The sequence below is a fragment of the Musca vetustissima genome, unplaced genomic scaffold (genome assembly GCF_032173495.1).
Source record: "Musca vetustissima isolate MV318-11 ecotype Yass unplaced genomic scaffold, APGP_CSIRO_Mvet_v1 utg16637, whole genome shotgun sequence".
NCBI lineage: Eukaryota > Metazoa > Arthropoda > Insecta > Diptera > Muscidae > Musca > Musca vetustissima.
The window spans coordinates 53404-341761 of NW_026881695.1; the positions used below are offsets into that span (position 1 = coordinate 53404).

Here is a 288358-nt window from a genome sequence, read left to right on the forward strand (position 1 = left end):
AGTGAGTGAACCCATAAAGTTGAAATCCTAAAATTTGAATTTGCAATCATTGTAGGGATGTAGGGTAGGAAGTTTTAGAAATTTTTACTAAGTGTACTAAATTTTGTACAATTTAAATTGTGGGTAAAGCGATAGAATTGGAATCCTGAAACTTGGATTTAGGATCACTATGGGAGAGTAGGTTTGTGGTAAAAAGGAGGTGCACGAAATTTGGCATAGCGTAATGAATAAGGTCTAGACAGATGTGTGTAAAGTTTCGTGGAAATCGGTTCTGATTTAGATGTAGCTCCTGTATGTATTTTCGTCCGGTTTAAGGTAAATGGGGTACCAAAGTCCCTATATAACTTTCGATTTGCACGAAATTTAGCATCACGTAATGAAGTACGTCTAGAACGATATGTGATAAGTTTCGGGAAAATCGGTTCAAATTTAGATATAGGTCCCATATATAATTTCGTCCGATTTTTGGCAAATAGTCCACCAAGGAGTCAAATCTAGGCCGATTTGCACGAAATTTTGCACAACGTACTGAAGTTGGGATACACTAGTGTGTGCCAAGTTTTATTGAAATCGGTTCAGATTTACATATAGCTCCCATATATATGTTCATCCGATTTTTGGCAAATGGTCCACCAAGGAGTCAAATTTAGGCCGATTGACACGAAATTTTGCACAACGTACTGAAGTTAGGATGGCCTAAGGTGTGCCAAGTTTTATTGAAATCGGTTCAGATTTAGATATAGATCCCATATATATTTTCGTTCGATTTTTGGTAAATGGTCCACCAAGGCGTCAAATTTAGGCCGATTGACACGAAATTTTGCACGAGGTACTGATGTTATGATACACTAGGGTGTGTCAAGTTTTATTGAGGTTCGGTTCAGATTTAGATATAGATCCCATATATATGTTCGTCCGATTTTAGGTAAATGGACCCAAAGAGTCAAATTGAGGCCGATTGGCATAAAATTTTGCACAACGTACTGAAGTTCGGATAGACTAACGTGTGTCAAGTTTTATTGAAATCGGTTCAGATTTAGATATAGCTCCCATATATATTTTCGTCCGATTTTTAGCAAATGGTGCACCAAAGAGTCAAATTTAGACCGATTAGCATAAAATTTTGCACAACGTACTGAAGATTGGATACACTAACGAGTACTAAGTTTTAGACAAATCGGTTCAGATTTAGATATAGCTCCCATATATATATATATATATATATATATATCCGATTTTTGGCAAATGGTCCACCAAGGAGTCAAATTTAGGCCGATTAGCACGAAATTTTGAACAACGTAACGAATGCCAAGTTTTATACAAATCAGATTTAGATGTAGATCCCATACGTATTTCACATTTAGACACAAAAATGCGAGATCTGTTAGGATGCATCTCTTGAATATAGCCAAAGTGGTAAAGGTTATCAAAAGGGTTTTAAGAGATCTTTTATCGAACGTGGATTTTTTAAAAATATTTTTTTAGGTCCTTTGATGGGGAAGGAATTTTTGTCGATTTTTTAAAAAATATTTTTTGAGTGTTTTTTGAAAATATCCTTTCGAGGTCCTTTGAGGAATTTGGATTTAAAATTTTTTTTCATGTCCCATCAAATGTAAATTATTTTTTGCGATTCCTTTCGAGGTCCTTTGACAAACGGGACATTTTAAGTATATTTTTTTTTCTGGAGATCCTTTGACGAACCTGGATGTTTGGAAATACTTTCTGAAGGTCCTTTGAAGAACGAAGATTATTAACAAATTAAAAATATATATTTTCGATATCCTTTGAGTAATGTAGATTCTTTAAAAGTCCTATGACGAACCTTGATTTTTATCTTTTAAAACTACTTCCTAGAGATCTTTTAATGAACATGGATTTTTTTTAAAATATGTTTTGGTGTCCTTGAAGGACATGGATATTTTAAAAATATTTTTCCGAAGTCCTTTGAGCAACGCTGATTTTTTAAAAAAATATATCTTTTCAAGGCCCATTAAATGGGAAATATTTTTTGTTATATTTTCTGGAGGTCCTTGAAGGACATGGATATATTAAATTTTTTTTCTGGAGTTTTTTGAGCAACGTTGATGTTTAAAAAAATTTCTTTTCAAGGCCCATTAAATGGGAAAAAAATTTTGTTATATTTTCTGGAGGTCCTTGGTCGAACGTGGATTATTGAAAGACCTGTGACGGATGTGGATATTTATGAAATATTTTTGGAGATCCTTTAATGAATCAGGATTTTTGAAAATATTTTCTGAAGGTCCTTTGACAAACATAGATTTTTTAGGTATATTTTCGAGGTCCTTTGAGGAACGTTGATTTTTTTTTGGGAAAAAAATATTTTTTTGGAAAAATACTTTTTAGGGTCCTTTTGATGAGTGATTGGATTTTCAATCCCTTTTCGGTGTCCTTTGATGAACAGACCTTTTTTTCAACAATATTTATTTGTTTTGAAGGTCCTTTGACTATTGGGATTTTTTGTGAAGTGATCCTTTAATGAACCTGGATTTTTGAAAATATTTCCTGAAGGTCCTTTGACAAACATAGATTTTTTTAAGTATATTTTCGAGGTCCTTTGAGGAACGTTGATTTTTTTTTTTTTGGGAAAAAATATTTTTTTTGGAAAAATACTTTTTAGGGTCCTTTTGATGAGTGTTTGGATTTTCGATCCCTTTTCGATGTCCTTTGATGAACAGACCTTTTTTTCAACAATAGTTTATTTTTGGAGGTGCTTTGACGATTGGGGTTATATGTGAAGTGTTTTTAGAGGTCCTTGGATGAACGTAAATTTGTATGAAGTTTTTTCAGAAGTCCTTTGATGAACCTAGATTTTTGAAACATATTTTCTGAGAGTCCTTTGACAAATGTAGGTTTTTTTTAAAACTATTTTCGATGTCCTTTGACAAATGTTAATATTTGAAAAATATTTGTTTAATATTTTTTGGCACACATAGAATTTTTAATGATATTTTTTGAGGTCCTTAAAATAATTGGAATTTTTCGAAACAAAATTTTTTTGTAGGTCCATAGAGGAAGGTAGGTTTTTTTGAGGACATTTTGTCAAGGGTCCTGTCATGTTTTCATTATAATTATCATATATATTTTCCCTCGTTTATTAAAACTAATAAAGCCAATAAGGAAAAAAATCCCTTGACAACTCTTTTGTGTGTGTGTGTACATGTGTCTATGTGCGTGTCTATTTTGACAATTAAAATAACAATTAAACGTCACATAAAAGACAAAAAACAAATACTCGAAGGACATGCCAGCCAGGTATACTTCATTTAGATACTTGTATCGTAACAAAATTGAGTACACTTACACATACTCATTTAGTTACACAATTATACGCACACACACCCATACACACAAAAATAGGGATGGGGAAGGAATTTTTGTCCGTGTGGCATCATCATCGTCGTTATTTTTTTTATTTTCTTTTCAGTAAAAACGTCATCGTTATGGGTTTTTTTTTGTTTTTATTGTAAATAGTTTCATAATTAAAAGATGGGTTTTGTATGGGGGTTTTTTATTATTCATGTAATCCTGAAAAACACCCACACTCCTACACTCACTCCCCCTGAAGGGGGGAGAATGATGACAGAAAAAAACTAAAACTAATGGTGTTGTTTGTTTGTTTCCGTTTCCTCTGTGTTTTTTTTCTCTCTCTTCATTTTCACTGAAATTTTATATATGTTTTCTGCTTCTTCTTGTGTCTCATTTTCCCCCTCCATTCTTTTTCTTTCCAGAATACGTGTCTGTGGTGGGCGCTTGTTTGAAAATGGCGCCTCGGATATAGTTGTAACTTTGACGTAGCAGGCGACATACATGTGCCTCATGTAAGTGTGTGTGAGTTTGTGTTTCAATTTTTTTTCGTAGTTTGAAGTTTTTTTTTGTAACCAAAGAGTGTCAAAGTTTTAATTTCATTTTAATTTTTTTTTGAGTTGAAAATATATTCCCTTTTGAAATTAAAAAAATCATTTTGAATTTAAAAAAAATATCTTTCGAAAAAAAAAAAATTTTTGAAAAAAAAATAAATTGCAAACAAAAATCAGGCCTTGGAAATCTGAGGCTCTCATCGTTGGCCGCATAGACAATGACAGAAGATTCCGACTCGATATCTGAGGAAGAACGCAGTTTGTTCCGTCCCTTCACCCGCGAATCATTGTTACAAATCGAACAACGTATCGCCGAACATGAAAAACAAAAGGAGCTGGAAAGAAAGAGAGCCGCCGAAGGAGAGCAGGTAAATATTAAGATGGCCAATTGGCAAATTGGTTTCACTTTTTTTTCTATTTTGTGGGTAAAATTTTCCATTCTTGATTTTTAAATATTACGAAAAAAAACTAAAACCCCGAGCCGCCTCAAACTAAATAACAAATTTCAGTGTGCGTGTGTGTGATATGTTGTAACCTCTCTCTCTCTATTTATATATAAAAAAATATATTTAAATATATATAATCTTGTATTATTTCTTTTCTACTAAAACCAACTAAACCAAAAAAATACCAAAAACTTATTATCTACTAATCCTAAATGTGGAATGTAAATGGCCTTTCTTTGATTCTCCTGGTAACCAGAACAAGTCTTGAAATGAGAAACAAAAAGGCAAAGCTTTTTTTCTATAACAAAAATAAAACCCCGAAGAAATTTATATTCCCCACTCAAGAAAAATTTAACCTCATTTCAAAGTCATTCTTCATCTCCATGCATTTTTTTTATTAATTTTTAAGACCTTTAGGAACCCATTTTTTGTAATTTTATTTTTAGGATATCTTTTTTTTTAATTTTTAAGGCCTTACAGAGCCTTTTTTATAATTTTATTTTCATTCCATAGAATTTTATTCCTTCATTGTAGTTAGTTTCCAATTCTATAGAACATAATTCTCATTCACTTGATTTTTCTTTATTTTTACCAGACAATATTGGGCAACAAATTCTTTCATAACTTTATTTTTAAAATTATTTCAGATTTATTTTGTTATTCCGAAAATGTTTAATTCATTTTCTAATTTAAACTTCCCATCTCTGTAATGAATACATAACCATTTCAGTACAGATTTTTATTTATTTTAAATAATATGGTCACTAATTCTTCCATTATCATTTATCTTTGAGGTTGTAGCCCCACAAAGGATACCCTGATCATTCCCGATGTAATTTTTATATAGCAACTTCCCATCTCTGTAGTAAAAAAATATTGAAAATATTGGTTAATCCTCCATTAAATTCTCATCATACACAGGCCTATTGTTTTTACCTCCACCTCATTTATATACCCTCCACCCTGATGGAATTCTATATATTAAATTTGTCGTTATCGACGTAAGAGCAACATCCATCTCTGTAGTAAATATATATATATATATATATATATTGAGACCCTTAGAGAAATGTAGAGGCATTTGGACCTTTAAATTAATCCTCCATTAAATCTCATCATAAGCGACATACGTCCATTTTTTATCTCCATCTCATTTTTCTAAAGGAAATTTGTCATTCCCATGTAACAACAACTTCCCATCTCTGTAGTAAAAAATATGTATGACCCTTAGAGAAAATTAGAGACACGTGTACCTTTAAATTAATCGTCCATTAAATCTCATCATACATGATGTAGTCCCCCCAATGCCCATTTTACCTCCACCTCAATTTGGGTTATCAGTGGATAACTAATCTTCTTACCAAAAATTATTGATATCGGTATTCTATATCTTGGGGAGCTTCGGCATGTTTTTCATCGCAATTGGGGTTCTCATTGTGTTACACATATCCGTGCCAATAATTATTAATTTTGATCCAAGTTTCAGGGTAGCCCTCATATAACGGTACCCCCCCAATATTCGGAATTTTGGGTATTACAAACACATTTTCCAATTGTATTCACTGTAATTCGGTATTTTGGGTTTTAATTGTGTAGCACATTTCTATACCAAAAATTATTAATATTGACCCACGTTTCAGGGTAGCCCCCATATAACGGTACCCCTCTATATTCGGTATTTTGGGGATTTTGAACATGATTTTCAACCGAATTGGCTGAAATCATCCTAGCAAAAATTATCAATATCGGCCCAATAGGCTCGATAGGCCCAATATATGTGTACCACCCAATATTCGGTATTTTGGGGAGCTTTGGCACATTGTTGACCCAATTACTAATATTGACCCATATAACGTTATCCCCCAATATTCGATATTTAGGAGTTGTTTGGCACGTTTTGCATCGAAATTGCCTGTAATGTGGTATTTCGTTTCTGCTTTAAGTATTCTACATGCCCAATATATGGTGGAGGTTATAAAAACTTCAGGCTCGGACGATCTTAACGACGTTTTTACTTCTTATTTCATTGTTTCCCAGCTCTGCAATAGATTATAGATTTCGTGTCTAATTCGAAAAGCTTTTTAGAAATTGAAATTCTTTTCATATATATTTGCATCATTAATAATCTTCTTTCCAACACTGCAATGTCTTGCCTACCTATTTTTTAGTTCATAAAAACAATTGGGCTTCTAAGAATGTTCGGCATTCAAGACATAGCCTCTCATAGATCTATTTTATCAAATCTAATTTTATTCATTTAAAATCATTGCTCTCTTTATTAGTGTATTTCTCTTTTAAAATCTCAAAAACGAATTCAGTCTGAATTCGGCTTCAATTGTTCTTTGAATTCTTTTTCTCTTTATCATTCCACAATAGTGATACCATAGCTCTCATTCTCATCTCTCTCTCTCTCTCTTTTTATCATGGCATGTTCGTAGTACTATAGCTCTGTTTTAATTTCATTTCCCAGGCCTCTATTGCTCTATGGACTCTGGTCTATTCACAATTCCGTAACAGCAGTACCGTAGCTCTCCCTCTCTCTTTCTCGGTTTCATTTTAAAGTTCTCCATATTAATTTCACGTATCTTTCTCTCTTTTTATTTCTCATCATTTTTTATTATTATGAATTTTTAGTAATTCTGAGGCCCCAAATATCCCAGTGCTAAAAAATTTAAAAAACTAGTTAGTTATCATTCTCTTTCCCTACCACTCACTCTCTCTCTCTCTCTCTCTCTCTCTTGTAGACATCATTATAACTCCCTTATTGCTCTATATTTTTTTATTCACTATATTTGTACGAAATATGTATGATAAAATTAAATGTAATTTTTTGTTGTTTTTAATTGTTGTAAATTTGTATCTATTATTTGTTTTTAATATTGGCATACATATAAAATATATTTTTTATATACTAAATATTTTTTTATTCATTGTTTTTTTTTTTCAAAATAATTTTTCGCTTTTTAATAAATCGTATTAATCGTTTTTTATCTTCTTTGGTGTAGTTTAGATTACTAACTCCCTATTTATATTGAAATATACTTCCTTTTCGACTACGAACAATTATAATCCAGTAAAAGACCTGCAAATATTGGAAAACTTTTTCCATAACTATTCATTATAAAATTAATGCCAACCCTTTCTTGTTACTTTAAAATTTTTAGATGTTGTTGTATTTAAATGTTGTATTTTTTCAAATTACTTACAATTGTATTGAATACTTCCTCTACCCAAGAAATTAGATAAAAAGTCCATAATATATTTAAGAATTTAACTAAACGGATTCGGCTTTGGTTGAAGACTTTTTCTAGAATTTAAAATTTTTACGGACCAGTGAAAGAAGTAACAGTTGAATATTTTTTCAATGACCCTATTGATATAATGCTTCCATTAGAAGGTTCCAATTTTATTAAAAAAATCAACTGTAAACAAATTACTTTTTTAATAAAAAAACATCAGATTTAATGCAGAATTTTTAATTTATGTCAAGACTCCACTTTCTACTGGATTTCCATTTACAATTCTGACTTTAAAAATAAAATCGTTCACAAATATCTAAAATCCGCAAGAAATTGAATTAAAAACCCCAGAGTTTTTATTAAAGGTATATTACAATTTTATTATTTATTAAAAGCTTTAGAGAAGGAACAAATATTTGTTTAAATATCGTTTTCAGGATATATTATTTATAGTGTATTTTGAAAGATTATTTCCGAATCAGGAACTGTAGATTATTCTAAAGGAACTTGCGACCTAATTTTGAATTTGGAAAAATTTTGAAAATTATGAAAATATCAAAGCTCGTTTTCCATGTAGATTTTAAGGAAAACCCCAAATCCTTTCTTCTTCTTCTTCTTCTTCTTTTTGAGAAAGTAATCACAGTGTAGACTGCAATTTAGCTAGTTAAATATTATATATTTCATTTGCTATAGTATTTATTACTATTAATGTCTTTTTTTTACAAAAAAAAAAAACTTTTTTTATTATTTTTTTTTGTATTATCGTTAATAAAAATTTTACTCTGTCTTAAATGTGTTTTTATTTTCAAAATGAATTGATAGATATTGGCTTTTCCAGAAATACGTGTACAAACATACAAAAATGTAATTAAAAATTTGTACAAAATTACAAAAAAAAAAAAAAAAAAAAATATGAATTAAAAATAACTACTTAAATGTAAAATGGGCAAAAAATTATTTAATTTTAAATTAAACAAATGATACAAAAACTTTTATTATCATTTAATATATTTTAATTTTTATTAAATTTTTATGAATATTTTCTTCTTTTATTTAAGTTTTTTATTTTATAAAACACACTGAACAAAATTAAAATATATATATATATATATATATAATATTTCATTTTAAAATAAAAAGTATTTTTAACTTTTATTTATATTTTTTTATATTTCGAAAATAAATTATTTTAATATAAATTAAATTATAATAATAAATTCTATAATATAAATAATTATTTTAATATAAATTATATTTTTAAATCCTTCACCACACTGTCTTTGTTCATATGTTTGTAACAGGTAAAAGGAAACGAGATAGACCCATAGTTCCTTTTGAGAATATGCATAGAATCACTTTCTGAGTCGATTTATGCATGTCCAACCGTCCGTCTGTCCATGTTAAATTGTAAACAAAGTACAGGTAGCATTTATGATCCGAATTGGATGAAATTTGCCACAGGTCACTTATTTGGCCCAAGGACGAACCCTATTGAAATTGGAAAAAAATCGGTTCAGATTTAGATAAAGCTTCCATATATATTTTCGCCCGATTTAATGTAAATGGTGTACTAAAGTCCGTATAAGTCTTTCGATTTGCACGAAATTTGGCACAGCGTAATAAAATAAGGTCACGAATGATGTGTTCAAAGTTTCGCAAAAATCGGTTCAGATTTAGATATAGCTCCCATATATAGCTTCGCCCGATTTTATGTAAATAGTCCACTAAAGTCCCTGGAAATCTTTTGATGTGCACGAAATTTGGCACAGAGTTATGAATAAGACCGAGAATGATGTCTGCCAAGTTTCGTGAAAATCTGTTCAGATTTAGATATAGCTTCCATATGTATTTCCATCGGGTTTAAGGTAATTGGTGCACCAAAGACCCTATATATCTATCGATTTGCACGAATTTCGGTATAGTGTACTGAATTAAGTCTAGAATGATGTTGCTAAGCTTCGTGAAAAGATCCATAGCTAGGCCGACTAACACAACGTACTGAAGTAATATAAATTAGTCTCTGGCAAGTTTCCCTGAAATCGGTTCAGATATAGGTATATAACAAAAACGCTTCGTCTGTGTGTGAAGGGTATCATATTGTCGGCCCAGTCCGACTTTACTACTTTCCTTACTGGTTTAATTTAAATTTTATTTATTTTTTATTTTTAAAAAGAATTATAAAAATATTATAATTTATATGTTTTTCTTTATTATTCCGTTACAAAGTTGTATTTTTATAAATATTTGTTATATTTCTTATATTATTTTTTTAATTATATTTACATATTTTTTTAAATAAGTATTTTTTTTTATTTTTATAATATATTGTATTTTTACTTATTTTATAATTTTTTTATTTATAAAGACAAGATTTCAAATTAGTTATTTCTATAATTTTACAAATCTCTTCTTATATTTACAGTAAGAAAATACCATACCAAATTAGCTTACCCTCTCCTCTACCCATCCATCTTCTTCTCTCTAGTGTAAATAAATAAATAGATAAGAAAAAATAGTTTCTATTTTTTATTAGCATTCATCTGGGCAATGAGGCGACATTCAAATTGAAATCACATTCACAAACTCTTATCGCATCAATCGGAATAAAATTATTCAAAACAACATACTTAAGTTCGCAGTCGATTAACCCTCAAACAAATTTATTTCATTAGTTGAATATCAAAAAATCGAAAAAATCCAAAATTTCTTGTATGAATCACATTTTACGTTAATGCGCCTTCAGTAGTCTCCTTCAGTATGTTCAGTATTTTTTTTTCTTGATTTTGTTTTCAAATTTCGCTAACATGACCATCCATTCATGTCATTGCAAAAAATATATATAAAAATTCGTAATCTATTATTCTCAACGAGAAAACAAAGGAAAATTAAACCAAAGCTAATGATGGTATTCCACGAAGTCCTGTCCACCAATACTATATAAATAAAAAATATATATTCTTAACAAAAAAAAAAAAAAATTGTTTGTTTCTACTACTTGTTCACATATATATTTGTTTTATTTCTTTTTTCTCTTTCTCTCTACTTTTTTATTTCTTTATTTCTTCTCTTTGAACTTGTAACCTTCTTCGCTTGAAATGAAAAAAATCGCAACTACTAACAAAAAAATCAATGACAACCCTGCGAAAAAATCCAAAAACTATTTGATTTACTTGGGCAATACTCGCAATGAAAAAAAATCAAAAACACCCCACTCCTTAACAACAAAAACAAAAATAAAAACTAAATACAAACTTCTACTTCTTCCTTCGCGTGGCATTTTGAAACGATGTTTGTATCCTTTTTGTTGTTGTTTTTTTCCGTTTCGTTTCTTTCTTTTATGGATGAAATCATTTTCGCAACAAACCACCCCGCCCCCCGCTCTTCGGTACATTCACACATTGACGTCGAACAAAAAAATTATCCTCTCCCTGACAACGTCATATATGCGTCATCATAATTTATTGTGGTTGTTGTCGTTGTTCGGTTATGCCATTCCGCTAACATGCGAACAACAACAATTTCATTGTGGAAAACACCCTTTTCATTTTCATCACTCCTCCAAAAACAACCAACCCCACCCCCCCATCTCCATTGAAACTCAAAATTTGTTAAATCTTCTTTCAGCCGCAATATGGTCGCAAGAAAAAGCAAAAAGAAGTAAGAGTTTAATTTTTTGCAGCTATACTCTCCAGCTATGTATTTTGTTATGTATTACAGTTTTCAGTTTTGGTTTTTTGTCCCAAAAAAAAATTATACATTTTGATTTTCTACTTTGGATTTGAGTTGTCCCCACACCCCTTGCAAAAAATTGAAAAAAATCTTAATCAAAAAACCTGGTTGTCCTTTGTGCAAAAAAATCATGAAATTCCGTTTTGTGTTGTCTTTAAGCCTTATACGTTCTTCTGCAACTTCTTCGTCTACTATTTAATGCCTTAAAGCCTTTATCTAAATCGCCGCCGCTGCCTAAGCGCTGCTGCAGCCGCCGTCACTAATTAACGCCCAATGCGTTTCCTCATCATTTGTTTCCGTCTATACTATATAACCGTCCCCTTACTTTTTGACTACTTTTCTTGCCATTATTTTTTTTCAAACTACTCAATAACTATTTTTACACACATTTATTTTTTCTACACACTTTACAATTTGTTTTTGTCTCATTTTTTATTTTTGGATTATTCATATTTTCATTTTTTTTCTACAAATAGTTTTTTGCCTCAAACCAAAACCAAAGTGTTTTTACATAATGCCTCATATTTAATGCTTTACCTGTAGAAAATGCTTAACAAAAATAATATTTGTTGCTTTACACTTAAACACAAATGCAATATTTTTTCAAAAAAACAATTATAAGGATCCTCCCTAAATAGGTTTCAGGACTTAATTACTGAATTTTCCCTCATTTTGGCAAATTTCGATAACATAGATAATTTTTAGATAACTTCAGATAAATTATACATTATCCAGACATTTAATTGCTTTAAATGTCATAGATAATTGAAAAATACATTTTGGATAATTTAGATAAGTTATTTGTGGTCTTTTGGATAACCTAGATACATTATCCAGCCCATTAGATAATTTAGATAAATTATCCACAATGTTTATAAATGGATCCATTGCTTCAATATTTCATTTTCAGCCATTTTGGTTAATATGGATACTGTAGATAAATTTTAGATAACTTCAGATAAATTATCTATGACTAAAAAATCAATAAGATAATTAAAAATGCATTTTAGGCATTTCAGATAACCTAAATACATTAATTTTTGGATAATGTAGATAAATTATCCACAATGTTTATAAAAGGTTCCAAGGTTTCAATATTTAATTTCTCAATGCTTGGTTCAATTCGGATAACTTAGATAATTTTTAGATAAATGAGATAAATTATCTACGATATATAAATCATTTAACTCTTTAAAAAATGTACTTTAGATAATGTAGATAAGTTATCCGTAACATTCGGGTAACCTAGATACATTATCCGGTCGTTTTTAATTTTTTTTCAGTATTATGGTTATATTGGATAACTTAGATAAATTCTAGATAACTTAGATAATATATTTATGACATTTAAATCATTTAGATAACAAAAAATACATTTTAGGCAATGCAGATAAGTTATCCGTAACATTTGGATAACCTAGATACATTATCCGGTCGTTTGGATAATGTAGATAAATTATCTGAGATGTTTATAATATGTTACAGGGTTTCGATATTAAATTTTCCGTCATTTGGACTAATTTTAATAACTTAGATAATTTTTAGATAAACGAGATAAATTATCTATCACATTTAAACCATTTATATAATTGAAAAGCACATTTTAGATAATGCGGATAAGTTAATCATTGCATTTGGATAACTTAGATACATTATCCGGTCATTTGGATAATGTAGATAATTTATTTACAATGTTTATGATATGTTCCAGGGCCTAAATATTGAATTTCCCAACGTTTTGGTTACTCTGGATAATTTTGATAAATTCTAGATAACATAGATAAATTATTTATGACATTTGTGTTGCATAGATAACTTATCCGATTATTTGAGATAAGCTATATACATTATTCGAGCATTTTGAATGACATAGATATATTATCTGAATGTTTCGGATAGAGTAGATAAGTTATTCGAACACTTTGAATTACATTGATAAGTTATCTGAACACTTTGGATAATGTAGATAACTTATCCGTGCAATTTGGTTAACTTAGATAAGTTATGTTAGTACTTTGGATAACCTAGATAAGTTATCTGAATACTTTGGATAATCGAAATAAGTTATCCGAGTACTTTGAATAACTTATATACGCTATCCGTGCACATTTGATAACAGAGATAAGTTATTCGAGTACTTTGAATAACTTAGATAAGTTATCCGAGTACTTTGGATGACTTAGATAAGTTATCCGAGTACTTTGGATAACTAAGATAAGTTATCTGAGAACTTTGGATAACTTAGATAAGTTAACTGGGTACTTTTAATAGCATAGATAAACATAGATAAGTTATTTGAGTATTTTAGATAACATATATAAGTTATGTGATGATTTCCGATAACCTAGATAAGTTATCTGAGTACTTTTTATAACTTAGATTAGTTATATGACTTACTTGGATAACTTAGATAAGTTATCTGAGTACTAATCTAGATAAATTATCTATGATGTTCCGATAAATTTAGATAACCTAGAAAAATTATCTACTATGTTTAGATACATTTTTTACATTATCTACGTCATTTAGAAAACCTAGATAAATTTTAAATGACGTTCAGATACTTTTTATACATTATCTATGCCGTTTAAATAACCTCGATAAATTATCTACTATGTTCAGATAAATTTTATACATTATCTACGTCATGTGGATAACCTAGATAATTTATCTATTATGTTCAGATAAATTTTATGTGGATAACCTATATAAATTATTACTATATTGAGATAAATTTTATACCATGTCATTTAGATAACCTAGATAAATTATCTACGATGTTCATATAAATTGCATACATTATCTACGTAATTTAGATAACCTATATAAATTATCTACGATAATCAGATAATTTTTTTACATTATCTACGTCATTTGGATTAGACAATATTAAGATCTAAATGCCTATATACGTTATTTAGATAAGCTAGATAAATTATCTACAATGTTCAGATAAATTTTATACATTATCTATGCCATTTAGATAACCCACATAAATTATCAACGATGTTCAGATAATTTTTTTTACATTATCCACGTCATTTACATAACCTAGATAAATTACCTACGATGTTCAGATAAATTTTATACATTATCTAAGTCATTTGCGTAACCTAGATAAATTATCTACAATGTTCAGATAAATTTTACACATTATCTTCGTCATTTAGATAACCTAGAAAAATTATCTACTATGTTTAGATACATTTTTTACATTATCATATACATATTATACATGTTCAGATAAATTGTATGCATGTCATTTAGAAAACCTAGATAAATTTTCTATGATGTTTAGATAAATTTAACACATTGCCTCAGTCATTTAGGTAACATAGATAAAGAATCTACACAAATTTTGACAACTTTTTTTAATTGTTGTGTAACTTAGATAAATTATCTATATATTTTTAAAGAGCAAAATAATATATTTTTATGATATTTAGATATTTGGAAAAATGTCCATGTTCGTGTTCTGCATTTTTGATTATCTGATGTTTACATTATCTACATAATGTATATAAATTATCTCCACTATCTGAATAATTTATCTAGACTATTTGAATAATTTTTTGTTATCTTCTTTGTGCGTCAGATAATAGCAGACATCCTTTGTTCTCTTTTCATGCTTTTTGTAACGAGTGTGACATCCTTTTCTTTGTCCAACGAGTGAGTCACTGTACTCCTCATATTATCCTTTGAGCCATTCATGGAATTATCTTCATCCTTATCCTGCAGCCATCTGCAAAGATAATTTCGGTGCAAATGACAGAGGTTGTTGTGCCCATTAACTGGCGTGGAAGATTTCCAACATATCCCGGAGTAGTGTCAACGTTGTTTTTTGTCTTTTATTTTTTTATGGATGCCAATCGGTGCAAATGACTCACCAGAACTCCTAACCCCTCCCACTCCCATTTTGTTTACAAGGATAATAAAAAAAGTGCACAAATATTATGTCCTTGTTTGTCCTTCTACCAAGTAAAGTTTCAAGTACTGTGTTTCCTTCGGTGGAAGATGTGGTTTCTCCTCCAGTATGCAGGTCTTGTGTGCATTCACACACGTTCATACATGCATAAGGGGTATGTTTGTGTGTATTCTACACACACTCTCACACAAAAATGTTTGCATTCGCTGTGATTGCGTGGAATATTTGCAAACACTTACATTTACATTGTATGTTTGTTTATTTTTTTATTACACACATACTTACATACATGTGTACTTTCACATTATGGTGGTACATATGTACATGTGTGTGTCATACATATGTAATAGCACTACTAAAGCTTTTACTACTACATACTTTTTTTACTCGCCATAATCATAATCACAACAACAACAAGAAAAAATAATAATAAAGTCCAATAAATGTATGAATGAATTTATATGTAACGAACAAACACTCAGGTTGTGAGTGAGTGTGTGTTGGTGTGTGCATGCACATGTGTGGGTAACAGAGTGTTTGTGCCCAACCATATGGTGGGCAAATAAAGAAAGGATCTTAAAACCCTCGACTAGTCGCCATATAAAATTCAAGAACATAAACATAATTTTTTTAAGGAAATTTATGGAACAAGATTATTCATGGCTAAAAAAAAATCAACACTGGGAAGTCAACAAAATTGCAATCCTTTTTTCGGGACCAAAAAAGGGGGTCAATAAAAATAAATTATTTACAAAAGAGTTAGGACGGATTCTAAAGCCCTTTTAAGGGGTCTTTCATACAGGAACATAATTTTTGTTAAGCAGATAATGTAGATAATTTGTACAAAATTAAGATATTCATTTAATGTCACTCAAGAATATCGATACATATTGTTAGATAATTTATTTAAGGCTTTGGTAATTATAAAGATAAATCTTTTATATCATTACAAAAATTATTTAGATAAATTGCACACGTTATCTGATTAGTCTAGATCATTTTTAAGGGTCACAACACTATTGTAGATGACTTATTTATATTACAAAATTTTATTTTTAACGTTAGATAATTTATCTACCTTATCTAGATAACCAAAATAATATATTTAGGTTGTCTAAATAATGTAGATAATTGATTTACTTTATATAAATAAGAACAATAATATATTTAAGTTATCTAAATGCTGTAGATAATTTATCTAGGTTATCTAAAAAATTTAAGAAAATTTTTCTACGTTATTCAGGCAAAAATAAATTGTTATTCAGAATATTAAAATAACCTAGATAATTAGTTGGCGAAATAATGTAGATACTTTGTCTAAACTAGCTTTTCAAATGTATATAATTTATCTACGTTATCTATATGACGTTAAAGATATATAAATTATAAATTATTTATGCTATAAATGTATGAAATTTTTATAGATAACCTATCTGAGTTATCTAAATGATATAAAATATAAAATGTATCTGAACATATTAGATAATTTATCTAGGTTATCTAAATGACGTAGATAATGTATGAAATGAATCTGAGCATAATAGATAAATGGGTTACCTAAATACGTAGATAATGTATAAAATGTATCTGAAATAGGTAGATAATTTATCTAGGTTATCTAAATGACGTAGATAATGTATTCAATTTATCTGAAGATTGTATATAATTTATCTCGGTTATCTAAATGATGGAGATAATGTATAAAAAGCATCTGAACATGGTAGATAATTTATTTAGGTTATCTAAATGGCGTAGATAATGTATAAAATGTATCTGAGCATAATAGATAATTTATCTGGGTTACCTAAATGACGTAGATAATGTATAAAATATATTTGAATATCGTAGATAATTTATCTAAGTTATCTAAATGACGTAGATAATGTATTAAATGTATCTGAAGATAGGAGAGAATTTATCTACATTGTCTAAATGATGTAGATAATTTATGAAATTTATCTCAACATATTAGATAATTTATCTAGGTTATCTAAATGACGTAGATAATGTATAAAATGTATCTAACCATAGTAGATAATTTATATAGGTTATCTAAATGATATAGATAATGTAAAAATGTATCTGTAGATAATTTATCTAGGTTATCTAAATGACATAGATAACGTATGAAATTTATCTGACCATAGTAGATAATTTATATATATGTTATCTAAATGGCGTAGATAATGTCTGAAATTTTTCTAAACAAGGTAGATAATTTATCTAGGTTATGAAAATTACTTAGGTAATGTATAAAAATTATCTGGTCGTCGTAGATAATTTATCTAGGTTATCTAAGTAATGTAAATTAGTTATCTTATCTTTAGATACTTTATCTATGTTACCTAAATGATACGGATAATGTATAAAATTTATCTAGGTTATCTACAGGATGTTAGATACATAATACTTAACGTAGGTATCTTATGCTGTGTTCCCTTAATAACGTAAATAATGTATAAAAATTATCTAAACGTCCTAGATACTTTATCTAAGTTATCTAAATGACGTAAATAATTTATCTTTCATGTAGATACCTTGTCTATGTTAACTAAATAACGTAGATAATGTATACAATTTATCTAAATATCCTAGATAATTTATCTAGGTAATCTAAATGAATAAAAATAATTTATATTTTAGGTAGATACCTTATCTATGTTACCTAAATAACGTAGATAATGTATAAAATTTATCTGAACATTCTAGATAATTTATCTGGATTATCTAAATAATGTAAAAAAATTATCTTGACTTTAGATACATTATCTATATTAACTAAATCACGTGTATAATGTAAAAAATGTAGCTGAACATCGCAGATAATTTATCTAAAAGTATATATATATATATATATATATATTTATCTTATCTGTATATACTTTATCTATGTTACTTAAATGACATAGATAATGTATGAATTGTATGTGCTCATCCTAAATTATTTATCTGGATTGTCTAATTGGCTTTAGATACATTATCTATAGTACCTAAATCACGTGTATAATGTAAAATATGTAGCTGAACATCGCAGATAATTTATCTAAAAGTCATAAATAATTTATCTTATCTGTATATAGTTTATCTATGTTACTTAAATGACATAGATAATGTATAAAATTGATGTGCACATCCTAAATTATTTATCTGGGTTATCTAATTTATCTACGTTATCTGTGCGACGTAGTCATTTCGAAAAATCATGAAATGAAAATAATTTCTTTTGTGGAAATAATCGGAAATATTTTATAATACTCCAGAAAATTATTTTAATTTTATGGTAGATCAATTTTTAAATAAAAGTCGAATACTCCATCGTGGCGTATACATGCTGACGGGTGTCATACGCCACCAAGAACAATGTTTAATTTGAATATTAATAATACGTAATACCTAATTAGCTTATTCTAATCCCAAAAATTAATTTTTATGACCAAAAAACTTATAAATATTATTTATATAATATAGATAAATTATCTAGGTTATCCATAAAATTCAAATAAATTATCTAAACTTTAGATAAGTTTAGATATCAGCCTAAAACAACCTACATGTGTGCTTTTTCTTACCTCTAAGAAGCCTTTCGGTAGATTTATGAGGTCTAGATTTGAATATATACAAATATTTACATACCTCTCTCTTCCCCCCCAAATGTTCTTTCTTTTGTGTTCTCTTTCGTAAATTCTTAAATAATTCATTAAATATTTGATGAGTAGAAGAAAAATAAATAAAAGAAAAAAAACAGAATATAAAGAATAGTATTAGCCTATATATTTTTATACGGGTTAGATGTATATGAGTGTGTGAGTCTGTATAGTTTTTCCGAAATAAATGTGCGGTTTAGTGTTAGTTTTTTTACCAGCTTCCAATATGTGTGTGTGTGTGTGCCACAGAATACAATTTATTTAATATATATTTTTTAGATATTTTATTATACTTTTTAATTTAAAATTCAAAACTATAACACAAGACAAGACATAGGGGACCTCATGAGTACATTGATCCCCCGCTAAGCCCCCCCCCCCCCCTCACCATTGCAAAAAAATGTGTCCTCTAGATGTCATAGTACGTGTGTGTGTGTTATTTCACTTATTTGGGGAATAAATGTTTTTTCCTCAACTACCACCACCAACACAATCACAAAAATTTAAAAAAAAAAAAAATTTAATTTTTTTTTCAATTCTCAACTGTAAAAAGGAGTTGTTGTTCCTTGTCGTCTCATGTTTTCTTGTGTTTCTTTTTTTGGTTCTTCTTGTTGGCTATTATTATTGTTGTTGTTGCTATTTTATATAGAGAATTTTCAGGGGTATTTTCTTAATTTTCTTTTGACCATACTATGCAGATGTCTGATGATTATTTTTTTTCTGCTGACATGTGAACACCCAGAACAAGAAAATAGATGGGTACGAAAATGGAGCAATGCTATGGCAACCCAAAGAGGGTTGCATATGCAGAAAAAGGATAATGACTCCAAACAAGAAAACTTAAAGCATACATATATATATATAGAACATACAAACCTATAGAACATATGTCACATACTTTTGTCATGAGAGAGAGAGGGAAGGGAAGACATCAAAACCCAAACCTTAACACCTACTAAAAAGGTCAGTGGTTTCCATTCCCTTCCTTAAAATTTTCAGAAGCAACATATTGAAATAAAAATAAATTCTCCCACTCCCTCTCTTGCACCCCCTCCCTCTCTCTCAACACATTTCCCCATCCTCATTTCTCAAATAAAAATATAATTTCTTAAAGAAAAACATTCAAATCCTTGCTTAACATAATTGGATATCACTTATCCTCCCTCTGTCCTCCCCTCCTTCTCCCTCATTTCTCATTTCTATGTATGTGTATAAGTTAAGTTTTAATACCCAAAAATATCTTCAGTGTCACATGCTCAGCCCTAACTATGAATTTGATTTGGACTATCATTCGTTTTACATTTCGTCGTGACCCTCTCTCCCGCGCTATCTCAATGCCATCTATATATTAAATTTTGTTTTAGAATATTTTTTTTAGTTTTATATATAAATGTGTGTGTGGTAATATTATTGTGGGGATTTCTTTACCATAAAGTAAGTGTTATATGCTTATTAGTATTTAATTAAAAAATAATACAAAAAATATAAAAAAATCACCTACAACTGATAGCAATGTAGTATAATAATTTTTTTATTTGTAGAATAGTTGACACCTTAGAATAGAATTTTTTGAACACCACTTTTTGTTTGGTTTCTTTAAAATATTATTTTTGTTGGTACACAATTTCCAAAGAAATCTGCAGGAAAAATAAATAATCATAAATGAAAATATTCTCAAATAGTTTTAAAACAATTTAAAATAATAATAAAGTATATCATCATGGCGTATACATGTTGACAGGCATCATACGCCACCAGGAACAATGTTTGTCTCTAAATTAATAATACTTATACGTCACCATATTCCCCAATGTCTATGAAACTTCATTAAAGAGATTTCATTAATCTGAAATAATTTTAAAATTATTTCTAAAAATACTAAAAAAATTATATCCATGGCGTATACATATTGACAAGCATCATACCCCACCAGGTACAATGTTTGGTCTAAAATAAAAAATACGTATACGTCGCAGTATTCCACATTTATCATGAAGATCCTTCAAAGGGATTTCTTTATTCAATTTTAAAATAAAAATTTTAAAAAATTTTAAATTTAAAAAAAAAAAAAAATTTAAAATAAAAACGGAATAATTGTAACATTATTTACAATAACACTATAAATATATCCATAACCGCTATATCTATATTATCTATATATAAATTTAGTTAAAATAAAAAAATAATAATTTTCTTCGTCATAATTCACAATTTCGAAAAATCATTGTTAGAGAAATTTTTTTGTATGGAAAAATCGCAAATTGTTTATAAAACTCCAGGAAATTATTTTTTCCGGATTTTAGCATTAATAAAATTTAAAAGTAATAGTCCATCATGGCGTATACATGCTGACGGACATCATACGTCACCTGGAAAAGTGGTTATCTAAAATTAATAATACTTATACGTAACCATGTTCCACAATTGGCATGGAACTTCAATAAACGGATTTTTATTCGAAAAAACCTTGGAATGTTTGAAATTATTTTTAAATTATAATAAAGTATACAGGGTTGCCCATATTCGACGGATCCATGTTTTTTTTTTTAATCAAAGTAAAAAATAAAAATTTAGCGGTTGGAAATGTTAATCATTTAATTTGTTCCAAGTAGATTTGTTTACATCAATTTTTGAATATGATATCTCTCGAATGGCCGCCTCTGACGATGATGACGTATTGCGGCCGGAATTGCGGCTATTTCTTCACAAATGTTGTCCTTGAGCTCTTCTACGGTCCTTGGCTTGTTAACGTAAACATTTGACTAAAAATATCCCCACAAGAAGAAGTCAGGCGGCGTCAAATCGGGCGAACGCGGTGGCCAGTCCAAATCACCATTATTCGACATCAAACGGCCCGGAAACAAATTCTTCAGAAAATCGATTGTTATGCGTCTTGTGTGCGGTGGAGCGCCGTCTCGTTGAAACCAGCACTGCCTCATACGCTTTCGACGAATAATTGGCATCATAAAATTGGTCATTATGTCGCGATAACGCTCCTGATTGATGGTAACAGCATGGCCATTTTCATTTTCGAAGAAAAACGGCCCAATGACCGCTTTCGCACTAACGCCGCACCAAACTGTGACTTTTTTGTCATGAAGAGGCACTTCTTGAATCTCCTGAGGATTTTCAATGGCGTAAAAACGGCGTAAAATGGCGTAAAAATTTTCAAAATAGGGACCGTAAAAACGGTCCCATTCAATGTAAAATGGGCTTCATCGGACATGATAATTTTGTTCCAAAATTGCTCGTCATCTTCGGCCCTTTCGATGACTCTTTGGGCCCATTCCAATCGACCTGGCTTGTCCGCAGGCAACATTCTTTGCGTCAAATGAATTTTGTACGGGAACAAATGCAAATCAATGCGAATAATCCGTTGTAAAGTGGACCGAGCCATGCCCAACTGCTGAGAACGGCGTTTTTGGGATGTTCTTGGGGACCTCTCAACACTGGCTCGTACGGCAGCGATATTCTCGGCCGATCGCCTTGGTCGACTTTTATATGACCTCTTCGGATTAGAAGAGCCTCACCAATCAAAAAATTTTCGTATAAACGCTTAATGGTGTTCTTAGAAAGCGTACTTCTCACATTTTTTAATGTTTTAAAAGCACGCTGAGTTTTCACAATTGACTTCTTCTGTTGAATGTAAATTTCAACTATTTCAGAGCGCTCGCGTGGCGTGTATTGGTTCATGGTAAAAATCTGCTTGGACTGACGCTTCAAATGCGGTATGGCATTTAGCGATGTGACATCTTTGTCAAAAGTTATGGCGTTGCCAGATGGTTCCGTCGAATATGGGCAACCCTGTATTACCATTGACAGACATCGAATTCGCAAATATTTTATAGAACTTCAGAAAATTATGTTTATTTCTAGGTTTATTAATAATAAACTTTTAAAATACAAATCTAACAGTCCAGTCTGGCGTATACATGCTGCCGGGCTTCATGTGTCACCTGGAATAGTAGTTATATTAAATTACTACTATATATACGTCGTCATGGTCCATAATTGCCATGGAACTCCAATAAAGGGATTTTTATGTAAAAAAAAACTTGGAATACTTTATTTATTAATAATAACACATTGGAAAATAAAATCTAATAGTTCAATATACCTCATACGTCACCTTATCTGTCAAAATAAATAATTTTTATAATAATTGTTTTTAGTCATAACCTGTAAAAAATATTTTTTTTCAGGAACAATTTGAGGCTACAATTGAAAAAATACCCCACAATAGCTAAAATATAATTTTCTTCCATAAAAATCAATATTTCTAAAACGTATACTTTTCGGCATTACTCATACGTTACTTGGATTTTTTTAGGAAAATATTTGTAAACATTTTCGCTTTAGCCGTTCTTCGGTTTATATCTAAAAAATCGACCCTTTTCTAATCAAAATAAAGGATTTCCTCCTAAAAATCAATATTTCCCATTACGTATACATATCAACGTACATCATACGCCACCTTATCTAGCAATCAAATTAATATTAATACTAATTATACGCCACCATGTTCACTAATAATCAAAAAATACAAATAACAATCATACGCCACAGGTACCGAAGAATGCATTTAACCCCATTTTTGGAACAAATATGTAATTATTTTTTATATTTCCATAATAAAAAAATGTTCTTCAATTTCCTACCCTTCCTTCCCCCCCAAAAAAGTGATAAATTGATTTTGTTTTAAGGGGGTACCGTCCACCACAAACTAATTACTTTCACCATCGCACAACGACAAAATAGTCGGTCATTAAACCAAAAAGTAAAAAAAACCGACGACAAATAAAGGTGGACGCCAGTGAATAAATAAAAATGAAAGTAAATATAAAAAACACGTCGAACAACAACAATGGTTAAATGTCATTAACTATAAACAACAATTTGCCTAATGACCATGGAAGGCCACGTACATAGTGGGGGTTTTTTTATTGTATGTAGTTTTTTTTTTTTTTTTGTATAGACCAATATCGATCGAAATACTCTTGACCTGATATGAATAGTAACAGTAACATTTTTTTCTATACTAATAAAAAAAAACAACAAAATAATAATAAAAAAATAAACTACAGTATGGAAATATAATTATCGGGAAAGTTTTGTGGTATTTTTGTGGCGTAGTTATTTATAAATACAGTGGAAAATAATTTGGAGTGATAGAGGAAAATATTTTTTTTGTTAGGAGAATATTAACATAGACCTAGTAATCAATGAAATATTAGGATTTTTGTTTGGAAAATTCTGGTTTTCAAATATTCGATTCGAAAAAAAATTGCGGAAAATAAGAAGGGGTTTTTTGAAGGTGTTTTCTCCGTTCTGATTAGTCAATACTTTTATGGAATAAATAAAATAAATTTATTTCAATTTTTACTCATTGGTCTTTTTTCCAACTTCTTCAGGAGTATTTTATTAGAGGGTTTTTATCCAAATAAGATATTAATTTTTTTTTCAAGAGTTTGAAGAAACCTTAAGTATAGATATTATTTCCTTCTATTTGATATTTTTTTGGAACTCACGGTTAAAATAGATTTTCCTTCCTTAAACCACTGTGCTTTTCTGTTTGATACTAAAATTTTGGGTGTAACCTTAATTTGTTTACCATTAAATTGACATATTTATTGCTTCGACATTAGAGAGCCAATACTTTTGAGGTTAGTAACCTTTTTGGGAAATTGGAAGAAGGGGAAAGGAAAGTAGATGTGGAATGGGCGGAATGTAATACCAAATAGAATATGTAAATAGATATAAATATTGTTATAATTTTTTTTAAGAGGTCAGAAGTGAGAAACAAATATGTTGTAAGTAAAACATTTTTAAATAAAAAAGGACTCCCACGTCTGCCTTTGCTTACATTTTTTATCTACAATAATATCTCCCAAACGTATACGTTTCAGCGTACATTACGCCACCTTATCTTACAAAATAACTTATATTAAAAATAATTATACGCCACTATGACCATTAACAAATAATAAATGAAATGGAAGAAAAAATGTCCGTAATATTTTTTGTAAATAGTTTTAAACAAAAAGACGCTTGGGAAATATCACCCTCTTTAAAACAACATTTCCCAAACGTATACGTTTCAGCGTACTTCATACGCCACCTTATCAGTATTAATAACATTAAAAATAATTATACGTCACCATGTCCGCTGACAAAAATAAATGAAATGGGTATAATTTTTCATTATACAAATGTAGATTTAAGTTTTTCCGTTCCAACAAAAACTGTAAATTAATTTTTCCAACTATTTCTGAAAAAAAATATTATTATGCTTTTCGAAATTTTTTATCTCCATTAAATAACAAAAATTAAAAATATCACCCCGCTTAAATACAATATTTCCCATGCGTATACGTTTCATCGTACATCATACGCCACCTAATCCTTTAATAAATAGTATTTATAACAATTATACGGCACCATGTCCATCAATACTAAATGAAATGGAAGTAATCAGACGCCACAGGTTCTTTCAATGACCGGATTTTTACCAAATATATAATTATTTATGCAATAAAAATACGCTTTTCACTTTTTGTCGGACAAAAAAAAAATTAAATTGATTACTTTGGAATAAATAAATCGACTTTCGACTAATCGATTAATCGACTTTTTTATTAAAAACTCTAAAAGTCGAAGTCGACTTTTGACCATTGAGAAAATCGCAAACTCGACTTTCGGTTTTCCTCATAAATTCTTGGTTTATTATCACAAAACCGAAATTGCCTAAAAATTACACATTCCAGAACTTTTTTTCATCTGTTGACAACAATTATCGATTTTCAACAGGTTTGACAAAATCGAAAGATCGAAAAGTCGTCTTTTTTGTCAGAAGCAAAAATCGAAAAATCTAAAAGTCGACTTTTGCGCTCGACTACGTATCCCTAGTTCTAATTCGTAAGAAGAATATGTGTTGAAGGAAAATATTTTCATTCAAATATATATTTTCAAAACACTTTCCCCATATGGATGCATATTTTATTATTTTTATTCAAATTATAAATAACAATAATTTTTTTATAAAGTCGACTTCTTTATTCTTTAGGTCGCAGTAATAAACACTTTAAAATTAAATAAGAAATGTTGGAAAAAAATCTAAGGGTACGTATACGTAATAACATCCCTCATACGATCCCAGGGAATCATAATATGTTTCTATTTGCACAGTTTGTGCATCAGGTTTAATATTATCAATTTACCTTTGGAGTCCTTGAAAATGGAAAATTTTCTACTAATGCCTATACGTTATGACACCAATCATACGCCCCCACCGAGTCATAATATGTTTCCATTTGAGCAGTATAGGTCTGAAAAATTAAAAATAATTATACGCCATAGGTTTCCTATTTATATTTTTCCTTTCAATATATATCGAAATCCAAATATTCAATGGACCCAGCGAGTATTAAAAATTATGATACAACACAGGTTGTAAACTTTCTATTTTCCATGGATATTGATTTTTCTAAAGAATTTCTATATTTTTTCTAAAGAAAAAACTCGAATAGATTATACACAGAGCGTATACGTCTTGACGTTCATCATAAGCTCCCAAAAAACTTTATATTAATGCCTGCCTGTAAATTATACAACACCCAGAACCCTATATTATAAGTACTCATACGTCACTGGATAATTATTTAATTTTCTAAATACTCAGATTTTAGCGAATTTATGAAATCTGTTTCTCATTAAATCAGGATCTCTCTCAAAAGATATTTTTTTAATTAAAAAAAATAGAAAATGTGTACACTTAAAAACATTCATATTTCGCCCTAAACAAACTGATTACTTTCTAATAAAATTTCTCTTAGAAATATTTTTAATATTCAAAATATATATTTGGAAATTTCGAACGGAGCGTATACTCATTAACATGCATCATACGCTTCCCAGAGACCCAAAATATGTTAGACAAAAATGTCAGACTCCCTTCTAGATTCTCTTCTCTTTAATTCTTCAACCTTCATAAATGAGTATTTTTTAATATTAAAAAAATATTTTCAAAAATGTTTAACAGTGCGTATACTTATTGACAGCTACCATACGCCCCTATAAAATCCTAATATGTGAATATATGTAAATTATACGCCCAGTTCTTCAAATTTAAAATAATATTATGCCAAAGGTTTCCCATTTACTTTCAAGACTTTTTGACTTAGGGTAATACAAATTGATACGGCAACGGTTGATACTAATAATTTTTGGAAAAGTTGTATTTTTTTAGCATGGACAAGAAGCCTATATTTTTAAAATAATCGTAGGCAAAGTGATAATTCTTATAAATATTTTTACTTTTAAATAAATACATCTTGAAGATTTCTAACAGAACGTATACTTAATGACATCCATTATACGCTCCCTAAACTATTTAATATTTCTCTATTTGTAAATTATACGACACCTGGTCCTGCGAATTAAAAACAATCATACGCCAGTAGGTTTCCTATTCACATTTTCTTTGAATTTCAACCCAAAATCGTGTTTCAAATGATTTCATGTTTTCGGAAACTAAAAATATATAAGGAAAATATTCCTTCCAATAGTTTTAGAATAAGTTGTGTTTTTAGGGATGGATGGAAACTTCATGGGCCAAAGACTATTTTCATAAATTTTCCATGAATTTTAGGTAACTGAAAAAAATAATTTGTGTTTCAAAAAAATATGTATTATTTTCGCTTTCAGTTTTGAACTTTCACAAACAAGTCATTTTAATAATTAAAATATCTTTAAAAATGTGTAACAGCGCGTACCCTTATTGACAGCCATCATACGCCCCCAGATAACCATAATATGAGACTATTTGTAAATTATACGCCACCTAATCCGGCGAATTAAAAATAATCATACGCCAGAAGGTTTCCTATTTACATTTCCTATGAATTTCGTTCTAAAATCTATTTTTTACGGACTACATGTCTTAGCGAACTAAGAAATGTATAGGGAAATGATTCCTTCTAAGTAATTTAGAACAACTTAATTTTTTTAAGGATGGATGAGGATCTTTATTTTCAAAAAAATCACAGATCTACTGATTTTTCTTTGAATTTTAGAAGAAGAATTATTTTTGCATATGATTGAAATGAAACTTTTGTTAACTGTTTTCTTAACTGTCATACATATTTTTCTATGAATTTTATAGAACTCTGTCTTCTATCAAAATCCTAAGTTTTTTTTTAATTCAGAAAACTTAAATAATTTAGAAAAAGATAAATTCAAAATTTTGAAAAGAATAAATCTAAATTCAGCCTATATATAAATCTTTGAATTTTATATATAAAAAATATTTTCATTTTTTAACATTCCTTATTAAAAATCTAGCTGTAAAAAAATAATATTTTAAAAATCTACTATTTTTAAACTTTGCTGCGACGTATAAAAATGCTAAGCCATCAAATAACTTTTCTTAAGCCCTCCCCTTTCTTCTATAAAACTTTTATAGCCTGGAAATGTGTACTAATTTTATTTATATATTTTTTATATATTTTTAAAATATTTTTTTAGCTTATAAGTCACTCATTTTTATTAAATATTTTTTTATTTAATTTTTTTTATTTTTGCATCAATGCTTCACTAATACATACATATAATAAAATATTTAATCTTTTATGTCTACTAATATAACTAACTTAATATATTTATATATATGGTTTGTAGTAATTTTTATTTAAATAAATGTTTTTAAAATTATTATTTTTTTTAATTTAAAAAAAAAAATCCTCTTTTCTGTTTCAATGTCAAACTCAAAACCAAAAATTCTAACTATCTCTAATAATTGTCTTAACAAAATTCCAAAACCAAAAATATTGTTCCAATACAAAAATCCAGAAACGTAATAAGGCTCCTTATATAAAAAATATATAATTTTTTATATATTGTTTTCTTATATTTTTTATTTAATTTCCGTTATATAAAATTATTTTATAATTACTAATTTTTTAATTTAAAAAAATTAATTCTTTATATATTTTTCTATATCCATTACAATAAAATAATCTTAATCATAGATACGATATGATGACGAGGACGAAGATGAAGGTCCACAGCCGGATCCCACACTTGAACAGGGTGTGCCTATACCTGTTCGAATGCAGGGCAGCTTCCCGCCGGAATTGGCCTCCACTCCTCTCGAGGATATCGATCCATTCTACAGTAATGTACTGGTGAGTTGTATTGAAAAACTAATTATTTCCAAATTGTAATAGAGGATGGGTTCAAATTTTAATTTTTTTAGGTGATTTAAGGGATTTAATTAATAAACAAATTAAAAAAAAATATTTTAAATTTTTTTTTTCTAAATTTTCTAAATAAAAAAATGAAAAAAAAAAATAATTTTTTAAAAAAATTAAAAATTTATTTTTTTTTGTTAGATGTTTTTTTTAAATAATTTTTATATTTTTCTAAAGAAAAATTTTAAATAAATTATTTACAGAATGCGTATACGTATTGACGTACATCATACGCCCCCAAAACCCTATGTTATTTTCTGTCTGTAATGTATACGTCACCCAGAACCCTATATTAAAAATAATCATACGTCACATGTGATCTTAACTAGTGCACGAAAGATAGGAGGAAAAATTATTTTTTTTAGATTAATTTTGAAAAAAATCCTATTTTTATTGGAAAATTAATAAAATTTTGAAAAAATGAGAAAAATTTTGTATTCAAAATTTTTTGAAAAAAAATGTTGTAATTTTTTTTTAAATTATTTTTTCGGACAATAGGTTTGAATTTTTTACACAATTGTTAAATTTTTCTAAAGAAAAAATTTAAATAAATTATTTACAGAATGCGTATAAGTCTTGACGTACATCATACGCCCCCAAAACCCTAAGTTATTTTCTGTCTGTAAATTATACGTCACCCAGAACCCTATATTAAAAACAAGCATACGGCACAGGTGGCCTTCTTGACTAAACCATGATATTTTGGAGGAACAATTTAATTTTTTATAGCATTTCCTTTTTATAAAAAAATCATATTTTTATCTGAAAATTTATAAAAATTTGGAAAAAAATTAGAAATTTTAATTGTTTGATAAAAAAAATAAAAATTTATTTTAAAATTTTCTCAGAACATAGGTTTGAATTTTTAAATTTTTCTAAGGAGAAAAATGTTAAATAAATTATTTACAGAATGCGTATACGTCTTGACGTACTTCATACGCACCCAAAACCCTATGTTATTTTCTGTCTGTAATGTATACGTCACCCTGTATCCTCAATTAAAAATATTCATACGTCACATGGGGTCTCCTTAACCTAAACCATGATATTTTGGGATGATAAATTACAATTTTTATAAGATTATTTTTTGAAAAAAGTCTTATTTTTATTAAATAATTTTGAAGATTTTTTTTTTAAATATTTTTTCCAACTATTTCAGAAATTATGAAATTTCCAATATTTTTCTTCTCTTTCTCTCTCTTTCCAGACATTTGTAGTGATAAGCAAAGGAAAGGATATTTTTCGTTTTTCTGCCTCAAAAGCAATGTGGCTGCTCGATCCATTCAATCCGATCCGACGTGTAGCCATTTATATTTTAGTACATCCCTTGTTTTCGTTATTCATTATCACCACTATTCTAACTAATTGTATTTTAATGATAATGCCGACAACGCCCACGGTCGAATCCACAGAGTAAGTACTGAAAACCAAAATTAAAAAAAAAAAAAACTAAAACAATATGCGAATACACATAATTTTTATATAACCAAAAATTAAAAAAAAATACAAAAAAACAACAATTTCTTATAATTAAAAATATAGTTACCCCGTTTATTCCAAGTTCTCATAACTAATAATTGTTAGTTATATTGGTAGTTAAATGAAATTAAAAAAAAATTGAATTTTTAATTTTTATAAATTTTTAAAATATTTTTTTTTGGAAATTTTTAATTTAAAAAAATATATAAAAACTCTATATATTTTTTCGGTTGGTATTTAGGTAATATTTTTTTATTTATTTAATTTTTTATATTTGAAAAAATATATATTTAATTAAATTTTCTTTACTATTGTATTTCTTGGTGTAATTTTTTAATATATGAAAAAAATGTTTAAAAAAAATATTTATGCTATTTCTTTATATCTAAAAAAAAACAATGTAAAACCTTCCTCCAAGAAAATAACAAACCAGAGTAATTTTTTTTAAAAGCCAAAAAAATTCATACAAAAGGTAATACTCTTAGGTCTCTCTGTGAATAAGAGAGTCAAACAAATTTCAAGGTAATTTCTTTTTCCAAAAAAAAATTAAAAAAAAAAAATAAAATAATTATTAATTGTAAATCTGAACAGCTTATTTAGTTGTCATAAAAAATCAACTAGTTTCACATTTTCAAAAAAAAAAAAAAAAAAAACAAATCCAATTCATTTGTAATTTTTGTCAAAAATCATTTTAAGTCACTCTCTCTCCTTCGAGAGAGAGGAAAAATCATTTTTAGATATTTTTTTTTATTATAAATAAAAAATTTTAAATATAAAAAATCATTGCATTACCATCATTGGCATTAATTTCGTCATTCATAATAAAAATTCTTGTAAAAAATAATTCTCATGTAAATGCAATGTATAATAAAAAATTCAGTAAGAGAGTATTAATAAAAAACTGAATAAAAAAATGAGAGAGAAACAAAAATAAACGAGATACTAATTTACAATGGTTTGTTCTTCTTAGATGATATTTTCTCTAGAGTAATATCAATATTTATATAGAAATTTGTGAAAAAATACTGTAATAAAAAATAGTTAAAAAAATATATACCAAAACAAGTAGAATTGATGGGGAAAGAGATTTGAGAAAAAATCGGAAAAAAACTCAAAGAAAAAACATATAAAATTTTAAATAATACAAAATTCAAATTAATAAAAATATCCCGAAAGAGATATACAAAAAAACATTTACACTTTCTTTCGTTTAAATCGTTCGTTCTAAAAAGGGATACAAGTCAAAATATTATTTTATATTTCAAAATTATAGAAATACAAAATTAATTTCAAATTTGATTTTCCTTCAGAAATTCAATGAGAAAATATGTTGGGAGCCTTGGGGCGTATGATTATTATTAATTATCCGGACTAGGTGCCGTATAATTAAAAAAAAAATATTTTTTTTTATAAAAAAATATTTTTTTAATAATATCCCACAATATTTTTACTTAAAAATATTTTTTTATTATTAATAAAAACAATATATTTTATTATTAATAAATATATTTTTATTGTTAAAAAAAAAATTTTTTATTATTAATAAAACATATTTGTATTATTAATAAAAAAATATTTTTTTTAATAAAAACAAATTTTTTTATTAAAAAAAAAAATAATTTTATAATTTTTATATTTAAAAATTTTTTTATATTATAAAAAAATATTTTTTTTTTAAAAAAAAATATTTTTTATTAATATTTTTTTATTAAAAAAAATATTTGTTATTAATATTTGTTTATTAATAATAAAAAAATATTTTTTTATATAAAAAAATATTTTTTTATATAAAAAAATATTTTTTTTTTTTTTTGTTTTTATTAAAAAAATATTTTTTTATTATTAATAAAAAAAATATTTTTTTTTAAAAAAAATATATAAAAAAAAATATTTTTTATAATAAAAAAATATTTTTTTATTTTTTTTATTATTATTTTTTTAATAAAAAAAATATTTTTTTAATAAAAAATATTTTTTTATTAAAATATTTTTTTTATTAAAAAAATAATAATAAAAAAAATAAAAAAATATATTTTATTATTATTTTTAAAAAAAAATATTTTTTTTAATAAAAAAATATTTTTTTATTAAAATATTTTTTTTTATTAAAAAAATAATAATAAAAAAAATAAAAAAATATTTTTTTTATTAAAAAAATGTATTTTTTTATTATTAAAAAATATTCTTTTATTATTAAAAAAATATATATATATATATATATTTTAAATTTCTTCAGGAGCGTATACTTATTAGCATAAACCATACGCCCCCCAAGCAACCATAATATTCTTTTATTTGTAAATTATACGCCAAACAATATTGACATTTAAAAATAATCATACGCCAGAAGGTTACCCATTTAACTTCTTATTGGATTATTAAGGGAAATATTTTTTAAGGGGTCAAAAATTGTTTTTGATTTAATTCGAATCTACTCTAATTCTAGAATGTCCCTACAAAAGTGAAAATCTCAAGAACTCTTGAAGATATAGCCGATTTATTGTGTCAGCATCAAGGGACGACAAGAGTGATTCTGAAACTTTAAACGCATTGTTCTCGAAGCGAATGGCGGGCACGATAACTCAAAAACTAATAATCCAATCGGTCTCAAATTTTGACACGTTTATCTGGGAGTGTATAGCTCTCGTATGAACTAGGATAAAGCCAATCGGTGAAAATCTTCCTTACTTTTTAATCTAGTTTGTGGTCAAAAATAGGCGAAAATTTTTTTTCCAAATTTTTTTTTTTCAAAAATCCGCCATTTTGTTAATTTTTTTGTGAGGTCAATCGTAGCTCATACGAGAACCAGGCAAGTACTCTATCTAACACCGTTTGAATTTTCGGATTCAGATGTGAGGAGTTATCATGGCCGCCATCAAAGTTACAAACATTAACAAGCATTGGGATTCAGTTACCAGCCCATTTAAAATCTTAAAAATAAAAAATGGTTCCCTTAAACGAAAATCAAATTTTATTTTTATATATTTCTTTTTTAAGAAACAATAATACTTACTATTTAGAAAAACATTTAGTAAACAATTTTTTTTTCTCGCCAACTCAAATCTCTTTCCCTACTTCCTCATTAATTATATTCATTAATTTTTAGTAACCTATTTTTAATTTAATTATAGTATCTAAGAAAAAAATAAATAATTATTGTAACAGTAGTTTCCAGAAAAAAGCTATGTATCTGTAATAATTCATTCAATATCATTATGTAGCAAAAAAAAACAAAAAAAATTTGAATAGTAATAAAATATATAATCTTGTACACACATATACAAATGAACAAAAAAACATATATATTAAATTAAACATTATTTCGAAATATAATAATGACAGTTTATAATTTAAAAGAAATTATTTATATTAATTTTTGTTGTATATAAAATGCTGTAGTGTCGGTGTATTTAAATTACAATAAGAAGAAACGCTAATTCAAATTGTAGTTTGATTAAAAAAATATATTTTATAAAAAATATATATTTATATATAGATGAATATGTAAAATGTAATAGTGTAGAAAAATATTATAATACCCTGCTATTTATATACAATTAAAAAAATAGAAAACTAAACATAGATATTTTGATACGCCAAGATATTGGTCAAAAGTTTCCCAAAGCCTAATATAAACAATTCTATATTTTCCCTAAAATGAATTAAATCGATTTCCTGGGGTATACTGAAGAAGGTTAGATTCCAGAAGGTAAAAGAAAAAAAAATATTCTATTACGTTTCTCACCACTCTAAATGCTAACAATTGAAAATGCCTAATAGAGCGTATACTTCATAACATCCATTATACGCCCCCCGAGTACTTCAATATGTTCCTATTTGATAAAGTATACGCCAACCGGGTTAGCGTATTAAAAATAAATTATACGCTACAGGTTTACATTAACTTCGAAATTTCAAATAAAAAATGGCTTCTTTAAAAAATTTGCAGGAAACCTCTTTTCAAAGAGGTTCTCAATATTTTTAAAGAAGTGAAGTAAAATACGTATCTTTGAAATTTAAAAACAGTGCGTATAATTAACATCATCCATTATACGCCCCCTGAATACCTCAATATTTGATCAATTATACGCCACCCTCTTTGGGAATTAAAATAAATTATACGCTAGAGATGTACATTAACTTCGAAATTTCAAATATAACTCGATTTTTAAATGAATTCTTGACAAAAATTTCAGGCTCTAGTTTCTTCTTAGAATATTTGAGAAAGAAGTGTTTTTTTTTAAGATTTACCAGAAATCTTTTTTCAAAGAGGTCCCCAAAAATTTTTAAGAAGTAACATTTTTTATATTTTCAAAAGCAGTCTGAACTTATTTTTGATACTTCTCCGTTTCAATTTTTTTTCCAAACCTATAAAAGCAAATCTTTACATTTTAAAATAGTGCGTATAATTAATATCATCCATTATACGCCCCCTGAGCACCTCAATATTTGTCTATTTGATAAAGTATCCGCCACCCTGTTTAAAAATTTAAATAAATTATTAGCCACAGGTTTACGAAATTTTAACGTTATTTGAAATTTCAAAAATAGTACTAGAATATTTATTAATAATTTTTGAAAAGAAATAAATTCTTAATTTTTAAAAAGGGCTTCTTGGAATATTCGAAAAAGGCTTCTTGGAAATTCTTTTTAAAGGAAAAAATTTTGATCTAAATTTTTTCAATGAATTTTTGATGAAGTGGCATTATTTATATTAAAAGAGTCTAAAGTGAGCTCTAATTATTTTTAATACGCTCTATCTCCATTTATTATTTTTCTCTCACAAAAGTATAAAAACAATTATTGAAAATTTCTAACAGTGCGTATACTTAATAACATCCATTATACGCCCCTGAGCTCCACATTATTTTTCTATTTGAACAATCATACGCCACCCAGTGTTGGAAATTAAAATCCATTATACGCCACATATTGCAATTACCTTTGAATCTCAAATGAAACTCAATATTTTTAATTATTTTTGATCTTTTGGAATAAAAAAATATTTTGTATGTCCACTTCATAGTGGAATGTTACAAAAAAAAATATATGCCAAAAAAGGGTATTTCCATTTTAAGAGATTGATTATATTATATGGGTATATATATGAAATTAGTTTGCTATATAGTAAATCCTTGTATTTTTTGTCTGTAAATTGTAGTTATGTCCAAATAAAGCAAAAAAAAAATGCTGTTTAAAAAGTAATTTGTGTAGCAGCATATATTTAGTAAACAATCTGTGAAAATACAAAAAAAATATTTTTAAAAATATGTATCTACTTTGTAAATGTAGTCTAATACATATAATTAGAACCTGTAAATAATTAGGCAAATAGAAATAGTAGCCTCAAAATAGAAAAAATGAAAATATTAGAAAAAGCAATGAAAAATGGCTTAAGAACCTATGCAAAAATAAAAATCCAAAAAATAATGGAACAAAACAATAATTATGAATTTTTAAAAACATGGAGTCTATATTTATATGCTGGAATGGAGTTTACAAATTTTTTGAAATATTTTTTTGATAAAAAAATTGTCAAAATATCGATATCAAAGTGCCAGAAATATATACTTCTCAGAATAATTCAGGAAATTTATTATAATTATTTTTTAATAAATTAAAACTATTTTAAACTAACTTTTTCATTATACAGATGATTTATAATTTTTTCTGAAAAGTCTAGCTTTCCAAAAATTATTTTATTTTCAAAATCGTTTCCGAATTACCAAAGTTGGAAAATATTTACTAAGGAAGCATTCAAATAGCATAACCTCACTTTTGAGAAAATTTACCATAACTTTGGTATTTATAGGAGGAAATTGACCATTAAAAATTTATTGAAAAGCTTAAATAATAAGCTTATTAATTCTCTTTAAGAGTGGATGCGATTTTCTTTGAAGAAATAAAGGAAAATTGGTTATCCAAACAGGGCACTCGTTTTTAAAGAAATCACCAGTCTCATAACCTCATATTTTAAATATATGTGCCATATAACTTTGGTATTTATAGAAGAAAATTTTTCATAAAGAGCTTTTTGAAAAGCTTAGACAATAATTTCATTAATCTTCTTTAAAAGTTGATGGCTTTTTCTTTGATGAAATGGAGGAAAACCGGCCATTAAAACAGGGCACGCGTTTTTAAAGAAATTATCTGTCGCATAACCTCACTTTTGAGAAAATTTACCATAACTTTAGTATTTATGGGAACAAATCGATCATTGAGAGCTTTTCGAAAAGCTTAGACAATTACCTTTGTAATGTTCTTTAACAGAGGAACACATTTTCTTTGAAGAAATGGAGAAAAACCGGCCATTAAAACTGAGCATGCATTTGGGATGAAATCACTTTACCCATAACCTCCTTTTTGAGTCAATTTGCCATAACTTTGGTATTTATAAGAGAAACACGATCATTAAAAGCTTTTTGAAAAAATCATACAATAAGCTTTTTAATCTTCTTTAACAGGGGAACACATTTTCTTTGAATAAATGGTGGAAAACTGGTCATTAAAACTGGGCATGCATATGGGAAGCAATCACTTCCCTACACAACCATGAGAAAAACCTAACTTTTTTTGATAGGAAAAAAAAAAAAAAAATACCATAACTTTGTTATTTATAGGAAAAACTCGATCATTAAAAGCTTTTTGAAAAGCTTAGACAATAACCTTTTTAATATCCTTTAACAGAGGAACACATTTTCTTTGAAGAAATAGAGGAAAATCGGCCATCAAAACTGAACATGGATATGGGAAGAAATCCCTTTACACAACCATAACCTCATTTTTGCAAAAAATTTGCCATAACTTTGTTATTTATAGGAGTAAATCGATCATTAAAAGCTTTTTGAAAAGCTTAGACAATAAGCTTATTGATCTTCTTTAAGAGTTGATTGCATTTTCTTTCAGCACTAAGAAAATATTTGTGAAAAATTCCTTTACATAACCATTTGCAAAAAATGTACCATAACTTTGTTATTAATAGTTGAAATTCGAACATTGATAGCTTTTTGAAAAGCTTAGACAAAAAGCTTATTAATTCTTTTTAAGGGTGGAAAACATTTTCTTTGCAAAAATCGTGGAAAACCTGTCATTAAAACTGATCCCGCGTTTGTAAAGAAATCACATCACGCATAACCTCACTTTTGGTAAAAAAGTAGCATAACTTTAGTATTTGTAGGAGCAAATCGATCAATCAGAGCTTTTTGAAAAGCTTAGGTAAAAAGCTTATTAATCTTCATTAAAAGAAAAAGGCCTTCACTTTGAGCAAATTGTGAAAAATTGGCCTTGAAAGTAGCCATTCAAGAAAATAAAATATAGTTTTGGTTTTTAAAGGTCCAGTTCTTCTGCAAACCCTGTTAATATTATGGTAAAATTGTTTTGAAATTTTTAAAAATGCTGTATCTCCATTCCAGCTTGTGTAATATAGACTCTATATTCCAAATTATCGACGTTTTATATAATTTTTTTCTTCCAGAAAAAAATAAAAGAAAGAGTAACGTCATTTTTTTAGCTGATATCAAAATTGTCCAATGTAGATTTGGTATCAGAATTCAACACCCAAAAAGGTTATGAAAATAAAAATAAATAAATAGGTTATGGAAATAAATTCCAACTAACGAAAAAATAAAAACAATATTTTGTGGCTAACATTTCTGAAGAAAAAAAAACACTACAAGTTGTTAATTCCCTAAGAGAAAAAAAGTTGTGTTGAAAAATGTTGAAAAAATCCCCTTTCAAGAAAATATTATTAAGATTTTGAAAAATTGTTTGTTATTGTTGAAATTGAAATGTTAAAATTTAAATTGTGTTTAGGATTTCCTTAAACTAGTTTTTTTTTGAAAATTTTAAGTAAGAATATTTAAATTGTCTTGAACAAAATTTTCTCCCACCCCCCCACAAAACCTTGGCCTTGTTTTTCTTTGATGTCCTTTCGTATACGGTTTTAGGTTTTGATTTTAATATCCCCCGGTATTGTATTGTTTGTTGAGTTTTTTTTGTTGTTTTTACTGAGGTCTAGATCAAACATAATTGCCATTAAATATATAAGAAAAACAAAAAACAACAACAAAACATCCTTGAAATTCAAAACCATGTGAAACGAAACAACAACTACAACAATCAAGCAACGTTAACAGGACAATATCCTTAAGAAAGAAATGGCGTAACTAAATAAAGCTAAACATCTACAGCACACACATATCGTCTACATTGTAGCAAACAACAACAAGAAGAAAAAACAACAACAACTAAATAATAATAAGCAAATAATTTAAGTTAAATTATGCAGCTACATAACCTTATTTACATACCATAGACACACGCATTCATACACACACACATACATACCTACCTATACATAGTTATGAGTTATAAACCTCAAAAGGACATACATAACAAACAACGAACACATACACACACACTTACAAGCCGCAACAAAAAACCAAGTGTCTTCTTACTACGAGAATTGAAACTTGGCCAGGACAATGGCAACAAATATGACGGGGCCACTCACTGGAATAGAATGAAAAAGGAAACAACAGCAACAACAAAAAACCCATGCTATATGGCAGTGGCAGTGACAAGGCATTATGAATAACCTAGTGCTCATTCACAAACCTGAAAAAACACACTCACACACACACACACCCTGACAAGCGAACCCTTACACCCATTCATTTCCATTTCCAGCAGCAAAAGTAGTGAGTGGGCGGATTTTTACAATGGGGCCTTGTTGACTTTGAACTGGATTCTCGATTACCTCGCCCCAATGAGAAATTTTCCTCGACATTGTTGTTAGAATGAAAAAATAAAAAAAAAACGAATACACGAACAATCACACGAACGTTCCGACGACCATTCAGGAAAATTGTAGAAGTCTAAGAAAAATGTAGAACAAACAGCTGACTGTCTGAGAATCCCACTTAGATAAGTTTATGGGTGTGGGTGGATCGGTGTGTGAATGTGTGCGGCTAAAGAATATAGGCATAATTCTTATTGTTGTTGTTGTTGCTATTTTATTCAAGAGGCCCGAAACACGAACAAGCACAGCACAAAAAAATGCAAAATACCTCACTTAAAATCTTAAGAAAGCAAAGCTAAAACAACAACAAGAAGAGAAAAAAATGTGCATATGTATGCAATTGTTGTTGTATAAGATAATAATAACAACAACAACAACAAAAAACTCTTATAAAAAGCCCACAATAATTTTTAATACAAAGAACAACAACAACAATAGCTTGGCTAGAATTTTTTGTTCTTTATCTGAATCGGGGATTTTTTGAAGAAGCAGAAAAAATTAAATTTTTAATAAAAATGGGCACAGTGGGGACAATAAAAAAATTTAATAATTTGTTCAGATTTTTGCTTAGATGTTTTTTAAATAATTTTTTGGAGTTCCTAAAAACGAGGATTTTTTTTTAAATAATTTTTTTCAAAGTCTATCCTTAGGCGTGGATTTTTTTAAAATAATTTTTTTAAAGTCTATCCTTAGGCGTGGATTTTTTTAAAATAATTTTTTTCAAAGTCTATCCTTAGGCGTGGATTTTTTGAAAATATTTTTCAGAGGTCTATCTTTAGGCGTGGATTTTTTAAAAATATTTTTTCAGGGTCTATCCTTAGGCGTGGATTTTTTAAAAATAATTTTTTTCATAGCCTATCTTTAGGCGTGGATTTTTAAAAATAATTTTTTATCAAAGCCTATCCTTAGGCGTGGATTTTTTAAAATAATTTTTTTCAAAGTCTATCCTTAGGCGTGGATTTTTTTTTAAATATTTTATTCAAAGTCTATCCTTAGGCGTGGATTTGTTTAAATATTTTTGTTTCAAAATCTATCCTTTGGCGTGGATTTTTTTTTAAATAATTTTTCAAACTCTATCCTTAGGCGTGGACTTTTTAAAATAATTTTTTTCAAAGCCTATCCTTAGGCGTGGATTTTTAAAATAATTTTTTTCAAAGCCTATCCCTAGGCGTGGATTTTTTAAAATAATTTTTTTCAAAGCCTATCCTTAGGCGTGGATTTTTAAAATATTTTTTTTCATAGCCTATCCTTAGGCGTGGATTTTTTTTAAATAATTTTTTTTCAAAGTCTATCCCTAGGCGTGGATTTTTTAAAATAATTTTTTTCAAAGCTTATCCTTAGGCGTGGATTTTTAAAATATTTTTTTTCAAAGCCTATCCTTAGGCGTGGATTTTTTAAAATATTTTTTTTAAAGCCTATTCTTAGGCGTGGATTTTTTAAAATAATTTTTTTCAAAGCCTATCCTTAGGCGTGGATTTTTTAAAATAATTTTTTTCAAAGCCTATCCTTAGGCGTGGATTTTTTAAAATAATTTTTTTCAAAGCCTATCCTTAGGCGTGGATTTTTTAAAATAATTTTTTTCAAAGTCCTTAGGCGTGGATTTTTTAAAATAATTTTTTTCAAAGTCTATCCTTAGGCGTGGATTTTTTAAAATAATTTTTTTCAAAGCCTGTCCTTAGGCGTGGATTTTTTCAAATAATTTTTTTCAAAGTCTATCCTTAGGCGTGGATTTTTTTAAAATAATTTTTTTCAAAGTCTATCCTTAGGCGTGGATTTTTTTTAAATATTTTTTTTCAAAGTCTATCCTTAGGCGTGGAGTTTTTTAAAATAATTTTTTTCAAAGTCTATCCTTAGGCGTGGATTTTTTAAAATAATTTTTTTCAAAGCCTATCCTTAGGCGTGGATTTTTTAAAATAATTTTTTTCAAAGCCTATCCTTAGGCGTGGATTTTTTAAAATAATTTTTTTCAAAGCCTATCCTTAGGCGTGGATTTTTTAAAATAATTTTTTTCAAAGCCTATCCTTAGGCGTGGATTTTTTAAAATAATTTTTTTCAAAGCCTATCCTTAGGCGTGGATTTTTTAAAATAATTTTTTTCAAAGCCTATCCTTAGGCGTGGATTTTTTAAAATAATTTTTTTCAAAGCCTATCCTTAGGCGTGGATTTTTTAAAATAATTTTTTTCAAAGCCTATCCTTAGGCGTGGATTTTTTAAAATAATTTTTTTCAAAGTCTATCCTTAGGCGTGGACTTTTTTAAAATATTTTTTTTCAAAGTCTATCCTTAGGCGTGGATTTTTAAAAATAGTAAAGCCTATTCTAAGGCGTGGATTTTTAAAAACATTAAAGCCTATCCTAAGGCGTGGATTTTTAAAAATATTAAAGCCTATCCTAAGGCGTGGATTTTTAAAAATATTAAAGCCTATCCTAAGGCGTGGATTTTTAAAAACATTAAAGCCTATCCTAAGGCGTGGATTTTTAAAAATATTAAAGCCTATCCCAAGGCGTGGATTTTTTAAAAATATTTTTTCAATGGTATGTCCAAAGCGTGGATTTTTTAAAAATATTTTTTCAAGGGTATGTCCAAAGCGTGGATTTTTTAAAAATATTTCTTCAAGTGTATGTTCGAAGCGTGGATTTTTTAAAAATATTTCTTCAAGGGTATGTCCAAAGCGTGGATTTTTTAAAAATATTTTTTCAAGGGTATGTCCAAAGCGTGGATTTTTTAAAAATATTTTTTCAAGGGTATGTCCAAAGCGTGGATTTTTTAAAAATATTTTTTCAAGGGTATGTCCAAGGCGTGGATTTTCTAAAAATATTTTTTCAAGTGTATGTCCAAAGCGTGGATTTTTTAAAAATATTTTTTCAAGAGTATGTCCAAACCGTGGATTTTTTTTAAAAATATTTTTTCAAGAGTATGTCCAAACCGTGGATTTTTTTTAAAATATTTTTTCAAGGGTATGTCCAAACCGTGGATTTTTTAAAAATATTTTTTAGCCTATTTTTTTGAAAATATTTTTTAGCCTATCGTAAGACGTGGATTTTTATAGCCTTCACCACACTGTGGTACAGGGTATTATGTCTTTGTGCATATGCTTGTAACAGGCAAAAGGAAACGAGATCGACTCATGGTTTCTTTTAAGAATATGTATAGAATCACTTTCTAAGTCGATCTATGCCTGACTGTCCGTCCGTCTGTCTGTCCATGTTAAATTTTAAACAATGTACAGGTCGCATTTATGATCCGATTTGGATGAAATTTGGCACAAGTCACTTATTTGGCACAAGGACGAACCCTACTGAAATTGATGAAAATCGGGGTAGATTTAGATATAGCTCCCATATATATATATTCGTCCGATTTAATGTAAATGGTGCCGCGAAGTCCCTATATAACTCTCGATTTGCACGAAATTTGACACAGCCTAATGAATTAGGTCCAGAATGATGTGTGTTAAGTTTCCTGAAAATCGATACAGATTTATATATAGCTCCCATATATATTTTCGTCCGATTTAATGTAAATGGTGAATCAAAGTCCCTATATATCTTTCAATTTGCGCGAAATTTGGCACAGCGTACTGAATTGGGTCAAGAATAATGTGTGTTAAGTTTCGTGAAAATCGGTTCAGATTTAGATATAGCTCCGTATATAGTTTCGTCTGATTTAATGTAAATGGTGCCGCGAAGTCCCTATATAACTTTCGATTTGCATGAAATTTGGCACAGCCTAATGAATTAGGTCTGGAATGATGTGTTTTAAGTTTCCTGAAAATCGGTTCAGATTTTTATATAGCTCCCATATATATTTTCGTCCGATTTATGGTAAATTGTGTTCCAAAGTCCCTATATATATATCCCTATATATCTAACCAAATGAAAAATTTAGTATCGGTTTCAGAATGACATGTTTATGGATCCAATTTCATTTTACCGGTCCTTTAAAAATGCGACGTCTGTTAGGATTCATCTATTGAATATACCCAAAGTGGTGAAGAGTATCATATACTACGACTTTACTACTTTCCTTACTGGTTTAAATGATCTGTTTTGGGTCTTACTTTAGGCGTGGATTTTTTAAACTCATTTTTCAGGGCATTGCCTTAGGCGTGGATTTTTTAAATGACCGTTTTTGGGTCTTACCTTAGGCGTGGATTTTTTAAATTACCGTTTTTGGGTCTTACCTTAGGCGTGGATATTTTAAATTACCGTTTTTGGATTTTTAAAAATATTTTTTAAAGGTCTACAGTAGATCTGGATTTTTTTCAAATATTTCCCAGGGGTCACACTAGGTCTGGATTTGTTAAAAATATTTTTTCAAGGGTCTGAGATTTTTTAAAAAAATTTTTTCTGAGACCCTTTCCTCCCACGGTGCCATTGATTTCCACATTGTTTTCTTCAACAAGGAAACAACACCTACATGAGGGCAACACAAGATTCCCACACACAAAAACACACACCACTACTGTGACACACACACATGTCGCCAAACCCAGAACTATCTCAGATATCCTAGAATGAACAGCAAATTTCAAACAAGCAAAGCGAACAAAAATTCAAGAAAAAACGAAAAAACAATGCCCCAGCATGGATGTCAATGAAAAGCGGACAAGAGCAACCAACGAGGATATGAATGAGAAGGGCAAGAACAACAACAACGACGACTACAACAAATTTAACTAGGTTATGCCTTACAAAAAGAGTGTTCCGACATTGAGATATGCTGCCCCGCTGCTGTTGTTGCTGCTGCTGATGATGACAATGACACACTCCAAGTCAGCCATACAAATGCAATCGAAAAAAAAGCCATCCATACACCCACACACGAACACCACCAATACACCGCCCTTATAAGGGGGGCTTTGATGATTGACTGACTGCTCAGTTGTTGCTGCTGTTGTTGCTGAACAACAATTAAAAATGTCTAAAATGTGGATAAAGGATATGTCTTGCCGAACAGCAGCAGCTGCTGGTTTATTGAATAAGATTTCGATTTGAAGGCCAGCCTCGGCCCGGCAGTCAGTCATACAATGATGTTTTGTACCCCCAAACCACCATCCACTGGTCCTTCAGTATCTATCAGAAGAAAAATGATTGTCTTTTTGAAGAGATCTACATGAATTGCTTTTCTGTATCAGCTATAACGCCCACAGCCAAGGAAAGAATTTGGATTTTCAATATGTTTCTTAAAGCACTATATTTTTTGCATAATCTACAAAAATTTACTATGCTATCAGAGTGGACGGAATACAATCATCTAACCAAACACACACTCTCACACTCAAATACAGAGCGAAGGAAAATTATTTGCATAGAAACATAACCTCTTTAAAAGACGAAAACATTCACACCTATATTTCCATTTTTTTTTTTCGTTATTCAAATGTTTACAAATTTGTCATTGAATTCTTTGGAGGATTGGTGTGGTCAGATAAATTATTAAATAGCTTGCTTTGAGGTGGGGCAAAAAGGGGGTGGACACACATTGGTAACACTTGGTAACAAAAATTGTATTAAATTAAAAGAAAATGTAGGACAATTGGATATGAAATTTTGTGCCCTTTCTCTACCTCCCACTGGGGGTTTAACATAAAAAGGAAAACAAATTATGTGACACAGCCTTGTAATTTGAGTTAAGTTCAAACATGCCAAAAAATATGCTCAAGGTCTTGGGTAGAAAAAAAAGGAAATAGCAGAAGTAAATTGGGGAGGAGGAGGAGGTTTTGGAGGGACATACCCCAAAAATGGGGGAGTAGAGAACTTCGACATTTTTAATTGTAAACTTAAAGACCCAACACAAGCACTTTAAACCATAATGAGCCTTCACTGGAAAATTAAAAGGTATTTTTTACATTTTATACAAGTTTGTAACATTTACGACACAGGTGTTTTCATGAGTTTTTTGGTAAATCTAAAGCATCTGCAACCAAGCCAGTCATCTTAAAGCAATCAGAGGCATTTTCCAAGAAATTTATATAGTTTTTGACATTTTATTCAAGATTGTGACATTTGCGACATGTGTAATTTTTACAAAGTTTTTTTAAACTCTGAAAATTTACACCGAAGGTGTTAATCGTTTGCAACCAGAATAGGCCTTCTTTCAGCAAATTTAGATAGTTTACTACGTTTTATACAAGTTTGTGACATATGTAATTTTTAAAAAAAAATCTATGTATCCAAAAAATATTTTCATATTGATCATCTTAAATCAAAATAGAGCATTTTGCTATAGTTTTATTAAGTTTTTGACATTTTATACAAAATTTGTGACATTTGCGACATATATAAATTATCTATAAAAATGCCAAATTGCGATGGAAATCTCAAAATTAGTTATATTGTCCAGTACTTATTCATTGCAAGCCTAAACTCGCTATATTATAGGTTTTATACATTTTTTACAGCTTTTTGACATTTGCGACATTAGCTAATTTTATTTTTTTTTAACAAAAACCTCTTGAAATAACAAATTTGTCAAAAATCAATTACTTCTGTCCACTTTACAAGGTTCTTTACAAGTTTTTGACAGTTTAATACAGTTATTTGACATTTGTGACATCGAATTTTTGAAGAAATGTTATCGAAATATTTCTTTAAAGTAATTATTTTATACAAAATTATTAAAATTTTGAATCTTACTAGGTTTTATACAAGTTTTTGACAGTTTCATACATGCTTTTGACATTTTCGACATAGAATTTTGAAAGAAGATGTTCTTAAACATCTTCAAATTAAGGATAAAAAGCTACTAGAACAAACTGTTGTCAGTTTATACGTTCTTTACAAGCTTGCGACATTTATATACAGGTTTTCGACATTTGTGACATTGTACAGTACTAAAAATTTTCTTTAAAAATTCTTCAAATTTACTTTTTTACAAAGAGGAAGCAACATTTAATCTGTTTATAGGTTTTTTACAAGTTTTTGATAGTTTTATACAGGTCATTGACATTTGTGACATTGACAATTATAAAGAAATTTGTTAAAAACATATTTAAAGTAATTCTCTTATACAAAATTAACAATAATTTAAACTGTACTAGTTTTTTTACAAGTTTTTGCCAGTTTTATACATATTTTCGACATTTGTGACTTTGTCTACTTTTAGAAAAGTATTTAAATTTTATTAATTTATAAGAAATTAGCAAAATTATGGAGATTTATAGGTTTTCTACAAGCTTTTGACAATTTTATACAGATATTTGACATTTGCGACATTGTTAAATATGAACATTTTTGTTCAGAAATTTCTTTAAAATTAATAAATTTATAAAAAAAAAAAATTGAAAATGTTCGCACTTTTAGGTTTTTTACAAGTTTTTGACAGTTTTATACAGGTTTTTGACATTTGCGACATTACCTATTAATAGAAATTTTGCCTAAAATAATTTCAATTTTATAAATTTATAAGAAACTAACAAAATTATGGTGATTTTTAGGTTTTCTACAATTTATTGACAGTATTATACATGTTTTTGACATTTACGACATTATTTATTAATATAAATTTTGCCTAAAATTGTTTCAATTTTATTAATTTATAAGAAATTATCAACATAATGGTTATTTATAGGTTTTTAACAAGTTTGTTAACAGTTTTATACAAGTTTTTGACATTTACGACATTACCTATTTAACAAAATTTTGATTTTTTAAAACCATTTATAAGAAATTAGCAAAATTAAGGTGATTTATAGGTTTTCTCTAAGTTTTTGACAGTTTTATACAGGGTTTTGACATTTGCGACATTGTCTATTGACAGAAACTTAGCATAAAATTATTGAAGTTTAATTAATTTTTAAGTAGTTAGAAAAATTATGGTCATTTATAAGTTTGCTACAAGTATTTGACAGTTTTATACAAGTTTTTGACGTTTTCGACATTGTCTATTAGTGACATTTTTCTCTCAAACCTTTTTAAAATAGTTCCATTATATAAAATTACCAAAATTTCCATTGTTTCTAGGTTTTTTACAAGTTTTTGACATTTGCGACATCAAATGTCGTAAATGTCGAAAACTCTCATATTTTGTTTTTCGCCATTTCTGAACATTTTATGACGTTTGAGACAATAAAATTTTTTTACCATGACGTAAATGTCAAAAATGTCACAATTTTGTAAAAAAAACTAAAGTACACATAAAAGTACGCAATGGTGATGTAATTTAGAAGTGTTTTAATAAGACCTATTCAAAGAAATTCACCCTGATATACCTTTTAGGAAAAACACCATTTGAAAAAAGGGCCAATCCTTTAAAGAATTCAAATTTATGACAAATTTTCATAGTATTTAAGTTATATTTACATAATTAGTATATAAGTTATGAAAAATCGTTCATAAATCGCTGAGAAAAAAAAATATATCCATTCATTGATCTCTCAGTAATGATTTTATTTAAAAAATGTTTTTTATAAATAAATTTGATTGAGGTTTTGAAATATATTCCAGTAATTTTTTGAAATTTTCCAGCTCGTTTTTTACAAATCTTGAACTCACAAAGTCTCATGGAAATATTTATATATAATTCATTAAGTCATAAATTGTAAGATATTTTATTTTCTAAATATAGCTAAGATGATTTATGTATATGAAACGTAAAAATGGGAGAGGTGAGAGAGAGAGAGGATCTATATGGCTCACTCTCTTTATAAGAATTACATCAGTAAACAGATATCCCTCTCGAAACATGAATATAAAAAAAATAAATATTAAAAAAATATTGTAAGAGAGGGAGTGTAAGCCTCAGAGAGAGAGAGAGAGCTTGAGAGAGAGAGAGAGAGTATCCCCCATCTTTAAGTTTTGTATATTATTTTAGTCGTTATTTTTTAAATTAAAAAAATGTTTGATAAATTTGAAAAATTTTCCTTGTAAGTTTTGAGCGTAGCTTGTAAGTTAAGAAGTTTTATATTAAGTATTTAAAAAAATTTTCAAATTTTAAAATTTGTTATAAAAACGATTTTTGGTTTTTTTTCTATATAAGCTATTTTTTCTTTAAAAAAAATATTTAATTTATTTGGTTTATTATTTAATAATATTATTACTATATAAACTAAAACCTACCAGAAAAAAAAATAATTAAAAAAAAAAACAAATTATGTGTACTGTGTATTTGTTAAAAAAAAAAAACTGAAAAAAAAATCCCAAAAAACAAACAACGATTACAAAATTCGTTTTTAGGGTGATATTCACCGGAATCTACACATTTGAATCAGCTGTTAAAGTGATGGCACGAGGTTTCATTTTATGCCCGTTTACGTATCTTAGAGATGCATGGAATTGGCTGGACTTCGTAGTAATAGCTTTAGCGTGAGTTTTATTATTATTATTAATTAATTAATTACTAAACAAAAAAATTAAGTGTTTTATTATTTTATTTTTAATTTTAATTAAAAAAATAATTTTTAATTTTTTTAATTTAATTTTTTATTTCACCTAACAAACAACCAAAACTAATGAAAAACATGATCACCTCAAACTCTACTAAAAAATATTTTTTGGTTAGCCATTCTACCACAACAACAAACAAAACAAAAACACTTATAAAAAACAACAAGAGAAAAAAAACAAAAAATTAGAACAAACTCATTTCAATGGAAAATTTTGTTTATAAAAAAGTAAATAATTAATTCCCCCTTGCTCCCCCTACAATCACTTCCCTTACCTCTTTCGAAAATATTTTTTTTTATTTATTTTCTTTAAATAATTGTGCAGTAATTTTGTTACAAATCATAGTCATAGTCCCAATATATAACCCTTTTTCCCAATGTGTTACTTCCCCCAGACCCCCTTCCCACTTACTCTCATAACTTTAAATATATATCTCTCTTTATATATATTCGTATATAATCCTTAGTTAAATGTAATTAATAATCATTTACAAAAACCCCCATTTTCCCCCCGCCTCTTTCGTATAAATCGTATAACCAGACCAAGAAAAAGTAGTTTTTGTTTTAATAAAAAAATGTATTTAACCATTAAACTCAGAGTCCATATAATAATCGCCGCATATATACTCGTATATCTACGTATTTGAAAATAAATATATAAACAACAACAAAATATTTATATATACGTAAATTACATATATATCTAATCATTATATCATAGTTAATTGTTTTTTTTTTTAATTTTTAAATAAAAACATTTTTTTATAATTTTAAATTTAAAAAAATATTTTATTATATTTTTTTAAACTTTTATGCATTTATAAAAAAAATATATATTTTCACATCAACATTCATTCTTCAAACATTGCAACACCAACGAGGGTGGTGTGTTAAGTGATAAAAAATAAGATTTTTGACGGTTTTGCAACGATTTTTACGTTTTATACAGGTTTTCGACATACATTATAAGAAAATTTCCGAAAATTTTTGTGAGGGTTAAACTTTTGCTAAATTTTTGGGAGATTTCAAAATTTTACACATAAAAACTAATTTTAGACGTTTTTGACAATTTTTTACAGGTTTGTTAAATTTTTTACAAAACTCATTTTAATATTTTTAATATTATATTGAATTTTTGATGTTTTGAGAGTTTTATACAGGTTTTACAGCAATTTTCTTGAGTTTTTGACATTTTCTACATGTTTGTGACATTTACGACACATGATTTTATACGTCAAAAGTTCAAAATGTAACAATACATTACTGATTATAACAATACATACAGATTTTGGCGGTTTAAGGCACTTTTTATACAAGTTTACGACATTCTGTTACATTTTTTACAAAACTCTTTTTAATATTTAATATTGATTTTTTATGTTTTGAGGGTTTTAAATAGGTTTTATAGCAATTTTCTTGAGTTTTTGACATTTTCTACATGTTTGCGACATTTACGACATATGTATTTGTTCATAAAAAGATCATAATGTAACAATACCATACAGATTATAACAATACATACAGATTTTGGCGGTTTAAGACACTTTTTATACGTTTTATACAAGTTTACGACATCTTCGAAATTTGTTTTTTTTTTCGTTAAATAAACAAAATTTATCGAGAACATATCGATTATAAAAAATTTCTTATGAGTTGGAAGTTTTATACAGGTTTACGACAACGTTTTTACGTTTTATACAACTTTACGACATTGAAATTGAAACTCAAATTTCACCCAACACTCAAAAGAATCTCTTATTGCAAAAATACTATACTTTAAAGGGTATATTTGGTGTTTTTGACATTTTATACAGGTTTACGACATTTGTGACATTAACAAAAATTGTCCAAATATGTCGCCCTAAATCACAATTGAAATTGAGCTTTAGCATTTCCTATGTACAAAATCAAATATACAACCTTATATTTTAAAAGTTTTTGACATTTTTTACAAATTTGCGACATTTACGACATATAAAGTTTTTTTATTTGTCAAAAACTCAAACTGTAGCAATGTCATATGGAATATATGAAATTTTTTGAGGTTTTATACAGGTTCACGACATCGTTTTTACATTTTATACAAGTTTACGACATTTAATTAAATTTAATTTTTATACACTCAAAACAATATCATATAGCTAAATTGAGAAATATTACAAGACATTTTTTAAGTGTTAGGCATTTTATACAGGTTTACGACATTAAATAAAAAAATTCGTTCAAATATCGCAATAAATCACAATGTAAATTAATTGATTTTTAGCATCTACTACATACAAAATCAAATGTGTAACCTTATAAGTATCTAATATTGAGTTTATTAGGTTTTGAGGGTTTTATACAGGTTTACGACACACTTTAACGTTTACGACATTTACAAGTTATGTATTTTTTTGTGGAAAATTCAAATATTACCAAAACGAAATAGATACGATTAAGTATATGAGGTTCTGAGGGTTCTATACAATTTTACAACATAGTTTATACGTTTTATACAAGTTTGTGACGTTTTAGACATTGACAATGTTTCTCCAAAACATCAAATATTATCGAAACTAAGTAGATGATATTGAATTTATAACTTATTGATGGTTTTATACAAGTTTACAACACTGTTTATACGTTTTATACAGGTTAGCGACATTTTTGACATATGTAATTTTTTGCCCAAAAATCAATTATAACCGAAACTAAGTAGCCAAATGTATAAGGTTTTGAGAGTTTTATACAGGTTTAAGACATAATTTTAAAATATGACCAAAATGAAGTACATAATATTCAATATATGAACGTTTTATACAGGTTTACGACATTGTTTATACCTTTTATACAAGTTTGTGACATTTACAAATTACGTACTTTTTCGTTTTTAAATCAAATATTACCGAAACTAAGTATTTAATATGGAATTTATAACTTATTGATGTTTTATACAGGTTTACGACACTGTTTTTATATTTTATACAAGTTTACGACATTTTTGACATAGGTAATTTTTCGCCCAAACATCAATTATAACCGAAACAAAGTAACTAATATCAAATTTATAAGGATTTGAGGGTTTTATACAAGTTTTCGTCATTTGTGACGTTTACGACATTTTTGAAAATTTGCTGTCGTAAATGTCAAATACTTAAATTTACGATTTTTTGAGGGTTTTGGCATTTTCATCTAGTTTTTCAACATTTACAACCTGTTTTGCTATGGAACAAAGAGAAAATAAATTTTGCTCTCTTAATTATTACACCGCCCTCGTTCTCTTTTCATCCATATTAATCAACTAACATTTTTTATTTTATTATTTTTTAATTAATTATTTATGTTTTTAATTAGTTTCAAAAAAATACTAACTTGTCTCTCTGTCTCTTGTATAAAATAAAATCTACAACTATAATTTTTGTATAATAGATATTGAAAATTGTTGTGTGTAATTAATCTCTTTTTATTTTTCTTTTGAAAAAAAAAAACCAAAAAAAAATCCAACAACAACAACAAAATACATATGAACATCCTACACCAACCAACCCCCCCATCATAACACCTCTGAAAATCTCTAAAATCAACCTTGCACCCCAAATCCAAACAAAACACAGTTATGTGACTATGGGTATAGATTTAGGTAATCTCGCAGCTTTGAGAACATTTAGGGTACTGCGAGCTCTGAAAACCGTAGCCATTGTGCCAGGTAAATTAAACACCAAAGAAAAACTATTTTCTCTTTTGAAAATTTCTCTCTTCCTATCTCTCTTTTTCTTATTTTGTATACTAATAAAATCTCTTTTGTATCCCCTCCTCCAGGTCTAAAAACCATTGTCGGTGCTGTCATTGAATCTGTAAAAAATCTACGCGATGTGATAATTTTGACAATGTTTTCCTTATCGGTGTTCGCGCTGATGGGCCTACAAATCTATATGGGTGTTCTAACACAAAAGTGCATTAAACGATTCCCCCTGGACGGCAGCTGGGGCAATCTGACCGATGAAAACTGGTTTCTACACAATAGCAACAGTTCGAATTGGTTTACGGAGAACGATGGCGAATCGTATCCGGTGTGCGGGAATGTATCCGGTGCGGGGTAAGTAACAGAAAAGCTCTTAAAAAGAGCCATAAGCTCTCAGAGAATATTTCCAAAGGTCCTCTATAGAATGAGGTCTTCTCTTCGGGACACTGAAAGAGAAAAAATATTCTTATTCTGTAGATAAAAGAGAACATGCACTCTCTTCTATGGAAATGAAGAGAAGGCGCGTTGTCTTTTATGGACTACAAGAAAGGTTCTCTTCAAGAAATAGAAGAGCATATCTTTTATAGGATAAATGAGAGAAATAAGAGATTATTTTCTATTCTAAAGAGAGAAATTTTCTCGTCATGAAATCAGAAGAGAATCTGTTCCATAGGATAGAATAAAATCTCTTTTTTATGATTGAAGAGAATATTTTTTATGTAGATGAGGATTTCTTCACTAGGATAGAAGAGAATCTCTTCTATAGGATAGAGGATAATCTCTTCTATACGGTAGAAGAGAATCTCTGCTATAGGATAGAAGACGACTTCTTCTATAGGATAGAAGAGGATCTCTTCTATAGGATAGAAGAGGATCTCTTCTATAGGATAGAAGAGGATCTCTTCTATAGGATAGAATAGAATCTGTAGGATTGAGGTAATATCTTCTATAGGATTAAAGAGAATCTCTTCTATAGGATATAATAGAATCTTCTGTAAAATAGAAGAGAAGCTATTCTACAGAATACAAATATCTTCTTTAGAATAGAGGTGGAGCTCTTTTATGGTAGAAGGAGAGAATCTCTTTTATGGAATAGAAGATAACATTTCTTCTTTCGAATAGAAGAGATCCTCTCATCTTTCAAATAGAAGAGATTCTCTCGTCTATCAAGTAGAAGAGAACTTCTCTTCTATCAAGAGAAGATAATCTCTTTCCTATAAAAGGAATAGAACTCTCTCCTATCGAATAGAAGAGATCCTTTCTTCTATCGAATAGAATAGAACTTATCTTCCATCAAAAGAAGAGAATCTCTCTCCTATCGAAAGAAGAGAAAGTCGCTTCGATGGCATAAAAGAGAACTTCTCTTCAATAGTGTGTAAGAGAAGCTCTCTTCTATCCAAGAGATGCGACCCTCTCTTTTATCAAAAGAAAGGAGCCTCTCGTATCAAAAGAAAAGAACCTTTCTTCTATCGAATCGAAAAGAACCTCTCTTTTGTCGTATAGAAGAGAAGCTATCTTCTATGGCATTGAAGATAATCTCTCTTTTATAACGAAGAGAATTTCTCTCCTTTCGAATAGAAGATAACCTTTCCTTTTGCAGAACTCTGAGGAGGGCCTTAAACATAGAATATAAAACCTGCTGTGAGGGTCTTTTAAGAACAGAAGGCCTTTGAAGTCCTATGGTGAAGGGAAGACCTCCATTGGGGCTCTTCTAGAGAATAAATTACATCCCGAAGGCTCCGAAAATATTTTTTTGAATTTTTATTTTATCTGCGACGAATTTTCTAATGCTTCTCTCTTTTTTTCTGTTTTCCCTCTCTCTCTCTCTCTTTTCAGACAATGCGGCGAAGATTATGTCTGCCTGCAGGGCTTCGGCCCCAATCCCAACTACGATTACACCAGTTTCGATTCATTCGGTTGGGCATTCCTGTCGGCGTTCCGTCTCATGACGCAAGATTTCTGGGAGGATCTGTATCAGCACGTGCTGCAAGCAGCTGGACCCTGGCACATGCTGTTCTTTATAGTCATCATCTTCCTAGGTTCATTCTATCTTGTGAATTTGATTTTGGCCATTGTTGCCATGTCTTATGACGAATTGCAAAAGAAGGCCGAAGAAGAAGAGGCTGCCGAGGAGGAGGCGATACGAGTAAGTAGACGGTTTTTCATGCTGCTGCGCAGCTGCAGTTGGCTTTCGATTTGGTTTTGTGATCACAGAACGTTGCGGCTGTTGCTGCGGCCGACTGCTTTATCGGTTGCCAAATATTATCAATTTCAATTTTGGTTTGGTCTGTGCAAAATTCAAATTGATAATATTTGGGGAAAGCAAAAAAAAGAGATACTCGAAATCGGGACTTTTTCTATAAGTAGTGTAGAAATGCTCCTAAGCTAACCGATCGTATTGAAGAACTGGGGCGGACCACATCCTAGGTCCCCCTGGTTGGCCTCGTTTTAAGTGTTTTTTTGAAATGTTCGTTATGGAAATGATTGATTGTCGTTTCAATATTTCGTTTTGAGTTGAGTTGTATTGTAGGGCCATTCGTTCCGAATGGCTCGAATGATCTCTTCTACATCTGTTTTTCTTTTTTCCCATATTTTTTTCAATATATAGCCTTTACAACAACATTAACATTCGTATACTTGTCTTAAGTTCTACTAACCAAAAAAAAACTAAAACAATTTTGAGTTCATTTTTACAACAACAAAAAACACAAGCAGAAGTTTATTAACCCGCCGTAATTTTTACCATGGAATGGCTGTTTAAAAAAAATATTTTTTTTGGCTTTTTATTGAAAAAAAAAAATACAAAAACAAAACAAAAAAAACAAAACATTACCCAGGACCTGAGTTGAAATTGTTGTAACCGTGCAAAACATCGTTACGTTATTGTCGTTGTCCATAGTTTTTTTTACGTTACGCTTATTGGTCTTAATTTTTAATCATTCGAAACCCCTGAACTAACCCCGAATCTCTTGAAATTATTCTCTCTTTCTCTCTCTCAAACACTTTACCCACTTGAACAAATTTCTAGGAAGCTGAAGAAGCGGCAGCAGCCAAGGCGGCCAAACTGGAGGAGCGAGCCAATGTAGCAGCTCAAGCGGCTCAGGATGCAGCGGATGCCGCTGCGGCAGCTCTGCATCCCGAGATGGCAAAGAGTCCCACATACTCTTGCATTAGCTATGAACTGTTTGTTGGCGGCGAGAAGGGCAACGATGACAACAACAAAGAGAAAATGTCCATACGCAGCGTCGAAGTGGAATCGGAGTCGGTGAGCGTTATACAAAGACAACCAGCACCTACTACAGCACCCGCTACTAAAGTCCGTAAAGTTAGCACGGTAAGTACAACGCAGCTGGCTAATGTGCTTTCAAAATTTTTTTTTTTTTGTCTCCATTATCTCTCTCTCTATCTCAACTCTACTCTCCTATAAAAAAACAACAACTACTAACACAAGTACTCCTAACAATACCTGTCAATACTTCCCAAACTACAGCTGTTACAAACCACTACTACTTCTCTACAACAACAAAAACAACAACTACTAATACTCCTAACTCTACAGACAGACATACTTTCAAACAGATTTTTAACTCTCCATAAACAAAACTCAGTTACTTCCCAAACATTCCACCTCCCCCACCCCTCTTCCAACACTTTAGATAAATTTCCGAGCAATCCAAATTTCTAATTTAATTTATTTTTTTCTTAATTTAAAAATTTATTTCCTTGATTTAGGAATTAGTTCTTATTTTTTTTCATAAATGATCCAAAAGCTTTAATGGACACATCTTTAAAAAAGCTTCTATAGAAACGTTTTCCCTCTAAAGTTTTAGAATACGATATTCCCTCCTATGGCTATAATATCTTCCCTCAAGAGGGGTCTATAAGGAAATTGCGGTGATCCAAAGCTTAAAGCTTTGTAAGGAAAGCTTTAATGGTCAATTTCAAAAAAAAGCTTTAACCGTGGAAGTTTTCTATCCGATCCAAAATGAATTTTTAGGGCAATGAGTTTGAAGCACCTTTAAAGCATTATAGAACAGTTTGTTGGCAGTATAAGACTTTGTATAAGAGTGTGAAATTAACTGAAAGATCCATAGATCTAGTTTTAGGGCATGTCATAGACACCGAATGAGTTTGATATAACATCTATGCCATATAAGGCCATATTTAGACTGTATAAGACTTTGTATAAGAGTATAAGACGAACTGAACGATCCAAATTTAATTTTTAGGAAATGTCATTGACGTTGAGTGCGTTTGAAACGCCTTTAAAGCAGTATAAGATGATTTTTAGATAGTATAAGACTTTGTATAAGAGTATAAGACGAAAAGCACCCAAAAGTATTTTTAGGACATTTCTTTGGCACTAAATGAGTTTGAAACACTGTTAGAATAAGACCATTATTAGACAATATAAGACTTTGTATAAGAGTATAAGACGTAACTAAACGATCCAACATAAATTTTTAGGTCATCTAAAAGAAACTGAAAATAAATTGTTAGGTCATCTAAAAGAAACTTAAAGAGTTTTAAACGCTTTTGAGACAGTATAAGACAGTTTTTGGACAGTATAAGTCTCTGTATAAGAGTATAAGTTTTGATATTTTGGCAGTATAAGACTTTTTATAAGGGTATAAGACGAACTAAAAGACCGAAGATGTATTTTTAGAGCATGTCATAGTAACCGAATGACTTTTAAATCTCGTTTAAAGCAATATAAGACAGTTTTTTTTTGGAAGTATAAAATATTATTTTTTGTAGTATAAGATGTTGTATAAGAGTGTACGACAAACTGAACGATCGAAAATTAATTTTTAAGGCATGCAATGGGAACTAAGTGAGTTTTAAACTTCGTTTAAAGCAGTATAAGAGGTGTTTTTGGTAGTATAAGAGATGGTATAAGTTTCTAAGACTCTGAAAAAATCAAAATGAATTTTTATGGCATGCCATTGGCGCTTAATGCGTTAGAGACCCCCTTTATACCAGTATAAGACAGTTTTTGGACAGTATAAGTGTATTTGTATGAGTATAAAAGGAACTAATCTTATCGAAAATAATTTATTTTGAGTTTTACAGGTATATATTGAGTATAAAAATATTTTTAAAATTTTACAGGACAATTTTATGGGAGTATAAGACTCTTTATGAAAGTATAAGTGGAGCTGTAGTTTCGAAAAATAATTTATAGGAAGTTTTAAATACATTTATTATTTTTTTCAATATTTTTAAAGCCATACAGGTCAGTTTTCTGAGAGTATAAGACTTTTTATAACAGTATAAGAGTTTTCAAAAATTAAGTAAAACAACTTTTTGTGATTTTTAAAGGGTATGCGACCATTTAGTGGACAATTTTTATGATATCTAAACAAATTTCCTCAGTATGTGACAGTTTTTAGTCAGTATAAGTGTATTTGTATGAGTATGAGACGAACTGAACTATTCGAAAATAATTTATTTGGAATTCTAAAGACATTAGTGGAGTAAATAAATATTTTTAACGTTGCACCGGACAATTTTATGGAAGTATAAGACTTTATAGGAATGTATAAGAGGAACCGAAAGCTCCAAAAATAATTTTTAGGAATTTTTTAAGTTATTTATTGAATACATAAAAATTTGCAAAGCAATGCAGCACAATTTTCTGAGAGTATAAGACTTTTTATAACAGTATAAGAGTTTTCAAAAATTTTGTAAAACGACTTTTTGTGATTTTTAAAGGGTATGCGACCATTTAGTGAACATTTTTATGATATCTATGGGAGTATAAGACTTTTTATGAGAGTATAAGAGGAGCCGAAAGCTCCAAAAATAATTTTTAGGAAGTTTTTAAGTTATTTATTGAGTACCTAAATATTTTTAAAGCAATGCAGCACAATTTTCTGAGAGTATAAGACTTTTTATAACAGTATAAGAGTTTTCATAAATTTAGTAAAACGACTTTTTGTGAATTTTAAAGGGTATACGACCATTTAGTGGACAATTTTTATGATATCTCAACAAGTTTCCTCCCTTTTTTCACTAAAAATTTATGGGAACTCCTTGGAGAGGTCTCCAATTTTAGTTTTTCCCAAATTTTTCCTTAACTTCTAGAAAAAGAAGGAAAACAAATTCCATTTTCTTTTTTATATTTAATTTTGTATTAAATTACAAACGTTTTACCCTCCCCAAAAAACACATCCTTTTGTGCCACCAGAAAAGAAAAACATTCGCTCTCTCTCCCTCCCTCTCTCTCTCTCTCTCTACGAAAAGCATGCTGTTTGATTAATGAATGTTTGCTTCATTTGTTTTGTGGTGTCTGTGTTAATATTGATTGGATGATGAGTATGAATTTCAATATATTTTGGAATTTTTTTTTTTATTATTTTTAATTTGTTTTGGAAATGTTAGAAATTTGTTTCTTAACTCTTGAACTATTGCTTGGCCAGCTTAGTTTTAGTTTCTCTTATTTATTTTTTTTTTCTTACAGCACAATTTTGTTCGGTTTTTTTTCATTACTAGTTCCGATATGATTTCTGTTTTGAGAAACCATTGTTTGTTGTTGAAAGCCTTGTTTATGGGTATAGGTGTGTGCGTGTGTATGTTCTTGGCAAAAAAAGCATGCTAATGATGTTTGAGACCTGTCACCTGCGAAAGACCCAAGAAAAATAAAAGAAACACACCTCAAGGATCAGATCCTTCCTAGGAGATTTTTTGGGGAAAATTCCCAGTATTGAATTTTTTTTTTGGCTTTTGTTTTGAAATAATATTTTAAAATAAAAAAACACAAACATCCATTGTCATGTCATTTAAGTTATAATAATAATCAAAACCCCGCACGCCGCAGCTAAGGCTACACCGAAAGAAAAAAATACTCACAAAAATTATTTTTTTTTTTACAAAAATGCTTCAACACAAGCTGCGTTGAAATCTGTCCAATTTTTGTACACCATATCTTCAATAAAAAATTTTTAAGAGAAAAAGACTTTTTTGAAAACGAAAAAAAAAATTTTAAAAATCTAAAATTTTTTTTTATCCTTGAGAAGCAAAAAATGAAAAATCCCAAAAAAAAAACTTTGCCTTGCCTTTTACCATATTGCCTGTTAATTATCTACTTAATTACTATTTTATACAAAAAAAAAAATTGGCTTCAATTATTCATTTTCCTTAAGTAGTTCAAAATGCTCCTTATCTGTCCAACTTTTGCTCTGTGCGCCTATCTCTCTCTCTGTCTGTATAAGAGCTTTTAAGAAAACTAAATCGATTTGTTGTCAAGCTCCTTTCAAATTGTAGAGCCCTCGATGACAAATCGCTTTAGTTTTTTTTTGCTCCAACGTTTCTAAACCAGGTAGGTTTCTTAATTTTTTTGTCGTTATACAACAAATATTTCTAAACAAATACAAACCAAAAACATCAACAACAACAAACAAAATTCCATATAAGACCAAACACCCATTAAGAAGAAAAAAACTCCAATTAAAAATTGGTATACACCCTGAACAAAAAACCTCAGCCTGATTACAGAACCACCTGAAACTGCCACCCACACCACCCCTATATAGACATCAGGAACAAAATGGAAACAAAACACAAAATGTCACCCAACAAAATTCCACAAACCAAGCTGAAAAAAGTCAATAAAAAAGGAGAGAAAATAAAGAAGTTTCAGTTCTGAAATACCATCGCCATAGGCCCCTCTTTCGAACTACAGTAAAATTCCGTTTGATTGCCTATGATGATAAATATCTCAATTCCGCTCGTTCCTCCACTTCGATCGAATTTACTATCCATATGAGTTATTTAAAAATTATGCACAGGCATATTCCCATTCAGTAGAGTCCTTTCCCTTAAAATTCGGAGTTTTGAAATGATTTGGAACATTTCAATTCCACCCGTTCCTCTCCTGTTCAACAAATGTTAGGATTTTCATGGTCATACGAAAGTATTTTAACTAGACTAAAGTATATTTGTAGTCATCCATAGGCCCCTCCTTCGAACTACAGTAAAATTTCGTGCTGTTCCCCATGATAAATGTCTCAATTCCGCTCGTTCCTCCACTTCGTTTGAATTTACTACCCATATGAAATATTTAAAAATTATACAGCGGCATATTCCAATTCCCTTAAATTCCCTTCCCTTAAAATTCGATAACAATTTTCAGTTTTGAAATGATTTGGACCATTTCAATTCCAACCGTTCCTCTCATTTTCTACAAAATTTATGGGTTTTGATTTGCATTGCCTTGAGGCATATTTCGTGTACGATAAATCATTTCTTTTCAAATTCGTTAAAAATTTTCAGTTTTGAAATGTGGAACCAATTAACCCTTTTCTACAAATTTAATCCACACAAAATTCCTTAAAAATTTTGAGGTTTGAAAACACGAAACATTTCAATTCCACCCGTTCCTCTCCTATTCTATAAATTATAGGGTCACATGATTTGATTTCCATTGCCTTGAGGCATATTTCGTATACGATAAATCATTTCTTTTCAAATTCGTTAAACATTTTGAGTTTTAAAATGATTTGGACCATTTCAATTCCAACCGTTGCTTTCGTTTTTTACCAATTTAAGAGTCACATGATTTGATTTTCATTGCCATGAAGCATATTTCGTGTCCAATTAGCTATTTTTTTCAAATTCCTTAAGAATTCGTTAAAATTTTTGAGGTTTAAAAACATGAAACATTTCAATTCCACCCGTTCCTCTCAGTGTATATAAATTTTAAGGTCATATGATATGATTCGCATTATCTTGAGACATATTTCGTGATCGATTAACCCTTTTCTTTACAAATTTTTTAAAAATGTTGCATTTTGAAAACTCGAAACATTTCAATTCCACCCGTTCCTCTCCTATGCTATAAATTTTAGGGTCACATGATTTGATGCTATAAATTGCAGGGTCTTATGAAATAATTTCTACAAACCTAAAGGTATATTTCTTATCCGTTAAATTCCTTCTTTTCAAATTCATTAAAAATTTTAAGGTGTGAAAATTAAAAACATTTCAATTCCAACTCGTTCCTCTAAAACATTAGGGGGTTTTATGGTCATACGGAACTATTTTAACTAGTTTGAGGTATATTTTTAATTACCCATAGGCTCTTCTTTCGAACTACAGTAAAATTTCGTGTGGTTCTCCATAATAAGTGTCTCAATTCCGCTTGTTCCTCCACTTCGATCGAATCTACTACTCATATGAATTATTAAAAGGTAATTCTGAAGCACATTCTTAATCAACAGAGTTCGTTCTTTTCCAGTGCATTAAAAATGCTGATGTTTGAAAATTCTAAATTCTAAACTTCAGTGTTTCAATTCCACTCGTTCCATTAATAATTTTTACTTTTTGCCCAAATGATAACGGATATAATAAAAAATTGAGTTACAATTGCCATATAAAGCTCTTTTTTCTTATAAATGTCTTCAAAATTTTGCTATGCGTCAATTTTCATGATTTCCATAAATTATTGTCGTTCATAGAGGCAAATGACGTGCTATATAGAAATTTGAGGTATTTTTGGAATGGGAAAGGAATTCTCTTTCCAAATTCATGTCGAGTTTTTATGAATCTGTAAAATTTGGTGTTTCAATTCCACTCGTTCCTTTAATTTTTTATACTTTTTCACAAATAATAATGAATAATACAGTAGTTTTGGTTATATTAGTCATCAGAAAATTATGTTTTCTGAGATATGCCCTAAAAATATTGATGGAAGTGCATTTTCATGATTTCATTTCCATTCGTTCCACAAGTTTTTGACGTTTTTAAACACAAATGGTGAGCTATCATGAAGTTTGAGGTATTTTTGGAATGGGGAATAAATTCTCTTTCCAAATTCATGTCGAGTTTTTATGAATCTGTAAAATTTGGTGTTTCAATTCCGCTCGTTCCTTTAATTTTTTATACTTTTTCACAAATAATAATGGATATTACAAAACATAGGGTTATATTTGTCATAAGAAAATTAGTGTTTCTGAGATATACCTTAAAAATATTGCTATGTGTACATTTTCCCGATTTCATTTCCATTCGTTCCACAAGTTTCTTGCATTTTTAGGGGCAAATGAAGTGCTATCATGAAGTTTGAGGTATTTTTCAAATGGGAAAGAAATTTTCTTTCCAAATCTATGTAGAGTTTATACATATGATCAATTTTGGGTGTTTCAGTTCCACTCGTTCCATTAATAATTTTCGTTTTTTAACAAATAATAATGAATATTACAGAAATTTGGGTTATATTTTCATTAGAAAACTCTTTTTTTCTGAAATATACTATAAAAATATTGATATGTGTACATTTTCCTGGTTTCATTTCCATTCGTTCCAAAAGTTATTGCCGTTATTAGGGGCAAATGATGGACTGTCATGATGTTTGAGGTATTTTTGGAATGGGGAAGGAATTCTCTTCCAACTTTCATGTGAAATTATAAAGTGTACTCAATTTTTGGTGTTCCAATTCCACTTGTTCCAAATATATATATTTTCAATTTTAATGGAAATTGAATGGATTTTGTTGACAAGTAGTATTTAGAGTGATATTCTCTTTGACATTTCTTTATTTTCTCTCTCTCTCTTTCTCCAGTAAAATTTCCCCTCCTCCTTCTCCTCATTGTATTGAAAACTTTTAAACACATTTTAGCTAATAATTTTTTGAATTTTTTTTTAGTGGAAACAATTTAGTGAAAAAAAAACGTAATGGTAAATTCAGTAATATCAATGTGTAAAAAATCACAAAACTTCTTAATTTCTTTTATAATTTAATTTTTTAATGTTAGCTGTAAAACTTTTAAAAGTATGCCTTAAAATTTGAAGAAAACAAATGAAAATAATAATCCTGTAAAATGTTCTAAAAAGTAAAAAAGTAAATGCTAAAATTCCTGCCATTAAAAAATCATTAAGGATTTCATAAAACTGAAATTTTAAATAAATAAATTTTTAATTTAAATGAAAATGTTAATTTTTTTATGTAGAATTTAAATGAGATTTTTTTTGTAACGTAGAAGTAATAAAAAAAAACTTTTTATAAATGTAGTATATAGTTTGAGAAATTAAAGAAAAAAAAATTCCCCTAGTTTTGAAACCCAAGAACAAAAGCGAGAAATCCGCAAATCCACCCTCGCAAATCACCACCTCGTTCGTTAATTTGTTACGTTAAGTGTAAAACTTCAAAACATTGTTTCCTAAACCCCACATCATTAAAATCTCTCTCTCGCTCTTTCTAACAACTCTCTGTCTCTTTCCGTCTGTCTCTCATACACTCATTTCCCCCTTTGATTGTATTTGAACTCACCTGTGTTTGATTGATTGATTCACACTCAACCGAAAGAAAAAAATGTTTTGAATTGATTTACATTTTCCAAATTTTCCCCTAACGTTTTGGTACACTTTAAAAATTTAACCCCCCTCCAACCAACCACCAAATCACTAATACCAACCACCACGGAATACCCTCACTAACCTGACACATAACTACTACTACTTTTTCCGTTTTTTTATAGAAATAGTTTTAAGTACCAAAAAAACAAAATTAGAAACTGCAATTAAAAATTCAAAAAAAAATAAAAAATAATTTTTGCAACAACAACAAAAAAATATTTACAACCTTGATTTGACCTTTTGATTTTCTATTTTTCTTGTTGTTTTATTTATTTTTTCTTCTTGTTCTATATATGATCTTGTTTTTGTAATACATTTGCAAAAATATAACAACAACAACAACTACAAAAAAAATTCTTAGACTTCCTTATCCTTACCTGGTTCACCATTTAATCTACGCCGGGGATCACGTAGTTCACACAAGGTAAGAATGAAGATATTGAACGAAAACAACAACAACAATAATATGATGAAATGACATTCAGCAAAAAATAAATAAATTTTGAAAACGTAATATGTTGTGTGGTAGTAAAGATGTGTAAAAATTTGCACCCCCGACCCACCACATAATCGTCTACACTTTGCTGCTCTTCTACTTGATTTTGCTCTCTGTAATATTTTGTATTTTTTTGTAAAAAAAAACCAACACACATAGGGTGTCAGTCATCATTACACCACATACGTTATTCGTACATACCACACCATATTCACCATATTTCGTATTTCGCAAATTCACCACTATGTGTCAAATTCACCAAAAGCATTCCATAATAATTTTTTTTCGTTAAGCTTGATTGCGTTAATCAAAAAAAAAAAATGATATAAAAATATATTCTACAAAATTTAGTGTTTCATTTCCACTCGTTCCCTGACAATATAACATTTAAAATGACTTGATTGCCTTGCAAATTCTGTTAGATAAAACAATTATCTTTATAAATACATATCATTTGATATTATTAATGGCCGCTAAGTTTTTCAATTCCGCTCGTTCCTCTATACTTTTAAGATTTTGAAGAGAATTGAAAAAATTTCCCCAGTTTTGTAACATATTCTGATATACATACATATTCGTTGCGCTTGATTACATAAATTAAATAATGTATTAAAACATATATTCTACACAAATTTTGTGTTTCAATTCCACTCGTTCCCCGACAATATTACGATTTAAATGACTAAGTTTCCTCAAATTCGTTTACAAAAATCAATCCCCTTCTAATGGCGTCCTTTTTGATATTGTAAATACTCTTTAAGTGTTTCAATTCCACTCGTTCCTCTGTATTTTACAAATTTTAATAATCACTAAATGTCTCCATTGCATCAAACACTGTTTCACACATCAATTCTCTTCTAAAAGGCATTTCACTCGGTATTGTAAATCATCTCCAAGTCATTCAATTCCGCTCGTTCCCCTGTATTTTAAAGCTTTTATTGAAATGGAAATCGATTTGAAGCACTTTGAATCACATTCTGAATTGCATTATCGTTTTCTTTAGGTCAGTATTTCATTCAATGATGTGTACTAACACAATTGTATTTTGAATCGTAAAATAGTTCTCTTTAGATCAGCATTTCATTTGACGATTTGTGCCAACAATTATTGTCTCAATTCCACTCGTTCCTCTGTTTCATAACAATATAGAAGCCCAAAAATATTGCAGCAAAACAACTTTAGGTCATATTCTGTATAAGGATATATTTTTCTTTATGCATACATTGTCACATACGTACATTTTTGCGTTTCAATTCCAATTGTTCCACGACAATATTATGATTCAAATTGATTATTTTCCTCAAATTCTGTTCGAAAAAGCAATTCCCTTTGAAACGGCGTCATTTTTGATACTGTAAATACCTTCTAAGTATTTCAATTCCACTCGTTCCTCTGTATTTTAAGATTTTAATAATCATTAAATGACTCCATTGCACCAAATTCTATGTTACACATCAATTCTCTTCTAAAATGCATTTTACTCGATGTTGTAAGTCATGTACAAGTATTTCAATTCCACTCGTTCCTCTCTATTTTAAAGTTTTTAAAAGAATGGAAATCGATTTTAAATATATTGTATTGAATTTTGAATTGTAAGACAGTTACCTTTAGATCAGTATTTCATTTGAGGATGTATGCCAACAAATAGTGTCTCAATCCCACTCGTTCCTCTGTTTCATAACAATATAGAAGCCCAAAAATATTGCAGCAAACTACTTTAGGTAATATTCTGTATAAGGATACATTGTAAGTCAGTTCTCTTTAGATCAGTATTTCATTTGACGATGTATGCCAACAAATAGTGTATCAATCCCACTCGTTCCTCTGTTTCATAAAAATATAGAAGCCCAAAAATATTGCAGCAAACTACTTTAGGTAATATTCTGTATAAGGATATATTTTTCTTTATGCATACCTACACTATTGTCACATAGGTACATTTTTGCGTTTCAATTCCAATTGTTCCTCATACGTTTTTTCCGAAAACTATTATTATTTCATTAAATAATTTCCATTAAATATTGTAAAAAATTCTATTCTCTTTCAAAAATCCTCTGTTTTGATAGTATAGACTATCAATAAGGGTTTCAATTCCGCTCGTTCCTCACAATAGTTCATTTTTCAAGAAAACGGAAAACGATTTCAACAATTTGAAAGCATATTCGGATTATGAAAATTAACAGAATTGTCATTGAACTAGATTTTTTGACAATAAAATAGTGTCCCAATTCCACTCGTTCCTCTGTTTCACTACAAATTTAAATAGGAAAATGACTGCAAGCAAACTTGAATCATATTCTGTATAAGGACATAGTTTTCTTTCGACATACAAAATGTTGACATACAAATAGGCAAAATGTTGAATTTCTATTCCACTTGTTCCTCCTGTCAATAAGCGTTTCAATTCCGCTCGTTCCTCCGGTTTTTTGTGTTTTCAAGAAATCGGGAACGTTTTTCATTTATTTTAAAGCATATTCTGATTAAGAAATTCAACAGAATTGTGACTGAATTACATTTATTGACATGTACAAAGGAACAGTGTTCCAATTCTATTCGTTTCTCTGTTTCATTATAGTTTAAAAGACAAAAATTATTGCTAACAAGCAACTTTGGATCATTTCTTATAAAAAATATAAATTTTTCTCTTTGCATACACATAATATTATGACATATAGACCATTTGAAATTTCAATTCCATTCGTTCCTCTAAGAAAATTTTGATTTTTATATAAAAACATCAAGGGAAAAATTCATTACAAATTGTCGCAACTACGAAATGTTATTCTCTCAAAATAAGTAAGTTACAATTATGGGCAAAAATCTAGAATATTTCAATTCCACTCGTTCCTCTATGAATATTTTGATTTTTGCAGAAAAAAGTAAGGAAAATTTGTATGAAAAAATTGGAAACAAGAAAGTATTATGCTTTCGAAATGGGTAAGGCAGAATTATCTGTGATAATTCAGAGCATTTCAATTCCACTCGTTCCTCTAAAAGAAATCTTGATTTTTATTCAAAAAGTAAGGGAAAATACATTGGATTTTTTTAGACAAGTAAGTGTCATGATTTCCAAATATGCAAACTAGATTTATCTGCAAAAATCTAGAATGTTTCAATTCCATTCGTTCCTCTGAAAAAATTGATTTTTAAAGAAAAAAATAAGGAAAATTTCAAAAACAGTAGGAAACAAGAAATTATTATTCTTTCAAAATGCGTAAGCTAGAATTATTTGTGATAATTCAGAGCATTTCAATTCCACTTGTTCCTCTAAAAACATTTTTGATTTTTATTCAAAAAAAAATAAGGAAAAATACATTGGATTTTTTTAGACAAGTAAGTGTCATGATTTCCCAATATGTAAACTAGATTTATCTGCAAAAATCTATAATGTTTCAATTCCAATCGTTCCTCTGAAAAAAATCGATTTTTAAAGAAAAAAACTAAGGAAAATTTCATAGAAAAAATTGGAAACAAGAGAGCATAATTCTTTTGAAATGTGTAAGGCAGAATTATCTGTGATAATTCAGAGCATTTCAATTCCACTTGTTCCTCTAAAAGAAATCTTGATATTTTTTCAAAAAATAAGGAAAAATACATTGGATTTTTGTAGACAAGTAAGTGTCATGATTTCCAAATATGTAAACTAGATGTATCTGCAAATATCTAAAATGTTTCAATTCCACTCGTTCCTCTAAGAATATTTAGAATTTTATCGAAAAAAGTAAGGAAAATTTTCATGGGAAATATTGGAAACTAGAAAGTATTATTCTTTCGAAATGTGTAAACTAAAATTATCTATCATAAAAGCATTTTAATTCCAATCGTTCATCTAAAAATTTCTGATTTTTTTTAAATAGAGAAACAAAATATTGTTTGTATCTCATCAAAGCCATTTGTATGTTGTTGTACATATGTATTTGTTCCATAGTGTATATCACCCATTAGCATTTGCATTTTAATTTTTTTTATTTTTTATATATAAAAATTAAATATATATATTTTTTAGTTTTACATTTTCATAATTTTTTTACATATAATCAAAGCATTCATTACATTAATCAGCATTGAAAATATATATATGATGATTATTATTGCCTATATAATTTTTATATGATAATGGAAAATATATAGATATACTATATATATATATATACTCCATATAAATATATACTACGTAAAAAAAAATTATGGGTTGTTTGGTAAAATATTTTAAAAAATATAAAAATATTCCCAATATCCAATTAATTTCCCCTTAATATGTCCATATTAAATATATCATTTCATGTGTATGTGTAAGAGAGTAATATACATATATATTTGTGTCTGTGATATATATTTTATTTATTTTTTATTTTGAAATCTAATTTTAAAATCAATATTTTCATATATAAATATTTAAGTGTAATACAATCTCTCTCTTGATAATGTAAACCCCACTCTCTCTCTCAGTCTCCCTCTCTGATATATTTTTATTATTATAATAAATTTGCTCTTTAAGTGTTATACTCTCGAAAAAAAAACAAACACATTCTCTTGCACTCTCTTTTGAGATCATTAAATATTATTATATTAATAAATATCTCATATATTAATTCTATGATGTGATATAAAATAAAATCTGTATAACAGTTAGTGTCGATATTCCAAATATCTCTCTTTGTCCATGTCATCATAAAAAAACAACACATTCTCTTGCACTCTCTTTTGAGATCATTAAAAATTATTATATTAATAAATATTTCATATATAAATCCTATGATGTGATATAAAATAAAATCTCTATAACAGTTAGTGTCGAAATCCCCATCTTCCAAATATCACTCTCTCTTTCTCTCTTTGTCACACTCTTTGTCCATGTCCTCATAACCAAATAATTTCTCAGATTATCTCTCTCACTCACTCTCTGTCTGTCTATCTGTTATATGTTGTCAATGGTATTTTATGTTTTCATGTTTAATATTATAATTTATTATTTGTTTTATACTCATACTGACTCACACATATACATACATACTCTCGCTCGCTCTCTCTCTCTCTCTAAACGTGTCCATCTAACAGCTGTACTCTTTTTTAAACATTTGATGTGCCATTAATTATCTAACACTCAGGAGTCCTAACATACCTGTATTTTTATACAGGACATACAAAATTAATGTTGATATAACTGTTATACATGGTGTAACTGGTATACATTGTGTAACTGTTATACACGGTGTAACTGTTATAAATTGTGTAACTGTTATACATTGTGGAACTTTTATACCAATTTCAAAAATAATGTTGTTATAACTGTTATACGTGGTGTAACTGTTATACATTATGTAACTGATATACCAATTTTAAAAATAATGTTGGTATAACTGTTATGCACTTTTATAGATTATGTAACTGTCATACATTGTGTAACTGTTATACCAATTTAACAATAATGTTGGTATAACTGTTATACTTGGTGTAACTGTTATAGATGTTGTAACTGTTATACATTATGTAACTGTTATACATTGTGTAACTGTTATACCAATTTAATTATCATTTCTCAGGAGTCCTCACATACCTGTATTTTTCTATAGGAAAATTCAAATTTAATATTGGTATAACTGTTATACATGGTATAACTGTTATACATGGTATAACTGTTATACATGGTATAACTGTTATACATGGTATAACAGTTGTACATTATGTAACTGTTATACATTGTATAACTGTTATACAACTTTAATTATAATTTCTTTTATAATTTTTTACATTTTTAATTTTTCACCTTAAAAATCCCCACCCACCACTTCCCCCTCTTACTTTACCTCTCCCCTACCAAGACCCTAACCTAACTTTGACTTAAAAAAAAATAAAAAAAATATATTTTTTAAACGAAAAAAAAAATAACCAAACTTTGACTTTCATAAAAAAATAATATAAAAAAAATAATTTTTCAAACGAAAAAAAATAATTATTTAATAAACAATTTTTGTATATAAGCAAAACCCTATTAAAAATTAAAAATTAAATATATTTATTCCTTTTGTTTTATAACAACTAACAAATTTGTTTGTAAATCATCATAATATTTTTTTCACCACTTCACCATTTTTCACCACCACCAACCAACCAATCATCACCAAACCACCACTACCATCAACCCTAAATGTGTGTGTGTGTGTCTCTCTCTAACTCTCTCTCTGTAAAAAATAAAAAAACTCAAATCTTGAATAAAAGCCTCTACTAACGAAAACTTCAATCAATCATAAAAAATCTCAACCTCCATCCACCCACCTGCAGTACACAATACGAAATGGGCGTGGCCGTTTTGGTATACCAGGTAGCGATCGCAAGCCATTGGTACTGCAAACATATCAGGATGCCCAGCAGCATTTGCCCTATGCCGATGATTCGAATGCCGTAACACCAATGTCCGAAGAGAATGGTGCCATTATAGTGCCAGCATACTATTGTAATTTAGGTAAGTCGGAGGCCTATGATGAAGCCTATAGAAAGGGGTTTTACAAAAAAAAAATGACCTTAAATTTCCGATTTTAAAATTATTATTATTTTTTTAAATTAAAAAAAAATCTTTCACATTTTTTTTTTGAATTTTGAGGTATTTTTTCGGAATTTGAATTATTTTTATTTTAAAAATTAATATATTTTTTTTTGTTTCCAGGTTCTAGACATTCTTCATATACCTCGCATCAATCAAGAATCTCGTATACATCACATGGTGATTTATTGGGTGGCATGGCGGCCATGGGTGCCAGCACAATGACCAAAGAGAGTAAATTGCGCAGTCGCAATACACGCAATCAATCAATCGGTGCTGCAACCAATGGTGGTAGTAGTACGGCTGGCGGCGGCGGTTATCCCGATGCCAATCACAAGGAACAAAGGGATTATGTATGTGAAAAAAATCAATTTTTTTGGTTTTTTAAAATTACTTTTTATAAAAGAAATTATTAAAAATGTTGAGAATTTGCCTAGAATCTTTTTCTGAGTCGATTTATGTATGTCAGTCCGTCTGCCCATCTGTTGATGTTAAATTGTAAACAAAGTACAGATCGCATTTATTATCCGATTTAGATGAAATTTGGCATAGGTCACTTATTTGGCCCAAGGACGAACCCTATTGAAATTGGGAAAAATCGGTTCAGATTTAGATATAGTTTCCATATATAATTTCGTCCGATTTAAGGTAAATGGTGCACCAAAGTCCCTATATATATTTCGATTTGCACGAAATTTGGCATAGCGTACTGAATTAGGAATAGAATGATGTGTGCTAAATTTCGTGCAAATCGGTTCAGATTTAGATATAGCTCCCATATATATTTTCGTCCGATATAAGGTAAATGGTGCACCAATGTCCCTAAATATCTTTCGATTTGCACGAAATTTGGTATAGAGTACTGAATTATGTCCAGAATGATTTGATCTAAATTTCGGGAAAATCGGTTAAGATTTAGATATAGCTCCTATATATATTTTCGTCCGATTTAATGTCCCTATATATCTTTCGATTTGCACAAAATTTGGCATAGGGTTCTGAATTGAGTCTATAATGATGTGTGCTAAGTTTCGTGCAAATCGGTTCAGATTTAGATATAGCTCCCATATATATTTTCGTCCGATTTAAGGTAAATGATGCACCAAAGTCCCTATATATCTTTCGATTTGCACGAAATTTGGCATAGCGTACTAAATTGAGTCTAGAATGATATGTGCTAAGTTTCGTGAAAATCGGTTAAGATTTAGATATAGCTCAAATATATATTTTGGTCCGATTTACGGTAAATGGTGCGCTAATGTCCCTAAATATTTTTCTATATGCACGAAATTTGGCATAGGGCTCTGAACTGAGTATATAATGATGTGTGCTAAGTTTCGTGAAAATCGGTTTAAATTTCCATATAGCTCCCAAATATATTTTCGTCCGATTTAAATGAATTTTTAAAATAATATTTTTTTAATAATTTTTTATTTTATAAAAATTTATATTTTTTGTTTATAAACAAATTATTTTAAAACAATTGGATTTTTTTATAGGAAATGGGTCAGGACTATACAGACGAAGCTGGCAAAATAAAACACCACGACAATCCTTTTATCGAGCCCGTCCAAACTCAAACAGTGGTAGACATGAAAGGTGAGTATGACTCAAATTATTTTCGGATCTTGAATCATGATTGATTTGGTTGCTTACAGATGTTATGGTCTTAAATGATATCATTGAACAAGCCGCTGGTCGGCATAGTCGTGCTAGTGAACGAGGTGGTAAGCATTGTTTGAATAGTTTGTTATTGTATGCTAAATGTGTTTTTGTTTTATAATAAAAAAATAAAATATTTTTTAAATTTTTATTTTGAAAAATTTTTTGTTACAAAATCCCCTGCTTTATTTGTTTGATTGAATGTGTATAATTTTTTTTAAACCCAAATCTCCATTCATAATTTAAAAAAAAATTCATTTTAAATATTTTTATTTTTTTAATTTTTTTTTTTTTTAATTTTCTTTCAAAATAAATGTCCCTACTTTATGTTGTAAATACAATAACAAAAAAAAACTAAATGTTAATTAATATCATTCAAAACTAAAAAAATAACTATCTATCGGAATTTGCCCTTATAAGAATTTCGAAAAACAAAAATTTTGTTTAGCCTAAAAATTGGTCTGTGTGTTGTAAATACTAATTTGCGTTGATTTTCTTCCTCCCCCCCTTTAATGAAAATGAATGTTCTAATTTTTTATTTTAAAAATAAAATTGCTAAAAAATATTGAATAATTTTTTTATGTTTGTATACCAAAAAATTCGTTGTTATGACATGAATATTTAAAAAAAATTAAACAAAAGCATTGGAATGTGTATATAAATTTTATTTGTTTTTCAAAACTTCATATTGCTTGTTCAAAAATAACCTTAAACAATTCTATCCCCCCAAAAAAAAATTGTTACTACAACAACAAAAAATTTGCATCAATTTTAATTTTCATTTCTATATAAATTTTATGCATTATGAATGAGTTTTGAAAAAAATATTTTATTTTTATCTTTTTGAAATTTTTTTATTTAGTTAAAGAAAATCACACTTTCAATAAAATGATTTGAAATTGTAAAAAAGAACAAGAAGAAAAATTTAGCATCTCCAATAACAAAAAATAACACTGTGTGAATTTTACAAAAAATCAAAAATTCAAAATTATGAAATTTTTTCCAAAAATGTTTGTTGGGTAATGGGTGAATAATTTGCAATGAAGATAGGTTTTATTACCTTCTATGAGTCTTATACAGTCTCCAGAACATTTTTTACTTCAAGACATCTTAAATTGGGTGCATGTCGTAAACGTCGCAAATGTCAAAAACCTGTATAAAACTTGTAAAACTGCAAAAAATCAATATTTTCAAAATGCAAATGCATTGATAGCTGCAAAAATCTAACAAAAAATAAGAAAACAATTAAAAAAAATTATAAAATTAATTTTTTTGAAAAATGTTTGCTGGGTTATGTGTAAGAATTAGCTATGAACACATTTAGAAGTTGCTTTAAGAACTTTACAGAAGCAATTTTTCGAAAAACCTACAAAAGTTTTTGAAAAAATTAAAATTGTGATTTTTTCCCCAAAATGTTTGCTGGGATATATGCAAAATATTTCAATAAAACCCTTCTGATTGTGCTATATAGCCACATATGAGCTGTTTATTGTTTCCAAATTTTGCCGTTATATGAAAAGTACAGGACATTATATATTTTTTAGATTTTTTCGACCGAAAGTGTCATATGTCGTAAATGTCACAAACATGTATAAAATGTCAAAAACTTCAAAATATTATTTGTATACATCTAAAATATCATTGTAGGCAAATTTCCGGAATATATATATATATATATATATTTGAGTTATTATTTTTAGAATTTTTGGACTAAAAAATTTCACTGTCGTAAATGTCAAAAACCTGTAAAATATGTAAAAATCCTCATAGCAATCATTTTATATTGATGAAATTGTGATGTAGGTATTTTTAAGGAATAGTACGAATATTGGAGACATTTTCTAGATTTTTGGGCCGAAAACTTTAATCGTAGTAAATGTCACAAGCTTGTAAAATATGTAAAAAACTCGAAAATTGTGAAAGTTTTCATTAAAAATGTATCTTAAGGAATTATGGATAAATTTCTGGAATTTTCGAACTAAAAATGTATGTCGTAAAAGTCGCAAACATGTATAATATGTATAAAACTTCAAGACATTAAGTCCATATGTTTAAAAATGTTATTGTAGGAATTTTTAGGGATATTTACGGCAATTAGGATAATTTTCTGGATTTTTTTGACCAAACAATTGAGAATGTCGTAAATGTCGAAAACCTGTAAAAAGTGTATAAACCTACAAAATTTTCAAATTATTATGTTAATATTTACACTAAGCGAATTTGAGTACTTTTTCTGCATTTTTGACTAAAAATTTGATATGTCGTAAATGTCAAAAAACCTGTATAATCCGTATAAAACTACAAAATATTAAACATATATGTTTGAAATCGTATCGTGGGAATATATAAGGATAACTGGGGTAATTAAGTCATATTTTTTAGATTTTTTGGGCCAAAAATTTGTGATGTCGTAAATGTCACAAACCTTTATGAAGTGTATAAAACATTAAAATCTTCCTAATTACAACGTTATATAAATTATATAGGAATTTGGGTAATTTTTTAGATATTTTGGACAAAGAATTTGATGTGTCGTAAATGTCACAAACTTGTATAATATGTATGAAACATCAAAATCTTCCTAATTACAACTTTATATTAATCGAGTTGGAATTTTGGCAATTTTTAAACAATTTTGGACCAAAAATTTGATATGTCGTAAATGTCACAAACTTGTAGAAAATGTCAAAAACTACCAAATTGTTATTTTATATTATTCAGAAAGGGATTGTAGGTATATGTTTGAATAATACAACAATTTTGGGTAATTTAAAATTTTTTGGGCCAAAAATTTGATATTTCGTAAGTGTCACAAAACTGTATAATATGTAGAAAATTGAAAAATTTACAAAATTTAATTTTTATTTAAAATTTATTGTATTGTAGGAATTTTTTTTACATTTTCGACCAAAAATTTATAATGTCGTAAATGTCAAAAACTTGTAAAAAATGTATTAAATAGCTAAATGTTGTAAAATATTGAAGTTATGTAATTTTAATCGTATTGGGGATTTTTTTTCGGGAATTTTTATTTATTTTATAAAAATTTGAGTAAAAAATTACGAAATTTATAGAAGTTAAATATGGCTTCGATTGATTTTTTTTTTATGAAAATTTTTGCCCCATTTTCACACAGTGTTATTTTTTGGTTTCTTGTAAATTTCGGCATGTTTTTGCCCCCTTTCCAAATAACTTTTTTAATTCCACAACTTGAAATGAAAAATCAAAACTAATTTTTAAATATTTTTGTTTTTATTTAATTTTCCACTTAAACTTTCTATTCTATTGTATATTCTTTTTTATATTTATAATTTATCTTTTTCCCTATTTAAAAACAACAACAAAAAAACTTAACAAAGCCTTTAATAACTATTTTTAACTTTATTTATTTCTTTCCTAATTACAAAAAAATATATATCCCTTTTTTATATTTAAAAAAAATGACTTCTTTGACTCGTCCATTTTTTGCCTTAAACGGTGATGCCTATCTTTAAAAAAAAAACTTATTTGGATGACAAATAATAACAAAATAAAAAAAGAAAACTAATTTTTGGTTTCTTTCTAAAACAAAAAAAAAAAAAAAAATAAAACCTTTAAACAATTGATAAAACTTTTTCCATAAAACAACAACAAAACACATCTACTCACATACTTACTATCTATCACGTAACTCCTAAAACTACCTTAAACTCAAAATCAATTTCAAAACTTTACAATAAAGTAGTTACTTTCAAAACCAATACAAAACAGCTCAGCAAAAAGTAAATCATTTAAAAGCTTTTTTTAACTGCACCAAACAAGCTTTTTAGCAGTTCAACAATTCTAAACAAAAATAATACAAAACCAGCAGCTAGTTCCAATATTTCATATTGAAGATCACCTAAAAAACACAACAACAACAGCAAAAAAGCTACTACTTTTACAGCTACAACAACAAAGTAACAGCCTCATAAACCACCCTCTTAAAGAACAAAAACACCCACCCTCTACTACTACTCAAACAAAACAAAAGCTGGCCAAAAGCTTTTTTATCATCTCCCAATTCACTACTCAGTAAAAGCCTTATCCAAAAGCTTCATAATATTTTTTTAAGTTTTTAATTTCTTACTTTTTTTTGTGAACTCATTGCCATACCAAAAAAATCGTACCAATTTCAATATTATTTTTTTATAATTTTTAGAAATTAAAAAAGTTTTAGTTCCGTTAATTTTTATTATAATTTAAAATTTTAAATTAAATTGCCTTAAAATCTCCTGTTTTTTTAATAAAACAAATTAATGTTAGTTTAAAAAAATTCCAGTAGTTTGTCTTAGTTGCATGAATATCTTTTTAAGTAGCCATTTTTTTACTAAAATTAAAATTGATTTTTTTTTAAATAAAATTTGTTCTTTAAAAAATGCCAGTTTTGCCTTGAAAGCATGCCTTTGTCCAGCCCTTTTCCCCAATTTTTTTAAATAAAGATTTTTAAAATAAAAATTTTAAAAACAAAAAAATAAAAGCTAATAAATGTAAATTTTTTTTTAAACACTTAATTGATTAACAGCTTGTAGAGCTTTTGTAAAGCTTTATAGAAATAAAATGAGTCTAATATGAATTTAAAAACTAGAAACCTTATTTTTAGAAGAGTAAATATTAGATGCCATATATTTTTTAGGTTAAAAATTGAAATAAATTTCCTCAGAGATTAGAAAAAGGTCTCAAATGTTTCAAAATTAATGCCACCTTTAAAAATTCAAATAGTGAACGCCCCACCCCTAAATTCAATTTCGGGAATTATTTTCTCATTAAAAGCGAATTCCCTGAACTCTCATGAGAGCTTTATTCTATCTTTTATCTCTTCTCTCTGAATGAAGTTTCGATCAAACCTGAAGTTCAGTAATTGAATCCTAAACTGAATTGAACACAGATATTAAACAGAGTCGAAAGAAAACCTTATATCTAAGACGTCCTAGAGGAGTAGCCTCTGTCCGATGCTGATATAAATTCTCTCTGTCTCTCTCTCTCTTTTCAGAGAGAAATCTCATAGTTCATATTCTTATCTCTTATTTTTCCCACAGTCAAACAATCTTTATCTCTGAAGGTCTAATCTTAGAATTTCATTTTGAAATTATTTGTTTTTAGCAATTTATCTGATGAAGATAATATCTGAGATAATTCCCTAGAATATTATATTCGAAATTCGCCACTTAGAATAGTTTATCTGAATTTATCTTGGGTACATAGTATTTGTATTTTATTGAGAATCTGTAGTTAATCGTTTGTCAATAATCTCATAGATAATTTTACGTGTTAGATAATTATATTTACAACTAGATAAATCCTTATTTAAATATTTGAGAGCAATTATCTGCAACCAAATAAATTTTTTTTATGAGATAATGAGCATTATCTATGAGATAATGAGCATTATCTATAAGATAATGAACATTATCTAAGATAATAAAAATTATCTATGAGATAATTAATATTATCTATGAGATAATGAACATTATCTATAAGATAATGGACACTATCTATGAGATAATGAACATTATCTATGAGATAATGCACATTATCTATGAGATAATGAATATTATCTATGAGATAATGAAGATTATCCATGAGATAACGAGCATAATCTAATAGATAATGAAGATTATTTATGAAAAATAATAAACATTATCTATGAGATAATGTATATTATTTGATACATAATTAATATTATCTATGAGATAATGAACTTTATCTATGCGATAATACATTATCAAATAGATAACGAACATTATCTATGCGATAATACATTATCTAATAGATAATATTCATTATCTAATAGATAATATACATTATCTGATAGATAATATAAATTATCTAATAGATAATATTCATTATCTAATAGATAATATTCATTATCTATTAACGAATATTATCTATGAGAACATTAGCTATGAGATAATGATCACTTATGGCCATTATCTTTGAGGTAATGATCATATATGACCATTATCTTTGAGATAATGGTCATGTATGGACATTATCTTTGCGATAATAATCACTTATGGCGTTTATTTTTTTAATATAATGATCGCTTATGGCCGTTATCTTTGAGATGATTATCACTTATGGTCATTATTTTTGAGGTAATGATAATTTATAGTCATTATTTCACAGATAATGAACATTATCTTGCAGATAATGACAATTTGCTGAAAAAATTGCCATTATCTGACAGGTAATGATCATTTTTTCACAGATAATGGCCATTATCTCACAGATAATGTCCATTATCTCGCAGGTAATGGCCATTATCTTACAGATAATTGCCATTATCTCAGAGATAATGTCCACAAAGTCCATTATCTGACAGATAACGACCATTACCTCACAGATAATGACAAAAATCTCTCAGATAACGACCATTATCTCACAGATAATGACCATCATTTCTCAAAAAATGATCATTATCTTACAGATAATGACCATTATCTTACAGATAATGACCATTATCTCAAAGATAATACATTTATATCACAGATATTGACCATTATCTGTCAGATAAAGACCATTTTCTCACAGATAAGGACCATTATCTCACAGATAATGAATATTTTCTCCCAGATAATGACCATTAGCTCACAGATAATGAATATTTTCTCCCAGATAATGAATATTATCTCTCAGATAAAGATTATTATCTCCTTGATAATGATTTGACCATTATCCCACAGATAATGACCATTATCTCTTAGATAAATGACCATTATATCTTAGATAACAACAATTATCTCTCAGATAATGATTATTATCACTCAGATAATTGTCAATATGTCCCAGATAATCCTCTCCTTGAATATTTAAACGATATTTGTAGAACAAAATAGTCGATTTTGAAACCGTGGATTTATTCATTGAGATTTATTCTTCGATATTGAAAATAGAGATTAAATGTTTACATCATATTTGAAAATGTTTTAGAATATTTCAGTAAAGTTTCTGGAAAAAAGTTTCCTCTTAAACATTCTATTTTTTTCTTTAGAAAACATTTCGTAGATAGTTAACTCTCTCGCTCTCTCTGTATGTCCCTTCATTTCAAAATCTGTGTTAGAAAAAAACTATTTAGCCTTAGAATTGTTTGGGTGTTGAGTCTTAGTTTTGATTCTTAGTTAGAAAAATTTGTTTGTAAAAATGTCATGGCCCTCTTGACCATAAAAAAAGTAAAAACAAATGATGTGAAATGTGTTTTGCGTTCGAGTGTGTTCCCCAGAGAGAAAGGGACATCCTCTCTCTCTTTTAAGTAAATAATTGTAATTTCCGTCAATGTGTTTTGCCTCTCTCGCTCGCCCTCTCTCTCTCTCTTGTGTTCTTGTTAAATTAGTAAAAAATCGTAACAGAGATTAATTTAATTGATGTTTGCATTTGAAATTAAAAACCGAATTTTAAATTAGAAATTTGAAAAATTTCCGAAAAATCTAAAATCCCAATACCAAAAACTGGCAGAGTCAAAGTATGTCAAAATCAACTAATGCCCAATTTGTACGATTCAGTCTCCGTTTACTATTTTCCCACAGAGGACGATGACGAAGATGGTCCCACATTTAAGGATATTGCCCTCGAATATATCCTGAAAGGCATCGAAATCTTTTGTGTCTGGGACTGTTGTTGGGTGTGGTTAAAATTTCAGGAATGGGTATCGTTTATTGTCTTCGATCCGTTTGTGGAGCTCTTCATTACCCTGTGTATTGTGGTCAATACAATGTTTATGGCGATGGATCATCACGATATGAATCCGGAATTGGAGAAGGTGTTGAAGAGTGGTAATTATGTAAGTATGGGAGAGGAAGGGAGGGGAGTATAAAGAAGTACATGAATAATAATAATATATCTTCCTTTAGTTCTTCACCGCCACCTTTGCCATTGAGGCCAGCATGAAACTAATGGCCATGAGCCCGAAATACTATTTCCAAGAGGGCTGGAACATTTTCGATTTCATAATTGTGGCCTTGTCATTGCTGGAATTGGGCCTGGAGGGTGTCCAGGGCCTGTCGGTGTTAAGAAGTTTTCGTTTGGTAAGTCAATTGTATATCTTGAGCACTTATTTGCCGTTTCCCCCTCTAACTGTTTCTTGTAGGACCCTCACGAAGTCAAGGTTTCGAAAAAATATATAATTTTTTTCTACAAAAAAATCAGAATTTTTTTTAAATTTTTTAATTTTGAATTTAATTAAAAATGACACAACTTCCAGCTACGTGTTTTCAAATTGGCCAAATCATGGCCCACACTGAATTTACTGATCTCGATTATGGGTCGCACAGTGGGCGCCCTGGGCAATCTGACTTTCGTCTTGTGTATTATTATCTTCATATTTGCCGTCATGGGCATGCAATTGTTTGGCAAAAATTACACAGGTATTAGAGGACAAGCTATGCCATACAAAAATTACAAAAACAAAATATTACAACAACAACTTATAGCCACCAATTTTTCCTTAAATGCCTAACTCTTTTTTGAATTTACAAAAAACAAAAAACACATTTTTTTAAATTCAATACACTTTTTTATAAAATATTTTTTCTTAACAAAAAATAACAAAGCTTTTTGGCACGTAACTTTTTTTTAAATAAAATATTTTTTTTTAATTAAAAAAAAAAAAATAAAATTTAAATTAAAAAAAGTTATAAATTTTTAAAAAAAATTATTTTTTTTTTAAAAAAAATTAAAATAAAAAAAAATAATTAAAAAAAAAAATTATTAAAAAAAATTATTTTTTTTAATTTAAAAAAAAATTATTAATTTTTTAATTTAAAAAAATTATTAATTTTTTATTTAAAAAAATTATTAATTTTTTAATTTAAAAAAATTATTAATTTTTTAATTTTTTAAAAAAAAATTATTAATTTTTTAATTTAAAAAAATTATTAATTTTTTAATTTAAACAAATTATTAATTTTTTAATTTAAACAAATTATTTTAAAAAATTATTAATTTTTAAAAAAAATTATTAATTTTTTAATTTAAAAAAATTATTAATTTTTTAATTTAAAAAAATTATTAATTTTTTAATTTAAAAAAATTATTAATTTTTTAATTTAAAAAAAAAAATTTTTTATTTTAAAAAAATTAATTTTTTTATTTAAAAAAAATTATTATTTTTTTAATTTAAAAAAATTATTAATTTTTTAATTTAAAAAAATTATTAATTTTTTAATTTAAAAAAATTATTTTTTTTAATTTAAAAAAAATTTTTTTTAATTAAAAAAAATTATTAAAAATTTTTTTTTTAATTAAAAAAATTCAAAAACCGAAACCCAATATCGTAATCAAATCCTAGCTGGAAAAAAACAAAGCTTCAATTTTGTTCACTCTCCAAACTTTGTTTAGTTATATGTATGGAAGCTATGACAATTCTGATTTTTATCTCAGACCATAATATCAGATCTCCAAACCTTAGATAAATCCCAAAACAAAAAAATCAAACCAAAATTCTTGTATTACAAAAATTAATCAAATCTAATTTTTTTCCTATATATTTTTTATGTACAATTTTTTTCCTACGCTTTGCCCGGCTTTTATATAACCAAAAACAAAAAATACAACAACAACAATGCAAATTCAATTTTTTTTTTACAAAACCAATCGAACACCCACACCATTACATACTTCCCCCTCAACCGAAACAAAAAAATAATCATTACCAAAAAAAAAAAAAAAAATCAACCCGATGAACAGCTTCGTGTATTCAAATTGGCAAAATCATGGCCCACCCTGAATTTACTCATATCGATTATGGGCCGGACAATGGGTGCATTGGGTAATCTAACATTTGTACTTTGCATTATCATCTTCATCTTTGCCGTAATGGGAATGCAACTGTTCGGAAAGAATTATATTGGTAAGTATGATCGAAAATGGATACAAAACAAAAAAACAAATTGCATCGTAAACTAGGGAGGGGTGAGAAATAAAAAAATATGGATCAGATTTTCAAAAGGCATGAAGTCTAGAATTTTAATTTGAGAAAGAAAATCTGATCCATTGTCATAACTTAGTATCTTTTTTGTTAATTTATGTGTTGTGTTAATTGTCTTAGTTTTATTTAAATTACAAAAAAAGATAAAAATTTATCTATGCTAATTTATAGTTTCATCTCATCTAAGTTTTCAAATCATCCACAAACTCAAAATCAAGAAAAACAAAAACAAGACACAAAAAACAGATCAGGAAACACTATAAAGGAATGCTACATTAGTAAGACCCAAATTCTAATCTTTAGATAATTTTTATCTCAGATAATTTATCTATAGAATTTTTTTATTAAACAATAAAGTTTTTTTTTAATTTTATAAATATTTCCCAAAAATTCAACATTAGATAATAGATAATATATAGTCTAACATAATATATTTTGCAACATTTTATTATTTATTCATAAATCAACTTTATTCTACATACTTTGATAAACTGCAGATAATTTATCTACAACAGATAATTTTTTTCAAAATTTAACATAATTTTTTTATTAAATGATTTTTTAATATTTTTTAATATTTGCTGGATATTTCAACCATAGATAATTGTTAGATAATTTTTATCTCAGATAATTTTTCTATAGATAAATATATTTTATAAATAATATACATAGAAGCCAACTTAATATTACACATATAAATCAGATAAATTTTAATTTATTACAAAATATAAATTTGTTAATAATTCTAATATCGAGGTTTTTATTAAATAATATAATTTTTTGAAATATTTTATAATATTTGCCAGATATTTCAACAGATAATTGTTAGATAATGTTTGTCTCAGATAAATTATCTATAGATAAAATATTTATTAATATTTGATTTTTTAGACATATAAATCAATAAAGTTTTTAATGTCAATTTTAATCCTTCAGATAAATTATAGATAATTTATCTATAGCAGATAATTTTTATTTCAATATTATCATGTTTTATTAAAAAATATATATATTTTTCAATATTTTTTATTTTTTTATCAGATAATCCTTAGATAATTTTAGATAAATTTTTACTCAGATAAATGTCGGTACAAAAGATATGTGTCAATATTCGATCAATTATTGCAATAAAATTTAATAAATTATGGGAAACTCTAATTATACAGCCTTTAGATAAATTCCAGATAATGTATTTTTTATCTACCACAAATAAATTATTTCACATTCCGATATTAATATTTTTATCTTTTTTATATTTTTATTCCTAGCTTTTCTAAACCTAGATAATTATCTATAGAAAATTTTTTATCTCAGATAATTTTTATAGATAAGATATTTTTCAATATTTGATCAATTATAGACATATATATTTTAAAAATTATTATCTGACATGTCAGATAATATATCTATGATCATTTAAGTTGTAGATAATTTATCTTTTTTCAGATAATTTAAAGTTTTAGTTAATTTTTATGATATAAATTATCTGATATTTGAGATAATTTATCTGAGTTTCTAGATAATTTATCAAAAGTTTTAAAATATAAAAATGACAAAATTTAAATGAAAAAATATTTTATCTGAAGTTGTAGATAAATTATCTGAAGGTGTAGATAATCTATACGAAGTTGTAGATAATTTATCTGAAGTTTATGAATTTTTTAATGAACTATCATAACCCCTAGATAGACTCAGAAGGTATAGATAATGGCAAATTGAGGTAAAAAAATTATCTGGATGATTTATCTAATTTTTTTTAGTTTTAGAATTTTTTAATAATTATCTCAAATTTCCAAATGGCTCAGAAATTATAAATTATAGGCATTTTATACAAAAAATGAGTAACTGATTCTTGAGATAATTTATCTGAAGTTGTAGATAACTTATCTAAGGTTGTAAAAAATAAATAAAAAAATTAGTCTCAGAAGGTATAGATAGTGACAAATTTATTTGACAAAAAAAATCAGAAAATAAAGATAATTTTTTATGGCAAATTTAAATGATAAAAATTTCAATAGGTTACTAAATTTGAGATAATTTATCTGACATTTGTAATCAAAAACAAATTTATCTAGAAAGTTTTAAAATTTTATTAAAAAAAAAAAATATCTGATACATGAGATAACTTATCTGAAAGATTTATCTAATTTTTTTTTTAGTTTAAGAAATTTTAAATAAATTATGGCGAATTATAAATTACTCTCAAACTATGAATATTTACACAATCGAAAAAAAATTGTATCTGTTACTTCATATAATTTACCTGAGATTGTAGATAACTTATATGACATTTAAGAAATTAAAAAAAAATAATTATCTAAAATAAATTACTGTGAAATTTGGAATTTATATGAAAATTTTGTATCTTATACTTGAGATAAATTATGTGAATGTTAATTCATTTTAGATAATTTATTCCTTTTACAAAATTATCAAAAAAAAAATTTACCAAATAAAAAAAATTGGAATACAAATTTCAAACACTTACTCACACAACATACATACACACACACCCTCTCTCCAAGCAAAACCTACACATAAATATTACAAATCTTAGAGAACCCCTAGTTTAGAAAAAGTTTTGACTAATGTAAGTAGACAAAAAAAATAAGTTCTGAAAAACACCCACACACAATCACACACCTAACCAAAAAATACTCCCCAAGAAAAAAACTTTTTTCGTAACACTTTTTTTCAAATAAAACCACATGAATTTTTTTCCAAAAAAAACTAACTCAAATCATCTCTTTTTTCCCAACTCGCTAGAAATTTTTTGCTAAAATAGTTTGTGGCTTAAAAAAACAAAAAAAAGCTAGCAAAGCTTTCAATTTTTTTCTAACTAAAAGCTTTTAATAAATTTTTTAAATATTTTATTAAAATTATTTTCTTTTTTAATTTCCCCAAATTAATGCCTGGAATTCTTTGTATGTATGTGTTTCTCTTTGTGTGCGTGTGTGTAGACCACAAGGATCGTTTCAAGGACCACGAATTACCCCGCTGGAATTTCACCGATTTCATGCACAGCTTTATGATTGTGTTCCGTGTGCTGTGCGGCGAATGGATCGAGTCCATGTGGGACTGTATGTATGTGGGCGATGTCAGCTGTATACCCTTCTTCTTGGCCACGGTGGTTATCGGCAATCTTGTGGTAAGTTGACAAATTCCCTGAGGGAATTTTTGGAACGCCCAAAATAAAAAATTCGGAAATTTTACTAATCTCTTTTCTTCCCTTTTATTTTGGAACATATCTCATTTCCCACACTCTCTCTCTTTCTATTTCTCTCTCCCAAAAAAAAATCTATTTATCGACATATTTTTGCAGGTTCTTAATCTTTTCTTAGCTTTGCTTTTGTCAAATTTCGGTTCATCTAGTTTATCAGCACCGACTGCCGACAATGATACCAATAAAATAGCAGAGGCCTTCAATCGTATTGCTCGTTTTAAGAACTGGGTGAAACGTAATATTGCCGATTGTTTTAAATTAATACGTAATAAATTGACAAATCAAATAAGTGACCAACCATCAGGTGAGAGGATCAACCAGATCAGTTGGATTTGGAGCGAAGGTTTTTATCCACTTGTTTTTTACTACTACAACTACAACTACCAATAAGTACTACTCGTTACTACTTGATTGCTTCATTACAACTACTCTCTAGAGAATCAAATATATCTATCTATCCCTTCGAGACTCAGTACCTTCAATAACTTAGTATTCCAAACCAAAAAATTAAACTCAAAATCGTACTTGCCAATATTTTTGTACTTTAGTGTTAAAACCCCTCCAGGGGGGTTGCCGTATTTTTTTAACTGCTGTTATGCCCCAAAAAGCATTTTAGCCTTAGAAAGTAACGAAAATTAATTTTCAATCAATACCAAGTTGAATGCCAACAACAACACTAAAGTAGTTCCGAATTAAAAAAAACAGTAGCAATAATTTGTTGTAATTTTTGTATACTTGATGATTTATTTGTTGTTCCTCTTTGACCTTCACATTTTTTAAAAAATTCCCAAATTTCAATATCAATTTCAAACGAAAACAAAACAGTACCAACCCTAAGCATTATGACCGATGGAAAAATATACAAACAAAACTTCGTATGTATGAAAGTACAACAACAAAAAACGCCAACAACAAACACCCACAGAACTTAGGTAAAACAATTCCTTTGTAGGCTACACAATTTCCAGGAACTTTTGTTTAACAGTGCCAATGGGATTAGGGACTGAAAAGGGGGAAAACAAAAGAAAGTATTTTTCAACAAAGGCAAAAATATATATCTATAATTTTTATAGATAAATTATCTATCATTTTTTGTAAATAAATTATCAATATTTTTCTCTAGATAAATAAATTAATAAATTTATAGATAAATTATCTATTATTTTTTTAGATAAATTTCTATAATTTTTTATAAACAAAGTATCTGTAATTTTTATAGATAAATTATCTATAATTTTTTATAGATAAATTATCTATAATTTTTATAGGTAAACTATCTGTAATGTTTTTGTAGATAAATTATCTATAATTTTTTATAGATAAATTATCTATAATTTTTTATAGATAAATTATCTATAATTTTTATAGATAAATAATCCATAATTTTTAAAAAGATAATTTATTATAATTGTTATAGAGAAATTATCTATAATTTTTATAGATAAATTATCTATAATTTTTTATACATAAATTATATACAATTTTTTATAAATTAACTATAATTTTTTATAGATAAATTATCTATAACTTTTTATAGATAAATTATCTATAATTTTTTATAGATAAATTATCTATAATTTTTTATAGATAAATTATCTATAATTTTTAATAGATAAATTATCTGTAATAGATAAATTATCTATAATTTTTTATAGATAAATTATCTATAATTTTTATAGATAAATTATCTGTAATTTTTTGTAGATAAATTTTTAATTTTTTATAGATAAATTATCTATAATTTTTATAGATAAATTATCTATATTTTAATAGATAAATTATCTATAATTTTTATAAATAAATTATCTATAAATAATTTGTCCATAATTTTTACAAATAAATTGTCTATAATTTTTTAGATAAATTATCTATAATTTATTATAGATAAATTATCTTTAATTTATTATAGATAAATTATCTTTAATTTTTATAGATAAATTATCTATTTTTATTTTTTATAGATAAATAAATTATCTATAATTATTTATAGATAAATTATGTATATTTTTTTATAATTTATTATAGACAAATTATCTATAATTTATTGTAGATAAATTATCTATAATTTTTATAGGTAAGTTATCTATAATTATTTAAAGATCAATTATCTATAATTTTTTATAGATAAATTATCTATAATTTTTTATAGATAAATTATCAATAATTTTTATAGATAAATTATCTATAATTTTTCTTAAAATAAATTATAGATAATTTTTCTAGAAAATTATAATAATAACTTATACACATAATTTATCAAAAGATAAATTATCTATAATTTTTCTAAAGATAAATTATTGAAATCTACATATAAATTATTTAATTTTCTACAGATAAATTATTTAATTTATCTAAAGATATATTTTTTAATTTATCTACAGATAAGTTTTTTTAATTTATCTACAGATAAGTTATTTAATTTGTCTACAGATAAATTATTAAATTTATCTCAGATAAATAATTTAATTGATCTACATATAAATTATTTAATTTATCTACAAATAAAATAATATTTTTCTACAGATAAATTATTAAATTTATTTTCAGATAAATTGCTAATTTATCTACAAATAAATTATTAAATTTATCTAAGATAAATAATCTAATTTATCTACAGATAATTTATATAATGTAAATAAATAAATTATGTAATTTATCTACAGATGAATTATGGAATTTATCTACAGATAAATTAAGTAATTTATCTAGACAAATTATGTAATTTATCTACAGATAAATTATATTTATTTATAGAAAAATTATCTAATTTATCTACAGATAAATTATATATATAGAAAAATTATCTAATTTATCTACAGATAAATTATTTAATTTATCTACAGACAAATTATTTTATTTATCTAAAGATAAATTATTTAATTTATCTACAGATAAATTATTTAATTTATCTACAGATAAATTATTTAAATTACAGATAAATTATTAATTTATCTACAGATAAATTATGTAATTTATCTACAGATAAATTACTTAATTTATTTAAAGAAAAATTATTTAATTTATCTACAGATAAATTACTTAATTTATTTATAGAAAAATTATATTTATCTACAGATAAATTATTTAATTTATCTACAGGACAAATTATTAAATTTATCTAAAAATAATTTATTTAATTTATCTACAGACAAAGATAAATAACTTAATTTATTTAATTTATTTAAGATATATTATTTAATTTATCTGCAGATAAATTATCTAGTTTATCTAAAGATAAATTATCTAATTTATCTAAAAACAATTTTTCTAATTTGTCTAAAGATAAATTATCTAATTTTTATAAAGATAAACTGTTTAATTTATCTAAAGATAAATTATCTAAATGTACCCCAACCCAAATGTTAAAGATAAAAATTATATAATTTTTCTAAAGGTAAATTATTTAATAATTTAAGATAGATAATTTATCCCCAAGAAAGGATATTTTATCTATAGATAATTTATCCATAGGCGTGGACTATTTAGCTGTAGATAATATATCCACAGACCTGGAATATTTATCCGTGGATAATGTATCTGTAGATAATTTATCTGCAGATAATTTATCGACAGTCGTGGATAATTTATCCACAGTCTTGGACAATTTACGCACAATTGTGGATAATTTATCTACAAATAATTTATCAACAAATGAGGATATTTCATCTGCAGATAATTTTTACCAAATTAATACCAAGCGTAGATAAGCTATCCACCATCGTTGATACCTTATACTTAGATAATTTATACAAAGGCGCGGATAAATTATCCGTAGATAATTTGTCCCCAAGTGTGTATAATTTATCTGCAGATTATTTTTCTCCGAGCCCTTATAATTTATCTAAAATCTTGGATAATTTTCTATATCCCATAAATGTGAATAATTTTTCTGTAGATAAATTTTCTACGCCTGTGGATTTTCTTCAGATAACTTATCCACGTAGAGGATAATTTTCTGTAGATAAATTATCTAACTTGTAGATAATTTTTAATACATATATGATCCATATTTATGGATGAAATTTCTATATAGAGAAATTATCCGCATTTGTGGATACATTTGCTATAAATACATTATCTACGTGTGGTTGATATTGCCTTTAGATAAATGGGAGACATTTTCTCTAGTTGTTTTCTAATTTAGACAATTTAACTATTTTTAAGGCTTGCTAATCTTCCAAAGTAAATTTATCTACTAAAAATCAAAATTTATCTTTAGATACTTTTATATGATTTGGGGTACCTTAAATATATCGGGATTTTTAGACTTCGTATTTTTTACATACATTCCCATTGGCATATTAAACAAAAGTTCACCGTACCCCTCAACCACCCAGAACAGAAAACCGAAAGACAAAAGAGTACCGAAAGATAAGAAAGAAAATCCCATTACAAAAACAACAAAAAAACACACATAGCTTAAATTACCAAAAACAACAAAACGAATTGTTTTGGTCATTGAAGTTATTCGATTTAAGGCATACCGCTATGGTCGTCAGACACCCAGATAATTTTGTATCTAATTCAATTCGGATGAAAAAAAAAACACAACAAAAAACAAAAACAAGATATGCTAGATGATCCAACCAATACACGCTTTATAGGAAATGGAAGAGCAGCAACAGAACGTAAAACGAAATGAAATGAATATCGAAAATGAATATTCGAAAAATGTAACTCAACTTCAAGAAATTGATCCCTGTGATTCTGCAAGCAGTTCGAAATTGATCAAAAAAACCAAGACATAACTACAACCACGAATAACCTAAAAAACCCCTTGTAATATTTTTTAGAAAACGAATTATTTAGGATCTTGTCCAAGTAGTTTAGTTTGAGCAAACCAAAAATTATTTGAAAAACAAATTCCAAAAACCAAGAAAATTCACATCGGCCATAATATTTGCAAACAAAAGTACTGTAAATATAAATCCAAAAACCATACACCAAAAAAATTGGCAAAAATTAGTGTAGAATAATTGTCAAAATCGGGTTTCTTAGAGAGAGGAAGCCCCAGCTTGGCTTAAAAGGTTCCAAAATTAATTAATTTTTTTTTTGGAATTCTTTTAATAGAGGTTTTTGAAAATCCATGCTCAGGCCTTCCTCTTGAACTAAAAATTTTATTTTTTTATAATTTTTATAAATTATTTCAATTGTTTATTGAAAACAATTTTTTTAGAAGTCCTCTAAATTAAATTAGAAAAAAATTAAAAACAGTTGGAAAAAATTACCTTAGAAAAAAAAAGTAAAACAGTGGATTTTACCCTTCTCATTTGTTTCAGATCATAAATATATATTTATTGTTTATTATTATATATATATATATATATATAAATATTTATTAGATATTTTTTGTGTTTGATGTTTGTGTTGTTTTTATTGTTGTTGTTAGAAAAACAAATTAAAAAAATAATTATGTTGAGTTCTGTTGAAATTCAATTGCAGAGGAAAAAACGGTTGTAGGGTGATTTTTGAAATCGGCAAAAAATATTTATATACATTTAAAAAAATCGAAATCGAAAAAAATCGTTTATTTATACAAAAATTCCCTATAACCGTTTTTCTCCTATATATAATTAATATATAGTTATTATTGTTGTTGTAATCACTTTTATTTGAAAAAAAAAAAATATTTTTTGTTTTTTAATCTAAGTCGTGTAGATAAAAAATATTGAAAGTAGTTTTGTTGTTGTTTAAATGTCCTCCATTGAGATAATTTTGAAAAAATTTAAAATGAATCCAAAAATATAAAAATTATTTTAGATTCCTTCCAAAAATCCTGAGGCTGTTTAGAGACAATATACCTTCCAAAAGGACCTATCAAGAGAGAAGTCTCTCTGTAGTACTTCTATAAAAAAAAAATAATGTCGAAAAAACAAAAGGCCATCCATACATTCATGGTATGAAAAGTACCTCCTCAGGCCTTATATCCTAAACCCCTTCCAAAGATCTAGAGGTCCTTCTATAGGCAGTAGACCATCCAAAAGATCATCTATAGAGAGAAGATTGTGTGTTAGAATTCTCTAGATAAATTAATTTCAATATGTCTACAATAAAACAAAAGACCACACCCACACATGGATTAAAAAAGTGGCTCCTCAGGCACCCCTTCAAAAGTTCTACAGATCGTTTTAGATAGAAGACGGTCATTGGGACTTCTGTAGATATAATATCTTCCATAGTTCCCAGAGCCATAGTTCCATAGTTCCAGAGCCAGAGACTAGAGAAGAACTCTAGTCTTCTATAGACAAAAGAACTACTTCTGTACATAAAACGCATTCCATAGATCTCAAAAAAAAAAAAAGAGGAAAATGCCTTATCCAGGGGTTAAATCGGTAATAACAGTACCTCCTCAGGCCTCCTATTAATGAAAATCCTTTCTGAGTGCTTATATAGATGGAAGACCTTTCTGAGAACATTTACAGAAGACTTACCTAAGGCCTTTTTTCAGAGTACCTTTCATCAGGTCGTCTACAGATAGAAAATCTTATAGAACTTCTTTATAGGTCTTTATATATAGAAAACACTCCTGGCCTTAAAATCGTCTAGAGTTAGAACATTTTCTGGAGTCCTCCAATATCTACCTATAGACCTACCTGAGAACGTCTAAGGGTAGAAAACTTTTCTGAGCCTCTTTATTGATAGAAGTTCCTCCTCAAATATAATGCCTTATAGAGGCCAATCACAGGTCCTTCCAGATATCTTCTAGAGACAAAAGAGCCACCTCAGGCCTTTTACAGATGGAAGTCCTTTCAAAGGTCTTCCACAGATAAAAATATTTTCTTAGATCTTTAAAATATTTAAGACCATCTTCAAAACTTCTAAATACCTTCCTAAGAACTTCTACAGCTAAAGACTTTTCTGAATCTCTTAACCGGTAGAAGTTCTTCCTCAAGTCGTCGACAAATGCAGGTCCTTCTAGATGACTTGTATATACAAAATATCTACCTCAGGTCCTCCGCTGGACTTTTATAAATATAATTTATAACATTTCTGAGGACTTCTGTAGATGAACGACCTTCATACAGCTTTCTGTAGGTAGAAGATTTTTCTAAGCTTCTATACTTATAACAGGCTTTCCTCAGGTCATCTAGAGGGATAGAGGGTCTTCTTTAGTCAAAAGATCAACTTTAGGTCTTTTAGAAGACCTTCCATATGCTTTCTACAGATAGAAAAAATATAATACAGTTGGAAGACCTATCTGTGACCTTCTGTAGATAAAACTTTTCTGAGGATCTTTACTTAAAGGGGAACTTCCTCAGACATCTACAAAAGAGGGTCTTATAAATATCATTTAAAGGACCTTCTTGAGGTCTTGTTTAATTTAAAGAGCTACCTGAGCCTTTTCACTTATAGAAGGATTTTCCAATGTCGTATATAGATAGAGGATCTTGTTAAGGTCCTCTAAGGGACATTTTTGAAGTCTTCCATAAAAAAGAGCTATCTCAGGTTCTCTGAAGGCCTTTTAGATGTCTTCTACAGATGGCCACCACAGGTCTTCTATAGAGAGAATACCTTCCATTTGTCTCCTTCGAACGATAGAAAACCATTCACTGGGCCTCTATAAATATAAGACCTTCCTTAGGTGTTCTGTTGGTCTTTTATGATACAAGAACTTCCGAAAGACCTCAGAAAGGCCTATAGAAGACCTTCCACAGATTTTGTATGGGCTTTTCTGAAATCTTCTATTAGAGAAAGATTTCCCACCATCGTTTTGGAATCCACAGACCTTCGTGAATTAAATATAATGAACAGGGTTTTCTATTGGCAGCAAGCCTCCCATTTTAGTTTCCACAGTCTTTATAAGATATATATAGCCTATAACAGACTTACCACATATTTTCTATGATTTTCCAGAGAAGTTTCCACAGACCTTAATAAGGTTTTATGTTGACAGGAGATCTTTAAGAATTTTGTTTTAAATGTGGAGATCTTCCAGACCTCAGAAAAGCCTATAAAAGACCTATCACAGAGTTTCTATACATATTTCTGAGGACTTCTATAAGAGCAAGATAAAAACGCCCACAGGCCTTCGTCGAATTAAAGACCCTTAACAGGCCTTCCAGATAAGTTTTCATCGGCCTTTATAATTATAGATCTTATAGGCCATTTCAATTTATAGAATGTCTTCTCATTTTTTGATGAAACCGGCAAACGTCCTCAGACCTCTGAGGATGCTTCTGAATGCCTTCTAAGGCCTTATACATTTGGAAGACCTCCCACAAATATTCTATATGTTTTTTCTGACGTCTCCTATAGGAGAACGATCTTCCGCAAACGTTTTGAAACCTTTCCCAGGCCTTTTACGGACTCAAGACCCTCCGCAGATCTCTATAGACTGTCATAGAAGATCATAACTCTCCACAGTTGATAAGTAAACTTTCAAAAGGTATTTCATTGATAGAAAATGTTTTCAGATCTTCCTTCTATGGAAGACCTTCCGCTGGTCTTCCATAGCCATAAGATCTTCAATAGCTCCCACCAGACAAGATCTCTTGAAGGTCTTCCATACAACTTCTATAATAGAGATTTTTTGCCAACTACCTTTTCTTCAAAAATATCTTTAATTATTAACTCACCTCCCTCTCTTCTCCCCTTACCACCCCCTCTTTCGATGGAGGACATTTAATATATAGCCGTATTATTGTTATTGTAAAATGATATCTGGTTTGTTGTTTTAGTTGTTTGTGTTCATTTCGTTGTTGTGAGTTATTTGTTTAAACAAATCATCTCATATAGAATCACACTCATATATTTAATCACACACACATACATATATAATTATTTACTCACACACACCCACAACCTCATAGACATTAGTTGTGTATTATTTGTGAATATTTCGATTTCATGCCATTAACACAGTCACACTCATTTGCATAAGAAAAATAATAGCTTTGTTCCTTATACATAGAAAAACAAAAAATTAAAATTTTGAAAAAAATATTTAAAAATTTAATGTTTTCCCAAAAAAAACTATTAATTTCGAAAGGGAAAATTCAAATTATTGATTTTTTTACTTAAGGGAACAAGGCTATTATTTTTATGTTTTTTCATAAACCACCACATTAACAAAAAGCTCGATGTTGTGTCCGTTGTAAAAAAAAAATATGAAAAAAATTAATCTGTGTCCAAAAATTATTTAATTTTTTTTTTTTTAAATGTGAAGTACAAAATTTTTTAAATAAAAAAATTTCAATATTTTATTTTCAAATTCCATTTTTAAAAAAAAATTCAAATTCGCCTGAAAAAAAACGCTCCAAATTATTTAAAAAAATACAACAACACGACAACATCAAAAAAATGCGTATCCACCTCGTTTTACATCATCTCCTCCTTCATGTCATTGTCATCTGGATTTCTTTTGCAAACAAAAATCAAAAATGAAAAAAAAAAATGGATTGGCTTTTTCCCCCCATTTACCCCTCAAACATTCATTCAAAATTCCATAATGTTTGTTTTGAAATGAAAAAATCAAAAAAATCAAAAAAAAATACGAAACAAAAAAATGGATACGTTAGGCAAAGGGGTTTGTCGTTGTATATCTGCAGAACATGGCGATAATGAACTGGAGTTGGGTCATGACGAGATCATGGGCGATGGCCTGATCAAAAAGGGTATGAAGGGCGAAACGCAGCTGGAGGTGGCCATTGGCGATGGCATGGAATTTACGATACATGGCGATATGAAAAACAACAAGCCCAAGAAATCAAAATTCATAAATAACACAACGGTAAGTGGAGGGGTAGGGGGAAAAGGGGAAGGCAAAGGGGGGGTTGGAAGAGAAATTTAAAAAATTTAAAATTTTTGTGATTTTTCTCATTTTTTTTTTTTTTTAATTTTTTGAAAAAAAAATTATTTTTCCTCTCTAGATGATTGGAAACTCAATAAACCACCAAGACAATAGACTGGAACATGAGCTAAACCATAGAGGTTTGTCCATACAGGACGATGACACTGCCAGCATTAACTCATATGGTAGCCATAAGAATCGACCATTCAAGGACGAAAGCCACAAGGGCAGCGCCGAAACAATCGAGGGCGAGGAGAAACGCGATGTCAGCAAAGAAGACCTGGGCCTCGACGAAGAGCTGGATGAGGAGGGCGAGGGCGATGAGGGCCAGCTGGATGGTGATATTATCATTCATGCCCAAAACGATGATGAGATAATCGACGATTATCCGGCCGATTGTTTCCCCGATTCGTACTATAAGAAGTTTCCGATATTGGCCGGCGATGAAGATTCGCCGTTCTGGCAAGGATGGGGCAATTTACGACTGAAAACTTTTCAATTAATTGAAAATAAATATTTTGAAACAGCCGTTATCACTATGATTTTAATGAGTAGCTTAGCTTTGGTAAGTTTTTCCCAGTAAGAACAGCTGGTTAATGGCCGCCAAACGTTTGTTCGATCATTCGCCAGCAGGCTTCTTACCCAAAAATTTCTTGTTCACTAAATGTTGTTGTTTCTTTTTAAAAAAAGAAAACATGCTTTGTATATAAATGTTATTTTTATGACAAAGTAGTTGTTGTTGTAAAAAAGAAAAACAAAAAACGAGCGAAAAACCCAGTAAAAACTCTACCAAAGTTGTATAGACCTTTTTGAAATTTTAGCTTAAATTTTAGAATTAAAAAAAAAAACAAAAATTTTTAGTTGTTGGCTTAACCTAACCTCAAAATGCAAAAAAAAAACAAAAACACCTGCATTCCTTTTTATTTGCTGGTGATTTCCGCTTATAGAAATCAAACAAACAAAAAAGAATGCTGCTTTTTTGAAAAAAAAAAAACCGACACCGCCACAGCTAATATGGGGGGTTCGGACGGGCTTACAAGGTCGCCTTTAAAGAAAAACATCAAAAAAATTTTTTTCAAAACCAGGACATTGGAAGTTGCTGTCAAAAACAAAAAAAAAAAAAAAAAAAAATTGTGACTGCAGTTCCCCAATCATCCCCCGATGTTTTTTCGACCTTGTATGCCGATTTGAAACCCTGCAAACCTCAGCGCCATTTTTTTGCTTCAATTCCTCCCCCAAAAGGCCTTAAGCAAAAAAAAAAAACAGAACAGCGCTTTCTACGTCAAATCCCCAAAAATCGCTTCAATAATTTTGTCTTCAATTTCTTTGAAAATTTTTCTTTAAAAAATGTAACACCATAGCGTACCGAAAACAAGTTGCCTCTTTTATCCTTAAATGTTGTTGTTATTAACTCTAGTTGTTGTAAATTTTTGTGTTTAGCTTTTAACAACACCTTGAATAGCCCAACAGCAAGCTTTACTAAACTTTTTTATATTTTTCGAAATATTTTTTTCGATTTTACCCCCCTCTAGGCCTTAGAAGATGTTCATTTACCCGATCGACCTGTCATGCAGGATATCTTGTATTATATGGATCGTATATTTACGGTGATCTTCTTTTTGGAAATGTTAATCAAATGGTTGGCCCTGGGCTTTAAGGTTTACTTTACCAACGCGTGGTGTTGGCTGGATTTCGTCATTGTCATGGTAAGTTCAGACGTTTGCCAATTTCGTTAACGAAAATTTTGATTTTTATTTTTATTGAAAAAAAATTACACATAATCACACGAAAATTATTGAAAAGAATACAACAAAAACTGACTAAGAAAAAAAATACAACACCAATAAAAAATCCAAAAAGTACTCAAAACAGGGCGGGACGAAAAAGAATTATTATAGGGGACTGTATACAAAAAAAAAACTGAATAAAAATTAAATTATTAAGGACGGTCCATAATAAAACATAATTGAAAAAAAAATAATTATAAAAAAACTGCCTTAGAAGAAGCCTGCATTAAAAAAAATATAATAGCAAAAGAATTTTAAAAAAATCGTAAAAATAATTTTTAATTTAATATTTAAAAAAAATCTCCATAATTTTAATTTTCGTCGGCCTTGTGCGCATCTCCTCCAATTTGAAAGACCGCAGATGTTGTCTTCTACTTGGTCTTTCCATCTAATTCGTGGCCTTTCCCTTTTGCGGGAACCATCAGTAGGCTCGCTTTTATATTCCTTTTGAGCATGGTATAGCCATCGTAGTCGCTGCAGCTCAATACGACTGACTATGTCGATGTCCGCGTATAAATTGTAAAGTTCGTGGTTCATTCGACGCCAATATTCACCGTTGACGTCGACAGACCAGCCCGTAGATCTTACGGAGAAATTTTCTTTCAAACACCCCATGAGCTGAATCGTCTGCTTGCGCAAGTCTTGTGCGCATCTCCTCCAATTTGAAAAACCACATTCCAAGAGGTTGTCTTCTACTTGGTCTTTCCATCTAATTCGTGACCTTTTCCTTCTGCGGGAACCATTTCATTCATTCGCACAACATGGCCTAGCCACAGTAGTCGCTGCAGCTCAATACGACTGACTATGTCGATGTCCGCCTATAAATTATAAAGCTCGTGGTTCATTCGATGCCGATATTCTCCGTCGACGCAGACCCATAGATCTTTCGGAGAATTTTTCTTTCAAACACCCAAAGAGCTGACTCGTCTGCCTCCGCAAGTACCCATGCTTCGCATCCACATAACAGCACGGGTAGTATCAACGTCTTGTAAAGTGTGAGTTTGATCTGGCGGGAGGTGGCCTTGTTTTTAAACTGCTTACTTAGCCCATAGTTGTTGTTGTAGCAGCTAGTACTGTGTATTTCCTATTTTCTTTAATCTGGTGTTAGGTGAGTGGGTTTGACTGATCAGTTGAACAGATGTAGCGTGTCATGTAGTCCGTTACCACATGCCGGGCAGATATTGTCGACCTCTCCATCAATTCGTGCCCAATACGAATTGAAGCGGCTACACCATCCAGATCTCAGTTGTGCCAAGACGACTCTAATTTGTCGATGTAGCTGCTGCTCTTCTGCAGCTATCAAAGGCGTATGGTCTCCGAGGATGGTATTCACGCGATATTCTTGAACTGCTTCCTCAACTGCGTCCGTCTGAATACTGTTCAATCCTGCTTGATAGGCCTGTTGATCTAGAGGCTCCCTTTTGTACCTCTGGACCACTCTCTTTCCAGATCATGTAGATCCTTCTTGACATGCCTGGGTGGTGGGTGCCAATCCATTAGGTAGCGGTTTGGATGGCTGCTCCTATAACACCCAAGCAGGTATTGCATCGACAACATCTTGTTGTGTTGACGCACAGGAAGGATCTTCGTCTCCTCATGCAAGTGGTCTATTGGAGTCATGAGAAGACACCATGTTGCAGTACTTAGGGCGGCATTCTGGCAGGATTGAAGGTTTTTCCACTGCGTTGCACTGACGTTAGCGGACCACACTTTTTTTGTAATAAACATTGTGCAACACAACATTGCGGTAACAGCCACCTACTTTTTTCAACTTAGCCCATAGTAGCATCTGTTGGCCATCACTATCCCTCTCCGAATTTCAAAACTGAGGTAATTCGTTTTACTTATGGCCAAGTACCATGGTATATAAAATCTTTAACTACCTCGAAGCTGTAGTTCTCAAGTTCCACAGTTGGTCCGGGTCTACTGAACGCGTCTTGCGCGTTGATACCATCAGCTTGGTCTTCTCGCCGTTTACTGCCAGACCCACTTTGGCAGACTCCTTCTCAATTTGTGGCTCAAAGGTGGCTGTGACCGCTTGCAATGTTCGCCCCATAATATCGATGTCATCGGCGTAGGCGAAGAACATGTGTTGCACAATTTTTGAAAAATCTAATAGTTTGAAAATCTAATTTTGTTAATAATAAATTATCCCTAATACATATATCACCAAAATCTGGAAACTCTAATTTCACCAATGAGAGAATGTGGACTTTGTATCTATATTCGAAATAAAATATTCTCAAAAAATACACAGTTGGTCCGAGTCTACTGGACTTCTTGCGCGTTGATACCATTAGCTTGGTCTTCTCGCCATTTACTGCCAGACCCACTTTGTCAGACTCCTTCCCAATTTGTGGCTCAAATGTGGCTGTTACCGCTTGCAATGTTCGCCCCCATAATATCGATGTCATCGGCGTAGGCGAGTAACTGGTGTTGCACAAATTTTATTACCAAAAGTTTGAAAATCAAATTTTGTTAATAATAAATTATCCCTAATACATATATCACCAAAATCTGAAAACTCTAATTTCACCAATGAGAGAATGTGGGCTTTGTATCTCTATATTCGAAATAAAATATTCTCAAAAAAGACTCCGAATTTTGAAAATATCTTTACAGTACGTAATGCCACTCTGCATACACACCGGAGTGCAATTTCTGTTCACCTTTGCCTCTCGTATGATCTTTTCCAGCAGGATGTTAAAAAGATCACACGACAAACTGTCATCGTGTCTGAATCCTCGTTCGGTATTGAAGTATTCCGATAGATCCTTTCCGACGTTAACTGCTGATCTTGTGCCACTTAAAGTTATACTGCATAGGCGAATTAATTTTGCAGGAATGCCGAACGTAGAACGTAGGCTTTAAACACCTCTGAACGGATAGGGCTGTCGAATGCGGTTTTATAGTCGACGAATAGGTGGTATGTGTCGATGTGTTTTTCGTGGGTCTTTTCCAAGATTTGCAGGAATGCCGAACGTAGACATGACTTTAAACACCTATGAACGAATAGGGCTGTCGAATGTGGCTTTATAGTCGACGAATAGTTGGTATGTGTCGATGTGTTTTTCTTGGGTCTTTTCCAAGATTTGGCGCAAAGGATTGGGCATGCATTCGTCTAGCGAAATTGTACTAATCTGCTGGTTGCATGTTCCTGACCAGCAGTCTTGAATAGTTCGGCTGCTGCTTTATTGTTCTTCAGTCGATTATTTGCTACTCTGACCTCATCTTGGCTAGGTGTGGTATGCACTCTCACCGTCATCTCTTATTGGTTCTGAGGTATCTTCTTCACCGCCACTATTTGATACCAGAAGCTTTTCAAAATGCTCCTTCCAGATCCTTAACACTCCGTCTGTATCTGTCACCAGGTTTCCTTCTTCATCTCTACAGGAGGATGTGCCTGCACCAAAACCTTCGGTTTGTTGATACCAGAAGCTTTTCAAAATGCTCCTTCCACATCCTTAACACGCTGTCTGTATCTGTCACCAGGTTTCTTTCTTCATCTCTACAGGAGGATGTGACTGCACCAAAACGTTTGGTTTGGAGTTTTACTTAGTTGGTAAAATTTCCGGACTTCATTCTGACTCCTGTACATCTCGATTTGCTCACGCTCACGTTTTTCTTGTTCTTTCTTCATTTTTTCTGAAAATACGTTTCTCCTCTCTCCTTTTCGCCCGATAATTCTCTATCACACTATGTGTTGCTACTGTCTGCAGGGTTGCCCTATACGCTGCGTTTTTCACATCGCTAGCGTTACGACACTACTGATCGTAACATGGGCTTATTGGTACACAAGTGTTGCTTTTGCTGCAGTTTGTGGGGAATTCTTTGCCATTGTGCTTCTGTACTATTATCGGGACAAGAAGTGCTTTCATCAAGCAGGTGGGTAAGTTGAGCGGAGTATGCCTCGGTCACCGTTGTGTTTCCAGCTTTTCCACGTCGAGTTTCCGTGTTGTGTTAGATCGCACCGCATTTGCTGTAACATATTATTATCGGGATAAGAAATGCTTTCATCAAGCATGCCTTTTTCTTATTTAAAATTATGGAGGCTTCTCTAAGAAAAATACAGAAATTTGTTAAAAAATTATCAAGAACTTCTAAAAATATTAACGGGCCGTCCAAGACAAATACCGGACTTAATAAAATATATTTAAATTTTTTTCTATTATGAGGGACCGACTTTAAAACCTATAGGATGCATTTTTTATGTAATGAAGGACTGTTGAAAAAAATTATTTCCAGCATAATTTTTGATTTTAAAAATTATGGAAAACTCTTTTTGTAAAAAATAATCACATATTTTGTATTATAAAACAAAAACTAAATAAGTTATAAAAAAAAAAATATTTGTTTTTAGTACGACAATTTTCAGTTCAACTTAGTTAAAATTTTAGTTAGACCCTTTAATGATCATTTTTATTTAATTTTTTAATTAAAAAATAAATAATAAAAAAAATATATTTTATTTAATTAAAACAATAATTTCAGTTAAACTTAGTTCGATTTTTAGTTCGATCCCTTTGAATTTTTTTTAATTTACATTCAATTTAATTTTCAAATAGCGCCCCCACAAAAACTAAACATTACAAAAATCCCCCCTTTTTAGATAAGTTACTAGTTAATATATATTTAGGCTATATATTTAGTATTAAATAAAAAATCTAGCCAATAGTTTATTATATAGTTACCAAAAAAATATTTAAAAGAAACACACAAATAATAATTAATCTAATCCACACTCCTTAAAAAACCCCTACAAACCTTACCCCGCATCATCAACACACACACATGTAGCTATCGCTTATAAATTTGGTTGCCGTTTGGTCGGGCCTAAACGATATAGCCGTATTTCGTTCAATGCGCACATTGCGTGCCCTAAGACCGCTGCGCGCTGTCTCTAGATGGGAGGGTATGAAAGTAAGTAAATACTCAATGTCAAAAATGTCTCTCTCTCTCTCTCAAAACGACAATAAAAAAAATCTATTTGGATTTGAAACACACACACAAAAAGGTGTTCACAAATCATGCCGAAACTCAACTAATCTTCTTAACTAATCTCCCATAAAAAATCTCCCCCTAAATGTTGTGTTGCCACCTATTAACAAAAAACAAAAAAAAATTAAATAATGTGTTGGTGTTATTGTTAATAACTACTGTAACTACTACTACTATACTTACCACTACTACTACTCTAACTCAATATTTGTGTACATGAACTAACTTCACCTAACGGAAGATCGAAGGACCAATTGACAGAAAAGAGAGATAAAATGATAAACGTTTCTTAAATTAAAAAATCGTCAGATGTGATCAGCCCTAATATTGAGGCAGAATTGCCAATTTTTTTAATGTCAATGAGCGGCAGCGAATTGCCAATTTTTATAGTGACAAAATATAAAAATAAATCTTACAGAAACCTTGAAAGGATAACATATTTTCTCTAAAGAGAAAACTCTATTCCGGCAAGATTAAATCATCATTTGAATAAAGACTTCATAGAATTGAGAAATTTTTCAAATAAAAAAAATAGAATTTCCAATCATTATGATATAGTATTGCCAACCAAAAATATTTATATAGAAATTTTAATATTCATTTCGGGAATGTTCTACTACATCATTAGAAAATTTCTATTCAGCCAAGATTATCTATTTAAATTGCTCGCAATTCAGAACAGATTTGTGAATACCGTGGAATTGCCAACCTTTCCGAAACAGAATTCAAATAAAATTGCCAATTATGATGCAATAATAAGGCGATGTATTAAAACAAAAGACATTGTTTTTGTCTCGAATATCTGTCAAATTTTTCCTTATAATATTGCACATGGTTGGCAACACTGCACATCGAATTCAAGTAGAAATTACCCACTTTGACAATTAATCAAGACATCAGCTGCGCTAAATGGACTAAGTATTCATTGTGTCATGTTGCCAATCTTTCAGAGAAAAACATTGCCAACCTTGCAAAACCTTTATCAATAGAATTATTATTATAGAAATTTGGAGATTACTTTTTTAATTAAAGTATTTAAAGTAAGTTCCATTTTATCTCTCTAGAGACACTGCGATCTTGACTTTTACATTAAAAACAAAAACTTCTACACCACGATCACCAACGAACTTTTTGTCACAGAAAAACCTCGAACTAACTTCTACTAATAATCTTGTGTAATATTTTTTTTTTTTTCAAAACTTACTTGTACGGCTCCTATAAAATAATTCTAAAAAAATAACTATTTCAGTGTTAATTGTTTAAACGTATATAATGAGATATTTCTTCGTTGTAATTCTCTCTGATTCTCTCTCTCACTAATGTGTATACAGAAAGCTAAGAGCTGTATTAAAAAAAATATAATTCTCTCTTACTACTATCTTACTCTCTCTATCTCTCGTTGTAATTAAATGTAAAATCCCAAAATTGTAATATTAAAATAAAAAAAAAAAACATTTCTACGTGTTAATATGTAACTATGAATATTATATATATATATATATAATATTTATATATACATAATATATTGTGTGTAATTATATGTAACACATAATACATATGTCTATGTGGTGTTGCTAACGTTTTTCATTTATTTTTAAGTTTTTAGTTTAAATTTTTTTTTTTTAATTAGAAAAAAATATTTTAAAATATATTAGGGATTTTTAAAGGGCAAGATGTATTTAAAACAGCTTTTATTTAAAGAATTGAGTATTCTTTTCCAACATAAATTAAAAAAAAATATTTAATTGTTCTTGTTAGCGTTTTTAACATAGCCAATGACGAAAAAGTCTATATAATTTTTGTAAAATTTTTCGAAGCTACTTTCTCGATACCTTTTTGTGACCAAAAAAAAATCGATATAATTTTTTGTAGAATTTTCCGAAGCTACATTCTTTTCATTTTTCCAAGCTACATGTTCGATACATAGTTGTGGTATCGATATAATTTTCTGTAGAATTTTTCGAAGCTACATTCTTTTCATTTTCATTTTTCGAAGCCTACCTAGTTATGGCCAAAGAATTCGATATATTTTCTGTAACATTTTTACACTTTATTGTCTGTTTTATTAAAAAAATTAAAGTTGTTGTAAAAAAAGTAAAACAAAAAAAATCTAAAAAAAGTATTCTAAGTGAACATTTTTTTTTTAAAATATTTTTTTAGAATTTTTTCTTCTTTTATTTTGCTAATTTTCAATTATTTAAATATTTAAAATGTATAGGCGTTTTTTTTTTCTAAATTTACACATTGACAACATTCCCGAAAGTACTGAAACCTTAACGCAACACTCAACTTCACCATAACATCACTACTTTGGTATATGTCATGGATATAAGAACGTTAACCTATCACTCAACTTCACCATAACATCGCCACTGTGGTATATGTCAAAGATGTAATGAGTTAGTTCGAAAAACTGTAGCATACTTTCAGGCGTCAATTGAGACTCCACTATGATATCAATGAATGGGTGTAACCACGGCCATAGACGCCATCTCTTTGTGGAAGTAGTTAAATAAATGTGAATCAACGCCAAATTGTGAATCAGTGTGGTGAGTTTGGCGTTTAAAAAATCGCCAGAAATTATTTCTAAGTCTCGTTTTGTTATCAAAAATCTAACAGATGTGGTCAATCGTAATTTTTTATAGAGCAACAGTTTTGTGAACAGTGTGACCAATGTAGCGTTTACAATAGCGTTTTTCTCTTTTGAATCAGTTTTTTTAAATTAATTGTCAAAATTAAATTACAAGGAATCTGTGTAGACAATGTTGCGTTTTAATAATCGTCAGTAAATATTTTTATTAAAAATAATTAATATATGTGGCCAAATGGAGATTTATTTAACTAATGAATAAGTCAGTGTGTTCAATTTGGCGTTTTTTAAATCGCCAGATATTATTTTAATTTGCAATTTAGTAATAAAAAAATTATTCTATTCTTTATTAGTTCAGCTCAGCAGTCTTGCTAACAGCATTTATAAAAGTATATCAAAAATCAGTGGGGTTAATGTGGCGTTTAAAAATCACTAACTATTATTTTTAAATGTCTCCATTTTGTATAAAAAAAATTCTTGTTCAGTTTGGCAGTATAGCAAGCAGGATTGTCAATATAGCGATTGTCTCCGTTCTGTATTTAGAATTAAATATTCAGCAGTATTGCAAGCAGTGTTGTCTATACTGTAAATAAAAATCTGCGAAATATGATTTTTACAAGTTGTGTTTCATTTAAAAAATATTTCAAATTTTGTGTTTAAAAGTCACCACCTATTAAAAGGCTATTTTTGGTATTGGAAACTTCAATATGTATATTGACCCTAGGCCAAAATAAATCAACCAAAAATCCAAAAAAAAAATCAGTTCTTGCTCTTTAAAAATAAATTATAAAAAATAGTTTATATAGATTTTTTTCGTTTTATAAATTCTGTATAATAAAATGTCTTGTATTAAGACTCTTGAGGTCTATGGTATTTGCACATGGAGTATTTAAATAGAATCTGGTATAATAATTAAATTTTTTTTATTTATTATTTTTTTTAATTTTATTTTAGTTTGGATTTGCTTTAGCTTTGTAAAAAAAAACACTGATATAATTATATAACAAAAAAAATTAATAAAATCGTATATATGTTGCCTAGATGTTGTAAAAAAATTGGAGTTGGAAACATAATATATTATATAATATTAATAAAAAATATTACTAATATACATTTGAAAAAAAAAATAGTAAAATCATATTGAATATAGAAAAAATAGTAAACTATTAAACATAAGTAATAATTATAATTATTTAGATACAAAGTAGAAATTTTGAGTTTATACCACAAAGAAGTATTTTATTTTATTGAGAAAAATATCGAAAAATTTGTAATAATAGTAAAACAAACTATTAATAAGTATCTAGGAAAATGTAGAAAAAAGTAGTAATAAAAAATAGTAACAAAAAAATATTATTAAGTATCTGGGAAAAAGTAGAAAATTTTGAGGTTATGTAAACAAAAACTAGAAATATGGATATATGAATGTATGAAAAAAATTAAATAATAATTATTATACGCAAAAATATGTATTATTATATTTATCTAGATAAAATGTTGAACATTTGCAAAAAAAAAAATAGTAAACAAAATAATTTAGAAAAAAATGGCAAAAAATATTATAATTTAGAAAAAAAAATGTAGACAATTTGGTTGTAACTTATAACCTACAAAAGTAGAAAATTTGAGGTTGTAGCTTAAAAAGTAGAAAATTTGAAATTATAACCTAAGTTGTTGTAAATTTGAGGTTATAAAAAAAACTAATTTAGTGGTAGTTGTTGGTAGTAAATCACATTAAAAAAAATTAGAAAAAATGTTTACAAATCTGAAAAAAAAATTAGAGAATTATAAATCACAAAAATTTGTTTGAAATGCACCCCTAAATAAATTATTTTCAGATTTGTATTCCCAGTATAAAAAAAATGTTGATATAATTTTTAGAAAAAATATATTTAATAAATTTAAGTATTATTTAGTGTACTAGAAATTAGAAAAAAACTTAGAATGAAGTAATATACCAATGTAAACAAATTTTTGCCGAACCCAAAATTCTTCCAAAACATTGTAATATATTTAAATTTTAGAAACGATCTCTAGTTGTTGGATTTCCATTTAGAGATGTATTAACGTAACGTAAATATTTTGAGAAAGTAGCTGTTGTAAAAAAAAAAATTAGAAATTTTTGATTACAAAATTTCCAAAAAAAGCTCTCATTACAAGTAGTTAACTCAAAAACACTCCCTTTTTCCCACTCAAAATAAAAATATCTCAAAAAGGTCGCTCATTGAAAAAAAGTCTTTAAGACTCTCCTTCGTTTCTTTGTACAAAAACCAAAATCTTGATTTTTGTCATTTTCCAAAAACCAAGCAGGACAACTTTTTCCCAAGCACTTCAAAAATTCCCAAAAAATTGTAAAATTACCTTCAGAAAGTTTGCAAAGTAAAACCAAAATCCACTGTAAAATAATTCCACCCAAACAAAAAATTCAAATTTTGTAAAATATTCCACAAAATTTCCAAAAAAAAATATCGCCAAAAAATCGAAAATTTTTTGAAAAAAAAATTAAAATCAAATTGAATACGCCTGCGCAGTGGTGGCAGTGTTTTACTTATGAAACTCCTAACATTTTGGCAAAAACAAAACTGCTTTGAACAATTTTTGAAAAAGAAAACAAATTGGGCCATTTGAAATAGGTTTTAGAATTTCACACAAAAAAAATCTATAATTTTTTTTTCAAGCTGGGAAAATGTTTGAGATGTTGTAAGGCCCCTACACTACAAAAAAATTAAAATACAAATAAATTTAATTAACCACACAGCTACTTCTCCATTGAGTCCGGCAGCAAAGTTAAAGCAAAAATTTGTCAAAATTAAGGCAAACCAAAAAAAAACCTAGTAGATTAATTTAATATCTATAACAACAAAAATATTTTCTATAAGATCTGCAATAAACAAATGCTTGTTTTTTACTTTTTTAATTTTTCCCATTAAAAAATAAATTGTAAATAAAAATAATTTTTGAAATCAAAAAAAAAATGTAAAAAAAATTCATCAAATTTCAAAATCATTTTTTTTAATTTTTTCTTTGAGCATTTGTTTATAATGGATCTTTTAAATTTTAAGTTAGGGTAATTTTAGGTTAAGTCCATAAGTATTAGCCTTCAATGTTGTCTACTCCTAATTAAGAAAAAAAAACCTATTCAAATACAACACTGTATGGCATTGGCTTTGTTTTTTTACTCAACAGAAAACTCAAATATATATTTTTTGGTTAAATGCTATATGTGTTTTATGTTCCATATATATATGTTTACATTATTTTTATATTATTAAATGTTATTTAATTTAATTTATTTTTTAAATAATTTTTTTAATTTTTTTAAAAATTTAATTTTTTTCTTTTTGAAAAAAAAATCCCAAAAACATAAAAATTAGAATGACTTATTTTGAGGAGACTTGTTAGGGTTTATATTCCAAAAAACTACATTTCCAAAACAACTCACAATTGAAAAAAGGCCATTATGGGCTTTTTTCAGCCCCCACTACCCCCTTAAACTCTAAGAAAATTAAAACACATTTCACAACCAAACCACCCACCACAAAATAAAAACAACAAGACTTATTTTAAGTAAATTCTATTTTGTTTTCTGACAAATGATCTAAATATAAAAAAATAAAATACCCCCTTACCCCCCCCTACACTTGGCAAACTAGGTGTCGCTTATCAACTTCGTTGCTTCACTTGCTGGAGCTGGTGGTATACAAGCCTTCAAGACTATGCGAACGTTAAGAGCACTGAGACCACTACGTGCCATGTCCCGTATGCAGGGCATGAGGGTACGTACTTTCTTTACACATCCCATAACATTTTCAGTATTCAAATTTTTTGTTAAACCAAAAAAAAAAAAAAAATCAACAACGATTTTCACCAGGCCTTATTTTTTTAAAAATCAAAAAAAAAACATAATTTTATTTTTTTACCAAACCACCATATTTTTTATAATAAATAAAAACGTAGTAACTTCAACAGAAAACACCCCTCAAAAAATATACATTTTTTTATAAATCATATAATTCAAATATCATAACCTCAAAACCAAACAGCATTTAGCTTTTAGTAAACAAAAATTACATCAATTTTTATTATCATATAAATATTTTTTCGAATTAGTATTAGTCCTTCAGCCTTCATTAAGAAAAAGTTTTGTCACGTGTTTTTTTTTTTAGTTTTTGAATTAACCCCCATTTGAAAAAAAAAATATTAGAAATTTTCTTAGAATTTTAGAACATTTTTGCAGCCAAATGTCTTAATTTTTCGACCATTATCACCTTTTTAAATTAGTTAAATGAATGACTATCATTTTGAATGCCTTTTAATATTTTTTTGGAAATGAACATTAGATTAGTTTTGAAAATTTTACAAATAAACCACACGCCTAAATCACAAACAAATCATAAATAGCCCCAAAAAAATACAAAATTATCCCATGGACATAAACATTTCATATCACCACAAAATCGAAACAAAAAGGAAGTACTTTATAAAATAAAAAAAAATAATTATATTTTTTCAGAAAGGTACAAATGTCAATTATTAAGCGGAATTGAACTTTTCTGAAACCAAAAAAATATTTCACACAAAATATACGAGGATTTAATTTTTTATTCATAAATAAATTTACCATAAATATATCGTAGACAAATAATAGCTTTCCTTGAACATTCGAATTTCATCTGTTTTTAAAGTTCCCAAATCAAAACGCGAAATAAAAATTTGGCGTTTTTTCCCGAAAATCGCACAATTGGCAACACTGTCATATTAAAATAAAGATTTACACTTAACAACAACTCAACTCCACAAAAACTTCCTCATAATGGTGTAAACACGTCATATAATGAGTTTCATTGAAAAGTGTAGCATACTTTCAGGAGTCAATACTAACTCCCCCTACAAAGATGACAATTCACAATCGTTTAGTAACACTTTAACTCAACTGCAACATAACTCACACTATTGGGGTGTAAGTCATAACTAAAAATGACTTCATTACAATGTGTAGCATTCATTTCTGAATGAGATGTAGGTGGAATTGAGGAACAAAAATTCACCAAACATTTAAGCGACTCGGCGGCAGATGGGACGTTTATGGGGTTTATGTCTAAAAAAATAGAGATGAGGTACGTAAGACACTGCGATGTCGCTATCCCAGAACCTCAAATGGCCTTAAGGATGTGGAAAAAATTGGAAAAAATTTAGAAAAATAGATGGATGAATTTTCCATGCAATTGAAGACAAATGCGAACAGAACTAATACATAAATATTTATACTTAGGTGTTGCTAATGCGAAAACTGGTAGTCAACAATTGAACGTACGGTATAATCAATGGCCAAATGAGGTTTCTACGCTCAAATATATTGTAAAATTCAATACAAAAAAAAATATATTAATTTCAGCCAAGTCAGTTTGACAATTTGAAGTGAAATTTGTTGAGTTCTTCTTCAGAATGGCCTCAATCAACGGTCTTCTTGGAAATCGTTGACATTTCATTCGTTTTCCTCTCTCTTCTTTCTGGGTGATTCTCCCTCGCTGTCCTTAGTGAGAGCATACTCCTCTCTGATCTTCGCCTTCCCAATTTTGAAGAGGATAGCATTGAAATACACCTTTTGAAAGTCATATCTCAGCCTAACACCTCCAACAGGAAATCGGTGATATTCCCTACGTTTCCATGCAAGTAAAGGCAAATTTGTTGGGTTCATCTTCCTCTCTTAAAGTTCTTTTTTCGATGCTTCTTGGAGGTATATCTGAATCAACGATATTTTTGGGCGACAATGATATTCTCTTCGTTTCCCTCTTTTTTTTCTTGCTGGGTGCTGCTCCCTCCCTACCTAGTGAAAGCCCGTCTCTCTCTTCTCTGCCGAATCTTCAAAAGACAGCCTCTTTGTCAGATTTTGTCTTGGCCTCAATTAACGGTGTTCTTGTGGGAGTCGGTGCTATTCCCTTCTCTCTCTCTTTTCTTTCTAAGTATTTCTCCCCGCAAATCTTCACCTTTCCAATCTTTAAAGAAACAGCATTGAACACATACCAGATACTTGTCTTGACTGGATTTTCCATTGAAGATATATCGATGCCTACCACAAGGAGAATGGCCTGAATGGTCCTCTTGTGAGTGGATGATATTCCCTTCCTCTTTCATCTCTCTTCCCCGACGTTTGATTTCCCATTCTTGAAGAAGACAGCATTGAAGTACGTCTCTCTTCCATAAAAGACATATCTTTGTCTACCATCTCTCTTCCCCGACCTTTTACCTCCCATTCTTGAAGAAGACAGTATTGAAGTACGACTATTTTCCATAAAAGACACATCTTTGTCTACCATCTCAATCAAGGGTCCTTTTGGGTGTCGATGATATTTCTTTCTTATCACTCTGGGTGTTTCTCCCTTGCTGTTCTTAGAGAGGGTCTGCCCTTCACCAATCTTTGTCTTCCTAACCTTGAAGAAAACATCATCGAAGCCAAGTTTTCCATGAAAGAAGGTTTCCATGTCTTCCTTCTACCTCAATTAACAATCTTTTTGTTGGAGTCGATAATATTCCCTTTGGTTCCCTTTCTTTTCTTCTTAGGTGTTACTCCCTCGCAGTTCTTAGTGAAGGCGCGTTCCTCTCTTCTTCAAGGCTTCTATGCTCGTTGACAAATCAAACTGAGTCATCAATATTCTTTCCGGTTCCCTCTGATCTTTGCCTTTCCAATCTTGAAGAAGACAGCATTGAACACATTTCACTCTTGTCTTGACCAGATCTTTCGTGGAAGACTTATCTAAGCCTAGCACAAAGAGAACATCTTCTTCGTTCTCCGACCTACGGATAGTTGTCTTCTGAGAAATGTCCTGCTTAATAAGCTTCGTAGGGTGCTCACGACTTTTTTTGTGACGCTCGTTGACGAATCTTTCGATCTTAAAAACCGATCCAACATCTATTTGTCAATATTCGCGCCCTTTGGGCCACCAATGGGTAAGATAATTGTTCCTCGCCATTATTTTATGTAATATATCGTGCAGTTCGATTTTTCCTTTGTGGATTCCCTGTGATCAAGCCCCTTTTCGAGGGTGTGATCAAACCCCTTAACTAAACTAGTTCTTTAGATTTTTCGTTAAACAATTTCTATCAGCTTTTTTTAATTTCAGGAAATCTTAAATTTCTTTGTGCTGTAATTAATTGACTTCCAATAAGAGACAATTCTGAAGTTTCCAAGACTCAGTCTTACTCCATTCTAGAATATTTCAACATAATTATTATGAACTATTTTAAAAAGTTTTTCGAAGTGAATGTGACTTCTATTCAGCATTTATAGCAAAAACATATTTAGTTATTGACATTTGACCTACGTAATTATTTGCCACAATCTGACCAACAAAGTTTTAAAATTATATCACTCTAAAATACTTCCTCTACAAATTTTTTTCCAACACTCTCAAAAACCAAAAAATCGATACAGAAAGAAAACATTTACACCAATGCCAACATTTTTTTGTACGTTACCTAGCTAAGTTGTAAGTTTAATTTTTGTTTCATTATTTTTTTTATATTGTTGTTTATATTCATTTTGTGTATTTTAGAATTTTATGACATTTTGTAAAAATATAGAAAATTTATTTTACATAACAAAAAAATCAATCACCAGGAAATGCCAAATCAGAAACCCAAAACAAAAAATGAATCAGAACAAAAATCATATATCACATCATATTATGTTGTAGTGAAATTATTGATTTAAATTAAATTTTAAGTACATATTTATGGTAGTTAGTTATTTATAGTTATCATAAAAATCGTAAAAAATATTTAAAGAAACCAAAAATCATTTATCTTTTTATTTCTGTTTTGAAATGTAAAATATTGTAAAAAAATTTGCTGTGTAAATAGCTTTAAGCCTCTAACCTCTAATCTCAGCTTCATATTATGTTAATGCTTTGTAACTATGCATTTGACTATGTGTGTGTAATATTTGTAATGCATGTTTAGTGTGTACAGTACTTTAGGGTTATAAAAATCGATTTTTTGCTTTGTTTTAATTTATTGCCCCACATTGGGCGCCATTTATAAATGTGACATAAAATACCACAAAAATCGATTTTTATTTCATTTTCTTGTATAAATATAACAATCTTACTAACTTTTCACCTCATCATCCATAGAGATTTAGTTAATTTCTAAAATATGAAAACTTTTCTCTTTTCACAAAAAACTGAAAACACTTTTTAAAACAAATATATTTATCAAACTTTATTGACATATATTAAAATGTAAAAATTCTGATTTTATTTATTTCCTTTCCCAAAAAATCAACAACATTCCACTCATGATTCCAACTTCATATTGCAAAAAAAAATCAAATCACAATACCCTCCAACTGCAAAACTGGCGCAACAACTCCTCATCTAATCAATCCAACAAAAACTTGTAAATCACTTTCACATCCCCAAAAATACAAATATCAACCCAAAGGTTGTCGTGAATGCGCTGGTTCAAGCTATACCGTCCATCTTCAATGTGCTATTGGTGTGTCTGATATTTTGGCTTATTTTTGCCATTATGGGAGTACAGCTTTTTGCTGGAAAATATTTTAAGGTACGTTATCAAAAAACAAAAAAAAACTTTTTGATTGTTACACCCAAGAAAAAATCACAGTAATTCAATCAAAAGGTTACCACAAAACAAAAAAATTCTGAATTTATTTTGAAAATTTATACTACAGAGCAGTTAAAAATTAGCATTTGCAATATCTGGCATTCAATTTGCCTCAAAAAAGAGAATTTTAACTTTAATGTGAAATGAAAAAAAAATTGAATACGATAATTTAAAGCGTATCTTTGCATCTATTTTTCGTAAATAGTTGATAAAAAAAAGTGGTATTTAAGTTTTATGATCATTGTCCTCTTTTGGGGTCATGTAATAAACTTAATACCTGCCTAGTTAAAGAGAACAAATAAAAATAATAAATAAATATATATATAAATAATGAAATAGTATATAGAATTAGTATACAATATTGCAAATATGCTACAACATTGGAATTGAAAGCTGCAGAGTATCCTTTCGGATCAATTTTTAATTTTAATGAGAAAAAATAAACTGGATTTTGAATTTTTACTGCAAAAAGTCCATATGTAAATATTTTTAGCTATACTGTAATCTTGAGTCAACATTTAGTGTGTACAGTACTTTAGGGTTATAAAAATCGATTTTGGTATGGTATGGTTTAATTTATTGCCCCACGTTGGGCGCCATTTATAAATCTAACATAAAATGACAAAAAATAAATTTTAATAAGTGAAATAAAATAAATTTTTATTTCACTTATTTTTAAAATTAATAGGTGACCCTGAGGTCTGAAATAAATAGGTGGGATTTTTTTGCCGATCCGGAATTTATATTAGCGTAGTATTAAAGCCTTCAACAAATATTGACCAAAGAGAATATGTGAAGATTCTCAGGATTGTGAGGTTTTAGCTAAAATCACAAAAAAGTGTAAAGGCTTTGAAGATTCTTACCAAGAATCCAGAATTTAAATCAATTCACTCTAAACTAGATTTTATGAAGAGCAAAGATTTTATTTGAAGATATTTTAATTATTGTAGGATTTTATTTTATTTGTAGGGTTTTGAAAATTGTTTGTCTACTTCAGGAAATAACCTAAACCTGAAATGGCTTACTATACCTTGCCAGCCTTATGTATTCTACATAGCTAATAATATTTCTTGACCAAGAAGATTAGTCTAGAAGAATTTCGAACTCCAGAGGTAAAAAATTAATTCAAAAGTAGGGTCAGAAGTTACTTCATACTAAGGAAGAGGCCAGGATTTAAGAACCCTAGAGAAAACTGTTGATGAAAAATTGGTGTCAGAAGCTTTACGAAAAACAAAAATTATAAATGAGAAGATTTTTATTAAAAGGGTTCATTTGTTGGGGGTTTGAAACTTTTTTTACTACTTCAGCAAAAAATCAAACCTGAAATGTCTCACTATACCTCAACAGACTTATATATCCTACAGGGAAAATAATACTTCTTTAGCAAGAAGATTAGTCTAGGAGTATTTTCGAAATCCAGAGATTTTAAAGGTGATGCAAAAGTAGGATCAGAAGTTACTTCCTACTAAGGAAGAGGCCAGGATTTAAGAACTCTAAAGAAAAAATGTGATGTAAAAGTAGAGACAGAAGCTCATTCCTAATAAGGAAGAGACCGGGTCATTAACATTGTATTTTTTCGAATACATCCACTGCATTCAAAATTCTTATTGTCTAAAATCTAACCCAGCTAACTGAAGGACTGCGGGAGACAAATTATTGTTCAGATTTCCTTCGTTTGCTGGGATAGAAATCGGAATCTGAAAATTTGAAGCTACCAGATGCTTTCGAAAAAATAAGTAATATTAAAGGTCTAGAAGGAAAGGAAAACTGGTCTTGAGGAAAATATTCCGAAGGTGTCGTAAAATGTCAATTTTTATAATTTTAAACTTCCGGAGAGAAACTAGTCTTCACTTCCTGAAAACTGATTCCTATAAAATATTTAAGTTCAAAAGGAATGGCTGGGGATGGCGTCAGCCACAGGAAAATGGCGGGACAAAATAAGCAAGGAACCCAACCATTGACCATTCAATTCAAGAAGACGTCGATTCTAGGCAACGATAGATGGCAGTCACGGCACTTTGAAATGGCTACTGCAGATCAATAGGAATTAAAGCAATAAAACCGGATAATTTAAGTCCACTGGATGTATACGAGAAAACAATATTTTGCGGTCAAAGTCCAGAAGAATATTGAGTTTAAAATTCCACTACTCTTGGACTTCCCTTTTCGAAGATTAAAAACTATTTTCCGGAAATATTTCGAAGGTTTCGTAAAATTGCAATTTTTTACAATTCTTCTATTTACGTAGAGAGAGAGTAGTCAGTAGCCGTATTCGGAAAAATTGATTTCAAGATTTAGGTTCAATACAAATAGCAGGAGATAGCGCCACCTTAAGGAAAATGACAGAACTAAAGTAGCAAGGAACTCAACCACTGCACAAAATTCATGGAGACGTTTTTTCTATGTAACGATAGATGGCAGTCGCAACACTTAGAGCAGGCTACAGCAAATCAATAGGAATAAAAACAAAAAAACCGGATAATTTAAATCCACTGGATGTATACGAGAAAACAATATGTTGCCGACAAAGTTAAATATTCCACTTCTCTTGGACTTCCCTTTTTTCGACATTTTTATGATAGCAATAAAAAACAGTGTCATAGAGAAAAATTTAACCACAGCACAAAATTCGAAAATATTTCAATAGGAATAAAAACAATAAAACCGGAAGGTGTAAAAGGCTAGAAGGATATTAGGTTAAAATTGCAATTTTTACGTAAAATTGCAATTTTTACGATTTTCCTATTTCCGTATAGAGAGTAGTCGCCACTTGCTGAAAAATAGATTCTATGATTTTTTTTTAGGTTCAATAGGAATGGCAGGAGATGGCGCCACCCAAAGGAAAATGGCAAGGCTAAATTAGCAAGGAACCCAACCACTGGTTCAAATCGGCATTGTTTCAGTCTTATCTGAATCGATGGGTATTTTTGGGGTATTTTTTCCACTAAGCTTAATATAAATATTACTACGGAAAATCCGCGAATATCTGCATTTTCTATCCTATTGGATTCTCTTAAATTCTATGCCATTTAATTGTGCTAAAATTTGCATTTAATTGTTTTCGAATCAGAACTTCCGATAATCTTTCTTTTTCGAATCAGAGTTTCCGAAAATCTTTCGTCTACTGTTTTTGTATCTTAATTTGGTACGAATCATTATTATTTCTGTCTAACCTTAATTAATAAGGGGTTTCTTTGGGTATTTTTCCATCTAAGCTTCATATGAAGGGTATTACGAAAAATCCACAAATGGCATCCCAAGGTGATGTAGAGCTGAAATATTCATCCAACTACAACCAACTTCACGTGGAACGAAGAATAACTGCTGTGAGGTGGGATTATTATTAATTACCTAAAACCACAGCATACTTTAAGGTGTTCACAAAATCGACCATAATTATTTTGTCAAATGGTGAATAAAAATAGAGTTGAAAATTGAAAGAGAGGTTTTTGAAATCTTATGATATTACTGCTTAAAAAAAGGTGGGCATACATTTAGGCTGCTTATTAATTTTGTTATCGTAGTAATTTTACATAGAATTGCAGACGAAGAAATTTGATTTTGGAATCTGAACAGGGTAATCATTCCTGACTTGGATTCGTCCATGGAATTACGACCTGGGAACATGTAGTAGTCTTATGAAACTGTAGAAGAAATGTGAACTAAAAATATTTACTAAAGGGAATATTTTCTCTACAGAGCCTAAGGGTCCCTTGAAACCCGAAGAAAATATGGTTATATTTTTTAGGAATATCTGTTCATAAAAATAAGAATCATTTTCCGAATTGTAAATATTTATTTAGCTTAAACAAAAATTCCAATGTTGTGGCGTATTGAAAAATATATATAAATATATTTATGTATATTTTAGAAAAAATATTAGCTTTTATATAACTCATTAAAAATGAGTCAATTTTTTATTTAAAAAAATCAAATTAGCAAGAAAAAAACGCTCGCCTTAGCTTTTTTAGATATTTCTTAGAAGAAAAAACAGAGCGATGCACAATGTACAGAAAAAAATATTCAAGAAAATAAATCTCAACTCCTTAGAGTGGAGAATATAGAATTATGCTAATATAGCTGCTTTATAGCTTTATACGAATTTATTTTTTTTTTTTTTTTTTTTTTGTATAAAAAATATATATTTTTATATTATATATGTATATATAAAAAAATAATGGGTAACTATTGTACATTTCTTATCAAAGAAGATGTATGATATTTTTGTATTTTTCCAAAAAATATATTTCAATTAATGTTTTTTATCTTTTCCATGAAATCGAAAAAAATACTTTTCTTTAAAAAAAACACACACACAGTGCAAAGATGGTAATGACACTGTGCTAAGTCATGAAATTATACCAAATCGTAATGCCTGCAAAAGTGAAAACTACACCTGGGAAAATTCCGCAATGAACTTCGATCATGTAGGTAATGCGTATCTCTGTCTATTTCAAGTGGCCACCTTTAAAGGCTGGATCCAGATTATGAATGATGCCATTGATTCACGTGAGGTAAACTATTGTAACAGCCAATATTATAATTTTGCATTAACGAAAAAAACACTTAGAAATATATAGTAGTTTTTGAAAACACTGAATTTTTTATTTGAATTATTTTTTTTTTAATGAAAAGATAATGAAAAACCAAAACACAACAATACTAATAATAATTTTTTCTATTTTTTACCTTTTTCTTATTCCTAATATGACATGAAAAATAATAATAATATCAACCAAAAAAAAACTACCATTCATCAAATCGAAAACATATCATCATACAAAATCACCCGAACAAAACTTGTCCAACCAACAACAATTTTTTCTGGAAAACAAAATCGTAACCCCCAACACCAACATTTCAATACTCCCCACACTTATCTACAAAAAACAACAACAACAACACACTCCAAACAACAATTTTGAAATTTGGATAATCCCCAAAAAAAAAAAACCAAAACACAGGTGGACAAGCAGCCGATTCGCGAAACAAATATCTACATGTATTTATATTTCGTATTCTTCATTATATTTGGATCATTTTTCACACTCAATCTGTTCATTGGTGTTATCATTGATAATTTTAATGAACAAAAGAAGAAAGCAGGTGGATCATTAGAAATGTTCATGACAGAAGATCAGAAAAAGTACTATAATGCTATGAAAAAGATGGGCTCTAAAAAACCATTAAAAGCCATTCCAAGACCGAGGGTAAGGCTTCGAATTTGAATCAACCCTAACTTAAATAACTAACTAACAAACCAAAAACCAAAAAAAAACTAACCAAATAATAAAAAAAAATCCAAATAAACGAAAAAAATAATAAACTAACACACACAAAATGCAAAAAATTAGCAAAGAAAAAAACAAAATTTAAAAAATCTGTGCCAATTTCCAAAACTTGTAAAAAACTAATTATTGATTAGGAACCCATAAAACAAAACAAGAAAATCCCTACTCTCTATTTTTTCAAATATGTGTGTGTTGTGTGTGAGTGGGGCCCAAAAATATAGCCAAAACCCCCTTAAAAAAAGTAACACTCCCCAAAAACAAATGCCAAACTGCCACAAAACTCCATTCTCTCTTAAACAACTATTTCTCTCTTTCTCTATGAAAAAAAAAAGAAAAATTCTACACAAAGTTCGTTCCACAACTGTTCTCAAAACCCTACAACAACAAACCAAAAAAAATAAATCCAACAAAACAAAGGTTGTCTGTTATTTGAATATTTTTATGTCTGCCATTTGAATATTTTCAAATGTTTCTGAAAACAACAACAAAAATGCGTACAAATTCAAAAAAAAACCAAAACAAAAGAAAAATCGTTTCTCTTTTTTATTCTCAAACGATTGAAAAATTTTTAAACTTAACAATAGCCACTTGTATGCAATGTGTATGAATTTTTTCTACTACTACTACTTCTCAATTATATATATCAACATAAAAATATATATCAAACAAAAAATGGCATGTTTTCAAATCATAAATATATTTTTTTCAATTTTTCTTACAATACTCAAAACAGACAAATTTGTATTTTTCAAAAAAAAAAAGAAACTCTTTCTAAGAAAATCCATTGGCAAGCGAACGATAAACACACACGATTTTTTCTCAAATAAAGCATGTCAATGCATGTCTTTCTAAACTAAAAAAAAAAAATACAGAAAATAATAACCCCTCAGAAATCAAAAAAACACCAACCACACTTTCACCGCAACCCAACCTTACCTTACAAATGAAAAAAAAATACCTTCCCCCTCTCAACTCAAGGAATGCTAACTAAATATTCTCCAAATAAAACATAGAATGATATAGAAATATTCCAATATTTTTATTTTATTTTCCTAACTATAGCACCCATTATATATATAAAAATATTGTATATAATACATACTACTCAGATTTTGGCATACAGTGTTGTAACAGGTTGTTATAATTCGTTGTAGATGATTTACTGATAGTAGGTGAAATATGGGAATACTTACAACTTTGTAGATTATTTGTTTATAGTAGGTGAAATATGGGATTACTTATTTCATAATAGGCAGCATATTACAGAATATCGTCTGTTATAGGTTAAATATGGGAACTTGTATTTGATTATAGGTGAAATATGGGAACACTTACAATTTTCTAGATAACTTACTGATAGTAGATGAAATATGGGATTACTTATTTTATAGCAGGCAAAATATGGGATATCGTCTGATACAGTAGGTCAAATATGGGAACTCTTTTTTAACAGTAAGTGAAATATGGGAACACGGACAATTTTGTAGATTTTTTACTGATAGTAGGTGAAATATGGGAACTCTTACAATTTTTTAGATGATTTACCGATAGTAGATGAAATATGGGTTTACTTATTTAATAGTAGGCAAAATATGGGATACAGTAGGTTAAATATGGGAATTTTGTAATAGTAGGTGAAATATGAGAACACTTAAAATTTTGTAGGTGGTTTACTGATAGTAGGTGAAATATTGGAACACTGACAATTTTGTAGATGATTTACTAATAGGCAAAATATGGGATATACAATTTTGTATGTAACTTAAATATAATAATTCATATTTAACAGTAGGTGAAATATGGGAATACTTAAAAATTTTTAGATGAACCATTGATAGTAGTTGGAATATGGGATTATTTATTTTTTAATAGGTAAAATATAGGAACAATAGGTTAAATAGGAGTTCCCTTATTTAATAGTAGGTGAATTATGGGAACATTAAAATGATTGTGAATGATTTGCTGATAGTAGATGAAGTGTGGGATTACTTATTTAACGGTAGGCAAGGTATGGGAAATCGTCTGTAACAGTAGGTGAAATATGGGAACTCTTATTTAACAGTAGGTGAAATATGGGAACACTTACTATTTTGTAGATGATTTACTGATAGTAGGTGAAATGTGGGATTATTTATTAAATATCATCTGCGACAGTAGGTTAAATATGAGATCTCTTATTTAACAGTAGGTGATATATGGGAAAACTTACAACTTTGTTGATGATTTATTAATGGTAGGTGAAATATTGGATTACTTATTTAGTAGTAGGCAAAATATGGGATATCGTCGGATATAGTAGGTTAAATATGGGAACTCTTAGTTAATAGTAGGTGAAATATGAGAACACTTACAGTTTTGTAGATGATTCATTGGAAGTAGTTGAAATATGTGATTACTTATTTAATAGTAGGCAAAATATGGGATATCGTCTATTACTGTAGATCAAATATGGGAACTCTTATTTCATAATAGGTGAAATATGGGAACACTAACAAATTTTTAGATGATTTACTGATAGTAGGTGAAATATGGTATTACTTATTTAATCGTGCGACAGGCAAAATAATGGGATATGGGAACACTTACAATTTTGTAAATTATAAATATTCCATTATTTATTCAATAGTAGGCAAAATATGGGATATCGTCTGTGACAGTAGACGAAATATGGGAACTCTTATTTAATACTAGGTGAAATATGGGAACACTTAAGCATTTGTAGTTGGAATATGAGTTACCTATCCTTTATTCAGACTAGGAGAAATAGGGTTTCACTTACTACATAGTAGGCTAAATATGGTTTCACTTATCATTATAGCAGGTGAAATATTAGCGTTTTAACCTTATAGTAGGAGAAATATGACGATGATTTATTGAAAGTCGGTATAGGGTAATTTTTTCATAGTAGGTGGAATATGGGATTATTGTAGTAGGTGAAATATGAGTTTGCTTATCTCATAGTAGGTGATACATGGGGTCGCATATTTGATAATTATTAAAATTGGGCAATTATTTTATAGTAGGTGAAATATGAAGTCACTTTTTCATAGTAGGTGAAATATGGGATTATGGTAGTAGGTGAAATATGAGATTGTTTACATGAACGTTCTAACCTTATAGTAGGAGTAATATCACGATGATTCATTGATATTAGGTGAAATATGGAAATAATAAATCAAGTGTGTTGTATGTTATATGATAGTTGTCAAAATGTAGAATCTCTTCTGTAAGTGTAGGTGACATATGAAATCTTTTTTTAACATAGGTGAGGTATTGGCATTTTTTGATGTAATTTGAAAGTAGAATTTTGTTAGTCCTTTGCGTAATAATCCTGTACAACAACACTGTATGCCAACCAAACAGAACAGTTTTGGTTTGCATGTGTATTTCACACACACACATTACAATACCACACAATAACAACTACTACTCCCACAACCACCACAACAACAACCACTACCAATAAAAATAACCACCATATTTTCCTGAAAAAAAACTCTTCAATAAGATAATATATCGAAATAATAAAAATGGGAAATGGCCCACCTATATGACCCATTTCCACCAAAAACGTCCTTATTTCTCTCTTTTGAACTTTACGTACCCCTTCTCTCTTAACTAATACAAAGTGAAACCAAAAAAAGTTTTAATTATTGGCACAGATCTTATATTTATATAACAAACAAAAAATATTATCATATTTATATATATCTACTTAACTACTTACCATAAATGAATAATGTAATGCTAAAACCAGAGAATGATGTATTGATTGAATGATATCATGTAATGTGATGCAAAACAAAAAAAAAAACTCATAACTCATCACTGAACCTCCTCCCGTTCCATAGAGAATGGGGTTGAGTTTTGAAACGAAAAACCTAGAATAGAAATACATCAACGAAATTATTTTTAGCAGAAAAGATTTTTAATTTGAAAACTAGTTTATTGTTTTGAATTATCATTTTTTTTTAATTTTGAATTTTCAATTATAAGTTGTGTGTGTACGAGATTATTATTATTAATTATCATTGGATTGAATGAGTACGAAATAATCGTAAATGAAAACAACAACCGGATCACCAGCAAATATTTAGTATTATTATTATTGTGATTATGATTATGATTGTATTTAATTTTACATTCAACTATTATGTTTCATTTTGTATGTGTTTTTTCTCTTTCTTCCACCCCATATTTTCTACCATTCTTTACTTACAGTGGCGACCACAAGCAATAGTATTTGAAATAGTTACAGATAAAAAATTCGATATTATAATTATGTTGTTTATTGGCCTAAACATGTTTACCATGACCCTCGATCGTTACGATGCATCCGAGGCATACAATAATGTCCTCGATAAACTCAATGGGATATTCGTAGTTATTTTCAGTGGCGAATGTCTATTAAAAATATTCGCTTTACGATATCACTATTTCAAAGAGCCATGGAATTTATTTGATGTAGTAGTTGTCATTTTATCCATCTTAGGTAAGTAACAAACCAACAAAAAAAGCAATGCCGACTTTCTACCAAAAAAAATAATAATTACACAACAGGCAGTCAGTCAGCAAAAGAAAAAACAACCTAAAATCAGCCTTCAAATTCAATTTTTAAAAAAAATCAATACTAGTAACTGTTAATTAATTTGTGTTATTGTTGTTTTCCAAAAAAAACTATATTTTGTATATTTGATGTAAACCACTTTAAAAAATAATCCCCTTTAGTCCAAACCCCCCTTTCCACCCAAAACAAGCAATATTAAAAATACTAAATGTGTATATAAAAGAAAACACTTATTGTTTTGTTTTAGTATTTTGGCTTAAGGCATATAAGGTCCATTTCCAATTGTCTCCCCCGGCTTAATAATAATACCATATTGTGGAGAGCACAATTTGATGGCTTTATAGGGCCTTAAGTTTATATGTATGTGTTGTAACTAAATGTTGTTGAATGTAACACCCTTCTACTATTCCTAACAAAAAAAATCAAAAACTAAAACTTAATGTTGTGCTTAAGTATTAAAATCAACATATTCCATATTTGTATATGTTTATTTGTGTTAATTGTTTAATAACATTATGTGTTGCTTTAATGTTGTGTTGTTTTTTAATTATTTTTATTTTAGTTATCAGATTTTCTGATTTACCCTCCCATTAATTACACTTTCGATTCAGAGGACCAGTAATAACACTGAATATGGGGTCATTTTTTTCATAGTAGGTGGAATATGGGATTATTGTAGTAGGTGAAATACGAGGCTGTTTATCTCATAATAGGTGATACATGGGGTCGCATATTTAATAATTATTAAAATTGGGGAATTATTTTGTAGTAGGTGAAATATGGGGTGATTTTCTCGTAGTAGGTGGAATATGGGATTATTTTAGTAGGTGAAATATGATGTTGTTTATCTCATAGTAGGTGATACATGGGTTCGGATATTTAATAGTTAATAAAATTGGGCAATTATTTTATAGTAGGTGAAATATGGGGTTATTGTTACATAGTAGGTGTAATATAGGATTTTTGTAGTAGGTGAAATATAAGGTTACTTATCTCATGGTCATATTTAATATAGTTAATAAAATTATGCAATTATTTTAGAGTAGATGAAATAAGGGGTAATTTTTTGTTGTAGGTGGAATATGGGATTATGATAGTAGGTGAAATATGGGGTTGCGTATTTCATGGGCATATTTAATAGTTAATAAAATTGGGCGATTATTTTATAGTAGGTAAAATATGGGGTCACTTTTTCACAGTAGTTGGAATATTCTGTCACTCTTTCATAGTAGGTGGAACATGGGATTATTTTAGTAGGTGAAATATGATGTTGCTTATTTCATAGTAGGTTATACATCTGGTCGCATATTTAATAGTTAATAAAATTGGACAATTATTTTATAGTAGTTGAAATATGGGGTCACTTTTTTCATAGTAGGTGGAATATGGGATTATTGTTGTAGGTAAAATATGAGGCTTATCTCGTAGTAGGTGATACAAGGGTTCGGATATTTAATAGTTAATAAAATTGGGCAATTATTTTATAGTAGGTGAAATGTGGGATCACTTTTTCACAGTAGGTGGAATATGGAATTATGGTTGTTGGTAATATGGGGTCTTAATTAGAATCTAAATATAAAATGTCTTACTTTATAGTAGGTGAAATATGAATTTCTTTTTTCAAAGAATGTGAACTATTTTTAGCTTCAATTATAGAAGATGAGACATGGCTACGCTTATTTTATAGTAGGTAGAATATGGGTTTCATTTCGTTCTTATAATGCAATTATTAAAATGTCATACTTTATATTAAATGATATGTGGGGCAAGTTATTTTATTGTAGGTGAAAAGTCTGTGATGTCATAGTAGGTGATATATGCGTTCGTTTATTTCATAGTAGATTCAATTAGTTCGATTACTTTATAGTAAGGGTAATGTGTACTGGTTTATCTTATAGTAGGTGAAATGTGAGAACGACTTTGTTATTTCATAGCAGGTAAAATATATGTTGCTTATTTCATAGTAATTAAAATATGTGGACAATTTCCTTGCAATAAATTAAATAGATATATTTTTATAATAGTTAAAATATATGGTCCCTTATGCCATAGTAGGTGAAATATGAAAACATTTGCATCACAGTAGGCGATGTATGGGGTCGTTTATTCAATAGTAGATTAAATTGGGTCGCTTATTTACAGTAGGTGAAGTATGGGATCTCCTTTACGATAGTAGGTGAAATATGGGAACGATTTTGATATAATAATTTAAATATAAAATTCCATACTTTCTGGTAGGTGATATATGGGAATGCTTTTTTCATAGTAGGTGATATATGGCAGCATTTATTTCACATTATACTAAGTTAGGTCGTTTATTTAATAGCAGGTGGAATATGGGATCAATTAACTATAAAATGCCCTAAAATATAGTAGGAGAAATATGAGGCTGCATTTACAATAGCAGCTGATATATGGTTATTGTGATTTCTAATATTTTATTTGTTAAATATAATTTTTTATAAAATATTACTGTAAGAACTGGTCCTCTCTTAAAATATTGCTTTATCATTGTTGTTGTATTAAAAAATATCGCTAATTACCATTTATATTTTTGTTGTCTAACAAATATATATATATATATACACATAAATATGTAATTATTTCCTTAAAAATTATTTTTTTTATTTAAAGAAAACATTATATAAACCAGCTTTTTTATTTTCCATATTTAAAGAATAAGCTTTTTGGGACTATATTATTCCATATAACTTGTGTACACATTAATTGTTGTAATTTTTTTTCAAGATAGCTTCACAAATAGTTTCAAAATTCTCTAAAACTTTAATATAATAATTGTATAATTGTTGTATAATTTTGATTTGATATAAATTTCATAATAAGTCCCCTTAAAAATTTTTGTGTACAAAAGATATCAATCCTTGCTTATTAAAGTATATATTTTTTTCTCATAAATTGTTGATATATATACTCCCCTCCATTAAATGCGTACTTTGAGTCAATGATGTTCAATCTCTTTTTGTGTTGTGTGTATAAGTAATTTTGTCTAATGTCTATGTTATATTTTAAATATATGTAACGCTGTCTATCCTTGTATTTATTTTTTGTATAAGTCTTCTGAAATATATAAAATTTTTTTCCAGTAGTTATATTAATAATATATAAGAAGTAAACCTTAAAACCTGGGCTTCGTATTTTCTATAAATCATAAAATTTCAGCTATTTTTTAATTATAATATAAAAATTAAAATAATATTTCAATATCTAACGCTATATTTCCTTATAACTTAGTGAAAATATATATATATATATATATATACTTCTTTTAGTAGATATAGTAAAAAAAATGATATCGTAAAAAAGGCAAACGCTGGACTTAGTTTCTCTATTAATTATACATTTTCCTGTGTCATAAAAAAATAATTCTATTATATATTTGTTGGTATATACAAAAATTTTGCAAAAAATCTCTTTTTAATAGATATTATAAAATTCTTTTTTAGACCAGATAACATAGAAAAAATTATTGAAATTGTATTTAGAAACGCTTTTAGCACCAAGTATAGCTACATATTCTAAAAATAATAATCTTCCATAATAAACCTAGACAATAATATATTTAATATTAATTTTCTTATCTACAAAAATATATTAAAGCAGTTAAATCTCTCAGTTTTAAGCTAATAAAGTTTTTGAACATTCCTTTATTTAATCTTAATAACAATTTTACATTGGGCGCCATTTATATGAAAATAGCGTAATATTACATTACATTTTTCTATTTATTCTTGTATTCACAATAGACACCAATAACTTCTAAAAAAATAGTATTTTTTATTACATATAGAAAGTTAAAAAAAACGCTTCCTTACATAACAAATGTGAAAGTAATTATCATAGTCAGTTTCAATAAAATTTAGGTAAAAAATTTATTTTAATTATTGTAGTGTGAAACAATTTTAGTTAAAAAAAATATAAACACTTCCCAATTTTTCAGAACTATTATCCAATAGTTTAGTTTTCTTGAAGCACACATAATATCTACCAAAATTGGCACCATTTATCGGAAAAAAATTATTGGATCATAACCTTAAATCGAATGAATTAGAACAATTCAAAAAAATACACAAATATTGGCTTGACTGAACACCATAAGATTTTTGGAGAAATTTGCACTTAAATACTATTATGTAATCTTGCACTAGCTTTCCTACGGATATAACTGACCATTTTATAAATTAAATTAAACATAATACTATTCAAAGGCGACTATATTATTTATATTAATTATATATAATTTTAATGTATAAGGCATTAAATATATTAAAAAATAATGATGTGAAGAAAGGAAAACTCTATTAGCAAATTATACGTTGGGCGCCATACTTACCGATCATGTTATGGCGATCTCTTCGATTAACAGAAATGTTTTTACAAAACACTTTCCCATAAATAGCCTACTACTTTACCCAAGGATTTAATAGAGAACGATCAGAGAAAAGTGCAGGTTTACTTTCTGAATGTGAAAAAAGACGACGAAAAATTATTACCACCCATTTTTTTACAATGAAAGAGTAGGTGTTATATGGGTTTGTTTATTTCATAGTATGTTAAATAGGTCGGATTATTTTATAATAGGTGAAATATATGTTTAAATATAAAATGTCCTCCTACATATTAGGTGAAATATGGGGTCACTAATTTCATAGTAGGTGGTATATGGGGACACTAATTTCATAGTAGGAGTCGCTTATAACATAGTAGGTGGTATATGGGTTCCTTTATATTAGTTGTAGTCGGATTATTTTATAGTAGGTGAAATATATGTTTAAATATAAAATGTCCTCCTACATGTTAGGTGAAATAGAATTTCATAGTAGGTGGAATATGGGGACACTAATTTCATTGTAGGAGTCGCTTATAACATAGTAGGTGATATATGGGTTCCTTTATATTAGTTGTAGTAAGAATTCGCTTATTTAATAGTAGGTGAAATATGGGGTCAATATTTTTTTAATAATTTAAATATAAAATGTCCTATATAGTAGGTAAAATATGGGTCACTGATTTCATAGTAGGTGAAATATGGGCCATTTTTTTCATAGTAGGTGAAATGTGGAGTAGGTGGTATATGGAGTCCTTTATATTGGGTGGAATATGAGTTCGCTAATTAAATAGTAGGTGCGATATGGGGTCCGTAAAATGATTAAAATATACAATTTTCTACTTTATAGTAGGCGAAACATGGGATCACTTATTTCATAGTAGGTGAAATATGGTGTCCCTTATGACGTAGTTGGTGGACTATGTGATCGCTTACAGTGTAGTAGGTGATATATTGGGCCGTTTTTAATAGTATGTATAATATGGTGGTGATTATGAGTCCACTTATATAATAGTAGGTGCAATATGGGGTCGATGTCTTTTTTAATAATATAAATATAAAATATAGTGTAGTAGGTGATATATTGGGCCGTTTTTAATAGTAGGTACAATATGTCTTATATTTTAATAATTTAAATATAAAATGTCCTTCTATATAGTAGGTGGAACATGGGATCACTTATTCATAGTAGGTGAAATATGGAGTCGCTTACAACGTAGTAGGTGGAATATGGATCGTTTATAGAGAAGTAGGTGATATGTTGGGTCGCTTTTTAATAGTAGGTGAAATATGGTGTCCGATTGTCTATTATTTTATAGTAAGTGATTATTATTTATTTATGTGATATTGATTATTTTATAATAGGTAAAGCATGGAAAAGCTTGTTTCATAGTAGGTAAAATAGGGAGATGCTTATTTCGGAGTAGGTGAATATGGGAGGGTTTCAGTTTTTAGGTTAAAAACCGGTTTCACAATTTTTATTAGGTGAACTATGACACTTATTGAATTGTTAGGGCAAATAACATTAACATTGACAATCAGTAACTTAGGTAATACAAAACGTTGGGCGCCATTATAAAAAATTGACTTTAATTGATAAAAACTGTGATAATGGAACGCAGTAACTCTCAATGGTTATATAATATTATTCATACGTAAAATGAGATGTTGGGCGCCATAAGAAAAAATATACTATTAATCTCAAAGCGTTGGCCCAAGATTAAAAATTATTTTAATTAATCTGTTTTTATTCAAAATAATCTCGATATTTTTAATACTCGGTTAGTTTTATAAGCAAAAATAAAAAATTGAAACCCAAAAAGGATTGAACATCACTGATTTAATTTACACATTGACAACAAACGTATACGTAAGCACAATAGTGGAAAGTGGAATAAATACTACGTTATTTTTTGTTAATAATTAAAATGTCTCCCAAAACAATAATATGGCTTTCCAAAACTAAAATCCAATATCACATACACTCCAACTAAAATTAAAAACCAACTGAAAGAAAACGGCAACTCTACGCAAGAAGAAGAAGAAGATGATGATGAAAAAGAAATCATATAATAACTAAAAGATGGCTTAAAATATGCTTTACTACATTCAAAAAGGCAGCAGAAAGCTTTCATTTCATGGCTGGGTTTTAATTTTCACAAGCAAACAAAAAAAATAAAGCTTATTTTTTATCTAAAAAATAAATATATTTTATATACCAAATAGAAATATTTTTATATATGGAGAAAATTAACCCAAATGATGAAATGAAAGTTATATTTACAGAAAAAACAAAAATAGTTCTGCTGCTTGGCTTTAATCTCAAAATTGCGCCTAATAGCTACGTCAACAAAAGCTCTACAGTTTCTACAAACTACAGTCCAACAAAAAACTACTACTACTATTTTTGTTACCATCCATTTTGTTTTTGGTTTTTAAACAAACTTCTCTTTATACAAAAGTGTTAATTTTTTTGTAAAAAAACTGTTTTTCTTGTAAACTTTTTTTAAAAAGTTTACTTGGGTTATTTGTTTTTTCCGTTTTTTTTTCAATGTTAAATGTTTATTTACTTTTCATGTTTAAATGTTATTTTTAAATGTTCAAAACTTTTGAGTTTTGCGAGCTTTAAAAGCTTTTGATTTTTTTTTATTGTAAAATACACTTTTAAAAATTAAAAAAAAAACTACACCTTTTACACCCTACCCCTAACCCATGTAAAACAAATCTACACTAAAAATAAAAAAAGAAAAATACAAAACAAAAATGCTTTCAAAACACACACAAAAATGTACACTAAAAACAAAAAGAAAACTAAACACAGCAGTTATTAGGTAAAGCTTTTTTAGCTTAAAGCTTAAATAAAAACAAATTACGAAAAAAATTATCACTTTGATCTTTAAGTGATATCCATAATGACGAATATATTAATGACCGAAGAGTTTCAAACAACAAAAACAAAGAATAACAGAAGCCTTACTATTATATATATGTAAAAATTAAAAAAGCTCCCACGTTAAAGCTTTAACCCTTAATGTAAATATGAACGCGTGCGTAACGAACTCTCTTGGAAATGAAATACAAAACTCGGCAAAAGTTCTACAAGGCTTTTGCCTGAACTTCTCTGCATAAATGTATGCAGCAATGCAAACAATTGCAAATGGCTACTTCGTGGCGGACTCTGAATCTCAGTCCCTCACCCAAATTCAGCGATTCAATCAGAGATATGTATGCTATGCCTACCTCAGCTCTGGGGGGCACTATACTACATGCCTCTGTAAGCTTTTCACTTGGCATGATGCTTCTTAACAGCTATAAACGTTCTTTGAAGCCAGCCTAGTCCGAAGTGTAGTGACACATGTAAATGCACACACACACTCACACCATCCTAGCAAGAGTCAAATGTTATTGTAATACGGCCTTCAGGGAAAGTTTATACTTGTCAAAACCCCAAAAACAAAACATGAAAATATAAGTGCAGCAGCTTTTGTTTTAGTTGCAAGCGACAAATGTTTATTTTTTTAAGAAATGCTTCCTCTCAAATCATGCCAATTAAAGTTTGAATCTGTTTAATGGTTTTGGTCCATACTGCCAGTGGATATTATGTACTTTACTATGAACTCTTGTAGTTTAATAGTAAGCATTTAATTTGTAGATGTCGTCTCTCAATATTTATGTATACCCTTCAACCACCACCTATCGACAAATAGTAGCATTATAACAAAAAAACAAAACAGAGTACCTGAAGTGAGTGCATTTAGTGTAATGGATGGACATATTTTTTTAGAATTTCAATTCTAAAATTAGAAGTAAACCTAACTCAAGTAATTTGTATACCATATACTAGATGTGTAGATTCGTAAAAAACCAAAAAAAAACTAATTTGTGTAAAGCATGCTTTAAATGTATTATTTTTTTTTTTTAATTTTTTTGTTGAAACAAAAAACAAACAAAGGAATTGATGTTGTAATTTATGTGTTATATTATATTTAATTTTAAGCTTTCTAAAGCTTTTATTATTTATACTCTCTCTCTATTTCTAACTACTAATTCTCCTTTAACCCCTCTAATTAAATACCTTTTTATTTTAAAATTTCGATTATTAATGCAAACATTGAGGTCAGCAGGAAAGTCATAGATTTTCTTTTATCTTAACAACCTATAAATAGCGTGTGAACCTCCCTATTTTTCTTTGGTAAAGCATACAAGGAACGTTTTTCCTTTCATTTTTTGTAAAACTGTAATTTAACCCTTCTGTAAAAAATTTAGTCCGTAGTTGTATTGTATAGCAGAAACTAGTCATCACTGTAATATATAATTTGTAATAAAATAAAATAGATAGCTAGCAAACAATCATTAGATTCTCTGATGATTTTTGCAGTCAGATGACTACGGGCAGTATGAAATCTTTTTCGTCATATGACTACAAATGATATGAAATTTTTCAGCAAACTAAATCATTAGAGAAAGAGTAAAAAAATCATTTTTTTTTAGTTATCAAGTAAAGTAACGTAATAAAGTAATTTGCAAATTATTAGAAAAAATATAAAAAGTAATAAAGTAGTCATAATTGTAGTCATAGACAATTCCCTTTTGAAAAAACTTATGAAGAAAAAATAATTTAAAAAAAGTCGATATTCAATGCCCTACACCAATATTGGCTTTAGGGGAAAAAAATTATAAAGAAAGGAATAGAAGAAGGAACGAAATGGGATCCACTTCGATCATTACTGATCCTCCGAGCTGATTATTCCAGCCACTAGACAAGTCGATGTATTTTTAATAATTTAATTATAAAATTTTCTTCTATATAGTAGGTGAAATATGGGTCACTTATTTCTTAGTATGTGGACTATGAGTAGTTGGTATATGGAGTCACTAATTGCATAATAGGTGGAATATGGGACACTTATTAACTAGTAGGTGGAATATAGTGTCGTTGTCTTTTTAATAATTCCATTATAAAATATCCTTTTATGTAGTAGGTGAAATATGAGGTCACTAATTTCATAGTAGGTGGTATATGGGGTCACACTATTTTCATAGTAGGTGGAATATGGGGTCGACGTTTTTTTAATAATTTGAATATAAAATATCCTTCTGTATAATAGGTTAAATATGGGGTCACTGACTTCACTGCAGGTGAAATATGGAGTCACTTATTTCATAGTAGGTGAACTCTGAAGTCGCTTATAATGTAGTAGGTTGTATATGGGATCACACTAATTTAATAGTAGGTGAAACGTGGGTCACTTATTTCATAGTAGGTGAACTATGAAGTCGTTTATAATATAACAGGTGGTTATGGGGTCATATGGGGTCACTAATTTTAAAGTAGGTGAAATATGGGTCACATATTTAATAGTAGGTGGAATATAGGGTCGATGATTTTTTAATAATTTGAATGTAAAATGTCCTTCTGTATAATAGGATAAATATAGGGTCACTAACTTCATAATAAGTGAAATATGGAGTCACCAATTTCATAGTAGGTGCATATATGAAGTCGATGTCTTTTTAATAATTAGAATATAAAATGGTTATATATAGGTGAAATATGGGGGTCACTAATTTTATAGTAGGTGAAATATGGGTCAGTTATTTCATAGTAGGTGAACTATGTATTCGTTTATAATGTAGTAGGTGGTATATGGGGTCACTAATTTAATAGTAGGTGAAATATGGGACACATATATAATAGTAGGTGGAATATAGGGTTTATGTAATTTTCATAATTTAATTATAAAATGTCCTCTATAGTAGGTGAAATATGGGTCACATATTTAATAGTAGGTGGAATATGGGTCACTTATTTAATAGTAGGTGGAATATAGGGTCGATGTCTTTTTAATAATTTGAATATAAAATGTCCTTCTATATATAATAGGTGAAATATGGGGTCACTAATTTCATAGTAGGTGAAATATAGGTCAGTTATTTCATAGTAGGCGAAATATGGGTCACTTATTTCATAGTAGGTTTATAATGTAGTAGGTGGTATATGGGTTACTAATTTCTGGGTTACTAATTTTATGGTTAATTTAATAGTAGGGCAAATATGGGTCACATATTTAATAGTAGGTGGAATATAGGGTGTACGTAATTTTCATAATTTATTTACAAAAAGTCCTCTATATAGTAGGCAAACTATGGGTCACATATTTCATAGTAGGTGAAATATGAGTCACTTATTTAATAGTAGGTGGAATATAGGGTCGATGACTTTTTAATAATTAGAATATAAAATATCCTTCTACATATAATAGGTGAAATATGGGGTCACTAATTTCATAGTAGGTGAAATATGGGTCAGTTATTTCATAGTAGGTGAAATATGGGTCACTTTTTTCATAGTATATGAAATACTTATAATGTAGTAGGTGGTATATGGGCTACTAATTCAATAGTAGGTGAAATATGGGTCACATATTCAATAGTAGGTGGACTATAGGGTTGATGTAATTTTAATAATTTAATTATAAAATGTCCAGTATATAGTAGGTAAAATATTGATTCACTAATTTAAAGTAGGCGAACTATTTATCACATATTTCATAGTAGGTGAAATATGGGTTACTTATTTAATAGTAGGTGGAATATAGGGTTGATGTATTTTTAATAATTTGAATATAAAATGTCCTTTTATATAATAGATGAAATATGGGATCACTAATTTCATAGTAGGTGAAATATGGAGTCACTTATAATGTAGTAGGTGGTATATGGGGTCCTTTACATTATTTGAAATATGTTGGAATATTAGCTGGAAAAGTTACAAAATGCCAAAATGGTTTCTTTTTTTGACGAACTTTTATCTTCAAGAATATACTGAAGAGTTGAGTTCTGAACTAATGGAACTTAAATAAAAAAGGAAAAAAAGGACTTAAGAACTAAAAAAATAATTCATAGCAACCTAATATCCTAGTCAATACGGAAAATATATAATGAATAAAAATAACAATAAAAATTCCTAAGGATTTTCCAAAGAAAGGATTATACAAGAAAAATAGCCAAAATCTCCAGGACCTGTTGGGTTTCAATGAAAAAATTGAGGAAGGGAATTTAGAACCTGAAAAATAATTCTTTGCAGCCTAATATCCTAATCACTAGACAATACGGAAAATATATACTGAAAGAAAAATAACAATGGGATTTTCTAAGGGTTTCCAAAAGAATGGTTTACAAAAATACACAAAATTTCTGAGCAGGAAAAATGAGCACAGACACCAGGTTATCTTAACTCTCTTGACAAAAGGCTTGTAAATAAAAAAATGTGCTTCGACCAACTTCTAGCAAATTTGGAGGTTTGGTATCATGGTGGTGTAGGGCATAACCCTTTGACTTTCCTTGTAAGATATATAAAATTACTAATTTTTCTTTTTGTAGCCCCAAAAAACAACCCCTTTCCTGCTGGCTCAAATAATGTTGACGCTAATAATCTCTTAAGCCCCCAAATACTTTTCTTATTTATATACCACATATCTCTAATTTTTTTTGGATGGTCTCCCAACTTATCACTCATTTAAACAAATCCTTTGATAGATGCTATGCAAATTGCAAATATTAAAAATTAGAAAACCAAATCGTGATTGAGTAAATTCCATTTTTAATCCAATTAGTTAAAGATAAACTTCTGCACCTGCAAAAGTGTATGAATCCAATTCCAAAGAATTGCAATTAATTTCAAACCTACAACTCATTATAAATCACCGAATTGACCAATGAACAAAATATTGAGGTTTATGTTTTTAATGAAAAAACAAAAAGCGATTGGTTAAAGAAATTTTAAAAATTTTCCAAATTAAATGCTAAACAATTTTTTTAAAAATAAAATGTATCCAAATTATAATGTTACGACATTAATTCAAAAGAAAAGCCAAAAGAAATTATGGAAAATTCATCTAAAGGAGGAGTGATAATGTTGGGGATGTTTGCTACTTACAAAATATGCTACGAATTATCGCAAAAAAAAACAAATACAGGAATTAAAAATGGAAATGATTTTCCTTGCCTTTTGCCAAGAAAAGGAAAAATGTTTCGCATACTTTCATCAAGGAATATTTATTTATCAAAAAGAACAAATCATTTCCAAAATCTAGCGTTGCAGTTAACTGACTCAGCTATTTACTCTTACATTTATCATTATCTCTTACCTTTCTCTCTCTCTCTCTTCTCGTCGCTCTCTTTATTGTCATAAACAAAGCTTTTAAGTTTTTGTTCATACATTTTATGCATTTGTTTCACTTTCTATGCTTTATTTATGTAAATATCTATGTATTTAATGTATGTGTATTTGTTGTAATTACTATTAATAAATGTTTGTTGTTTTTCTATAGCATTTCCTTATAACAAAAAAATGTATTTAAGAAAAATATTTAACTAATATTTTTTATTGAGTTTAGAAGGTATAACCAAGCAGCCGTGAAAGCTTTCTAACTCCCTACTAACCTAAAAGCCCAGGCCACATTGAAACCAAAAAACAAAAGCGCTCCGCTAAGCTACGCTAACAAGCAGCCGCCTTACAGACCCCGCTAACTAACCTAACCTAAAAAAATAATACAAAAAAATAAAAACCTGAAATTTACTAACCCAGCCTCGAGTCCAGCTAAGCCTTTATTATGTTCCAAAACCCAAAACCAAATTTTGTGTTGTGTTATTGTTAATAATTTGTGTTTGTTTAAACAATTTTGTGTTAATTAATGTTAATCCTAGACCGTCCACCAAAAAACCTGTATGTAATAACAAGTTTGTGTTGTCCTAGAAAAAACCCAAGATTTTGAAACGGAAGGCTATTTTAAGAGTTGAAAAAAAAACTATCTGCTGTCTTTAAAAATAAAATCTTTACCCCCCAATAACATACCTTTCCCAATTCCTCTTCCCATTTCTCCCCGAAATTTATGTGCCCTATCTTATCCTCTTGTTTTTTCTAAATAAAAATTTCGAAATATTTTTAATCACAACTCTATACAAAAAACACCTCCTACTTCCTACTTCGCCTACGTATCGCCCGATTCCGAATCTAGGTCTTGTACTCAGCGACATCATTGAGAAGTATTTCGTATCGCCGACACTGCTCCGTGTGGTGAGAGTGGCCAAAGTGGGTCGTGTCCTGCGTTTAGTCAAGGGTGCTAAGGGTATCCGGACGTTGCTGTTCGCATTAGCCATGTCATTGCCTGCCTTATTCAACATTTGTCTGTTGCTGTTTCTGGTGATGTTCATCTTTGCTATCTTTGGCATGTCCTTCTTCATGCATGTCAAAGAGAAGAGCGGCATAAATGCTGTGTATAATTTTAAGACATTTGGCCAAAGTATGATATTGCTGTTTCAGGTAAGCTACCACAATTCTCATACGGTTCATATTGTCTATTGTTGTTGTCGTTGGGTGATATTCCCTTTGGTATATATACACACACACACACACACAAAATAAATAATTAACAAAACTTGAAGAATAAAAATAATAATAATAAAATAGAACACAACTCAGCCATAACTTGAACACTGATCGCACTTGGCATAAGATCACATTCATTTTGGGGAATTTTTTCGCCAGCGAGAAAAACCTCAAGATGAGCATGGTCTTAGGCCATAATTATGGAAAGAAAAATGGTTCTCATGGGCCATCACACATACACACTGCTAACAAATCACAAAAAATACACTAACATTTGCAGCGAAAAAAATTGAAAAAAAATGTTTTTGCAAAGAAGTAAGGGAGCGCTCTTCATAGTGGAACTAGAGAATAAATACGAAAAATTGTGGAAGGAAATTTAAAACCCGAAAATGGTTCAGGCAGTCTGATATCCTAATCACTAGGCAATACGGAAAAATAACCAAAATATTCTTTACAAAGTCACGCTTTCTTCATAATGGAACCAGAAACAATACGAACATAGATTAAAAAAATAAAAAGATTTAATCTGCGAAAATAAGTCATTGCAGGCTAATATCCTAATCACTAGACAAACGTTTAATAAACCAAACTTAACAATGGAAATATAGAAGGATTTCCGAACAGGACAATTCTGCATTATTACCAAGTTCTCCTCATGGTTGAACTGCAAAATATACGAAATTATTTGTTTAATATTCCTGAAAGAACATTTTAAACCCGAAAAATAATTCCCGCAGCTTGAGGAAGGGAATTTAGAATCCGAAAAATAATTCCCTGCAAACAGATATCCAAATCACTAGACAATACGGAAAACATTAAATGAACAAAAAATAATCATCCGAAAGAATGGATGGGGAAGGAAAAATACCCAAAAATCTCCGAGACCTGTTAGCAGAAAAATAACCAAAATATAACATTTGAGCAAGTTAACCTAAGCACCAGACATTTCCCCACAGCTGCTAATCTCTTGAAAGGCTTGTAAATGAAAAATGACCAGGTTATCTTATCTTAGCCTAATAACAATAAAGGAACATTAATTAAAATTGTAGCCTTGAAGTTTACGGAAATTCTACACAGAAATGTTCGCAAAGAGCAGGGTATCAGGTTATCTACAAAAATTCACACATCAAAATTGAAAATAAAGTTCGGTCGTCATTGGTACTTCGTTCTGGTTATTTTAACCACTACACAAGTCACAATTTTTGTAAAATAACTGATATTCCTGAAAACTTGTGCTCTTTCGAGCCTTTAATCCTAATCACTAGACAATACGGAAATTATATACGGATATAGACATTTATTCCAAGTTCTGAGAATTTCTAGAAAAAGTACCACCTCAGTATTGAAAGAAAGTTGGGTCATTATTGATCCTTTGGTCTGGCTATTCTAACCACTAGACAATACGGAATTCTAAAAAAAAAAAATCTGTTAGGTATATTTTACCTTTGAGGTTAACTGATATGTGGAATTTGTTAGTCCTTCGAGCATTTTATCCTAATCACTAGACAATACGGAAATTTTATTTAGCAAGTTATCCTAATCTATAGACCAAATTTAGTCAGGCGCTTGTGAAATGTCTTCAAGCTATAAAAGGCCTTACTCCTTAAAACCTACTAGAATTAGAACGGCTTGCGAAAACTGAATTCCATCTATAACAGTCCTTTGAAATATATCATATTTGTTTATATAAAGGATATTCTAAGATTTAGCTATGAGAGAACTGAAAAGAAAATTTATCCTAATCACTAGACAATACGGAAATTATATTTAGAAGGTTGTTTTAATTTATTCTGAGACTTGTAAAGAACCTTCATGCCATAAAAAACCTCACTTCATTAGTTGAGAATGGCATTCCAAAGGTCTTCTATGCATAGGTTATTTTGGAATCCCCGAGAAGAGCATATTTCTTCCACACAATTTTGCAAAAACATTTTAACTCACCTTGCCACAAACTAACAAACAACCCCTTAGTTTAGTGAATTTCACTTTGAAAAAACACTCACCGAATACTAACACCTCTCAGACTTAAGTACAAAAATAACCAAAGTAACAACAACAAATAAAAAAGGGAATATCACATGTTGATTCAAGCTGCGGTAGTTGTTGGTAAAAGCTAAATTAGTGCGTTCTATATATAATTTTTATCTTCAATACCTTCCCTAACCCCCTGAGTTAACCCTCAATCTACTAATCGAAATTAAAAATTGATAACTTGTATATTAAACAAAATTCTAAATTCTAATCAAAATGCTTTAGCTAAACTCCTATTTTCCATATTATTTTTTTGTTTTAAGGCTTCTCCGACTTTTATTTTTTTTAAATTATTTTATGTTTGCCATATTTTGGGTTTTCTAACATATATATTTGTTTTAGTTTTTAAATAGGCGATTCTAGTATAACGCCATTTGTAGAGTTGTGTATATAAGCCCTATTTAGTTAATTGTAGAGAATTTAAATATAGAATTGAGGGTATTTTTTTAAATAAATAAGAAGAGAAGTGAAAAAAGTATTAATGTTGGGCGCCATTTTCAGCAAGTATGAATATGCCACAGTTTCAAAAATACAATTGATAAAAAAAGATCAAAAATGTAGGATTATAAAAAATTCAGGCCTTAAGGCTTGAAAAATCAGAGGCCAAACCAGTATATTTGACAATAAGGAAGCTCTCTGTTATGAAGATTTGACGTTAAGAAACTGAAATTTTGATCGAAATATAAAGGTAGGAATATCTTCTTGAGGCGTATCCTAACCAATAGACAATGCGGATTTTTTTTCCGAGCAGACAGACATTTTCCCACAGCTGTTACTCTCTTGAAAGACTTGTAAATGAAAAATGTCCTTTGACCAGATTATCTTAGCCTCAAAACAATAAGGGATATAATTTAAAATTGTAGCTCCAAAGTTTACAGAAATTCTATATAAAAAATGCTCGCAAAGAGCAGGGTATCATGTAAAAAATATATGCGGATTATCTAGAAAAAGACTCAGCTCAGAATTAAAAAGAAAGTCCGGTCCTCATTGGTCCTTCGATCTGGTTATTCTAACTACTAGACAATACGGAATTCTAAAAAGTGCTATGAAGATTTGAATTTTAGAAACTGAAATTTTGATCGAAATATAAAGAAAGGAATACCTTCTTGAGGTGTATCCTAACCACTGGACAATACGGAATTTTCAGAAATATCTGAGAGGGAAATCTTCCTCCAGAAAAAAGTCTATTAAGATGAGACTGAAGTTTGATCGAAAAATTGTGATAAGAATATCTCTGAGAGGGAAATCTTTCTCCAATTTCTTATAGAAGTAAAGTGCTATAAAGATTAGAGTTTTGGAGGCTGAAATTTAATCGAAAAATAGAGATAAGAATATTTTGTTGGGTCGTATCCTAACCACTAGATAATACGGAATTTTCAGAAATCTCTGAAAGGGAAATCTGTCTCCTATTTGCTCCAGAAGAAAATTACTATGAAGATTTGAATATTGGGGACTGATATTTGATCGAAAAATAAAGACAAGACGATTTTATTGAGACGAGTCCTAACCATTAGACAGTACCGGATATTTAGAAACTCTGAAAGGGAAATCTGTCTCCTATTTGCTCCAGAAAAAAAGTACTATGAAGATTTGAATATTGGGGAACTGATATTTGATCGACAAATAAAGACAAAAAGATTTTATTGAGACGTATCCTAACTACTAGACAATACGGAACTTTCTGAAGTCTCTTTCTCCAGAAGAAAAGTATATGAAAATTAGAGTATTGGAAACTGATCAAAAATAAAGATAAGAATAGTTTGTTGAGCCGCATACGGAGTTTTCAGAAATCTGTGTCAAATTTTGATCCAGAAGAAAAGTACTATGAATATTTGAGATCGAAAAATAAAGATAAGAATAGTTTCGTGAAACATTTTCTAACCACTAGACAATACGGAATCTTCATAAATACCTGGGAGGAAAATCTATGTCCAAATTTCTCCCGCAGAAAAGTGCTTTGAAGATTTGAGTTTCGGAAACAGAAGTTTGATCTTCTTAGGACGTATCCTAAGCACTAGACAATACGGAATTTTCAGAAATCTCTGTGAACGGAAATCTCCAAGGGAAAAAAAAGTACTAGAAAGGTTTGAATTTTCGAGGCTGACATTTGATCGAAAAATAAAGATAGGAATAGTTTGTTGAGACGTATCCTAACCACTAGACAATACGGAATTTTTAGTGAAAAAAATAGAGAAGACAATTTTTAAAAATATATAGAAGATAGTTTACAGCCGAATATTCTAATCACTAGACAATACGGAATTTTTTATCGAAAATTTAGATTTTAGAGAAAGATGGGAAAGACTATTCCTCGACATGAAGTTACTCATACTCGATAGGACAGAATATAGAATACATATGTCAAATTGAAAAGTTAATATTATCTGCTTTTTGAATCTAGTACTGAAAATGGCGCCCAACATTCTTAAATTTATAGGAAATAAACAAACTACCAAAAGTTGTATCGATCTCAGGCAGTTTATAAAAGTGAGATTTCAATATTTTTGTCTCAGCTGATGAGGAAGGTTTTTAGAGGAAGATATTGGAACTCCACCCAAAGCATCCATATTCCTTAAGGATTTGTTTATTTCCTTAGAAAATAAAAAAACTTTTTCTCTTCTTATTTCCTAGCAAACTAGCTAACTCTCATTTAGCGTTATACTAGATTCTCCCAAAAACGTTTTTTGCCCCGCCACAACCCCCACCTCAACCATTGTAAATTATGTGACTTTCGTTTTACTGGCTCTCTCTATTCCAAACTCTTATTTCTCATATCATAAGCTTTCTTCTGCAAAAAAAAAAAAACAAACAACATTTTCCAAAATCTAATTCAGCTCTTTCAACAAACACCAAAAATAAAAATACAATTCCTCATTAAGAAAAGAAGAACGAAATGGATTAAAAAAAAATCAAGGCTTCAAACAATTTCAATAAGAAACCGTATAACTTTCTTTTTTTGGGGGGTAAATACAAATCCCCAAAAAAGGAAACATGAAAGCAGCAAACTAAAAAAAAATTAAAAAAAAATAAATTACTTAACTAATATGGCTTGGAAATATATACAAAGAAATGCCTAACAAAAACAAAAAAGCTTGCAGACAAAGTTCCCCAAGGAGAAAATAGAAAAAAACTAAGCACCCAAAGTTCCGCTCCCCCCAACAAAGTTAAGGAATCCCAGACGTAATATCACAACACCAAGCTGAACCTGAAAAAAAGCTTTTTGGTAGTAAAGCTTTAAGGATTAGGATGTAGAAAACACTTAACTCCCCGTTCCCTTAAGAAGCTTTTGTAGTTGTATACAGCTCTCTGGAATAAAAAACTAAAGAGAGATCATGAGTTGGGTTAATCTCAGCATAGTTTTGGGTTGGTTGTATTACTAACCCCTCGCCCCCTCTTGGCTTAATTATTAACTTTTATAATTTACATCTTCATTTCGATTATTTTTATACAAATACTTACCACGGCGTATCCCATTTTAGATAACAAATTCAAATTTAGTTTTTTGTTGGTTTATCCCAGTAGTGGGGGATGGACCAATGATTTTTTGTAAAAAAGTTCCAAAACCTTGTAATATAAGACAAAGACTAACCAATTTCTTTTAGAATTACGATTTAATGTTAATTGTTGCTCATATATTTTTGTTTAACTACGACATAACTTGAAAACTAATTTCAAAATCTTTAACTTTCTAACCAACTTTTTTCCACTGCCAACCGAAAATAAAACCAAAACTATATCTCAAACAATCGTGTCCATGACGTTACCTAAAAACATAAAACGACCCACGACGTACCTAACTACCCACAACCACGATCACCACCACCACGTTCAAACAATGGCCGTTCCAACCGTGCCTCCAAATCTGAAATAAAAAAAATCTCAAAAAATTGGCTATCCTTGACATAACAGATGTCTACCTCAGCCGGTTGGGATGGCGTGTTAGATGCCATTATCAATGAGGAAGATTGCGATCCACCCGACAACGACAAGGGCTATCCGGGCAATTGTGGTTCAGCGACTGTTGGAATTACGTTTCTCCTCTCATATCTAGTTATAAGCTTTTTGATAGTTATTAATATGTACATTGCTGTCATTCTCGAGAACTATAGCCAGGCTACCGAGGATGTACAAGAGGGTCTCACCGATGACGACTACGACATGTACTACGAGATTTGGCAACAATTCGATCCCGAGGGTACCCAGTACATACGCTACGATCAGTTGTCCGAATTTCTCGATGTGCTGGAGCCGCCGCTGCAGATACACAAGCCGAACAAGTACAAAATCATATCGATGGACATGCCCATCTGTCGCGGTGACATGATGTATTGTGTGGACATTCTGGATGCCCTGACGAAGGACTTCTTTGCGCGCAAGGGCAATCCAATTGAGGAGACGGGCGAGATTGGTGAGATTGCGGCGCGACCGGATACCGAGGGTTATGATCCGGTGTCGTCGACATTGTGGCGCCAGCGTGAGGAGTACTGCGCCAAACTGATACAGAATGCGTGGCGGCGCTATAAGGCGGGACCACCGCAAGAGGGCGATGGTGGTGATGATGGCGAGGCAGGTGCCGGTGGCGAGAGTGGAGCTGAAGGCGGTGAGGGTGGTGGTGGAGAAGATGGTGGTTCGACGACGGCGGCAGCAGCTGGAGCCACATCACCCTCAGATCCAGCCGGCGGCGGAGGTGAAGCGGGCGACCCAGCCGTGGAGGGTGCCACGGGGAATGGTGGGCCCCTGAGTCCGGGCTGTGTCAGCGGCGGCAGTAATGGCCGCCAAACGGCCGTACTGGTCGAAAGCGATGGTTTTGTTACAAAAAACGGTCATAAGGTTGTAATACACTCGAGATCGCCGAGCATAACATCCAGGACGGCAGATGTCTGAGCCAGGCCTCGCCCCCCCCTCCAAGATGCACGCGAGAACTAAAGCGTTAATTTTCTGCTACTAAATAAACAACAACAACAAGAATACAATGTACACATTTTACACAAACAACAACAACAAGAACACTGTACAACCAACAACAACAACAAAAGCGCAAATAATTCTTTCAGTTACAACAACAACATCAAGAAAAAATATTAACCGTAAAATGAAGGCATAACGGAAATCCCAGATTACATCAACAAATCAACAACAACAACAAACATCAAACGGATGGAGGCGGTTTAACAAACTACAAGAACAACAACAACAGCAAGAACAATTACAACAATAAATATTTTTTTTTCTATTTATATAACAAAAAAGAAAAAATTAAATATATAAAGAAGAAAAAATTGTAATATTTTTTTTGAAAAAAATATTTTTCAAAACATTATTTCTTTAAACAAAAAATTTAAATAATTTTCCTTATTCATTATTTTTTATATATATAATTTTTATTTTAGTTTTTTTTTATATTTTTATTTTTTAAATAAATGGGTTCTTATTTTTTTTTTATAGATAAAAATATATAACCAACTATTGTATATAATTAATAAAAATTAAATGGGATAATAATTAATATTCATTCATATTTAAAAAAAATAAATAAAAAACTATTTCAATTTACAAGCTCTGATAATTGTATTGTAAACGGATTTTTTATTTTATTTATTTGTTTCTATTTTTGTTCAAAAAAATTTAATTTTTTCTAAAAAAATAAATTTTTATGCCAGCATAACTAAAAAAAAAAGACATCTAAAATTCAGAATAAATTGTAAAAAAAATTATAATCATTATATAACTAAAACAAAAATATAAATTATTTAAAAATAACTGCTTTTTAAACCAAAAAGAAAACAAAAAAACAACAACAAAATACTTATTTAAAATTTAAGCCGACTGCCAAAATACAAAACCAAAAAAAAATAATATTTTAAAACAAAAAAACCAAAGCACAGCTATAAGAAAATAATTAACTCATGTTATTATTTTTTAAAAAAACAACAATTCTTATCTTAAAAACAAAAATTATAAAAAAACAACAAACAAATTTTTAAGCACAAAATACATAACACCACCTAAAAAATACAACAACTACACAAATTGACACAAGAAACAAACACTCAGACATATATACAAGTCAAAAAACAAATATGAAAACAACAACAACACTTAATAAAAAAATATAATTTCACCCAAACAAATATATACGAAAAAACAAAGGAGTAAAAAAATATTTAAATCATAGTTAAACTATTGGTTAAACAAATTGAACTAAAATTTTAAAAATTTCCTTTTTTGAAAATTTAAAACATTTACTTCATCCAAGGCCACTTCAAAATACCATAGAATACTTTACTTAGCATACTTTTAGGCTCAACATATTTACATTCCTCTAATAAATAGATAGTAGGGCATTTATGGGTCTGATTTCCAAAACAAATTTAAATAATATTTCAAATTAAAAAGAAAAAACGAAACCCTTGATAGTCCTCTGCGAATCTGATATCAATTTTAAACATCATTAAAAATTATTTAATGCAATAGTAGGTTATATATGGGCCTGCCTTCCAAAACCAATTAAAATAATATTTTGAATTAAAAAGGAAAAAGTTAAACCCTTTAATAGATCTGTATTGAATCTGATGTCAATTTTAAACAGCGTTAAAAAATCATTAATGCGATAGTAGGTTATATATGGGTCTGCTTTCCAAAACAAATTAAAATTATATTTCGAATTAAAAAGAAAAAAAATTAAACCCTTTAATAGACCTGTGTTGGATCTGATAACAATTTTAAACTGCGTTAGAAATTCATTAATGCGATAGTAGGTTATATATGGGTCTGCTTTCTAAATGCATTAATACGATAGTAGGTTATATATGGGTCTGCTTTCCAAAACAAATTAAAATAATATTTCAAATTCAAAGGAAAAAAATGAAACCCTTTAATAAATCTGTGTTGAATCTGATATCAATTTTAAACAGCATTAAAAATTTATTAATGCGATATTAGGTTATATATGGGTCTGCTTTCTAAATGCATTAATACGATAGTAGGTTATATATGGGTCTGCTTTCCAAAACAAATTAAAATAATATTTTGAATTAAAACGGAAAATATGAAACCCTTTAATAGACCTGTGTTGAATCTGATATCAATTGTAAACAGCATTAAATATTCATTAATGCGATAGTAGGTTATATATGGGTCTGCTTTCCAAAACCCCATTAAAATAATATTTCGAATCAAAAAGAAACAAATGAAACCCTTTAATAGACCTGTGTTGAAACTGATATACATTTTAAACAGCGTTAAAAATCTACTAATGCAATAGTAGGTTATTTATGGGACTTCATTCCAAAGCAAATTAAAATAATATTTTGAATTAAAAAAGAAAAAATTAAACCCTTTAATAGATCTGTGTTGAATCTGATATCAATTTCAAACAGCGTTTGAAATTCATTAATACGATAGTAGGTTATATATGGGTCTGCTTTCCAAAAACCATTACAATACTTTAAATTCCTTCTTGTAATTTTCAAGACGGATTTTTTGACGAGTGTTGAAGAAAATTATTAAAGAAAAACTAAGATTTCCGTTGAATTTTATTCCTATTTCAAATTATTTGAAACTCCAGTTAGATTCAAAATAGTTTCTGAATATTCAAATTGGATTTGTAAAGGATAGAAATCTTAGCTAACTCCCAGTTACACTGTAGGTTTAGCCCAGAACTTCTCGTGAATATTCAATTGCACTTGTAAAGACAATAACAATTTTAGCTAAACATAAATTCCATGAGTGGTTTAAGCCAGAAGAAGAAACGGCCTAGGATAGATAGTAGGTGGTTTATAGGCCTTCTTGCCAAAAGTAACACATTTAATCAAGGTTTCGTTCTTTTGACATTTTTTCAAATATATGTCAAAAACGAATAGTAGGTTGTTTATGGGACTTCTTGCCAAAAGCCATCCAGGTTTAGTTCTTTTGAAATTTTTTTCATCTTTTAACTAAGGTATAGGTCAAATCAATAAATTAAACGCAGTTTAATAAAAAGTTTATACCAATAACCATCATCAACTCAAGTTAATATCAATTTTTTCAGAATATTCAAATATACTAGCATAAAATAAGATCAAAATTCTGAAACATGGATAAAATTTCATTTAATATGGAGTAATTAATATGATATTTTTTTTAGAAAATAAAAATGTCCCCAAATTAAACACAACTCATATACTTCTCAAGGAAAAAATCCACAAGTTCCACAAGAAAAATATGTAGCATACTTCTAGGTGCAATATATTAAAATTGCTATATTTTCCGCTTGTTTTTCGATAGTAGGTGATTTATGGGAGCGTCTTTACAGAATATATTTAAAAATATATTATCCTTAAAAATGTCATATGTTTAATCATATTTTAGTTCTTTTAACCAGATTTCGAAAGGAAAAAAATCTAAAAGTTGGAAAATTTGTGGCATGCTTTTAGCTGTGCTATGAGTAATATTGCCATATTTTTTTTTCATTTTACGACAGTAGGTGGATTATGGGAGTGTCTTTCCAGAATACATAAAAATATATAATCCACTAAAGAAATTCATATGTTTAGTCATATTTCAGTTCCTTTAACCACCTATAGATGAATATTTCTTAAAATAAATAACATAAACTAAATACATTAAAATAAATACACATTTCGAAAAAATTAATTTCAAATTCTGAAACATGAATAAAATTCCTAGTAAACCTGTATTTTTGAGGTATGCCCTATTTTTAAAAAACATCTGTCTATTTTATTCACAAACTGAGTAAAATGTCTAGCATGCTTTTGGGAGTAAAAGGCAATATTGTCATAAACCACCTATTATCTTTTTTACGACAGTAGGTGGTTTATGGGACTATTTGCCAGAATACATGAAAGTATGTAAAAATCATAAAAAGACGAATTCTGAAACAGGTTCTATTAAATTGGGCTTAGTAAAGTATGTCTAGCGTCCTTTGTCATATTGCCTTCTTGATTTTCGATAGTAGGTGGTTTATGGGACTTCTTGCCAAAATACATTAAAGTATTTAAAATATATTGTCGTAATAAAAAGGCATATTTTTGACCAAAATTTATTTTTTTCAGTTTTGAACTCTTTGACAAGGTGTAAAAGGAATTTTTGATATATATGATATATTTATTAAAAAAGTTTTAATATTTTTTGGGAAAAAGATAATTAAAGTGGCCAATTAATATGATCAAAACCATGGTTTACAGCCCGTGTAAACTAATTTTTAAAAAGTTTTTTTTTTTAAAAAAAACTTTAATAATTTCGAAAATATTTCAATTTGATAAAAAAGTTTAACCAATGTTTAACTGAATTAAATATATACATATAAAATAAATTTACAAAAATTAACACACAATCGATGACACTTTATATACACACATACACAGAAACGGAACTAAGACAATTATAAACACATACACAGACAAAAACCCGATTAAGTAACCTGTTACAAAATAATAAAAACAAACTTGGAGTTGGGGCGCAGAAATCAAAGTTTCAAAACAACAACAAAACTAAAACTTAACTTACAAAACCCGGAAAGAAAACAAAAAAAATACAAAGTCGTGTTGAACAAAAAAAAAAATATTAAACCAAATAAGACGTGTTGTGATGACGTTGCAAAAAAAAACATAAGAACCTAAATAAGACAGACTTAACAAAAACAATAAAAAACTACACCATGCTGCTGAAAGGAAGTCAAAAAATAAAAAACACCAAAACAAAGAGACTACAAACTTAAAAATGGTGTTAATAGCTCAAAAGACCAGCTAACTAAAAAACACAAAAAAAACTTTAAGTGAAGTGCTAAAACAAAAAAAGGCAAATCTCAAGATGAAAAAAAAACAATGAAAAAAAGACACATCCGAGAAAAAAACTTTTTACCCAAAAATAAAAACAATTTTTAAACGTAACTAACTAATTAAATTAAATAATTAAATAATTAATTTATTTAAAATATGATTTAGTAAACAAAAAAATCCAAAACAAATATATGATTTTCCCCCCGTTTAAGAGAAAACACCGCAAGAAAACTTGGAACCAGACATTACATGGTAGAGGGCAAAAACTACAACAACAACCTCAAATGAGTTTAGAAAAACGGTAAAAACTAAAACGCGCTCCTTGTTAAAAATAAATAAATATTTAAATTATATAAATCACGAAATATATTAAAAGTAAGTTTTTTTCCAAAATAAAAATATTTTTCTAAAAAATAAAAATTATAAAATATAATATTCCTATTTTTTAAATAAAAATTTATGCTTTTATTATTTATGTTGCCTTAGAAATTTTTCGTTATATTTTTTAACAACGCTCAATAGGCTATAAAAAATTTAGTTAATTACGTTTAAATTGCTTACAAAAAAATCGAAATAACTTTGGCCATTGTTGTTTCAAAAATATCAACACGTTTTTTATAAATTTTCAGGCCTTGTAAACAATTGGTGACCAATTTAACTTGATTCTTCCCCCAAAATAAAGCAGGTTTTAGGGGTCACCATTAAAGGTCAAATTCTTTATATATTTCCCCCAAGGAAAATATTATTTCGAAATTATAATTAAAAATTAAATTAAAATGAAAAAAATTAAAATTTCCATTAAAATAACCACAAAAATTTTTATAAATAAATCTTGGCATACTTCTAGGCTTTTGGTTCTAAAAACATCAATGATTAGTATTCTGGCTGAGAACCATTAACAAACTTGGCATCACTTCTCCATGATCGTCTATTTCAAATGAAAATTATTTCCCTAAAAGTGTTTAGCATACTTTTAGGCACTTATGTTCTCAACATAGCTATTTCTACATTAAAATGGGTAATAGAAAATGAATAACTGCGAGTATTTTGAGAATTGAATTACTTTTGAAAAAATCAGATTATTGATTTCTAACATTGAAATATTTTCCTCATGTTTTTCTTTCGACAGTAGGTGGTTTATGGGAGCATCTTTTTAGAAAACATTAAAAGCTAATGTCCCCAATTTAATCACAAGTCATTATTTCTCTCAAGGAAAAAATCAAAAAGTTTGAAAAAAATGTGTGGCATGATTTCAGAGGCACTATATTAACATTGATATACTTTCCTACTGTTATTCACCAATAGGTGGTTTATGGGGTCGTCTTTCCAGAATACTATATTGAAATACTTCTCAAGGAAAAAATCAAAAATTTGGAAAAAATATGTGGCATGCCTTCAGGTGTAAATATTAACGTATTTGTTTTTCGACAGTAGGTGATTTATGGGAACGTTTTTCCAGAATACTATATTGAAATACTTCTCAAGGAAAAAATCAAAAAATTGGAAAAAAATGTCTGGCATGCCTTCAGGTGTATATATTAACGTTGATATATATTCCTCATATTTGTTTTTCGATAGTAGGTGGTTTATGGGAGTGTCTTTCCAGAATATATTAAAATACGTAAATACTTCTAAAGGAGAAAAACCAAAAAGTTTGAAAGTGACATGCCTTTAGATGCACTATATTTACATTGATACATTTTCCTCCTGTTTCTTCGACAGTAGGTGGTTTATGGGAATGTCTTTCCCATAAATAAATATTAAAATACTTAAATACTTCTCAAGAAGAAAATCAAATAGTTGGAAAAAAATGTGTGGCATTCTTTTATGTTCACTATATTAACGTTCATATATTATCCTCCTGTTTTTTTCGACAGTAGGTGGTTTATGGGAATGCCTTTCACATAAATAAATATTAAAACACTTAAATACTTTATAAGGAGAAAAAGCAAAAAGTTGGGAAAATGTGTAGCATTTTTAGAGTTGCACTATATTAACATTGATATATTATCCTCCTGTTTTTTCGAGAGTAGGTGTTTTATGGGAGCGTCATTCTAGAATACATTAAAATCTATTGTTCTTATACAGATCAGATATCAAATTATATATATTTTTTTGGCTAGATTAACATTGCCATATATTCTTCCTCCTGTTTTACAATAGTAGGTGGTTTATGGGACTTCATGCCAAAATATATTAAATTTGGCTTAATAAAGCAGACTATCTTTGAAAAACAAATGTCTGTCATTTAATCACAAAGGTAGTAAAATTTCTAGAATACTTTGCTATATTTTCCTCCGGTTTTTCGACAGTAGGTGGTTTATGGGACTTCGTGCCAAAATATATTAAATCTGGATTAATGAAGCAGACTCTCTATGAACTCTCTTCTTGCCAAAATACATTTATATTAAACCTGGCGAAATGAGGTAGGCTCTCTTTGAAAAACAGATGTCTGCCATTTATCACAAAATGTAGTATAATTTCTTGAATATTTTGCCTTATTTTCCGATAGTAGGTGGTTTATGGGACTTTTTGCTAAAATGCATTTAAATATTCAAAATATATTGTCGCAAGGTAGTACAATTTCTTGAATTCTTTGCCTTTTTTTTCTCTTGTTTTCCGATAATAGATGGTTTATGGGACTTTTTGCTAAAATGCATTTAAATATTCAAAATATATTGTCTTAAAAAAAGGCATATTTTCTATTAAAATTTTAGGTGTACTATATTAACATTCTTATATTATTACCTTGTTTTGGATAGTAGGTGGTTTATGGGCCTTTCCAGAATACATTAAAATCTGTTATTCTTAAAAAAGTCATATATTTAATGATATTTTAGTTTGACTAGATTAACATTAGCATATTTTCTTCCTTCTGCTTTACGATAGTAGGTGGTTTATGACACTTCTTGCCAAAATACTTTTTAGTATTTAAAATATACTGTCTTAATAAAAAAGGCATATTTTATAATCGAAATTTTATGTGCACTATATTGAAAATGTTATGTTATCACATTGTTTTTAGACAGTAGGTGGTTTATGGGAGAGTCTTTCCAAAATATATTTAAAGCTATTGCCCTAAAAGAATGTCATATATTTAATTATATTTTATGGAACTAAATTCTCAATATTTGACAAACAAATTAACCTTTCTTCTGTATGGACATTTTGAGACTCGAGTTATGAAAAATATGTCCTAGAAATAAAATTGTGAAATGATTTAAAAAAATCTTCATTTAAAATTAAACCAAAAAAATAATTTTGAATTATTTCACACCAAAACGTTTCAATTGTCAAACAGTTTGTATCCTTTTCCCCTTCAACCTTCCCCAGTTTATGGAGTTGGATTAGGATATGACAAGATAATAAAAGGATATTTCCTGATACAGTTTCACATTGGAAAAATGTATTTCCATTTCAAATTTTTATTTTCAAAATTTCCAAAATAAAAAAATACAATTTTTAGAAGGAAGAGATAACTTTATTAGCTAATTCATTATTGACAGATAAATTACATAGGAATTTTCTAAGAAAGAAGTCTTGTATGCAAGAACACCCAGTATATTTGTTCCTAGAATTGAAAATTGTTAGATAGTAAAACATGCCATTGAACTCTTTCTTCAGAGGTTGGATACTTGAGAAACTTCACAATAATATTTTGATTATATGCCAAGATCGTTTTTATCTTTTCTTGAATTTAAAAAAAAGTTTTATATATATATGAAAAACAAATCCAATTTTTAAATCTTCTTTACAAAAAACGTCATCTCAAAACCCTAACAACAATGGTTAAATGTTATTAATTTATAAAAAAAAATATATATCCCTACCCCTCCAAAAAAACGAAAAATTAAACAAACAAATTGCAAAAAAATATACAACAACACCAAATGAAACATGCACCAAAACACACAAAATTTCAGCTACATTCAATTACACCACATACACCAACACTGCTACATTGAAACCAAAAACATTTGTAAAAATACAACACACCCACATCATTATTTAAATTAATGCTATATTTTTACTACAGACATATAACAATAACAGAAATTAAAAAAAAAACTAAAATTAAAAACAAAAAAATTGCCATCATTAAAATTTGATTTTGATTCATCACCAAAATAAAAAAAAAAAAATACAAAAATCTAATTGGCTTTTTATAAAAAATTTATTAATATGTAAAAAATTTTTGTAAATTATATTTATTATTAAAAAATCACATATTTAAAAAAATAATATGTTTATATTTGTTTTTTGTTTGTTATACCATTTCAAATCAATTACAGAGCTTTAGCATTATTAGATATATTTTTTGTTTTTGTAATTTTAATTTTTGATTTTCAATATTTTTGAATTGAAGTTAATTTTTAAATTTAATTTATTATTGAATTTTTGTTTTGTCAATAATTATTATTTTTGGATATTTTTTTTACTTATTTGTCTGTTCAATGTGTATTGTTCCAAAAAATTATAAGAATTGGCAAAATGTTCTTAAAAAGCTTGCGCTTTTTTATAAAGAAATATTTTTTGAAAATTTTTAAGTTAAAAAAATTTGAAACATTTTTAAGTTGTTTCCAATGAAGAAAGCAGTGAAGTAGAATATTTCACAACTCTATTTATAATACTGTATTGATATCAAAACTGTATTCGTTATACTTTTTGAGGTTATAAATGGGTTTATAGCCACCATCACAAAAAACCCACACCCACTTTAATATAAAAATGGCTCCACCTTAATAAATTTGACTATTAGTACTGAAACACAGTCTACAGTATTAATGTATAATGGTTGAAAAAATCTGCCTAAAGTCTTGGCATTGCTATTAAGCCAGATTCATGGCGGTCTGAATTTTTGCTAATGTCCCAAAGAGGGCAGTACTTAAATTTAGAACACAATTTGTTCTCACAGTCTACAGCATCAAAGAATAATTGTTTAAAAAGTACTGCCTAAAGTCTTGGCATATTTTTAGGAGCAAATGTTTGCTATTTGCTAAGCCAGGTTCATGGCGGTCTGAATTGTTGCTAATGTCCCAAAGAGGGCAGTATTTGATAGCCATGTGAAAGCGCATGGTAATAGACTCCTCTTTATTTTTAACTATCAAGGCATTTATGGAATATTTAAATTCGAAAGGGCCTGATTAGATTTCCCATTTTTTTTAGCAAAATTTGTTGTGCGACCAGTGGTCTTGGTAAATTATATTTGACAATCATATGACAATTTGTAGTGTGGCTACTGTCCCAAAGAGGGCAGTATTCAAAAATATTGACCCTTTAAAGTATACTAGAAAATGCAATTTTATTTTCGTAAAAATTGTTTTTAATTTTTTAGCAAAATTTGTTGTGTGACCAGTAAATCATATTTGACAGTCATATGAAAATCTGATGTGTGGCCACTGTCCCGAAGAGGGCAGTATTCCGAAATGTAAAACCCTCAAAGTATGCTAAAAAATGCACATTTATCTTCGTAAAAATTGTTAGGTGGCCAGTAGCCTCTAGAAATCACTTTTGACAGCCATATGACCGTCTGACCATATGACTATCTTTCAATGATTAACCAGACTTCATATGTGACCTGTGGTCTATGAAAATATTCTTTAAACCCCTTGGCCACTTTAGACAGAGTATCAAAAAACTAACATAATTATGTTCCCTTTGAAAATGGATTCTAATTTTTGTGGCTGCCGCCAGAGGAAGTTATTAACCGTCAAATTTTATATGTGGCCAGGCAGCTGCATAAATTCCAATATTAGATCCAATTTGAAGTAAAAAAATTTTTTAAGAAAAAAATAATTTATTTATTTAATTAATAAATAATTGGAATATTTTACTGGGCATCATTAAGAAATGGATTTGTGGATCCGTAGCTTTCTTTAGGCCCTCCTCATGGTTTATATTTAAATGCTTCGATCATCAATTTTTAATATGTGACCAGGTGGCTATATAAAATCTCAAATGTGACCAAATGAAGGAAAAAAATATTATTTTTTCTTAATTAAGAAATTTTTTTGAATTTTTTTCTTGGCCTTCGTGAGGCAATGGCATTTTCTTTGACCTCAAGGTCATTATTTTCGATATATGGTCAGTTGGCTATGCCAAACCCCAGTGGAGGTTAAATTGAGCTTTTTAATATAAAAAATGGAAGTTTTTGGTATTCCTGTGAAGTGGGATTTTTTGAACCTCAGAGAAGCCAAGGCAATTTGCATTGTCCATAAGACCAATATCCCAAATATCCCAGTTGGCTATCCCAAATCCCAGTGGAGGTTGAATTGAGCTCAGATTTTTTTTATTGTAAAAATGCCATAATTTTCTAAATTAAAAAAAATGGATTTTTTTGGTCTTCCTGTGAATTGGGATTTTTGGGATTTCTTGGGATTTCTTTTCCCATAAGACCAGTGCAGGGCCTATTGAATTCAAATACTTTTATATTTCGGAAAAATATTTCATTTTCATAATTAAACAAAAAAATATTTTTTTCTGTAATCTCTGAAAATTGGCTCTGGTAGAATTAACAATAGATTTTTTTTGGTCCAAAAAATATTAAATTTTCATAATTAAACAAAAAAATTGGCTCTGGTAGCCTTGATCAAATTCTGCTACTTTTTAGAGATTTATTCTTCGTACATTTAAAGCCAAATTAAGTTCAATTAATTTTATATTAGAAAAAATTAATTGGATTTTTTAATTAAAAAAAATTAATTGAATTTTTTAATTTAAAAAAATTAACTGAATTTTTTTAATTAAGAAAAATTAATTGATTTTTTTTTTAAATTAGAACAAACATTAATTGAATTTTTTAATTAAGAAAAAAATTAATTGAATTTTTTTAATTAAGAAAAATTAATTGATTTTTTTTAATTAAAAAATTTTGATTTTTTTTAATTAAAAAAAATTAAAAAAATTCAATTTTTTTTAATTAAAAAATCAATTATTTTTTTTAAATCAATTAAATTTTTTTAAATAAAAAAAAATTTTCAATGAAAAATTAATTTTTTTAAATTAAAAAATCAATTATTTTTTTTAATAAAAAAAATCAATTAAATTTTTTTAATAATTAGGAAAAAAAAAATTCATTTAATTTTCTTTATTCGAAAAAAAATCACTTAAATTTTTAAATTAAAATGTTATTAATTTTTTTAATTAAAAAGATGTTATTGATTTTTTTAATTAAAAAAATCAATTAATTTTTTTAAATTAAAAAAATTGGATTATTTTCTGCCCTCTCCTAAAAATTTAGATATTTGCAGACCGAAAAAATCTGAGGCTCTTGTAAGTTAATTTTTGAATTCTTTTTTAAAGAGTAAAGTTTTGAAAAGTATTTTCCAAAAAAAAATCTGATTTAATCCCCTTTGAAAAACTACTTCACTGCTTTTCTTTGTTTTTTTTTATTAAAGGACCTCTTTCCAGGATCTTTAATATTTCAGTTTTTTAATTTATTTTTTTTAAAAATTATGCTAAATAAATGTTGAAATGTTAAAAAAAATTGTTAAAATGTTAAACAAAGCGTTCATTAAATGTTGCAACAAAAATTAATCCACAATTAAAATAAAACACGGTATGCTAAACAAAAAATTTTTGAAAACAAAAAAACCGGCCTGAAACAGAATTTTGAAAACCAATGCTTATAACCAAAAAATCAAACCAAAAACCAACCAGCAAAACTGCTTCAATCTGTTTAATTTAATTTGTGCTGATGATGATTTTTCGTTACAACCAAGGAAAAAAAAATAATTTTCAATTTTTTTTTTTCATTTTTGAAAAAAAAAAATTTTACAAGAAAAAAAGCTAAAAACAACAACAACCACGAAAAATAAAACTCAAAGAAATGTTTGCTACGCAACAGAAAATTAAGTTTTTACATTAAGAACTACAACAACAAAAACTTGAGTGCACTCTTAACAGCGAGGGGCGGGCGAGATGAACCAAAAAATAATAAAAAAAAACAAAAACAACAACCATATAAATTATAAAAAAAAACAATTAATAATTAGAAAAATAAAATAAATAATTATTTAATAAAAATAAAGGAAGACAGACAATTTTATAAAAATAAATAAAAATATGGAAACCGAAACACACACAAACCAAACAACCAACCATGGAGGAGAAGGTTCCTTGAATGAAAAAAATTTAGATGACATAAAAAAATAAATAAAATTATTAATAAATAAAATAAAAAATAAAATTGAGATTTAAAAAAAGGAACAATATGCAAAAACATTGCCATTTAGGAAATTAAATAAATAAAAAATAAAAAAACTACAATAACAAAAAACCAAAAAATCTAAAATATTTAAAATAATAACATTCGATGCAAAGCGAAACAAAAAAAAAATAATTTAATTTAATAAAAAAAAATAAATTAAAAAAAATCCCCCCAAAAAAACCAAACACACAAATCTGCAAAAAAAGTCGCGTTATTATTTTTGCTTCTTCTTCTATATACCAACAAAAAAAAAACAAAACCAAACAACAACAAAAAAATAAACTTAACGAAAAATAAAAAAAAATATTTTTTTTATTAAAAATAGCTATGAATTTCACTGATTACAAAAAAATAAATTAATAAACAAAAAAAATACAAAAAAAAAAATAAAATCCAAAAAAATTGAAAATTAAGAGCTTTAAGTGTGTATAATAATAATTATATATAAAATAAAATAAATATATAAAAAAAGAAATATTTTTAATTTTTTTTTTCATAAAAAAAACAAAATTTTTTTCCAAAAAAGGAACTGTAAAAATCATCCCCCTCTCAACAAAAAAAAAAGAAAATTAATACAAAACAAATTATTGCTATGCCATTAAGCCTTTAGATTTATTAATAAAAAAAAAACAAAAATTAAAAAATATTAAAAAAAATTATAATAATAAAAAAATTCAAAACCCCATTAAATAAAAAAACTCAAGGAAATTCACAGTTGTTTTTTTTTTTTTGTTTTTAATTTTGAAATTATTTTTTTTTTTATTTAAATGCTAACAAATTTCTTTAAACAAAAGCATTAAATAAAAAAACCAACCATGCATATATAGGGAAAAAGCAAAAATATATAAAAAAACATTAATTTTTTTATGTAAAAATACAACAACAACAGCGCGATTTCATAAAAACAACAAAACACAACCAAAAAAACCCAAAACACTTTTTAAAAACAAATATCAACAGCAATGGCTTTTTTGTTAATTAAAAAAAACATTTCTAAATAATTACAAATAAAATAAAAAACAAACAAAAAAATAATAATTATAATAAATTAAAAAAAAACAACTAAATTTAAAAATAATTTAAATATAAAAAAATAATAAATATTATTATAAAAATAAAATTAAAAAAAAACAAAAAAAATAAAAAATAAACTTTAGCTTTATACATTGTAAATTACCCTAATTTTAAGTATAGCTAATTGTAATTAACAAAAAAAAAAAACAACAACAAATAATAATAATATTATAAAAAAAATTACAAAAAAAAATAAATAAAAACCAAAAAACAAATGTAAACGAAGCTCTGATTTAAGAGCACAAAAACAATTTAGGTAATTATAAAATAAAAATACAAAAACAAATTATATTTCAAATATTTTTTTTTATTTTCAAATATATGTGTTTACAAACCAAACACACACGGACATACATTCAAACACTCACAAGCATAATGAAATCAACATCACTTACTTCATACAGAAAAAAACTCTTCCCCATTACCCAAACTTTTTTCAAAATCATAATACATTTTATATACAAAAAAAAACCTTAGTGTGTAAAGGCGCCATTATTTTTTTTTGAATATTTTTTATCTCAACCCAAAAGAAAAACGTATTTTCCCCACAACAACCTTTTAATAGAAAATTAAATTTTGCTTAATTTATGTTGCTTTAAAAATATTAAAAAAAAAAAGATTTTTTTAATTAAAATTTTTTTTATTAATTTTATTTTTATATATATAAAAAATTACCTAACAAGTCCAGAAATTCCAATAACCAAATTATTAACTATTTTTTTTTTTTAATTTCCAATATTAATTTCTAGACATTTTTGTGGGCCATTAATGAACATACAAAAACTGTTGCCTGCTTTTAGGCGTTACATCAACTAAATACGTGAATGGAAACAGTTGTGTTTTTTTTTTTTTTAAAGAGAATTCATTGAAAATGAATGAAATTGGATAAAATTGTTAAAAATTAATGAAGCTTGTTTCAAATTCTTATAATTTTTCTTCTATAAACTAGCATTTCACAATATAAACCATGGCAAATCTTAGGGATCAATATTGGATCATTTTTTCTAAAATTTCTATTAGAAATATTGATGGATTTTTCTACACAAGTATGTTCGATTTTTTCTGGAAGTAATCAAGATGAAGATTATACATTTTCCCACATATTGTGGTCACGAAGATGATCGATTTTTTTCTATGAAATATTGATTAATTTTTTTTTTTTAATTAATACATCCACAAAAATGTCAATAACATTGATTCAATATTTGTACTAAACATTTGAAAAGGGAAGAGGATTATAAAAAATGACTCGAAAATTTTAAAATATCTTCTTTATTAAATTTCCAACCTTTTTTGTAATTTTAGAAAAAAAAATATTTTGTTCATAAGTTTCTGTGAGATATTGTAATATTTTCAGCATTGTTCAATAATTTCAAAATACTTCTTTTTGTATAAAAGAAAAACATGTTTTTTTAATTGGCCAGTTTGATTAGGATAACATTACATCATCCTAAAAGTAAGCACTCCTCCATAGATATTGTTTCTAATTAATATAAGCTCCTAAAAATATACATCAAATTGGAAGACTTTTTTCTTCTAAAAAATTTGAATTTCACAATTTCGGGCTATATAACAAATCCATTATTTCAACATTATTAAAATATTTAGGATATTCTTGTGGCCAAAAAAATTGTATTCATTTTTTTTTTTTCAAAAATCCTTATGAAAATCTTTTTAAATAGAAATTCAGTTTTATGACCTAAAAATGGGTCAAACTTGCAATCTTGTATGTGACTTCAGCAAAAACTCTGCCTTTTTCGAGGCTAATTTTTATGGGAGTTGATTATCCTTGGGAATACATTTATTTCTCAAAAATACGGATTTGTCAAAAAATCGCTTTAAAAACTGGCCCAGCTTCACCTTAAAAAATACTTTTTTCATGGGACATTATTGGAATTTCTGAGACTTTTATATAATAAAAAAAACATTTTTCTTTTTTTTTTGTTATATCATTTCTCATTTGTTATTATATATTATTTTTATTTCATTATTATTTTTACAATTAATTTTCGTTTTGGAAATTCCGCCCTTTTTTCCTTCCGATAAAATAAAATTATAACCTACTACTCCCTACCACTCACTCCCTCTCCCCACTCTTAGCCAACATTTCGACCTGATAATATATAAACTCTAAACCTAAAAAAAAAACCAAACAATACACTCTCTACGTACAAATTTGCCTACGTGATGTTAAATACATACATATAGGAAAAATATATAAAAAATTATATTAAAAAAATACTAATACAAAAAATGGACCCCATTTTCACTTCCCAGGAAAAACCTAAATACAATACAATAAAAAAACCAAGAACAAATTATTTATTTACACACACAAAAATTCTATATTTACAAAATTTAGAAAACAAATCAAAAAAATATAGTAGAAAATTTTTTCTAGAAAAAATATAATATTATTTTATATATTTAGAAATTTAAATAATTTATTAAAGAATATTTGATTTAATAAATATAGCAATTTTTTTATAATTTTTTCACTAAATAATTATTTTATTACAAATATTTGGTTTAATAAATATTTTTTAAATATTTTATTTAATAAGTATTTAAATTTCAATTTGTATATAATTTAATTATATACGTATATTTTTAAATTGAATTATTAGACATCCTTTACATAAGCTGTTAAATCTTGTATCTTAATGGACACTGGTAATTACAGAATATTTTAATAAAAAAAATTATTAATTAATTAATTTATGGCAAATTATAATGTCTTAGTTAAAAATAAAAGTCTTATAACAGGCATATATTAATAGAGGACCCTTCTTATGGACAATATAAACATGAAAAGTTTAATAAATACATAAGTGAATATATGTGTATGGTCCTTCGATTTAATAAAAAAATCATAAAAATCTTGGCATACTTTTAGGATCTCTATTTATATAAAATCGATTCAAAATAAATATTGAATTTCAATAAGAAAATAGAAACGTTTCAGCATGCTTCTGGGGTCCGTTTTTAACTTCACTACATGCTTTTAGAATCCCAAAATCCATATTCCAGATTTAATAAAATATAGAAACGCGTTAGCATGCTTTTAGGAGCCAATGTTATGAATTGTTTTCTTAATAAACTAAAAACGTGGCATATTTATAGGAACTATCCAATAATACATCTGAGATCAAGCATACCATTAGGAATTAATTTTCAAATAACCGATAAATCTTATTCGCTAAACACCCGTCTATAACTGTTATATTAGTGTAACTGTTATACAAAGGTAGATCTCTCTATGGCCTAGTAAAAATGCAATAAACAATAAAAAAAACAGAAACCAGAAACCAGGACATACCTTTAGGAGCCGCTTTTAAAATTAACTAATAACTGTTATATTTTAACAATAACTGTTATATTACTTTTTAATTGTTATATAGAGACTATATTCACTAATATTTCATAAATTTTATGCTAATGATAAAACTTGCAAAAAATATAAATAGCACAATCTTAGCATACTTTTTCAAATAAACAATAACAAATTAGTATATAAAAAATTATGGCATACTTTTAGGAGATTAGTTTTCAAAATAAGCCATAGACAAGCAGATATCGCTTATATTTCAATAAAAAATAACTTGTATCGATTAGACGAACATCAGATTACTTCAAATATGAAATATGGTATTAAATAATGTATGGCATACTTCTAGGAGTAAAATTTCAAAATAAGCCATGAACAAATATCATAACCTGGGAAGGAATTCATTTCGAATAAACGACAAAGAATATGCATCATTTACGGTGTTTATATTATGGCATACTTTGAGGACTTATAGACAGATAATGGCATATTTTTAGGAGTCACATTTAAAAATTATCCATGCAAAATAATTGCACACTTTTAGGAGTCAATCCTAAACAAGAAAAATACATAATATTCTTGGCATACTTTTAGGAGTTGGTTTTCGAATAAACCATAAAATGAATTATGGCGTACTTTTAGGAGTCAAATATATAATTAAACCCTAAATATGCAAATATTGTTTATATGTCAATATTTTTTGTTACGTTAGATGAAGGTTAGATCTCTTTAAATATAAAATATGGTTATAAAAAATTATGGCATTTTCATAGGAGTAAAATTTCAAAATAAGCCACGCAGTATAATGACATTATATTAGGAGTCAGTCCTATGCTGAAGATGTAATAATCTTTTAGACGTTAAATAAACGATAAAAAATAATATTAAAAATTTGTGGCATACTTTTAGGAGTCAATTTTTTAAATAATCTCCAAATGTGCACATATCGTTTATGTTTCAATACAAAATATTTTTAATCATTATATGAAGATTAAATATATATATATTTCCTAACGGCAATATCTAACCTAAAAAAAGTAATTCTCTTCAAGGAACCTCTCCTTTTTTTCCGTGTGTTTTGGCAGCAAACAAAACCAAAATTTCAATACGAATTCAAATAAAAAATATATATTATAGTAAAGAATAATACTTCGTTTACAATTTTATTTAAAAAAAGTAGCCACTAAATTAATTATTTCAAATATTTAATGAATTTCCAATGTAGCTTCAAATGCCCTTTGGTATTTTAGGCAATATTTAACCAAGCTCCGCCAACACTACATAGAGAAATTATATTCCATAGTTAATAATCTGTTATTTAAATATAAAAATTTTAACTAAGGTATAACTGGGAATTAATACAAAAATATATAAAAAAATAAATAAATAAATGAAAATAGCTGTATTAGACGACAGGTGGAAACTTAAATAATTCAATTATTTATTAATTAAAAAATAGTAATTATTAAATATTTAAACTACCTTCAGTTAAACTAAACTTATATAACAGATTTTTGCTTTAGAAATCATTTTTTGAATTTTATTAAAAAAATTATAAAAAATATATTTTAAAATTCTAAAATAGCTGGCTTCTAAAACTATAGCATAAACTAGGTTCAATTAACAACAGATTCAAATTCAATAAAAATAGACACACACATTTTGTCGAGTTTTACGCCAACATAAACAAAATTCAGTTAAAAAACACTTCAAGAAAAAATAATTAAAAAAAAATTTTCAAAAAAATATTTCTCAAAAAAAAAATTAAAAAAAAACATTTAAAAAAATATTTCTCAAACTAAACGATTTTTTGCCACATTTTACGTTATGACCCAGTATAAAACTGTCAATACAATTATATTTGAACACATATTTGCCACATTTTACGGAGTGTGACCCCAAATGTCCAGCTATGTAATCTGGGATTTTTTCCAATAGACAATTTTGCAAAGAATTTTCTGGTTTAACTTACTAACAAATAAAAAAATAATTAAAAGACTCAATATTTCCTTCTAAAATTAACCAAGATTTAAAATTCAAACCTGTTAAAGATTTGAAGGCATAGGTTTGCTGTAAAAGCTACATAAGATTACAGTGTCTGTTAGGAATAACATGGAATTTAACAGTGGTTGCTTTAAGGGTTGTTTAAAAAAATATAATTTGAAATTCTATTAATTTTATTTAATAAAAAAATGGATATGGCTAATAGAAGAAATTTAAATAATATTACCAAAAATCAAAAAAATCCCCTTTGCGTCCTTTGCACTTCATTATCCCCCTCAACACCGCCACCACCACTACAGCAACAAAAATACCGCCACAGTGAACACTACAGCTTTTTATCTATATACCATTTATTTCCTAGCACTCATCTCTATCTATGACTTTATAACAACAACAAAAAACACACAAACTTATGGTATTTTATCCATAAGTAAAAAAAAATACACACACACAAAAAAATAATCAAATAATTAAACAAAACAAAAACAACAATTTTTCCTGAAATAAAATATTTTTTGCTATGAACATTTATTGTGAAATAAATTACAAGATAACAAAATATTTCCATCCAAATAGCTTTTAAACAAAAACAAAACAACAACAAATGAATACAAACAAACATAAGCAATTGATTATGAAAAAAAAGAAAAAAAACAAAAAAAAATATTTAAAAAACAATTAAATAATCAGAATTATTAAATGAAAAAAATTATAAAAAAAATAAAAATTTAAAACCAAAAAAATAATAGACTGAGATCGTTAAAAAATAAACAAAAAAAAGAAAATATGCCAGATAATGATGACAGTACCCACTCAAATAATGCAAGCAACAAGAACAAACCAACACAGACTCATAACAAATAAAACTTTTTTCTATATTTTATTTTTATATAAAATTTATTTGCATGCTTTTGAATCTCCCCCATACACACATATATATGTATAGAGAAGAAGAAAAAAAACTGCTGAGATTTTTTTTTTAATTTTTGGCAAAACAAAAAACTTTTTTAGACCTATGTCCTTTTTGAGCAGTAATCCTTGCTGTACACACACACTGCATAGTAGATGAATATTGGAACCAGTTTTAGCATTCAATTTAAAAATAAAACCAAAAAATCTATAGAATATCGAAGCGAAAAAAATAGCAAAGCAAAGAAAAATTTTCTTTTCGGTAGGAAAAATAATAATAACAACAACAAGAAAAAGGAAAATTAATAAGGAAAATTAATTTTAAGTTGACATGTTATTAACATTTTATATTAATTTAACATTTTTCTGTTATATGTAACATTTTTCTGTTGATAACATTTTTCTGTTAATTTAACATTTTTCTGTTAATTTAACATTTTTATGTTAATTTAACATTTTTATGTTAATTTAACATTTTTATGTTAACTTTAACATTTTTATGTTAAATTTAACATAGTTATGTTAATTTAAAATTGTTTATATTAATTTATAAAATCTAATACAAAATTTTTTAACACTGGTGTACCCTAGTAAAAATTCGTATTAACAGTGCTATGTTAAGCTAACATAATTCGCTCTGTTAACAGATGTTATGTTAACATTCTGTTAAATTAACTTGGCAATGTTAAAAGAATTGTTTGTTTCTTTATTCGTTATAAATGTCTATACAAAGAAAATAAATTATATTAAAAAATTTTATCTTAACATTCTCTGTTAAATTAACAGCATTGTCACTGTTAGGTTAACATTATGTCAATTTAATTTTACATTTTTAATATAAAAACATATATTTACCTTTGAAAATTTTCAAGTTATGAAATGTTAATATTAACATAATTAGCTCTGTTGTTATCAGTATGTTATTCTGTTATGTTTAACATTTGAGTTAGCATTATGTTAAATTTTAATTTCTTAAAAAAACTAAATTTCAAAAAGTTTTTATTTCTTATTTTAGTATTTTTTGCATAACATTCTTAATTCTGTTAACATTCTGTTAAGTTTAATATTTCTGTTAAATTTAACATTTGTGTTAACATTATGTTTAATTTAATTTTCTTTAAAAGAAACTGAATGTAGACAAATTTCAATTTCTCATTATAGTAATTTTAGCAGAATATTGTCAACTCTGTTAATATTCTGTTAAGTTTTACATTTCTGTTAATATTATGTTAAATTTAATTTTCGTCTATTTAAATAAAAAAAACTAAATTCAAATAATTTTATTCTCTTTATAGGGATTTTATCATAACAGTAGTACCTCTGTTAACGTTCTGTTAAGTGTTACTTTTAACAGCTAAGCATTAAATTTTTATTTTATTATTTTTTTAATTACTTTTATTTTAAATATTTTTGTTTTACAATTTTTTAGGATACACAACTAATACTACTCTCAACTATAGCAACTTCCCCGGCTATATTAGGGTAGGGTCCATTAAATTGTTAGTGATATTTTTTTCTTAGTTTTTTTTATTAACAGAAAGAAAAAACTTCTATTAGCAATATTCTGTTAGGAGATAAAGAAAAACAAACTGGAAATACGTTATCATCTTTTATAGGAGAATTATTTCTATTTTTTGTCATTACACCCTAAACTACACACACCTTCTAAGTATCTTAAAATTACATTAAAAATCTGAAAATATTTTTTTTCTTATTTGATATTACACAGTTAACATTATACATTACGTTACGTTACGTCAATGGCTAATTACAATGAATACAACTACCACTCTACTCACCACCCATTACTGTAAACAACATGTCATATCTCTCTAACTCACCTATTCACACATACTCTCTCTCTCCCTTCCTATTACTTGTTATACTCGTACTCCCCTTGTTACAATTCGTTCTTCGTTTCTGTTACAGTTATAACATTTACGTTACGTCAATGCATAACTACACATAAATACTATACCTAATCTAAAATCAAATTTGTTAAGTTTGAATATTTTTTTATAAAAAAATAATAACAACAACAATAAAAAGAAGCCGAAAAAATACTTTAAAAACAAAGATTTTATATAAAAAATATGAAGGCTAACCGACAAAAGAAATTTATTAACAAAAAAAAATACAATACAAAACTTGTTTTTTTACATTTGTTTAAAGAAAAAAACAAACAACAACAACTTAAACTAAGTTTAAATTAAATTTGTATTTTACATAACAACAACAAAAAAAAACAAAACGAAAGAGAAATAAAAAAAATAAAACAATTAACAATGCCTGTAACTTCTAAACTATCTCTTAAAAACAAGTCTCTAAATCTTTCTCTCAAAAAATATGAAAAAAATACAAAAAAAATAAAATAAATACAAGGAAACAAGAAAATACAAAAAAAATATGAACCCAAGAAAGAAACCCAAAAAAAACAAAACAAACAACAAAAATGCACAATAAACTTTAATATTATAACTCAAAAACCAAAAACAAAAAAAAAAATAAGAACTACAACAAACAAAAAATTCCCTACCAATCATAAGTTTCTCTCTCAGACACACAAAAACTCTCTCTCATTACTCATAAGTTTTTCTCACACATCTCATTGCCATTAACAACTCTCTCTCCAACCCCCTCCTTCAAACAAACAAACAGCATATTATTGTATTTATAATTTTTAATATACAAAATAACAACAACAAAAAATAAATTTAATAAAAATACAAAAAAACTTAATTCGTAAATAATACAAAATAATGTAAAAATAACAACAAAAAAAAAAAACAAACAAAAGTTAAACCAGATAATTATTAAAGCGAAATTTTTTCACACTTTAGCTTAATAAATTGTAAAATAAAACCAAAAAAAACCAACAACAACAAAGAAAACTGAGAAATAAAATGAAATTTAATTGAATTTGTTATGCAAATGGACAACAAAAATGTTTTATTTTGATGGGGAAGAATTTAAGGGGCAAAAAATGGAGGAAAATTTAAGCGAAAGAGAAGAAGGTAAGTTATGGAGCTCCGAGAGTCCTTGTAGAGATCTTTAGAGCGTGACTACAGGCTCAAAAAATATTTGGAGCGAGCAGAAGTTGCATAGAGATTTTTTAGATGAGCTGAACTTCAGAGTGTACCTCAAAAGGTGGGCTACAAGCTGAGAGAATATGTAACGCTAAGCTCATGTCTCAGATATTCATTATAAGTCCGTTGAAGGCACAGGTAGTCTTTAAAAGGGGAGATAACGATTCAGGTTGCCTTTATAATTCGATTAAGGCTCAAAAGGCTGAAGCCTCTGAAAGCCTTTACACGTGAGCCTAAGGCCATTCCAGGCGACATAGAGCTTAGGGGAAGCCAGTAAAGGTAAGCTAATCACTTAAGTAGGTTTTACGGTATCGCTGAAGACTCAGATATCAGGTAGTCATCATAAGCCAATAGAAGACTCGAAGGGTCGTTCCACAACATACTGAAGACTTAGGGGTAGTTATAGGCTTAGATAAAATGTATAATTCGATTAAGGCCCAAACTGACATTATAGCGGCTTTATAGGATCACTGAAGGCTCTGAGAGGCTTTACATGTCAGCCTCTCAGGCTATCTGTAGCTCAGGCGAAGCCATTAAAGGTAAGCTGAATACTTATGTAATCAGCTTACCTTAGGATCGCTGAAAAGTAGTCTTTATAAAACATAAGAATACTCAACTTACAAGCTTAGGTAGATTTCACAGGATCGCTGACGACACAGGTAGTCATCATAAGCCAATAGAAGACTCAAGCCTATAGACACTCAAAGGGTCCTTCCAAAATTTTCTATAGACTTGTTGAATACTCAAAGATAAGCTAAGAACTTAGGTAGGTTTTATAGGATCGCTGAAGACTTAGCTAGACTTCATAAATGATAAGAAGGCCAGACGAGCTTTATAGAGTTTTCGTAGACGAGTAAAATCTCAAAAGTTTGTAAAAGGGAAGCTGTAGGCTGAGAGTCAACATATTATTAATTATAATAGAGCATGGATTGTATTTATTATTTATATCTGGGCCTGATGCTCAAACGGAATCTTCATAGATGAGATATAGTCTCTTAGAGTCCCTGTAGGTAATCTGAAGCGAAAATGGGGTCTATATGGATTTGCTGAAGCCCCTGAGAGTCCCTGTAGATGTTCTGGAGCTCATATGCGATCTTCATAGATGAGTTGAGTGGGAGTCCTTATAAGTGATATGAATCTAGGTAAGCGGAAGTCTCTGAGAGCCCACACGGGTGATCTAAAACTCAAAGGAGATCTTAATAGATTACCTGAAGTCTCTAAGAGCTTAAAGACGATCTTTATAAATGAATTGAAGTAAGCTGAACCCTCTGAGAGTCCTTAGAGGTGATCTTAAACTCAAAGGAGATATTGATCTAAAATTCAAAGAATAACTTTATAGGTGATCTGAAGTCTCTGATAATGCTTATAGACACTCGAATGGTTTAGATAATAATAATTACAAGCGAACAAATGATTCACAAAGTCGTTATTGGGCGAACTAACAGGTAGTCTTTTAAAATGACCTGAATGCTCAGGTAGGGAATATATGTTTATTAAAGGTTCACTAGGTCGTCGAAGAGGTGTTCATTGACGCACTGAAGGCTCCATAGCCTATAAAAGGATCCAGAAGCCTTTAGAGGCGATTCAAAGGACTTTAGACTGTAAATAAAAGGATCCAGAAGCCTTTATAAGGGCTTTTAGAGGCGATTATTGGCCCAGGAGGAGTAATTAAATGCTTATCTAGGTATTATATGAGAACTGTGTATTAAAGGTTCAAGGTGTCATTAATGAGATCTTTATAGGTGTGATGAAGCCTCCAATATTCGTTACAGGAGAACTGAAACTTCAGGTAGATAATACAGCTTAACTGAAGGCTCAAATAGTTATTTCAAATGTGCTGAAGGTTCAGATAGCTTTTAAAACAGCGTTAGAGGATCGAGTAGTCGTTATAGAGGACTTTATAGACGCGCTGAAGGCCCTGGTTGAAGATACAGATAGACGTTATACGTGTATTGAAGGTTCAAGGAGCCATTAACGAAGTTTTTAATAGGTGCGCTGAAGCCACAAGTATTTTTTACAGGCGAACTGAAGGTTCAGGTAGACATCATAACGTTACTGAAGGCTTAATTAGTTCTTTGAAGTGATCTGAACATACAGATAGTTTTTATAGCAGCCGTAGAGCCTCGAGTAGTCGCTATAGAGACCTTTATAGGTGCGCTGGAGGCTCTGCCATTCTTTATAAGTGAGGTAAAGGTCAGAGATTTGTCAAAGACAAACTGAAGTCTTTATACGCGCGCAGAAGGTTCAAAAGGTATTTAAAGGTGGATTGAAGGATCATGAAGAATTTATAGAGTATCTGAAATAGAGCTGAAGGCTTCAGTAGACTTTAGAAGGGGGCTGAAAGTTCAGAAAGTCTTTAAAATAGTGTTGAATCTACAAGCAATCAAATTTGGGCGAACAGAAGACTCTATCATTTTTTATAAATGAGTTGATGATACGGAGGGTCTGTATAGACAAATTGAAGTCTTTATATGTGTAATTAGGGCTCAGGAAGAGTTGATAAACGAGTTAATGCTCAGAAGGATTTTTGAAAAGCGAGCCGAATGGTCATTGAGAATACGAACTGAAAGTCGGAGGGGGTACTTAAAAGGCGAGCGGAAGGCTCAGGTTGTCTTTACATATGATCCTATGATGAGTTAAAGACTTTATAATGAGCATTATAGGTGCGCATAAAGCTCTGGTATTCCTATTAAGAGAGCTGGAGACTTAGAGATTCTTTATAGACTATCTGAAGTCGTCATGTAGAATTGATAAACGACTTAAAGCTCAGAAGGAGTCGTTAAAGGCAAATTGAAGGCTCAGGGAATTTTTATAACTAAAATTAAAAAATATATGATGCTGAAGTTCAGTTAGCCTTTACGAGTGAATTGAAGTCTCAGGTAGCCTTCATAAACAATGAAAAATATATATTTAAAAAATTCACACCTTGGATGGTTCCTTGCAAAAATGTATTTCAAAAATTCACGCCTAAGGATAGACCATGAAAAATATATTTAAAAATTCCCCTCTTAAATATACATCAAAAATATTGAAAATTATTTTTAATAAAATTCAACATATTTTTAATTATAATAAAACATAGATAGTATTTTTTATTTATATCTGGAATTTCTTTTTTTATATAAAGTTGCTTACATGGTAAATAAAATTATGTATATATAGATATTTATATTTTTATATAGTAATATGTTTATAGTATGTATGTGTATTTATAAAAAGCAGGGAATGTTTTTCTCTTGAAAATTGTTCATAAAATAATTTTTTTCTTAAAAAAAATTTTTCAATTTTTTTAAATAATTTTTAATTAATTTTTTTAAATAAAAAAATTGCACTTAAATCCAATTAAAATAACTTTTAAGAAATAAAAGCTTTTTTAATGTAGTTTCTTTTGGAAAAAATAGAAAATATGGCCTTAAAAGATATTTTCCGTATTTTTTCTCTCTTTCACTCCTCTTCCTCTCTGTGACTATAATTTTTAATATAAAATTTTGATAAGAACAAAAAAATAATAATTTTTTTCAGCTGAGAGCTAAATATTTTAAAAAATATTTAAAGCATAGCAAAAACAATGGTAATATTTATAAATATATGTATATATGTATTATATTATATATAGACGAAAAAATATATGTTAAACTTAAAACTAAAAAAATTATTTAATTAATTAAAATTAAAATTTAATTGACATCTCTTTTGTCACGTTGACTAATTTGAGCCATGGTTATATATTGGCGTACCAAACGCGATATTTCATGGGCCTGTTCGGTTTGGACTCGTATGACACGCTGCTGCATTAAATTGCCCACTTTCATGTCCAGAAACAGGGCACCATCCTCGGAGCGGACCTATAGAGAAAATTAGAAAAAATAAATAAATTTTCTGAATAAGACTTGATTTCCTCTGTGCAACCCACCTTCCGTGTCGATATCACCTCCATAAATGGCCAATGCTGCATTGTCTCATGTGTATTGGGGTCCAGGAACAACACCCCACGACGATTCAATGCCAATATCAAATCTCTCCACATCGGACTATCATCAACATGGGGACCCTCTTCGGCCCAAATACGTTTCACCGCGAAGAAACTACTGCCGAATAGAGGCCATGCCGATAGGACATTTAAAAATTGTGCCTTCACCTGACCGGGACTTAGATTAGCGATTTGTGGCCAAGCCGATTGAACCAAACCCACCCACTGGGCGGGGCGTATTTCTCTAATACCTAAAGCGGGTTTAGGTAATAGGAATTTAATTTCCTTCATGGCTGGTACATGACTCAAATCGGCTGCCCGATGCAATAAGGCCGCAATGCGTGCCATGTCCCTTACCACTTCGGGAGGTGGCACTCCATTACCAGGCAATTCCAGCAGCAAACCTTCCAAATAATCAGGAGCCACCTGATTGAAAAGAACCTCAACATACAAAGGCGTCGGAGCGGGATCTCTCTTCAATGGGAAATGCCACACCGAACGACAGAATATCAAATAGAAAGGCTGGCCTGATTTCAGTAGTTCCGTGGTAACATCCAGAATATATTCATCGGCAGCCAGTGGCATGGTAAAGGCATCACCCTGTACAATGCAATACAGCGAGAATTCCTGTTGCTCCGTTTCCGATTCAATACCCAAAAGGGCACAAAGTTCAGCAATAACATCCGCCACCACTGTGGAACAACGGGTATTTACCACACGTTCCGCCCCACCGGGCAAACGATAGATTTGTCTTCTTGCCGAACGTCCAGCCGAGACGGCTGTAACCTCTTCCACACTTGGGACATTTTTACGACCACCACATCGTGCGGTCTTGCGAAGATTTGTCAAACACACAGCTGCTGTACCATGACACGAACGACGACGATCCGAAGCGGCAGATGTTAAGTGTTCGAGTAGATATGGCCTCAACGCATCCGAACAGCCGAAATATGCCGCCAAAATACTGAGTAAACGCCAACCACGTTGTGCTGAATCGTGACAGGGTGAACGATTGGCGGTCGTCTGTTTCATTAACTGGCAATAGACTTCGTCGCGTAATGCCAAATATTTGTGACAATGCTGGAATAAGAATAATTAATAAAATTAATAGCTGAAAACCTTCGGATAACTCTTAAAAACTCTGAATCCCTAACTCCCTGGAAAAAAGTCAATTTCGACTTCAGCAGGTCTATAAAACTCTTTAAACATAGAATACGACTTTAATGACTTCTTCAGCACCCTTCATTTCGCCATTAAATTAATGCTACTACCTATTCATAGCTCCCTCAGATCATCGGCTCGCCTATAAAGGCCCCTGAGCCTTCAGCTGGCTTACAAATATTTCATCTGAGCTTTAGCTTGCCAACAAAGTCTTCCTGAGCCTTCATTTCGTCATTAAATATTACATATGATCTTCAGTTGACCTATAACGGCTTCCTGAGACTTCAGTTCCCCTTGTCAAAGCTTCCTCAGAACATCGGCTAGCCCATAAGGCTTACTCTGTTCTTCCGCACGACAAAAAAAAGACTCCTTAAGCCTTTAGCTCACCTGTAGAACCCAAATGAGCCTTCAATTAGCCTATAAATGCATTCTGAAACTTCAGATCGCCAGTAAAGATTCTCTCTCAGCTTCAGTACACTTATAAAACATCTCCGAACATTCAGCTTTCATTAAAAGAACCCATCGAAGCTTCAGCTAATCTATAAAGGCTTCCTGAACGTTCAACAATCCTATAAATACCTCCTCACTGCTTCGACTCCCCTCTTAAGGCTTCTTGAGCCTTCAGCTCACTTATAAAACCCAACTAGGCCTTCAGAAAGTTAACAAAGACTTCCTAAAACTTCAGCTCGCTATTAATGTATGCCCCTGAATATTTGCTCGTTTTTAAAGACTTCCTAAGCCTTCATGGCGACTATACTGTGACCATCTGAGGTCCATCATGCCTATTTCAACTCCTTTGAACCTACATTATACTTATAAGGACTCTTTCATAGTTCCGGTTCAGCTATATAGACTCATACAGGTTTCACTACGTCTTTAATGACCCTCTCTGAGCTTCAGTTCCCTTGTAAATACTTCTGAAGACTTTAGCTCGCCACAGAGTCTTCAGTTATCTTATAAAAATTTCCAGAGCTTCCCTGCAAGTCTTGTACAGCTCGCCTATCTCGTATTTCTAAACCTTCAGCTCCAGTAATGATTCCTCGAGGTTTCTGTTCTCTTATAAAGACTACCTGTATCGTTATCTCACCTGTAGCGACTACCTAGACCTTCAGTAAACCTATACAAACTACCTGAGCCTCAACACTCTTCAAATACTCCAGTAGCGACTCCCTTAGGCTTCAGTTCTTTATAAAGACTACCTGAACCACCTCACCTTACCTTTACTGACTACCTAAGCCTTAAGAAGATCTATATAAACTACCTACGAACCAGCATGCCCGTTAAGGCGATTCATTGAGCCACCAGCTCGCTTATGAAGACTGCTTGACCCCTCAGTTTTTCTAAAAGCTACCAGACTTTTAGCATGACTATACATCATCCCATTAACAATTTTTGATCATTCGGCTCACTTCTACAGATTCCGTATACATTCTGCTAACCACTAAGTACACCCTCCGTGCCTTAGATCGTCTATATAAAATTCCCAAGCTTTCAGCTCGCCTCTAAATGCTATCAGAAGCTTTAGCTCACATATAACCACTGCCTTGGTCCTTCCTCTTGACTATAAAGACTCCCTGAGACTTTATGTTATATATATATAAACTTCCATGGCTCTCCACTTGCGAATTATTGAACCCTCATTTCCTCCAGAAGTAATCTCTGAGCCCTCATCTGGCTTATAAAAACTTTCTGACATTTTCAATTATCTTTCCAATATTTCTTTTGTCTCTCCCCTACTTACCATTAGCACCGTATAAACACATTTAACTTCTGTTAGATCCGGATCCATGGGTATATCGCCACAATAGCACAATATGCATTCAAAACATTCCAAGGCCAGGGGTGCCAAATCGTTGGGCAAACGTAGCAGAGGTGTGCGTATTGGTACACCCTGCCATTTGACCAATTCGGCATAAGAACGATTTGAGGAACGCTCCGAGGAGTCACGGCCATGGGAACGGGAATCGTGGATTTGACTGGAAGAGAAAAAACAAATTAGAGTATTTATAGATCCTCTCTCCCTCCCTCTCTTGAGGGAGAAAATACTTACTCATTTCTAAAATGTTGCATGGCAAATTGTAACAAAGAGTAACGAGTCACCGATGGCGAGGTCGAACCGCCACCATTATGTTGATCCTCTGCCATGTAGTTGGCATCCAAATTCGAGGGTTGTAAATGTCCAGGAGGCTGCTGATCCCTTGGATGCATGCCAGCTGCTCCATGATATTGTTGACTGGATAGCTTACGTCCGGTATGTAAATAACTTTGTTGCTTGGCATATTGCTGATGATGTTCACCGCCCCCACCATAGTGATCGCGTTCGATTAGCCTTTCATCCTCGATTTCATTGTGACCGTTGTAGTGATGACCACGTTCTCCGGCCACTGGCGAATGATGATGATCCATGGCATCATGCATGCCGTGCATCATGGATCGGGAATGCATCTCAGAGCGGGAATGTTGTTCAGCACGAGAGCCCTGCTCACCACGGCCACCATGGGGACTGTGATGCATATGATGGGTCTCATCATACGATCCAGCCATCATGGGTGAGGATGTGTTGCGCATTTGTTGTTGTTGCTGCTGCTGACCAGCGGATCCTTGATGCCCGTTATTGCCGGCGGCTTCACGATGATTCGATTGTCGAGATTCCAAACGTTCAATGGGGACATTCAGTGTTTGCGCCGCAGCCCGTACACCCGATGACAAGGTTGAAGCTTTCGATTGAGTCTGCAATGAAATTGAATATGAAACGGTATATTTAAATATGGTCATATGAAATCTGTTCGGAATTGTTGCGAATTGTAACAATTGTCATTTTTACAATTGTTAAACATATTTCGCCTGTCAGTGATGTGAAAGTGTGAGGCTACCGCCACCACCCCAATGCCGAATGTTGCATATTAAATAGCTAACCAGTTGGCTGGCCAAAAGGCCATGATAATGGCCTAGGTAATTGCCAAGTTATGTTCAAAATCAGAGATAAGTGTTATGTCCGCATGTTCGATTTTTTGTTATTGGAAAAACAAAGCCAAAATGTTTTGAACCTCCACTCCACATTTCTGCGAATGCCAAATAAAACATTTTTGACCGCGAAATGTTAATTGCCCCAAACATTTGTGGCTAAAAATCGCTGCATGTTGCAGCAATTGGCAAATCACCGGACCATTGGTAATTACAAATGTTCGGCAAATGTATGGCTTTCCATGTTGTTATCGATTACGGTCTATTTATCCAAACCCCCAGACCATGTAATGACACCTGCTGTTATGTTTTCTTTGTTAACCCAGCCATCGTCTTCTTCTTCTTTTTCTTTGTCTATTGAAATTGTATAAGTGGTGCGACTGCAATCCAATGCTACCCAGCCTATAAATTTCATTGTGACAGCCTGACATCTTTAATGGATTAGATAAATAACAAAGAATTTGTCTCATAGCTTTAAAGAGATTCGAAATTCCAGGGAAATTTGTGTGAAGAGGAGGGGGGCAAAGAAGCAGAAGAAAACTATTGTCTGTGAATTTCGAACCTGTTGAAAGCCTACACCACAACTAAAATGAGATAGAGGTGGACGAAAGGCGAAAAAAATACATAGAAATCTTATTTAACCACCTGGAAATGATTATGGAGGCTGACCACCCCAGTTCGCCCCTAAGTATTTCCCATATCTTCAGCTAGCCTTCATCCGAAGCAGTAAATTTCCCTAAAAAAAATGATTTTGAGCTTCAGCTCGTCAAGCTGAACCTACCCTCTCAAACCGCAGTTCATCCTTAAAAATACCATATGTGTCACAGCTCGCCTATAAACACTTCTATAACGAGTCTTCAGCCGACTTCTAAAGGGTACCCAGTCATACAGGTGGCTTAAGAACACTACCCGAGCTTCCAGTTTGCTTAACAAGACTTCCTAAGCCCCTATAAATACACCCTAAACCTTCGGTTCATCCTAAAAAACTAAATCCACTTTCCGGTTTACCTATAAAAACTCCTAAATAACTTCATGGACCTTCAGGTACCTAAACCTTTAACTCGCCCATGAAAACTATCTGATCCATGATCCTGCTTTTGGAACATCGTTTTCACTTTTATGGTAAGCTTCTTCGTACCTATAAAGTTTTTTCTGGACCTTCCGAACACAAATAAACCATTCTTGCCTTTATATCGCCTTTAACGTCCCTCACAGTACTTCTGCCTGCTCATAAAGACCCCGTAAGTCATAAGATTGCGCATAAGCAACTACCTGTATCTTCCAGTTTCCAGTAAAGACTACCTGAGACTTCAGATCCCCTCCGAACGATATATCCGATCTTAAAATTGCACACAAGAATTGCCTAAGCATTCAGCTCGCCGTTAAAAGACTCTCACTGGATTTTAGCCCAGTAATATCCTGAGCCCTCAGTTTTATACCTGCACCTTTAATTTACCTATAAAGACTACCTGAGGCTTCAACTACCATTCAGCTCCACCCCGAAGCCTTCATATTGTATTTAAAGGCCACCATTGAGGTTTAGCTCGCTTATAAAAGTCCCTTAACAATCAGCTTTCATAAAAACAACTATAGATACTCCCTCGGAGTAGCTCAGTAGCTCAGATTTGAAGGCTCCATCTGAGATATAGCTTGTTTGCGAAGTCTCTCTCAGCTTTAAATTCGTTTTAAGCTGAGCAGGAAATCATTATAGGCTTTCTGAGGGGCCAGGGAGTCTTTGTGAGCTACCTGAAACCCAGAGGGAGCCTCTTTTAGAGCTCAATAGACTGAGTGATTTTTTATGGTAGCTCTGGAAATCTGTGTAGGCAAATTCAAGCGAAGAAGGATATTTTAAAGTTAAGCAGGGTTTCAAAGAGCTGCTGCAGGTAGCATGAAAAGTGACTAATTTTTGTATATACATGCAGAGGTTTCAAGGAGTATTGAATGGTTTCAGGGATCATGTATGGACAACCTAAAGCGTTGAAGGAGTCCTTATAAGCGTGCTGAAGGCTTCTCAATATCAGAGGGATATTTTTAAGACATACAAAAGTTTGCGTTCATGGTTTAGCTAAAGGTCCCGAACTTCAAGCCAACCTGAAACCCAGAGGCAGTCTTTATAAGGCTCCGGAAATCTTTATTGGCAAATTCAAGTTCAGAAGGAGATTTTGGCCTTGTTCACGTAGCGAACAGGGATTTTCGTTTCATAAAAAAGTGAATATATTGCTGTGGGGTCTCTTGTGTATGAGAGAGAGAGAGAGAGCGATCCTGTGTGGACAACCTGGAGCTCAAAGAGAGTCTTTTTAAGCTTCTTGGAGATTCAGGATTTTTTTATAGGATAAATTAAGATTAGCTAAACTTTGCAGATTAGGTAGAGTTCCAGGCCTTCAGGTCAACCTGAAACACATAGACATACTTTATTAGTGCTCTAAAGTGGGTCCAGAAAGGTAATTTTTCAACCTCTAACCCAAAGGATGGGTGTATAAGTTCACTGAAGACTCAGGGATTTTTTTATGTTCATCTTCAGAAGGCTCCTGAAATCTTTATAAGCAAATTCTAGCTCAGAAGGAAGGTTCAAAGGTAGTTTTTCAACGTCAAAGGTAGTTTTTCAACCTCAAACCCAAAGGATGGGTGTAGGAAATTTTAAAGAAATCTTTATAAGCAAATTCTAGCTCAGAAGGAAGGTTCAAAGGCCTTTGCAGGTAACATGAAAGGCGAAAAAATTTTTATAAAAGCTCTCAGGGGGTTCGATGATTTTTCAAAGACTCAGTAATCCTGTGTGGACAAACTGGACCTCAGGGAGAGTTTTTATAAGCGTGCTGAAGGCTCAGGGTTTTTTTATAGAAGAAATCATGATCAGATGGGCATTTTTAAGACGAAAATAATGTAGAGTATACCTCTTAAACCCAGAGAATGGCTTTATAAGTGCTCTAAAGACTAAAAGATTTTTGTGGCAAACTGATGACTCAATGGCAGGCATTCCGAGTTTCCATGGTACCATTTTTTTCTCAACATGAAACCTAGAAAATTTAAGCAAAGCTCAAAAGAAAATTTTAAAATTGAACAGGAGATTCAAATAGCCCTTGCTGGTAACATGAAAGCAGAATAGTTTTGTATACAGGTGTAGGTGCTTCGAAGGTCTTTATGTCCAACCTAAAACTAAAGCAGTATTTGTTTTATTTTTTTCAATAAATTATTGAAATTGAACATTGTGTGTGTTGCAAAACATGTGTTTAAATTTTAACAATAATTTGTATCTTTAAAGAATGAATTTATTTTCCGTATGGAATATGAATGCATTTTTGACACATTTCCGCAAGATTATCACGAATCTGTGTTGAGGTCATAAATCTGAACTTGTTTTTTTTCGAGATCTAGCATCTTCTCTTGATGAAAATCCAATGCAGCTACTATAAAGTTCAATGTGAAGAAAGTTTCTTGTTTAAATTTATTTCTGATCTCACACATAGGCAGGTGCGAACATGTTCTATTTTTTCGGCCAGAATATCGGACACACGTTCGCTGTGTGTGAGCCATAAATTTTTTTATGAGGTCATGGAAGATGGTCGCAGAATATCCACAAAAAAAAATAATGAAAAAAAAATTATCTAAAGTGTAATTAAATTCTATTTTTTGTTGTTGTTTTTTTTGTGGTTATGTGAAAGTCTAGAAAAAATAATATAATACTTCACGTACACTATTTCCAATCACAACAAAAATTAAAATGAATTAAAATAAAATACGACTACTAAATAAACTAAAAATCATTTCCATGGCCATGATAATTATAACAATGGCAATAATGATGATGATGAGCATGGCTATGATGAGCCGAGTGCCACAAATGTTTATTTATTCATTTGTATTTAATTTCAAAATTTTGCTAAGAGGCAGAGGAGGCAGTGACTGCCACTTTTACATTTGTATATCATCAGATTAAAAAATATGTTACTGTATTGCTTGGTTGGATGGTGTAATGACCGCTCACATGTATATTTTTGTAATTCACACACAATGACCAGCATGTGGAGTGATCATGATCATAGCCATTACCATCATCATCATCACGATGTTGGGTAGTCTGGTGTGTGGACTTGATCATCGCAGGCACACACATAAATTCCTGCTGGTTCATCTCCAGTCCAGACGTTTCTGTTTCTTTTTCTTTGGTTTTTTGAATTTTAATTTTTTATATTTCATTTTCCAATTTTTATATACGTTTTGTTATTTTGAACTCATGTATTTGTGGAGATGATTTCTGAAGACTTTCTTTTGATATTTTATTACCATTTTCAATTCAATTTTTAGTTGATTGTTTTAGTGTTTTACACTTCTTTTAGTTGTTGTTTTTATTTTATTTTTTTTCTTAAAAATGATTAATTTTCTGTTGTTATTTTTTTCGATCGAATGATAAACGTTGCAGATTGAACAATTAAAATGCCATAATTATGATTTTTTTTAAAATTATTGCAATGCATTTTCAGTAATTCCCCTCATCGAAAAAAATCAGCTAATCATTAAAAATTTGTTTTTTGTTTTTTGAAAGTTTTTACTTATGACTGGCTAATTGAAAATTGCATAGTTTATTGGGAGAGAGAAAAAATCGAAAAAAAAAAAACACTCAAGGCCTTGCCATAAAAATACCAAAATTGATGGTTGGTGGCCATTAGGGGGTTTATGGGTCATAAAAATGGGAAAAGATGTAACAACCCAAAATTAATTGCATAGTATTGCTACTGATGAATTTTCAAAAAATATAAAATCTACTACTACTTTTACAACCAACAATTTTAAGGACTGGATGTGGGGTTTTTATAAATATCTTTTACATAATCAAGTATTTTCTTTCTGTCATTTTGATATTTTGTGTCTTAAGTCTTTTGAAAACAATTGTATTTTTTGTTTATATTTTCCAATTTGAATTTAAATTTACTTTGTATTTTATTTCCTTTGCTCGTAGGTCTCATATATTTATCGCATGTTTGTATCCTAAGTCTTTCTACTAAGTTATTCTCTTCAAAAGTTTCTTTCCTAAGTCTTCTGTTTTAATATTTCCATGGGAGAGTTCAAAGAAAGAGAGAGAGAGATTGTTTTCAAAGATGTCGTTGATTTTGGCTGTCTTATGTTTGTGTCCTAAGTCTTTCTAGAGATTTGCGCTCTTTCCTTAGTCTTCTGATTTATTATTTCCATGGGAGAGTTCATAGAGAGAGAGAGAGAGAGAGAGAGATATTGTTTTCAAAGATGTCGTAGCTTTTGGGAGTATTGTGTTTGTTTTCTAAGTCTTCCTAGAGAGTTATGCTCTTGCAAGTTTCTTTCTTAAGTCTTCTGTTTTAATATTTCCAATTTGGGCTTATGGTTTTTGGGAGAGTTCTCGGATAGAGAGAGAGGGAGAGAGCGTGTTTTCAAAGACGTCATAGATTTAGGGAGTCTTGAAAGGTTAAAAGAAGACTCTGGAATCCAGAGCCTATAACGACAACCTGGAGCTCAAAGTGAGTCCTTATAAGCGTGCAAAGGGTTAAGGACTTTTTAATTGGCGAAATCAAGATCAGACCAAGATTTTTAAGACGAGCAAAAGCTGCAAGAAACCTTTACAGATGAGCTAATAGTCCGGGGAGTCTTTAAAGCTCCAGAAATCATTTTAGCTATGCCGAAACTCACGAATCCTGTATGGCCGTCCTAAAGTGCAGAGGGAATCTTTCTAGGCGAAATCAAGATCAGTAGCCTTTGCAGGTTATCTGAAGTCCGAGGGTCTTCGATAAAGCTAACTGAGGGTTCAGGAAATTGTTATATGTGTGTGGAAGGGTCAGAGGCAATCTGAAGCAGCAGAGGGAGAAAAACGAATCATTGCGAAAATCATAACTTCGTAAGCCCCTAATGATCTCTTCGAACTAAACAAATAGACTTAAGACACAAACTTGCACTTGTTATATCATGGTTTCTCTCTTGAAACAAAAGATATAACACACATACCTCGTAGGTCACAAATTCTCTCTCTGCTTAAACAAAAAAGACTTAAGCGACAAACTTTAACTCTATGAAGAATTTATTATCTCTCGAAACAAAAGACTTAGGACACATACTTTTTAAACATTATGCACTCATTAAACAAAAGACTTAAGACACAAACATTGTATATCACAAATTTTCTCCCATTGACAAGAAAAGACTTAAGCGACAAACTTGAACTCTGTTAGCCATTTAGTCTCTATATATATATATATATATATATATTATTTTTAAATAGTATATGCACTCATTCAACAAAACACTTAGTACACAAACATTGTAGGTCAAAAATTCTCTCTCTGCTTAAACAAAAAAAGACTTAAGCCACAAACATGAACTCTATTAGCCGTTTAGTCTCTCTCTCTCTCGAAGCAAAAGACTTAAGACACATACTTTTTAAATATTATATGCACTCATTAAACAAAAGACTTAAGACACAAACATCGTAGGTCACAAATTCTCTCTCTACTTAAACAAAAAAGACTTAAGAAACAAACTTGAACTTTATCCAAACTCTATCTCTACTCTATAACTCTATCTCTCCATCCAAACAAAAGACTTAAGACACATACTTTTTAAATATTATAAACCCTCATTAAAAAGAAGAAAAAAAAAGACTTAAGGCACAAACCCCCAGCATATGAGTCTAACATAAACAAAAGACTTAAGACACAAACCCGTAATAAGCATCCAACTAATTTAACTGCCTATTTTTTTAAATATAAAAACATAAATAATAAAAAAAATGTTTGAGTGTGTGAAAAAGAAGAAGAAGAGCAACACAAATTAAAAATTAGTCAACATTGTTAAAATGACATTAAATGCCATCTATTTAATTGTGTTTTTTTTTTTCATTTCATTGTTGGTTTTATGCAGTTAAAAAAAAAAAATTATGTAAATTTTTGCTGTAATTGTTTGAATGAAAGACACACAATGAAATTAAATTCATTTAATTTTTTTATATATTTTGGCCCTAAAATATGGGTTTTTGGCCCACAGAAAATTATTTTTTTTTGTTGATGTTTGAAATGCAAACCATTTAATATATTTTTTCTTTGTTGCCTTTAAAAGATGTATTTTTGGGCCCAGACATTTTGGTGTCATTTCATCAACACTAATTTAAGAAAATAAATTACTTTGTTGATTTTTTAAATGAAATGCAAACACATGGATGGCATTTTTGTTTTTGTCCAAAGATTTTGATGTCATATCCTCAACAAAAATAAATGGTGATGCTTTTTTGTTTGTTTTGTCGTTTTCTTTTGTGTTTCCTCTGGCTATTCATTGCATAGATAGCCTAATTTGTTAAATTAGTTTGGCTTATTGTTTAGTGAAGAAAATTTAAATTTTAAAATAAAATATTTTAAATGGCATTTTGGGACAAAACATTTATGTCAGGGCTTCCCCTGATTTTTTTAATTTGGTATATTTTAAAATTATTTTTTTTAATTATTTTTTTTTTTTTTTTTTTTTGAAAATTTTCAGAAATTAAGTATTGTCTAAAAAATTATGGAATACCTCATTTTTGTTCATCGTCTCGAAACGTTGCAATATTTCTTTGACGGAAATTTTATTTTCGCTTGGCTCTTCGACAATCGTTTCCATGCGACCCATTGAGCCGCTGCTGGCCACGCTTGAACGGCGCGTTTTCGTCACACTGCCATTACTAATGATGGTGTTGTTGTTGTTGCTGCTATTATTGTTGATATTTTGTTGCAATTGATTGAGGGCATAGGTGGTCAATTCAGCGCATTGTTGTTGGGATTGCGATTGAGAAGACTGCTGTTGCATTTGAGACTGTTGTTGGAATTGCTGGGACTGTTGTTGTTGTTGCTGCTGTTGCATTCCGGGTGGGGAGTTACGACTGCCATTTTCTTGATTCTGTGTCAAATCATTGACAATTTGTTGTATGTGTGACAAAGGGCGGCGACCCAAGGTGCCATAGTGGTGTTCTTCTTGGCGAAGTAAGCTATCCTCTTTTTCCAACCACCCAGGGGGATCCTCAGGAGGATCTTCAGACATTGTATTGTAATATGGGGTTAAATTGTTGTTGGTATCCTTGGCTTCATCACAGTCTTTTGATCGTTTGTGTCTGTTTGTGTTGTTGCTCACATTTTCTTCTTCTTTTTCTCTGTTTTCCACTGATTTTCCTGCCTGGCTGCCATTTTCCATTTCCTCCTCATTCTGCCATGAATTATAGAATTCCATGTCATGCGACAGCGAAGAACATTGTTCATTGAACTCACGTATTGTCTCATCGGTCAGTTGATCCAATTCGATGCGTCGATGGACCTGTACAACAGCTGTGCCCGTTATGTGAGCTATTTCAGCATCATCGGAATCAGTGAAATTGCCAATGCTGCCATTGTTCAGCGAGGGGGAATTATTTGCATTTTTGCGGATATTTTCCCCCGAATCCAAATCATTATCGGAGAGGTTATTCAGGGAATCCAGGGAGGTGTTAAGGTGATTGGGTGAATGTTTGGCCATCAATTCGTCGCACTTGAAACATTCCGATTTTGGGGAATTTTTTCTCGATTTCGATTTATGCGAGGTCTTGCCATTTATCTGCGGAGACTGGGGCTGGGACTGTGTCTGATGTTTATCATGATTCATTTTATGGATCAATGATTCCACCTTATTGACAATACTGCTGAATTTGTGAGGTATGGTGTGCGAGGCCTGCTGATGGCCATTGTGGCGATTATTTTTTGCGCACCGCAAACTCTCTGACATTGTAAAGGCCAATAACGTTTAAACCGGGTGGATGCTGGGTAAGCTTGTTTGAATGTTTTGTTGTTGTTTTTTTTTCTGGGCCTAGAAATACTGGTTTCTGCTACACACTCATTGCAACATGCAACGGCAACTGCGGCGGTTGTAAAACCATTTAATGATAATAAACAACGAGGCACACAAGAAAAAATATACAAATCACGTTTTGCACCAATTTGTGATGTTAGCCGAACATATGGACGGACATTGGGCACTTGGTTACACATAAAAGTCCCTCCTCTTCTTCACTGTTGGCGTAATAAAAATTAGCTTTACAACAACCACAAAAAACAAAACTTCAAAATCAAGCCAGTGAAAGTTGTTTCAAAACTTCGAACATTTAACCGAAAAATATTCCAGAATTAATCAAACACAATTTTTTCCGAAAGCAAACAGTCCTTTAAAATTACCCAACCAATCACCACGGAAGTTCTTTAACAACTGCCAGTTTTAATTTTATTTTTTCCACATAACAATTATTTTCGAATAATTTTTTTTTTCAATTTTTTTGTAAATTTATTTTAATTTTTTTCCATATAATTTTATTTCCAATTTTTTTCTTCTTTTGTTTTTTGGTCTTCCTCTAAACCGGATATATGCTTATTTGCCTCTCAATACGGAAAAAATGGGCAATTTCACTAAAGAACAAAAAAACGCGAACAACAACCACCATAATTGTATTGTGTGTTCCGATTTTTAATTGACCATAACCGTCAACGATAACAATTCTTTGTATTTATTTAATTTTTTTTTTTTTTTTGCTATCCACTTAAAAAAAATAATAATCCCGCATTTAGTCTTGTCGCTTGTACATGTATTCCGCAACTGAAACTGGCCAACAATTTAAATCGAATGAAAAACTTCACTTGACCATTTCACTGAGACCTCCAACCGAACCGAGCAAACAAACGGACAATCATACAACCCATCCATCCAGCGAACCATCCATTCATCCACCAAGCAAGCATACCATTGAAGCTTCAATTTTGTAAACAGCAAAAACAACAACAACAGCAATTGCAACAACAAAACACTCTACTATAGGCCATTTGGACATGGATTAACATAAGTAGCTAGGCTAACTATGCGTTCAATGTGTGTGTGTATTAAAGACATTAAACGCATCTCTCTCAGGAGAGAAATATATCAACAAACAGTGGTAAAAAGAGACAAAATTTTTTTTTTCGGACCCAAAAAAAACCAAAAAATAATATGGAAGTATGGATTTTTTTTAATTTAAAATTTTTTAATTCCAGATTTTTAATTTTTTTAAAGATTTTTTAAATATTTTAATTATTTTTTATTATAGACTTTTTAAATTCAATTTTTTTAATTGCAATTTTTTCGACTCGACTAGTTCCTAATTTTTTTAAATACTTTAATTTTTTTATTATCGATTTTTTTAAATTAAAATTTTTCTTTCGAATTTTTGAAAAAAAAAAATATTTCGATTTTCAACTACTTTTTTAATTTTTTATTTCCATATTTTTTTTTTTAAAAAAAATATTTTTTAATTGACTTTTTTTCAAAAAAAATTCCACTATACATTTTTTAAAATATTTTTTTTATTATGGATTTTTTTTTTAAATTTTTTAATTCCGAATTTTTGAAAAAAAAATATTTCGATTTTCAACTACTTTTTTATTTTTTTATTTCCATATTTTTTTTGTAAAAAAAATATTGAATTTTTTTGAATTTAATTTTTTTTTAATTCCGAATTTTTTTTTCAAAAAATTATTTCTATTAACTTCTATATTTTCATATTAAAATATTTCGATTTTCAACTACTTTTTTATTTATATTAATTATTTTTTTTAAATATTTTAATTATTTTTTATTATGGATTTTTTTTTAAATTAATTTTTTTAATTGATTTTTTTTCAAAAAAAATTTCCACTAGTTGCTATATTTTTTGAAGATTTTTTAAATATTTTAATTTTTTATTATGGATTTTTTTTTTAAATTTAAATTTTTTTTAATTGCAATTTTTGAAAAAAATAAAAATATTTCGATTTTCAACTACTTTTTAATTTTTTTATTTCCATAATTGTTTTCGAATTTTTTTTTTCAAAAAATTATTTCTGCTAATTCCTATTTTTTCATATTAAAATATTTCGATTTTCAACTACTTTTTTATTTATTTTAAATATTTTTTTTTAAATATTTTAATTATTTTTTATTATGGATTTTTTTAATTGCATTTTTTCGAAAAAAAACAATTTTCACTAGTTCCTACATTTTTTAAATATTTTTTAAATATTTTAATTTTTTATTATGCATTTATTTTTTTAAATTTCAATTTTTTTAATTCCGAATTTTGAAAAAAAATATTTCGATCAACTACTTTTTCATTTTCTATTTCCATATATTTAAAAAAAAAATAGATTTTTTTTGAATTTTATTTTTTTTAATTCCGATTTTTTTTTTCAAAAAAATATTTCTACTAATTCCTATTTTTTCATATTAAAATATTTCGATTTTCAACTACATTTTTATTTTTTTATTTCCATTTTTTTTAAATATTGATTTTTTTTTAATTTAATTTTTTTTAATTCCGATTTTTTTTTTATTTATTATTTTAATTATTTTTTAAATATTTTAATTATTTTTTATTACGATTTTTTTTTTAATTAATTTTTTTAATTTTTTTTTTTTTCAAAAAAATTCGACTAGTTCCTACATTTTTTAAAGATTTTTTTTAAATATTTTAATTTTTTATTATGGATTTTTTTTTTAATTTCAATTTTTTTAATTCCGAATTTTTGAAAAAAAATATTTCGATTTTCAACTACTTTTTCATTTTTTTTTTTTTTTTGTAAAAAAAAATATTGATTTTTTTTTGAATTTAATTTTTTTTAATTCCGATTTTTTTTTTCAAAAAATTATTTCTATTAACTTCTATTTTTTCATATTAAAATATTTCGATTTTCAACTACTTTTTTTTATTTTTTATGTCCATATTTTTTTTTTTGTAAAAAAAAATATTGAATTTTTTTGAGATTAATTTTTTTAATTCCGAATTTTTTTTTTCAAAAAATTATTTCTACTAATTCTTATTTTTTATATTAATTTTATTTTATTTAATTTGAATATATCTAAATATTTTTCTCATTTTAAAGTCGTTTTCAATTTTTTTCTTCAGAATAATAATTTTCACTCATGTGTCTTAAGTCTTTTGATTATCACACAAAATAATTAATTCAGACGAATTTCTCACTCTCTCTCTCTCTCAACCTCTCTCTTTGCCTACCTTACACTTGTGTCTTAAGTCTTTTGTCTGCCCCACAAGATACTTAATTCAGACGAATTTGTCACTCTCTCGCCCTCTCTCTCTCGCAAACTCTATCGCATTGTGAACGAGTTAATCTAATTAGATTCGGCTACCTTACTCTTGTGCCTTAAGTCTTTTGTCTGCCCCTCAACATATTTCTTTTTATTTATTTATTTTATTTTTTATTTATTTTTTTTTTTTTTTTTAAAAAAAAAAAAATGAATTTTTTGAATTTGAATTGTTTTAATTCTAATTTTTTCAAAAAAAAATTCTACTAATTCTACCCACTGTGTGTGCCACGGACATAACATAACACTATAAACCTGCTTCATAAACCTGTATGCGTTTAGGCTTAACAAACAAAAGAAGAAGAAAACACTCATCATACAAAAACCCCCTCCTCATAACAGACAAAACTCTTGAAATCATACAATCCCATCAAACCTACCAGCAAACCGAATCAACCAACACACCAAAAACAAAAAAATCCCAGTTAGCCCACATCAAACATTCACCAGCTGGGTAGATAGATGTATTACAAATGTAAGTTTGGTGTAAGCTTGCATCTGAACTGCTCTTCAAATTCACAAAACAACAATAAATTAAAACCAACAACATCATCATAAAGAAACAACATCATTATGATGAAAAACAAAATCATAATGATGATAATCATCATCATCATCATGAACATGTTTGTTAGACATCCCATTGTCGTATTTTATTGGTCTGTGGTTGGTTTTGCCATGTATGTGTTTTTTTTTTCTACTTTTTTCACTGCATGTGAGTCGTGTGTGTGTGCGTGAGTGTTGGGGCTCTTTTCAAATAATAATGCACGAGTTTTCGGCATGAATGACCAGCTAATATACAAGTCGTCTGCAATTTCCATTCGAAATTGCCATGGCGCAAACAATAACAACAGCAACAAAACACAAAACCACCAACAAGAAAATTATAAAAACACAAATATTTTTTATACAGAAATAAACATATGTTTGTGATAAATTTAGTGTTAAATAAAATTATTATAATTGTTGTCGGCCATACACTCAAAGAAAAATTGTGGTTAAGAGAAAAAAATTATTTTGCTATCTGCTTGGGTTTTGATACAAATAATGTTAAAAAAATAGAAATTATAATTGATTTATAATTTGGAACTTAGTTATTTTTAATATTAATTTAAATTTAATTTTTTTTGCATATTTTATTTCAAATTTATTTTTTTATTTGTTGAAATTTATTTAATTTTATTTAATAATTTTTAGTTTGAAATTTACATTTTAATTATTTATTTTTAATTTTTTATTTTCATTTTTTATAAATTTTATTATTTTTTATCATTTTTCAATTTCCTTTTTTCATATATTTTATTTGAAATGTATTTATTTTTTTTATTGTTTTTTTTTTTTGTATTTTTTGTGTTATTTGTGATTTATATTTTAATTATTTATTTTTTTCAATTTTAATTGTATTTTTATTTTAATTTTCTATTTTTCTGAACATTTTTTTCATAACTATGAGCATTCTTTAATTTTTTTCTCCATTTTTCTCCATTTACATATTAAAGAATATTCATGTTCACTCATGTGTCTATAATAATATATAATATATTAATTTAATTTTTATTTTTTTATATATTTTATTTCAAATTTATTTTTCAATTTGTTGATTTTTTTATTTTTTTTTATAATTTTTAATTTGAAATTTATATTTTAATTATTTATGTTTTAATTTAATTTTTTATATATTTTATTATTTTTGTTATCATTTTTCAATATGCTTTTTATATTTTAATTATTTTTTTTTTTATTTTAATTCTATTTTTATTTTAATTTTCTATTTTTTTAAACATTTTTCTCAATACTTTAAGCTTTTTTCAATTGTTTCTGCATTCATTTATTAAGGAATAATCATATTCACTCTTATGTCTTAAGTCTTTCGATTATCACACAGAGTACTTAATTCAAACTAATTTCTCTCTCCCTCTCTCTTTCTACCTCTATAACATTGTGAACGAGTTGATCTAATAAGCCTACCTTACACTTGTGTCTTAAGTCTTTTGTTTACCCCTTAAAAGATTTCTAACGATTTTCTAAATCATCACACTCACAATTCTCCTTCTCTATCGCTCTCTCTCTCTCTCTACTATAGATAACATTTCTATTGTTGTGCTAATGCCTTACGCTTGTGTCTTAAGTCTTTTTTCTTGTATTAAATAGTTCATTAGCTAAGAGAGGGAGAAGTGAGAAAATTGTAATGTAATTGAGTATGTGTGTGAGTGTAAGCATAGGTGCCCAAAATTAAAATGCGTTAGTATGTGTGAGAGAAAACAGAACAGTACTGAACAAAATTGTGTGTACATTTTTGTGGTCGGAAAAAATTATTGATGAATTCAATTTTTGTTATTATATAAAATAAAAGCATTATTAAAAATGTTTTTATATGAATTACAAAGTGTATATGTCATAAAAATCTAATAATGTTTATAAAGTAGCATATACCGAGATAATAATCATATTATAATAATAAATAATAATATTAAATACTACGATAATTATCAAATATTTAATTCTTTAAAAAAACAGAAATTGTTCTGTTGTTTTTAAAATTGTTTAAACATACAAAACGCATTTTGAATAATAAAATAAAAATCCAAATATACTGAAACACTTTTATCCCTAAGTGTTATTTCTTTGATTTTCTAGTTCTGCGGACACGACATCGTGCGCGCACCCCAGTATGTGTTCATTCGTTGCCTGCCAAACAACGACTGACTGAAAGAGCATAACAATGCGTGTGAGTAGGCAGCTACTTTAAAGTATACTGATGGGCACCTATGGAGTGATGGAAAGATAATACGAATGCTGGTGGATGTTGTTAAGCAGCATTACTTAAGAGAATTAAGAGAGCATGAGGAATAATAACGGGCGATATATCCACATGCCGTATTATCACTCTGTTTTGCTCTTTGAGCATGATTGCATAGCAAAAGACTTAAGAAGCAAGAGTAATAGATTTAAATAGATAGAAAATAAATACTAATAAATAAAAATAAAGAAAATATATTTAAAAATTTATAAATTTAAAAAAAAAAAAAATAGAAAATTAATAAATTTGAAATAATTAAATAAAAATTAATAAATATAAAATATTATAAAAAAATAAAAAAAAAATAAATATAATATTTTTTAAATAAAATAAATAAAAAATAAAATTATAAAAATTTTTAAAAAATAATAATAAATAAAAATAAAGAAAATATATTTAAAAATTGATAAATTTAAAATAATTAAATAAAAATAAAAAATAAATATAATTAAATATATATAAATTATATATAAATAATTTTTTAATTAAAATAAATAAAAAATAAAATTATATAAAAATATATTAAAAAATAATAAATAAAAATAAAGAAAATATATTTAAAAATTTATAAATTTAAAATAATTAAATAAAAAAAAATAAAAAAAAATAATAAAAATGTAAAATAATTAAAAATAAAAATTAAAATAGAAAATTAATAAATTTAAAAATAATTAAATATTTTTTTCCTTAAGTGTACTAACCAATCTCCTACTCCTTTAAGGCGAACTGTTACACCTCTCATAATAAAAATAATAAATGTTAGTGGATTAATCTAAGCTTGATTACATTTAATGTGTTGTTGTTGTTTTCATTTTTGGAACCGGTTCCAAATAAATTACATTCAAATTCAGAGCAATAACATTTGAATAAGAAATGTGGCCGTAATAGCCTACTCGAATGTGAGCAAGGAGTTATAAAATATTAAAAAGAAATAAATATTATAAAAAATTATAAAAAAAAATGTCGAAAAAAAATTAGAAAAAATATTTTGAAATGAAATTTTAAATAAGCACCGAAAAAAATATTTTTTTCAATTATTTATATGTTACTATTTTGACCCATTGTAGGGTACCACATCACATCCTTGACCTGAGTGGTTTAAATAACATTAATTTCTTTCATATTTTACTTCCTTTCTTTAACTCGTTTGTCGGCTCCTGCATTACATAAAAAATACACACAAATGTATAACACATGACACCTGGTGGTGGGGTGGGGACCTCCAATATGCAAAATAATTTATCATATTTTTTGCCAACTTGAATTGAATTTTTCGATATGCAACTCCCGGCCAAACCAGTATTATTCGAAATTTATAAAATAATTTTGATTTTAGTTTTTTTCCACTTACCTTTCGATATTCCTGAACGAACAGCGTTATCATTGCCTGTATGGCAGCCGCCCGTCCAGCATGCAAAGCGACTTGTTTACCACTACGTAAATTCAATTGTAACGAAGCTGGCCGTGGTAGGGTAATGGCATTTTGGATCTCAGCAAATGGTATGGCCTGGACGACAATTAAATAGTCGGCATCGCGGCGGGCCAAATACAATCCATTGTGGGATATGCCCATAATGCTAACATCGGGATATTGTGGGGCACCCTGCACCGGGAAGAGTCGAGCAAAGTATAAAGGCCATTCACGGGCCATATCGATGAGATGACGTTTCACAATGGCTCGTACATTTTGACTGCGTACAGTTTCCGCAGTGACCCCATGGCCACTTAGCATATTGATGGCAGCGGCCTTTTCTTGTGGTGATATGCGTAGAGAGGGTGTAAGGCCAAAGACATCAGCTGATACCTGGGCGAAGAGTAAATCCAAGGCCACTGGGGGCCCTATGGGTTCATTCGGGTGGAATACTTCCTTGCGTATCCTCAACTTCCATGGCACACGATTATAGGTTAGGCATGCATTTGCTGGATGTTTGAGTGAAGCTGGAGCGGGCACTGGGGCTGGTATGGCCGGCAGGGGCCATTCATCGCCTCCATCTGTCTCCTCATCACGTCGTGTGGTACTTTGTGACACTGTGGTGGAGGCAGAAGATTTGCGTTTTCTTTCCTTTTCGTATTTCTGAGCCATGTGGGTGCGGAAGGTGGCTGGGGTGTGTGAAACACTCGAGACATTGGCCACATTCGAGGCATGGGAGGCTGCACTGGACATTTGTGACATCATGTGATGTGACATATTCATATTGACATTCGGAGTTATAGGTTGGGAATTGATGGAGTTCAGCGATTGTTTTTTATTCGAGGCCATGGCTTGATAGGAATATTTACGTTCGCCCACATTAACGGGACTGTAGTTGTCACTGCGATCTTGGCGTTCAATGGTGGCTGTGACAACCTTGGGCGGAGCTGGCTGATAGACTTTGTGACTTTCCTTTTCCCTTTCCACCTGGCGCATTTCATAGATCCTCTCACGTTTCTCGCGTTCCTTTTCACGTTCCCGTTCACTGCCACTCGAGGCAGGGCCTTCCACCTCGGCACGATCCCACACCGATTCCGAGAAATCATCACGGTCGCGAGAACGTGATCGAGACCTTGAACGATCCCTTTCATTTTTCATTTCCTTTTTGTAGCTCTTCTCATAGACCATATCAAGTTTTGCGGCCTCAGTACGACCCCAGGAGTCATAGGCATCCTTGGAATCATCCGAACCATTCCAGTTATGTCTTGCCCCGAAGGTATCCCTATCCTGACGTTGTATAAAGGCAGGGATGTCTTTACTCTGAGCCCTATATTCCGTCTCATCCACCTCGTCGATGTGCATGGGAGGACTCTTGGGTACGGGTGGTGGTGCAGGAGGGGCCACATTTGGTGGTCGTATTGGTGGTGGTGGTGCTGGTATACTGGGTGCCGGTGGTACATGGGCTGGCCAGCTCGAGGGTGTCGGCACCATTTTCTCTTCCATACGTTCGATATGCGAACGCACCGTGTGCAGATCCGCCGTATTCGCTGCACTGCCGCTCATCATGGCAAATTGGCCACTCAGCTGTTGTTGTAGCATCATTTTCCGGGTGTCCTCCAACTTTGCGGGAGTCCTTTGCTCAGATTTGGTACTCACTGTGGAGCGTACGGAGTGGCCGGCGGTAACCTGTTCCAGGCGTTGCCTCATCTCAGAGCTAAGTTTGAGTTTTCCCACACTACCTGGTGGGGGACGATCGGCACCGATTTCGAAGCTCTTCTTTGTTGTTTTTGTGGTGACAATGGTTTGTTGTTGTTGTTGTTGCTGTTCGTGATGGGGGTGATGCTGATGCTGCAGGGATAGTTTGTGATGTTGTTGTTGTTGCTGAGCCATGTGATGCTGCTGCTGGTGTTGTTGTTGTTGCTGCTGCATTTCCATTTTATTGTTGTGATGCTGTTTCAGGCCACCTGTCTCAATTTTTATCTGGGTCCTGACCATTTGTGTGGTATGCATAGGCATGCTCACCACTGGCGAAGGACTCTTCGATATGCCATCCTGCACCTCAAATTCCTCCCATTCCATGGCGGAACCAGTCAGCGAACCATTGCTACTATGGAACTGAGACTGCGGGGTATTCTTCCTTTGATGTTGACGCATTTTAAAGGCAAAGAAATCTTCCTCCGTTTCGAATTGGGGGCCATCCTGAGGTGGTGGCCAGCGCCATTTACCAATACGCACCGTTTTGGCCCGGCCATAGGGATCCAAAAAGTGCCGAGTCTCCGAGGGATCTTTTACCTCGATGGGTGGTGGCATGGGTGGAGGAGGTGGTGGTGGAATCAGCGAGCCTCCACTTTCCGATGAGGCCTTGCGATTACGCTCACTTTCCGAAAATTGTGATATGCGATTCTTAACACTCTGCTTGCGGACCTGGTGCACCGACTCATTGGAGACGACGGAAATTTTGGCGGTCATATTATTCGAAATTGCCGTGTTACTAGAGGAGGAGGAGGTTGCAGTGGCTGTAGTAGTACCTGCATTAAGGCTGGCATTTACCACCGGAGCAATAAGCGGGGCAATGAGAGGTGGTGAAGTCGTACCACCCGTCTCCTGTTGACTCAATAGGGTTTGCAGGGCCTGATTTTGTGCCAAGAGCTGCTGTTGAATTTGTAAATTTTGTGCCATGGCGGATTGTAGAAAAGCCCTCTGAACCTGATGTTGATATGTAGAGGGATCAGCATCGGGTGGTATATTTACCATTTGCAAGAGGTTATCACTGCTGTTGAGTATGGGGCTTATAGGGCCGCTAACAAAGGTACTGCTGGTCGAGGTGGCCTGGGTTTGGGCGCCGCCTCCTTTAATGCTATCAATGAGTTCGGAATGTTCGGTCAATACCTTTACAGCTTCGTTGACAAAAATGGGTTTAAAGAGCCCTGTGATGTAGTCATCTAGGTTGGCGGAATTGGATTCCTCTTCGGGTCTTCCTTGGCTGGGTTTTTCACCACCTCCCTTGATTTTTGCCGACAAAAAGTGGCTATTCCAATTTAGAGACTCCATGGAACCACAATCAGGGGCCTCGCAGAAGTTTTCTTTGTCAAATTCGGAATTTTCTTCAATCTCTCCTTTTAGCTTCAGTTGGGCGCCACCACCCCTTATACTGGCCGCCAATGATCTGGCATCTGACAACTCATCCAATGAACCATCCAATACGGGACTAAACAGGTCATCCAAAAATTGATCCACATCTGAGGCCTGCGAGGGTACCCTTACCCGCCTTACATGCGAAGCCAATGAGGGGGCCTCACTTGTATCGGACATGGCTGAGGATCGCGTGGCATATTCTGACTTATCCATATATTTACTGGAGTGGGAACCTCCATGAGACCTGCGGCCGGCATATTGTGACTTTTGATAACGTGGGGCAGACTCCTTGCCCATGGGTGTCAAGCGTTCCGCAGAATGATATCTATCATTGAGACGACTTTCCGATAAACCAATTTCCGCCAAAGGTTCCGGTTCTGTATTGGCATCCAAGTCCGTGACATCTCCCGCCAGCAGATCATCCAGAGACTTAGATCTCGATTTCTCCTGCTCGAAGTATCTATCATTCAGGGCCGAGTTGCGGGACAAAATATTCCGGGAATTTTTCCTTATGGGCTGCTCATCATTTGAATCGGAAATTGGCGATTCCACCGGGGTACTCGATTTCAATTTTTGTGGTGGTTCGGGTGGTGGCACCTGAGGCCTCTTGGGGGTATTGGTATCTCCAGGCTCTCCCGACAAAATTGTCCTATGGAATTTAGCACCGGTGGTCATTAAATCGCTTCGCAGGGCCGGAAAGGCAGGACACAATTCCTTCTCAGCAATCAAATCCAAAACATAATCGAGGCCACAGGAATCTGTCAGCAGTTTACCATCATCAAAGACCACAGTCCAGCCACGATTGGAAATGCCGAGAGTGGACACAGCCAATGAGGCAGCCTCTTCACAGGTGGTCCACGAATCAATGGCCACAGTTTGGCTATTTTCATCGGGTAGGGTCAGTGACACGGCAATATCGGACATACGAGAAATTGCCCTCCATTCCACCCAGGAGGGTGTGAAATTACGACAGCTATTGGCATGATTGGAACCCACACCATTCCGCAGAATTTTCTTGAGCAGCATATCCCTCATGGAGTCAGGGGCCTGGTCCACAATAAATTTCATCAAATATTTACTAAAGGCTGGACCGGGTTGGAAACAGGACAGGCACTGGGCCATCAATTGCCAAAGTCTCTGGGCCTGGACCTCATCGTTGTTGTAGATTTGATTGCACAATTGAACCAAAATTTCATCGCGTAGGCCCCGAGAGGACAACCCCTTGTGCACAATATAATCCGCCAAGACCTTTTCCTTGTTGGTATCCAACGTTTTGTCATTGGTCCAGCGTAGAATTAGTTTAAATACCGCCAAGGAGTCCTGGAAATCTTGATCCCTTGAAGCGGCCCTGGAAAGGAAGGGCGTGGTAATGGGTTCCCTGCGGGCGGAGAGGACAACCGCATGCCGTTACAGTACACCGAACTAAATTTGCCAAATGAAAATTGATCCAAATCCTTGGGTAAATCGGCAGCCACTGGAGGTCCTGGCACGGTGCCCACCACCTTGACCAAATGTCGATCTCCGTGGACCGGGGTCCAACCTTCACTTTTCGAGAATATGAAAGCCAATTCAGCGGGTATATCAAGATATGAGATTTGACTGCGTTCCAAATTCTCCTTGGCCTGCTTTTTGGCCTCACGTTCCTTTTGGGCCCGCTGGGCCTCCAAACGTCTTTGATATTCGGCCTTGAGTTTTACCGCCCGCTTGCGTCCCATTTTACCACGCCATAAGGCCTGAGCCTTAATGGCAGCTTGGCGTAGTTCTTTGTATTTCTTCGCTTCACGATGACCCCTCCAGCGGGCCTGTATCCTGGTGGCGGCCTTTTTCTTACGCATCAGGTGTCGTCGGGCCAGCATGCCGCGTACATGTTTCTGGATAACCACAGCGGCGGTTTTCAAGCGATCCGAACGGCTACTCTCCAGCATGCGATGCAGGGCTTCACGGAGGAAAACTCGAGTGGCGCCCAATTGATAGTCGGGACCCTCAATACCAGTGCCGGGCATTGATTCCAGTAAAATTCGGCACAATTCACGATAGGGAGTGCCTCGCGACAATGGGGATCTCATCAGATGACGATAGCGTTCAATGAAATGTTGGAAGCGTAGACGTACCGGATAACCCTTTTGGCGGATTTGTATGGTATCCAACATTCCAAGGTAGCGGAGTTGCTGCAGCACGCAGGGCATATCCATTTTCAGGGATTGTTTTTCATTGTTCGGTTTTATGCAGCGAACGAACCAGGGGTTACACCTGCCCATCGATTGGAGCAATTGTTGCAAAGAGTCGGAGAATCTGGCCGCCACTGTGGGGGTCCTTGGCTTCATGGTAACAAATCGTCCATTATTTCCTTTAGGTAAAGTCTTCCCAGAGTCCCGCTGGGCCCTCAACTGCTTTGTCAGATCAGAGACCAATTGCAGCTTACTCGAGCTAAGTAACTCCAGGACATCACCTCGCAAAGCATCACGATTTTTATCGAGGAATCCGTCAACACAATACCACACCTGCCCGGCATAATGGGTAATACCAAATTCTTGGGCTCCTACCCGGGGCCGGGAATACAGCTCATTCAAGGCATGATTGTAGTGGCACTTCTCCAGAAAACTCATATCCGACGCTCGGGGGAAATTTGATTCATCGTCGAGGAGATGGAAAATGCCCACCGGCTTCTTGGCCAGCAAATGGATGACGGGTAAATTATCATCCCAGGTTAGAGGGGTCCATTCCAACCGCTCTCGCGAATATTCTGCCTGTTCCAACTTGAAGACATGCTTATTGAAATATAGCTGCAGATTTTCATTGGCATAATTGATACAAAGCTGCTCGAAGCTATTCTCCGCCAAATCCTCAAAGCCAAAAATATCCAAAATCGAAATACGATGGGCATCATGGGTGCCACCCTTCTGAACAATGGAGTTGATACGCGACACCAGCCAATTAAACAATCCCGAATACAAAGCCTTGGCAAAGGCATCTCTGGCATCCAAGGCCTGATCTATGCTCAGCGGGGTATGTAATCTCTCCGATCGGGCTTCGGTTATGCGACTGGTCAACGAGCGATGCAAACCCTCTGCGGAGATATGCAGCAAATGGGCAGCCCATTTAATTTCAGCGTCAGAACCAACCTCCACACCCTCCTGGCCATGGCGTAACTGGCGTCGATGGAAGTAGACATTACCCAAATGCAGCACGGAGGCCAGAACCCTGATTATGCCTTCCCTTTCTCCTTCGGAGACACCCAAAACCTGCATAGCACTCTGCAGTGATTCCCAATCCACCCGGCCGGGAGCACAATCTGTGGCTCCTTGATTTAAATAGAAATATTTATCAGCCTCCAATAGGCCATATTTGGTGCGTTCCGTTTCCGAGAGGCCTCCCAGCATTTCATAGAAGACATGGTAGTTACGCTCACCGGGGGCTTGGGTTACAATCCTAGACTTCTCCAATAGATACTGGGTTATCTTGGCGCCCACAATGGCACCACTTTTAAAATACACCTCCAAATATTTGCCGAACCGGGAACTGTTGTCATTCCTGGTGGTTCGAGCATTACCAAAGGCCTCCAATAGAGGGGCAGCTTCGAGAATTTGTTCGGTTATGACAGCTGAGGCGGAACCTCCACCCGGCACCACTGCCGCCAAATATTGCATTACCAATTTTGTGGACTCTGTTTTTCCTGAACCTGATTCTCCGGAAATCACCACCACCTGGGGTGAGGGCAGCGAAGCATGAGCCGCAGCTCCAATTGCAAAGAGATGTGGCGGCATGGTACCCAATGGCTTGCCGGCATATTGTTTGGCCACCTCTAGGCCATATGAATCCGGGAACATTTTATAGGGATTAATGGCTATCAGGATACTTCCCGCGAACGTGTAGATCAGGCCCTTGTCATAACGCAAACGTAAATTCCATAGCAGGGAAGCTTCGTGCAGATCCTCCAGCATGGTCATGTCCTCCACACCACTGCTACCCAAGTCCTGGCGGGGTCGAAGGTTGCCCTCTCCAGGTTGCAGGGCAAAGGTTTGGGGCTAGAAAAAAGAGAGAAAATTAGAAATGAAAAATAAAAAATCTCCTCCTGAGAGTAACCCACATATTTGGCCAAAATATCACTGCACAGGATCGCCAACCGCCTGACACTTTGCGGATAACGGTTTTTCATTTTACGCTCTTGATTCTGCAGAAAACGCAAACGTAAGGTTTCGCTATTTGCCCCGGGGCTGGGAAAATCTTCAATGCTGGGTGGCCGTTGGCGCCGCAGCACATGCGGCGACAGTATGGCAATGGAGGGTGAGGGTGCGGGGCTGGGTGTAATAGAGCCGCAGCGTTGCCATGGTTCCAAATGAAAGCGGACAATACGCATTGGGCGACAAGAAGACAAAAACAACAACAATTTTATTTCCCAAGACCCAAAGAGAAGCCAAAAAAATCCGAAAAAAATATTTTTTTCCAGAGAGGGCAGGGTTTTCCACTTGATTTAGTTTTTTTACAATAACAAAAAAAATCAAACAACAACAACAGAAAAATAAACAATCCGTTAGCTGGCAAATAGAACGCCACTTGATCTACAGGTCTTGGGGATAACTGAAAGGAGTTTATTGGCATATGGCCAGCTGAAGCCATGTAACAACAAAATATTGGCAGACAACTAGATTCTGCTCTTCATCTCTCCACACACACACACAGACGCACTCACACACATAGAGCCACATGCGTTAGAGATACAGATTACCCACAAGAAGAAGAAGAAGAAGAAAAAAGAAAAACATGTTTGGTTACATTGTGATGAGGCTGCTGTTGCAGATGCTGCCTCCTAACATTGACCATCCATTGAGCCATCCATCCGACCACTTTGGATTCCTTTGAGCAAAAAAAAACTTAACCAATTACACTTAACTGCCTCTGGCAATCTTGATAAACCAGAAAATTGTCATTGGACCAAGTATTCCAATCCATGATGAATGGGTATAATTATTAATTTTGTTGCCGTTATTGTTGTCATATGGCTACTTTTCTTAATGAATAAAAGATTAGATTTTTTTGAATGGAGATTTGGCGCCCAATGACAATTCAAAATACTAAATCGTAGGCAATCCGTTTAAAAAAAGTCCTCGAAATCCGTACTATTAGTTAAGGACCTCTAGCAACCTCCTTATAAGCTATTTTCACCTAAAAAAAACTCCTATCAATGTGAATGTCTAGAGACTTCTGCATAACCTAGTCTATTGGATATCTAAAAGCCTAGCACAAGCCTTAAGTGACCTCTAACAACCTATACAGGCCTCAAAAAGCCTCTCAGAAGCCTTGACCTCGTAACAACCCACACATGGCCTCTAAAATCCTCTCATAAGCCTTGAGATACCTGTAACAACCGATTTCTTTAAAAGTACTAAAAACCTAACCATTTCTTATCCTCTAGAGACCTAAAAAAACTCCTCGTAATCTATACAGACCTCTAACAGCTTCTCATAAGCCTTAAGGGACCTCTAACAACCTCCCTATAACGTATGTGTGTCTCTAGAGACTTCTGTGTAACCTATTTGGACCTATAGAAATCGATTTCTGCAAAACTACTAAAACCTAAGCACTTTTTTTAGCTCCTAGAGAACATATCGGGTCTCTGGACCCTCTTTACAACTTCTTCGACCTTTATATAGCACCTCATGTGTCACTGCTATCGAAATAGTCTCTTATACGCCATTGTACCCTTAATAACATATTTGGACCTATTTGGAAATTTATTCATAGGGACTCCCTGTAGACCTCCTCTACGGACTTCCTGGTTTCCTATAATTCACAAAGAAAAATTCGGTCACATTCGGAACTCTTTGTAGATACCTATCTAAATATAATCTGATACCTTTCCGACCATCAGATTATATTTACATTTCATTCGGATTTTTCCTGAGTTCTCCTGTAAAGTCCGGAGGTCTCAGAACCTCTAGAGTCCTCCAGACTTCCTTACTGTAACCTTTATATACCTCCTTTCATCCTTTGGAGACCTCAAGGCTACCTATTGTAACCTCTTTATAGGTCCTTCAAAATATTATAGGTCCTTCTGGAAACATCGAAATCCCCAAAATGCAAAAAATTGAGGGTTTCGATATATGAGGTCTATACTTAAAAGTGGGTCGATCTTGATAATTTTTGGCATAAAGATTAGACATCCAAAATTCCATATTTTGCGCCCATTCGATTGACAAAAGTCCTCAAAGCCCCAAAGATATCGAAAATTTGAGGGTTCCGATATATGGGGCTCACAACCTTTATAAGTTTTAGAAAGAAAATGGGACACCTAGTGAGAACTCAGTTTGGTTGAAAAATGTCCTGAAAATTCCCAACATGTCAAAATTCGGAAGGTACCATTATATGGGGTCTATACCTAAAACGGAGCTGATATTGATACTTTTTGGTAGGAAGAGGTGGCAAGAGAATCCAAAGTACCCAAATAGAGCCAAATCGATTAAAGAAATGTCCTCGAAATTCCCAAAAACAATCGAAATTTTTGGGGTTCGGGAATAGGGGTGAGGGCTAGACCAAAAAGTGGACCGATATGCATAATTTTTGGTAGGACGATTTAACACTCAATGAGAACCCTAAATATCAGATTATAACCAATTCGATTGAAAAATGTCATAAAAACCCCAACATATCAAAATTCGGAAGGTACCCTATATGGGGCTATACTTAAAAGTAGAGATATACTTATATCAAAATTTGTTATATGGGGGCTGTCATAATAAGTGGTCTGATATTAATAATTTTTGGTATGAAGTTTATACAGACCCCCAATGAGACTCATGTGATTGACAAACGTCCTCAAAATCCCCAAATTACCGAAAAACTGAGGGTTCTGAAACATGAACCGACAATGATCATTTTTGGTAGTAAGTGTTGCGAGATCCAAAATCGATTGTAAAATGTCCTCGAAATTCTCAAAATACTGGAAACTGGAGGGTTCGGATATATTGGGACTATCCAAAAAAGTAGATCGATATTGATAATTTTTGGCAGGAAGATTTGACATAAATATCGAAAATTTGAGTCTATCGATATATGGGGACTGTACTGAATCTTCGACCAATAGGAATAATTTTTGATAGGTCGATTTCCTAAACAGTGAGAGCCCATTCCTGTAAAAATCCGATATCAAAGCTCTGCTTGAAAAAGTAAAATATTCCATATTAAAAGGAAACACCCTGTACTAAAGTAAACCTATTACAAATTTCATTATAAATCTTCAAACGAGCTTGACATAATCATTCTTAAATTTAAAATTACAGACATTTCTCAAAAAAAAGTATTGAAGTCCCTAACAAATTCGGTTTAAAAAAAATCATATAAATTCCAAAAAATACACAGGCTCTCCTGGCCCTAAGCCTTTGTTTTTATTTTTTTTCAATATTTATTTTTTGATTATCTTTTTCAGCTCTAATCATTTAATGAATTAATTTTTTAAAATTATGTGAATCACCCTGTTGTATTACAACCCCCTTAAAATTTGAGGTTATAAATACCTCCCAACATAACTTGTCATAAACAACTCAATTTTTTTGGGATGACATATTTCAAATTCCGATGTTCATTAGTATTATTACTATTTTTTTTATTTTCAAAATTTTACTAATTTGGCAAATATTGTGTGTTTGTGTATGTCTCCACACACGTGTGTGTGCGTTTGTGTGTTGGTGCGTTTAACATATTTGGTCAAAAAAATGAGTTTCACTTCACAACAAAAACAAAACCAAACAAACACACAAAGCAATTCATTCATTTAATCAACAAAAAACAAAAACTGTTTTCATTCATAAAACAATGTCATAAAGTTAAAACACTAACACACACATACACACAACATTTTTGACAACAACCAAAAAAAATTAACAAATGAATGAAATTTCCACTGAGTAAAATTTTTGGCGAAAGAAAAAAATGGGTTTTTTTGGGGAGAAAAGAAGATTTATTTGCTCTCCTTAAAACTGGGCTGTCCTGAGAGTCAATATTTTGTGTTTTTTATACCCTTCACCACACTGTGGTACAGGGTATTATGTCTTTGTGCATATGTTTGTAACAGGCAAAAATAATCGAGCTAGACACATGGTTCCTTTTGAGAATATGCATAGAATCACTTTCTGAGTCGATTTATACATGTCCGTCTGTGTGTCCATGTTAAATTGTAAACAAAGTGCAGGTCGCATTTATTATCCGAATTCGATGAAATTTGGCACAGCTCATTTGTTTGGCCCAAGGACGAACCCTATTGAAATTGGGAAAAATCGGTTCAGATTTAGATATAGTTCCCATATATATCTTGGTCCGATTTAAGGTAAATGGTTTACCAAAGTCCCTATATATCTTTCGATTTGCAAGAAAATTGGCACAGCGTACTGAATTAAGTCTAGAATGATGTGTGCAAAGTTTCGTGAACATCGGTTCAGATTTAGATATAACTCCCATATATATTTTCATCCGATTTAAGGTAATTGGTGAAGTCCCTATATATCTTTCGATTTGCACGAATTTTGTCATAAAATACTGAATTAAGTCTAGAATGATGTGTGCAAAGTTTCGTGAAAAGATCCATAGCTAGGCCGATTGACACAACGTACTGAAGTAATATAAATTAATCTCTGACAAGTTTCCCTGAAATCGGTTCAGATATAGATACATAACAAAAACGCGTCGTCTGTTAAGATATATATGTACAATATACCCAAAGTGGTGAAGGGTATCATATAGTCGGCCCAGTCCGACTTTACTTACTGGTTAAATCATGAAAAGAAATTTCTTTTTAATTTTTTTTTTCAAAAATCTGGAACCAGTGTCCTTAAAGTCCGTATTTTGACCATTTGATATGTGAGTCACCCCCTTTTATATTTTATTCCGCTACTTACCTTCCCCTTAATGACAGCCTGCACCACAATAACTTGAGCGGCCCGATGTACCTCTTGTATTTCACCCGGTATTGGATGACCCACACCCGGGTCAAACCATACCAGATCACCCTCAGACCAATCCATTATGGCGCTGAGTTAATTTTGCAAAGAAAATTTTGCTTCCAACAAAAAAAGAATATCCGTTAATCCTGTAAAGCACTGATGATGAGGACCACAATGATGATGATGACGATGCGGGTGATGGTGTTTTGAATGGCAAAACAATTCGGACTAAATGTTTAGCTTAAATGAAGACATGGCTCTGTAAAGAAGAAATAAGAAAAAAATAAACAAAAATTAAAATTTTTTGACAACCCACAATGAAAATAAATTTAAATGAAAATTAAAATAAAAACAACAACAATTACAACAAAGAAAAAAATTACACAAAGAAAAAATTACTCAAAAAAATTACAAAGAAACCTATCCTTAAAATGTTGGTGATGATTTATGTAGGAGAACCGCACAGTAAAAAATGTATGCCAAAGAATGTTTTTGTATGTTGGTGTAGGCAAATTACAACAACAACAAACATACTCACTCATACACACACACACACACAAATATTATTAATGTTCCAAGTTAGGTGTAGATGCATGTCGACATACACATAACATAGGTGCAGCAGCATAGAATTTATTATCGAAGCCAAAAAGGCAACGAAACAAAAGACTTAAGACCCAAACTTGTTATTAAATTCAATGCAAATTAACAGCCAACAGCCCCCTCTCAGGCCAAAAGGAAAAGCATCAAATGGTGAGTTGTTTTTTTATGTTGTTTTTTTAATAAAAAAAAAATGCCACTAAAAACGGGTCTAGACTTCTTCTTGTTCTTCTTTTATTTTTTCTTGTTTTCTTTTGTTCTGCATAATTAATTAAATGATGACAAAGAATGTTTTTCAGATTTTATGTTTAATTTTATGTTGGTATTTTGTGTTTTTTTCATAGAAACCATAAAATAATCTCTTTGAATGAATATTTATAGATATCAAAATATTTATAGATTTATCATCAAGTAAATAATTTAAATATTGAATTTTTAATTAAAATAGGACTCAAAAAACAAAAAAGAGAAAAATCCAGACATTTCTGTAAAAAATATATATCCCGAAATAATAAAAAAATTCAATAAAAAATTAAAGAATATCAATAAAAAATGCAATAAAAAATAAAGAAAATCAAATATTAATCTAAAAAATAAAAATTGGATGAAAATACATATCGGGAAAATATATAAGCTATATTGAAATCTAACACACATTTTCCCTGTGCCAAACTCACTACTCATCATTCTAGATTTAGTTCAGTACGCTATGCCAAATTTCGTGCAAATCGAAAGATATTTAGGGGCTTTGGTGCACCATTTACCTTAAATCGGACTAAAATTTATATGCGGGACCTATATATAAATCTGAACCGATTTTCATGAAACTTAACACACATTATTATAGACTTTATTCAGTACGCTGTGCCAAATTTCGAGCCATTCGAAAGATATATAGGGACCTTGAAGCACCATTTACATAAAATCGGACGAAAATACATATGAAAGCTATATCCAAATCTGAACCGATTTCCACGAAACTGAACACACATCATTCTAGACTTAATTCAGTACGTTATGCCAAATTTCGTGCAAATCGAAACATATATAGACACTTTGGTACACCATTCGGACGATAATTTATATGGGAGCTTTATCTAAATCTGAATCGATTTTCACGAAACGTAGTACACATCATTCTAGACTTAATTCGGTACGCTATTCCAAAATTAGTGCAAATCGAAATATATATATAGGGACTTTGATGCACCATTTACATAAAATCGGACGAAAATATATATGGGAGCAATACCTAAGTCTGAACCGATCGGACGAAACTTTATACGGGAACTTTTTCTAAATCTGAACCGATTTTCTTGAATTTCAAAAGGGACCTTTCGTACCTTAAATCGGACGCCAAATATATATGGAAGCTATATTGTGCCGAATTTCATCCAATTAACACACATCATTGTGACTTACTTTGTTTACAATTTAACATGGAAAATATATAGACGGACATGCATAAATCGGACGATAATATATAGAAAGTATTCTATGCATATTCACGAAAAACACACCTTGTGTCTATCTCGTTTCTCTTTGCCTATTACAAACAGTGTGGTAAAGGGTATAATTAAAGAAAATCGTATATAAATCTAAAAAATATTTATATATTTTTTTTTAATCTAAAGTCTTTTATAAAAAAATTCCAAATGTTTTTACGAATGGTTTTCTAATAGAAAATCGCAGAAAATAGCAAATTTTCAGAAAAAAATAAAATGTATTTTTCCGAGTGGTGTTCTCATAGAAGATCTCAGCTAGGACTTCAAAATAAGAAATGCTTTCAAAAGAAATGCACAAAGCTATAATACCCTGACAACATAGTTGTGTAGGGTATAATAATATCCATATTTATTCCTGAAAATATAATTTTTTCCTCTGACTCTCCAAAAAATCATATCTATCCAATTTTTTTTCCAAACCCATCCAATACTCATCTTCTTCATTATATTAAAATATTTTTATTTTATTTTATTAACAGTTTCACAAGCTGTTAAATCTCCTTTCCCCATTATTTTCCATTGAATTGAAAATTTCTTATAAAAATTCCAATCCCCATACCTCATATCGTGACATGCACGACCTTGTCAATTGAACACAGAACACAAATTTTAATTTAATAACTAAAGCTATCATCGTATTATTTTCATCTTCTTCTTCTACTCATGTGTGTGGTACGCCTTCTTTTCTTTTTTAATCACTACAATGCTTCCGTGAACAAGAAAAAAAATTAATATTAACAAATTGCAAAAAAAAACGATGTATAAATATTAGAAAAACAAAGAAACAAATTTTAGTTGGTAATATTTTTTTTTTAATTTAACGCCATCAATTATAATTATTTTCCAAAAAAATGTGGGAGTAGGAAATTCATGATTGTTTAATTAATAACACAAAAAAATGGCAAGGTAAAGAAAAAATTATTAAAACATTGCAGATTGCAAATTTAATTCCCCCAGAAATGTAAAAAGGAAACCTTAAATTTGCTACATTAAGTGGTTATTTTTTTCTTAAAGAATTAATACAAAAAAAAAATTAAGAAATAAGCATTTAAAATTTCTAAAAAAATATATATTCTATATACTTCAAACAAATTAAATGTTAAATTCCTTTAAAAAAATCATTTTCAGCGAGAGTGAACTCTTTACCGCCATTTGCTTTGTAAAATAATCAAAGAACTTTCATTTTTTCACAAAAGGCTTTTAAGAAAGTATTTGCCTTATATACATCAAATTATATGACAAACAATCTCTTAATTCCCTTCAAACAACATTTTCCTTGTCGAAATTACAAAAGACTTAAGCAACAAACTCGAAATGCTCTTCAGAGAGGATTTACTTTTGAGCAGTTATGCTCAACCACAGTTACTCTCAATTTTGTTATGCCCATAGCAAATAAAATATCAAAAGACTTAAGAAACAAACATCAATTACTCATAAGATGTAATTTATTTTCCAATTAGACAAATTGAGACAGTTTACCTTCCCTATTGCACAAAAGACTTAAGAAACATGCACCTGATGCTTTTCACAGAGAGTATCGAGAAATAGTCACTATAAAGCAGCAGCATATGATCTACTGAAAACATTTTCTCTACAGAAAGATGAGAAGAGAGAGATGAGAATTTAATGAGAACTAAAGACTTAAGAAACAAGCGCTCAAACACTATTTTGATAATGATGTCCCCCCAACAAATTCCAATAGACTTAAGAAACAAACACCAAATACTCTTGGGAGAGAATGAATTAAAAAGAGAAGAAACCGTAATAAACAATAAACAAATAACAAAAGACTTAAGAAACGAACACCAAATGTTCGAAATGCTATTGCACAAAAATCATTTTTATTGGAAAATTCACTATTTTTTTAAACGGAGAAAACAATTTTTAAAGATGTGTAGTGAATTATATTTGATCAAATAATTTTCACAACAGAAAAAAAATATTTTTATTTCATTTAGATGAGATGACATATATTTTTATAAAAAAAAATGTTCTTCAATAAAAATGTAGTTTTCAATTAAAAAAATTTAGAAATTTTTTCCTAAAAAAATTAACAAACATCATTTCGTGAATTTTTCTATAGAGAAAAAATTAATATGATTTTCTGTAAAAAATATACCAAAAAATTTAATTTTTGTTATATACAAAAATAATCACAGAAATTGTAATGGAAGAATTCACATAAATTAATATAAACAATTTTTTTTTAAATTTGTTTTTCTATATTTTATTTTTTATTTAAAAATTCCCTATATTTTTATTTCTATACAGAAAAAAATAACAAAATGTATATATATATATATATATTATAATTATAATTATTTGTTCTATAATTTTTATATTTCTATAAAAAATTCATAATTTTATAATTTATTATAAAAACCACAGAATTATTTTTTTTTCTTTCAGAAAATATATACGTAATTTTTCAATACAGGAAATATCGTTAAATAATTTCATATTCTTTACCACATTTTTTATTTATTTAGTTTTATTTTATTTATTTATTTTTTTTGTTTATTTACCAAATTTTTAATAAATATTTATGAAAATTGTCTGTGTAATTTATATACGAATTTTTAATTAATTGCCATTATTCAGCAATTAGTAAGCAAAACAGTCGATCGGTATTTAGCAGAGACACACACGCATGCGTGGATAATGGGCAGCTGTAATAATGACATGGATGGAATGCGTGAATGGGTTTACGCCTATCGATGTTTTTGCCGAGCGGTCGTTTCATTTTAAACAAAAATATGTTTTGTTGTTGTTTTAGTTTTTTTTGTAAAGTAAAAGTAAATTGGCTTTCTTTCAATATTTTTCCCATTGATTTTTTTGAAGACTTATAGACTTTCTTCCATCTAGGGAGTGGGGGAAAGGGAAGAGAAGTGAGGGCAGGAGGGTTTTAAAAGGGAATATAACTCACAAAAAAGCAAGCAAGCAGGTGAGCTCAGCAACAACAAAAAATCTGTGTTTGGTAGAAGCAAAAAAAAAGAAAAAAACTTTCACCTCTTCGACAGTCGACAACAACGATCAGTGGTGGATGGGTAGATGGATGGCAAATGGCGTTAACATCAATATTTAACAATAATATACAACAAAAATATACAACAACAATAAAAACAAATAAGCCATGAATAATTCCATGGCATATATGTCAAAGACAATACTCAGTGACAAGCAATTGGAGGGACAGACAGACAGTCAAACACTCCAAAGAGACTGATGATGAAAAGCCCAGGGAGGAGTAGCCGAGAAGGCGAGAAAGAAGAAGAAATTCGTAAAAAAATCACACACACTCCATGTCTGTCTTTGCAGTTGGCCATCACCATCAGATCACACAGCTGCAGGCAAATCTGAACATGATCACATACCACAAACATACTCCTATATTTAACAAGTGTTCCAAAAAGATGTGAGTTATTTGCAACAATAACAACAACAGCAGCAGCCGCACCAGCAACAAATGTAAACAATCTCAATGAAGGAAAAAAATTATTCATTTATAAAAAATGTTGAATATTTTTTTTTTTTTCAAAACAAAAAAAAACAGCTAAAAATATCATCATTCGCCTCAGCTGCCAATGAACGAAAACGAGGAGTCTAGGAGAAACTTTGAAAATTGTTTACTCTTCAATAGAGAGAAGAAGAAGAAGAAGTCGGAGAAAGAAACACTGTTAACTGAGGCCAACAAATCAGCACTGAGAGAGCAAGCTCGCTGAACTCCACGTAAAACCGTTTTAACCTAACAGTGTTCTTGTTATTGTTGTGTGTGTGCGTTTTTTTATTTGTAAATTCGCCTCTTTCTTGTGTGATTTTACTCTCCAAATATTGATGCCTCCACTCAACTGAAAAACTATGCTACCACCTCGGCTGCCACTCTGCCGCCGAAGAGTTGTCGCACAGCCCCGCAAAACATTTTTAACCATTGACGTGATTGACCGCATTCCAATCGTTGAAGTTATAAACAACAATAACAACTACTACAACAACACTAACACAATGCCAGTGACTGGGGCTAGATAGAAGAACAACTACATATAGCGAGCAAAGCAAGAAAAGACTTAAGTCAACAATGGTTAATTTATGGAAAATATGAATACAGTGTGAAAAAAATAAATACTTTGGAAAAAGAGAAAAATATTCAAATTCTTTTTAAGATAGAAAAAAATTAAAAAAGTTTTTATATATAAAAAATCATATTTTTTTTAAAAAAAAGAAAAAATATTCAACGATTTTTTATATAATTTTTAATAAGAAAAATTTAGCTTCAAAAAAAATCGGCATAACTTGTTTCGGCAAAAAAAATTCTATAAACAAAATTTGATTCTGATAAATTGTTTTATGCATAAAAATGAAGTCATTTCTTAATAATTTCTTGAATATTTTTCTCAATTGGAAAAAAAAGTAGAACAATATTTGATAAAATTTGTAATATTTAATTTTTAAATTAAAATTATTGAATATTTCTTATCGAAATAAACACATTTGTAGAATATTTTTTCGATCGAAAAAATTTTGAATAAATAATTCAATTTTAAAAATATTTAAATATAATTTTGAATGGGAAAAATTGGTACACATTTCTTAAAAAGAAAAAAAATGTAAAAAATTTAAAAAATTTGAATGTTTTTTTCCTTTGGAAAAATTGTTAATCGAAAAAACACTGTGGTACAGGGTATTATGTCTTTGTGCATATGTTTGTAACAGGCAAAAGGAAACGAGATAGACACATGGTTCCTTTTGAGAATATGCATAGAATCACTTTCTAAAACGATTTATGCATGTCCTTCCGTCCGTCCGTCTATCTGTCTGTCCATGTTAAATTGTAAACAAAGTACAGATCGCATTTATAATCCGAATTGGATGAAATTTGGCATAGGTCACTTATTTGGGCCAAGGACGAACCCTATTGAAATTGGGAAAAATCGATTCAGATTTATATATAGCTCCCATATATATTTTCGTCCGATTTAAGGTATATTGTGCCCCAAAGTCTCTAACTAGCTTTAGATTTGCACGAAATTTGTCATAGCGTACTGTATTGAGTCTAGAATGATGTGTGCTAAGTTTCGTGAAAATAGGTTCAGATATAGATATAGCTCTCATATATATATTCGTCCGATTTTACGTAAATTGTGCTCCAAAGTCCCTATATATCTTTCGATTTGTACGTAATTTGGCACAGAGTACTAAATTGAGCCTAGAATGTTGTGTGTTAAGTTTCGTGGAAATAGGTTCAGAATTAGATATAGCTCCCATATATATTTTCATCCGATTTTATGTAAATGGTGCACCAAAGTCCCAATATATCTTTCGATTTACACGTAATTTGGCATAGCGTACTGAATTGAGTCTAGAACGACGTGTGCTAAATTTCGTGAAAATCGGTTCAGATTTTGATATAGCTCCCATATATATTTTCGTCCGATTTAATGTAAATGGTGCACCAAAGTCCCTATATATCTTTCGATTTGCACGAAATTTGGCGTGACTTACTGAATTGAGTCTAGAATGATGTGTGCTAAGTTTCGTGAAGATCTGTTCTGATTTAGATATTGGTGCCATATATATCTTCGTCCGATTTAAGGTATATGGTGTACCAAAGTCCCTATATATCCTTCGATTTACACCATATTTGGCATAGCGTACTGAACTGAGTCTAGAATGATGTGTGTTTAGTTTTGTGAAAATCGATTCAGATTTAGATATACCTCCCATATATATTTTCGTCCGATTTAAGGTAAATGGTGCACCAAAGTCCTTATATATCATTCGATTTGCACGAAATTTGGCATAGCGTACTGAATTGAGTCTAGAATAATGTGTGCAAAGTTTCGTCAAAATCGATTCAGATTTAGATATAGCTCCCATATAAGGGTACCCCCCCCCCCAATTTTCGGTATTTTGAGGTTCTTGAGCGCGTTTTTCAACTGAATTCGCTGAAATTTGGTACATTGAGTTCTTATTGGGTGGAAAATCTCTCCACTAAAAATTATAAATATAGGTCATTTTTTTCGGGTAGCCCCCATATAAGGGTTCCCCCAATTTTTGGTATTTTAGGGTTCTTGAGCGCGGTTTTCCACAGAATTCGCTGAAATTTGGTACATTGAGTTCTTATTGGGTACCAAATTTCCTCACTAAAAAGTATTAATATAGGTCCACTTTTTCTGGTAGCCCCCATATAAGGGTACCTCCCAATTTCCAGTTTTTGGGGGGTTTTGACCGGATTTTTTCACCGAATTGGCTGTAATTTAGTAATTTGAGTTATTATTGGATAGCAAATCTCTCCACAAAAAAATATAAATATAGGTCAATTTTTCGGGTAGCCCCTTATATAAGGGTACCCCCAATTTTCGATATTTTGAGGTTCTTGAGCGCGTTTTTCAACCGAATTCGCTGAAAATTGGTATTTTGTAGTCGTATATAGTAACAAATTTCCCCACCGAAAATTATTAATATTCACTCCTTTTTAGGGATAGTCCCCATATAACCCCCTTCTTTATATTAAAATATAAATTTGTTCCGCGTTTTGAGTTTGTTTCTAAGGCTCTGTTGTGATCATTTCATTTGCGGAGGATAGCGAGATAAAAAATTAGAACGTAAGGTTCGATAATGAACTGTAGTCGCATTTAGACCTAACCCCTGTGTGTAGGCTCCAGAAGGAGTGGACCGATATTCCCCATCTTCGAATTTGAACTAAGTTTGGAAGAAGTAATAGGATGGACAAAGTTTGGATGAAATCAAAAATTTCTGAAAAAATTGGGCCAAAAAAACATGGGGTCTAGAATCAATATTTTGATGAGGCTCTTAACGCTTTTTCACTTGTTAAATTTGAACCTTTTTTTGAAAACAATTATTTTTGAATTTTTACATATTTTTTTTAATATTGAAATAATCTGCAAGGAACTGTTTTACATTAAAAAAAAATAGTAAAATTTTTTATACTAAAAAAAAATTCTTTTGATATTTTCTATTCTAAAATTCAAATAATTTTTTGCGGTTGAAAAATAATTGCATCAATTTTTTTCCTTCTATTGAATTTCTACCAATTTTCCATGAATTTTCTTCAATTAAAAAATTCCGACCAATTTGTTTTCCATGAATTTTCTTCTATTGGAAAAAAATTCAACAATTATTTTTTATCGATTTTTTTCTATTTAATATTTATTTTCACAAAAAATATTTTTTTTTTTTAAAAAAATTGACATTTTTCCCCTTTTTTCGTAAAAAAAAATCTTTTAGAAAAAATTAAGATAGAAAAAAATTATAATTTTTTATAGAGTTTTATTTTAAAAGAATATATATTTTATTTAGAAAAAAAATATTTTTTTTTTTATAAAAAATAAAATTTTTTCTCTCTGTGTAAATTCCTCGATTATTTAATTTTTTCCCCATTACGATTCTGCACATGTTGACCAAGCTTAAATGGCAAATTATAATTATGTAAAGAAAAAAAAATAAATTAAAAATTGTGCAAGTGCAACATATGAACCAACAAACATTCCTAGAGTAACTGGGCTACCACTGGAAAATGCCTTTGCAACTGTTGAAAAAAAATAGTTTGGAATTTTTAAAAGAATTCTTTTTGTTGGTTGGTGATCTGCTCAAAACCAGACCAACTGTTGCGCTCAGCAAGAAATTTTGTCTTTTAAAGATGAACGGAACGGAAACCACTCCCAGAACAATCAACCGAAAAAAATACAACCAAAAACCGGATTATTTTTCTTTTAAAGATAAGAAAAAAATCCCCAACAAGAAACAAACCAGCTGACACAGTTTTGTTGTTGTTGCTGATGTTAATATTTGGAGAAATTCTTGTTCATGAGCGTTATTTGCATAATAATGCATTTCCGTGATTGACCATCCAATAAGACATTCGTTGTTGTTGTTTTTTTTTTCTCTTAACCTGTTGTTCCTAAGGGGAGTGACTGATATGCTCTCTAACATATTTACATAATAATGCTATGACAAGCTAAACAAGAAGAAGATGATGGAGAAAAAATGTCAACTAAAATTTCCAGCTTTTTTGTTGTGGTGTTTAAATGTCATTGTGTCTTATAGGAGCTGGAATTATGATTATAATGACGTTGATTGTTTGTGTGTGCATGTGAGTGTGTTTGTTTGTGTGTATTTCTGTGCAAACACAAAGATTTGGTTTTTGAAAAATCCCAGCCTTTTAAACAGATTTCCCAAGCCAAACAAAAAAAACAAAGTCAACAAACAAACCCCAACACAAAACAAACCTCAATGAAAATGCCTTCACCTCCCCCAACCCTCTACACCAACACAAATCCTAGTAACTAAAAAACAACAACAAAAACAAACATCCACAAAACCCAAATCATCAGCAACTATTTTTAATGGATGATTGCATTGAAATGCTGCTGCTCCCTCACTTTTGATTTTCTGCTGTTGTTGTTTTTTTGTTTGTTTTTCAGAAGTTGTTGATTTTTTTCTAGATACGAAACCCTCTTCGTTTTCAACAGCTAAGATAATGGCCAAAATTTATCGGTCTCCAACATACAAACAGACGCTTTAAAATATTTTCTGGCTTGCATTTGCCAGAAGAAAATGAAATTAATAAATTCATTTTTCATTTATTAAAGATAAAAACAATAATAATAACAAAAACAACCACAACTACAATAATAATAAAAATAATAAGCAAACAGTTTGTCGAACTGAGCGTGTTGTGCTGATTTTCAATTATTAACAGTGGCAGCATAAGAAATTAAAAAGGAAAAAATATTTACAAGAAGAAGAAGAATGAAGAAAAGTGAATTCAGCAAGGTTTTTATTAAGAAAAATTGCATTTAGCGAAGTTTTTTCGATAGAAAACCACATTCGGTTACATTTTTTCGATGGAAAACCTAATTCAGCGGAATTTTTCTTAGCGAAAACATGATTTTGATATGTTTTTGTTAAGAAATACTCAATTCTGCTACATTTTTTCTATTGAAAACCTAATTCAGCTGCATTTTTCTATGAAAAACACCATTCAGCTATGTTTTTGTTAATAAAAACTCAATTCAGCTAAGGTTTTCCCTAGGAAAACCTAATTCAGCTACATTTTTTCTATGAAAAACCAAATTCAGCTATGTTTTTGTTAATAAAAACTCAATTCAGCTAAATTTTTTCTATGGAAAACATAATTCAGCTACATTTCTTTTATGAAAAACGTAATTCAGCTAAATATTTCTATTGAAAACCTAATTAAGCGAAACATTTCTTATGGAAAACATTAACTAACAATGTTTTTGTTAAGAAAACCTCAATTCAGCTACATTTTTTCTATGAAAAACCCAATTCAGCTTTGTTTTTGTTAATAAAAACTCAATTCAGCTAAATTTTTTCTATGGAAAACATAATTCAGCTACATTTCTTTTATGAAAAACGTAATTCAGCTAAATATTTCTATTGAAAACCTAATTAAGCGAAACATTTCTTATGGAAAACATTAACTAACAATGTTTTTGTTAAGAAAACCTCAATTCAGCTACATTTTTTCTATGGAAAACGTAATTCAGCTAAGTTTTTTCCATGAAAAACCAAATTCAGCTACATTTTTTGTACGAAAAACCTAATTCAGCTAAATTTTTTCAATGAAAACCTCTATTCAGCTTAGTTTTTGTATCGAAAAAGTGGTTTCAGAAAATGTATTTCTATGAAAAACATAATTCAGCTAAATTTTTTCTATGGAAAACCTAATTCTGCGAAAGTTTCCTTAGGGAAAACATCATTTAGCTAAGAAAAACTCAAAAACAATTTTTCTATGAAAACCCTAATTCAGCTAACTTTTTTCTATGGGATACCTAATTCAACTAAGTTTTTGTTTGGAAAATTTGAATTCAGCAAAGTTATTTCTATGGAAAACGTAATTCAGCTAAGTTTTTTCTCTGAATAACCAAATTAAGTTAAATTTTTTATACGAAAACCCTAGTTCATCTAATTTTTTTTCAATGAAAACATCAATTCAGCATAGTTTTTATACCGAAAAAGTGATATCAGCGAATTTATTTCTATGGAAAACCTAATTCAGCTTAGACTTTTTCTATGAAAAAACAAATTCAACTACATTTTTTATACGAAGAACCTAATTTAGCCAACTTTTTTTCCATGAAAAACTCAATTCAGCTAAGTTTTTATATCGAAAAAGTAATTTCAGTGAATTTATTTCTATGAAAAACATAATTCAGCTATGTTTTGTCTATCAAAAACCAAATTCAGCTTCATTTTTTATACGAAAACCCTAATTCAGCTAAAATTTTCAATGGAAAACTCAATTCAGCTAAGGTTTTATATCGAAAAAATAATTTAAGCAAAGTTGTTTCGAAGAAAAACCTTATTCAGCTAAGTTTTTCTTAAGAAAAACTCAATTTAATATAGAAAATCTCAATTTATAGATGCTGAATCGTGTTTTATTAATTAAAAAACTTTGCTGAATTGAAGTTTTCTATGGAAACACGTTGCTGAATTGACTATTTGTATTAGAAAAATTTGAATTAATGATTTTTAATATATAAAAACTTTGCTGAATTGATTTCTTCCACAGAAAAACTTTGCTGAATTAAAATTTTTTGCAGAAAAAAATTGCCAAATATAGTTTTTTACACACAAACATTTTGCTGCTGACATTATTTCTAATAAATACTTTTGCTGAATTGAGTTTCTTTCATAAAAACTTTGCTGAATTGTAGTTTTCTATGAAAAAACGTTGCTGAATTGCATTTTTATAATAAAAAATTATGAGGAAGTCATTTTTTAATAGCATAGTCGGAAAAACTTTGCTGAATTTACATTTCCCATAGCTGAATAACGATTTTTCATAAAATTCTGCATAATTATTTTCTTTTATTAAAATTATTTTTTGGTTCAATTTATTACAGTAATTAATATTTCTTTATAATTTATTTTTGTTCTCACACTTTTTGCCGCCACTGTAATTTATAATTTCAAACAAATTAACAGCTTCGAGGCTAACAAATTGAAGTTAAATGCCGGCATATACAAATAATGTTTTCTAAATGAAATCAATGAATAAATGTTTGTTTGCTTTGTTTTAAATTTTTTTGTATAAATCGAAAGTGAGTTTCAATAAAAATAGAAAAAAAACAATAATAACAAAAAACATTGCTTTGTGCGGCTCAATGACGATGGATGATAATTCGCTTTCTGCGGCTATTACAATTATCTTAGAAAGGAATTAGCAAAAAAATGAGAAGAAGAAGAAAAAATGAAACAAAATAAAAAATGCTGATCTTGGCCAGTGATAAGATACGTGAAAGCTCACTCAGTGCCGGTGTGTGAGAGTCACACGCAACTCAGAAAATATTTTTTGGCATAGAAATGTTTGAATAATTTGTTATTGATTTATGTATCAGTCGAACGTTTACGCGCCTTCATGCTAAAACTCTGAAACATAAACATTTTTGTTTTTTGTGGCCAGTGAGCGGAAGAGAGAGAGAGAGAAAGAGAGGGGGCAAGGGAGAAACAAAAATCCGACCGATGAAAGTTTGAAAAATTACCATTTAAATGGAAGTTTTATTTTAGATTTTTTTCTACCATTTTTTTTCTACTGATCAAGTATTTTGTTTACAGATAATAAAAAATTAATAATTTATTAATAATTTTTATTTAAAAAAACGCAACAACATTTACATGCAACAGTGTAAGCATCAACAAAGCGAGATATTTTTGTGGCATTTAACCAAAAAAGGTATTGAAATAAAGATTTCGGTTTTGAAGTTTTTTTTTTTTTTGGTAAATGACCTTTTTATTTTTTACAAAATGTGAATGAACTTTAAATTATGCATGTTTGGTTTGGTCGTGGTGATGATGATGAGCCATTCCAAAACACACCACATATGACCATATTTGTTTGTGGTTCGCTCACATGCAGTCTGGTCTTAGACTTTGGCCAACCTGATGACTAGTCATCAACAGAAAAGGGGTGTTTTTTATTTCTTTGAATATTTTTTTTCTTTCTCTCATGAGCATATTTATTTATGATCGCACCTTTTGTTAAACAAATTTTTGAAAATTGAAAACCAGTGAAAGTTTTTTCAATGTTCTTCTTCTTTTTTATTGTTTTGGAATTTTTATTAAACACCATACTTTTTGTTGGTTGTCAAACACGAGCCGTTCTTTCTAAGATGAATAATAAAAAAATGTGTGCCAATTTTTTTTGAGAAATATTGAGTTCACATTTGACACTAATAACCATGTTGAAAGGGGAGGGGAGATTTTTTTCGGTTCATTTCAAATACCTTGCAACTTGACATTAGCGATGACAACATAATTACACCGACCAAATGAACTGTTAAATCACTGGGTGAGAGAGAAAACAATATAGGCAACTAAATGCGACAAACGTGTTTCTATGCAAGAGAAAGAGAGGGAGAGATTAATTATTTTGAAAAGAGAAATTTAATAAATAGAATACTAGAAAAATCTACATTTTAAGCTGTTTGACAAAAAACATCAATGATTTTTTATTAAAGAATTCAATTTAGCAAGGTTTTTCAATAGAAAAAGTCAATTCAGCTAAGTTTTTGTTACGAAAAACTCAATTCAGCGAAGTTTTTGTTATGAAAAACTCAATTGAGCAACGTATTTGTACGGCAGAATATAATTCAGCTAAGTTTTTTCTGACGAAAAACTCAATTCAGCAACATTTTTCTATTAAAAATGCAATTCATCGAAGTTTTTCTATAGAAAAACTCAATTCAGCTAAATTTTTGTTATGAAAAACTCAATTCAGCTATGATTTTATTACAAAAAAAAGTCAATTCAGCGAAGTTTTTCTATAGAAAAACACATTTCAGCTAAATTTGTGTCACGAAAAGCCAATTCAGCTAAGTTTTTGTTACCACAAAGTCAATTCTACGAAGTTTTCCAATAGATAAACAGAATTCAGCAAAGTTTTTGTAGCGAAAAACTCAATTCAGCAACGTTTTCGTATGAAAAATTAAATTTCAGCAAAGTTTTACTATTAAAGATAACAACTCAGCAGGGGTTTTCTAGCGAAAAACTAAAGTCTGCAACGTTTTTGTATGAAAAATTAAATTTCACCGAGGTTCTCTACTGGAAAAAGTCAATTCAGCTAATTTTTTCTAACGAAATCCCAATTCAGCAATGTTTTACTATTAATGACAACAAGTCAGCATGGGGTTTCCTTTGAAAAACTCAATTCAACAAGGTTTATGATATGAAAAACACAATTCATCGAAGTTTTTGCTATGAACAACTCAATTCAGCAAAGTTTCTTAAAAGATAATAGCTATTCAGTAAGGTTTGTAATTGAAAAACTCAATTCAGCTAAGTTATCTAATGAAAAGACCAATTCAGCAACATATTTCTACGTCAGAATACAATTCAGCAGGGGTTTTCCATAGAAACACGATTCAGCAAACCTTTTTCTTTAAAAACAAATTCGATTAAGCAACTTTTCCTATGGAAAATGCAATTCAGCAAAGTTTTTCTACAGAAAAAAATAAATTTTAGTAATTCAGCTAAATTTTTCGATAAAATATCATAAATAATTTTCTATAAAAATTGCAATTCAGCAAGGATTTCCAGTTAAAAACTCCATTCAGCAAAGTAAGTTCAAAGAAAAATATCATTACAGTGAAGTTTTATTAAAGAAAAACTCAATTCAGCTAAATTTTATTACTGAAAATGACAATTCTACTTGCTGTTGTGAACGATGGTGTCAATTCAGCAAGGTTTCTATGAAGAAAATCTTAATTCAGCAGACATTTTTGTAGAAAAAAATCAATTCAGCAAAGTTTTTCGATGAAAGAAGTCAATTCAGCAGGGGTTTCTTTTAAGAAAACATAAATTTTATCAAGGGTTTTGTCGAAAAAATGAATTCAGCAAAGGTTTTCTATAAGATAAAGCTAATTCAGCAAAGGTTTCATGAGAAAATTGCAATTCAATCGCTAAGGTTTCCTAATGAAAATGTTATATTTGAGAAGTTTTTGTGCCTAATAACATCAATTCAGCAAAGTTTTTCTAAAGAAAAACTCAAATCTGCTACGAAGAATTTAATTTTGTAACGAAAAACTCAATTCAGCTAGATTTTTCTGTAGAAAAGCTTGATTCAGCAAGCATTTTTCTATGGAAAAAAATATAATTCTTAAGAAAAAATTAATTCAGCTAAGTTTTTCTATGGATGAAATGAATTCAGCAAGGTTTTACGAAAAAAATATCTCAATTCAGCAAAGTATTTTAAGGACATTTCATTTCACTTATTTTTTCTATACAAATTTACAATTCAGCTAAGAATTTCTAAAGAAAAAATCAATTCACCAAAGTTAGAAAAATATTTTATTTTCTTTATTTTCATTTTTATAACGATAAACTCGATTCAGCTAGATTTTTCTAAAGAAAAACATAATTCAGCAAACATTTTTCTATGGAAAGAAGTACTATCCTAAAGGTAAAATCAATTCAGCTAAGTTTTTTTTCTTAACAAAATTTTTAAATAAAATCAAAGCTAAATTTTTTTCTAAAATGAATTCAGCAGGGTTGTACGAAAATATATCTAAATTCAGCAAGGGCTTTTATAATGAAATTTCATTTCACTTATTTTTTCTATAAAAATTCGCAATTCAGCTAAATTTTTCTATGGAAAAAAATCAATTCAGCAAAGTTTTTCTGCAAAATTTTGGTTTAGAAAATGGTTTTCTTTAGACAACTTACCAATTCAGCTAACTTTTTTCTAATGATATTTCCAAAGTGTTAAACATTTTAACAAGTCTTAATGACTTTTTTGTTGGTATTGTTGTTGTTGCTTTTAAACCAATAATTATCACATCAAAATCTATATTTTAGGGTTTCTTCGTTCCGCAGCATCAACAAAAAATTTTTGAAATATTTTTGTGTGTTCATAAAAGTTTAATGGCCTTTAACGGCTATGAAATGTTAGTGAAAGACAGATCCAAGCATGAATTGAATTTTTGTAGGCCCTGGTAATGCTGTTTTACGCCACATTTTTAAATGCCAATGACTAAAAACCGAAAAGAAAAAAAAACGGAGGATGACATTAAGAAATGAAGAAATCACACAAAGCGACAATTGTCGCGAACAACAACAGCAACTCGAACACCCTTCAGTTTGCTGTTATGTCTTTCCCTCTCTTCTCCCTCTGCCTTTTTTCGCTTTGATGTGATATTTACGGTATTAAAACAAAAACAACAATAACAACATCATTTCTATTTTCATGGCTTACTTATTGTGGATGATACTATTTTGTTGCGGTAATTAATGTCAGTCGGCAGAGGGAGGGGTAGGGGGTATTTTTAGGTGTGCATTTGATAAAAAATTAACTCAAATCGAGGAGTTAATTTGATAAACGTAAAGAGAGAGAGAGAGAGAGAGAAAAGTAAATTATTTGTTCTTCATTAATAAATGTCTCTTTATTTAACATAGAAGCTCGCAACCACAACCAATCAATCATCGATCGATTTCCCCCTCCCTTCCCTAGTACACCACCAAATCAATTACCTCTACCACCAAAACCCCCCGTAATTGGTAAAAACACAAACAGGAAATAACACCGAATGCAGAAATACCAAAAAGCCATGAATGGTGAACAGCAACAACAACACGGCCGGCCGACAGCCACAGCAATGTTGCTGTACCCAAAATGATACCAAGTTTGTCGTCTAAGTCTTTTGTTTTGCCTCAAAGGAAAACATTTTTTATTTTATTTTTTAACTTGAAATCAACAACGTTTTGTTGTTTTGACATTTTAAATACATTTTTTATATTTAATTGTCAGTGTGTGTGTGAGTGTTGATAGATGGCAAGGACTTTTATGTGACATTTTAAGTTACGAAAAAAAAATTAGCTGAATTTAACTTTTGTACTCTAGAAAGGTCACAAAACGAGGGGATTTTTATAGAGAAGTGAGATTTTCTATAAAAAAATTTGCTGAATAAATTTTATATTTTGAAATTTAATTATTAATTATAGAAAGCCCCTGCTGAGTTGGGAATTTCTATATAAAAACTTTGCTGAATTCAATTTTTCTATAGAAAAAGCTTTCTGCATTAAAATTTTCTATATAATAAACTTACTGAATTGAATTTTTCTATAGAAAAACCAACTGAATTGGATTTTTCTATAAAAAAAAAACCTAGCTGAATTGAGTTTTTCTATTGAAAACCCTTGCTGAATTTAGTTTTTCCATAGAAACAGTTGCTGAATTGAGTTTTCCTTTATAAAAAACTTGCTGAATTGTGAATTTCTATAGAAAACACTAGCTGAATTAAGTTTTTCTTTATAAAAAACTCCTCTGAATTGAGTTTTACTATACAAAACAACATCAGAATTTAGTTTTTCTTTATAAAAACTTAGCTGAATTGAGTTTTTCCATAGAAAACCCTTGCTGAATTGAGTTTTTCTATAAAAGCCCATAGCTGAATTTAGTTTTTCTATACAACAACCTTGCTGAATTGAATTTTTCTTTATGGAAACCTAGCTGAGTTCTGATTTTCTATAGAAAACCATAGCTGAATTGAGTTTTTCTACAGAAAATCCTAGCTGAATTAAATTATTCTATAAATAAACCGTACTGAATTAAGTTTTCCATATGAAAACCTTGCTAAATTGAATTTTTCTATATAACAACCTAGCTGAATAAACTTTTTCTACGGGAAACCGTAGCTGAATTTACTTTATTTATAAGAAATCGTAGCTGAATTGAGTTTTCTACCGGAAAGTCTAGCTGAATTGAATTTTTTATGCAAAACTTCGCTGAATTGTATTTTTTGTTAACAAAAATTAGCTGAATAGACTTTTTCTATAGAAAACGGTAGCTGAATTAAGTTTTTATATAAAAAATGTTTGCTGAATTAATTTCTTCGATAACAAAATCTAGCTGAATTAAATTTTTCATGAAATAACTTAGCAGAACTGTTCTTTTCTATAAAAATAATTTTCTGAATAGCAAATTTCGCACCAAAATCATTCTGAATTGATAATTGTCTTTAAAAAACTTAGCACAATTTAGATTTTCGGAAGAAAACGTTGCTGAATGACCGATTTCTATAAAAAAAATAGCTGAATTGAGTTATTTCTTACAAAAAACTTTGCTTTTCTATACTTTTCTATATCTAGTGGAAATGTTATTTTCTTTAGAAAAAATTTGCTGAATTGCGTATTGCATTAAAAAAACATAGCTGAATTGTGTTTGCTGAATTCAGTTTTTCTAAAGCGAAATGTTGCTGAATTAACTTATTTGTTAAAAAAGTGAGCTGAATTGATTTTTTTCTGAGAAAAAAACTTTGCTGAATTGCCTTTATTAGTGAAATTATTAGTTTCTATAACAACATTTTGCTGAATTGTGGTTTTTACATATCAAAATCTTGCTGATCTTCGTTAAAAAAATGAGTTGACTTAATTTCTTTCTTTTCTTATAAAAAACTTTGCTGAATTGCCTTTATCTCTAATAAAAAATCATCGCCTTTTTGATATATTCTTCCATTACACCTGTTGAAATAATTTCTGTAAAAAAAATTCTAAAAATCAAATTAGGTCAAGTTTTATTCTCTTTTTTTTAAAGCTACGCCATTAAAAATATCACAACAAAACAGGATTATGTCTCTCTACCTCCTCTCCCCGCCCCATTTATGTTACAAAAACCACGCAAAAACAAATCTCATACTGACTGGTTCATTGCCAATAAACTGAAACTAAAGCCTAGATTACAGCTTATAACCGTTTTTTTTCTTGAATTTCAACAAATTCTTCAAAAAAACTAAAACCTCTTTTTTATGAGTTAAAAACAAAAAAATCGACAGCAACAAAAAACACAACAACAACAGCAAAAAAATGAAACAGAAAAATCGCAACACAAAACGTGTGTATACCTCCTCACGCAGAACGGTATCGTAAAATAAAATAAACAGTTAAGCATGAAAAAAACAACAAAAAATGGGGAAAAAGAACACATCAAACATGAAACAACAACCAAAAAAATTGCAACAACAACTACCACTCACAAAAAAAAAGAACTGGTTCCGGCCGAACAATGTAAGCCAAAAGAATAATCAATCAATAACTTGGCAATGGTTCAGGCAATTAACACACAGACACACACAGATATAAATACACTCACACACACAATAAAAAAACACAGGAACATATTTGTAAAACAGGAAACTCCACCAAAAGCCCAGCCACATAACATGCCAATCAGTCACTCAACCAGCCAACCGACCGACCAACAACTCTTTTGCAACCGTTGAGGTAAGCCAACACCAAGCACCAAGTTTGTTGTCTAAGTCTTTTGTTTGATTCAGTGTTCTAGGTTGCCTGTCTGTCGTCTGGTTGGAAATGTTCTTTTCTGCTGTTGTTTGGCCTGCTTTTGTGAATTGTTAATGTTTCTACATATTTTTTGTTAAGAAACAACAACAACAAAACTAGGAACTGAATGTTGTTTTTGTTTGTTGTTGTTGTCTTTTTTCCAACTTAAATAAAAATAAAATTTAATAATATTCAATGAAACTTAACAAGAGAAAACATGCTTTCGGAAAGAGAGATACATTTGTTGTATTAACAACCTTTGTTGAATTTAATTTCTTCAATAGAAAAACTTAGCTGAATTGAGTTTTTGGGTGGAAAAACTTCGTAGAATTAGTTTTCTTTAAAAAAATGGTTGCTGAATTGAGTTTTTCTAAAGAAAAACTTAGCTGAATTGATTTTTTTCTTAGCTGAATTAATATCTCCTGTATAACAACATAGCTGAATAACGTTTTTCCATACATTAACTTAGCTGAATTTAGTTTTTCTAAAGAAACACTTAGCTGAACTGATTTTTTCTTAGCTGAACTAATATTTTCTCCACAAAAACTTAGCTGAATAATGTTTTCCATACATAAACTTAGCCGAATTGCGTTTTTCTTAGCTGAACTAATATTTTCTAAGGAAAAACATAGCTGAATTACGTTTTTCTACAAATAAACTTAGCTGAAATGAGTTTTTGTGTGAAAAAAAAAACTTCGTAGAATTTGTTTTCTTAAAAAATGTTTGCTGAATTGAGTTTTTCCAAAGAAAAACTTAGTTGAATTGAGTTTTTCTAAAGAAAAACTTAGCTAAATTGAATTTTTCTTAGCTGAATTAATATTTTCTGTACAAAAACTTAGCTGAATTACGTTTATCCATACATAAACTTTGCTGAATTGATTTTTTTCTTAGAAAAGCTTAGTTGAATAGACATTTTCTAAAGAATAATATCATTTTAATGATTTTTTCTGAGAAAAAACTTTGCTGAATTGAGTTTTTCAAAAGAAATCCTTAGCTGAATTAATATTTTCTTAGCTAAATTAGTAAATTCTACACAGAAACTTTGCTGAATTGCATTTTTCTATGAAATTACTTGAGTTGAATTGAATTTATTCTTATAAAAACTTTGCTGAATTAACTTTCTTCTTAAAAACACTAGCTGAATTTGTCGTTTCTATAGGAAATATATCATATCATTAGAAAAACATCGCTGAATTGATTTTTTCCTTGAGAAACCCTAGCTGAATAGCCCTTTTCTACAGTAAATCGTAGCTGAATTTAGTTTCTCTTTACAAAAACCTAGCTGAATTGGGTTTTTCTTTAGAAAACCATACTTGAATTGAGTTTTTCTTTAAAATCACCTAGCTGAATTGAGTTTTTCTTTAGAAAAACATAGCTGAATTGGCATTTTCTTGCTGAATTGACTTTTTCTTTAACATAACCTAGCTGAATTGAGTTTTTCTTTACAAAACCCTAGCTGAATTGATTTTTTCTTTAGAAAAACCTAGCTGAATTCACTTTTCGTTAAAAATAATACCTAGATTAATATTTTCTTTAAACAAATCTCCCTGAATTGGCTTTTTAGTTAACATAGCCTAGCTGAATTGATTTTTTCTATAGTAAATCGTAGCTGAAATGCATTTTCTTTAGATGAAAAAATTTTTCTTAGCTGAATTAGTTATTCTATAAAGAAACGTTGAATTAATTTCTTCTTTTGAGAAAAACTCGCTGAATTGAGTTTTTCGTTTACAAAACATAGCTGAATTGACTTTTTCTTACAAAATCATTGCTGAATTAAATTTTTCTTTAGATTTTTTTCTCGAAAATCGTTTCTTAACATATATTTGATATTTTTTGCTGAATTACCTTTCCCTATAAAAAAAATATTTGCTGAATAGATTTTTTTCACAACAGATCGTCCCTACATTTCCATTTCCTTTCGAAAAACCCTTGCTGAATACACCTGAACACTCCTCAAAATAACTCCCTATTTGCTGAATTGACTTTTTCTTTGCATTTGTCAATTTCTCCCTATTAGAGGGTATTTGTGTACACAAAAGAAAAATAACTTGGTGTTTATTTAAAAAATAAACACAACAACGACAACAAAAACTTTGCTGAAGTTTTGTTGTCTTCTGCAAGAAATAAAGAAACCTTGCAAATAATAATAACAACAACTCCAACAACAATAATAACAATAATTCCCAGTGAAAATTATTTGCATTTCTATTTAGTAGCGGCGAATGGCGACGATGACGAACGACCCGACCAGCATACCTAATAGCAAGTGTTCGAAACCCTGAATCTGCTGCTGCTGTGGCTGCTCACTTTCTATTCATAAGCTCATAAAATATGTACGACACAGCCACTGAGTGAGCGAGCAGCCAGGCAGGCAGTTAGGCAGACAGACAAGTGCCCCATCTCAAGTCGTTTGGCCCTGCGGCCAAATAGCCGAGATTTTTTGTTGTCTCAAATATTGAAATAATAAATGATGATGGTGAGAAGAAGAAGTGCGTTTGCATGACAATTGCAATGATTTGTAACAACAACAACAGAATAATACAAAACCTACAACAACAACAAATGTTTGCCAAACAACGAAGGTCATGTTGCTTGGCTTGGTTTTTAAGTGAGAGGAACATTAACGTGAGAAAGTGAGATTTAAAAGAGAAAGGTTAGCATTAAATTCAAATTTAAAAAAAAATTAGCTGAATTATAGTTTTCATAAAGAATTTTTAGCTGAATTCTGATTTTTGTAAAGAAAAAGTTAGCCGAATAGGGATTTAATATAATTTATGTATGCTGAATTAATTATTTTTCAACAAAAAAATTTGCTGAATTTATTTTTCTTGTAGATAACGCTAGCTGAATTGAGATTTTATGTTGGAATACACTTCTAAATTGATGTTTTCGTTAGAAAAACTTTGCTGAATTAAATTTTTCGTTTATCTACAAAAAATATCTTGCTGAATTGCAGTTTTCTACAAAAATAGCTTGCTGAATTGAGTTCTTCTATTGAAACCCCTAGCTCAATTGTATTTTTCGAAAGAAAAACTTTGCTGAATTGAGTTTTTCTGTGAAAAATTCAAGCTGAATTATCTTCTTCAAATATAATCTTTGCTGTATTGGATCTTGCCAAATTGAATTTTTCCTATAGAAAAAGTTTGCTGAATTTAGTTTATCTATTGAAAACCTTGCTGAATTGCGTATTTTTACAATAAAACTTGGCTGAAAAACAGGTTTCTTTAAAAATATAGTATTTACCTATATAAAAAATTTGCTGAATTCCATTTATCTATAGAAAAATTTTGCTGAATTAATTTTTTCTATAAAAACCCTTGCTGAATTGTATTTTATTATTTAAAAATAGTGCTGAATTGCATTTTTCCTAAAGAAAATCTTCATAGAGTGCATTTATCCATAAAAACTCTTACTGAATTGTATTTTTCAAAGAAAATGTTGGCTGAATTGTATTTTTCCAAAGAAAAACTTTGCTGAATTGAATTTTTCTATAAGAAAAACTCGCTAAATTGCATTTTTTCATAGAAAATCTTAGCTGAATTGCATTTATCTATGGGAAATCTAGCTGAATTAAGTTTTTCTCCAACAAAACCCAGCTAAATTGCAGTTTTCAATAGAAACACTTTGCTGAATTGCGTTAATCTATAGAAAACCCTTGCTGAATTGAGTTTTTCTATTGAAACCCCTGGTTTTATTGTATTTTCCTAAAGAAAAACTTTGCTGAATTGAGTTTTCCTACAAGAAAATCTCTCTAAATTGCCTTTTTCCATAAAAATTTTAGCTGAATTGCATTTATGTATAGAAAACCGTAGCTGAATTGCATTTAAAAAAAAAACTTTGCTGAATTGAGTTCTTCTATAGGAAAACCTCGTAAAATTACATTTTTCTAATAAAAATCTTAGCTGAATTGCATTTATGTATAGAAATCCCTTACAGAATTGTATTTTTCCAAAAAAAAAAAAAAAAACTTTGCTGAATTGTGTTTCTCTATAAGAAAACCTCATTAAATTACATTTTTCTAATAAAAATCTTAGCTGAATTGCATGTATTTATAGAAATTCCTTTGCTGAATAGCATTTTTTGGAGTAAAATTTTAGCTGAATGATATTTTTACACCGTAAAATTTTGCTGAATAGCATATTTCCTATAAAAAATTTCATTTTTCTGACTCAGTTTAATTTAAAATTCCCACACCAACTACCTTGAACTTTAATAAGAATTTTGTTTGTCATGCATAATCATGACTATGGTTATTCTATTAATAATATTTAATTATTATTTTGTTATGCATAAAGTTTATTTAGAATTATTTTTTGTTTCATGTTTGCAGCAGAGGTGGCAGCAGGGGGTGGTCAGCAGCAGCTACACCTGTGCTGCAGGTGAGGTACCCTGAAGTTAACGAAGTCATAGAAGACGATGGGTATCCATACAAAACCACCACCACACCTTCTTAGCTATTTGACGATGTTCAAATCAAAAATTTAAGATGGCTGCTGAATTGAAAATAACAACAACAACAACAAAAACACACAAAAAATCTAGTAACTGATGATGATGCTATTACTAAATTATTTGTTGTGTTTAATTTCAACAAAAACAACAACAATAAAAATCCATTGAACTATTGTAAAAAATAAAAACAACAACAAACTATTGAGGGGTACAACAACAGGAAAAAAATGCCACGCAGTTGAATTTTTTTTCACCACAAAAATTTCTTCTTTGGGAATTTTTTTTTTCAAATCGGTTTCAAATTGTTTTCGGCAATGTTTTGAGTCCAAATTTTTGTACCGAAAAAAAAAATATTTCACAAACATTCCATTGTTTGAAACAAAAAGTGACACTTGATTTGATGGAAATCTCAGAATTTTTTTCAACAACAAAAAAACTACAGCCACACAAGAATAGCTAAAAAGAATCAGTGGCATACCAGCCAACAAATCTCGGTACACACATATTCTACACCATCCACTCACACACACCTCTACACACACATTCTCTCAGTCACTTACTCTTCAACTTACTACTACTATTTTTTGTTTTTGTTGTTGTTTTATTTTTTAATTTTAGTATTACTACAACAATAAGAACAATACACACACCTTTTAGACACACCGATAGACACTCCGTTAAACTTGGTTTATCTTTTGCCTGGTCGGACGGTCGATGGATCGGTCCGACTTGTCGTTGTGTTGTAGCTGCGGCAACGTTACTCGTTTGACGATGTGTTGATGATCGTTGTTTGGAAGATTCGATTTTGTGATTCTTTCTTTTATTTTTTGTTTTTGCTTTTCTTCTTCTCTTATTCTGTGAGGTTGTATGGGTTCAGAAATATATATTCTATATATATTTTCTGGTATTTCTTTTATAAAGAAATCTTCTTTTTCAATTTCAATTTTTTTATTAATTTTAAAATTTCTTCTTCTTCTTTTGTATTATTTTATATTTTTAATTGTAAAATATTTATCACTTATATATCTCCGTTTTGTTTCGTTTTTTCTAATTTCTTATTTTATTATTACACGTTTTTATTCCATTTATGTATGTGTGTGTGTTTGTTTGCTTCTTTTTTATTTTCCTTTTTTGTTTCTTCTTCTTGTTTTGTGTAATCCCGCTTGATTTTCTAAAACACCACCAAAACGTTCGACAGTCAACAGGTAACTAACAGGTAGTCGCTCTCCGGCTAAATTGAAAAGACCAAGCCACAGCGGTTGGCCAAATCGTTTGAGCTCCGAGCAGAGGGTTGCCATGGTGTAAGTTTTTAAACAAAATTCTAGGGAGAAGTGTATAAAATATATTTTTAATATTAAAAAATCCATTAAGCTAAGTTTTTCTATAGAAAACCTCACTTCAGCTTATTTTTTCTAAAGAAAATTTCAATTCAGCTAAATTTTTCTAAAGAAAAACACAATTCAGCAAAGTTTTTCTATAGATAGCCAAAATTCAGCTGCTATTTTCTCTGAAATACCCAATTCAGCTAAGTATTTCTCAATAAAACCACAAATCTGCTACGTTTTTCGCCGAAAAATTCAATTCAGCAAGCTTTTTCAATTGAAAAATTAAATTCAGTAAAGTTTTTATATAAAAAAATACAATTCAGCAACATTTTTTACGGAAAAACTCAATTCAGCAAGTGTTTTCTGTTGATGATATCAATTCAGCAAATTTCTTCTGAAAACAAAGCAAATTTCTTCTGGCCAAATCGTTTGAGCTCCGAGCAGAGGGTTGCCATGGTGTAAGTTTTTAAACAAAATTCTAGGGAGAAGTGTATAAAATATATTTTTTAATATTAAAAAATCCATTCAGCTAAGTTTTTCTAAAGAAAAAACAAAATTCAGCTAAATTTTTCTAAAGAAAATCCCAATTCAGCAAAATTTTTCTAAAGAAAAACACAATTCAGCAAAGTTTTTCTATAGAAAACCAAAATCCAGCTGCTACTTTCTCTGAAATACCCAATTCAGCTAAGTATTTCTCAATAAAACCACAAATCAGCTACGTTTTTCGCCGAAAAAATTCAATTCAGCAAGCTTTTTCAATGGAAAAATTAAATTTCAGTAAAGTTTTTATATAAAAAAATACAATTCAGCAACATTTTTTACGGAAAAACTCAATTCAGCAAGTGTTTTCTGTTGATGATATCAATTCAGCAAATTTCTTCTGAAAACACCAATTCAGCAACATTTTTCTGCGAAAAAAAAACAATTCAGCTAAACTTTTCTAAAGGAAAACTCAATTCAGCAAAGTTTTTCCCACAAAAAATTCATTTCAGCAAGTTTATTCCATAAAAAAATTAAATTCAGCAAATTCTACCTCTAAGATAATCTATTCAGCAAAGATTTTAAGTTGAAAACATCCATTCAGCAAGAAGTTTTTACGGAAGTTCAACTGCATTTTCTTCAGAAAAACAATTCAGCTCAATTTTTCTAAAGAAAAATTCAATACAGCAAAGTTTTTTTGCATTAAAAATGTAATTCAGCTATGTTTTTGCACAGAAAGACTCAACACAGCAAAGTTTTTCTATACAAAAATAAAATTCAGCAACTTTTCCCTCTAAGAAATTCAATTCAGCAAAGATTTTCTGTTGAAAACAAGCAAGGAATTTCTATAGGAAAATTTAATTTAGCTAAGTTTTTTTTTAATGAAAAAAGATAATTCAGCTAAGTTTTTCAAAATAAACACACAATTCAGCTATATTTTCCCAATGAAAACCCCAATTCAGTAACTTTATTTTATAGCAAAATAAAATTCGGTGGTTTTTACATTAAAAACTCAATTCAGCTAAGATTTTCTGTTGAAAATATAAATTCAGCTACAATTTTCTAGTGAAAAAATCTATTCAGCAAAATGTTTCTAAAGTATAACTCAATTCCGCGAAGTTTTGCCACAGGAAAACTAAATTCAGCTGCGTTTTTCTATTGAAATTCCCAATTCAGCAAAGGTTTTTTGTAGAAAAATGTAAGTCAGCATATTTTCCAGTCAAAAAATAAATTAAGCACAGTTTTTATATGTAAAACATCAATTCAGCAAAGTGATCCTAATGTAGAACTCAATTTAGTGAATTTTTTATAGAAAATATCAATTCAGCAAACTTTTTGAAATTTAGCAAAAATTTGCAATTCAGCAATGGTTTTAATAGAAAAAAAAACTCGATTCAGCTACGTTTTTCTTATGAAAAAAATCAATTCAGCAGATTCTAAAAATCTAAAAAAAAATCCAGATTTTTTTCCTAATTTTTTAAAGTATATCAATTGGTAGAATCCCCCACAAAATCTCCAATGGCAACTCTGACCAACTGAGTTTAGTTAAAACGTGTAACATGTACACACGAACACGCACACACCCATACACAAATATAACGAACGAACAAACAAACAACTATCGTCCAAAAAGGAGAAAATGAGAAAACTAAACAAAATACGTGAGCTTAATTTCAATTATATTTTAAACAACAATAACAACTATAAAAAATAATATACAACAATTTCCAAATAGTATACCAAATATGAAAAAAATATTATTTAATAGTTATTTTTTTATTAATAAAAAAATATTTTTTTTAATTTCTTTAAAATGCCTCTATAAATCAATTAAAAAAATACTCGTTTTAAAGGAGATTGATTTATTTTATTATGTATTCTCTGAGAACCTTTGTGCTCAGAGTAGTAGTATTCTCTATCTCACCGTCTGGTCATCTATTATGAAATTGCATTTGTTAGCTATTGTTGTGTTTGTTTTGTTGTTGTTGTGGAATATCAACATCATCACTAGCTGCAATGAGTTCTCACCTCAGTCATTCATTCTCATTCTAGTTAAGAGAGAGGGAGTGAGTGAGAGAGATTTAGAAGACCTGTTTCTTATTGTGTGCAATGGTCATATGCCCAAGAGTGCATAACCGTGCATGAGAGCTGTGGACAAGATATACTAATAAGATAACATGGTTGCATAGGCAACTAACAAAAGACTTAAGCAACAAACCTTAAGTAAAACAAACATAAACACAGGGTGTTTCAAAAATGCAAGAAATTCAATTAAAAAAGTGTCTTTAAAAAGACATTAGTAAGTTGTTTGCTTTAGAAAAAATTAAAAAATGGAAAAAATTATATAAATAAAAAAATTAACAAGTAATTTTAAGTTTTTGTAGAATAAAAATTTTTAGCCATAGAAAGGAAAAATGAATTTCCGAAAAAACTGAAATATTTTATTAAAAAAAATTAAAAATGTAGAAAAAAATGCAATAAATAAAATCTATAGAAAAGCAATTAAAGAACGTTTTTTGTAGGAAAAAAAGAATTTTCTCTGTAGAAAGAAATAACAAAAATTAGAAAATATTCATTGAATATTTTTTTCACAAATATTTTTCTATTGAAAATAAAAAATTAATAGATTAAAAAAATATATGATATTCTATAGAAAAAAATCATTGAATTATTTTTTTCTATAAAAAACATTGAATTATTTTGTCCGCAGGAAAAAGTTGATTTATTTTTTATAAATTAAAACAACCCCATTTCTTTATTTTTTGCCACATTCTTTTTATTGAGTTTTTCAATCTTTTGTTGTTCGATTTTATGTATAATCATTTTTAAAATAATATTTTTATTTTTTTCAGTTTTTATTCCTTAAAATTATATTGGTTTTTTTATTATTTTAGTATACTGGATTTGTTGTTGTTTTATTTTTTTTTATTTTTTATAGAGACGACACTAAGAAATACATGAAACTTGGAAATGGAATTCTAAAATTGTTTAATTTTTTTGTATTGGGTTAGATGGGTCGACCACCTAACCTCAAAAAATTTAATTTTACAAGAAATTGCCATTATTTTTGTTGTAATTAATTTATTTGTATTTATTTTTTTTATTTGTTAAATTAAAAATAAATTACAAATTAAATTTATTTTATTTACTTTTTCAATTCAGTTTTCGTATACTTGATTTTGTTGTTGTTGCTTTTTTGTTTCTTTTTTTATTAAATATTTAAAACAAAAATTGAAAATAAATTCAATAATAAGAAGAGGATGTCAACAGAAAATTAAAAAAAAAATGTTGAACTAAAAAAATATTGAAAAGTAAATTTAATAAAAGAATGAGGATATCAAGAGATTATTAAAAAGAAAATATTCAACTAAAAATTATTGAAAATAAGTTCAACAGAATATTAAAAAAAAATTGAAATAAAAGAATGAGGATGTCAAAGTAATATTTAAAAAAATATTTAACTAAAAATTATTGAAAATAAATTTAGTTAAAGGAAGAGGGTATCAACGGAATAACTGGAATTATTTTATTGCTTGGTTTGTGAGTAGATTTTGGTGAGAGATGGAGATAGAGAGTAGAAGGTAGGTTAGGTTTATGGTTTTAATTTATTTTTTTTATTTTACTTTTTAATCTAAAAAATATTGCATCAATATTGTATTTTTGCTTGTTGTTGTATGTATATAGTATTTCATTTATTTATTTTTTTTTTTGTGTTTAAATATATAATTCTTATTTTCTTATTATCGTATATTATTTATAAGTTCAAGATCGACTTCGGTATACAATTTGTGGAGTTCTGTGTTGCTCTGCTATTTTTTCTATATTTTTTAAACCAATTTGATTTTGTTAAACATACTGGGGGTGTGATGAGGGCGAGAGGTTCCATCTTATTTTCTCCAAACAAAAACTAATGGGGGTAATTAAAGACACCAGCTGCAGCTGATTATTAATTTTTATTCAACACTATCATTTATTTCAAAGGATCTGTTGATATTTAGGATTCTTTGGGAGGTGTGGGATCATAAAATTTTAATTAAAATTTTTTTCTTCAATGAAAAACTTTGAATTTTAGAAATTTTAAAATATTGAAATTTATAATTTGGTTTTAAATTCCAAAAATCTCGATTTTTTATTTATTGATTGCAGATTATCAAACGAGGAAAAACGAACAGACTCACCCCAGCCCACCTTTTAAAAAGTATAAGGATCACTTTGTCCGAAGTCCCAACCTGTCAACTAACCCCATTCCGTATGGCATTGAATAAAAAAAATAATCGGCCGAGCTGCTTTCTTCTGTATGAATTATATATTTGTTGTTGTTGTTTTTTATTTTATTTATTTGTTGTTGGTAGAATTGGGATTGTTTGTGTATGGTATATAGTTTCTATTTATAATTATTTTGTAGTAGTACATATTATTAATTAATTAATGTTTAATTAAAATTGTATTTTTTTGTTTTGCTTTTGTTTTTTAATTTTTGTTAGGCAAAAATGAAAAAATTAAATTTAATTTATTTCGTATACATTTTGAAAAGTTTAACGTTTTCCGATTTTTGCTTTTTTTGTTGTCTCTCGTATAACTTGGTGTGTGAGTTTTCAAAAATTTTTTGGGGTAGGGTAGTAATAATTTTAAATTTCGTATTTCTTTTGTTTGCAGTATACATTTGTGTTTCCAAAATTCTTTTTTTTTTAGTTTCAAGTATACTTTGTTTTCTCTTATTACATACTAATTAGAAAAAATATTGAATTACAAAAAATACATTTACGTATATGCGGCATTTCTTTTTAAAGAAAAAAATATAAAAATTCCAAAAAATCGATAACTGAATTGGTGATTTTTGAAAAAAAAAAGCAAAAACAAGAAAACTATTGCAGTTTTAGAAGTAAAGAAAAATTTAGGCCACCTAAAAAAATAGGTGATCTCTTTTTTTCCTTCCTTCCCTTTTACACTTAAATACTAAAAAAAGAGTTCTACAAAACTAAACCCAAATAAAAAAAATAAAAGGGGATAGCAAAAAATAGACATAGATGACAAAAGAAAATAATACACCTAGTAATTTTAAAAAAATATTAGAATTACATTTACGTTTCTGCTTCTTCTTTTTCTTCTTCTGCTGATAAAGCAAGAGTTTTTTTCGTTTTTTCTCATTTTAGAAAATTAAAAAAAAAATACTAAAAAACAAAGTGCGTTAGTTTAGAAATTGTTTTTATATAATAGGTTAGGGACTTTTGCTTCTTCTCAGCTGCTATAAAAGTCCAACTGCTCCTCCTCATCCTCTTGCTCTAGTATTTGTTATCGAAATAACGTCCTCAAGGGCTAAGATCTTGATGGAGAGTGGGATCGTAGCCGCCCATGCTGTTGTCATACGGCTGCTGTTGATCATAGCCACCGGAACCCATGGAATAGCCCATTGAATCTTGGGGAGGGGCGGGTGACATCATTGGTGTTGTGGTACCGCTGGGAGGTCCGGCCATGGAATAGGGTGAGGCACCGGCTGCCTTTTTGGCTGCATACAGATTGGCCTCCTCCTGGGCCTTGCCAATGTTTTTCTTATAGCGAATACGTTTATTGCCAAACCAATTTGAGACTTGTGAGACCTAGAGAAAAAGGAAATAAAAATTTGGATTATTTATTTATTTTCCAATATAAATACTTCATTTAAAAAAGAAAATATTTTCGATTTCAAAACATCTTTTTATTATAATTATAACATGAAATAATTTTCACTGCCACTTTTTTTTACAAACACAAAAACAATTTCTTATTATAATTATAATAGTGCATCTTTAGCGAACAGATGCAACAAAGTCACTGCATTTTTTTCAAATATTCCAAAAAAAATGCCTGCAAACACAGCATCACCAGAATACTATCACCCTCTCCTCTTCCTGTCACAGTATTCCACTGATGCTGTGGCTTGCTTTTAGTTCCCTTCTGTATTTTTCGTTATCGATGCAACAAACACTTACAGTTATGCCACATTTACGTGCCAATTCCTCTTTGGCCTCCTCGGATGGATAGGGATTACTCAAGTGACTATAGAAATACTCATTAAGTATTTCTGATGCCTGTTTGCTAAAGTTACGACGTTTGCGACGCGCGTCCAAGAAACGTGAACGCAATATCATGACGGCCTCACAGGTTGACTGTTTCAATTGCATTTGAATCGAACTGAATTTTTTGTGGATAATTTGTACCATACGCTCAATCTCTTTGGGAGTGATGGGCCTGTAAAAAGAAAAGCGATAGAGGAAAGAAGATTAGAATTTTGTTCAATAAACCAAAAAGATATATGGGAGCTATATCTAAATCTCAAACGATTAAAAAAAATTTAACACACCTCAATCTAGAATCAATTCAATACGCTATACCAAATTTCGTCGCAATGGGACAAACAATGGGAGTTTGGTACACCAGTTAAATCAAATCGGAAAAAAATATATATGGCAGATATATCTAAATCTCAAACGATTTCAACAAAACTATATACTCAGCATTCTACCCTCAATTCAATACGCTAAACCAAACGAACAAAAAATTGAGGTTTGGTGCCTCATTTACATAAAATCGAACGAAAATATATATGACAGCTATATCTAAACCTGAACCGATTTCAACAAAACTTTAAATACGTCATTCTACCCTCAATTCAATACGCTATACCAAATATCGTCTCAATCGGACAAAATATAGGTGTTTGGTGCCTCATTTATATAAAAACGGCGGAAAATACTTGTACTTTACACACATCATTCCACACACAATTCAATACGCAATGCCAATTTTCGTCTCAATCGGACAAATAATGCCAGTTTGGTGCACCATTTTAATAAAATCGGACGAAAATATATATGGAAGCTATATCTAAATCTGAACCAATTTCGACACATTCAAAATATTTTAATTAGAATTATATTACTATACCTAAATTAGGATTATATTTCTACGCATAAATTAGGTTTCTATATCTGTACCAAAATTAGGATTCTACTTCGACTTTCATTTAGAAAAAAAATGTTTTAGAATCTAAAACTATCTAATTACTGAGAAGATGAGAGTTCGATAATTAATTACCACGGCAAAGAATTCCAGGGTCATTATACCACCGTAAGGAAAAGATTCAAGGGATCCTGTACTGGAGGGTCGCTTCCTATAAATTAAATTCCTAACGATACAAGGGCTTAAAACACCTTATAGAATTTCCAAATCAAAATTACTGTCCTAATTATCCAATTCCATAGCCACGATATTCTTTAGGATCCAACGATTATGGACACCTCTAAGGTCTGTCCATTTCGATTAACTACTGAATATAACTTGTCTTAACTATCCAATTCTATAACATATAACTTGTCTTAATTATCCAATACAAAAATTTTTAGGATATTCTAGACACCTTCTATAAATTGTATTAATACACAATATTTGCTATTAATCCAATTCCATAAGAGATCTCAAGGGTAGATAAGAAATTCTCTCAAAATAAAGGGTACCTCCACGACACAAAGTTTACGGAGTATCAATTTTAAAGAGAAGCTTTCCCCGAAGAAATTCTCCCAAAATTAAAGATATCTCCACGATATTCTTGACGATTCAAGGGCTACGGGACAGGATGTTTAAATTCTATTAAATACTTAATATATAAAAAATGTCTTTAACAATCCAATTCTATAACATATTGAGTAACCATTTCAAAGGGGAATTTTGTCACAAAGGAAAATTCCCATAATTTCTTCTCCTCAACTCACCTTGTACGACTCTGTTCACGCAACAGATTCATAACGTGTGTGGTAAATTCATTGCACGCCTGTTCATATTTCTCCAGCTCCTGATGATAGATTTGGCGAATTTGTGCCAATTTGGCACGATAATCCGAATGTTCAATGGCATTGTCGGCGCCATCTATTGACAATGAAGAGCCTACTTTAGTTATAAGAAGAAGAAGGGAAGAAGAGATAGAAGAAAAGAATAAAAACGATAATCAGTCAAAACTTTCTGTTACGCGAAAACTAACCTTGACTGGCTGCTGCAGCTGAGGCAGCAGCAGCGCCACCACCACCTTTTTCCGGGCCGGCAACACCTTCGGCAATTAGCATGTTATCTAAACGCATCAATTGTGGATCTGGAGGTTCCTCCTCTTGGGTATTGCGAATTGAGAGGACTGGAAAGGAAAGAGAAAAATAGAGATAATTAATTAAATGAATTTATGAAGGAGGAAAATTAAATTTAAGAAAAATACAAATTAAATAAGGAAAAAATGGATTGAAGAGAAAGGTTTATTTAAGAAATACAAAAATTAAATTTGAGAATTCCTCGCTTGATTAAATTTGTAAAGCCGAGATTAAAGTGAGAAAGAGGTGGGCTGAAAGGAAGTTAAAAAATTTAATTTAGAAAAAAAATCTTTCTTGATTAAATTTATAATGCTTGGTATATTTATAATTCAAAAATGATATATTTTTGAGGAAAACAAGATTAGGAATAACAAGAATAACATCATCCTACCAGCCAGTCTCAGCCATTCTACATAGAATTAGCTTCCGAAAATAGCGAAGTGTTGTCGGGCACAACAAATAAAACATAACCATTGAAATGAAAAACATTTTCCCCGACACCCAATATTGTTCATGCTGGATGTTTCAAAGCTAGAGCCATTGCTACTTGGATACTACAGCCATTTCTACTTCTATTAATGCTGTTGTTTTTGTTCTTCTGAATACCATTCTAAGATTTCTTTTCTTTTTTGTGTCATAAAATTTTATTTGTGTACGAGTTTGGAAAAACAAAATGAGCAGAGTCGAGTCAAGACATAGCCTTAAACTTCCAAACATCATCAAGTCATCTTTGGAACCCATAGGAAATGAAGAAAACAACAACAACAAAGATGATGACGCCAACTGTGTGGCAAATAATATAACAAGAAAAATAAAAACAACAACAGTAGCAGTAGCATCATTGATGATATCCCTTTCAACGGCAACATTTTAGTAAAACATATCAGGAATGAATGAATAAAAAAACTCCTCAAGGAGTTACCATAGGAATAACTGATGAACAAAAACAACAGCAAATGCCAAAGCTCAAGCTAAGACAAAAACAAGGAAAACTTTGTAACTAAGAAGCTGAAAAAAACAACAACATAACTGCCAAGAAATGCCTTTATTCTCAGACGTTACTTCCTCTTGTAGTAGACACAAAAAAAATCACCAAGCAGCCACGCATAACAGTGGTGGCAACCATTATAAATGTCTTGGGAATCACTTAAGTTTTGCTTGTGTTCGTTGTTGTTGTTGCTACTTCTGTTTTTGCCCACTTTAATCGAATAACTTTAATATGAATTAAGATGTGCTGAATACACAAATATCCTCAATAGGGGTTTTTTGTTGTTGTTGTTTTTTCCAAATGAACTGTGTGTGCTCTCAGTTTGAAGGGAAAATGAGGACACCAGTCAGTCAGCCATGAGGCTCTATGGAGATTTGAATTCTTAATTTTTTTGTTTTTTTCTTCTTCTGTATTTTTTATCTTCACGTCTCGTAGAGTATTTTCTTTGCAATTAAACTAAATTAATCATATTGAAATTTATTGGTGTAAAAGTTTACGGCCAAGTTCCTTCTTTATCTGTTTTTTGGAGAATCGTGGCATATTTTGAAAACAAAACAAAAAAATCCGTCATAATTTAAAATTCATAAGGGAGAATTTTCAGAAAACAGATTTAATGACAAATGCCTTGAATAAGAGGATTTTTTTTGGATTTAAAAAAAGTTATTGTGGTCGTATTTGATGGGAGAGAGTAAAAGAGGGATTAATAGCGAAATTCGAACACAAATGCAGGCCTTAGAAGGAGAGAAATATCGTTAAAACAACATGCCTTGGAAAAGTGGAAATATGAAAACTATAATTGTGTACAAGTTTGAAGAATGACAAATGTCGGTAGATTTTATTAAAAAAATATTTTTCAGGTACCTTGATAGGGCTCATTTTTTAAGAAATAATTTTTGCAGTGGCCTTGAGATGCATAGATCTTTTAAAAATCAGTAAGGAAAGTAGTAAAGTCGGACGGGGCCGACTATATGATACCCTTCACCACTTTGGGTATATTCAACAGATGGAATCCTAACAGACGTCGCATTTTTTAAGGACCATTAACATGAAATTAAACATGTCATTCTGCAACCTATACTAAATTTTGGTCAGATATAAAGTTGCTTCTTACAATTCGTTCTAGACTTAATGCAGTGCGCTATGCCAAATTTCGTGCAAATAGAAGGATATATAGGTTCTTTGGTGAACCATTTACATAAAATCGGACGAAAATATATATGGGAGCTATATCTAAATCTGAGCCGATTTTCACGAAATTAACCACACATCTTTCTAGACTTAATTCAGTACGCTATGCCAAATTTCGTGCAAACTGAATTATAAATAGGGATTTTGGTGCACCATTTACATAAAATCGGACGAATATATATATGGGAGCTATATCTAAATCTGAACCGATTTTCATGAAACTCTACACACATCGTTCTAGAACTAATTCAGAACGATATGCCAAATTTCGTGTAAATCGAAGGATATATGGGAACTTCCGCGCACCATTTACATAAAATCGGACGAAAATATATAAGGGAGCTCTATCTAAATCTGAACCGATTTCCACAAAACTCTACACACATCGTTCTAGACCTAATTCAGTACGCTGTGCCAAAATTTCGTGAAAATCGAAAGATATATAGGGACTTTGGTACACCATTTATATTAAATCGGACGAAAATATATATGGGAGCTATATCTAAATCTGAATCGATTTTCCCAATTTCAATAAGGTTCGTCCTAGGGCCAAATAAGTGACCTATGCCAAATTTCATCCAATTCGAATCATAAATGCGACCTGTACTCTATTAACAATTTAACATGGACAGACAGACAGTCGGACGGACATGCATAAATCGACTTAAAAAGTGATTCCATGCATATTCTCAATAGGAACCATGTGTCTATTTCGTTTCCTTTTGCCTGTTGCAAACATATGCACGAAGACATAACACCCTATACCACAGTGTGATGATAATTTAAAATCCAAAAAAAAAAAAAAATACAAAATTATTCTTGGGGGCTACATGAAAAATCCACCTTCCTGGAAGGTCCCAAAAAAGATATTTTTGAAATATATCCCTAGTTATGGTTAAAAAAACATACAATTATGAAAGTATTGAAAACGAAATTAATATGCTACCCAATACAAAAAGTCTTTATCTTTCATGATTAAGCCTCCTTCTGATATCTTATTGATTAAATTAATTTTATTTAAATTATAAATTAAAAAAAACTTGCAAATAAATTGGTATATTATTATTACACAAGAGAGGTTTAATAGATAGCCCAAATGAATAAAGATATCACTCAAACCCTCCCCGTGAGGTGCACCTTAAGTGTCTATGCACATTAATTAAAATTTCAAATAACAATGGAGGAATTGAATTAATTTCAAATTTAATTCTTAATTTCTAATAAATTCAGTTTACAAGAGAAGAAGAAAAGAGATATCTACCAATAAAGATGTACGGTAGATTGAGGGCTAAGGTGGATGGATGAATGAATGTTTAAAATGTTCAACAGCCTCCTCATCAAAAGGATTTAATTTCAAGAAATGCTTTAATTAAAGTCTGTTGCAGTAGTAACAACAATGGACCAGAAAAAAACTCAGAGACAACACACCATCCGAATGGAGACACCAATAGCAAGAGGATAGAATAATTTTCTTGTTGTAACACAATTGATATTCTAGTTAAAGGTTTATTCAGATGTGGATGTTTTACTTCAATCTCGCCTCGTCTAAATATTCCACACACACTTCCTTGCCGTTCAACATTATTGTAATACAAGCAGACGGTATGTAATTCTGCCCTCCCCTCTTCTATCTATTTTGCCTCTCCTTTAGTTTAATATCATTGTAGATTTTTTGCTGATGCGTTTATGGCAAAAAACGGAAAAAGAAAAAAAAGTTTCTATTCTTAATCTAATCAACTTTTGTTCAGATGCTGTTTCGTCTATCGTTGTTGTTGTTGCACAACAATAAGAAAAACCCAAGGAAGAAACGTGCGTTGATTGTTGAGTATCATCTTGTGGAAAATCAGCAGCATCAGCCGTAGCAAATATCCAATATTAAAGTGTACTCCAGCATCACATCCAACCCGACCACCACCAATAACACCTCAGCAGCATTACCACTTTTGCCTTTTGTCTCTTCATTTCATTTTTGTTTTTTTTTTCTGTTGAGACCAAAGCCAGTTAGTTACACGTCCCGCCTTAAAATCAAGACACCAAAAAAGGGTAGGTATTAGCTGGCACCACCAACCAACCAGCCAGCCAGTCAACCATTCCATTTGTTGACAATCAATGAACGTGTTCGGCTGAAGTTCGAAGTGGTGCTGCTGGTGGTGGTGGCGTTTTCTTTAAACCTTGATAAGATAACTTGGTTAATACCTTTACTAGATTTTTTCTTGTACTACTTCTACACTAAGGCGGCAAGCAAGCCAGAGCAAGCATGTGGCATAATTTGTATTCCTCCTCCTTTCCATTAAATTGTTTTTGTTGTAGCCAACTATCAGTTTTTTTCTTAACAGCAAAGGGAGTTCCACAACATCTGAAAGTTGTTTCTTAAGTCAAGATGTTGTCTTTAAAATGCATTAAAAAAAACTGACCATATTTGGAAAAAAATCCTCTGAAATATTCCCCAGAGAGAAAATTTAAATTTATAAGAAAATTTACAACAAAATGTTTTATAAAAAACTGTTGTGGTTGTGAATTTACAAAAAAAAATATATTTACAGATTATTTTTGGTTGTAATAAAAAATCCCCAGGTAAGAGGGACTTAAAAACTAGTACTTGGAAGTTCACGCCTAAAAGTAGGCATTGGAAAATGATTTTAAACAACCCACGCCTATGAATAGACCTAGAAAAAATATTTATAAAACATATTTTAAAACAATTATGGGCTTAATATTTAAATTCATCGATTATTTTGGTTATAACAAACAAATTAGTACTCGGAAGTCCACGCCTAAAACTAGGCACTGGAAAATGTTTTTTACAACCCATGCCTATGAATAGACCTAGAAAAAATATTTATAGGTCATGAAACATTTTTTTAAAACAGTCATGGGCTTATTATTTATTTGTTTTTTAAGTGGAACCTCCTGCGGAAGAGAATCCTTCCCTATTCCATTAACAAATGAAGAACTTCTCCGGCAAAGAAAAATGTTTTCTCATCCTTTCTTTAATCCATGCACCTTGATGTGGAAAACATCAGCCCATAATTTCCCTTCTATCCTCTTTCGGCTAAAAAAGGATGTCAATTAATGTAATTTAAGATTGTAATTTTTAAGAGGTTGTTGTTCTTCTTCTGCTTGGGGTGTTAATAAAACCACAAAATAAACACCAAGAACAAGACCTACCAAAGAAACTAATAACATTAATGACAGATGTTATAAAGTTATATTAAAAATCCGTAGACATAACCAAAACAACAACAATTACACCAACAACAAAGCTAGAAGCGAGTAAAACATGAAGCCAAAGCTGTGGGAAATATTGAAGAAACAAGTGTAAATAACGGCATCGGCGGGGCGAAAATGATTACGAATGGTGGTTAGTTGGGAAAACACGTTTTTTTTTTTTTGGTGGAAGAAATAAAGCAGGGTTGCCACAAGACACAACAAAAATTATTAGAATTATTTATATAAAATATTAAAAAAAAATCAGCAACTTGTTGATGTTCAAAAGATTTTTTTTTTTAATTCTAAGCTTTTATACCTGTAAGGAAAGTATTATAGGCGGACTGGGCCTACTATGATACCCTTCACCATCTAACAGACGTCGTTTTTTTTCGAAAGAACATTTGCATGAAATTGAACGAAAGACATATAAGAACTTTGGTGAACCATTTCTATTAAATCGGACGAAAATATATATGGGTGATATATCGAAATCTGAAATTTCAAGCAAATCGAAAGATATATAGGGAATTTGGTGCACCATTTACCTTAAATTGGACACCATTCCAGACTCAATTCAGCACGTTATGCCAAATTTCGTGCAAATCGAAAGATATTTAGGGTCTTTGGTGCACCATTTACCTTAAATCGGATGAAAATATATATGTGAGCTATATCTAAATCTGAACCGATTTTCACGAAACTCAGCACACACCATTCCAGACTCCATTCAGTACGCTATGCCAAATTTCGTGCAAATCGAAAGATATTTAGGTTCTTTAGCGCACCATTTACATTAAATCGGACGAAATTATATATGGTAGCTGTATCTAAATCTGAACCGATTTTTTTCCCAATTTCAATAGGGTTCGTCCTTGGGCCAAATAAGTGACCTATGCCAAATTTCATCCAATTCGAATAATAAATGCGACCTGTACTTAGTTTACAATTTAACATCAACAAACGGACAGACGGACGGACATGCATAAATCGACTCAGAAAGTGATTTTATGCATATTTTCAAAAAGAACCATGGGTCTATCTCGTTTCCTTTTGCCTGTTACAAACATATGCACAAAGACATAATAACCTGTACCACAGTGTGGTGAAGGGTATACAAATCTACGCCTACCCTTAAAAAATATTTTTTAAAAAAATCTACGTCTGCCCTTAAAAATATTTTTTAAAAAATCTACGTCTGCCCTTAAAAATATTTTTTAAAAAATCTACGCCTACCCTTAAAAATATTTTTTAAAAAATCTACGCCTGCCCTTAAAAATATTTTTTAAAAAATCTACGCCTACCCTTAAAAAATTTTTAAAAAAAAATCTACGCCTACCCTTAAAAATATTTTTTAAAAAAATCTACGCCTTGTTCAGAAACTAAAAACCATGTTCAGAACCTTAAAAAATATTTTTTAAAAAATCTAAACATTCCTTAGTACTTTAAAAATATTTGTTAAAAATCTACGCCTTGTTCAGAACCTAAAACATTTTTCCTCTGTCGGACCCCTGACAAACTATTATTTGAGAATCCATGCCCTTATAGCCCCCTAAAAATATTAAAAAATAAAAATATCCACACTTCTGTAGGTTTCCTGAAAAAATCTACACCTGGTTTGGGTAGTGAAAATCTATATTTTACTTCCTTTTTTCGGAAAAAGTCATTCAAACAAATGGCAACCCTAAACATTAAGGCTGGGCTGCTGTATTTTTGTTTATTTTTCTGATTACATGATTGTGGCTCTCTATTTAAGTTTTAATGAAAATCACACCCCCCAAAAAAGGGAAAGACAGGACATAAAATGGTATAGAGATGACATCCCACCACCCTATCACCCACCCCCCTTATTAGTGGTTATTTTATGGGAATGGTTAGGTGAGGAGCTGGAAACAAAAAAACAGCCACAATATGTCTTTAATGACAAAACTATGATACTGCGGGACAATTATTTGCATTCTTGTTAACATTTACAACACATTGTGTGTGTGTGTATGGGTGTCGTATTTGTGTAAATATATATTAACAGCAATAAATCTGTTTTATGATATGAATTCTGAAGCAATATCAAAAGATGCTGATAAACTGTTGGTATGAAAAATTGTTTTTATTTAAAAGGAAAAAAATAAAATTGTGAAAACCTCTTTTCAAAACAAATGTCCCATGGAATATGTATGTGTAGTAGATCATTAGAATTTATGTTATTGAATTTTAGAATGGGAAAATATCGTTACCCTTTACAACAAATTTCCCCCTCTCTATATTAAAAGGGATAATATTTGCTTTAAAGCGATGAAATGAAAATGAAAAAAGGAAAGTAGCAGCTGCAAAGTAATTTCTATTCCTCCCACGCTCATTCACTCAAGGGTTACTTTCTCTGTGAATTGCAAGGAAGGCGGCAGCAGAATCGTTTTTTCCTTTCATAGCAAAAATCATTTGGCTGCCTAATGAAGCATTTTAATGTTATCAATGGCAAAGAACGAGCAAGCCAGCAGAAGGAGTAACGAACACACGTTCATTGCAAAACCGAACAACAATTCCTTAACAGCTGTGAAATGGATTCCTTTTGCAAAAAAACAACACATACATATATATTTATTTGAATGGGAATCCTTTTAGATTTTTCTTCTTTTGCTTCTTGACGAGCCAAGCGCAATTGCTCTCTTGTTACGTATCATAAACTTAAACAACCTTTTAGACATGCAAAAAAACGGAAAGTAAGAATGGCAAAAACAAAATAATACTAAGGCCGCGCGCCGTCATCGCCATCGAATACCAAACAACAACGACAAACAATATCCCAATTTACATACATATTGAAATCTGAAAATTGTAAGCTCAAATGGTTTCCATACAAAACAAGAAAAACAACAACAACACCATCTAGCATTGCCACTCATCCATTTGATAGCTGTGATGTTTTTGCTGTTTTACATTTGTTGTTCTACTAAACAACAAATGTTTTCTTCCTTAACGAATCATCATCATCTTGCAGAGGAACTTCGAATCGTCATCTTCTCATCATCAACAAGAGTCGGACCGACTGGTGCGACCTTAGATGTGATAAAAAATAAATACAAAAAATTTACATAAAGAAACCTTTTGGCACAAAATGTTGTTCGGCTATCTCAAGGGGGGACCCGACAGACGAACGACAGTCAGGACAAACTATAATGGATCATAAGATTAAGGCAGGATAGATAAGCACTCCTGCCATAATATTATGGGTGCTAGACTCAATTAAGTGCCCTGTACCAAATTTCGTGCAAATCGAACGATTTATAAGGACCATTTACATAAAATCGGTCGAAAATATATATTACTGGAATATGCGAGATATATCTAAATCTGAACGGATTTTCACGAAATTTAACACACTAGACTCAATTCAGTACGTTATGCCAAATTTCGTGCAAATCGAAAGATATATAGGGACTTGGTTGCACTATTTACCTTAAATCTGACGAAAATATATATGGGAGCTATATCTAAATCTGAACCGATTTTCACGTAATTTAGCACACATCATTCTAGACTCAATTCAGTAAGCTATGCCAAATTTCGTGCAAATCGAGAGATATATAGGGAATTTGGTACACCATATGCATAAAATCGGACGAAAACATATATGTGAGCTATATCTAAATCTGAACCGATTTTCACGAAATTTAACACACATCGTTCTAGACTTTATTTAGTACGCTATGCCAAATTTCGTGCAAATCGAAAGATATATAGGGACTTCCGTGCACCATTTATATAAATTTAGACGAAAATATATGAGAGCTATATCTAAATCTGAACCGATTTTTCCCAATTTCAATTTGTCCTTGGGCCGAATAAAGTAGCTGTGTCAAATTTCATCCGAATTCAAATCAAAAATCCGACCTGTACTTTGTTTACAATTTAACATGGACAGACGGGCGGACTGACGGACGGACATGCATAAAATAAATAAAAGTGATTCTATGCATATTCTCAAAAGGAACCAAGGGTATATCTCGTTTCCTTTTGCCTGTTACAAACATATGTACAAAGACATAATACCCTGTGCCACAGTGTGGTGAAGGGTATAATAAAAAATACACCCTCTGTAAAATCCAAGTCCTATAGAGCACTGAAAAAAAAAATTCTTTAAAAACCCTGAAAAGAATTATGGTTTAGTATCAACAATCCTATATAGCCCTGAAAAAAAAATTAAATCAAAATCTCTGTAGGCCCTGAAAAAATATTCTATGTAGCCCTAAAAAACATTCTTTAAAAAATACACATCTCTTTGAAGGTCTGAAAAAAATATTCTTTAAAAAATCCACGCCTCTATAGAGCCCTGAAAAAATATTCTTTGAAAATTCGCGAAAGTAGAGTAATGAAGAAATATTCTTTAAAAAATCCACGCCTCTACAGATTGCTAAAAAATATTGTTTAAAAAATCTACGCCTCTATAGAGCCCTGAAAAAAATCCATATCCTATAGATCCCTAAAAAAACTATTTAAAAAATCCATGCCCTATAGATTCCTAAAACAATATTATTTTAAAAAAATCCGTCTTTATAGGCCTCGATTCTCCCATGGAGCCGTGAAAAATATGAAAATCGTTTTCTAACTCCGTTTCCCATTATTCTCAAGCCTCCACTGTGTTTGAAAGTTAAAATCGATTCTGTTATCACATTCAGGCCTGGCATTTGTTGTTGTTCTTGCCTGACTATATTTAAATAAATGTGTTTGGGGTGATGGTAGATCCCCCCTCTGGTTAAGCTGAAAATCGTTTGCATTAAACACGATTTAATCAAAAGCCGGTTTAGAATACAGTTGTTGGCTAGCTGGATGGCTGACGGACTGGCTAGCAGTTAGCTTGTCTGATGTATCGAACTGACTGCCTGTCTGGCTGGCTGACTTGCTTTTTGGTGGCAAGAAAGTTGAGTTGTGAATGAGACGACGATTGAGACTGTCGTCTTTACTAACTGAATATTCAAGAGTTGTTGTTATTGTTGTCGACCCCTTCTTCTTCTTCTCATCATTGGAATTGTGTGTGTGTGTCTGTGTATGAGGATGACTGAAAATTGACCACCAGCTTAAAAATAAGGAATGAACTGCTCATAAAGTTAAATAAAATATGGTAATTAATTACAGCGATTAAATGCATAAATTTTCACACACAAACAAACACACACACCCAGGGAATGAGACATACAGATATTGCAACATTTTGCCATTATTATATGCGTAAAATACATTGCATTATTAACAAAGCAAAAACAATAACAACAACTAGAAAATACAACCATTGTAAAAAATATCATACAGACTAGTTACTGGAGAAAAAAATATTCAAATATCCCATTTGCCGCAAAATGAAAGTGAAAGAATCTGTGACCAATTTTGTTAAGGAATCCACCCAAACAACAATGTTGCCGCCACCTCGGTAAACTCAAACCACTTTTATAAACAAACAATTAATCTTAAAAACGCACACGAGAAATCTCTTCTCTCTCAGCCATTTATCAATTTGTAAACACCTTTAAAAAAATCAAAAAAAAAAACAAAATAGAAATGAAATAAAATACCCAAAATGTGTTTATATGGAACTTGTTGGATTCTTAGCGGTAAATTTTGTGTGTGAACACACAATTATACACAATGTTATTATCTTTTGGCAAATATTTAATCAATTTATTTTACTACAGAAAAAAAATTCGAACATACACATGTACACAACAACAAAAACAAATTAAGGCGGCAAAAAATCTTTCTTTACTCATGGCATTATTTTTTTCGATTTTATTTGTTTGTGTTCTATTTATCTAAAGCCCATGTAATAATGGCGGTGCACTACTAGAGTAGCCTTTAAGATAGCACGTAACATGTTCTTGTTTTTGTTGTTAATCATACACTTACTAATTACATTTTGTTGCTGTTGTTGTTTTTGTGTTTATCATTTGTTTATAGTAAATATTAATTTAATGATATTGTAGAATGTAGTAAGGAAAACAAAAAACTTGGTCATTAGGCAAATGAGAATTTAACTATTTGTCGAAGAATTTCAAAGGAATTTTCAAAAGGAAATTCTGAAAACTAATATTTGATAAAAAAAAACTTTGCGGAAGAGCGTAAAAAATATTGGAAGAACTGAGGAACTAGTGTTGAAATAATGAATGTCTCCATTGAAGCCTGAACAAATATTCTACCGCCAGAGTCTGACAAAATATTCTTAAGAAAATGGTTGCATTTGCTTAGCCCCGAAAAAATATTCTTGGCCTGGAAAGATATTCTTTAAAAAATCTACAAGTCCTTGGAGCTTGGAAAAACTATTTTACCCCACTTTGCCGCTTAAATTTGTATATTTTCTACAAATTCTTTACAAAATCCTCGCCTTGATACTTCAAAATAAACTTTATAAGCCAATATTGGTTGGGTCTTCAAAAGCAATGTTTTAACCCTGAAATCACAACCTCTTTCGGCACCTGTATTGATATCTCCTTTATTAGGAAGGTTGGCTTGGGAATCAATATGTTTTGAAGGTATGCTGATCTGATTGGCCTACAGGAACTTATATTTCATAAAATTTTGGTTTGACAGGTCAGCATGTCTACAAAGACTTTCTGTATTTCTGCTCTTCTATAAAGAATTGCTGTCCTTCGTTTGGATTCCCTATTTTCCCGACGTTTCCAGTCCCTTTTTTTTAGCATAGACTCTCTTCCAGCCTTTCAGCTCGTCTAAAAAGACTTCCTGTTTTTCTTCTCGTCTATAAAGAATTCGTGCCCATCGTCTTTGCCGTCGGGAAAATAAATACTTGTTTAAGACAGATACATTTCATGGAGAGCTTAATCTCCTTACTTCCGACAAATGTTGAATTCCTCTTGAATATTTAGCTTGACTGATATTTTTGGAATCCTCTAAATAACATTTCTTTAAGAAGATGTTTTTTTCCTTTTAAGATGTTGCACTTTCTTTAACAAACAATTTTTCTTAAATATTCTATAAAAATGTAAAGATATGCTTTTCCTTGGCATTTTTAAAGCATCCGAGGAAACATTTTCCTTGACCAATACTTCATTCTTTAGATTTGCAATATTCAATTTCTTCTCTAAACAAATTCTCATAACTATTCTACAAAAAATTATAAACTTAATTTCTCTTCAAATTATAAAATAAATCACATTATTTCTTAACTTACCGGTTTTTTCTTTAATTTCACACAACACCGAAAACAAGGCCGGTTTCATGCGATGACAATTTAATGTATGTTTCCGGGCCTGGGCTTCATCTAGCGATTGTTCGGAAATACTCATAATTTGTTGTAGAATTTCACCGATATCCTTTTGTTTGCGTACTTCATTTTCATTGCCGGGATTTTGGCCATCATCTTGGCCAGGCATACCATAACCTTGGGGTGCCATCATACCGCCCGTATGGGCCATCATACGATTAGGATCCTCCATAATGGGCTAAGCTGTTGTTTACTTCAGTTAAAGCAAAAGCAGCAGCAGCCACACAACACCACAATGGCAAGACGACGACAGGCAGCAGCAATTTGGACAACAGCGAGAAACACGGCTAAAATTAAAGGTACACAAACAAAGGAATATGTTTTATTATTAAATTCCTTTTATTTTAATCATTTTGTTTATTAAATTATTTAAAAAAACACAAAGAGCAAGGTGTTTTATTATTAAATTCTTTTATTTTGATATGGTTTAATTCAACTTGTTTCATTTTGTTTCATTTTGCCCATTGTTAAAGCAAAACGTAAGGCGGCATGCACATTATATTAAATCTAAAGCACTCACACACACAGACACACGTCTTCTTAAATATATTTCATAAACTTAACAGAAGCGACAGTAAATTGACAAAACGTCCAATCCCGTCAATGGAACAAAATAAACTGTGGTGACAAAAACGTTGCTTCAAAATAAACTGCACTAAACAAAAATCCATCCAATCGAAGAACACAGTCAAACGAGACAAAAAACAGCTGAGCGCAACAACACAGCATCAAATAAACAAATAATGACAAGAATGAGCAATGACGGCAGAGACTGCGACAGAGAGAGGAGAGTGTGTGTGCTGAGAATTCTCACAGCAGGAAATACTATGGCAAATGCAACCCACCCACAATTTACCTTATGATTGCACACACACAAGAGAGAGTGAAAGATTGAGAGAGTGAATATTGGTGATATAAAGAGCTTAAAATAAATACTTCAGAAAAAAGGGAAACGGGGAGAAAAGACCACAACAGGTCATGATGGGTAACGAAAAAATAATGATTTTTAACAGAAAACTAAGGATTAAAATAAAGTTATTAAGCAGGAAAAGAATAAATATTCATCTGGTTGACTTTGTAGTACATTTCTTAGGGAAAAATATGCTACCTGTGGCAAAATGTGACTTATTTTAATCTCACAGCACATTGGAAGAAGCAGATTAACTCACTAATCCCCCCATTTAAGTTAAAGGTCACTTTTCCCAAAAACCTTTCCAGGCTATTGTTGTTGTTCTTGTGGAATCTTAAGGATTTGTTTATGTTAGATAAAATGTGCCATATCATTTGCCTATTACACTAGTAGTGTCATAACATATTGGGCTGCATGTCGTGATGATGTCGCGTGTGTGTGCGCCTTTTTGACACCGCACATCAAAACCTCCGAGCGCTGCAAGATAAAACTTCTCAAGTGGTCGATATGTCGATGGTATAATGATAATAATTATGGCTAACAATTAAACAAAACAAAAAGAAAAGAGAAAGTTGCTTTCTCTTTGGTAGAGGACCTTGAAAAATTATGTTTTTAAAAATAATTCTAAATATTTTTAAACAAAAGCGGAAGAGAAAGTTTCAAGGATAAAAATATTTGAAGAAAAAAAGAATATTTTTAAAACAATTTTAAATTGCTAAACAAAAATAGGCAAACGTGGAAGAGAAAGTAGAAACGAAATATTTGTAAATAATTGTTTATATAAAGGGGAAATCTAGAGCAATATGGACCATAAAAATTTAATAGTTAAAAAACCTAATTCTACTTGGGTCTCAGAAAAATTATTTATAAAAAAATCCACGAATAATTGGGACTCAGAAAAATTATTTGTAAAAAATCCGCGCCTACTTATAAAAAATCCACGCATAATTGGGACTCAGAAAAATTATTTATAAAAAACATCCACGCCTACTTGGGACTCAGAATTTATTCTTTGAAAACCTACGCTCAGTTTACCTCCGGAAAAAATATTCTCTGAAAATCTACGCTCAGTTTATATTGTGTAGAATTCTACGTTCATCTGCGTTTAATTCCAAGAAAAAATATTCTCTGAAATTCTATGATTCTTTAAAAATTTAAAAATGTACGCCTTAATTGGCTTCAAATTCAGGGCTTCCTTGGTTTTAAAAAATGATTCTTTAAATATCCACGCCTTGATTGGACTTAGAAAAAGTATTCTTTACAAATTCACGCCTTCCTGTGTTTTAGAAAAAATATTTTTTAATAATTCAGGCCTTCCTGGATTTTAGAAAAAGTATTTTTTAAAGTCCACTCCTAATTTGGGCTCAGAAAAATTATATAAAAATCCACACCTTTTTTGGGCTCCAACAAAATTATTCTTTAAATATCCACTCCTACTTGGTGCTAATTTGGGCTCCGAAAATTATTCTTTAAATATCCACACCTACTTGGGGCAAATTTGGGCTCCAAAAATTATTCTTTAAATATCCACGCCTTGTTTTGTCTTAGAAAAATTATTTTTTAAAATTCCATGCCTTCATTGGCCTTAGAAAATTTATTTTTTTTAATATGGTTCTGTTGTATGGGATCCTCAATATGCAATATATTCCGATAAAATCGAATCAGTGCAGAAATAATTCTTACTTTTTGCACTGAGAGGTTTACATTGGAATAGTGATTTTGTGTTGCCTTCTTTACCTACATTAAAAAGTAGACGTATTATGTTGAACACTATGATGGTACAAAATATATTAAATTACAATATACCCTCTGATTTCCTAATTTCATCTATTAGAATAAATGTTCCTTTTCGACCGAGTAGATATTATCAACTATTATATGTAGATTTTCATCGCACAAATTATTCTATGGGAGATTCACTCAGTATTGTTTTTAATTCTGTGTACTCTAATGTAGATGATGACAGATTTCAGGAGAAATTTGTTAACGTTTATATTTCCTTTTTATAAAGGAATGAATTATACGCCTTTTTCCTTAATGAATTATTCGTTTTTCTTTAAATTCCGTTTAGATTCAACATTCCAATTAGAAAATTTCTAACAAGAAATATTTGTTGGATTTTTTTGTTTAAATATTTTTGGATTTAAAATTGAGCATTTTGCTTTATAAGGTGCATATGGTCGTCTCTCTTCCAAAGGACGAGCTCTATTTACTATTTTGAGTTCCAATATCTCAAATGTTCCATTTCTTCAAAAGGCCACACCCATGCCCTAAAAAATATAATATAATTTATTGCACTTTTTTCAAATATTTTAGTTAATTTTTTTACCAAATCTAACATTCCAATATTGGTCAACTTAATCCTTCATCTAATATTGAAATCAAAGAAATCCCATATTTGACAATTACCCACGTTCTTTAATTTAATCCATAATCTAATATTTGGAATTAAAAAGAAACAACAAAATAATTAAAAATCTCAAATCACAAATTCCCAATATGTATTTTTGTATTACCTCCAATAAAAGGTGATACCGCGGTAAAATAACACCCCATTAACTTTTTTTTAATTAGTTCTTAACGGGTAGCACCATCATCGTCGTCATCATCATCATAGTACCATAAAAATCAGTTTAACAACTTATATATTCGAAATGCCGCCACCAGTAAGCCAGCCAGCCAAACCAAACGGCAAAAGGTAAACAAAAAAATATAAACAAATCATATAAAAGCTATAAAAAACTCGGCAAAGGCCATAAAAGCGACTAAGAAATATGTCGCAATAAAACATCGGTACACACACCGAGTCTGTGACGGAGAAGAAGAAGACGAATGGAGGAAAATAATGGGGAGCTACTAGCCAAGCCAAACGGGCAGACCACCGCACACCAAACACACACACTAACACCTTGGCTTTTTAGAGGGCAACTATTTTTTAAAGTGTAAACACAAGAAGAAAACCCCCCATTAAAACGGAAGTCCATGGAACTTATAAAAAGAAAAAAAACATTATTGCACATAAAATATTTAAATAAAATATTAATTTGTTTCACTTGAAATCCATCTCCAAAAGAAATCTCTTCTATTTCATCCAAATCAAATCAAGACTGTTCTTTAGAATATGTAGAGAAAAAAAGTCTTGTATATATAGAGATGTGTGCACTATTCCTTGCTTTGCTTTGACATTTTGTCATAGTTTCAGTTTTTTTCTTGCATTTTTCACACATTTCTTTGTTAAATTTCATACACACTTTGTTACACACACACTTAGCTTGAGTTCGTTTTTATTTATTTAATAATTTTGTTAATAATTACCACTGTTTTTGATTAGTAAATTTATTAAACGCTTCCAACAAAAATCTTTTTGTGGCTCTCTTTTTTGTGCCTATTTTCTGTATGTATTATTTTTCTTCGTCAAATTGGAAACAAGTATGGCGAAGAGATACTTAACGAAAGTAGTTGACATTAAGAGACGGCCATGGGAAATGCAACTCTGTGTGACAGTGATGGGGAAAGAGTTGTTGACTTACAGGGTGCATCTTGTATGCAGCCGTGTGGCATTTGACAAAGAAGAGTTAATTTAATTGGAAATATTAACAAATTAATTATTAAATATAAAAAATATTAAAAAAAAATTAATTGTTTTTAAAGAATAATTTTTTTTAGCTCAAATTAGCAGCGGATTTTTAAAGAATAAATTTTTCTAAGTTGAAAAAAGGCGTAGAAGAATAATTTTTCTAAGAACAAGGAAAAAAATTCACGTCAACGAAGCCCTTTTTTCAGGGCCTTGAACAGGCGTAGTTTTTCAATTTTTTAGGGCCTAAAAGCGGCATAGATTTTTAAAATATATTTTTAGGTCATAAAAACCTTAATTTTTTAAGTCTAAATATTGGCTTAAAATTTTATTAGCCCAGATTTTTTCAAGTGTCACAAAAATACTTAATTTTTTATGAATACTCTTTAGAGGTCCTCAAAAAGCGTAGATTTTTTTAGAAATCGTCCACGCCATTTAAAAATGTCATTCTTTAATGAAATCCAAAATTTTATAGAATTATATTAAATATCTTCAAATTCAAAATTCATTAAAACCATTTTTTCAATCAGAACCAGCAACACACCCGCACATATAGAAATCACTTTAAAAACTTTATTTTTTTAAGCCAATAATATTTTATTTATTCCTTTTGAGTCATCTAAGAAATTTTATTAAAAAACGCGTTTATTTTCACGATCGTGTTTCTCTAGACCTAATTACAAATTTTCCCACTTTTGTACTCCTTGATTTCTCCTGAAATCACTAATAAAGTCCATAGACTTATGGACTGTTCCCGTACTGCAAGAATCTACTACTTTTTACTACGATAACGAATTTTCCTTTATGATATCGAAGAAAATAGTAAAATCGAGTAGATTCTTGCAGTACGGGAACAGACCATTAGTATTATATTTTTGTCAAAAAATGTCTTTATTTGGCCGTGTGCAAAAGTCGATCTTGCAATCCCTACACCGTGCAAACAAATACAATGACAAAACCTGTCATGCAAAATACAGTTATTTAAAGTTGAAGGAAAAATATAGTTATTAAAAGATAACTGCTAACTAAGAGAGAGAGAGGAAAATAGAAATAAAAAACATTTCTTTCATTTTCCTCGTTTATTTGTGTATGGGTCTTTTCATAACTGACAGCTACCGAAACCCGATATCGATAGCGGTATGATTAGTATCAACTATCGACATTGCCACAAAGAAACTATCGAGAGTCCTATCGAAATGTTTTGCATCTCCAATTTATCGTGTTTTCTAGTGACATTTTTTTATTTACATACAAGAGAGAGCATTGCCAAAAACCTTTTTCGCTAACACAATTGGAGCAAAAAAGAAGAAAAACAACAACAAAAACATTGTAAAACTATGAAAAAAGAATCATAAAATAAGAATTAGTTAACCTGTCTTCCACATAACACAAAAGAAAACCAGAAAAAACATGTTGCAAAGCTGAGTTAAAAAAAGTAAAAGTTTTTCTTTTCGTTATTTTTATTTACAACAACAACAAAAAAACACGAGCCATATAACAAAAGAAGAGTGGTGGAAGAAGGAAATATGTCATTGTCAACGACAAAAACTAAAGACCCCTCGTTACGGGTGGCCGCCAATGAACCACATTTGGTTAGTTTGGGCGGTGGACGTTTGAGTACCGCTGTGACCATACACAATATACCAGTGGGAGATACCACAATTGGTTCATCGCATCATAGTAACATATCCTTGTCGGGTGCAGGAGTACGGCCTCTGCATTGCCTGATCTATCGCAGTGAGGAGAATCAGGTAACATTGGTACCCGAACGTGGAGCTCGAATTTTAATTGATGGTCAGGCTTTAGCGGATGGCGAGGAGGTGGATCTGAAGCAGGGAGCCATGATTACACTGGGTGATTCATATTATTTACGTTATAATAACCCTATAGAGGCCGAGCAAATGCGTAGCGCCATGGGTAATCGAATGTTGGTTGGCGGGGAATTCGAAGAAAAAGATGAAACGGCAATGTTGGATTATTTCTATGAAACGAATATCAATCCCATGAGGAGACGTAAATCACAGGATGAGGGTAATGGTGGAGGTGGTTGGGATAAAACTTACAATAATCTCAAGCCATTGGATATTAATGGCTGGCAATGTCCCAAGGTATTTAGTGCGGATTTGGTAACCGTCAATATGCCGGCGAAAGATGTGTTGGGCCAGAAATATGCCAATTTTGCCAAGAACTTGGCGGAAAATCATCGCAAAGATAAGAATATCAATACGAAACACAGTGAAGAGCTGTTTAACAATGTTCCGCAGCAGGCTGGTATCAGACTTAATGATAGTATGGAATTTTTATCGAAAGTACAAAACACCTCGACTCCACAAAAATCGAATGCGGGAGAGAAGGGGACATCGTTTGATAGCAGTGATTATTTGGAAGATATGTTGAAAATTTGTACGGAATATGCTGAACGTCAAGAACGTAGTAGTGGTAGTTTAAGTTCCTCACCCATTGTCCAGAACCGCATTAAAACCAATGGTTCCTTGCCCCGGGAGAAAAAGTCACCATTTCCCAAAACCAGCAATGAGTTGGTGATGGGTTCGCCTCAGGCCAAATCAAGTGGTTATGAAAATGTAAGGATTGTGGCTCAAGAATCCACTGGAGGAGGAGGTTATGAAAATGTACGCTATGTGCCACAAAGTCCCCGGACCAAAATACGTACCAATTGCCTATCATCGCCCAAGAAAGAAATGTCCGCACCCTTTGCAGGTCAGGAGGAGAAGACCGCCACCTTGAATTATGAGGATTTGATAAAGAATTTTGAAGAAAAATTCCAAAAAGAGATCGAGGCCATTGAGCAAAGTTCTAGAAATGTAAGCAAGACCCTGTCGGCCAATAACACACCCTTGGGTTCCCGTAGGACTAATAAAAATATTAATAATCTAACAATTGATATCAAATCCTTGGTATCACCGCACAATTCCCCCAAATTGGCGAAGAAAGCACCCACCCCAGCGCCCCGGAATTTAATGAAACCTCCCACCAAACCCAGCTCCAATTCCCGGGGAAGTTTAAATAGTTTAAAAAATAAAAATCCAGAGCAAGAGAAATTACATAACGAAAGGGAGGATCTGCTGAGACGTTTAAATCACCTCAAGGAGGAGATATCCGTTTTGCAACAACAAGACAATGAGGCCTTGATTGAAATGGATATGGAAAATGCCTTGGTTTTGGGGGAACTGCAATCCTTGAATGAGACTAAACATCGCTTGGAAAAGGAATATAAGTCACTACAGCAGAGGGTGCATCGCCTAGAGGCCCAGCGTAATGCCACCCGTGTTATGGAAGAAAATCAACAGGCCAAATTGAAGCAATCGATTGAAATGAAAGAAGATCAGATGGCAAAGCTGAAGGAAATGCTGAAGCAGAAACCTGATAATCCATGCCTGAAAGAGGAATTGTCCAATGTCTGTGAAAGTTTGGAAAATGATCGACGGGCCTTTGAAGATTTGGAATTTCAATATTTGGAAGGTGAATCCGATTGGCAGGCTCAGTGTGAGGAGTTACACGAGCAGGAGAGTGATTTGCAGAAACAAATTGACCACACCAAGAAGGCCATTGAAAATATACACCAACAACAAGAAACAACCACAACAACCTCATCGGAGTCACAAACCCAGCTAAGGAAACGTTTGGTCCAGTTGCTTAGCGATCTGCAGGATTGTGAGCAGAAATTTAAGGATCTAGAAGAGAAGTTGGCGGTACAACTGGCCACCAACCAGAAATCCAGCAGCGGTGGGGGTTCTACACATTCCATTATGTCACAATCATTGTTTGGTTCAACGGAAATTTTGTCTTCCAAGCGGCGGGAACCCAACGCTGCGAACAATGAGGACCTTATGTCCAAATCGTTTAATGAAAATATGTTCTACAATAATAAAATTGAGATACCACAAAATTCGCTGAGAATGTTAAATCGAAGCAGCCGGGAGATGTCACAAGAAAGTGTGGTGGTGGTGGATCGGGATGAAGTGGATGAGGTAAAATCGTCAAAAGAGGCCTCGAATAAAATCCTGGAATCTATAAAGGAAATTGAACGCAATCGCAAGTTATTGGCCTCGAAGCAAGAACAGAGGGCCTTGGAAAAGGAGCGGGAAAAAATCGAAGAGATACTTAAGGCCTTGAATAACGAGCCACAAAAGTACTTAACTGTGAGAGGGGGAGGGGGAGATGTTCCAAATAATTCGTTCAAAGAAAATAAAGAAAATCTAAAACAAAAAAGATTATCAATTGGCACCATAGAAAGGCAGGTTTCGGAACCACCGCAACAAAAATCCTCGTTGCAGGCTGCCTTTGAAAAACAAAATTCCGCCCCTAGCAATTTTCAAAGACCATTATCCGAATCAAATTCCGAGACGGCCGATGATTTGTTAATGACCCCCGGCCCCCAAAGGAAATCGTTTGGGGAAAATCCTTCTCTGAGGACCACAAGTCCCGATAGCCCTCGAAGTACAAGTTTGGAAAAACGCAGCAGCAGTGTTTTATCCTCCAATGAGGGCGGAAGTGAGAAACGTAAGCTACAGCTGGGCAAACATCAAAGGCCCCTCACGAGATATATGCCCATCTTCGCTCAAGATTTAGATTTAAGACGCCACATCCACTCCGCTGGCCATCAACTGGATTTATGTCCCCATCTCCACATTGATGAGCTATCCTGTCGCGGATATTTACATAAATTGGGTTCAACATTCCATACCTGGTCGAAACGATGGTTTGTTTTCGATCGCCAGCGTAATGCATTTATCTATTATTCAGATAAAAGTGAACGTAAGCCGCGGGGAGGGGCCTATTTCTCCTCCATCGATGAGGTCTATATGGATCATTTAAATGCCTCGAAAAGTAGTCGACCCCACTGCACCTTCATTGTTAAGACCAAGAAAAGGAAATATTATTTGCAGGCAGCCTCCGATGCGGCGGCAAGGATATGGATTGATGTCATTATTACGGGGGCTCAAGGGAATATAGACTACTAGGGAGAAAAAATAGTTTTATTTAAAAAAAAGCAAAAAATTCCATTTACTACTTATTTTTTTATATATACACAAAATTTATATATTAATATTTTTTAAACAACACATTATCTAAATTTTTTTGGGTTTAGAAAAAAATGGTATTGTTTTCTAGTTTTAAGTTTTTTTTTGTTTTATCAAAAAAAGTGATTGGTATTAAGTTTTAAACATAAATACAAATGTTTATTGTAAAAAAAATTAAAGAAAAACATATATATCAAACTATTTGCTCAACTAATGTATCCTTTAAAAAAAATCAAAACAAATTATATATCTCAAAACGAAAAAATTAGAGTATTATTAAAAAATGTTTCTATATGCATGTGCCTCTTTTAAACGTGTTCACTATATAATAAAAAATATATTTCGTTTTTGTAGAAATTTTAGAAAATTAAAAAAGAAAAAAAAAACAAATATCTTCTGAAATAAAGATAACAAAAAAATTCCAACTATATTAGATATAAGTCATAACAGTCCAAAATAGATAACAAAAAAAAAAAAAAACTTTTCAGTACACTAACAAAAAGTGTATAACACAATATCATACATAGTATATATAGATTTGCAAAAACAATTGTAAAAGTTATATATTTTTTAAAAGAATCAACAAGAAAATCACAAATAAAAAGATAACAATAAACATGATGAATCAAGTATCATGTAAAAAACATGTGTGTAATTTTTATTTATTTTTAAGAATAGATATTGTGCGGGTGATGATGATGTGTCAGCAGCAGCACCATCACCATTCTTTTTTTTTTTTTTTGTCCTAACCGAACTTATCGCAAAAGATAAGTTTAGATAGGTTGGGGTTTTGTTTTTTATTTGTTTGTCAACAAAATATGGCTACGCAAAAAATGAGAAAGATATCAGAAACTGTTGGGCGCCAACTTATCTTCAAGAATACGAGAATGGATAGCAAAAAATGATGACTAAAATTGTCAATTTTTAAAATTAAATATTTTGAATTAAGGTTTCTAAAGGAAATCTTCAATTCAGCCCGGCTGAATTAACGTTTCAATAGGAATTGAAGATTTCCTTTGGAAATCTCAGCCCGGCTGACAACTGCCTTTCAATGTTGGTAAATGATAATCGTTTTTGTTCTCCCCCACCCCCTAATTTTCCAAACTTTCACTGACATTGGACAATTCCTCTTTCAAGCATGGATTATCAGGTTTCTGCTTGAGCATCTCCCTTAACTTTGCCACCTGATCTTCTCTCATTTCTATGGACTGCTTCAATTTGGCCTGTTGATTTTCTTCCATAACCCGGGTGGCATTACGCTGGGCCTCCAGGCGATGCACTCTCTGCTGTAGCAATTTATATTCCTTTTCCAAACGATGTTTAGTCTCATTAAGGGATTACAGCTCTCCCAAAACCAAGGCATTTTCCATATCCATTTCTATCAAGGCCTCATTGTCTTGTTGTTGCAAAACGGATATCTCCTGCTTGAGGTGATTTAAACGTCTCAGCAGATCCTCCCTTTCGTTGTGTAATTTCTCTTGCTCTGGATTTTTAGCTCTTCACTGTGCTTCGTATTGATATTCTTATCTTTGCGATGATTTTCGGCCAAGTTCTTGGCAATATTGGCATATTTCTGACCCAACACATCTTTCGCCGGCATATTGAACGTAACCAAATCCGCATTAAATGGAAATCTTCAATTCAGCCCGTCTGAATAAAGGTTTCCAAAGAAAATCTTCAATTTTGGTTTTGTTTTAATATTTCAGATGATTTTTTTTTTTGATTTTTTTGTAAATATTTTTTCAGGTCCTAACCATAAAAAATTAAAATTCCTCGTAACTACTCTGTATCAAACATTTTCAACATTTTTGAAATAAGAAAACATCAGATTTTGAATAGTTGTTATTAATTACTTAAATTTGTTTTTATTTTGTATTATTTAATATTATTTTTATTATTAAATTAACAAATATTATTTACAATAGATACCCTAATAATTAAGCAGTTATACATTAAATAGTGTTTATATCCTAGAGCGGGGTTTTCAAGTTTAAATTCTAGTTGTTGATTTTTTATCATTTTTTTTTTCAAGTGACTTTTTTTTCTTCTTGTTGGTTAAGATGGAGACAGAAAATTAAAGAGGAGGAAGATATTTAAACAGAAATACACATATAAAACAATAATATAAGGAAAAACATAAAAATAAATTCAATATGAAAAAAACTTGTACTTAAAATTAGTGACGGAGTTTGTTTGTTAATTATAATTGTTAATAAAAAATACAATAAAATAGAAAAGACAATAAATTAAAGAAAGAAATATATTGTTATGTAGTTAAAAAAATAATTAAAATAAAAAAGAAATAAATTGTTATATAGTTAAAAAAAATAATTAAAATTAATAAAATATATATATTTTATATATATGAGGGCAGGCTTTTGTTGTTGTTTTTTTGTTTTTTAGATTTAAAATTAATTGATAGTCAGTTTTGTTTAGTTTATTTTTTAAGTTAAAACTAAAATAAATGGCCAGTTCTCTATGGGTCAAATTAGTCACACAAGATCGAAGGAATTACAAAAAAAAAATTGTTTTCGATTTAAATCGAAAGAAAAAAATTGGATTCTGTTATTTTCAATATTTTCACAAAAAGGATTTTGAAACAAAAAATATTTTTCAAAGGAACAAAACTTTTTTATCAAGAAAAACTGTTTTCCAAAGTAAAAACAATTTAAAAATTTTTTTACGAAAATGTTTTTTCCCAAAGTGGATTTTTTCTGGAAAAAAAAAATTCTTAAAAAATATTTTTCCTAAAATCGATTTTTTTCTCTTGAAAAAAAATTGTTTATTTCTTTGAAAAATATCAAATATTTGTTTAAGAAGAAAATATTAAAAAAAAAATTTGACTGAGAACGTTTGACTCTTGAATTATTTTTCTTAAAAAATATTTTTTTAAAAAAACCTTTTTTTCCTCGAATTTTTTTTACACAAAAGAACTTTTTTTTATTTTTTTTCTCTCTTTTTTAATTTAATAAATCCTTCTCTATTTAACCGTTAAAATTTTGTTTATTTTTCCAATTTTTTTCACGGGTTTTTCCATCGACCTCTTGTGACGATCCGAATCCTAGTGGAACAGGCCAAAACAAATTATGTTTTCATCCATTCTATTTATATATAAATTGTTTGTCATTCTCTTTTATAGAAAAAAATATTTCACTTGTAAAGAAGTTAACAATTATGTTTGTGTCATTAGTTTTTTTTCTTTTCTTTAGTTGTTGTTGTTTGTTTTTTTTTTTCAAGTTTTAAAAAGTCTAATGGAGGCATCTAATGTTTTGATTTGAGTTACGGGAGGATTATGCTGCTGATTTATTTTCCATATTTTTTTTAAATAAAACAAATGTTGAGGCGAGTTGTTGATAACTGTTGATACACGCCTCATCACATATTTACACAACTCCAAATTGTTTGTTTTACTGTTGTTGTTCCATTAACTCTTTAAATTATTTTCTTTTGTTTTTTTCTTTCTTAATTCTTCAGATTCTCTCCTAGGGTTCCATTTATGCAATTCGATTGCCTTCTATAGTTAGTTAAAAATGTTGCATTCATTTGTTTATATATATATATATATATATTATATACTAATATGTATGTATGAATGTATTTAGTTAGGTGTTTGTGTGTTCCTATGTGAGTTGCTTTGTCTTGAGTTTGGTGCTTAATGCATAGTTTAAAAGCTTTGAATCTCTTTTTTCCTTTTTTGTTTTTAACTTTTAAAGTAGTTTCTTTTGTTTTCTTTCGGTTTTTCTTCTTTTTGTTGTAGTTTTAATAGTTTGTATTAAATTCTTTTTCTTTTGCCTAGAGCTTATCCTTTTTTTTTTCATTTCTTTAAATAAGTTTCTTTTTTATCACAAGTGTGGCAACGGATCAGCACCGCTAGATATTACCGGCACTGTGATAATATTGAAAATTCACAGGCGTCTTGGGGCTGGGACAAGAATACAGAAAATCATCATGTTGCAGTTGCGTTTGAGTCAATGTCGAATCACTGGCACTGCGATGCAGCTTGGGCAGGGTGCGCCATATATATTCCAACATATTTAAATTCAAACGGAACAGTGGCCTTTCATTACGATCATATTTTATACAATCGACCAAGAGACGTTTCAAGTCTTGAGGGGCATCGGAACGTATACGTGTCATATCGGGTTTGAGGAGACCCCGACCAACCATAAAGAGAATTTGATCTTTATTATTGATATGACTATAGGGTAGACATTCGGCCAGCAATTCATAGAGGACAATGCCAAAGGCATACACATCCGATTGAAAGGAGTAAGGGTTTTGTTCCTGCATGCGTATAACTTCAGGAGCCATCCATAATATACTGCCTGTGGGTTGATTGGCTTGCTTTTCGCCCGACCAACGTGTTTTGGCCGTGGCCAGACCGAAATCGCCAATTTTAACGCTATACTCATCTTGCAAGAAAATGTTATTCGATTTTAAATCTCTGCCAAAGGAAAAACAAATTATTATCAATTTAAATTAGAAAAAATATTTCATTTTGACTCACCTGTGTATAATATTTTTGGCATGCAAATAATCCATACCCTGGGCCACCTGCCGTCCAATATCAATGAGCGTTTTCAATTTGAATTTTGTCTCCTTGACATGTATATGCTTGTAAAGGCTACTGCCCTCACACCATTGTGTCACAATGGCCAGTGATGGCTTCGATACACAACCCATAAACAGTAGAATATTACAGTGGCGAGTTTTCTTCAACATGGCAACTTCATTTTTAAAGGCCTGTAATTGAGCTGGACTGGGAGTTTTAACATTGAGGGTCTTAACGGCAACCGGTCCATGCCAATGGGCCTTGTATACAGTTCCAAAAGAGCCGCTACCAATGCGGGGACCAATCAAAATTTCTTCGGCTTGTATGTTCTGGAAACCCAAACGACAAATAAATAATTAAAACAAATAAAACTATTTAAAATTCCAAATACCTACCCAATTTTCCTCTGAGGACCGATTGGAAGACAGCAAATTTTTATTACTTTCATCAGCGGAACGCGCCCTATCCCTTTTCACATGTTTCAGTGTGCTTGTGGGTGAGGCTTGTGTTGAATTGGAATGATCACCAGCATTTTGTAAAGTGGCATGGGCCTGTATCAATTTGCATTGGGCCTCGGTCAGGGGTTTGATATTATTATAACAAACATTGGGAGCGGAATTGGAACGATCCTGCTGACTTATAGAACGAGGATGACGACCCTAAAAAATACAATATTTAAAAAAAAATCTCTTTGTTTGAAAAAAAAAAAATCCTACTCACCTGAAAATCCCCACCCATCATACCCCTACCCGGATGTATAATACCCACAGCATTTTCCGGATTCTGAGCCAACAAACGTTGATAGTAGCTATCGACAGGAAATTGTTGACACAGTGTTGGCACTTTATCATAACATCGTTGATGAAAACGAAAATTACATTGATTACAATAGAATCCGGTAAACAACAGACGACGGCAGCATTCACAAAAGGCCAACGTAAAGAATGTTTTGCGTATAAATTGATGAGAGATATGTGTCATTATGGGGCATTTGGGACGCACATAAATCTCTTCCACCTGGATGGTGGATATATCCGTATGCCAGGGTATTATGGTACGCCCATTTTCCGATGTCGTTACTTCACACATGTCAGGGGTAAGTTGGCGCAATTTCAAGGCCTTCATTAGGGCATCACACAATCGTACGCCGGCTACAACTTCCACTGAAGTCCTCTGTTGATTTGGTAAATGGGCACGCATGAGGACTTTACGCTGCCTTGTCAAAGTACCACATTGGCTGTCACCATACTGGGAGGAAATAATACTATCGGTCTGTAAATAAAAAATATATATATATTTTAATTAAATTATATTCCTTATAAAAAATCAGGGAGTTTAAAATCTTACCATATTATTATATCTATTAAACAATTGCTGTTGTATTTGCAATTGATTTTGATAGTATGACTGCGATTCATTTAGCTCCCTTTGCTGTTGCTCCTTTTCCTCCAATTCTTGCTGGGCATTCAACTGTTCAATCAATTCGGATTCCTTGGTCTCCAGCTCATGCAGTTTTGATGTCAACTCCTGATATTCGGCAATATACATGGGCGGAGGCTCTTGCAAATTAGCAAAGCGGGCATTTAGGGCATCAATATTCTCCCGGGTCACATGTATGACCGATTGAATATTATGCAATTCTTCCGTTAAGGCATCATACTGCTCTTCACTATCATCGGAAGAGGGTGTACTCGTCATGTTGGCAGCAGCTTCAGCTTTGCCAACAGGTTGTTAATCACACAAATAATGATATTTTCCAAAAAAGGGGGAGGATTTTTTGCTATATATACAAATGTAAGCCAACTCCTTACATCAAATATATGTCCTGCAGCTTATTACATGGAAGAAGTTTTAGGCGTAGGAAGTTTTTCTTTGCTACGACGTTCTTTGACCTTTTGCCAAATGGCCAGCCACATCAAGTTGTTCTACTCTATTTTTCGGTCTTCACATATACAACATTTCTTATTCAGATATTGTGGTTTTTATAAAGAAACCCCAAATTAGCTACTGCTGATTCATGTTTTCCAAATCCATAATTCACTCAAGTCCACCTTTTATGGATTTCTCCAGAAAAATCTTGCTTCAGAGTTTAAAAATTTGTTCCCCCTTTTGACGAAATCGCAAATAGGATACACAGTCTTCAGTTGTGCGTAGGTCGCGTAAAGGAGTATAGAGTGGATTCGACGAATTCGTTTGATGAGCAGCCAAAGAAAATAAATTAAAACACGATTAGACAGGTTTTAATTACTAATGTTTTCCAAAAATAAAACAAACACTTACAGAACAGGTTTCTTTTTGTTTGTTTGAGACAAAAAATGTATCCTTTTTATTTTTTTCACTTCTCTGTGTGTGCTTTGTGCGACCTCTCGTCCTTTTTCCTGGATATTTTCTTTTATTATCCTTTTCACGTAGAAAAAACTGATGCTTCTTCTTTGAGGTGGCAGAAAGCAATTTGAAGTAATAGCAAGTAGATATGCTTCTTCTTGGCGAGAGTAATTAGAAGGAAATGTAAGTTATTCATAATGGAATGATAACACGTGCCATTTTAGACACAGTGGCGTGAAATAAACCATTGAAAAGAAATGGGATTTAAAATGGGAAAAAAGGAAATATATTATAGAAATACCTGAACTATTAATTTGGTTTGCATTAAATGCCAATTTATAAAGGAATATCAGAGTCAAACATGATTTTTATGCTATTCTCCTTTATTTTTTTACAATAACAATATCGAAGTTAACATGCAAGCCAGAAGTCCTATTATGCGTTTCTCCTTTTACAAATATTTTAAGGGACTATATATAAGAGAGATTTAAAAAAAATGTTGTTATAAAAATATTTTTATTTTATTTATTCACACTACCTTACCTTTTCATCTTCATGGATTTTTTAAATATTTTTTCAGAGACTATCCATAATCGTGCCATTTAAAAAAATGTTAAAAAGCATACCATAAGCCTGGATTTTTTTGGGCGATCTACAAGCGAATATTTTTTGCAAATATTTTTCTTAGGGAAAATGTGTATAAAAACTCTCAAAATACCAAAAATTGGAGGGTACTAGGAAAAGGGAGCGATACCTCTTGCTACGTACCGGTTTGGTTTGTTGTCATAGACTGGTGGTCTGTTCCAGTACTTTTTTAATGGTAAAGCTAGTAAAAGGGAAACATTTCAAAATCGCTCTCAGAGTACAAAATAATTTGAAAAGTTCGGGAACGCAAATCTAAACGGTTAAACAGAATGTTCGCGTTGAGCGTTTTTTGTAATCGCGTTAACGCACGCAAAAAGTTAAAATATATTTAATTACGAAGCGCAGCGCACATTAACTTCGAGCGTTTGTGTTATCGTTTCCTTGTGGTTGTTGTATTTTCGATAACACATAACGCGACGGATGGCTTAATGCGGTGTACACACTATCATTTTTGAATGGCACTCTTGCCCAAATTTTGCTTGTTTGATAGTGTGGCCTCACATGTTTGTCATTCATCAGGCAACCACAAAAATATTTATGGTTGTTGGACAGTCAGTAATCAATAAAAAAGTTGACAGTCAAAAATGATAGTGTGTACATCGCTTAACGCGAGCATTCTGCTTAGCCCTTTATGCCATGTAAATAGATATGGGTTCATACTATAGTCAGGAGAAAGAGAATTAATTTTTCTATTTAGATCCATATGTGATTCATGCAAATATGTTATGCGGTGTACACACTATCATTTTTGACTGTCAACTTTTTTATCGATTACTGACTGTCTAACAACCATAAATATTTTTGTGGTTGCCTTATGAATGAAAAACATGTGAGGCCACACTATCAAACAAGCAAAATTTGGGCAAGAGTGCCATTCAAAAATGCTAGTGTGTACACCGCATTACAATTTTGGTGTAAAACAAGAAACAAAATGTTTGAAATAAAAAACTCTGATGACATGAATTAAGAATAGTGTTGTATGAACGGGTTAATTCATGTACGTAATTCTGAGAGCGAACTACATTGTTCGAATGCCCGTCAGAACATGACTTTTTAATACAAAAAGTCGATTAATCGATTAGTCGTAAGTCGATTTACTTATCCCTAGTTAAAAGTCGATCTATGTATCCCAATTTTTTTGCGGGACGGTATGACATTTCTTTCGTTTTCCTCCTGTGATTTCTTAAATAAAAATTGAAATTGCAAAAGAATTGTGGTTGTTAATTATATTAATTAATAAAATATTAACTAAAAGTAATCATTTTAATTTAATTTCATATAAAAAATCGAAAAATTCAAACAATTGAAGTAAGGACAACCCACAAAGCCCTGACATGGAAGAAGGTAAGAGAGAGAGAGACATGCATGAAATGCAGCATAAAGGAGTCAGTCTGGTCGGCAAACGTTTATTGCAATGGCTTGGGTTTGAGGCAATACAAGCTATTGGTTTCTAAAATGAAGAACCACATAAAAATGCAAAGGAACCTGAAGTGAATTTTAATTATATTATGTGGAAGCCCAAGTCATTAGTTTGGTAATAGTTCTGGAGCTTTCTTTGGAATTACAACAACAACAAAATCTATAAATGGGAGTTTTGAGGGGATCACTGTTTAATATCCTTAATATCCTTGTAAAATTAATGCCCATATTTTCTAATTTTAATTTTGTTTTCCTCCTTTTCTTTGCAGACTATGCATCTTCTTCGGCCGGTGGTGGTGGCGGCAAACAATCCGCAGCCAAAAAAGTCGGTAAAATGCACAATACCTTACCCTTGTGGGGTAATGAATCGACCATGAATTTAAATCCCCTTATCTTGGCCAATATACAAAGTTCTAGTTACTTTAAAGGTACGTCCACAAAGGTACAGTAGACAACACAAGAGAGCATGCACACATTTCTTTCAAATTCCGAATCTAATTTTGAATTATTTTTTATTTACATATATATGCTGCAATCTATATATATACTTACCATCTTACAGTACATTTGTTCAAATTGAAAACCTATCACGAGGTGGTGGATGAGATATATTATCAAGTTAAACATATGGAACCATGGGAGCGTGGTTCACGTAAAACCAGCGGCCAAACTGGCATGTGTGGCGGAGTGAGTTTATGAAATGTACCTTTTTCGTTTTAAAAGAAAGGGCTGACTATTTTTTACATGTTGATCATAAAAATACTAATGCCTTGGCAATTTTGCAAATTTCCATTTTCTTTATTTTAGGTTAGAGGAGTAGGTGCTGGAGGCATTGTATCCACAGCCTATTGTTTGTTATATAAATTATATACGTTGCGTTTGACCCGTAAACAGGTTAATGGCTTGATCACACACACAGATTCCCCCTATATCAGGGCATTAGGTAGGTGGTAAGTCAATTGAGTGCCCATTAGACAACAGATTCAAAAGCTCAGCGTTAGTGTAACTACTGTTCTGCTGCATCCATCTAAAAATCTCTGAAAAGTGGCAACAATTTAGTACTCATAACATATTTTTTTTTAATTTTAATTTTTTTATTTAAAAAAAAGGAAGTTTTATTAATTTCGATATTTTTCTAGGTTTTATGTATTTGCGTTACACCCAACCGCCGGGTGATTTATATGATTGGTATGAAGACTATCTGCAAGATGAGGAAGAAATTGATGTTAAAGCCGGTGGCGGCCAGGTGAGTCGACAGTACGATTGGCTTTGTTTATTATTTTTCAAATTAAATTTTTGGAATTTAACTCAAGTCTAGTTTACAAGGGACGATTTTTTGAAATTTTTGAGATTTGATGTAGATGTCGTTATTTTTAATAGAGACGACTGGAACCGAAGTAACCCTCCTCTGGACGGTCTGGCCTTCTATACAGACGGATCCAAGATGGAAGAAGGTACAGGGGCAGGCGTCTACTGTGAATGGCTAGGCATTGAGTTAACCTATAAGCTGGATTGCAACTGTAGTGTTTTCCAAGCTGTAATCTTCGAGATTTGGAAGGCATCGGAATTGATAAAAAGTCTAGATGCAGAGGTCGTTGAACCGCTTGACTACCCACGTGGATAGTCAAGCGGCTCTTAAAGCCATCAAATCTTGTTATATAAAGTTCTGAGGCCGTCCTCAAGTGTAGGACAGCTTTGGAAGAACTTACTTACAGCTATCGGCTAGCTAGACGAGGATCTCAATCCACAGATCTAGAAATTGATGACTTAATCACAGCACCCATATGTCATCTTTACCGGAACTTTGAGGCGTTGATTACTGTAGACTCTGCGTTGACGAGGAGGAGGGACGGAGACAATTGAGCATCTTCTGTGTCACTGTGCAGACCTGGCTTACAGGCGGTACAGACTAGCGGGTGCTCATTTTCCAACGAGTCTTAGCTTCTTCTCAACAACGGAACCTGCTCTAATCTATAGCAATGATTTTTTGAAAATATTTTTCATAGCTTTCCCTAGGGGTTGATATTTTCCATTTAAAATAAATTTGAAGTCTTAAAAATCCACACGATTCCTTGTAAACTAGACTTCTTGAAATTTTTGATTTATTTTAATTTTTTTATTTAAAATTAATTTTTGTTTCTTTGTTTTCCCCCTTTCCAGGTGATTACAATCGGCCAAATGGTCTATCAATTTCTAACCAAATTGGATTGGTTTTCAACACTGTTTCCTCGTATACCTGTGCCGATACAAAAACAAATTGAAAAGAAACTTGAACAATATTGTCGTGAAAATGGTGTTACCCTATATCAGCTAAGTTCAGGTGGTGCTGCAGTGGCGGCGGTGGCCGGAGCTAATCCCCGTACCGTAAATGCCAATGCGACTGTAAATGATTATGACGACGGTGAGGATGGAGGAAAATATGATGGTCGTGGCCGTTCTGGATATGGCAGTCGAGAACCACCTCCACCATCATATCATCGTGGGGAACATGATGATCGTTTGGATTATCCTCCTCCTCCCAGAGATTATGATCGTTATAGAGGGGAGAGGGAACGGGATCGTGATTATAAATCATCAAAACGTTATGATCGCAATTCATCACCGGAAAGTGTTTATCGTGGCACCAGTCGTGAACGTGAACGTTATCGAGAGAAACACAAAAAGAAACACAAGCACAAACATCGTTCGAGGTCACGATCCAGATCCAGATCACGATCCCGTTCCCGTAGCCGTTCAAAAAGCAGTAAACATCATTCCCAACGTAAGCGTTCAGAACGTGAACATCGTCATCATCACTCCTCCTCGTCATCGCATCGTTCAAAGGGTTATGCCGATGATTATCCCGAAGATCATAGACGTTATAGATGAAATGGAAATTTGAAGCCAGTTGACTCTATTTTTTTTTTGTAATTTAAGTTATCTTAAATAGCTAAATAAGAAAATATTTTTTTTTAAATTGTGTTTTTCCTTTCTTTTACTACATTTTCTTATAAATATTTCATGATTTCATCAATTGTTTACTCCAAAACTACCTCATTTCTATGCAAATGAAAACAAAACTATTCCTAAATCGGGAATATTGTTGTGAAATGTTACTTTTTCACTTTGTTGGAATATAGGGTAGCCTTAGCCAGTTTTTTTGTATTGTATAAATGATGCTAAACTCACAATTAAATAGAATTCACAACAACAACTACTACAACTAACTAACTTTAGCACAAGACATTTTTAAAACGTTAAACAAAACCAAGCCCCCCGCCCTTTTTAAGCTATTATATACTATTACGAAACTTTGTTATTAAACTCAGGTGAATTAATTGAAATATATATTTAATGAATAACTATTGTTTTTATTTTAATTGTAACAAACAACAACAACAAATAACTTCTATAGAGCAATATAACCCTATCATGGCTATTCTTTGTAATTTTTATTGCAAACAAATTCTATTTTGAAAAGGTTTTGTTTTAATAATGAAATGTAATGGATTGTTTATTACATTATGAATTGCAAAATTATTAAAATTTATATTTAAATTTTTTTATTTGAAAATTATCATGAAATAAAAGATCACAAAAATAATGTAGTGAAATAAATTTGTAGTAATTTTTATTATGGAAAACAATTTTATGTATAAAGGCTTCTGATTAAGTGGTAAATCTCCGCACCAAAAATTATCAATATTGGAACATATTTAGGCATAGACCTCTTTAGGAGGTACCCCCAAATTTTAGGTATTTCGAGGGTTTTGAATAAAACTTCCAACCGAATTGGCTGTAAATTTATATTTTGAATAGTGATGGACTAGGAAAACACCATAACAAATATAATGAATATTGGTCTATTTTTACTTATAGCACCCTTTAGGCTGTACCCTCCAATTTTCGATATTTTGAAGATTTTTGACACAATTTCCAACTGAATTGGCTGTAATTTGATATTTTACATAGTAATTGAGTAGGAAATCCCCCTACCAAAAATTATAAATATTGGTCTGTTTTTAGGTATAGCTCCCCTTATGTAGTACCCCAAAATTTTCGATTTTTGAGAATTTCGGATCCATTTTCCAACCGAACTGTCTCTAATTTGATATTTTTAATTATGATTGAGTTGTAAACCTCCCCACCAAAAATAAACAACATTGAACCATTTTTGGGTATAGTCCCCTTTAGGTAGTATCCTAAAATTTTCGGTATTTTGAGGATTTTCGTCACAATTTTCCAACCGAATTGTCTGTAATTTGATATTTTGGATCGTGATTGAGTAGGAAATCCCCCTACCAAAAATTATAAATATTGGTCAATTTTTAGGTACAGTTCCTTTTAGGTACTACTGCCGAATTTTCGATAATTTGAGGAATTCGGATAAATTTTCCAACCGAATTGGCTGTAATTTGGTACTTGGGATACTGATAGATTAGGAAATCTCCATACCAAAAATAATGAACATAAGTCCATTTTTAGGTATAGTTCCCCCAAATTTTCGATATTTTGCGGACTTTGAATACATTTTCCAACCGAATTGTCTGTAATTTGATATTTTTAATTATGCTTAAGTAGCAAATCTCCCTGCCAAATCTTATAAATATTGATCCATCTTTAGGTATAATAACCTTTAAGCGGTGCCATCGAATTTTCGTATTTTGAGGATTTTTGACATAATTTTCAGCCGAATTGGCTGTAATTTGATATTTTGGATAGTGATTAGGTAGGACATTTTCCCACCAAAAATAATCAACGTTGGTCCATTTTTAGATATAGCTTCCTTTAGGCGGTACCCTCCAATTTTCGATATTTTGAGGATTTTGAATGTATTTTTCACCGAATTGTCTCAAATTTGATAATGTAGATACTTATTAGGTAGCAAATCTGCCTACCAAAAATATTACATATTGGTCCACTTTTAGGTATGGGCCCCCAAATGAATGCACCCCGAATTTCCGTTATTTTGATGATTTTGAGATTTTTGGAATTTTTATTTGTTTTGCCTTAGTACCGCTTGCTGTCATCAAGCTTGTCATAACCCCTAAAGGTTATCATAACACGGAAAAGTGTTGAAAATTCAATTATTCCCCTTTGTCATTGTTTTTTCAACGACACGAATCTGTCATTTGCGACAATGTCCATTTGACGAACAAAATGTAATTAAAGAAATTAACTTTGAAATATCATTAAGTTTGTCTCGCTCCCCCACCCACCACCACTATGGTGTTATATACGTTACTGGATTTTTTTTGGAAATCATAACCTCAAAGTTGTTTACTTTAATTATAGTGGGTGGGTACTGAGTCTTTTAACATGCAAATGCTTGGTCATCCACCCCCAAATGAAATACTGAACCATATGTCCATTGATCGACCACAAACAAAAACAAAATGACACATGTTATTATCCTTGCTGACAAATATCCTTTGCATCCGTTTAATTTTTATTTGACTTGCTTTTGTTTAATGTGTATTTTGTGTGTGGATGTGGGTGTGTGTTTGTATGTATGGAGGAGGAGGGATATAGGGCACGTGTGCTGTGTTATAGATATGATCTTTATGTCATTTTAATGATCGGTTTGGAAAATGGCAAGCGGTAACAGAAGCGAGCACAGGTCTGTCTAAAGACCAATTGTCCTGCAGAAGAGAGCACAGAGCACATATTTTATAAAAGAAATCTACTTCCATAGGAGGTCAGGAAAAAAATATTTAAAAAAATGTACGTATATATAGGCTTTGAAAAAATATTTAAAATAATCTACGCCTATATAGACTATGACAAATATTTTTAAATAAAAACATTACGCCTAAATGTAGGCTGCGACTTTTTTAATATAACCTAAAAAATCTTTTTTATAAAAATCCAAGCCGAAGTATAGGCTATAATTTTTTATGAATATGCCATGAGATCTTAGATCTTTATAAAAACAAAATATTATGTAAGGATACAACATGTCCATCCTTGGAAGTCCAAACCACCACGCTATCTGAAAAAAATCTGATATTGGGCAAATAAACACCACCCCAGATTTGATAACGAACTTTTGTTTTTTTTTAATAATAATTTTCTTACTTCAAGACCCCACACCCTTGTTGTTGTCCTTGTGCTCTATTTAATATTAGGGTGCTGGGTGCCTACAAAAAAAAAAGACTGCACAGAAACAACAAAAAGGATGAATTCGAAAAGAGGGTTGCTTGACTTCTTGGGGTTGTGCTGAAGACCAAGAAAATAACTGAAAAAAAAAACCAACAACACCCAAGATCAAAATCTTTTTGACTCCTTTTGTTCTCTTGTTTTTGTTTCGTTTTTTTTTGTAAAGGATGCATTTGGTTGTTGTTTTTTTTTGCAATCTTAGGAAGTTGCTGTGGTGTTTTTTGTTTGAGGTTATGTCCAATGGTGTTTGATTCACCCTCTCTTGCGTACCCTTCGACTTCGTTGCAAAATAATTGAAAATAATTACTAAGAAAGTAGTTTATAATTATTTGATAATAGCAGGACAGATGCTTGCTGTTTTTTCTTCGATTGTGTGATTCTGATTCCTGAAGAAGACCCCCCTTGTAGGTTAACTGGTGTTTGTGGTTAACTCGAGGATAACTGATAAAAAAATAATAAACTAGGGCAGCTGTAAATCTGCAATGTGCAATGTGAAGAGAATTTTGAATGACATGTGTCATATTCAGGATGAAAAAACATATATCACATATCTTAAAGGCATGGAACATAACCTCAAATTTGGCAAACAGAAAACTTAAGAGAAATATGAAAAATACACAATAACAACAACAAATATTAATGGAATTTAGGTAAATAACACTATAAATTAATTTTATTTTATCTTCAACTTTAATATAAATTTTTAAAAATCATTTTTAAAAACCTAACCTAAAAAAACACTCTTCATGTGAAATATTTAATTTGAAACATACAAATAAATATACGAATACCTAATTTTAATAAAAGTAAGGTTATCTTCTTTTAGTAAGTTTTAATTTTTATTATTAAATTAATTTTTTTTAAATTTCGGAAAATCTAACCTCAAAAAATCTTTTTTTATCGTAATAAAAATATAATTTAAAACCTACTAATAAAAATGTGAATGCTTAATTTTATTCAAATGGAGGTTACCTTCCTTTAAAATCTTATAATTATTATTATTTGATTACTTTTTTCGATTTCGGAAAAACCTAACCTCAAAAATAGGTAATTTAAGAAAAAAAAACACAATTTAATCAAAAATTTTAAATTCAATTTATCAAAAGGGCTATTGTTGTTGTGGAACTTATAACATCTATTAATTTGAGTATTTTTTCCATAAAAACATAACCTCAAAAATGTGCAAATTATCTTCCAGAAAAACATAACCTCAAAATCTCAGAGAGTAGCTGTAAAGAGTCTTTTAGACCAGTGATTTTGAAGTTAGATTCAAAGGAGTCTTTCTGAAGATTTGAAGGGGGTCTTTACAAAAAACCCGAAGCAGTAATTTTGAACGAGTTGAAGGGGGTCTTTTTAGACCGAAGTTGTATTTATGGATGAGCTGAAGGACGAGTTGTTAGACGATTATTTGTCTATAAAAAACAGACCACAGTGGACCTGACGATTGTTTTTCTATAGAAAAACAATGAGAGAAACTGTCATTTGATTAGCTGACTCTCTGTGTGACATTCCTTCAAAAAATGTTGTGATGCAATTCCGAACCTTTAATAAAAAAATGGGCAAGTCAAGATGTAAACACACAAAAAGCCATCAGGCAGCCTTACAGCAAACATCCCAAATAAATATTAATTTGCATATTTTTGAATTTTCAAAATTTAAATTTTTTATTAAAATCAAATCCAGCCAACTTGCCTCCTCCTCCTTCGTTAGATTTTTAATTGTAGGAAGGTAGGGCGAATGGGGGTTAACTTTCCCAGAAGGAGAAGAAAAAGCAAACGACATTTCATCAGTCATAAAGATTTTTTGTCATACATTTTCTTAAGGAAAATGGAAAAACAAAATCAAATGTCAATAATGGTGGTGGTGTGGTGTTGGGGTGCTGGTGTCGTTGCAGCTGTTGTTGTTTACCTTGGAACCTTTTGCGGCAAGGTAGGAAGGTGTGATGGCATGTAATTTGAAATCACTGGAAGTTTTTTTGAATTACAAATAAAAAATAATATTCTCAAATGGGATAGATAAACTTATATTGGTGTTGTTGTAAACAACTTTTTTGTTGTAATATGAGCCTAGAGATAGGCAATGTGATATTGGTAATAAAAGAAGAATAAGAAGAAGCAGCAACAGTATTAAGGGTGCCAAGAGGGGGTTTTTTATTACAAATATTTTTATTAATTAAAGTGGAATTTTTGTAAGGAAAAAAAGGATTCATTTTTATGTGCAGGATAGTATTTTTTAATGTCATGTTGGCAAAACAAGACTAGACATAAAAAGTTTAAGGGTTTTTTTTTCGATAGAAAGGTAAGGGAAAAAGCTGTAAATTATAACAAAAAAACCTACTTATCTTTAAGAGAGAAAGGTGACATATTTTGTAAATAGAATGTGAAGAGAAAGGAATCTAGGAAACATATTTTATGGGTAAGGATATTTATGTGATGGTTAAGGTGGTATAGAGATTTTTATTTTGAGGTTAGAGGAATGGAAAATATTTTATTTCAATCATAATGAAAATATAATATTAATAAATAATAATAATAAAAATTTATTTACTTTCTTACTGGTTATTAATATTATAATAACCAGTAAGAAGAGTTGTAAAGTCGGACTGGGCCGACTATATGATACCCTTCACAACTTTGGGTATATTTTACATATGTATCCTAACAGACGTCGCCTTTTCGAAAGAACATTGACATGGAATTGAACGAAAGATATATAAGAACTTTAATGCAACATTTCTATGAAATCGGACGAATATATATGGGAGCTATATATAAATCTGAACCGATCTACACGAAACTTAGCACACACCATTATAGACTCAATTCAGTACTCTATACCAAATTTCGGGCATATCGAAAGATATTTAGAGACATTGGCACATCATTTACCATAAATCGGACGAATATATATGGGAGCTATATCTAAATCTGGACCGATATCCACGAAACTCACCACTCATCATTCTAGACTTAATTCAGTACGCTATACAAAATTTCGTGTATATCGAAGAATATTTAGGGACATTGGCGCCCAATTTACCTTAAATCGGCCGAAAATATATATGGGAACTATATCTAAATATGAACCGATTTTCACGAAACTTAACACACATCATTCTAAACTTAATCCAATACGCTGTGCCAATTTTCGTGCAAATCGAAAGATATATAGGGACTTTGGTTCACCCTTTACCTTAAATCCGACGAAATTATATATGGGAGCTATATACAAATCTGAACCGATTTTCACGAAACTTAACACACATTATTCCAGACTTAATTTAGTGCGATGTGCCAAATTTCGTGCATATCGAAAGATATATAGGGACTTTGGTGCACCACGGACGTCATTTTAGGCCTAATTCGGTACGCTATGCCAAATTTCGGGAAAATCGAAAAATATATAGGCACTTTGGTGCACCATTTACCTTAAATCGGACGAAAAAATATATATGGGAGCTATATCCAAATCTGAACCGATTTTCTTCAATTTCAATAGGGATCGTCCTTGGGTCAAAGAAGTGAGCTTTGCCAAATTTCATCCAAATCCGATCATAAATGCGACCTGTACTTTGTTTACAATTTAACATCTACAGACGGACGGACGGACGGACATGCATAAATTGACTCCGAAAGTGATTCTATGCATATTCTCAAAATGAATCCCCTACATCTGTTTATATATTTTTTATAAAAAAAAATTAAACCCCAATAAATTCCTTAACTAAAGCATAACCAAGTACTCCACTCCTGCTTCTAAAAACTTCCGAATCTCATTTATCTGTTCATACAACATGCTTTCATGGGACATGCAACATCAGTAACTACCATTTTTTTTTTAATTTTTTACATAGCCGTAGATAAACCTTTGCTAAAAAACCCTCTAATAATTCATAATTAAATGCCATGGTCGATAAACATTTGTAAAATGTAGCCCAAGAGGATTCTCTGCTTCTTCTTCTTCTCTCCCATTCATGTAATGAAGGTAATGAGTGTGAATATTTGGGGGTGAATATTTAATAAGTAGTTTTCAAGCATTTTATTTTTTTTCGGATACTTGTAGCAAAACATGTTCAGAATTAATGTTGTTACATTAATTATGAACATGGTTTTTTGAGAGAGGAAGAGAATATATGTCCTTTAAGGATACCTGGCATGGAATTTACAATGAATTTGATTTAAGTGTGTTAATTTTGTTTTTGAAGATTTCTTGTTTTTTTTTTCATTCATTCATTTGAAAATGGATTTCAAATGTTTTCAATTAATTTAGAAGTCAAGCATGTAATGGATGTAGGTCCTCTTTTTGTGAGGAATATAAAGGACATTATTTTATGAACCAAAAAAAACTATGGAACTAATATATATCGGTAAAATTTAATTGGATTTTCGAAATTATTACAATAAATTTAAAAATATTAATTTTGGGATCATAGCAATAAAGAAGAAAATATTCTGCACTAAATTTTGACAATAATTCTCCAAAGAAATCAATATTGTGTACAAAATATTTTTTAAAGATAATTAGCGTTAGAAATTTGGGAATACATATTACATTTTTTGACTTTCCAGGATTTTTGAATTTTTTGCCAAATAATACCGTTAGACTTAATTTTACAAGTTTAGTATTAATGACAAAAATATTCCACACAAAATTTCATTAATAGTCTCCACAGAAACCAAATCGGTAGAATCAAAATATCTTCAGATATTTGCGTTACAAAATTGGGCATATTTATTAGTTTTTTTCTTTGGTCAATTTCTAAGGGGTTTGAAATGAGTGACTTCATTTTCGTGGAAAAATTTATTTTTCTGCTTTGTTGTAAGGGAAACAAATATTCTACACAAAATTTCACTAGGGGTTTCCAAACAGAAGAAGTTTCTAGATATCGTTTATATCCTTGAAAAATTAAAATTAATCTAGACAATAATAACCTAACTTTTTGGTCGTTTTTACACAACACTCCATTTCACTTGTTTTTATTGGTTTTATTTTAATTCCTTGTTTTTTTCCATTTTCTTTTATTGCCACATTTTATATGTTCTTCCATTAACATAAATTATAATTCTTAAGAAAATTCGTAGAACAAAAGCCATTAAGAAAATCCTCCCCTATTTTGCAAATATCCAAAAAGGGTGAACTTGGTATGGGAACCTTCCGTTCCTTGATTTTATTTTTGATTTTTTTTTTGGTTTCAACATAAGACACCTGTAAATTGTTCTAATTATATATCGATTTCCTCAATAGGAAGTCAATACTTCCTCTGTGTGGTGTGTAAGGTGTAAAATGATGGCAGCAGCATAACCATAATGGTTTAACACACCCTTTCCCCCGAAAGAGCTGCAATATTTTATGGCTTTTAATTTTAGTTCCCACCAAAGGAATGGTAGCATGACCAAACAAGGTCTAGCTAGTCGAAGGTATTTAATAATGGTTAAGTTTTCTCTTTGTATACTAAGAATTGTTTATCTAGAAAAAACCCAAATAAAAACCCTCCCCCTTGTTCAAGTTCGTAATAATGACCCCTTGTCATAAAACCATGAAGAAGAAGAGGAAGACGAAGAAGCAGCAGCATAAAGAAAGTAACCTTTACAAAAACACAATTAAAATTATTTCAAAACATGGAAGGGTATCATCAACCATTAATGGCCACTGGTCAATTAAACAAAGGTCATTGCATTGTCTTTACAACTTCGTGGAACCAAAGGCATGACGTAAAGACGAAGCAGGAAAAATATTGTCACGCTAAATGCAAATGATATCAAAATATTTTTTTTTTCATTTTATTATTATCTACTCCTGTCAAAGGATTTACTGGCCATTCCTTGCTATTGTTTTTTTTTTATTTTCGTCGATGTTGTCGGAGATGTAAGACATGCATGGGCAACAAGGTGGTGATTTCGTAAGGAAATTATTGAAATTCATTTGTTACATGACTTTTTGTGGACAGTTTGGTGGACATGACATTTGGGATGACATTTTTATTTTTTGTTTTGCTTTCTATTTTCTTTAGGGAATATTATAAAAAAAGGATTAGCTGATACTTAAGGCCAAACATAAACAAATGACCCTTTTGGATTGTAAAGCAATGTGGTGTTCAGATAGCGGTGATTTCTTTGACAGCTTTGAATGATAACATCATTGATGACATTTTATTTTGGCGCGAAATTCTAAAAAGGGTAACAGAAAGGAAAATTCCCTTTGGAGCCTTCGGGGGTCTTTACAGGCGAACTGAAAATAAAATTCCATTTACAGCCTTCAGAAGTCTTTATAAACGAATTGAAGAGAGTATTTTTAGAGAAGCTGAATTAGGGCTTTTTGGCGGGAAATTCTAAAATGGAACAGAAAGGGAATCCGTAATGGGTAACAGAAAGGAGAATTAACTTTTTGAGCCTTCGGTGATCTTTACAGGCGAACTGGACATCCTTCAAAAGTCTTTATAAACGAATTGAAGAGTGTATTTTTAGAGGAGCTGAATGATAGCTTTATGGACAAGCTGAAGGCTGAAGTAAAGCTGGAGCTGAAGAGAGTCCTTGTAGAGGTGCTAAAGGAGTGCTTTCAACGATCTAAAGGAGGTGATGAGACCAGCCTATGTGAGCCTTTACATTCTAGTATCTTTATAAGGGCTCCGACGGTACTCTTTTGTAGAGGAGATCGACTTTATAGCAGAGATTATCGGTATGAAGTCTCTATAGACGTGCGAAATATATTTTTTAACGGGTTGCAGGGAAAGTTTTTTAGACGAGCAGAAAAGCTGTAGGTATTGTAGATGAGGCGAAGAGAGTCTGAAGATTAAAGGACGTCTCTATGGACGAGCTGAAGGTAGTCTAAAGTTTTTTTCTTTGAAATGCAGTACTTATACATTTTAAATGGCGCCCAACACGGGGCAATTTCAATACACTACCCAATTTATTCCGATAGCACATCCTTTATTTGTTTTGAAAAAATCTCAAAAAGATTAACAAAGTCGCCATATTCAAATCAAAATCTAAATGGCGCCCAACGTAGTCTAAAGATTAAATATCGTCTTTGTAGACGAGCTGAAGGAATTCTGAAAGTGAAATAACCTTGTAGGTCGACATAAGTATCCGAGATTCTGTAGGTTTGGAGGGTTTTCACTGGCGTGCTGAAAACCTCGTCGTTTGGCGGATCTGAAGAGCTATAGTCTAAGGATTAAAGGACGTCTTTGTAGAGGAACTGAAGGCAGTCGAATGTTATTTTAATGGTAAAATAACCTTGTAGGTAGACATATGTGTTCGAGATCCTGTAGGTTTGGAGAGTCTTCACTGACGTGATGAAGACCTCGTAGTTTGCTGGAGCTGAAAAGCTATTTTATAGACGAGCTGAAGATAGTCTGAAGATTATAGGGCATCTTTAAAGAAAAGCTTAATGGCGGTTTAAGGTAGTCTGAAGGTGAAAGTTCAGGAAATCTTCATAGACGAGCTAAATTTTCACAGAGTCGTATAGGTAGACTGATATGTTCGATATACTAAAGGCTTCGAACTACAGAACTAAAGTAATTGGGTACCTATGTAGAGGAGGTGAAGGTTCGGTGAGTCTTCATACACGAGCAGGAGGTTCAGAAAGTCTTCAGATACCCAATACTGACAAGCAAATGAAATTGGAAACATTTATAGAGGAGTTAACGATTCAGGGAAACATATAGGTAGACAAAAGCCTTCGAAATCCCCAAGTTTTGGGAGTATTCACTGGAGTATAACTTGCTGAAAGTTCAGGATGCCTTTATAGGTGATCTGAAGGTTCAAAGACTCTTCACAAACAAACTAATGTTATCGGGATTATTTGTCGTGGATCTAAAGGATCTGGAGGACTTATTAGATGTTCTGATAGATCAAAGAGTATTCAATGGTTCAGTAAGACTTTGTAGACGAACCGAAATTTCAAGGACTCTTCAAAGATGAACTAAAGGTTTAAGTAGCTTTTGCAAGGAGTTGTATACAAGAGCTGAAGATTCGCTGAGTTTTCAGAGAATCCGAATACTACCAAGATCATTCATATCTAAATGATCTTGGTAGGCGATCTGAAGAAGTCTCTGGAAGCAAGTTGGATGTTTAGATTTTCGTTTTAGATGCTTATCCTGGAAGCCTTTGCAAAACGGGTTCAAGTTTTGGGGAGTCTTTATAGGCCATGACTGTTTGGCCAGCTCTTAGGGTTCTGGGAATCTTTAATAACTTTGTAATGGCGCCCAACGTGGGGAAATTACAAGAAAATATCGAATTTATGGAAAAATTGGAGGGTCTATTGTTTAAAAAAAATTAATGGCGCCCAACGTAGGTAATCTTTGGCATATTTCATTGTATCAAAACTATCAAAAGAAACATCAACATAGCTGTGGGAGGCTCTAGGGACGAGCAAAAATCGGTCGTGATATACATTAGCAGGTGGCGCCCAACGTGGAGCTTTTTCAATAAATAGTTTTTTATTGAAAATGTAATCCTCCGAAAAACACCTCAAATCGATTTTTTAAAATAAAATTAGTTTTAGAAACTTTTGCGCCATTGGCGCCCAAGATTTTTCACGATTTACCAAAGATATAATCAGTGATTCAGTTTTCAAGTGATGATCAGTTTCAAAGTCCTTACTTACGAACTTAGGCCAATGTCCACAACATTTGTTTGATGGCGTCCAACGTGGAGATTTTTCAATAAAATAATTTATCTAGCGAAATAGTGCTGCCTTATGCTCGTCCATTACGATTCATTTTAGTCTAGTTGTGAAGTATCTATTCATCTTGTCTATTAGGGACTGATCCTTACGTCTCATAATAGACGCCAATGTCACAAATTGCAGTCCTTTTTCAAATAAAATCCTTTTAAATTAATCAGGAATTTTAAAAAATTCTTATCTTTTTGACTTTAAAATTTAATTTTTAAAATAGGCCATAGTCAAAAGTTATTTTTCAAAAAATACGAATTATCTCGCCAACTGTCTGCCACATGGCAGTCGAGTTCGAAACTATGTCACTTATTTGTTGTAATCTTGATCTCTTGGTCACTACTGTTTTGGGTTATCGGTTAAAAAAGAGGATGTTAACTCAGCAGTTTTCATGCGAATGGTGGTTGTTAACAATGGAGGAGGAGGAAGCGGCTTAAATCATATTTCTCATCATTGTTTATTTACTCAGATGAGATGACTAGATAATTATCTGGCATGGAAAAAATAAAACAAAAAAATAACTGCTGATCTCATTTCAATGCATCCCAAAGGGATTATTATGCATTTGGATCCAATATCAGATCATAACGTATTCGACAGAAAAAACCTATAAAAATGATTTATAAGTATTTGGACAAATAGTTCAGCAAAAAAGCAAATATTATGGTTCATCAAACACACACACTCCCCTGCAACACAACACATATGGACACACACAAAACTCCATAAAAAATAATCATAATTTTTGTCCAAATAATAAACTCTTAAATCCATCGCTCAAACACACACACACACACACATGTTTGATATTGGAAAGGAAAATTTGTGATTTGGGCTTCATAAAAAAAGAAAACCAACCCCCTTTGCCAGAAAAACCTTGCTTTCAAAGTTGCCAAGCCAAACACAACCAAGGATTAACCTGGGGTTAGTTTCTGTTTTTGGTTTGTATTTTTTTTTGCTCTTCAATTTCGCCACCAATACCCAAAACATAAATAAATTGGTATCACACAGCAAAAGGATCACCAACCAAAGAATCCTTTTTTGCATATATCTGAGAAAGGATTGACATCTTCTTGATTGCCAAAAGAAAAGAAATTTAAATTTATGCACATCTATATTTTTTGCACAAAGGTTTAGCATGTCCTTTGTCATGCCTGATGCCTACTTGTAAGTTGTCATAAATATTATCCTTTATTATGGTCTTCATTTGCAAAATTTATCGCGCTGGGAAAATCTTACAGATCAATTGTTGAAGTGTGTGTGATTGGAATTTCAATATTGTAATTCTTTATGTTAACATTGAATACATTTCTTAAATAAATATGTCAAGGACATTTCAAAGGATCAGATTTATGTTTTGATTTTGCATTCTTGAAAATAGATCGTAGCTTTGCAAATGTCATCCTTTCTATAGGCGTTTATGATAAACGATATCAGCTGAAAATTAAAATGTATACAGTTGGGCGCCATTTGCGTAATATTGAAATATGAGTATTTGTTGTGATCGGAGAAAATGTTGTTGGGTTATTGAATTTCAGAAACTTTACGAAACTTGAGACATCATCTTGGGCGCCATGTGATTATTGACTATTATTATGGTATTTCAAAAACACTACGTTGAGCGCCATTTATAGCGACCAACATGGCCCTACATTCTCTTCAAATGGTATACCAGTATTTTGAGGTTAGGTTCTCACCTTATCTTCCAAAACTTTTAAACTGCTTTTCACACGCCACACAAGTGTTCATAAAGAGGAGCTTAATAATTAAAAATTCCGACAGAAAAAAAATATTTTCTAATTTTTGTTAACTTCGTTCAAGATAACTCAGGCATGGCAGGCGATCACGCCATGGGGTCCGCAACAAGAGAGAGAGAGAGAGAGAAAATGGCAGACACACGCATGCAAAACTCTAACCAAGTTCATTCAAGGTGCCATGGGTCATTTGATAAAGTTTTAATGGCAATCCGATAGGATTAACTGATCAAATGAACTCTGAGAATAATGAGAAGACAGTACAAGGAGGCTATAACATAACCTCAAACAAATACAAAGTTTATCAAAATTTTGTTTACTTAGAAAGCATCATGATGCTGCGCAAACATACTTCTAGAGGGCAATTAAGAAACAAACATCAATCTTATCTTGAAAGGAAAAAAGTGTCTTGCATATTAAAGACCGAAGTATGGACGGACATGAAAAGGATTTTTAGGATATTTACATATCCTTTCTTCTTCTTTTTCTCTATCTTTATGAAATACCCTAAACTAAATTGTCCATTTTCTTGTGTGCCAAGGCAGCCAAAACGATTTTTTAAAGGATCATCATTAATATTGGTGGAAAGTTTCAATGCGTCCCCTTAAGCACGCAACCATCCCATGTGAGAATCTTTCTTTCCTTTTCCTTTTTTGAAGGATTGCAACATAAATTGTTTTTCTTCGTGTGGCATATGCCGAATGAAATTTCGTCATCTTGTGAAATTTGAAATTTGGTGTCTTCCTTAATAAAACCTAACCCTTTTTGCCTGCGGAGCAAAACAACGTGGCTGGGACAGTTTTGTAACAATATTTTAACCCCCTCTTCGATGTACGTGGAACGCTCGTTCGCACGTTGAGCGTTAGGAATTGTCCTTTGGACGTAAGGCAAGAAAATTCATTAAATTAAAAGCAATGGCAACAACAAAAATTTTGAAAGGTAGTTCAGCATGTGCTCAGTGTTTTTGGGCGCCTTTTTTGTTGTTGTTTATTAAGTTCCCCGTTCTTGTCCTGACAAGATGTCCTGTTTTCTATTTTTTAGTTTTTGGGAAATGAAATTACGTTGTCAAACTCAAAACTTGTTGTCCTGTCGACATTTTGTGTCCCAAGGCAGAATTTCGTTCTTCCATTGCCTTGGGCGGCAAGTAAAGATTATCGGCATAATTGTAGCGTGGCGGGGCGAAAAAAGGGTTATTTTTGGTGGAAGAGAATTTTTTTGGAAGGACATAAGAAGACTTTCGAAAATACAACCTTTTAGATAGCTTGGCTTAAATTGTGAAATATGAAAGGAATGGTCCTTTACAGAAATGGAACCTTTTTAGACGAGCTAAAGTAGGGAATCTTAAATTGAAATGCCATATTTACTGAAGGGAGTCTTTATACAATTTCTATTTTTATATTAAAGAAAATAAATTGGCGCCCAACGTGAGACTTTAATGTGAAATTATAATATTTATTAAAAAGCCAGTTACCAGATTAGAGATTTAAAACAATAATCTAATATCAAAATTGTATATTAATATTAAAAAAACATTTAAATTGGCGCCCAACGTGTGGATGGAAAATTAACTTGACAATTTTTACCAAATTTTCAGTTTCCTTTTTATGGAAAAAGCTAATTGATTTCACCTTAATTTGCAAGACAATGAATTTGGCGCTCAACACAATAATTTTTCTGGATGCTAATATCCTTCCTTTTAATCCTTAATTGTCCACATTATTTATAACACCTTGTTTTAACAAATGATAGCTGCTGCTGCCGATGATGATGGTCATCATCATTGATGTTTTCGTTTCGATAACAAACAGAGATGTCACCCTCATCGCCATGTACACAGAAACACAAAAACTGTCAAATGTCCTGCTGTAATCATCCATGTTGTTTA

General features: G+C 30.4%; 7 protein-coding genes across 45 annotated transcripts; 4 read left to right on the top strand and 3 right to left on the bottom strand.

Moving 5' to 3' along the window:
- The first annotated feature begins 3732 nt into the window (after positions 1-3732).
- LOC133327669 (sodium channel protein para) lies at positions 3733-144195 on the top strand. 36 transcript variants are annotated; one of them, XM_061536220.1, is made up of 30 exons: positions 3733-3839; positions 4056-4246; positions 11188-11220; positions 28887-29042; positions 30316-30521; positions 48562-48690; positions 52367-52458; positions 52572-52848; positions 54331-54640; positions 55523-55828; positions 64211-64273; positions 70628-70808; positions 71010-71239; positions 72386-72485; positions 72545-72613; positions 80069-80346; positions 80417-80590; positions 80767-80929; positions 85452-85639; positions 85814-86018; positions 95263-95444; positions 95584-96069; positions 97037-97210; positions 108533-108655; positions 113322-113444; positions 117824-118018; positions 118469-118714; positions 123017-123287; positions 136728-137032; positions 143039-144195. In XM_061536220.1, exons 2-30 carry the CDS (start codon positions 4097-4099, stop codon positions 144011-144013), a joined length of 6390 nt encoding a protein of 2129 aa, XP_061392204.1. In that variant the 5' UTR covers positions 3733-3839; positions 4056-4096; the 3' UTR covers positions 144014-144195. The 36 variants fall into 36 exon arrangements, with proteins under 36 accessions (XP_061392204.1, XP_061392178.1, XP_061392177.1 ...); XM_061536194.1 differs by lacking the exons at positions 80767-80929; positions 108533-108655 and adding exons at positions 82251-82413; positions 102089-102211 and having other exon boundaries at positions 95233-95444; XM_061536193.1 differs by lacking the exon at positions 80767-80929 and adding an exon at positions 82251-82413 and having other exon boundaries at positions 95233-95444.
- Positions 144196-171195: 27000 nt separating this feature from the next.
- Positions 171196-204092, bottom strand: LOC133327668 (unconventional myosin-XV). The gene is given in 9 exon segments (XM_061536192.1): positions 171196-171363; positions 171432-172568; positions 174391-174625; positions 174700-175379; positions 191876-192680; positions 192762-193755; positions 193867-196462; positions 196465-199095; positions 203959-204092. Coding segments are annotated over 9 exon segments (9372 nt in total). The 5' UTR covers positions 204085-204092.
- A 31863-nt stretch (positions 204093-235955) lies between these two features.
- On the bottom strand, positions 235956-251631 carry LOC133327665 (homeobox protein extradenticle). Of its 2 annotated transcripts, none has more exons than XM_061536188.1 (5): positions 251349-251631; positions 238695-238841; positions 238429-238600; positions 236650-236908; positions 235956-236277 (listed from the first exon to the last, which is right to left on the bottom strand). In XM_061536188.1, the coding sequence occupies exons 1-5, from the start codon at positions 251611-251613 to the stop codon at positions 235990-235992; spliced, it is 1131 nt and encodes a 376-aa protein (XP_061392172.1). In that variant the 5' UTR covers positions 251614-251631; the 3' UTR covers positions 235956-235989. The 2 variants fall into 2 exon arrangements, with proteins under 2 accessions (XP_061392172.1, XP_061392171.1); XM_061536187.1 differs by having other exon boundaries at positions 238429-238603.
- Positions 251632-257751: 6120 nt separating this feature from the next.
- LOC133327673 (pleckstrin homology-like domain family B member 2) lies at positions 257752-260907 on the top strand. Its single transcript, XM_061536231.1, has one exon. It carries the CDS (start codon positions 257767-257769, stop codon positions 260905-260907), a length of 3141 nt encoding a protein of 1046 aa, XP_061392215.1. The 5' UTR covers positions 257752-257766.
- A 3901-nt stretch (positions 260908-264808) lies between these two features.
- On the bottom strand, positions 264809-267260 carry LOC133327667 (raf homolog serine/threonine-protein kinase Raf). Its single transcript, XM_061536191.1, has 5 exons — positions 266867-267260; positions 266240-266791; positions 265915-266178; positions 265475-265848; positions 264809-265411 (listed from the first exon to the last, which is right to left on the bottom strand). Exons 1-5 carry the CDS (start codon positions 267215-267217, stop codon positions 264838-264840), a joined length of 2115 nt encoding a protein of 704 aa, XP_061392175.1. The 5' UTR covers positions 267218-267260; the 3' UTR covers positions 264809-264837.
- A 2563-nt stretch (positions 267261-269823) lies between these two features.
- Positions 269824-272205, top strand: LOC133327666 (pre-mRNA-splicing factor 38B-like). 3 transcript variants are annotated; one of them, XR_009754264.1, is made up of 6 exons: positions 269824-269833; positions 270178-270336; positions 270471-270595; positions 270716-270858; positions 271048-271154; positions 272069-272205. XR_009754264.1 is itself a non-coding variant. In XM_061536189.1 (6 exons), the coding sequence occupies exons 1-6, from the start codon at positions 269824-269826 to the stop codon at positions 272070-272072; spliced, it is 552 nt and encodes a 183-aa protein (XP_061392173.1). In that variant the 3' UTR covers positions 272073-272202. The 3 variants fall into 3 exon arrangements, 1 of the variants encoding a protein (XP_061392173.1); XR_009754265.1 differs by having other exon boundaries at positions 271048-271165; positions 272069-272202; XM_061536189.1 differs by having other exon boundaries at positions 270716-270851; positions 271048-271165; positions 272069-272202.
- On the top strand, positions 272087-272776 carry LOC133327675 (pre-mRNA-splicing factor 38B-like). The gene has a single exon (XM_061536232.1). The coding sequence runs from the start codon at positions 272087-272089 to the stop codon at positions 272774-272776; it is 690 nt and encodes a 229-aa protein (XP_061392216.1).
- The last annotated feature ends 15582 nt before the right edge of the window (positions 272777-288358 follow it).

What these genes read in the sequence shown, in the direction of transcription:
- LOC133327669 (XM_061536194.1), top strand. Translation starts at nt 4,097, where the DNA reads ATGACAGAAGATTCCGACTCGATATCTGAGGAAGAACGCAGTTTGTTC. An exon ending in AATTCATAAATAACACAACG is followed by an intron (nt 95,445 to 95,583) that starts GTAAGTGGAGGG and finishes TTTCCTCTCTAG; the next exon opens with ATGATTGGAAACTCAATAAA. An exon ending in GTATGATATTGCTGTTTCAG is followed by an intron (nt 137,033 to 143,038) that starts GTAAGCTACCAC and finishes TTGACATAACAG; the next exon opens with ATGTCTACCTCAGCCGGTTG.
- LOC133327665 (XM_061536187.1), bottom strand. Translation starts at nt 251,613, where the DNA reads ATGGAGGATCCTAATCGTATGATGGCCCATACGGGCGGTATGATGGCA. An exon ending in AGCTGCAGCAGCCAGTCAAG is followed by an intron (nt 238,604 to 238,694) that starts GTTAGTTTTCGC and finishes TTATAACTAAAG; the next exon opens with TAGGCTCTTCATTGTCAATA. An exon ending in CGTGAACAGAGTCGTACAAG is followed by an intron (nt 236,909 to 238,428) that starts GTGAGTTGAGGA and finishes TTCTTTTTACAG; the next exon opens with GCCCATCACTCCCAAAGAGA.
- LOC133327673 (XM_061536231.1), top strand. Translation starts at nt 257,767, where the DNA reads ATGATTACACTGGGTGATTCATATTATTTACGTTATAATAACCCTATA.
- LOC133327667 (XM_061536191.1), bottom strand. Translation starts at nt 267,217, where the DNA reads ATGACGAGTACACCCTCTTCCGATGATAGTGAAGAGCAGTATGATGCC. An exon ending in TGATGGGTGGGGATTTTCAG is followed by an intron (nt 266,179 to 266,239) that starts GTGAGTAGGATT and finishes TGTATTTTTTAG; the next exon opens with GGTCGTCATCCTCGTTCTAT. An exon ending in GGTCCTCAGAGGAAAATTGG is followed by an intron (nt 265,849 to 265,914) that starts GTAGGTATTTGG and finishes TTGGGTTTCCAG; the next exon opens with AACATACAAGCCGAAGAAAT.
- LOC133327666 (XM_061536189.1), top strand. An exon ending in AAGTTCTAGTTACTTTAAAG is followed by an intron (nt 270,337 to 270,470) that starts GTACGTCCACAA and finishes ACCATCTTACAG; the next exon opens with TACATTTGTTCAAATTGAAA. An exon ending in CCCCTATATCAGGGCATTAG is followed by an intron (nt 270,852 to 271,047) that starts GTAGGTGGTAAG and finishes ATATTTTTCTAG; the next exon opens with GTTTTATGTATTTGCGTTAC.
- LOC133327675 (XM_061536232.1), top strand. Translation starts at nt 272,087, where the DNA reads ATGGTCTATCAATTTCTAACCAAATTGGATTGGTTTTCAACACTGTTT.